At 49.7% G+C, this 280454-nt stretch overlaps 2 protein-coding genes and 1 long non-coding RNA gene across 26 annotated transcripts, besides 16 other annotated features; 2 read left to right on the top strand and 1 right to left on the bottom strand.

Annotated features, from left to right (window-relative positions):
- Positions 431-1630: an enhancer, noted in NCBI's record as "MED14-independent group 3 enhancer chr19:34093822-34095021 (GRCh37/hg19 assembly coordinates)". NCBI's record gives its function as "activates an origin of replication core promoter dependent on BRD2, BRD4, P300/CBP and CDK7 cofactors, and independent of MED14, by STARR-seq in HCT116 cells {active_cell/tissue: HCT116}" and the evidence as "EXISTENCE:reporter gene assay evidence [ECO:0000049][PMID:35650434]".
- Positions 18429-19173: an enhancer, noted in NCBI's record as "H3K27ac-H3K4me1 hESC enhancer chr19:34111820-34112564 (GRCh37/hg19 assembly coordinates)". NCBI's record gives its function as "activates a minimal SCP1, AML or CMV promoter by ChIP-STARR-seq in naive and primed H9 embryonic stem cells {active_cell/tissue: H9 hESC(naive and primed)}" and the evidence as "EXISTENCE:reporter gene assay evidence [ECO:0000049][PMID:30033119]".
- On the top strand, positions 19468-171024 carry CHST8 (carbohydrate sulfotransferase 8). 6 transcript variants are annotated; one of them, NM_001127895.2, is made up of 5 exons: positions 19468-19811; positions 65282-65358; positions 86691-86906; positions 168928-168965; positions 169472-171021. In NM_001127895.2, exons 3-5 carry the CDS (start codon positions 86777-86779, stop codon positions 170576-170578), a joined length of 1275 nt encoding a protein of 424 aa, NP_001121367.1. In that variant the 5' UTR covers positions 19468-19811; positions 65282-65358; positions 86691-86776; the 3' UTR covers positions 170579-171021. The 6 variants fall into 6 exon arrangements, with proteins under 6 accessions (NP_001121367.1, NP_001121368.1, NP_071912.2 ...); XM_011527224.1 differs by lacking the exons at positions 19468-19811; positions 65282-65358 and adding exons at positions 83426-84078; positions 84196-84329 and having other exon boundaries at positions 169472-171024; NM_001127896.2 differs by lacking the exon at positions 65282-65358.
- Positions 35887-36418: an enhancer, noted in NCBI's record as "OCT4-NANOG hESC enhancer chr19:34129278-34129809 (GRCh37/hg19 assembly coordinates)". NCBI's record gives its function as "activates a minimal SCP1, AML or CMV promoter by ChIP-STARR-seq in naive H9 embryonic stem cells {active_cell/tissue: H9 hESC(naive)}" and the evidence as "EXISTENCE:reporter gene assay evidence [ECO:0000049][PMID:30033119]".
- Positions 70456-70636: a silencer, noted in NCBI's record as "fragment chr19:34163847-34164027 (GRCh37/hg19 assembly coordinates)". NCBI's record gives its function as "represses an EF-1alpha promoter that drives an FKBP-Casp9 reporter gene in an ReSE screen in HepG2 liver carcinoma cells {active_cell/tissue: HepG2}" and the evidence as "EXISTENCE:reporter gene assay evidence [ECO:0000049][PMID:32094911]".
- Positions 100047-100620: an enhancer, noted in NCBI's record as "H3K4me1 hESC enhancer chr19:34193437-34194010 (GRCh37/hg19 assembly coordinates)". NCBI's record gives its function as "activates a minimal SCP1, AML or CMV promoter by ChIP-STARR-seq in naive H9 embryonic stem cells {active_cell/tissue: H9 hESC(naive)}" and the evidence as "EXISTENCE:reporter gene assay evidence [ECO:0000049][PMID:30033119]".
- Positions 121698-122295: an enhancer, noted in NCBI's record as "H3K27ac-H3K4me1 hESC enhancer chr19:34215088-34215685 (GRCh37/hg19 assembly coordinates)". NCBI's record gives its function as "activates a minimal SCP1, AML or CMV promoter by ChIP-STARR-seq in naive H9 embryonic stem cells {active_cell/tissue: H9 hESC(naive)}" and the evidence as "EXISTENCE:reporter gene assay evidence [ECO:0000049][PMID:30033119]".
- Positions 122296-122892: an enhancer, noted in NCBI's record as "H3K27ac-H3K4me1 hESC enhancer chr19:34215686-34216282 (GRCh37/hg19 assembly coordinates)". NCBI's record gives its function as "activates a minimal SCP1, AML or CMV promoter by ChIP-STARR-seq in naive H9 embryonic stem cells {active_cell/tissue: H9 hESC(naive)}" and the evidence as "EXISTENCE:reporter gene assay evidence [ECO:0000049][PMID:30033119]".
- Positions 160862-161466: an enhancer, noted in NCBI's record as "H3K27ac-H3K4me1 hESC enhancer chr19:34254252-34254856 (GRCh37/hg19 assembly coordinates)". NCBI's record gives its function as "activates a minimal SCP1, AML or CMV promoter by ChIP-STARR-seq in naive H9 embryonic stem cells {active_cell/tissue: H9 hESC(naive)}" and the evidence as "EXISTENCE:reporter gene assay evidence [ECO:0000049][PMID:30033119]".
- Positions 175742-175901: a silencer, noted in NCBI's record as "silent region_10499". NCBI's record gives its function as "represses an Ori minimal core promoter by ATAC-STARR-seq in GM12878 lymphoblastoid cells {active_cell/tissue: GM12878}" and the evidence as "EXISTENCE:reporter gene assay evidence [ECO:0000049][PMID:35858748]".
- On the top strand, positions 191555-213276 carry KCTD15 (potassium channel tetramerization domain containing 15). Of its 19 annotated transcripts, XM_047439395.1 has the most exons (9): positions 193518-193618; positions 193944-194040; positions 195779-195905; positions 196183-196281; positions 197943-198035; positions 198682-198857; positions 204378-204522; positions 208762-209067; positions 210305-213276. In XM_047439395.1, the coding sequence occupies exons 5-9, from the start codon at positions 197970-197972 to the stop codon at positions 210461-210463; spliced, it is 852 nt and encodes a 283-aa protein (XP_047295351.1). In that variant the 5' UTR covers positions 193518-193618; positions 193944-194040; positions 195779-195905; positions 196183-196281; positions 197943-197969; the 3' UTR covers positions 210464-213276. The 19 variants fall into 19 exon arrangements, with proteins under 19 accessions (XP_016882773.1, XP_047295352.1, XP_047295351.1 ...); XM_047439399.1 differs by lacking the exon at positions 193518-193618 and having other exon boundaries at positions 193747-194040; XM_047439401.1 differs by lacking the exons at positions 193518-193618; positions 210305-213276 and adding an exon at positions 209306-209553 and having other exon boundaries at positions 193747-194040.
- Positions 191809-192318: an enhancer, noted in NCBI's record as "H3K4me1 hESC enhancer chr19:34285199-34285708 (GRCh37/hg19 assembly coordinates)". NCBI's record gives its function as "activates a minimal SCP1, AML or CMV promoter by ChIP-STARR-seq in primed H9 embryonic stem cells {active_cell/tissue: H9 hESC(primed)}" and the evidence as "EXISTENCE:reporter gene assay evidence [ECO:0000049][PMID:30033119]".
- Positions 192964-193083: a silencer, noted in NCBI's record as "silent region_10500". NCBI's record gives its function as "represses an Ori minimal core promoter by ATAC-STARR-seq in GM12878 lymphoblastoid cells {active_cell/tissue: GM12878}" and the evidence as "EXISTENCE:reporter gene assay evidence [ECO:0000049][PMID:35858748]".
- Positions 197498-198266: an enhancer, noted in NCBI's record as "H3K4me1 hESC enhancer chr19:34290888-34291656 (GRCh37/hg19 assembly coordinates)". NCBI's record gives its function as "activates a minimal SCP1, AML or CMV promoter by ChIP-STARR-seq in primed H9 embryonic stem cells {active_cell/tissue: H9 hESC(primed)}" and the evidence as "EXISTENCE:reporter gene assay evidence [ECO:0000049][PMID:30033119]".
- Positions 217771-217970: an enhancer, noted in NCBI's record as "active region_14447". NCBI's record gives its function as "activates an Ori minimal core promoter by ATAC-STARR-seq in GM12878 lymphoblastoid cells {active_cell/tissue: GM12878}" and the evidence as "EXISTENCE:reporter gene assay evidence [ECO:0000049][PMID:35858748]".
- Positions 217771-218843: a biological region, named in NCBI's record as "H3K27ac-H3K4me1 hESC enhancer GRCh37_chr19:34311239-34312233".
- Positions 217849-218843: an enhancer, noted in NCBI's record as "H3K27ac-H3K4me1 hESC enhancer chr19:34311239-34312233 (GRCh37/hg19 assembly coordinates)". NCBI's record gives its function as "activates a minimal SCP1, AML or CMV promoter by ChIP-STARR-seq in naive H9 embryonic stem cells {active_cell/tissue: H9 hESC(naive)}" and the evidence as "EXISTENCE:reporter gene assay evidence [ECO:0000049][PMID:30033119]".
- Positions 265539-266545, bottom strand: LOC124904693 (uncharacterized). The gene is made up of 2 exons (XR_007067230.1): positions 266334-266545; positions 265539-266128 (listed from the first exon to the last, which is right to left on the bottom strand). It is a non-coding gene; the product is annotated as an uncharacterized LOC124904693 (long non-coding RNA).
- Positions 266643-267285: an enhancer, noted in NCBI's record as "H3K27ac-H3K4me1 hESC enhancer chr19:34360033-34360675 (GRCh37/hg19 assembly coordinates)". NCBI's record gives its function as "activates a minimal SCP1, AML or CMV promoter by ChIP-STARR-seq in naive H9 embryonic stem cells {active_cell/tissue: H9 hESC(naive)}" and the evidence as "EXISTENCE:reporter gene assay evidence [ECO:0000049][PMID:30033119]".

Consider the following 280454-nt stretch of genomic DNA (forward strand, 5'->3'; position numbering starts at 1 on the left):
GCATGCCTGGCCTGGCTTAATGTTCATGTGCTTGCCCTTGCTGGAAAGAGAGCCTATTGGCAATTGATGCAGAGGGAGTGTTTTAATTAATGGAGCTGGCCTGAACATCAGGCTGGTGCAACTTTACTCAACGCTAAGGATGATCACAGCTTAACGTGGGGGAGAAGAAAGCAATGAAAGAAATAGATCAGATGAGGCAATATTGGGAGTTTATGAAGTCTGTGTATTTTCCAGTGGCTCCACAGTGATCGCTCTTAAACCGGCTGTCACCCCCGCATGAATTATCACCTCAACCTGGGAGGATGGGGAGGCCGACAAGACATACAACCACACACAAGGCACGGGCTCTTGCCTGGATCATAATTCTTCCTCATGCTGCTAAAACGGAGAGCGCTGCGATAGCAAAGAGGCATGTGGCCCTTGTGATATCTTCAGAAAGAAAAAACCCTGGGGGCAAGAGAGGAAAGAAGAAAGCTAAGAAATAAATAACAAAGCAGGATGCTATTTACATAGTGAGGGAAGGCCTTTGAGACTGAGCTCAGCGCCTTGGATGTCAGTAATAACTCAGTGATGGGAATAAAGAGACTCACTGCAAACCCACATCGCCTGAGATGGTATCAGCGATGTTTTTCTCTTTGTTTCCAGACAAATTCCAGCACAGCGATGGGAAGACAAGCCTGTCGAAGGGAATGGTGAGGTGGGGGTGAGGGTGAGTCCGGTGGTCCCCGTGAAGACTCAATTATGTTGGCTGTGAAGAGATTAATGAGAATTGAATTTTCTATTGATGTAAAACTGCCTTTTGCACCTGCTGCTGGCATCCTCATTACTGGTTTTCCATTACAGGGGATTATATGGTACAACGAAATAAACTTTATGCTTCCTGGGGGATGCTCTTAAAATGGGTTTACTGTACTCAAACTGGTGGTGAAGTGGGTTACCTGAGAGAAATATGATTTAATCCCTGTCTTTTCCTTTTGTGGACCAGAAAGCCTCTATCCCCTTCTGGAAATCACGAGGTGCAGACGTTTTCAGGTCTGCGGGCCAGGCTGAGGCTCTGCGAGGTATAGGCCCAGGCATGCCCTGCTTGCTCTGTCCCTAAACATCACAGGGATGATGAAGTTGAAGGAATCTTTGGCTTCCTGCATCAGAATGAATCACAGGGAGTGATGCTCTGGAAGAGCTGGCCCAGAGACCAGAGTGTAGGGAATTGGGGTCCTTGGGATTTCTGTAACTTGTCCTTTGGGAAGGAGGTAAATGTGTCTGTCGGTGGAGGCGTGAGAGGCATCTGTGGCCTTAGAAGATAATGAGCAAGTAAACACCAGGTGAGAGAAAACTGCTTCCTGTCCTGTGAACCACCTGCTCCTCCCTCCCTCAGTTGAGCTGGGGAGGCCAGGGTCCAGGGTGAAACCATCTCTGCCCAGGAAAATCTCAATAAATGCTTCTTTAAATTGTTTTAAGTTTTAGGGTACATGTGCAGGGTCCAGGGTGAAACCATCTCTGCCCAGGAAAATCTCAGTAAATGCTTTTTTTGTTGTTGTTTTAAGTTTTAGGGTACATGTGCAGGTTTGTTACATAGGTAAACGTCCCGTGGTGGTTTGCTGCACCCATCACCCCATCACCTAGGTATCAAGCCCTGCATGCATTAGCTATTTATCCTGATGCTCTCCATCCCCCACCAACCCCAGAAGCCCCAGTGTGTGTTGTTCCCCTCCCTGTGTCCATGTGTTCTCATAGTTCAGCTCCCACTTGTAAGTGCGAACATGCGGTATCTGGTTTTCAGTTCCTGTGTTAGTTTGCTGAGGATAATGACTTCCAGCTTCATCCATGTCCCTGCAAAGGACATGATCTCGTTCCTTTTTATGGCTGCATAGTATTCCATGGTGTATATGTATCACATTTTCTTTAACCAGTCTATTATTGATGGGCATTTTGGTTGATTCCATGCCTTTGCTGTAAATGCTTGTTAAATGGAAAATAGTAGCACCACCCTCAAGAGCCCTTACTCATCTCCAACCAGGATAAGTACTGATCTTTCAGCCTCTGCTGTTCCATCTGTTAAGTGGGCATAAACCAGGATGGTGGGGGCTATGGGAAGCCATTATTCTCAGCAGTTTGATGTAGACCTTATTTCATCGAAATCACCTTTATGATGCTACCTTCTAAACACAGCCCAAAATTGGATCTCCAAGAATGCAGGTGGTACCTTGTGTTTACATGAGGGTGCACTAGAACCCCATGTTATGGGGGAGCCCTGTGAGCTGGAGTGGGAAGCCTGGATGGGAAGCAGAAGTGTCAGAGGCCCACACACAGCTGTTTGTGCTTGTCTCTCCCTGAAGCGTTGTTCAGGATGAACCTATCTTGAGCCCCAGAGTCCACAGATGTCACTGCTTCTCCTGAGCAGCTGCCATGGCAGATGCTTTCCCGAGGCAGGGCGGGGGAAATGGTTGGGCAACGGCTGGGCACTGCCTTAACTTCTCTGAAGCATCATTAAATTTGTGTTCAAAGTGAAGATTGAGGAATTGGGCGCAGTGGCTCATGCCTATCATTCCAGAACTTTAGGAGGCTGAGGAGGGAGGATTGCTTGAGCCCAGGAGTTTCAAACCAGCCTGAGCAACATAGCGAGACCTCATCTCTACAATTTTTTTTTAAAAAATAGCTGTGCATGGTGGCATGTGCCTGTAGTCCCAGCTACTCAGGAGGCTGAGACAGGAGGATCACTTGAGCCCAGGAGTTAGAGGGTGCGGTGAGCTATGATCACACCACTGTACTCCAGCCCAGACAACAGAGCAAGACCTTGTCTATAAAAAATAAAAAAAAAGAGGCTGGGTGAGGTGGCTTGCGCCTGTAATCCCAGCACTTCGGGAGGCTGAGGTGGGCGGATCACGAGGTCAAGAGATCGAGACCATCCTGGCCAACATGGTGAAACCCCTTCTCTACTAAAAATACAGAAATTAGCTGGGTGTGGTGGCACGCGCCTGTAGTCCCAGCTACTTGGGAGGCTGAGGCAGAAGAATCGCTTGAACCCAGGAGGCGGAGATTGCAGTGGGCCGAGATCATGCCACTGCACTCCAGCCTGGTGACAGAGTGAGACTCCGTCTCGAAAATAAAGTAAAATAAAATAAAAATAAAATAAAATAAGAAAGAAAAATGTTTATTGTAAAATAAAACAGACAGAAAAAAATAAGTCAAACACATGTATAGCTTATGGAGTTATTATTACAGCCACCACCCAGACCAAGAAATAGAACTTTGCCAATGTCCCTGTTGTCCCTGGGAAGCACCTCCTGGGTTTCCTTCTAGTCTGAACTGCCACCTTCCCTGCAAAAATGACCCTCACATGACTTTTACAGTAACCTCTTTTCTGTCTTTCTTTATGTTTTTGTCAGAGTTTTTTGAACCAGAGCAACTCCATCTTGAATAGGGGCTGGGTAAAATGAGGCTAAGACTTACTTGGCTGTGTTCCCAGATGGTAAGGGCATTCTAAGTCACAGGATGAGATAGGAGGTCAGCACAAGATACAGGTTATAAAGACCTTGCTGATAAAACAGGTCGCAATAAAGAAGCCAGCCAAAACCCACCAAATCCAAGATGGCAATGAGAGTGACCTCTGGTCGTCCTCACTGCTACACTCCCACCAGCGCCATGACAGTTTACAAATGCCATAGCAACGCAGGAAGTTACCCTATATGGTCTAAAAAGGGAAGGCATGAATAATCCACCCCTTGTTTAGCATGTCATCAAGAAATAACTATAAAAACGGGCAATTAGCAGCCCTTGGGGCTGCTCTTGTCTAGGGAGTTGCCATTCTTTATTCCTTTACTTTCTTAATAAACTTGCTTTTGCTTTGCACTGTGGACTCGCCCTGAATTCTTTCTTGCACGAGATCCAAGAACCCTCTCTTGGGGTCTAGATCAGGACCCCCTTTCTGGTAACATCTTTCATCACCTAAGTGTGCCTTCCAAGACATATGATGTAGTTTTGCCATTTTAAAAAAATGCGATCTATCGTTTGAGTCTCTTTCAATCCACAGGTTTCCTCCCACTTCTTTTCTTTACAATTTCTCTATCGAGGAACCAAAGCCTTTTGATCCACAGAGTTCCTACTGTCGGGATTCTGCTGATTGATACTCTTGGTGCAGTTCAAGATGTTCTTCCCTATTTCCTGCAAATTGGCAGATGGATCCAGAAGTTGGATCACACTCACCTTCTGTCCTTTTGGCAGGACCAGAGGTGCTGCATTCCTTCGTTAGGAGGCACATAATATCCGGTTTGCCTCTCTTTGTGTGATGCTAACAGCTGTTGCAGCACAATGCTTAGCTCTGTTAATTCACTAGGGGTTTCAAAATGGTGATATTCTAATTCTGTCACTTCCTCACATATTAACTTGAGTACTTTTAAAAAGAGATGCTTCCAGTCGTCCACCATTTGCTTACCCAGTGGTACAGTTCACATATTAAACAGAGGCAGGATAAATGTGCGATTCTTTCCTCATTATTTACCTGTTTTTCAGAGAGTGAATTTGTTCCTCATCCTCTGAAGGTGACAATGTTTTAAGTAGTTTCATAAATTGAAGATTTAAACATATTTTATGGGTTTTTATCCATCACAATTATCGTCTTTACTGATGCTCAAATGGCTCTATGTTTGGCCAGTGGGAGCCCCTTGCAGATGGTTCCCGTGTCCTTTTGATATGATCTTTTAGTCTCTGATAGCCTCCTTGCTATCCAGCATGACAAGATGTCCAGGCTTATCTTACACATTTCCTGTTCTAGACCTGCAATCAGCCATTTTTCCAAGAAGTCCTGGTTTCAATCAGTAGAGAATCTATCTATCTATCTATCTATCTATCTATCTATCTATCTATCTATCTATCTATCTTCTATCCATCTATCATCTATCTGTTTATCTATCTTTTTAAAAAAGAAAAAATGTCAAAAGAGTGAGAAGACAAGCCACAGACTGCAAGAAAGTATTTCAAAAGATCCCAGCACTTTAGGAGGACAAGGCAGGTGAATCATCTGAAGTCAGGAGTTCGGGACCAGCCTGGCCAACATGGTGAAACCCCATCTCTACTAAAAATACAAAAATTAGCCGGGCATGGTGGCATGTGCCTGTAATCTCAGCTATTTGGGAGGCTGAGGCACGAGAATTGCTTGAACCCTGGAGGCAGAGGCTACAGTGAGCCGAGATCCCGCCACTGCACTCCAGCCTGGGTGACAGGGTAAAACTCTGTCTCAAAAAAAAATTTTTTTTTCAAAAGATATATCCAATAGAGAACTGCTAACCAAAATATACAAAGAAATGAGCTATCAAGCCATGAAAAGACATGGAAGAAACTTAAATGCATATTGCTACGTATACGGAGCCAATCTGAAAATGCTGCATACTATATGATTCCAACTCTATGACATTCTGGAGAAGGCAAAAGTGTGGAGACAGTAAAAAACTCAGTGGTTGCCAGGGGTTTGTGGGGAGGGAGGAATGAATCAGCAGAACACAGAGGATATTTAGGGCAGTGCAACTATTCTGTGCAATACTGTAATGACGGATGCATGTCATTATATATTTGTCGAAATTCACAGACAATAAGAGTGAACCATAATGTAAACTATGAACTTTGGTTGATGTTGGTCAATGTTGGTACATCAATTGCAGCAGACGTACCACAACGATCTGGAGTACTGATGGTGGAGGAGGCTGTATGTGCCTATGGGAAGGGGGTATATGGGAACTCTCTGTACTGTCCACTTAATTTTACTGTGAACCTAAAACTGCTCTAAAAATAAATTCTATTAAGAAATAAATGTAAAATGTCTCATATGTCTATATTGATTCTTCCAATTCAAATGTAGAATTATTGGGTGCTGGTCGGGCACAGTGGCTCACTCCTGTAATCCCAGCACTTTGGGAGGTTGAGGAGGGAGGATTTCTTGATCCCAAGAGTTCTATTGCGACCAGCAAACATAGCAAAATGTCCATCTCTATGAAAAAAAAAATTAAGAATTATTGGAGGTTGGGTGGAGTGACTCATGCCTATAATCCCAGTACTTTGGGAAGCTGAGGTAAGAGGGCTGCTTGAGCCCGGGAGTTCAAGACCAACCTGGGCAACATAGTGAGACTCCATCTCTACCTGAAAAAAAATTTGTAAAGGAATTATTGGATGTTTACTTAAATTCTTTCTTATTCCTGAACTCCTTTTTCTCACCAAAAAAAATCCTAGTTCTCAAAGGCCCAGGAGATGACAGAATTGAAATACACAAGAATTACTTATTTCCTTTATCCCATATTACACACACAGCATTCTTAGTATAAAATGCCAATACTACTTCCATCAACATCATTATTGAAAACAGTTAAAATTTTTTTATTATGCTTTTTTTCTGCATGCATTTCTTATTCTCTTATCCCTCAATTTATAAATAACTGTACTATATCTATATTGTCAGAGAATATAGCCATTATATACTATGCTTTTTTAAAATTTTCACTTATTCTTAATTCTGTAAATTATATATTTAATGTTCACCACCTTATGTTGATGTCTCTCTAGACACTTTGTTTCTCTGAAGTTCATTCTCTAGTGAATTCCTCAGGAAGGAATCATGGGAACAATATTTCCTGAACTGTTACATACTGATAAGTTTGTTTGTACCCTTTATACTTGAAAGTCAGTTTCCCTGAATATAAGATCCTTGGCTCACATTTTATTTTCTTGAGTTATTTAAATATGTTACTCAATTTTCTTCTGGCACAAATGTTGCAGTCAAAAAGTTGATGATAATCCAATTTCCAATCCCTTACAAATCATGGGCTATTTTTGCTTAGACACTCAAAAGATTTTTCTTTTCCTTTGAAGTTCTATCATTTCACTAAATTCATGCCTTGGTGTTAGTCATTCTGGGTCAGTACTCTCAGGAACATGGTGTGACTTTTCAATATGTAGTTTGAAAACTTTTTATTTCTAAATAACATAGTACCTTTTTGAACTATAGCTTCTAGTATTTGTTCTGATCCCTGCTTTGGGTTTTTCTTCAGGGAACCCTGTTCTCTGTATGTTGGATCCTCTTTACCCAACTTCGAGATTTGTCACTTTCTCCTGAAGCCTTTATATCCTTGCTCATTTCTTAGATTTTTAAAAATTTCCATTTGTTTCATTTTCTGTTTCTTCTGAGGAATTATCTCTTGTGTTTATTCACTCTTGCAATCTTTCTAGGTTAGTCTTAATTTCTGAAACTTTTTTCTTTTAAACTCATTTCCCCCCCTAAATTTGTTAATTTCTGAGTTTTTCTATTTCTGATTTATGTTGGGTTTTTTTGCATCTTATTTTGTTTAAATAATTGCTTCTAGCTTGTCTTAAAACAGTAGGTTATAGTTTTTTGTTTTGCAGGCATATCTTTTGGCATGTTTTTCATTATCTGTGAAGATGTTATTCTATTTCTTACTCTTTTTAAAAAAAAACTGTATAGAGTAGGACTTTGATCTTTGCCTGCTGCTCATTTTTGTAAAGGTGAAATTAATTTTTCTGAACTTAAAAATGGGGTTGAGTTCAAGACAGCTTTTATAACTTCACAAAGCTTTCTCTTTTGTTGTTTTCATGCACTGTTAAAAAATATGGCAGCTTATTTTATTTTATTTTTTTAGATTCCTGGTTCTTATAAAAATGTCTCTACTTTTATCTGGATACTCTGCTTCCTTCCCCTCTATCATTCCTGCTCTATTCAATTTTGTTTCCTGTTTCAGCAGTGTCTTCTTGATGTGCAGCCTTGTCCTGGAAGGATGACCTGGCTGGTCAGTTTCAAGAGTTCACAGGGGCTATGCTACTCCATCCTCTTCTCATCTTTTTACATGAGGCCCTTTGTACTTACACACTAATGGAGTGAGCAAAACCCTTCCCGTTTCAGCTCCTGTTGTGAAGCTGGATCTCTGTACTTTCCAGTGAATGAATACCTATTGCCTCTTTGGGGTTACTCCTTGTCTTAGTCCATTTTATGTTGCTATAACAGAATATTGAGTAATTTATAAAGAAAAGAGGTTTATGTGGCTCATGATTCTTGGGGCTGGAAAGTTCAAGATGGAGCAGCTGCATCTGTGAGGGCCTCATGCTGCCTCAACTCTTGCCTAAAATGGAAGGGAAGTGGGGATGTGCACAAAAAGATCACGTGGCAAGGGGGTAAGCAAGAGGGAGAGAAACCAAGGAAGCCAGACTCTTTTTGTCATCCTGCTCTCATTGTAACTAATCCATTCCCTCATGAGCAAGAACTCAGTCCCTAGAGAGGGCATTAATCTACTCATGACTCAAACACCTTTCACTGGGCCCCACCTCCCAATGCCACCACATAGAGGATCCAATTTCAACATGAATTTTGGTGGGGACAAACAAGTCACATCCAAACTGCAGTTTCCTGTTCTTAGAGATGACAAACACCCTGTTTCTTCCCTTTGATTCCTTCTGTATGCATACTAATACTATGCCAGTTTAATAACTGTTAGTTACAAAATAGGCAGTCCCTACCCACCAATATTTTGGTGTTTTAGGGGATGCATTGCCCACTAGTTTTATTGTGAGTGTTTCCCATAGGTTTTTGGTTTTGCTATCTAGTTTGTCTGTTTTTTATTAGTGGCATATTCAAAATGATGCCCCTAACACTGTTGCCATCTTCTCAAAGACATCCCAGGAAGAACTTCAATATTGACAATTTAACATCCTTAAGGAATGCGTTGTAACAACCAAACTGGAGGAGAAAAAGTATGTAAACAGTAGTTTGCATAGAGTGTCTTGTGCTGATTATGACACTGTAGCAGGTCTTGTTGATGGCTTCCCATATCTGCTCAGCCCACCCGAGCTCAACCTCAGGAGGCAGTTGTAATCTCAAGCACCTACATCTCTCTTCTTCTTTACCAGGGACTTTCCCTGGTACCATCAAAGCTTGCCAGCCTGCCTTGTACTTCCTGAGATCACTCCCAAACAAGCTGCCTGAACCCATGTGCTTGTCTCTTGCCTCCTTTTGGGGGAACAAGCCAAGGTAGACACCAAGTTGTGTTCCAATAGCCTGGCCTGATTCAAGCATCTCTCATGTAGTGTAATGATATGGTTTGGCTCTGTGTTCCCACCCAAATCTCATGTCGAATTGTAATCCCCACTGTCGGAGGATGGGCCTGGTAGGAGGTGACTGGATCATGGGGGTGGTTTCTAATGGTTTAGTACCATCCCCCTAGTGCTGTTTTGTGATAGAGTTTTCATGAGATCCGGTTGTTTAAAAGTGTGTAACACCTCCCTCTTCTCTCTCTTCCTCCTGCTCCCACCAAGTAAGATGTGCCTGCTTCTTCTTCCACCGTAATTGTCAGTTTCCTGAGGCCTCCCCAGAAGCAGAAGCCTGTACACCCTGCAGACCTGTGAGCTGTTAAACCTCTTTTCTTTATGAATTACCCATTCTCAGGTAGTTCTTTATAGCAATGTGAGAACAGACTAATACATGCCATCTGGTTATGATTTTCAAAAATGGAATAATGTTAGCTTTATATATATATATAAATGTGTGTGAGTGTGTGTATGCATATATGTGTGTGTATATGTGTACATATAAAATATATATTATATATGTGCATATATATATATAGAGAGAGAGAGAGAGAAAGAGAGAGAGAGAGATAGGGTCTCACTCTGTCATCCAGGATGGAGAGCAGTGATGCAATCATAGCTCACTGCAGCCTCAAAATCTTGGGCTCTAGCAATCCTCCCACCTCACCCTCCTGAGTAGCTGGAACTACTACACCACACCTGACTAATTTTTGTACTTTTTGTAGAGACAGGGTCTCACTATGTTGCCCAAGCTGATCTCAAACTCCTGGCCTCAAGTGATTGTCCCATCTTGGCCTCCCAAAATTCTGGGATTACAGGTACAAGCCACTGTACCTGGCAGCTTAATATTTTTGATGACCTTTGGTGAGAAATCTGTTTAGTCTACATAAATTAAATGCTTATCTTTCCTTGTCTACACCCTATTTAATTCCCTCCAGAGGCCCTGATTGATTAGTGGCCTGCCCCAGACATTGTCTTTCCTAAATGCTAGGTTTGTTTTCCAGAATTCAGCAATCTTACCTTCTAATTGCAGGTTCTATTTTTTTTTTTTCTTTTCTGAGCACGGAAGTGAGATTGCTTTATCTGTAGGTGTCAGGGTATCCTCTGTGTTTAACAAAATACGTGTTGAATCATTGTCTCCTTGGTTTTTATGACTGAGAGTCTTATTATAAGTGAGGCCATGCCAGGTGAGACTAGGTCAGGGCAAATGCGACCTTTGATGCCTGATTCCCAGCGCAGACAACTCAGCCACCTTGTTCATGGCTCCATCCCAGTCTGCCTTGCACTCTAGTTAAAGTCTGTCTGTCCCTGTCTGTCTATCTGTCTGTCTATCTGTCTTCCAGCCTTCCTCCTTGAGGGTGAGCTGCATTACCCCTTTGCACTGCCCACCGCCTGCCCCCCACAACCTGTCCCTTGCAGTTCCTCAGCAAGACCTTGGCTGGACAGTCTGTGCCTGAAGGCAGATGGCCCAGACACCAGTAAAGGGAGCTGGGCTTTGCCTCCGAGCCTGCCTCCAGCTAGGGCTTGGGCTTGGGCACCATCTTAGCACATCTGTAACTGGGGCTGAGCTGGCCCATGCTGTGTCCCCCTGAATCTTGGGACAAGGCACCAATGCAGGAACAGGCGTGAAGGGTGCACTCATCAGAGCCCAAGACATCACTGCAACAAGAATGCATACAGGAAGCTCTCTCTGAGGACAGGGACGGGGGACGGAGTGTGACAGGTTCCACACTGCGATATTCATGGCTGCCTCCGTGCCATAGGGCCCCTTGCATGATGTCAAAAGAGGAGACTTGCATCGTCTTGTTGTTTTCAAGCTAACTTTAAACACAACTGACAGCAAGATGTCTCTGGCACGAAAGCCAACAGGGAGGCGACTGTCTCTCTGTTTCCATAGCTACAGACAGGACGCCACTGGGCAGTGCTTTCAACTCCAGGGCATCCCAGGCTCTGCCTGAGGGATGAAGTTTCCTGGGTGCTGGGAGAACCCAGCCACAAAATGGCAGTTGCTGGTCTCAGTTTCTGCCCCAACCACCTTCTATTTTTGGTGAGAGAGTATCATTTTTCCAGATGTCCAAGGGTGTCCATTCAGAACACACTTCTGCAGCCAGGAATCTGGGAAAGCCGGAGATGTCTCCATAAACCTTCTGCAGGCCATGCCATCTGCTGACCTTGACACCTTCTCTGCACTGGAGGACGGCTTAGCAAAGCTGGAAAGGGGGTGTCCCCTGGGAGCCTGGCTGGCTGGCTGTCACTTGCTGAGCCAGGGACAGAAGGAGTTGACAGTACATTTTAGTATTACCTGCTTCCAATTTGGAAAAAATTTTGTGCATCTCGGTTTTTCCAGTTTCTCCTTCACCTCTGTGGACCTGTAAAATAAGGATTTGAGCACATCCCTCCAAAGCTAACTTGTAAATTTCCTGTTGCACTGATATGGTTGGGCTGCTTCCCCACTCAAAATCTCATTTTGAATTGTAATCTCCATAATCCACACGTGTCAATGGCAGGACCAGGTGGAGGTAATTGGCTCATGGGGGCAGTTTCCCCCCATGCTGTTCTCGTGATAGTGAGCGAGTCTCACGAGATCTGACAGTTTTATAAGCCTCTGATATTTCCCCTGCTTGCACTCACTCCATCCTGCCGCCCTGTGAAGAGGTGCCTTCCACCATGATTGTAAGTTTCCTGAAGCCTACCCCGCTATGCGGAACTGGGAATTAATTAAACCTTTTTCCTTTATAAATTACCCCATCTTGGGTATTTCTTCATAGCAGGGTGAGAACGGACTAATACATGCGTCTTCCCGCAGGAGAGTGGATGGCAGAGGCTTACCTTCAGGGGCCCAGGTCGGGTGCTGGACATGGGGCTGGCATTCCAGGTCTGCTGCTCTCGGATGTCCCTCTGAGGGGCATCCTGCCTGATGGGTGGGCTCCCCCTGATCTTGTCTCCTTGGATGCATCATCTGTGAGGCTTTTGTTTTCAGTCCCAGTGGAGAGATTCATACTGCCAGGCACTGTGTGGGCTCCTGTGCGTTGTGAAAATAACGCTTATTCAGGACTGCCTAGGGAAGAAAGGCCATACCTGCTGCTGTTTTTCCATCTCTGCTGTGGCCGCCCACATGGTTTACGGCACAACTTGCCTATGCCAAAAGGGACTGAGAAAACCTGGAAACCTACCAACTACATTTGGGAGATTTTTTTTTTTTTTTTTTTTTTTTTAGAATGTCTGTCTCGGGCAGGCAATAACTAGTACCGAGCTTGGTGACCCTTTTGCTTTCTAGCTCTGGGGGTGCAGATCTGAGCCTCCTCCAGAATGCAGTCCCCCTAGCCTGGCTATGACACTACCACTGGTGTGTCCTTGATGCCACATTTCTAAGCCCATCTGATCATAAACCTCCCTGGGGCAGGGAAGTCTCAGAGTGCACTTCCTCACCTAACGGCATGCCTCCAGTGGCATCTGATAAATGCTTCTGCAGTGTTCCTGGGGAAACAGTTTTATTCATTTCAAAGTAATCCTTTCTTTCTTCTCAAAATCTCCAAACCCAATCCTTAAAACCAAGCATTACATTTAGAATAGAATTCAAGTTTGGATTTTAAAAAATGCTTTTAAGTACGTCAGGAACTCAGAAGATACTTAAGCCCAACTTTCCTACCACATGATGGAAAGACACTTGGAAAGGACAGAAGAGTTTTGTTGTTGTTGTTGTTGTTGTTTTGAGATGAAGTCTTGCTCTGTTGCCCAGGCTGTAGTGCACTGGCATGACCTCAGCTCACTGCAACCTCCGCCTCCCCAGTTCAAGCGATTCTCCTGCCTCAGCCTCCAGAGCAGCTGGGACTACAGGTACGTGCCACCATGCCCGGCTAATTTTCTGTATTTTTAGTAGAGATGGGGTTTCACAGTGTTAGCCAGGATGGTCTCAATCTCCTGATCTCGTGATCTGCCCGCCTCAGCCTCCCAATTCTGAGATTACAGGTGTGAGCCATCGTGTCCGGCCAGGACAGGAGTTTTGAAAATGCACTCTGGGCTCTGATTCTGGAAAGGAGATCCTGACTTCAGAGGCCCTGCTGCCCTACTCAGACTCCAGAAGGTTGAGTAAAGTTGAGCAAGCTACAGCCACTCTGCTCTGGGAAGCCAGTAGCAAGTGCTGAGCCTGGACAATTTGAACTAAGCCAGAGAGCTCTCCAAATTAGGGAGCATTTAAATAGAAGTGCTGTTTATTTAGGTCATATAGTAATTTCCTTATTTTAATCGCTACCCCAGTTAATGACTAACAACATATAACCAAACAAGGTTAGCCCAGCCAACTTGACTGAATAGAGAGAACTATTTATAATGAGCTCATTCGTATCTGAATGCAGATAGATGCACAGAAGGACTCCAATGTTAATAGAAGTCAAAATCCATTTACTGTACAAGGTGGGGGAGATGTTCCCCCTGCAAGCCTATTCCCACTGCCTTTGACTGACAGTAAAAAAGTAAACTTCAGCCTGGCCGTGTATGACGTGAGTGCTGAATTAGTTTGGTTCCAATTAAATAGGATTTACTGAATTGTGACATGGACATATTCTAGAATTTTAAACTCTTTACCCCAAAAGTAAAAAGAAGAATCTCTACTATTTCTGTCAAGAGCGTCTTAGACCCCCTCCTGCAGTTCATCATCACCTTAGACAGTGTCCTTCGCCCCACCACGGGCAGGCCTGGAGAAGGAGCCCCGCCACTGGAGGATCATCCGTCTCAAGGATACTTGGGAACTGAAGGAGTGACCAGGAGCAGGCAGTCCAGTGGAGATCTTTTTTTTTTAATTAAGAAGCATCAAAATGAACTTGAGTTTGGCAAGACCTCAATAGAGTAGCCAAGCTGGCTCCAAGCCTGGTTTGCATGGAGGGGCTGGACTTGGCTTGGGCATGGCTCTGTCTTGGGCTCTGGGGTCAGCAAAGCCCCCTGCAGGCCTGCCCACCTCAGGCTGTGGGGAGCGCATCAGGGCCACCAAGGCAGTGAGTGGTCTGCAGCTCTAGGGATGGCGACCCATCCTAGAGAGCCAACAGCTGCCCCCAGAGTACTCGAACCTTATTCCCTGGTTCCTGCCTTCTTCCCTCCTGGGTACTCAGCGCCTCTCTGCTCTGTTGGATTCCCCAGTGTCCTTTTAAGAAAGTCTGGCAGGGCATGGTGGCTCATGCCTATCATCCCAACACTTTTGGGAGGCCAAGCAGGAAGATGACTCAAGCCTAGGAGTTCGAGACCAGCCTAGGTAGCACAGTGAGACCCTGTCTCTACAGAAAATAAAAAATAAAAAATTAGTTGGCCATGGTGGTGCACACCTGTGTTCCCAGCTACTCAGGAGAACGAGGTGGGAGGACCCTTTGAGCCCAGGAGTTTGAGGTTGCAGTGAGCTAGGGTCATGCCACTGCACTCCAGCCTGGGTGATAGAGTGAGATTCTGTCTCAGAAAAATAAAGTCTCCCCTTTCTTTGCAAGTTAGTCATAGTTTCTGTTGTGCACTCTCTAGAAAACCACATCTGTTCACCAACTCTCTTCTGTGTTAAGGACTGGTGTCACTTTAGCCTGCCCCAGAAAAACTTCTCTTTAAAGAGAAACTATTCCTTTTTTTTTTTTTTTTTTTTTCAGACGGAGTCTTGCTCTGTTACCCAGGCTGGAGTGCAGTGGCGCCATCTCAGCTCGCTGCAACCTCCACCTCCTGGGTTCAAGCAATTCTCCTGCCTCAGCCTCCCCAGTAGCTGGGATTATAGGCGTGCACCATCACGCCTGGCTAATTTTTGTGTTTTTAGTAGAGATGGGGTTTCACCATGTTGGCCAGGCTGGTGTTGAACTCCTGACCTTGTGATCTGCCCTTCTCTGCCTCCCAAAGTGCTGGGATTACAGGCGTGAGCCACCATACCCAGCCAAGAGAAACCATTCTTATACCCTGAGGAATGATGGTGAAATTTCGAAATTGTGACAGGTATATGGGGTTCAGGGATGCCCAGAACCCCCAGCAATGTTGCTTATGCAGGGGATACCCACCCAGGCATATTGACATCAGGAAATTTCAGACAACTCAACTCAGAAGGAAACAAAGTGACCCTCCAGCTCCTTGAAAACCCAAGAGGTGACAGAAAAGGGGAAAGGAGAGAGGAGGAAAAGGCCTGGGAAGGAACATTCATCCCATAAGGTGGCCAAGGGATACCTTGGCTGGAAATGAGTCTGGGCCACGTTCCCTGGTGAGGAACTTTTAGGAATCATGGAATTGCACAGCAGGCCTTCAGATCCTGGGCCCCCATCCCTCATCTTTCGAATGGGGAGGTCGAGGCCTGGGGAGGGAAGGCATGGCCCGGAGCCCACACAGGCCCCAGAGAGCAGCTGAGGAAGGCAGGTCCGTTCCCAGGAGGAGTCTCCCGCCTGGATGGCACTCTGATCAGCACGTCACTGGCCTGTCTGTGTGTTGAACTGACTTCAGGAAGCCTTGGGGTCACAATATTGCAGAGGCCATTACAGGGCCAGATGTTGGACGTGGAAGCAAGGCCAGGCCACGTCATACCCTGAGGTGACTAGTCTGTGGGTGGCTAAGGGCAGTCTGGTCACAGGACTCCAATTCCCAAAATGCCATGACACCCTTCACCTTTCCTCTGCAGGGACAGTCTATTGTCTCTGCATACAGGGAACAGGCTCTGAGGGGTTAGGAGACAAGTTCAAGACCCCCTAGCTGGCACCTGGGAGAGCTGAAGCAGACCTCCTGGCCCATCCCATCATTCCCTTCTTCCTCCCATGGGATGCAGGGAGACAGATGAGGTGTTCCCGACCTGCCAGTATAGATGGCTCCCAAACTCCTCTGTGGAACAAGTCTTCTTCTTCTTCTTCTTCTTCCTCGTCTTCTTCTTCTTCTTCTTCTTCTTCTTCTTCTTCTTCTTCTTCTTCTTCTTCTTCTTCTTCTTCTTCTTCTTCCTCTTCTTCTCCTCCTCCTTCTTTTTCCTCTTCTTCCTCTTCTTTTCTTCTTCTTCTTCTTCTTCCTCTTCTTCCTCTTCTTCCTCCTCTTCCTCCTCTTCCTCCTCTTCTTCCTCTTCTTCCTCTTCTCTTCTTCTTCTTCTTCTTCTTCTTCTTCTTCTTCTTCTTCTCCTTCTCCTTCTCCTTCTTCTTTTTTTTTTAATAGAGTCTCACGCTGTCACCCAGGCTGGAGTGCAGTGGCACAATCTCAGCTCACTGCAACTTCTGCCTCCCAGATTCAAGTGATTCTCCTGCCTCAGCTTCCTGAGTAGCTGGGGCTACAGGTGAGCACCACCATGCCCTGCTAACTTTTGTATTTTTAGTAGAGATGGGGTTTTGCTATGTTGGCCAGGCTGGTCTCAAACTCCTAGCCTCAAGTGATCTGCCCACCTCAGCCTCCCAAAGTGCTGGAATTACAGGCATGAGCCACCATGCCCAGCCTGTTCTGGTTCCTCTCATGGCAACAGATGGAAGGTTCAGGACTCAAGACTCAGTCTTGCCAAACACAATGTGAGACAGTCTCAGCTTCCCACTGTGCCACCTTCAGCCTCCAGCCCAAAGACGGGCAGGAACCTTCACTTGCAGGAACGGCCTGAGGAAAGGGAGCCCAGAGCCAGTGGAGGCGGGGGTCTGCCTGCGTCCCAGAGCCAAGCCCCCTCCTCTTTCCTGTATCCTTGTTGCAGCAAACAGATTGGCACCTGAACCTCTCTATTAGCCCTTCTGGGGCTTAGGCTGTGGGCGCATGGGGCCATGCACTAAAAATGTCTTTCACCTTAGTTGGGATGCAAAGAGACAAGTTTGCCACTAATCTTTCGGTGGAGACACACATATCAAAAATCGCAAGTGAGCACACAAGGCTTCCTGCAGGGAATTGCAGCCTTCCTGCTCCTCCCTCGCTGCAGAGGCTGAGCCTGACTTTCAAAAAAGGGCACGCAGCCCTTGGCAAATCTCGGAGGAAAACTCACTGCGAGTTGGTGCCAGGGGCCTCAGGCCCCCTTTGGGGATTTCCCCCATGGCCTCTCAAAACAAGAAGGAAGTCTGAGTTAAAAATGGAAAATGGAGAGAATGTCAAAGGAATGCAGCGTTATTGATTCCTAGTGGTGTCTGCCTGAATATTAGATGCAAATAAGTGCTAATAAGTACAGTTGGGAAAGCTAATGGAAAAACCATCCTTCCCAGGAGGATCGCGGCACACAGATGCACAGTGTTGCTGAGATGGCTTGGCTCGCTCCACTCACTGGTCACGGCAAAGCCTGTATAGATGCATCCCAGGGAAATAAAGCCTGTGTAGACTTGTCGCATGGAAGTACTCATGGTCCAGAGCCCCCTTTCCAGCTTTGAGGCTGGGCTCTGGAAATGGGAGCTCCTATTATCTCCCCATTGCAGTTAAGTCTCTCTTTCTCTCTCCGTGTGTGTGCATGTGTGTGTGTGTGTGCATGCATTTGCCCTCTGGAGTGTTCATGGTACTGAAGAGATTCTCTTGACCATCAGGCCTCTGTGGCAAAAGTTGTGTGCTCTGTTCCAGGCCTAACTGCAGACAGGGAGCTCATGGGCAGCTGCCCAGCCAAGCTATGGTCAGGACCTTGGGTGGCAAGAGGGGCTGCAAGTGTGGGGTAAGGGGACCACAGGGACAGGGATGGGGTCATTGCACTGTGAGCTAGTCCGGCAAGTGACTTTTTGCTCACTCCACTCTCCCCTCTCTTTGTTCCTACCTTCTCTCCTGCTCTGCTCCAACAGCTTTGGGATGTAGGATGAATAAGGGTTCCACTGCCCTGTTTTTCCTGACACTTGAGTCCCTGGCCCTTGCACTCAGCTCCTCCAATCTGCACCTGACTGAGGCGGAGGAGGGTGATTTCAGACACACACACACACACACACACACACACACATTCCCCTCATGCGTGCAGCCAGTGGAGTGTGCCTGGGTCCCAGCGCAGCCCCAGGCCTGGGTCACTCCGAGCCTAAAGTCCTGGAAAGGGAACCCCAGAACAAAGCCTATCCCAGTTTGGAATCATCACACCTGGGCCATTCTCCAGATGCGTGGAGTCCAGCAAAATGGTGGCATTTTTGCATCTCAATTCGCTCATCTGTAATACGGGAGTGATAATGTCTACTCTGTTGCTGCAAGAATTAAAGGAAGACCATGATCTCTTTGTCATGCTTCTATTTATCTTCTTATCTGTCCTGGTCTATTTTTGGATGCTCTGAGCTTACCTGGGGCATTAAGGAGGCCTCATGGCCCTGGGGCTGAGGGGCTCCCTGGCCGTCCCCAGGAGTGGCTCTGCTCTCCGCCTGGTGTCCCCCACTCTGGTCAGTCAAGACCCATGGGCCCAGCTCACTCCCCAATTCCATCACTCACTCTAGGTCAGCTGGTAGGAGTCAGGCCAACCAGCCAGCAGGTACCATTAGAGAGGAGAGAGTAAGGGTCTTTCACTTTATTAAAGGCTTCTCTGCTGTTGTTTGAAAATACTGAGTGTCCCTTCAAGACTAACAGGTGACTGTGTGCACAGTTTCCTCCAGCTCCTGTGAGAAAGCAGTTGCCCCCCTTCCCAAGGCCTGCTTGTCCCCTGCAGGCTGGGGCTGCCTCTTCTTAGGAAGAACAAGGACCCGAATCCAGGGCCCCGTGTTCCTGTCCCTACTCTGTCCCGGTGCTGTGTGGCCGTGGGCCGGTTCCACCCTCCACGCTGTTTTCCCGAGTGTGTATGAAGAGGGTCGGTTGGCCCCGCTCTCAGGCTGGTGACCCGACACAAACTTCCAGGATGAAGTCCTGAAGGGAGCACCTGTTCGCAGGGCACTTTCAGCAGAATCTAGAGCCCCAGGGATTTGAGGATGGATGCGGACACCCGGGCCTGAGGCAGCTCGCGGCCTTGACCGAATTCCACGCGAGCTGAAGCCCAGGGATATCCCAGAATCTTCCTCAGGATCAATCTTCCGCCTTTCACCGGCCCTGCGCCCCCGCAGCATCGGGTCCTGGGCGCGCGCCCCTGCCCCGCTGTGGTCAAGGCCCGCCCCGGTGACGCCTGGTCCTTTTCCCGGGTTGGCGCCGCGTGCGACCCACCGAGGCAGTGGCAGCACTGGCCGCGGTCTGGAGCCTAGCGTCAGGCCGGAGTCCGGCTCTCCTGAACCGGGAGACCGGCGCAGCCCCAGCCACGACCGCTCCCACCCCCGCGGCCGCCGGACCGCGCCCAGCAGCGACTCTTTCTGAGAGCGCTGCCAGAGGGGCCGCGGGAGCCGCAGAGCGCGCGTGGGCGCGGCGCCCGCGAGCCCCCGGGAGGGCCGAGTGCATCGCTGGAGCGATCCCCGCCCGGCCCGGCCACCGCCGTAGCCGCCACCACGGCGGGGCGGGGCACGGGCCGGGGGCGGGGCGCCGGGCGGGCGCGGCGCTATTTCCAGCCTCGCCGGAGGCTTCGCTCTCACTTCGCTGGGAGCCTTCCCGGCGCGCAAGCCGGATCCGGCAGTGCTGCGGGGAGGAGAGAGGACGAGGCGGCGGCGGCAGCAGGAGGTGGGGGACCGATCGCGCCGGGGGCCGAAGAGGAACGCCGCCCCGCGCCCTCTCGCTCCCCGCACGCTCCGGCTGCCGGCCCCACGCTGCTCGCCCACAGATCGCACTGGGTTCCGCTTGGAGCGGGCGGAGGCACCGGGCCCGAGCTGGGTCGGAGGTCCTCTCCGCCGCCTGCGCGCCCCAAGCAGAGGATCCGCCGCGGAGAACCGCTCCCGGACTGGAGGCGCCCGCGGCCTCGGGTGCGTCCGCTGCGCCAGGTAAGTGGCTGCGCCCCTGCCCCACCCCTGTTCCCGCCCTGCGCAGGCTCCTGGCCTGCAGAGACGCCAGGAAGGGGTCCCGAGCGGGCCCCGGACTGCACCGCTCGCCATCCCCGCCACCGCACGCGAATGGGAGTCCGAAGCTGCGGGCGGAGGTGGGCGCGCGGGGCTCGGGTCTGGTTGCACTTTGGGGACCGGCCCCGGTAGCGGGAACTTTAATTAGACTTTCTCTCCTTGGATCTCACTCGCTGCCGCGCTTCTGGGAACTGCCGTCCCTCGGGCCCTCTTGGTCCCTGCGGACTCCCGCTCCGCCTCCTGGCCCTCGGTGCTGCCCGCGGGGAGGCGGCGTCGGGCGCTGAGCAGCGAGCGCCGAGGGCCAGGCAGGAGCGCTCGGGGCGCTGGGGCTTCCTGGCGCGCTCGGAGCCGGGGCTCCGGACGGGTTGCGGCGGGCAGAGACTATGGGGGAAGTTTAAGTGGCCTTGGCTTCCTACCCAGCGGCTCCGTCGCGCGCGTCCCCGACCCGCAACTCTCCAGGGCACCGGCCTGTGAGTGCTGGAGGCGAGTGTGCGTGCGTCAGCGATGGTGTGAAGGTGTGTGCGTGCGTGTGTCGGGAGTGCGGGAGTCGGAGCCTGGGGCGGCTCCAGGGGGCGGGGAAATGATCCGTTTGGCCGCGGGACCGAGCCGAGCTCTGACGGCGGCTGCAACTCCGGCTACCGACTCTGCAGACCCGCTCTGGCCTCGCTGGAGGCCAGCCGGGCCAGGAGGGCGATCACGGGTTTTGGCAGTGCCCGATGCTGGGGCTTGGGTCTGATGTGACCCCGATTCCTTCTCCAGTGCGGGACTCCCGCCGCCCTAACTTTCGCGTACATCTTGTCTCCAGGCCCGCGACCCCGACCCGGAGTTGAAGCGGCTGCGGCGCCCTCGGCTGTGGGCGCTGCTGCCCGGCTGTCTGTTTTAACCCAGAAGTAGGCGCCGATCCTGGGGCTCTCTGTCCTGCAGTCGTCTCCGGCGTCCCAGAGGACTCTGCGTCCCTGGGCCACTCCCGCTGGCTCAGGAGCCGTGATCAGCTCCGTTAAGGGGAACGCGCGTCCCGGCCCCTCTCCATCTGCTTGGCGCGATCTGGCGCAGCAGCAGAGCACGTGGGAGAGGCGTTGGGTGCAGGGAGGTAGTAGCTGCTTTGGAGTGGATGGTGGAGAGGGGCGGGGGACAGAGGGGTAAGAGGCAGATCAACCCCCTTTTATTTCCCACCGCCGCCCAAGGCCCCCAGGAGCTACAATACCAAGCCCACTTTCCTGGGTAACCTTTCTCTTCTGAGTTCACCTTGACCCTTGCCTACCTGTGGGGAAGTCTTTCCCTAAGTCCTGCCCTAGGACAGGGCACCCGTGGAGCAGGTGTGGCAGAGCCCTTAACATTTTCCAGCTGTCATGACCTTTCCTGCCCACCCTGTGCCCTGTCCCAAAGGCAAGGCAGACAGGCCACAGGAAGGACACTCATCCCAGCAGGAGATCCTCTTTTAATTTTAATCAGGACACCCCAAGCACAGAAGGCGGCGTGGGAGTTCATTCAGGAGCGTTCAGCAGACTGGCCTCTGTGAAGTGACCCACGGGAGGAATAACATTGGAACCCTGAAGAGAGGGACCTCTTGAGGGTCTGAATGTTGGTTCCAGTGGGACTGGCTGATCAATTATCCAATAGCATTTGAACACAGAAAAACCTCAAAGCCGGAACCTGACCCATTGCCTGGCCCAGTCGCCCTGGGACACACAAACAGTGCAGCTCATTTATTTACTTATTTATTTATTAACCTGGAATCAGACTCGGCAAGAGTGAATTATGTTTCCCGGGTATTGATTTTTAAAAAGACCCCAAATTAAAAAGTCAAGGCTTTCTTAAAGCAAGGTCAAGGATTAATTATTTATCGAGAGGCATCCATCAGGCAGCGTGGGGGCTCATTTATAAATTGCCTGAGCAGGCAAAATGAGCATCTTTTGATTTTCCTTGGCTCCAGTTGGGAGAGGAGAGCAGGCTCGTCTGACCTCCTGGGCTTGGTAGAACATCCCCCTCGGACTGTAACCGACGACAGAGGATGCTTTGTAACTCAGCCTGCTGTTAGAGATGCCTTTATAATCTTGTAGCCAGAATATCACTTGGGAAATTTCATGCATATTTGCTGTGTTTCCATAATGAACATTTACTGATTACAGGGTATCCAGGGAATTTCATTTTTTAAACATTTATTCAAATCTCTGTTTATGTAAGCTAATAAGTCTGGGAAAGTTCAAAAACGACTTTTTTGCCGTATGGTTGTTGAGAAAGTGTGTCTGGTGGGCTACTCTCAGAATTTGTCTTCAGTTCTCTTAAAAAGGGGAGAGTCAGATTTGCCTGATTGGAAACCTCGCGCAGGCTGCTCCCCTGCTCTGAGCTCTGAGTTCCTGCCAGAGGCAGCCTGATAGGCTTTTTGTGGTTTTGCTGATGGAAGAGAGGAAGGGGAGCTTTGATCATTGCTGATGCGTCTGGCTGGAGAAATTTTTAGTGAGTGCGGCTGTGCTTGTAGGGGCTGATGGGGAAGGTGTGGCCCAAGCTGAGGTCCCTGGCTGATGTCCCCATCTCCTGCCTGCTGCCTGGCCTGGAATCTGAGATCCCTGTCTTAGCTACATCTGCTGCTTTGCAGCTTGGAAAAACCTCCCTCCCTGATTTACTGGTGCGTGGCAGCCACACTGGAGAAACGTGGGGCAGCGGGGAACCTGTGAGCAGGAAAGAGGACACAGGATTATGGCAGCTTTCTTTCTTTCTTTTTTTTTTTTTTGAGATAAAGTTTCACTCTTGTTGCCCAGGCTAGAGTGCAATGTTGCGATCTCTGTTTGCCACAAGCTCTGCCTCCTGGGTTCAAGCAATTCTCCTGCCTCAGCCTCCCGAGTAGCTGGGATTACAGGCATGCGCCACCACTCCCGGCTAATTTTGTATTTAGTAGAGACAGGGTTTCACCATATTGGCCAGGATGGTCTCGATCTCCTGACCTCGTGATCCGCCCACCTTGGCCTCCCAGAGTGTTGGGATTACAGGCGTGAGCTACCGCGCCCCGCATGGCTGCTCTTTAGTGAGCAACCGTGGCAATTAGAGCCGATAAACACCATGTGGAATGAGTGGCCAGCCTTTCAGCTAACCAGAAGGTGACGAGTTATAAACTGGAGATTTATATAGTGCTGGCCCAAGGAGATCAATGTGACCCGGCAGTGGCACAGCAAAAAATGAAATAAATAAGTAAATATGTTTTTAAAAGATCGGCCAGGCACGGTGGCTCACGCCTGTAATCCCAGCACTTTGGGAGGCCGAGGTGGGTGGATCACTTGAGGTCAGGAGTTTGAGACCAGCCTGACCTACGTGGTGAAACCCAGTCTCTACTAAAAAGACAAAAATTAGCCGGGCATGGTGGTGCTCACCTGTAGTCCCAGCTACTCAGGAGGCTGAGGCAGGAGAATCACTTGAACCTGGGAGACAGAAGTTGCAGTGAGCCGAGATCATGCCCCTGCACTCCAGCCTAGGCGACAAAGCGAGACTGTCTCAAAATAAATTTTTTTTTTTAAATTGAGGTTGGTGCCTGGATGTAGATATGGCATCAGTGTCCTGCAACCTCAGAAAGTTGGCTGGGCATGAGCAATCTGCATGGTGACAGCGTGGTGACAGTAGGCTGTTTGGTGCTGTCTTTGGCGCCATATTCAGGGCTCATCTGACTCCAGAGCGGCTGTGTTCCCTCCAGAGGAAACCCACGGACCCAGACAACCCGGGGACAGAGCTGCATTAGCTCAGGTGCCAGAGGATGCGGCAGACGCCATCTCATTTCTTATCAGCTGGAGGATGTGTGACCCTGTGGTCAGTAAATCAGCATGGCAGATCGTGAGGCTTACAAATTGGTCATGGAAAAAAGTTGTGACTTTTACCCTGTACAAAACTACCTGTCATTTGTGATGTGGTGTTCTAGCCTGCACTGGCTGGATTCATTCCCGGACCCTTAGAAACTCAGCAATGCAGCCTGGGCCACCGAGAGACTGGGGAAGCCTCCGTGCAGGTGGGTTGACACCAAGAAGCAGCCCTGGCCCCATTGCCAAAGCCACCTTTTAGGAAGTCAGAGAGTATCTGTGCAATAATTTGGATGTTTGTCCCCTGTGAATCTTACCTTGAAATGTGATCCCCAGTGTTAGAGGTGGGGCCTGGTGGGAGGTAGGTCATGGGGGTGGCCCCTTTATGAATAGATTAATGCTATTGTGAGGCAGGGAGTGAGTTCTTGCTCTATTAGTTCCCACAAGAGCTGGTTGTTAAAAAGAGCCTAGCACCTACCCCCTACCTCTGTGATCTCGGCACACACCGGCTCCTCTTCTCCTTCCATTTTAAGTGGAAGGGCACGAGGCCCTCACCAGATGCAAATGCAGGTGCCATGCTTCTTGTACAGGCTGCAGAATTGTGAGCCAAATAAGCCGCTTTTTTTTTCCTTTTTTTTTTTTTTTTCTTTTTAGAGACAGAGTCTCGCTCTATTGCCCAGGCTGGAGTACAGTGGTGCTATCATAACTCACTGCAGCCTTGAACTTCCAGGCTCAAACAATCCTCCTGCTTCAGCCTCTTGAGTAGCTGGGACTACAGATGCACACCACCATGTCCATTAATTTTTAATTTTTTTTTATAGAGATGGGGTCTCCCTATGTTGTCCAAGCTCATCTTGAACTTCTTGCCTCAAGCAATCCTTCTGCCTCAGTCTCCTAAAGTGCTGGGATTGCAGATGTGAGCCAGCATGCCTGTCCTCTTTTTTTGGGGGGGGGGCGGGTGGGGTGACGGAGTCTCGCTCTGTTACCCAGCCTGGAGTGTACAGTGGTGTGATCTCGGCTCACTGCAACCTCTGTCTCCCAGGTTCAAGCAGTCCTCCCACCTCAGCCTCCCAAGTAGCTAGGATTACAGGCATGCACCACCATGCCCAGCTAATTTTTTTTTTTTTTTAATATTTTTAGTAGAGATGGGGTTTCACCATGTTGGCCTGGCTGGTCTCGAACTCCTGACCTCAAGTGATCTGCCCATCTCGGGCTCCCAAAGTGCTGGGTTTATAGGCGTGAGCCAGCACGCCCGACCCTTTTTCTTTATATATTACCTAGCCTTAGGGATTCCTTTACAGCAACAGAAATGGACTAAGACAGTCCGTATGCAGGCCTGGGGCTGGGGGCAGCAGACACAGCTGTCCTCCCAGGTTGGTGGCCTGGGTCTTACATCCGCACTCCGCACGTAGAACACCATACATTTCTGGGAAATAGTATTTCTTGGTGCTGGTGACTGAGGGCAAGATGCCCTTTCCCTGCCAAGCCATGACCAGTGTTGGCCCTGATGAGTGACATTTATTTGAACTAAATTAGAATCATCAACGTTGAAACCTGGAGCCAAATGATTCTCAGTCCCACACTCCTGGTGCCAGGCCTGTTGTCACTGTCCCTCGCCCTGCCCCTGCATGTTTATGGAGCAGGTATTAGGTGTCTTGCACTGTACCAGGCCCTGTGGACATGAGGTGAGCAAAGCTAAGGGTGGTCCCTGCCCTTGTGAGTTAGATGGAGACCCTCCTCATTTATTCCTCATTCACTAATTCATTTTCTGCCAGACAAAGACATTAATAAAAAAAATGACTAATGTGTGATTCTAGGCTGTGATAAGGATATAAAGAATATAAGGAAATAAACACTCAGGTACTATGAGACCTACCAAAGAGCAATCTGACCTGCACTGAGAGGTTAGGAGGACTTCTCGGAGGAGGTGGCCCTTCAGCTGCGGTCTGAAGGAGGAGTGGGAACTAAGCAGGGTTGGTGGGGAGTGTGGGAGGAAAGGATGGGGAGAGAGAATCCAGCATGCCAGGCAGGCACAGGCAAGAGCATGCAAAGGGCTTCCTGTGGAGGGAATGTGTGAGAGGGCATGAGGAGCACCATCTGGGAGCTGTGGGAAGGCCCATGTCGCCAGCAGAGTGAAGAAGCAGGTGACATGTGGCTGGAGACCCATCTGTGCAGGGTCTTCACAACCAGGGAGGGACTTGGGACTTTATCCTATGAACTGCTGCAGAGTAGGAAGACCAGCGAGGCTGGAGCTGCAGGAATCTTGCAGAAAGACCACTGTGGCCTTAAATAGGAGTGAATGGGCTTCCCCTCAGACATTGGTCTGGTCCATCAGGCTCTGTCTCCTGGAGCCGGGGTGGTTGAGCCTAATGTGCAATGGAGTCTGTCTACACTGGTTGAAACCAGTGTGTGATGTAGGCAGTGCATCTACGCTGGTTGAAACTAGTGGGCGGTGTAGGCGGTGCGTCTACGCTGGTTGAGCTAGTGCACAAAGCAGGCACTGTAACACTGGTTGAGCCCCTAGTTCATGATGCAGGCCATCTGTTTATACTGGTGGATCTCAGCACACCATTCACGCCATCTGTCTACACTGGTCGAACCAGTGCATTCTGCAAGTCATTCTGTCTAAACTGGTACCTGGCTGGATTAGGTGTGGGAGGGGATGTGGTAAGGAGTGGTCAGGATGGTTACCCATGGGACGCTATTGGGAGTTGTCTACTCCCTGAGACAGGGCTGCCCCCTGGAGTGCTAAGCACCTGTCCACTCTGGCTGAGTCACATCCTCCTAGGACTGGGTGGCCAGGCTGCTGGTTGTGTGGCCCCACTGTGCTCTGAGCCCTTGGTTCTTCCACTGCCTTCCTCTCTTGTCTGCTCACCATTCAGCCCTAGCACGTCCAGGGCACTCGGCAAGTGACAGCCCAGTGCCCATAGCTCCATGGTGGGGACAAGCTGCTCGACGGCCAGACCCATGGTCCTGGCCCAACTTTTGCCTCCTGACTCATTGAGGATGGGCCTCCACTGGGGGAATGGAGCTGACCACCCACTGTGGCTCGGATGCCCACTTCCCTCCGGAGCTGAGTGCTGCCCAGTGGTGGTCTCCATGTGTGTTTCATCCACTTAGCTTCCTGGACCCCTAGAGTTCCTTCACCTGCCACCTGCCTGATGTAACCTGGCAGCTGGCTGGCACCTGCCCCAGAAAGAATCCTCTCTTATACCCTTTTCTTGCTCTCAGCCCTCTCTCCTTTTCCTCCTCCCCAAGGGAGCCAGTCTCTACCTGTTGCACCCTCTGGGAGGGGCTCTGCCCAAGGCTGGGAGCTCCGCAGTGCCCTCTGATGTTGGTGAATTTCCTGTGGCTGTCTGCAGCACAGGTCGGGCCCTGGGTTCCCTGCAGACATCGGCCCTATCTACCAGGCTCTGTCCTCCAGAGCTGGGGAGCAGGGAAGCAGGTCTGTGAGTCACCCCATTTCCCGTTGTGCCCATGCTGCTGGCTGCAGGCCCTGAGCTGAGTGGCCACCGAGCTGCAGGCAACAGCCCAGGTCGCTGTCACCTTGTCCTCACTGTCTGGGCCTGAGCCAGCTCCTCCCTGACTGGGCCAGACTCGGGGACAGGAGGGAAGAGAGCTAAGCAGAGGATGCTAGGAGCTGCACATTACTCCTTGGTCCCCTAGGCCCCCTCCCAGGGCTGATTCCTTGCCCAGAGGGCGGCCTCTCCAGATGAGCCTTCCTGGGCTGGCCTGGCCACTCCATTCTGTCTGTTGCCTTCACCACTGTGGACCCCTGGACATGCCCAGATGCTTATCAGTGGGAAGCTGACACAGGAGAGCCCCTCTGCCAGCAGCCCCTAGCCCGGGCACAGACTGACTCGCACTTGGCAGACAAGTCGTCCCCACCTTCGAGGCTGCCTTTTTGGGGGCTGACTCATCTCTTGGGACAAGACTCATCAGCCTAGGCTTGCAGCACTGAGACCCTCCTCCAGCCTTGAGCTGCAGGAGCTTTGCTTCCTGTGCCGCATCCAGGCACCCAGCAAACACTGACCCTGACCTGCCATATGCAGAGCCTCGTACACCTGGCCCTGGAGAAGTTGAGCAAACACAAGCAGGTTACAGTGTTGGTGCAGATGCTGCTCTTTCTGGTTGTGTTGGCCAGGAGGAGCTCGGCATGGAGAAGGTACTGAGCGATTGCTTGTGGGCAGGCAGAGTGCATTAAACTGTGCAGTCTGTCTACTTCAGCATAGCCGGTGCGTGGGGAAGGCAGTCTGTCTACACTGGCTGGGCCAGTGTGTGGTGCAGGCAGTCTGTCTACACTGGTGGGGCCAGTGCATGGGGCAGGCAGTCCGCCTACACTGACGGAGCCAGCACGTGGGTCAGGCAGTCTGTCCACACTGGTGGGGCCAGTGCGTGGGGAAGGCAGTCTGTCTACACTGGCTGGGCCAGTGTGTGGTGCAGGCAGTCTGTCTACACTGGTGGGGCCAGTGCATGGGGCAAGCAGTCCGTCTACGATGACGGAGCCAGCACGTGGGTCAGGCAGTCTGTCTACACTGGTGGGGCCAGTGCGTGGTACAGGCAGTCTGTCTAACTGACGGAGCCAGTGCATGGGTCAGGCAGTCTATCTACACTGGCTAAGACAGAGTGTGGGGCAGGCAGTCTGTCTACACTTGGTTGAGTCTAGGGCATGAGCACTAGAACATTCCATGTAGTCTGTGCTTGCCCCACTCTCTGTGGGGTCTTTGCACAAGGTTCAGAGCTCTCAAACTCTGTAGATTCAGTGGCTTTTCCTGTGGCTGAGCTCAGCCTGGGTCCGGGCTTCCCCTCAGATGTTGGCCACGTCCATCAGGCTCTGTCTCCCAGAGCTGGGGTGGTCAAGCCCAGTGTGCAATGCAGTCTGTCTACACTAGTTGGAATCAGTATGTGATATAGGCAGGCTGTCTACACTGATTGAGCCAGTGCAAAAAGCCGGCGCTGTCTATGCTGGTTGGGCTCAGCATGTGATTCAGCAATCTGCCCACACAGGTTGAGCTGGGGCAGCCAGCCTCTCTCTGGCTTGCTGAGGCCAGAGCTCTTGGTTCTTTCTGACACCTTCCCTTTTTCCTATGTGATTCTTTCTCCCGGGAATATTCCTCCTTACACCTCCTATAGACATCTGGGTCTGATTTGATTCTGACTTCCAAAGACTCAGCTTTCGTGTGTCTGTTTGAATCTCCTTGGCAGAGGCTGACATGGGCTGGGAGTGGCACTGGGATCGCACGTGGATTTCCCCTCCCTGTTGCTGTGCCTGGGGCTGGGCCTGTGCTGGTGCAGAGGCTACCTGCTGTCAGTGGTCATCACTACCTTGCCATCCCTCGCGACAGCCACTCACACGCCTCTTTCTCACAAAAGTCATTTAGCGAGGATTACCACCTTGGTGTGCGTGGTAAATTGCATTTCTCCTGGTTGGGGCCATCTTGCTGTTTCCTGCTTAGATTTGGGGCCTCATGAGGTTTGGCCTCATCTGCAAATTTAATTTCATGACCATTCATCCCTGTGAAAGCACAATCTATGCCTATTATTTCACTCTTCTTGATTCCCTCTTCCACGAGTTAATGTGTCAGCGCACAGCCATGGCAACCACTCCCCGCCCTCCCTCCACCCCAGGCAGCCACCTCTAGGTTGCGGCTGAAGCTGGGACCTGGAGTCAGACCACCTGGGTTCAATCCTAGCCTTACCACTCGGTCACTGTGTGGGCTAGGGACCCAGTTTCCTCATCCACAAAACGGGGTTAACAAGAGAATCCACCTCCTAGAGCTGTTGTGCCTAAGAGTCCACAATCAGTGGCAGCTGCTACTGCTATTATTACTATTATTATTACTACTCCCGTTTTATCTTGGGTGTCAGGAAGCATATTGGTCAAGGGCCTTGCCTGGTGATGTGACAGAGGCTTAGGGGGCAGGCAGCCCCACTGGCCAGTGTCCCCTCAAGTTCTGCTTTTTCTTTTCTTGTCTCTCTCTCTCTCTTTTTTTTTTTTTTTTTCCAGACAGGGTCTCCCTCTGTCACCCAGGCTGGAGTGCAGTGGTGCGATCTCAGCTCACAGCAACCTCCATCCCCCGGGCTCAAGTAATCCTCCCAGCTCAGCCTCCCGAGTAGCTGGAACTACAAGCTCCCATCGCCATGCCTGGCTATTGTTGTTTGTTTGTTTTTTGGTATTTTTAGTAGAGAAAAGGTTTTGTCATGTTGCCTAGTCTAGTCTTGAACTCCTGAGCTCAAGCCATCCACCTGCCTCGGCCTCCCAAAGTGCTGGGATTACAGGTGTGAGCTGCCACACCCAGCCAAATCATTTTTTTCTAAGCAGTTTGCTAATGATGTCTTCTTCTTGTCCTGCATGCACCATTGTACATATTTAAGCCTTTTATTCCAAGTGTAGTACACATACAGAAAAGCGAACAGATCCTACGTATACAATGCAGTGAATGTCTGCAAACTGAGTGTGCTGTGTACCCAGCACTGGAGCAGGGATCAGAACATGACCAGGACCCCAGAACCCCCCCATGACCTCTTCCAGTCATTCCCCTCCACCACAGAAAACCGCTCCCCTTACTTCTAACGATATGGATTGGTTTTCCTTGTGTGTGTGTGTGTGTGTGTGTGTATGTGTGTGTGTTTGAGATACAGTCTCACTCTATCGCCCAGGCTGAAGTGTAGTGGTGCAATCTCGGCTCACTGCAACCTCCGCCTCCTGGGTTAAAGTGATCCTCCTGCCTCAGCCTCCCGAGTAGCTGGGACTACAGGTGCATGCCACCACACCTGGCTAATTTTTGTGCCTCAGCCTCCCTAGTAGCTGGGATTACAGACACGCACCACCACACCCAGCTAATTTTTGTATTTTTAGTAGAGACGGGGTTTCACCATGTTGGCCAGGCTGGTCTTGAACTCCTGACCTCAGGTGATCCACCCGCCTCGGTCTCCCAAAGTGCTGGGATTACAGGCATTAGCCACCACACCTGGCCCCTTGTTTTTAAACTTAATAGAAATGGAATCATGCAGTATGTATGCTCCCATGTCTGGGTCAGCATCTGGTTTCTGAGATTCATCCATGTTGTTTTGAGTTGTGTTATTTGTTCCTTCCTCTTTGTACAGGATTCCATCATGTGGGTAGACCCTAATTTATTTTCCAGTTTCTTGTTGATTGGCATTTGGGTTAGAGTTTTTGGCTTTTATGGACAGTATTGCTATGGATATTCTTGTGTGTGTCTCTTAGTGATATGTACACATTTTTTCCTTTTTTAGAGACAGGATCTTGCTCTGTCATCTAGGCCAGAGTGCAGTGGCGCAATCACAGCTCACTGCAGCCTTGAACTCCTGGGCTCATGCCAGCCTCCCGCCTCAGCCTCCCAAGTAGCTGGGACCACAGGTGTGCACCACCATGCTGGCTAATTTTTTATTTTTATTTTTGTAGAGATGGGGGGGTCTCACTTTGTTGCCCAGGCTGGTCCTGAACTCCTGAGCTCAAGTGATCCTCCTGCCTTGGCCTCCCAAAGTGTTGGGATTACAGGTGTGTGTCATCATGTCCAGTTCCTGCACATTCCTGATGTACTTAGAAGAGAATTGTTGGGCCCCAGGGTGCAGGTACTGTTGAACAGTTTTCTTTTTCGTGTGTGTGTGTGTGTGTGTGTGTGTGTGTGTGTGTGTGTTTAAGACAAGATCTCACTCTGTTGCCCAGGTTGTAGGGTAGTGACGTGATCATGGCTCACGGCAGCCTTGACCTCCCACGTTCAGGTGGTCCTCCTGCTTCAGCCTCCCAAGTAACTGGGACCACAGGTGTGCACCACCACCACTCCCAGCTTTTTGTTTTGTTTTGTTTTGTTTTGGTATTTTTTGTAGAGACAGGGTTTCCCCATGTTGTCCAGGCTGGTCTCGAACTCCTGGGCTTAAGCGATCCTCCCGCCTTGGCCTCCCAAAGTCCTGGGATTACAGGCATGAGCCACCACTCCCGACTCCATTGCTGGACTGTTTTCTAAAGGGGTCGTACTGATGTTTCCACCTCCTCACCAGTATATGCATGAGTGTTCCGTACGTAACTCTCCCACTCCACGTCCTGTCCAATACTTGGCATTGTGAGTTTTTCCCATTTTAGCCATTCTATGAGTATGCCGAGGTATCACACCGTGGTTTTAATTTTATTTCTCAGATGACGAATGCAGTTCATTTTTTTACCAAGGATATTTTGGACCTGGAAACATTATTCAACAAATTTGAAAATTTCCTTTCGTCCCCAAATTGTAGAACTCACTTCCATCCCCACATTGTGGAAACGTCTGGCAGTGCTTCTGATTTCTTCTGGGCGGGTTTGAATCTCCCAGGCTGGAAGCCAAGGGATGGAGTAGACAAGAGTTTCTCTGGATGAGTCTGGGGAACTGGCCACCTGCCCCAGAATCACGTGGGTTGCTGGTCAGAGATGCAGGTGCTGAGCCCTGGCCCAGCCCCGGACTCATCAGACAGCCCTTGACCCATTGGTCCTTCTAGGGCTGTTTTTTTTTTTTCTTGTCACGAAACCAAAAAAAAAAAAAAAAAAAAAAAAGCATGGATGCTGCCCTTTCTGTCATGTCCACGGCTGTGTCACAATGCCCAGAATAGTCCTGCACAGGGCAGACCTGCTGGGTTGAAGGGTTTCCCATTGTTGTCTCCATCCTCTCCCACCCCAGCTGACTTGGCGGGGACTCGTTAGTCAACTGGGCTGCCGTGGTGAGGGCTCTGGAAGTTGGTTTCTCGCTCGCTGGGGGGTGTCCCATGTCTGAATGACCTCCTCCTTCTCCAAAGCCAACTTCCAACAGAGCTGCAGCCGTGCCCCCAGCAGCCTTGCTCACCCCCAGTCCTCTAGGCACTGGCCATTTGAGAGCCTCCTTGGGCGACCTCCTCCCTGATGATGCATGTGTTATTGGGTCCCTCTGGAGAAGCTTAGGAGCCCCCTGATCCCCCGAAAAGAACAGCAATCCATCCCTGCACCATGCGGCCCCCTGAGCTTTTCCAACACCGTCTTTTCATAGATGATGTGCCCTTGGTCAAACTAAGGCAGAAGGGCCATTCCTGTCATCAGCTGCTCCACTCCTGCCCCTCAGCGTTTTCATGAAGACCGTGGTGAAGCCTCCTTTCTTTGGGTGTGGCTTGCCCCTCCCTCCTCAAGTTTAGCAGAACTACTGGGAAAGCAGGATGGCCTGGGGGAGGAGAGCTCTGGGTCAGACCCTTTGGGTGGTTTTGAGACCCAGTCACTGCCACAAGAGGAGGGAGGCAGTTTCGTATACACAACCCTGACTTAGCTAGCAGGGAGGGAGGGCAAGGGATCCTAGCTGGGATTCCTCCTGTAATGCCAGCTCTTTGGGAGGCCCAGGCAGGAGGATCTCTTGAGCCCAGAAGTTGGAGGCTGCAGTGAGTTATGATGGCACCTCCTCCACAGAGGAGGGAGGCCCAGGCTAGGCCTCAAAGATGGGTGGGGGGGTGACAACACCTCATGGACCACTCAGCATGAGCTCCGTCCCTGAGGGCCAGCAGTGGAAAAAATGCGGGCTTAGTTCCCCGGAGATACTGCGGTCCAGTTGACCCACCACACAAGGGCATAAGGCGATGGTCAGGGTTCACTGGAGAGCTATGGAAGGCTTCTTGGAGGAGGCGAGCTGGGGATTGCTTACCTCAAAGGCCAGGGGTGAGAACTTTATCTTGGTACAGTGGAAATTCTCTCCAAGCTTTGGGACTACAGTGCATGGACAGTGTGAGCCAACTACCGTTTGCTTTAAAATAGGGCAAAAATGAATCCATGGCGCACACATTGTTTATGCGATGTGGAGGCGGGCGCGCAAAGACGGAAGAGCTAAAAGCAGTTTGGGAAAAACAACACTTTTTTTTTTTTGGTGGGAAGACAGATTAGAGAGGTTTATGCTTTTCTGTGATAACTAATATGAAAGGTTTATCAAAGTTAAAAAAAAAAAAAAAACCTCTTGACGCTTTCTCCAAAATTGATCTGAAGACTTGGCAGATTTGAGGAATCATTCAGTAACGTTTTACGAGTCGATGCTAATTTGATGCGGCAGACCTGTGCATCGCGCCAATTTACTGCCAAACCAACATTAAGCACGGACCTCTCGCGCAAGGTTTATAGGCAGACAGCTCATAAAGATGCATGCTTGACAAGTATTCTGCTTCTCTTAGGATGTGGAATATGAAGTGTTTATCAAAAACCACCTAAATCGCCCTTGCCTTGACTCGTAAACAACCTGGCGGCTTCAGGCTTGGGCCCTATGCAGTATTTCACGTCTCACCACTACGGGTCCTGGTATGTGCGTGAGTGCCTGAGTCTTTGTCTCCAGAAGCCACAGTTAGAGGTAGAAGTGTTACAGGAAAGGGGTCCCGATCCAGACCCCAAGAGAGGGTTCTTGGGTCTCGCACAAGAAAAAATTCGGGCAAGTACATACCGTAAAGTGAAAGCAAGTTTATTAAGAAAGTAGTCCGGGCGCAGTGGCTCACGCCTGTAATCCCAGCACTTTCAGAGGCCAAGGCGGGCGGATCACCTGAGCTCAGGAGTTCGAGACGAGCCCGGCTAACATGGTGAAACCCCATCTCTACTAAAAATACAAAAATTAGCCGGGCATGGGGGCTGGCGCCTATAATCCCAGCTACTGAGGAGACTGAGGCAGGAGAATCGCTTGAACCCGGGAGGCGAAGGTTGCAGTGAGCCGAGATCGCGCCATTGCACTCCAGCCTGGGCAACAAGAGCGAAACTCAGTCTCAAAAAAGAAAGAAAGTAAAGGAATAAAAGAATGGCTACTCCATAGACACAGCAGCCCCCAACCACTGCTGGTTGCCCATTTTTATGGTTATTTCTTGATGATACGCAAAACAAGGGATGGATTGTTCATGCCTCCCCTTTTTAGACCATAGAGGGTAACTTCCTGATGTTGCCATGGCATTTGTAAACTGTCATGGTGCTTGCGGGATTGTAGCTGTGAGGTCGACCAGAGGTCACTCTCATCACCATCTTGGTTTTGGTAGCTTTTGGCTGGCTTCTTTACTGCAACCTGTTTCATCAGCAATGTCTTTATGACCTGTATCTTGTGCTGACCTCCTATCTCATCCTGTGACTTGGAATGCCTTGACCATCTGGGAATGCAGCCCAGTAGGTCTCAGCCTCATTTTACCCAGCCCCTATTCAAGATGGAGTTGCTCTGGCTCACACGCCTCTGACAGAAGGATCCCTGTGGGGTGTGAGATACCTAAAGAAAGGTTCGCTTTCTTTTTTTTTTTTTTTTGAGACGGAGTCTCGCTCTGTCACCCAGGCTGGAGTGCAGTGGCGGGATCTCAGCTCACTGCAAGCCCCGCCTTCTGGGTTCACGCCATTCTCCTGCCTCAGCCTTCCCAGCAGCTGGGACTACAGGCGCACGCTGCCACACCCGGCTAATTTTTGGTATTTTTAGTAGAGACGATGTTTCACCCTGTTAGCCAGGATGGTCTCGATCTCATGACCTTGTGATCTGCCTGCCTCGGCCTCCCAAAGTGCTGGGATTACAGGCGTGAGCCACCGTGCCCAGTCGAAAGTGAACCTTTCACTGGGTGTGGTGGCTCACGCCTGTAATCCCAGCTCTTTGGGAGGCCCAGGCAGGAGGATCGCTTGAGTCCAGAAGTTCGAGGCTGCAATGAGCTATGATGGCACCACTGGACTCCAGCCTGAGCAAGACCTTATCTCTTAAGAAAAAAAAAAAAAAAAAGAAAGGTCCCAAAGTGTAGGATCTGAAGCAGCATGCCCCCTCTTCCAGGAAGGCTCAAACATCCCCTTCCTAACAGATTCTCCAAGGCTGCCCTAAAAGGAAATAAAGGCTGCGCCCAAATGAGATCTTTGGCCCCAAGGAGATAGATTTCTTGCTCTCATGTTTGTTTCCTGGGCGACTGTGTGATGGATCTTCCCTGCATAGCTCTCTCCATCCAAATATGCTGTCAGAGCCTCACCAATTTCAGGATATCACTCGAGCTTTGTTTTGCTGGTCGGAAAGTGTTTAACAATAAAAATTATCAAAACTCCTGTCTTTCACCACCGAACACCACCGCTGACGTTTTCCTCAAAGGAAAAGTGGACTTGTGTGGCATTATTCTACTGTATCTGTGCCTCCAGCCCCTCCAGCCTCCTCCCATGGCAGTGTTAATTACCCAAGCTTAAACGAAGAAGGTTGCAGGTGGGGGCAAAGCATGCAGACCGCTGTCAGCACAAAGCCTCGTGGGTTTTCGCAAGGGGAAATTTGATCTCGGGCAAATGTCAAGGCGTTTTTGAAATCTGTGTTATGATATCAGCTCATTGCCAGTGTAGGACTTCATCTGAATTTCATAAATATTGTATGGGACTCCCTCATTGCCACCTTGGCCGGCCACAGTGCACAACAGCCACCCCTCAGCACACACACGCTCTCCATAGCAATTGCAATCTATCGCTGAGTTGTCATGAAAAGCCAATTGGTGATATTTCAATCACAATGTTCTTGTAACCAATTCCATTCAAATTCTGTCGGAAAGGGAGTTAAGGCTTCATCCTGCTGCTGGGAGAATGATATGCTAAATGTAGCTTCCTGGGGCCCTGGCAGCCAGCCAGGGCTTTGTAATTTATAGTTCACCTTCGTGGTTCTCCAAGTGACCTTGGAACCTGCATGCTGGTGGATTTTTTAGGTTCACACGTTGTCCTCCATCCCCTGGTGAGATTGCTCCCCAAGTGAGTGCTCCCTGGTCCATCAGGCAAGAGCTTGAGGGAGAGGATGTGGATGGGGGGCACCCAGAGAATGCATGGCTGGGGATCAGAAGATTTCTTGTTGCTGCTGACCTTTCTTCTAAAATTGCTGTCAGCCAGGAAACAGTCAAATATTGTGCTTAAAGGTGGCTTGCAGGTGACAGGAGCCTCTCTCCAGTCCTAGCACACAGCAGGTGATCCTGACCAAAAAAAAAAAAAAAAAAAAAAAGAGGAGGTACAATATGCGATTACGTTCATCAGCTATTTTTGGCTGAGGAATAAACAAAATGGCCCAAACTGCTGCCATTCGAGATTCTAGCAGGGGAGTGGCATGTAGAAAAGATTAATGTACAGTTAAAACCCGTGTACGGGTAAATTACAGGGTGACAGCTATCTAATGCAAACACTGCAGACGTGTAATTAAGAGGAGTTACAGCGCTCGAGGATGAATTTGCTGAGGGAAGTGCTAGGGTGCTGTCTGGAGCCCAGGGGCAGGGGCATGGCACTGGGATGGTGTGGGGGCTGCAGAGGTGGCCAGGAGGAGCCTCTCAGCATCGGGGCAGCCTTGTAACCATAACAGGTCCATTGCCTGATGCACGCAGCAAGTCAATGTGCTAAGATGCCAGGTTGCGGCAGAAAAAGAGGATTAATGGTAAGGTCATGGAACGAGGAGATGGCAGACAACCTCAAATCCATCTCCCTGGGGAATGTGGGGTTAGGATTTGTAAGTTTTGGAGTGGGTGAAGTGTGGAGATCGTTGATGGGTGGAAGAGTGCAGGGTAAAGTCTTGGGACCGGGAGAGGAAGAAGCTGTGTTCTCAGGCTGATCCCCCTCCTCTGTAGGGGGTCCTCAAACTGTTGGGGGCAATTTGGGGTCTTTTCAACATCTTAAGTGAACAAAAACCTTATGATTCTAAAATCAGGGGTCCTGTCTATAGGGACAATGGAGAAGCAAATCAAATTTTTTTTTTTTTTTTTGAGACAGAGTCTCACTCTGTCTCCCAGGCTGGAGTGCAGTGGCGCGATCTCGGCTTACTGCAACCTCCACCTCCCAGGTTCAAGTGATTCTCTGGCCTCAGCCTCCCAAGTAGCTGGGACTACAGGCATGCGCCACCATGCCTGGCTAATTTTTTTTTGTAGTTTTAGTAGAGACAGGGTTTCACCATGCTGGCCAGGCTAGTCTCGAACTCCTGACCTCGTGATCCGCCCACCTCGGCTTCCCAAAGTGCTGGAATTACAGGCGTAAGCCACTGCGCCCAGCAAAGCAAATCAATTCTTACACCATTTTATGACCCTAATGTCAGAAATCTTACCTATAGGAGCAATGGGGGTGACCACGGCCAGGATCTAGCACCACGTGACTCCTTGCCACAAGGAACTGGGCCAGAGTGCAGCCTGATTAATGCTTAATTATAACTATATTTCTGTCCAGAACCTAGCGTGCAATTCTTGCCAACCCTGTGGGGACAGTTTCAATCTGGGATGTGGTGGAAGCCATGGCTCCTTTGGGTGGCTCAGCCCACCTCTCCAGGTCTGTCCGTTCCTGTTCCAAGCTTCCAGCCCTTTCTGGAGCTGCCCTGGTCTCCCCGACCTCTCACTCACCTTTGGCTCTGTGGCCTTGAGAGCCCATGGATGTCTTTTATGTTTTTAATTTCTCCTGCTTTGTCAGCTTTCTAAGGAATATATTACATTATGTGGAAGTTGGATGCTAACAAGATTTGTATGAATAAATTAGACTCTTAACTTTTTTATGTTATTACAAAATTGAAATGGACTCTAATGACAGTCGGAATTAATGTTCTGTTGCCAATAAATGCCGGGGATGTGACTGAATCTTCAGCGCACTCTCCTCTTGCATCTCTGGCCCTTCCTGGGTGGTCTTGCCCAAGAAGGAACCTCCCTCCTCCTTCCAGCGAAGTGGGGTGCTCCACGACGCCTCCCTGCTGGCCCCTGGGTGATGGCCAAGGTGCTGCTCTGCCCAGGTGTGGGGGCTGCTGGGAATATCTGCTGCTGATGCTCCCAGGGGCGCCCCGGGATGGGAACTGCCCTGGGCCCCAGGGAGCTCCTTGCCCAAAGTCACACCCCATCCCACCGCCAGGGACTGCTACTGCTGTGGGATCACAAAGGCCCAGCCCCTTGTCTCCATTTGGGACTGCCCTGAAGGTCCCTCCCAGCACCAGAGCACCTATGGGATGGGCTGAGTCCTCAGCTGAGAGGCACTGCTGTCGGCTTCTCTCTCTGCCTGCTCCTGCCCTCCTCAGCTCCTCGCAGGTGGCTGTCCCGAGAGCCCTTCCCTACAAACCTGTCTGCACCGTCCATCCCAGAGCATCCAGGCAACTCAGCCCAAGATCCTGGCTCTTAGGGACTTACCTGTTCCTAAACCCATGGTAGGCTGGGTGAGTCCTCTTCTGCCAGGATCAGAGTCCTCGGGGAACAGGATTGCTGTTTCTGGCCCGAGACCCCTTCTTGAGGTCAGGACTGGGGGTGAGGCACTGACCAGCTTCTCAGTCTCAGCCTAGATCTCCGCCCCACCACCCCCTGGGCAGGGTTTGAGGAGCAGCAGGGTTAAGGGCTCCCCCAGATCTGAGCTGCCACACCTCAGCTTGCGGTGAGGAGTTTTCTGCAAGGAAACTTCTATCTCCCCAGGGGGGCAAGGTGGCACACCGGCTGGGGATTGGTGGTGTATTGGAACTGGTTCCCATAGCTGAAGATGGAAGGGAAGAAGGGGGCTGGTAAAGTAGGGAGAAGGAGCCTCAGATAGCCCAGAAATGAGGGGGTTCTGGACAGCCCAGGGTGGAAAATTTAGCTACCCTTGGAGTCAGGCCTCAGGGCAAAGGAGGGGTATGGTCTGGGATGTCGGGGGCGGTGTGTGGGGAGGGGGGACCTGCTGCTTTGGAAGGGGGCAGTGGGACTCCCGCTGTCATCGCAGAAAGGGATGAGGGTTTCCAGGGTGGCCAGGTATTCACATATTCAAGAACACAGGTCCATTTTTATATGAAATCGCTTCCCCTCTGAAGTCTGGAGACTAATTCAGAATTTAAAACCAAAGTCCTACGCTGACCAAACCATATGTCTGTATATTACTTTGGCCTCTGGGCCTGAAGAATTTGGAGTCCAGAACTTCACTGACAAGGTGGATGATTTCCGCCTGGAGGATGAGGGCCTGGGGCCTAGTGTCTCACCAGAGCCCTGGAAAGGGACAGGAACCACCAAGACCACAGGCCATGGCTGCAGGGCTGTGGGGCTCAGCACCCACTGACTGTGGCCTTTGTTCTGGGACATCCCTGTCTGCTGGGAAGGGGCCAAAGCCCTCACCTCTGGGACTGCAGATGGGTGGGCGACTGGCTGGGCTCTGTGTGCCTCTGGAGTCTGGCCCACTCCCCCAGGACCCCGTGGATGAGTGGGCAGCAGAGGGCCCCCCCCCACTCCACCTCCCACTTCCAAGGAATCTGACCTCAGCATTCTAGCTTCCACCTTCATAAGTCTTTTTTTTTTCTTTTTTTCTGAGATAGGGTCTCTGTCGCCCAGGCTGGAGCGCAGTGGCACGATCTCGGCTCTTTGCAACCTCTGCCTCCTGGGTTCAAGCAATTCTTGTGCCTCAGCCTCCCTAGTAGCTGGGATTACAGACACGCACCACCACACTCGGCTGAGTTTTGTATTTTTAGTGGAGATGGGGTTTCACCATGTTGGCCAGGCTGGTCTTGAACTCCTGACCTCAAGTGATCTGCCTGCCTCAGCCTCCCAAAGTGCTGGGATTACAGGCGTGAGCCACTGCGCCCAGCCAGGAGTCTTAAAGATTCCCTGCGGAAATGCCTTTGCAAGAGCAAAAAGAAGATTAAAGTCTTACCGTCCTTTGAATCCTTCTGGCTCTGGTGTTGGCATACATTGTCCCAGAGAAGGGGCTACCTTACGTCTCTATCGCTTTATATACGTAAACTCGTAAATCATTTTCATTTTATCAAAATGCAATAATCTTTATGCCTACCGCACATAACCTGTTTAATCACTTTGCATATCATGAATTCTTTTCCATGGTGATGAATCTGTTTCTGTCTTGCTTTTGACACCTACACGGCATCCCTTTCCATGAATTTATCATAATTTATAGAACCGGTTCCTTGTTGGACATTTTGGGGGTTTTCGTTTTTGTTTTTCAATTTTAAAGCATGTTGACATGAACCTTCTTGCAGTATACCTTTGTGCCATCCCAGCATAAATTCCTAGAAGTGGAATAGTTGTCTCAAAGGGTATGCCCGTCTTTAAAACTTTTAGTACTTCCCAACAAATCACCTTCCAGAAAGACCAAGCGGTGCGTGAGCGGGCCTATTTTTTCTCATAATCACAACCGCACTGGGAATCTTTGTTTTTTATTTTTTAAATCTGTGTCAATTAGATAGGTTAAAGAGGGGCGTGATTATTGCCTTTTTAACATACATTTTATTTTTACCAAAGTCATGCATGTGCATAGCTTAAGAAGGCATAAATAATAAAAAAAAGGCTTTTAACAAATCTACCAGTTCTCTGCTCCCTCCCTCCCCAGCTCTCCTGAGCCCGTGTTCTGGAGGCAGCCACCTATGACTCTTCTAGCCATTTCCCCAGCAGGCACTGCAGTTCTGCCTCCATATTTCTAAATAACACACATATGCCGCAGGTGCGAAATGGCCAGCCAGTTGTACCAGCATCATTTATGGAACATTCACTCTTTGCTTGCTGATTTTTAAATGCCACCTTGACCATTTGCTTAATTCCTGTGTTAACTAGGGCCTCTTCTATACTCTTCTGTTCTAGCCTGACTCTTCTAGTCCCAGCACCCACGATTTTAATTATCGTAGCTTAGGAGCGCATTTCTAGTATCTTAGGAGGCAGATCCCCTCTATTATGATTCTTGTGTGATATCACATTTTTATTATTTTGGATGTAGGGCGTCACATTTCAAATAATATCTAGCGAAGATTAGTGTTAGGATAGTGTTTCACTTACACATAAATTTAGGATAAGTTTACTATTTATCCTTACAAATAAGGATACATTGACTCCTTTACTTTATTTATTTATTAATTTTTTATTTTTTGAAACGGAGTCTCGCTCTGTCACCCAGGCTGGAGTGCAGTGGCTCGATCTCAGCCCACTGCAACCTCCACCTCCTGGGTTCAAGCCATTCTCCTGTCTCAGCTTCCCGAGTAGCTGGGACTACAGGCACCTGCCACCACACCTGGCTAATTTTTGCATTTTTGGTAGAGATGCGGTTTCACCATGTTGGCCAGGCTAGTCTCGAACTCCTGACTTCAGGTGATCCACCCACCTCAGCCTCCCAAAGTGCTGGGATTACAGGCATGAGCCAGTGTTCCCAGATTTACTGTATTTATTATTATTATACTGGGTCTTCTGAGCTGATCCATGTACTCAACAAATATTTATGGAGAACAAAGTGTGTGCTGGGTGCATGTCAGGTACTGTTCTAGGCACTGGGGGATACAGCAGGACGTGAAGCAGAGGTGAATCCCAGCCCCCATGGAGTCAGTGTTCTGGTAAGGGCAGCAGACAGTGAACACTAATATACTTAAGTATATGATGGCCGGGTGTGGTGGCTCATGCCTGTAATTCCAGCACTTTGGGAAGCCGAAGCGGGAGGATCCCTCGAGGCCAGGAGTTTGAGACAAGCCTGGGCAACATAGCAAGACTCCGTCTCTAAAAAAAAAAATTTTTTTTTAATTAGCCAGGCATGGTGGTGTGCACTTGTAGTCCCAGCAACTTGAGAGTCTGAGGCGGGAGGATCAGTCGATTCCAGGAGGTGGAGGCTGCAGTGAGCCATGACTGTGCCACTGCACTCTAGCCTGGGCAACGGAGCAAGACCCTGTCTCTAAAAAAATAAAAAATAAATGAATTATGTAGTGTTAGAATGTGGCACTTGCTTTAAAAAGCCAAGTAGGCTAAGAGGGATTGGAAGTGTGGGGTTAGGGAGGAAGGGAAGGGTCAAGGTGGGCCTCCCTGAGAAGGTGAGATGAGATTAGAGGTTGGGAAGATGTGGACCATACAGATGGTCTAGGCCAGTGGTTCTCAGCCTGGGCGATTGTATTCCCAGGGGAATTTGGCAACAGCTGGAGACATTTTTGATGGTCATGACTCAAGGATGCTCCTGGCATCTGGTGGCTACAGCCCAGGGACACTGCTAAACACTCTACAGTCTATAGGACAGCCCCCATGACAGAGGACCATCTGACCCCAAATGTCCGTAGTGTGGAGGTTGAGAAATTCTGACCTGGGTGAAGATGAGTGTGGGCAGAGAGGGCACCCAGTGAAAGGAACGGCGAGGAAGTCAGGAGTTGGGGGACAGGGCCCGCTGGAGATGAGGCCGTGTGGGGGCGGGGGACAGAGATGTGGGCCCTGCAGAACAGAGTACAGAGTAGGAAATTCGACTTTACTCTGTGTGCGTGGGGAGCAATGGCAGGGTTTTGAACAGAGAAGTGCAATGATTGAAATTATATTTTAAAACAGGTTCCCTGTTGCTGCCATGGTAAGGGGCAAAGAGGCCTGGCAGTGGGAGAGGATGATCCAGCCAAGATGCTGGCAGTGGACGTGAGCAGATGGGTTGATTCTAGATATATTTGAAGGCAGAGCCAACAAGATTTCCTGATGGGTTAGATGGGGTGTGAGGAAGAGATAGCTTTTGGTCTGAGCGGCTAGAAGGATGGAGTGACCCACAGCTGAGGTGGGAAAGAGTGGGTGGAACAGCTGTTGGAGGGGCTTAGGCTAAACATTCGGTGAAGGACATACAGGATTTAGGATGTCCAGTACACATGCAATGGCAGATGTTGAATATTTGGTTGGATATACAAGTTTGGAGTTATGGAGAGAGGTTAGAGCTGGAGATGTTATACCCCAATGGGTTCTTCTTATTGGCTGCCCAGAAAAGCCAATACACAGAGAAGAGCAGGAGTATTACAGCAGAAAAAGAGTTTAGTGAGGGCCAGGTGTGGTGGCTCATGCCTCTAATCTCAGCACTTTGGGAGGCCATGGTGGGTGAATTGCTTGAGGCCAGGAGTTCAAGACTAGCCTGGGCAACATGGCGATACCCCATCTCTACAGAAAATACAAAAAATTAGCTGGGCATGCTGGTACATGCCTGTGGTCTCAGCTACTCAGGAGGCTGAGGTGGGAGGATTGCTGGAGCCCAGGAGTTTGAGGCTGCAGTGAACTGAGATGGCATCATGGCACTCCAGCCTGGGAGACAGAGTAAGACTCTGTCTCAAAAAAAAACAAAAGTTTAATAATTGCAAGGCAATCCTGGCAGTAGTTGGGAGATAAATTCTTAACCTGCCTTCCTAAAAATTTGGAGGCTAGAGTCTTTCAAGGATAGTTTGGTGGACAGGGTACTAGGGAATGGGGAATGCTGGCCGGCTGTGTTAGGGATGAAATTATAGGGGGTAGAAGTTATAGCTTCTTCATTTATTGTGCTATGACAGTTTCCGGGTGGGGGTCACAAGATCATTTGAGCCAGTTTCTTGGTATGGGTTACTGGTTCAGGTGGCACCAGCTGGTCCATGGGAAAGCAAGGTCTGAAAGATACCTCAAACACTAGTCGTAGGTTTTACAATAGTGATGTTATCTACAGGAGCAGTTGGGGATGGTGTAAAATCTTTTGACCTTGTGGCTAATTTGTTAGTTTCACAAAGGTGGCTTTAGTCCCTGAGCAAGGAGGGGGTTAGTTTCAGGAAGGGACTATTGTCATCTTTGTTTTCAAGTTGAACTATGGGCCAGGCACAGTGGCTCACGCCTGTTATCCCAGCACTTTGTGAGGCTGAGGCCGGCAGATCAGTTGAGGCCAGGAGTTTGAGGCCAGCCTGGCCAACATGGTGAACTCCTGTCTCTACTCAAAATACAAAAATTAGCCAGACATGGTGGCGTACACCTGTTTGTCCCAGGTACTTGGGAGGCTGAGGCAGGAGAATTGCTTGAACCTGGGAGGCGGGGGTTGCATTGAGCCAAGATCGCTCCCTTGCACTCCAGCCTGGGTGACAGAGTGAGACTCTGTCTCAAAATAACTAAATAAAAATAAATAAAATAAAGTTAAGCTATGAGCTAAATTCCTCCCACAGTTAGCTTGGCCTATGCCCAGGAATGAACAAAGACAGCTTGTGAGGTTAGGAGCAAAATGGAGTCAGCTATCAGATTTCTCTCGCAGTCGTATTACAAAGGTGCAAAGGTGGTTTCAGAGATAATACATTTGGGAGTCATCAACATATAGATAGTTTCTAAAGCCTGAAGACTGATCGAGGTCAGCGAGGGAGTGCAAATAGAGACACAAAGAGGACCAATAACTGAGAGCGGGAATATTCCAACGCGAAGACTCCAGGGAGATGAGGAAGACCCAAAGCAAGGCAAGAAGGGACCAGTGAGACAGGAAGAAAGCAGGAGACTATCACGTCCTGGGAGCCAAGTGAGGAAAGTGCACCACAGAGGAATGCATGGTCCCTTTTGCCCAATGCTGGTGGCAGGCCAGGTGGGTGAGGACCAAGGGCTGATCAGTGGGTTCTGCAATGTGCTCCAGGCAAGAATGGCTTTGGTGGAACAAAGGTCTGATTTTGGTGAGTATATGATAGAATGGGAAGAGAGACACTGGAGATTGTGAATAGGGATAACTCAAGGTGTTTTGCTGCAAATGAGGGCAAAGAAATGGGGAGATAGGCTTGGTGCGGTGACTCACGCTTATAATCCTAGCACTTTGGGAGGCGGAGGCGGGTGGATCGCTTGAGGACAGGAGTTCGAGACCAGCCTGGCCAACATGATGAAACCCTGTCTCTACTAAAAATACAAAAATTAGCCAGGCATGGTGGCGTGCACCTGTAATCCCAGCTACTAGGGAGGCTGAGGCAGGAGAATCACTTGAACCCGGGAGGCGGAGGTTGCAGTGAGCCGAGATCATGCCACTGCATTCCAGCCTGGGCAACAGAGTGATGCTCCGTTTCAAAATAAATAAATAAATAAAATAAAATAAAAAAGAAATGAGAAGATAGCTGCTGAGGGAAGAGGGGTTGAAAGGTTTTTGTTTTGGGGGTTTTTATTTTTTTTTTTAGGATTGGAGAAATCACAGTATATCTGTATGCTGATGAGACTGATAGAATAGAATGTGAAAAACAGGTAGTTCAGAGGGGAGAACTGTTTGAGCCCAGTCCTTGAGAAGCTTAGAGTATTGGAGCTGGTGGATGTGGGGGATTGGCCATAGGTAGAAGCACAGACAATTCTCCTAGGGTCAAAGCCGGGAGGGCAGAACAGTGGATGCAAATATGGTCACTAGGGTCTGGAAGTCCTCTCTCTCTCTCTCCTCTGTGTTTCTCTCTCTGTTAACAGCTTTATTGAGACATAATCACATACCTCACCATTCACCCACCTGAAGTGTGCAATTCCATGGTTTTCAGTATGTTCCCAGTGTTGTGCGCCCATCGCCACAGTCAATTCCACAACATTTTCATCACTCCAGAAAGAAACCCTGTGCTATTCACAGTCACTCCCCTTCCTTCCTGCCCAGTCCTAGGCAAACACTAATCTGTTTTCTGTCTCTATACATTTGCCTATTCTGGACATTTCATGTCAATTGAATCCTACAATGCGTGGTCTTTTTTTCCGCTTAGCATAATAATGGTTTCAGGGTTCAGCCATGTTGTATTAAAAGTACTCCCATCTCTAAAAAATAAAAAATTAAAAAAATTAAAGTTGACTGGGCGTGGTGGCTCATGCCTATAATCCCAGCACTCTTGGAAAACGGTCTAGCAATTCCTCAAGAGGTTAAGCATAGATTTACCAAATGGCCCAGCAATTCCACTCCTGGGTGTATACCCAAGAGAAATGAAAATATATGTCCCCAAAGACTTTGTACACGAATGTGTACACAGCAGCTTTATTAATAATCGCCAAAAGGTAGAAACAACCCAAATATCCATCAATAGATGAATGGATAAAATATAATAATAAATGTGTATATCTGTACAATGCAATATTATTCAGGCGTAAAAAGGAATGAAGCACTTTTTTTTTTTTTTTTTTTGAGTTGGAGTCTCGCTTTGTCATCCAGGCTGGAGTGCAGTGGGGCGATCTCGGCTCACTGCAAGCTCCACCCCCCAGGTTCACACCATTCTCCTGCCTCAGCCACCCGAGTAGCTGGGACTACAGGCGCCCGCAACTAAGCCCGGCTAATTTTTGTATTTTTATTAGAGACAGGGTTTCACTATGTTGGCCAGGCTGGTCTCAAACTTCTGAGCTCAATTGATCTGCCCACCTCAGCCTCCCAAAGTGCTGGGATTACAGACAGGAGCCACTGTGCCCGGCCTGTCTATCCTTCTGATCACAGCCATCCTAGTGTTTGTGTGCTAGTATTTCACTGTGGTTTGGGTTTGCATTTCCCCAATGAGTAATGATGTATCTCATTGGGGATGCATCTTTTCACATGCTTATTTGCTACTTGGATGTCTTTGGAGATGTCAGCTGAAAAAACACATGATTTATAGACTTAGAAAGGAGAACTTTATTTCTTAAGAAGGGGTTCACAACCTACAGGCCGGAAGCGCAGCCTCCACCTGAAAACCGAAAGCAAGCACTTCGAGGGAGGGCAGGGTGGAACAGGAATTTATGCTGAACGGGCTGGCCAAATACGCATATTCAGCAAGTTACAGGAAGAACTATGAACATTCATGAGGGGGGTCTGGACGCATACATACTGAACAAACATGCACGTTACATGCGTCCCATGTTTACCTTGTTTACCTTAGGTAGCAGACTTTGCATATAAATGCATTACAGTTAAACCCTACATGTCAAAAGGACATGAAGGTATTCAGTGCACAGCAGCCTCTGTAAACCGGCCAGAACCAGGCCATGGTGGGTAGTCTCTTATTAGGAGAAAGTTACTGAAATCAGTCTCTTGTCCAATCAAAGCTGCAGTTATGGCTGGTAAATCAGAGGGGTAGGGGGTCAGTTAGTGCCTGGCGGTGGGTAAGCTGCAATTGTTTCAGTATTGTTTATCTCCAAACCAGTGCTTGTTTAGCTGCTAGAGAAAAAGAAACTCCTGTGGCAGTTAGAGCATAGTTTACTTTTATAAATAGTAGTATAAAAAGTGTAGGGGTGTGTGACTTTATCCTTGCCTGGCATGGCCTTAGGTAATGTTTATAACTTGGTGTCTTACTGCCACAAAGAGTCTGTTCTGTGAGTCTTATGATCTCTGTGTTAATGTTCATGCTGGTCAGTTGTTGTGTCTAAACCACAAAAGGGATGGGAGTCCTGCTGTAGTCACTCTTAGGAGAGGAAGTCTAACGGTGGTTAGCAAGGGAGAGGTGTGTGTCCAACCTCCCGTCCCAGCATGGCCAGGAACCCAGTTTTTAAGATTTCTCTGGGTTCCTCTTGGCCAAGAGGGGGACTGTTTATTCAGTTGGGGGACTTAGGATTTTCTTTTTAGTTCTCAGAGACTATCTATTCAGATCCTTTGCCCATAAATTAATTGAGTTGTGAGACTATCTATTCAGATCCTTTGCCCATAAATTAATTGAGTTGTTAAATTTTTTAAATTATCAAGTTGGAAGGATTTTTTTAATCTATTCTGGATACAAGTTTCTTTTTTTTCTTTTCTTTTTCTTTTTCTTTTTCTTTTCTTTTTTTTTTTTTTTTTTTTTTTTTTTTTGAGACATAGTCTCTCACTCTGTCGTCCAGGCTGGAGTATAGTGGTGTGACCTTGGCTCACTGGTACTTTCTCCTCCCAGGTTCAAACCATTCTCGTGCCTCAGCCTCCCAAGTAGCTGGGATTACAGGCACCCGCCACCACACCTGGTTAATTTTTTTGCTTTTGTTTTTGTTTTATCTTGAGACAGTCTTGCTCTGTCACCCAGGCTGGAGTTCAGTAGTGTGATTTTGGCTCACTGCAAACCTTCGCCTCCCGGGTTCAAGCGATTCTCCTGCCTCAGCCTCCCAAGTAGCTGGGACTACAGGCATGTGCCACCATGCATGGCTAATTTTTGTATTTTTAGTAGAGATGGGGGTTTCACCAGGCTGGTCTTGAACTCCTGACCTGAGGTAATCTGCCCACCTCAACCTCCCAAAGTGCTGGGATTACAGACATGAGCTGCCACACCTGGCCACAAGTTTCATATTAAATATATGATTTGCAAATTTTATCTTGTTCTGTGGGTTGCCATATTTTCTTGATGGTATCATTTGCAGTACAAAAGTTTTCAATTTTGATAAAATCCAATTTCTCTTATTTTTATTTGTATTGCTTATGCTTTTGGTATTGTGTCTAAGAAAGTCTAAACCCACCTAAGGTCATGAAGATTTTCTCCTTTCTGTTTTCTACTGATTTATGCTTTCTATTTAATTTTCATTTCTAGGTGAATTGGCAAGTATTTTCCGGACAATGTTAAATAACAGTGGGCTTCTCTTGTTCTATTCCTGACTTTAATATTTCACCATTAATCATGATTGTATCTATGGGATGAGATCTTTTAAACTTAAAAAAAAGCGTCCTATATTACTAGTGTTTATAAATAATTAAGGACTCTTTTACCCCCAAATGTATTTAATCTATAGACATAAATGTGTTTTTTTCTCTTTTGATCTATTTATGCAGCAAACCATGTTAATATTTATAATATGGCTAATATTGAGCCATTCTGTAATGCATTTCTGAATTAAATCTTAATTTGTTGGTGTACATAATTATTTCATCATATTGCTTGTTCAATAGCCAATAGGTTTTATCATTTCCTTGTGATTCTTTGACTCATGAATTATTTGGATGCAAACACTTCAAGAGCATTTTTTTCTCTTCTGTTTTTGAAAAAACAAGTTTCTAATTTTATTGCATTGTGGTGCAATGTGATAAAATTGCAGAGATTGTGGTGTGCATGCTATTGATTATTTAATTTTAGTGGAGAATTCCTTTGTGTCCTGGTTAGTATATGATCATTTTTCTGTCCCATTATGTTGGAAATAATATGTCTCCTCTAATAGTTGCGTTCAGAAGTCTATATAGATCGGTACCTATATACATTCTTTAACTCAGTCTTGTATATTGTTTGTATCTTCTATATTCTTAATTTTTTTTGGCTGCTTAATTTATCAACATCAGAGTGAGATGTGTTAAGATCTCTCAATATGGTTATGAATTTGTTCATTTTCTTTGTAATCTTACCAACTTTGACTATATTTTTTTGTAAAGCAATGTTATTAGGTGCATATAGGTTCAAGATGATTATGCCTTCCTAGTGAATTATTTCCTTTTTCTTTGTGTAATAACTCTTTTAAATCCCATCAATGCTTTTTTTTGGCCTTACATTCTATTTTACCATATATTAATATTACAAAACAACTCTGTCTTTGTTATTTTGTCTTTGGTATGTTGCTTCACTTTCAACATTTCTGTGTCATCATGTTTTGAAAGTGTCCCTCTAGTAAGTTTAGTTGGTTTTCTTTTTTTTTGTGGTTACTGGTTTATTTATATTTTCTCTCTCTTTTTTTTTTTTTTTTTTTTTGAGACAGCTTCTTGCTCTGTCATCCAGGCTGGAGTGTAGTGGCGCAATCTCAGCTCTCTGCAACCTCTGCCTCCTGGGTTCAAGCAATTATCCTGCTTCAGCTTCCTGAGTAGCTGGGACTACAGGCGCCCAGCAACACGCCCGGCTAATTCTTGTATCTTTATTAGAGATGAGTTTTCACCATGTTGGCCAGGCTGGTCTCGAACTTCTGACCTCAGGGGATCCGCCCACCTCAGCTTCCCAAAGTGCTGGGATTACAGGCATGAGCCACTGAGCCCGGACTATATTTTTTCTTTTTTCTGTTTTATTTTGTGTTTCCTACTTAACTTGCTTTTTCATTGTTTCTTTTTAAAATCTATCCTGCTTTCTAAAGGATTGATTGTATGTACTTTACTCTTGTTTTAGTCCGTCTGCTGGTTTGGAAGTTACACATTCTATTTTTTATTCTCCCAGTGTTTACCTTTATGTTGCTAATATACGCACTTGGTTTAACCCAATATGATTTAAATAAAAATGTCTACTTTCCTCCAAAACAACATAATGATCTTGGAACACTTTAATTCTGATCATACTCCCATCCTATATCTTTTGTTGTCTAATTATAGTACCATATTATTTATAAACTCCCCAATTTTAAAAAATCATTATTACTGTTGATTATTTCAACTTACAGCTGTTTACCAGTTTCTTTTCTCACTCTTGCTTATTGCATTCTACTCTTTTTTGTGTGTGTGAGAGTTCTGTTTTCAACTGCCTCACATAACCCCTTAGTAGTTCTTTCAGGGAAGGCCTATGTAAACTCTCTTGGACATTGTTCATTTAAATATTATTTTTCCCTGCATAGTTGAGCTGGGTGTAGAATTCTGGGATGATAGTTATTTTCCTTTAGCTCTCTGAAGCCTTATTCATTGTTTTTGGGTCCCCTCTGCTCCTCAAAGAAGATGAGAGTTAGTGTGTCAGTGCTTTGTGTATAATGTCTTTCTCTCTGGTTATTTTTGTGACTTTTCTCTGTTTCATATTTTTCAGCTTCACTGAGTTAACTGTAGGTGTATAGTTTTATTTTTCCTACTTGGAAGTTGAGGCACTTATTCACTCTTAGGACTCATGGCTTTCTTAAGTTCTGCAAATTTTTTCAGTCATCATCTCTTCAAATAGTTCCTTGACCCTGTTCTCAATATTAGCCTTTGAAATGCAAGTCACATGTATGAAGGACAGTAAAGCACGGTGGTTAAGAACACGGACTCTGGAGATAGTTTCTTGGATCTGACTTCTACTCCAACACTTAATAGCTGGGGAAAATTACTTAAACTCAGTTCCTCAGTTTACTCATCTATATAATGGAGGTAATAATATTACCAAACTCTTAGGTTGTTGTGAGAATCAAATAAGTTGATGTATATAAGGTGTTTAAAATGGATACTGGCACATGGTCAGCTCTACGTAAACCTTGGTGATTAATGTTCTCTTGAGTGCCCTAGAGACTCTGTACTGACACTGACACAGTTGCCCAGAAGTCATTAGTGTAAGTGATCCGGAAGGACCCTGCCTTTGTTTTAGTCCCTGGGGATGCATTTTGGCCAGAGTCTATGATTATCAGTTTTATTTTGGACCCTCTCATTCTATTCTCTTCCTTGGAATTCAGATTCATGTTTTTCCATGTTTGCATTCTGGGTGATTATGTTAGATTCACCCCTGGATCACCTTGTCTCCTAGTTTACTAATCTGTTCTGAAATCCTAGCAATGAGTTTTTAATTTTAATCACTATATTTTTCATCTCTTGGAATTCTACGGAGAGTGTTGAAATCTACATGCTTGTTTCCTGTAGTTTCCTGTTCTTTCATGCCTGTTTTATTATTTTACTCATTTTATAATTTAAAATATAAATGTTAGCATAAACAATAGATAGATTAGCATAAATCAGGTTTCTCCCTCATCTTGGATTCTAGTCTTTCTGCTTGTTTATCAGCTTGTTTTTCCTCATGGCGAATCATTTCCTTTGGTAGATTATAATTTCTGTGCAATATTCTAGGGAAGCAAAAATTATCCAAACTAATTTAAGACTGTTGACTTTTAAACATTGGTAGCCCTGTGCTTCCTAGGTTGTGGAGATGTTGCTTCAGAACATTTCAAAAATTGTTTCTGCTGGGAGCCTCCATGGGTTCATCAGTTTGGGACTTATTTTTCCTACTATTTCTAGCTCCATATTGGTCATGTAAATTTGAACTCCACAGCCATGGTTCAGGCTTGGGATTCTTTTCATTCTGGGAGGCTTCCCCCTGCCTCCCAGAATGAAAATATAAAAATATTTTCTTTTAGACAGGGTTTGAGTTTTCTAGGCTTCCATTTCACTGAGCCCTTCTAGAGCCCTAGCTTTGTGCAGTAACTCAGTTCTAGTTCCTCATCTTATGAGGGCCCTGACTGAATCTCCTGTGGGCACCAATGCCCCAGGCCCTGACCTGTAGGGTCTGCCATCTGTGTTCAGGACTTCTGGGGCACCTGCTGACAGTTCATTGTTCCAGCTCATGCCTGAGGATTTCCTTTTCTTTCCTGAAGTTTAGCTTTGTATCTAATGATTTTTATCTGGTCAGACATGGTAGGTCAAGCCTGTAATCCCAGTGCTTCTTGAGGCTGAGGTGGGAGGATCACTTGAGCCCAGGAGTCTGACAGGGTCTGGCTCTGTTGCCCAGGCTAGAATGCAGTGGTGTGATCTCAGCTCACTGCAGCCTCCGCCTCCCGGGTACAAGCAATTCTCATGCCTCAGCCTCCTGAGTAGCTAAGACTACAGGTGCTTGTCACCATGCCTGGCTAATTTTTGCATTTTTTGTAGAGACAGGGTTTTGCCATGTTGACCAGGCTGGTCTCGAACTCCTAATCTCAAGAGATCTGCCCGCCTCAGCCTCCGAAAGTGCTAGGATTACAGGCATGAGCCACCGCGCCCAGCCTTCCATGTCCTTTTATTTAGGATTTTTGCATCTATAGTGACAAGCAAGATTTAGTCTGTGATTTTATTTTTGTTTCATCTTTGGCAGATTTTGGTACCAGGGTTATGTGTTATTCATAAAATTAATTAGGAAGTTTTTCTCTTTTCTTCATCCTCTGGAACATTTTAAATAGCATAGAAAATGTCTGTTCCTTGAAGGTTTGAAACTGCCTGAGGACAGTGCCTTTGGGGGTGGGGAGGACTGTTTTCCACATATATTTTCCATTCAGCTTCTCTACTTCTTAAATCAGTTTGTATCACTTTGCTTCCCTAGACTATCATACATTTAATCAAGATTTTAAAATTTACTAGCAGAGAATTCTATGTGGTATTCTTATATTTTTATAAATTTTTTTTGCATCTCTACTTATCTCTCTTTCTTATTAATGTTGTTTTTTTTCTCTTTTCTTGGTTAGACTTTACCAGAGATTTGTTGATTTCATTGGCCTTTTCTAAGAAGCAGCTGTCAAATTTATTTATTCATCCTGCTGTTCAACTCTTTTAAAAATCAGGACTTCCTCCTATTTAATGACTTGTTAAGGCTTATTTTCTTGTTCTTTTTCTAATTTTTTAAGTTGAACATCTGTCCAGGTCATGTATTATCTTTCTTCTTTACGAATAAAACATTTAAACTGATGACGCTTCCTCTGAGTACAGTTCTGGCCACATTCCGTAAGTTTTGGTATGCATAAATTGTCATTAGCATAATTTTTTGTAGTCTAAAATTGCTCATTTTATTTCCTCCTTGATGCAAGAGAGGTATTCAGGAGGGTACTTTAAAGCTTTTTATTTTTTCTTTTGTTATTAATTTCTAGTTAGATAGTAATGTATCCCATACATTTTTTAAAAATTACCATATTTTTATAAAATCTAAAATGCTGTTGATTGTAATGGACTCCAATTATTTTTTATACCACTAAAGAAGGGAAAAAGAAAAAACCCATTGCTTATTAAACTGTAACATCCCATCAGTTATAAGAAGCATTCTGGTTTCAGAGATGATGTGAAAAAATAAAGTACATCTTAGAATGTGTGAAATAGGGAGATTATTTGTCCATCAGTGTGAGAGCATTGTGGTCAGAGAATGTGATCTGTATTGTAATAGTTCCCTGAAATACATTGTAACCTGGTATTTGATATGTGGTCAGCTTCATTTTTTTGGTTTTTGTTTTGTTTTTTGAGACAGGGCTTTGCTCTGTCACCCAGGCTGGAATGCAGTGGTGCAATTATGGCTCACTGCAGCCTTGAAATCCAGGGCTCAGGCGATCCTCCCACCTCAGCCTCCCAAAATAGCTGGGACCACAGGCGCACACCACCACACCGGGCTAATTTTAAAAATATTTCTGTAGTGACAGCATCTCCCTGTGTTGCTCAGGCTAGTCTCGAACTCCTGGGCTCAAGTGACCCTCCTGCCTTGACCTCCCAAAGTGCTGGGATTACAGACATGTGTGGTTAGTTTTTATAAATGTTTTATAGGTGTGTGAAACAACGTTTATCTATTTATAATGTATCATTATTTATCATTTATAATGTATCTTCTATATTTGCTAGTTACAGGAATATGTATATTTCTATGCATTCTATATGTTATATATGCATATCACACACAGGCCTATGTAAAATCAGTGTTGAAATTGTGCTTTTCAGGTCTCATTGCTTGGTTTTCCATTACTGCGCTGAGACCTGTTAAAACCTTCCATTTTGATGGTGGATTTGTTAATTTTCCTTGTGATTGCCACTTTTTGCTTTATTACACACACACACACACACACACACACACACAAACACACATATACTTATACACACATACACATACACACATACATATACATACACAAACACACACGCATATACACATACACACACATATATATATACACACATACACACACACACTTTTTTTTTTTTTTTTGAGATGGACTCTTGCTCTGTTGCCCAGGCTGGAGTGCAGTAGCACGATCTCAGCTCACTGCAACCTCCACCTCCCAGGTTCAAGCAATTCTCCTGCCTTAGCCTCCCAAGTAGCTGGGATTACAGGCACACACCACCACGCCTGCCTAATTTTTGTGTTTTTAGTAGAGATGGGGGGGTTTCGTTATGTTGACCAGGCTGGTCTCGAACTCCTGACCTTAAGCAATTCGCCCACCTCAGCCTCCCAAAATGTTGGGATTACAGGCATAAGCCACCACACCTGGCCACACACTTATTTTTAAGGGACAAAGTCTTGCTCTGTTGCTCAGGCTGGAATGTAGTGGTGCAATCATAGCTCACTGCATCCTCATCCTCCTAGCTCAAGGGATCCTCTCACAGCAGCCTCTCAAATAGCTGGGAATACAGGCACACACCACCATACTCAACTAATATTTTAATTATTTTCGCAGAGACATGGTCTCACTATATTGCCCAGGCTGGTCTCAAACTCCTGGGCTCAAGCAATCCTCCCACCTTTGCCTCCCAAAGCACTGGGATTACAGGCATGAGCCATTGTGCCCAGCCAACATACATACTTAACTATAAATTTTTTAGCAAGTCTAAAGTTATTATCTCTGTTATCCTCCAAAACAAGCAAGGACCTTTGCATACCAGAACTGTACACTGAGCATTCTCTCTTGTCTTCCTTATTGTTATAACTGAGAATTTTTCCCACCTTAATACAAAAAAGTATCATTAATATTTACAGTAGGGCTGGGTGTGGTGGCTCACGTCTGTAATCTCAGCACTTTGGGAGGCTAAGATGGGTGGATCACCTGAGGTCAGGAGTTCGAGACCAGCCTGGCCAACATGGTAAAAGCCTGTCTCTACCACAAATCCAAAAAGTAGCTAGGTGTGGTGCTGTGCACCTGTGATCCCAGCTACTTGGAAAGCTGAGGCAGGAGAATTACTTGAACTCGGGAGGCGGAGATTGCAGTGAGCCAAGATCACACCACTGCACTCCAGCCTGGGTGACAGAGTGAAACTCCGTCCCAAAAAAACCCATATTTACAGTAGATAGTTAATTAAATTTACTTATAAATTATACCAATGTTCATGTATTTTAAATCTCACTCCTTCTCTGTGAGTTCATTTTTCTTCTTGCCAAAATGTATCCTTTAAAATTCAATTTCAGGGCAAGCCCTCTTAGTTTTGGATGTCTGAAAATGTCTTTATTTTGCCCTCATTCCTGAATAATTGAGTAGGATGACCTTTACTTTCCCGTAGCACTTTATAAAAATATTATATTACTACATTGTTTCCTGGGCATCTCTTGATGCCAGAATGTTTACAGCTGTTCTAACTGTTGGTAAGTCTCTTTTCTTCCTGTAAACTTTGAGGTTTTTCTCTTTGTTTTGATATTCTGGAGTTTTACCAAGATTACGAATTTATTTTTACTGTTTAGCAGTTTGTGTACATTTTTCTGGAACATTCTCAGCCATTATCCTCTCAGTTTATTACTTTTTCTACCAGAACCCTGTTCTCTTCTTTTAGGACTCCATATTAGATGAATGGGGTGCTTTTTAACAATTGCGTCAGATTCCAGAGTGTGGATTTATTCATTTAAACATTTATTATTTTTAATAGTTTGTTTGACTATTCTTCTTCTAATGGAAATTTATACTTTTCTACTAAAAACAATGCTATAGCCAATGATTTTATTTCTCTCTTTTTGCTAGATTCTATTTTTATTGTTTCATGGTTAGGTAATGACTTTTTTTTTTTTTTTTTTTTTTTGAGATGGCGTCTTGCTCCTGTTGCCCAGGCTGGAGTGCAGTGGCACAATCTCGGCTCACTGTAGCCTCCGCCTCCCGGGTTCAAGCGATTCTCCTGCCTCAGCCTCCCGAGTAGCTGGGATTACAGGCAAGCGCCACCACACCCGGCTAATTTTGTATTTTTGGTAGAGATGGGGTTTCACCATGTTGGCCAGGCTGATTTCGAACTCCTAACCTCAGGTGATCCACCTTCCTTAGCCTCCCAAAGTGCTGGGATTACAGGTGTGAGCCACCCCAACCAGCCAGGTAATGACTTCTATTGAGATTTTTTTCCTGTAGTCCAATATAAGCCCATTTTGCTAAATAATCTGTAAGTAAACTATATTCTGTTTGCTGAGCACAAAAATGTGAGAGGGAGTGCCAGATTTTGTCTGTTGAATCCTTAATAATCTCAATTTTGTTTGCACAATTTGTTCATTTAAAAAGTGTTCAGGCCAGGCACAGTGGCTCACACCTGTAATCCCTTTGGGAGGCCGAGGTGGGAGGCCTGCTTGAGCCCAGGAGTTGGAGAGATCTTGTCTCTACAAAAAAATTAAAAAAATAACCAGGAAAGGTGGCTTGTGCCTGAAATCCCAGCTACTCAAGAGGCTGAGGTGGGAGGATCACCTGAGCCCAGGGAGGTGGAGGCTGCAGTGAGCTGTGATCGCACCCCTGCACTCCAGCCTGGGTGACAGAGCAAGACCCTGTTTAAAAAAAAAATAAAAATAAAGAGTGTTAAAAACTTTATGTGTCGAGATTTATCAAGTCCCCTTCTTTTGCCCTAATCATTTGTTTTGTAGACTTGGAAGCTATGTTGTGAGACGTACAGGTTTCTGTTCATGGCAGTCACTCCACGGGGCTGATCCCTGGAATCCTCCTGAAGCTTTTGGGGACCTCACAACTGGGCCCTGGGCTCCACCAGGCTTCCTGGCCCCTGAGGGGCTGCCCAGCCTTCCTCACAGGCTGTCTGTGGTGGCCTGCAGGGCTCCTTGCTGTGTCTGACCAGCCTTCCTCTGTGGATACGGGCCCCACCCCTCACCCCATTTTTATATCTTTTTGCTCTTTTTGGTGGAAATTTGGGAGGGAGAGCGATTCAATCAATGATGCTAGTTGCCATTTGTACCATCTCTTAGATCCTCTCTACAGCTGCTTTTTAAGGCATGGAAGTTCTTTTCCTGACTCCTCAGCTTAACTTCCTTCCTTAGCTCCAGCCTCACGCTTACTGGAGGTGAATGTTGTCCATTCCTGCGCCGCTCTTGGAAGGAAAGAATGTTTCCAGCCCCCTTGATGCCGTTCGTGGTGGGGGCAGAGAGCTGGTGGTGCTCATGAGGTAGGAGATGGGCAGGACTCGTTTCTGGTCACAACCTTGCTGACCAAAACAAGATCTGGTCCAGACAAGATGAAGTGAAGAAACTGGTGGAAACCAGCAGATGGTGATGAAAGCAGTCCCGGGCTGCCCTCATTGCCCATTAGCATAAAACACACTTGCCAGCGCCATGACAGTTTACAAATGCCACGGCAATGACCCGGAAGTTGCCGCCCCTTTCACATCAGCAACCCGGAGTTTACTGCCCCTTTCCTGCAAAGCTCTAAATAACCCACCCCTTGATTTGCATTAACCTGCCTCCTTTCAATTTCAGTTTGCATGCAATTGAAAGTGGGTATAAATGCATATAAATACGGTTGTCAACAGCCAGTGCCTTGGGTGCACTGCCTGTGAGTTAGCCCTGCTTCACAAGGAGCAGTACTGTTCAATAAGATTGCTGTCTAACACCATCTGTTTACCTTTAAATTCTTTTCAAGGGTGTGTGAAGCCAAAGACCCTCCCAGGCTAGGCCCCAGTTTTGGGGCCCACCTGTCCTGCATCACTAGTAGCCTGGCCTGTGTGTTTGGTGGCCTGGGGTTGGAGATTGGGTTCTGGAGGGAGACTTCTTATGCCCCCTCTTGTCTGCGAGGCACGGGGACTTGGTGCACTGACCGGCTTGTTGACATGCCCAGCACTGGGTTGGGTTGAGCCCAGGAGTTCAGAAGACCCTGTCTCTACAAAAATAAAATAAAATAAATGAGCTGGGTGTGGTGGTGTGCACCTGTAATCTCACTTTCCAAAGTGACCTGTGGACAAGGGATCCCCTTTCCTGGGAAGAAGGAGAGCAGGTTACGGATGCTCAGATGTTTGTGTGCATTGAGATTGGACTTGGCAACACCTGCACCTTGGAATATTCTGGGCAGTTAAACATCACTATGTTATCATTCAGTTCTCACAACAAAGCCCTGAACTGAGGTTGAGCTCATGTATGCGACCCAGTGGGATTTTCACCCGAGTCCTCTGTCTCTGGTCCCTTGTGGAGGTCACCTTTATGGGGGTAACTTCTGTAAGCAAAGCTCCGCACTCACGGAGCCCCTCTGTCTTTCCCCATGGAGGGTCCATCGAGCCCTTTGCACGGTGGTGGCCTAGCCCCCCATGGCTGGGCCATCAGGAAAGGGGTGATGCCCACTGCCTCACCACATTCTGCCCTGCAGGCTGCTCAGTTCCTGCCCCCACTGCACGGGGGACCCTTGCTCCTTTGGCTCCCCCTGAATGGGCAGAGGAGCTGCCTCTCATCTGTTCTTCACCAGCAGCTCAAGAGGTCTTTTTAAAAGGACAGTTTCAGCCATGCACGATGGCTCATGCCTTTAATCCCAGCACTTTGGGAGGCTGGGGTGGGTGGATCACTTGAGGCCAGGAGTTCGAGACCACCCTGGGCAACACAGGGAGATTTCATCTTTACAAAAAAAAAAAAAAAAAAAATAGGCGGGTATGGTGGTGTGTGCCTGTAGTCCTAGTTACTCAGGAGACTGAGGCAGGAGGATCACTTGAGCCCAGGAGTTTGAGGCTGCAGTGAGATGGGATCGCACCACTGCACTCCAGCCTGGACAACAGAGTGAGACCCTGTCTCAAAAATGAATAAATAAAAGGATGATTTCTTTTTTTTCTCTCTTTTTAAAATTTATTTATTTTTGAGACGGAGTCTCACTGTGTCACCCAGGCTGGAGTGCAGTGGCATGACCTCGGCTCACTGCAGCCTCAGCTTCCTGGGCTCAAGCAGTTCTCTCGCATCAGCCCCCAGTAGCTGGGACTAAGACGCGCGCCACCATGCCTGGCTACTTTTTGTATTTTTAGTAGACATGGTGTTTCACTCTGTTGCCCAGGCTGGTCTCAAACTCCTGGATTCAAACGATCTGCCAGTCTCAGCCTCCCAAAGTGCTGGGACTACAGGTGTGAGCCACTGCACCCAGCTTGAAAGGACAATTTCGTACATCACTCCACACCCAGCTACATCCTTGCCTGGAAGTGCCCTCCCCTACCTACTGCCTTTCCACTCTAGGTCTCACCTTGATTGTCCTGGCATGGGGGCCTTCCATGGCACAGACCAGGGCAATGCTGTGGTCCCTGGCTCAGGGACTGTCTTTGCCCCACGGGGAATGCTGTGAGGGGGTGCCTGGAGTCCCAGCGTTACGCATTGACCAGCGCATGGTGAGTGCTCAGTGAGGGTTCCTGGAACAAACGGATGAGGTAAAGGTGGAGGGGCAGGAGGAAGGAGGTGGTGAAGGGAGGAGGGGAAGAAGAGGAGAGGAAAAGGTGGTGGAGAGGATTGTTCCTGAGCCCAGCTCTGGGTTCTGCCTGTTCCCGAACGCCAACCTTTGCTGCACTGCTCCCAGTGGGTGCCAACTCAGAATGCCTGTTTAAGTCACTCCACAAAACTCAGCTTCTCAATCTGTTTTATATTTGCAAGGGCCAGATCCACATTCCTTTTTTAAAAGTCAAGCTTCTGAGACAGTCATTTATATTCACAGTGATTCTCCTTTCAAAGACTGCTTTGCATGGGGCGTGTAGAGTCATGGATCTTAGGGACTCTGCCAGGAAAGGCTCAGGGTCACACAAAGACCCCGTGATGGTGTCTGTGTTGTAGAGGAAGACCGAGGAACTCTCCAATATGCCTGGGTGGAGGTATCTTCAAATGGACAGGATGCGTGGCCGGAGCCTGCCGTCCATCCACTGAAAAGTCACTTTCTGAAGTGACCCCTGGACAAAGGATCCTTCTTCCTGGGAAGAACAGCTGGTTATGGATGCTTCAGATGTTTGTGTGCATGGAGATTGGACTTTGCAACACCCACACTTTGAAATATTCTGGACAGTTAGTTAAAAAGCATCAGGTGGCCCACACCTATAATCCCAGCACTTTGGTAGGCCGAGGCAGGAGGATTGCTTGAGCCCAGGAATTCGAAATGAGCCCGGGCAACATAGCAAGACCCTGTCTCTACAAAAAACTTAAAAATTATCTGGGCCTGGTGACTCGTGCCTGTGGTCCCAGCTACTCAGTGGGCCAAGGCGGGAGAATCACCTGAGCCCAGGAAGTCAAGGCTGCAGTGAGCTGTGATGGCACCACTGCCTCCGGCCTGGGGGACCTAGTGAGACCCTGTCCCCCAAAAAGGTTTAAAAAGCAGGAGGGGCCAGGTGCAGTGGCTCACGCCTGTAATCCTAGCACTTTGGGAGGCAGAGGCAGGCGGATCACTTGAGGCCAGGAGTTCGAGACCATCCTGGCCAACATGGTGAAACTCTGTCACTATAAAAATACAAAAATTAGCAGGACATGGTGGCAGGTGCCTGTAATCCCAGCTACTTGGGAGGCTGAGGTAGGAGAATCGCTTGAACTCGGGAGGTGGAGTTTGCAGTGAGCCGAGATCCTGCCACCGCACTCCAGCCTGGGTGAGAGAGTAAGACTCCATCTCAAAAAATAAATAAATACATAAAATAAAAAGCATGAGGTAGGTCCATATGCACTGCTGGGAAAGATGTCTGAACAGTGTTGTTAAGTGAAAAAAAGCAAACCGTAGCACAATATGTACATATATACACCATTTATGGCAAAAACACACACAAAGCCACACTGTATGTCCTCTATTTACATATTTGTAAGTTCATATCTAAAAGTCTGAAAGGAATTATGCCAATGATCGCAGTTCGGAGTGGACTGGATTGGGGCGACTTTCAAAGGAATCTTCACTTCCACTGTATTGTTTGAAGTTTTTTCCTGTGAGAATGCATTCCTGTGTACTTGTGTAATTTAAAGAGATATATGGATTTAGAACTGGGAATCTATATGGTTTACCCTGAGCTTCTGGGATTTTCTTTTTTATTTATTTATTTATTTATTATTATTATACTTTAAGTTTTAGAGTACATGTGCACAATGTGCAGGTTAGTTACATATGTATACACGTGCCATGCTGATGCGCTGCACCCACTAACTCGTCATCTAGCATTAGGTATATCTCCCAGTGCTATCCCTCCCCCCTCCCCCCTCCCCCCTCCCCACAACAGGCCCCAGAGTGTGATGTTCCCCTTCCTGTGTCCATGTGTTCTCATTGTTCAATTCCCACCTGTGAGTGAGAACATGCGGTGTTTGGTTTTTTGGGATTTTCATTTTTATTTCTTTGAGTGATTATGTTAAGTGGCTTACCCAAAAAAGTTCACTGGACATCTCAAAAGGTTATTTGACAGATGATTTAAAAAAAATTATACTGCCATTTTTATGCATGTGCTTAAATATCTCAAATTGTTTTCTAAAATTGGTTGGGAATATATTTGCTTTTTTCCCCCCTTTATCTTGCCCCATCCCCTTCCCAGCCTCTGGTTACTGCCAATCTTGTCTCTGTCTTCATGAGATCCAATTTTCTGGTTCCCACGTATGAGTGAGAACATAATGATATTTATCTTTCTATGCTTGGCTTATTTCACTGGACATAATGGTCTCCAGTTCCATCCATGTTGCTGCAAATAACAAGATTTCATTCTTTTTAATGGCTAAATACTATTCCATTGTGTGTATGTACCGTATTTTCTTTATCCATTTATCCACTGATGGGCACTTAGGTTGATTTCACATCTTGACTATTGTGACTAGTGCCGCAATAAACGTGGGAGTGTAGATATCTTTGTAATACGCTGGTTTCCTTTCTTTTGGATATATACCCAGGAGTGGATCATATGGTAGTTCTATTTTTAGTTTTTTTGTGGAATCTCCATACTGTTCTTCATAGTGGCTGTACTAATTTACATCCCCACCAACAGTGTACAAGAGTTCCCCTTTCTCCATATCCTTACTAGCATCTGTTATGCCAGACAGACTATTTATAAGTGAATTATATTTGTAGTTTAGGCCAGAGGTCAGCAGACTTTTTCGTAAACGACCATGGAGTAAATATTCTAGGCTTCATGGACAAAAAGGTCACTGTGGAAGTCACTCAATTGCCATCATAATGTGAAGGCACCCACAGATGATACAGAACAGGCGTGGCTGTGTTCCAATAAAACTTTATTTCCAGGAACAGGTGGCTGGAGGGTGTGGTCCATGGGCCACAGTTTGCCGAACACTGGTTTAATGGATTGCAAGACACAGATGGGTATGGAAATGGAGGAAGATGGCAAATGGAAATGTGTTGGACATTTAATCAGAACTAGCATGTCGAAAGGATTGTTTGAGTATCTTCAAAACTGAAAAAAAAAAAAAGCTTTTCTCAAGTGCAATCCTGTAGCCTCTTCCTGCTGGACCAGGGTGAGGCTGGGGCCGCAGAACCCAGGAGCAGTGTCCCCCAAGGAACACTTCCTCTGTGACTCCTGATGGGTAGAGGGTGGAGGGGATGGGCAGGCCTTCCTCAAGCCTGAGTTTGCACATGGTTCACACTCAGTGGGCATCCGGGAAAGTGATCAGGGCCCCAGTGGCCCACCCAGCTCTGGGCAGGCAGCAGACAAGGTCAGACTGGGGTGGACAAATGACAAAATGACATCCTCAGGTTTGGGAGGGGACAAGTGGTGTCTCTGCAGCTGGAGGCCGAAAGGCAGGCCTCTGGCTCCGGGACGGGGTGTCGGAAACGGCTGTGCCCCACACAGCTTTCTCGTGGATCATGTCTGTGCAGGTGCCTTGGGGCCTGAGAAAGAAGCAACGTTGGCTGCACAACAGGAAAGGCCCATTAGTGCCTGTCGATGTAGGCCACGCTAATTAGTCACGTGGCTGGAGATGGAGCAGTCTTATCTGGAACTGAGCCCTTCATGCCCCACAGGACTGTGAAAGTCAGGGGGTACACATAGGGAAGATGGGCTTTCTTCTCCCCTCCATGCCCGTGGAAGCCCTCCAGGCTGAGTGTGAGCATGTGTGTGTGTGTGTGGACCCTGCAAATAGATGTGGCAGAGAAACAGTCACTAGCAGACAAGGACTCCGCTGTCTCCTCCTCCCAGCCTCACGGGGAGAAATCTGTCTGCCTCGCGTTTCTAGAGTCACAGTGATGACAAAAAGGAGGCAGAGCTCACGGATCCAGGAATGGGGTTACGCGGAGACCAGCAGAGTTACACTGCAGAGAAGAGAAGGAACCGGAAGGTGGGAGGGTCTGGGGCAGGTGGCCGATGGAGCCCAGAGGCTGGGCATCAGGGAAGAGGGTGCCGGGAGAGGTGGGAGAGTGGGAGGAGAGGGGTATTGATGGCATGACCAGTGGAATTCCTCTTGTTAGTAAGATTTGAAGATAGACTTAATTAGAGAGTAGTTGTTAAGTGGTATTTTTCTTTTTCTTTCTTTCTTTCTTTTTTGAGATGGAGTCTTGCTCTGTCACCCAGGCTGGAGTGCAGTGGTGTGATCTTGGCTCACTGCAACATCCGCCTCCCGGGTTCAAGCAATTCCCCTGTCTCAGCCTCCCGCGTAGCTGGGACTACAGGTGCACATCACCATGCCTGGCTAATTTTAGTATTTTTAGTAGAGACCAGTTTCATTATGTTGCCCAGGCTGGTCTTGAACTCCTGGCCTCAAGTGATCTGCCTGCCTCGGCCTCCCATAGTGCTAGGATTACAGTTAGGTGGTATTTTTCTGAAAGGGACCCCAGGGATGCCAAAGCCAGCCTGGGGGCCAGCCCCTGTGTGATCACAGGCGTGTGTATGCATCGAGTGCCCATGAGAAGGCACCTAGGTTTGCACATAGTGAGGCTGCAGCCAGCATCACCCCATCTTGAAGAATGGGGTTTGCAGATGGAGGGTGAAGGGCACATTCATCCCCTTTGCCTGTGTGCTGGCCAACAGTGGTCAGCCACAAGTGGATGTTGCCCAGAGACCCTTTCCTTGGGTCTAGGTTTCGCTGTGGGAAGGGAAGTGGGAGAAATAACGTAGGAGAAAGCCTTCCTGCAGCCCCAAACGGAATTTCCTCCCCTGCTTGAAGTCAGATCCAATTCACACCCTCGCGCAGCCCGACGGCTGGCGCTGGCTCTGTTTGGTAACATCGCAGCAAACGGCCACCTTGTCTCTATTTTGGTTCTTGCTTTGCCACTTCTCTCTGCACCTTTCAAGAAGTGTTCCTTCCTTCTGGAAGGCTGGGGTGGCAGGCTCCCCCAGCTCCTTCCCATTCTGGTAAATTAAGGAACAAACGGTGCCAAATTGTTCTTGTCTGTTTTGCGAGATGATTCGTAACCAGCTTGTTTTCTTTTCCTCCATTGAGCGAATGCATTAAAACTAAAATTAAATCATTACCCGCAGCACAGACGACACTCCCCCTCATAATTACATCCTCTTAATGGGCATTTGAGAGCCCAGCTCATTTTAATGCTTGCTGGAAAACGTCTCAGACACATTTATTTATTTTTTTTTAGGTTTAAAGGTCAACAAGAATATCTTACCTTAATTTGACAAGTACGCAAGAAATAATGCAAGACTCGTTTATGTTCAGGTAATGCACAAAGAAATCTATAAATCAAGCTGAGGGAATATTAGATGATGCCATATCGGAACCATCTGCCTTCATTCTCGGAAGAATCGATACCACAAAGAAAGCGCCGAAGACGTAGATTTATGCCCTTGTGTCGGGGGAAAAATATCGGCTGTTTTTAGAGTCACTTCATATCCTAAAACAACAGGGCCTGAGGAAAAGAATGAGAGTGGGCCTAACCCCGAGTGAATGCGTCAGACAGCACATCTGACACTCGGTTTTCGATTGTCTCTGCTGGAGAAAGAATGGTCCCAAGGTCCTTTCATCCCCATGACTCTGCCCCGTCTGCTATTGTATTTATTTGAGAGGCTGCCAGGAATGTTGAGATGGCGTGGAAGGGAATTAACTAAATTGCATCTGTGTGATTGTTGCCAGGGGGTGGAGGCTTGTAGAGCTCGGGGACCCTGGGTTTTCCATGCCATGCACACTGCCTAACACTCTGCCCTCCTTGGGAGAGCCTTCGCTGGCCTTCATCATGGAGCTGGGGGAACATACAACCTCCACCATATTGGATGTTGGGCTTGTCCAAAGATGTGTCAAATGGGAAGAGCTGTCTGGGCTTTGTGAGGGGGGAAAGATAGCCTCCGAGCAATTAGGGTTTGGAAAAATAGGGTAATCATCTTACCACCTACCCCAGAAGTGGTCATGAAGAGCAGCAGCTCTCCAGGGAGGTGGAAGGGAGGAAGAACAGATCAGGTGACCCTCTGGCAAGTGTATGAGAATCTCCAAGGAGGGAGGGGAAGAGTTGTAAGACTTGAATATTGAATAATTGGAGAGGCTTTTTTTGTGGGGGGCTTCAAAATATAAAGTTATATTTTTATAATCAAATGATAGAAATAAAGGCTTTTCATCTTTTCCTGGGGGTAGAGCGCTGCAGAATTTTGAATAAAAGAGATTTGGAGATTCTGAGATTTTGCTTCGTGACACTCGTATTAGGATATATGGACTCTCGTGCGTGTGTGTCGCCATTTATACTGTGGTTCCCATCACGGGTCAAAAACAAGCATTTTCTGTTTGAACGTGAGGATATGCTTAGAGGAAGAAAGTTTGATTTTTGTATTTATAACAGAGTAGCACAAAAATGGGTCCGTGAGCCTCGGGAAACGTATTTGTGTTGCATCCTTAGTTTTATCCTTTCAGGAGTTGAAGTTGCTTCTAATGTTATGAGAGGGAAATCAAAGGGCCCCCGCTAAGCAGAATCGTTCCCATCAGCCACAGGCACCAGTGCACTGTGCTCATGACCTTTTGTGCTAAACAAACCCACAGACACACATACGCATTCCTGCTTCTTGGAGCCCGGGTGTGGATGGATGCCTGACCTGCCCCATCACCCTTTGGCTACTGGCCACAGAGTTCACATTGTCACAGAGTTCACATTGCCATCTACAAACCAAACATGAACATTAGGACTCTCGTTTTTGTTTTCTTTGTCCCTTTTGGGTGTAGCTGAAAATGATACTTGCAGCTCATATCAAAGATGGATTTATGTCTATTGCAAAGATGGCGACGTGCACCTTCCTGGAGGTGCTGGCAAATTCCAGGCAGTGAAGCCAAACCACTCTCGTGCCTTAAATAATGTTGGATCAAGATCATGTGAAATTTATTCTAAAACCTGTGGTTTTTATTTCTTCCTGCAAAGCTCCATTCTCTGCTTCACATGAGAGAAATTAGCAATGAAGCACCTCGTCAGGATCCAAAACGCCTGCCACCCATCTGTGCAAAACCCTGGCAGTCCTGGAGGAGACAAATCCTCACCTTCCTGGAAAACTTCCATGAAACCTGCAGTGAGGGCAGCCAGACCTTAACTTGGCAAAGAAACTGTGAAGGCAGCCTGGAGTGCCAAACTATTAACTTAGTGAGGGTGGCAGGCTTCAAGTTTTGCAGAAGCCCAAATCTATTATTTAACTATTAGTTGTGATGAATGGATGATGAAGGGAACCAACGTAGATATGCATGAGGCATGGCCGAAGATGATATCATTGAGGAAATGCTGTTTTCTTAAGCTTTGGTGACTAACTATAGAATTGATTATGTCTTTGAACTGGAGTCAAATTTCTTCTAAGTGAGCCGAATTGGAAAATAATATTAAACTTCCATTAAGGGTGTTCCAGAAATGCCGAATTCAAGACAAGGATTGTGTGCGTTTCTGTGTGTGTGAATACAAGGGGAAACCTTACAGATATTTGCAGAATATACTCCATCATTTCCTGCCAAGCATCAGCTTCTAGTATTTCGCCAAGTTTTTTAGAAGACTTCAACCTTGTTAGCAAAGTAATTAAGCAGAAAGAAAGAAAAGAAAAAAACAAAACCCACAAAAATGAAAACAAAACCCCAATGCATTGAGTGCCTTGCTGTTTTTCTGATTCTGTGAAGTTGAATATCAGTGAATTCAAATTGCACACTGGGTTCTTCTGATATGAACTGAAATTGTCAAAGATGTTGGGTGAGTCTATGGGCTGAAGTTTACCGTATTTTTAATCATCTGAGAAAAGACCAACTGCACCAAACTTTCAAAATTGATCATTCTGAATAGTGCTTGGCATACTCAGCAGACATGATTGAAATAGTTTTGCAGACACAGCGTAAACATAAAATACCAACCCCATCACCTGTCCTGACACACACCAGCAGTGGTAGCCCAGGGCCAGCGCTGGCTGCAGAGGCATGGTGCCAAGATCGGCTGCTCATTTTCCCTTCTTGATGAATGCTTACGGGCCAGTTTCTGGAAGCCCTTTCCAGGAGCGTCACATTTTTCTGTGGGTCTGCCTGCAGCCCGGGCTCCTGAGACATTTCCTAAAGACCTCCATTAGAAGCTTCCACTGCTCCCCTTACTGGCAGGCGTTCAGCCTTTGCCAACTGCAGGTTGATGGAATTGTCGGAGAGAGAGCATGTCGGGGGGCTCTGTTCATCTCCCCTAAAGTAGTCACTGACATGAGCAACACTCCCTGTATGCCAGGCACTGCTCCCTTATTGCCCATTTTGTCCTCGTAATAATCTTGCAAGGTAGCCACAAGAGATTATTACTCCCATTTTGCAGATGAGGAAACTGAGGCATGAAGAGGTTAAGTAGCCTATGTAGCTGGTAAGTGGAGGAGCCAGAGTCTGGACCCCGGCATCCTGGCAGTTCCAGCCTCCTTCTCCCAGTCATCACTGTATGTTCCATTGTTCCGTTTCTATTTCACTCACATATAACGAGCAGCTAAGTTTCCTGAGTTTTTGGATATGACAACAAGCAGCGGGGGCCCAGCTTACTGAGAAGAGTGAATTACAGTTTTTTCAAGATCCAGAATATCCACATCAGAAAAGCTCATGGCCGGCAAGTGTGATATCAACACACGTTGATATCACAGCATCAAAGTAAAAACTATGTAATTTTCAACATCCAAATAAAGCCTTCTTTGAAAAGCACCGATTTTCACATGAGAATGGTGGACAGATTTCCACATCCTGGCCCGAGATTTCTCACCGATCCTGTTGCTGTTGTCTCTTCCCAGGCCAACCTGTTTCTGCCTGGCCTCTTCCTCCAAGGCCAAGAGGGGTCCTGCCAAAGTCCAGGTCAGAGAGTGTCCTCCCTCTGCTCCTGTCTCATTCAGAGTCAAAGCCAAAATCACTGGAGTGGCCCACATCACTGCCCCCCATTGCTTCTCTGACCATATCTTCTTTCGTGCTTCTTTATGTCTCTCCAGACACACTGGGTGTCAAGAGTGCTGTCACCCCAGGGCCCTTGCACAGCTGATTCCCTCTATAACCCTTGGTTCACATGTTGCCTTCTCAGTCAGAACTCCTCCCACATACTCACCTTTGGCCTCAAGCTCTCCCAGTCCTCCTCCCCCTACTGTGTTTTTCTTCTGTCCTTAGTATTTCTCACCCTCTAAGGTTATATATAATCTGCCTCTCTCCTGCTTGGAGTGGAATTCTATGAGGGCAGGATCTTTGTTTTGTTCATGAATGGATCCCAGTTGCCTAGAATAGTGCCAGGCATGTAGTAGGTGCTCATTAAATATTTACCACATGTGTGATTTACCTCCAGAGGGGAGGAGGGTTGCAAAGGGAACCCCAAGTATTGGTAATTGTTTTATTCTTTAAGCTTGGGTGATGAATGTGCTGGTTCTTCTTTATGTTATTTACCTGTATGTATGTGTATGTATGTATATATATGTGTGTGCATATATATACACATAAATATATTCTGCATATCTGAAATGTTTCATATTAAATTTTAAAAAATCAAACAGGATCAAAAAGTAAAAGAGGTGTATGGTTTATATAAGTGGTGGAATCCTCTTCTCCATTGAAAGTATTTCTTTTCTTTTTTTGTGTGTGTGTGTGGTGGGGTATAGAGTCTCACTCTTTTGCCCAGGCTGGAGTGCAGTAGTGCAATCTCAGCTCACAGCAACCTCTGCCTTCCAAGTTCAAGCAATCCTCCTGCCTCAGCCTCCCCAGGAGCTAGGATTACAGGCGCACACCACCACACCCAGCTGATTTTTGTATTTTTTGTAGAGATGGGGTATCACCATGTTGGCCAGGCTGGTCTCAAACTCCTGACCTCAAAGTGATCCAACTGCCTCGGCCTCCCAAAGTGCTGGGATTACAGGTGTGAGCCCCTGTGCCTGGCCCCCATCAAAAGTATTTTTTCATCTTTGTGTACCATCTCATGTCAGCGACGGAAAGTGCAAGTTCTTAGGCAGATGTGTTTGCGATGGGGGAAGATGCGGAGAAACAGGAAGAAAAGCTGGGCAGGGACTCTGACTGGCCGGGCAGTCGGGGCCCACACAACCAGAGGAGCTGACTGTCAAAGCAAGAGTGTTGGGGAACGATGAGAAATGAGGTGGAGAGTTAGCCAGGATGAGACGGCCCTGGGCCAGCTTCCGAGAGCAGGACGCTTGGCGTGGATGTCTGACCACCCTTGGCAGGGGAGCCTGCATCTCTCTGACAGAGGAGAGGAAGAAAGAGAAATGACATTTTCTGAGCCGCCAAGAAAGAAGAGGCCTGAATGGGGAAGGGCTGAGTTCAGGGACCTGGATGAAGACATCACGTGGGGTGACGCTGTGGTTGAGGATGGACCCAGGCAGGACGCGCCCAGGTCCACCACTCCCTGTGACCCCATGAGATTCCCCAAATCCTCAGAAGGGGAGACACTTCCTGGGTTTGCAATCACCTCCAGTTTATGTATATAGCCAGAAGGAGTAGGAGTCCAGATGTGGAACCTCTGACCCAGCCCAGGGCTGTGTGGTCCGTGGGCGAGGTGAGCTGGCCAATGTCCGGGTGTCGTGGCTGGGAGGACACAGCTGGTCCCCGTGCCCGCCAAGCAGCTTCCCAGATATCGATCAGTGCCTCTGGTGAGCATGACTCCTTCTGAGGAGTCCCATTGATCAGGCCAGATGGAAAACTAGTAGCTGTGATTGGGACGAGTGAATATTCATTTGGAAATGTCAATGAGTAACTGGAGATGATGCCTGCAGTGACTTGCCTGGCAGGATCAATTCCAGACATGAGGTGAACCAGACGTTGGCGGGGACCTAAGGTGGGAGCCAGGGACCCTGGGTGGGGCAGGGGGAGTGGTGGAGGCCAGAGAATGTGTAGGACAGTGAGGTCAGACACATTTCCCTGCCTCCCCACCCCCAGTTCTGAGGCTCTCTTGTCTGTCTGGGGCTTTTGTCTTCAAGTGTGGCACTCCTTGCACAGTGGCCACCAGGCCGGAGGACGTCTGTGTGTGTGTGGAAGGGGTTGAAGGGTCCCAGGACGTGCACTTGCTGGAAGAATGCATGGGTCTGCTGAACCTGCCTTCCTCCTGGGCATGCTGGGAGGAGGGGCTGCAAGAAGGTCAAGCTGGAGGGGTCTCTAGGCTCTAGCTGAGACCCTTCTCCCACTTTTTTTTTATTTTTTATTTTGAGACAGTCTCCCTCTGCCGCCCAGGCTGAAGTGCAGTGGCATGATCTTGGCTCACTGCTACCTCCACCTCCCGGGTTCCAGCGATTCTTCTGCCTCAGCTTCCCGGGTAGATGGGAATACAGGCTCGCGCCATCACATCTGGCTAATTTTTGTATTTTTAGTAGATACGGGGTTTCGCCATGTTGGCCAGGCTGGTCCTGGACTCCTGACCTCACGTGATCTGCCCATCTTGGCCTCCCAAAGTGCTGGGATTACATGCATAAGCCACCGCACCCAGCCTTTTCTCCTCACTTCTGTCAGTAGGTCCCAGCTGTGCACAAGTCAGGGCTGGGGCCAGGGGAGGCTAGGAGATTTTGGTTAGGGTCTCCTTGCACTGGGATGGAGGGATGGAGGGATTCAGCCACTTCACCCCAGGAGCTCTGGCCCTGGCTAGAGGCCTCCTGGACAGAGGAGGGAAGTCATCGCTGCTGGCCTGTGAAGGGGCCCTGTCAGCTTATTGCCAGGTGCACTGTCACCTAGGTGTGGCCTGCTACTTCCCCCAGTCCCAATTAACCATCTGCAGGAGCTGCCATCGGCATGGGGGAGGGGCTGGGTCCCACTCGTCTGTACAGACTGCTCAGCTAATGAGGGGGTCTGTGAAATTTTTAATTACGGCTCCCATGCCTGGCTTAATTATTTGCATATGGCTTTTACAAGTGGGAAAAGGACGATTGCATGCAGCGCAGCACTTCTCCTCAGCCCCACGTTTGACTTTAATTAAAGGCAGAACCTGAGGTCTTTCCATCACTAATGATCGTGGAAAATTAGCTTCCAATTCCCAGGGGTCTCCAGAGTGATGCACCCTGAGGCGGAGAGCGGGCGGAGAGGGGATGGAGCAGGGAGAGGAGCGGGAGGCACAGATGGCAGATGGTCCTGCTGGGCCGCCACTCTGGAGTCCCCCCAACCACAGGCCACCCTCCCACCACCTTCCCTCCAGGCTGCGTAGAGAAGGGAGCCTCACTTTCCTCTGCCAGGAAGCAGACCTGACCTTGGGCAGCAACTAGGAGGAAGACCTGCTGAGCTGGGGTGAAGGTTGCCAGGGTCATTCTCCCGTTGGCCAGGAGCTGGGTGTGTTCTGGCTGTAGCTGGACTGCTCCCAGCTGGTGGCCACAGGCAGAGGAGTGGGAGTTTCTGAAATGAGTATACGTGTGTGCACACATGTCTACAGCATGTGCTCACCCAGGCACACAGATACACAGGATGGAGCCGTAGAGACACACCTGCATGCTCACACATGTATGTGTACATATGTCCACTCAGGAGCAAAGGAGTGAATGTGTAGTGGGCCCTGTGGCCATCCCTGTGTCCCCATCCCTCTTGTCTCCTACTCACTGAGCTGGGAGGAGCTGACCCCAGGGCAGTTTCATCCCGCTGTTTCCAGTAGCCAGGCCTGCACCACCCCCAGCACAGAGCATCCCCTCAGCCCCAGGCACACTAGGTCAAGAAGTTCTATTGGCTCAGGATCCAGGGGCTTGTTCCCTTGTTGCGGATGGGGCTCCCTCCCTTCTACTGGACATAATGAGGATGCCTGTAGCTTGGACTATGTCTGTAGCCATTGAACCATGAAGGGAGCTCTCAGGATAAAACCTGCCCCAAGGACAGGAGCAGAGCCACTAGCAGAGCCTGGGTCCCCAGTGACACTGTAGAGCCTCGATTTCCCTGATGAGCTGGGTTTTCTGTTTCTCGCTTCCAAAAACATCCTGGTCTAGGCAGAGTTTGTGTCCAATGCGTGGTCTCACACTGCACGTGGTTGATGGCAACCACTGAACCACGCAAGAGCTGGTTTCCTGGCAACACCCCAGCCTCCTTCCTGCCCCACTGAGGAGGCTGCCCTGTAGGTCAGGGCTGAGCCTTCCTGGCACAGGGGCTGAAGTCATCAGCCAGGGCTGCCGTAACAAAGTCCACAGACTGGGGAGCTTGAACAACCATGTTTAGGTGCCATCTGGTCACAGAGCTGTAGGAACCAGCTTCTGACCAGTGAGGCTGTAGCAGCCTCTCTTCCCAGAGGATTTTTCTCCCTCAGCTGATTTTGCACAAAAGTCCTTGAACCGGGAAGCATTGTTCTCATCCAGGGGTCACGTGCCTTTCCCTAATCCAGGCTCCCGGGTTGGGGGAGCTCCAGAGTGGCAGCCCAGCAGGACCATCTGCCTTTCCCCAATCCAGGCTCCTCCTTAAGCCTCATGTCCATTCTGGATTTGGCCTGAGGTCCACCCATTGCCTCCTCTTTCATTGTAGGAGGCTGAGGCAGGAGGATCACTTGAGTCCTCTTTCATTATAGAGGGAGCAATGGGTGGTGGACCTCAGGCCAAATCCAGCATGGACATAAGGCTCAAGTAAGTTTTTTTAAATGTGCATTGCTTGCCAATTTCAGAATCAGGAAATTTCAAGTTAAAAATCCAGTTTCCAAATTGGAAGGTCTAAAGGTCTGCATTGCTACAAGGGTCATCAGATGTGTCATTTAAAAAATAATTTTGGGTCCAGTGCAGTGGCTTATGTCTGTAATCCTAGCCCTTTGAGAAGCTGAGGCAGGCGGATCGCTTGAGGCCAGCAGTTTGAGGCCAGCCTGGCCAACACAGTGAAACCCCATCTCTACTAAAAATACCAAAATTAGCCAGACGTGGTGGCACACGCCTGTAGTCCCAGCTACTCAGGAGGCTGAGGCAGGAGAATCACTTGAACCCGGGAGGCAGAGGTTGCAGTGAGCCAAGGTCGTGCCACTGCACTCCAGCCTGGGCAACAGAGAGAGACTCCATCTCAATATAATAATAATAATAATTTTTGCCCCGGTGTGATGGCTTACGCCTGTCATTCCAGCACTTTAGGAGGCTGAGGCGGAAGGATTGCATGAGGCCAGGAGTTTAAGACCAGCCTGAGCAACATAGTGAGACCCCATCTCTATAAAAATTTTTGAAAATTAGCTGGGTGTTATAGCATGTACCTGTGGTCCCAGCTACTCAGGAGGCTGAGGCAGGAGGACCACTTGAGCCCAGGAGTTTGAGGCTGCAGCGAGCCATGATCATACCACTGCACTCCAGCCCAGGTGACAGAGCGAGACCCAGACTCTTAAAAAAGAAAAAAAAAAAAAGAAATCCAGGTTTCCAAATAGGAAGATCTGAAGGTCTTGATCTGCTACCAAGGGTCATTGGATGTGTCATTTGAAACATAATTTTTATTATGAAAGTGTCTTGTGGTTATTATAGGAAATGAGCTGCTTCAAACAGCTGCTCACTAGAGACCAATGACTGACATTTTGAGTCCCACTATAAAAACGCCTGTCTTCATTCCTCTTTAGAGCAATCACATAAGAAGTCAGGGCTCCAGCAACCCCTTGTGTGATCAGCCGGCAGGGGGGGGCACTGGGGCATGAGTGTGGGGTCTGTGTGGATGCTCTTTTGCTTTAAGATGCTCCCAGTTAGCCGAGTGCTGCCCACATCCCTGCCCCACCTGCCCCTGCCTGGCAGACAGATGCCACAGAGCCCCACGTACAGGGATCATAATGGTTTACACCTCTTCTGCCTGTGTCCTTGAGGTTGAGCGATGAGGGCATGTGAAACCCAGGATGGTAGAAAAGAGGCTGCAGGCTTAGGGAAAGAAACCAGAGAAACCAGACTCCCTTGGATGTTGTTCAAGATAAGCAAATAATTCAGCAGAGCCATATGGAAAGATGGTGAGACCGGCCGTGGAGGAGCAGGCACCCTGCAGAGAGGACTGGGACCCAGCAGCCCATTCCACCAGACCCAAGCCTGTTCCTCCACCCCAGGGCAGCATCCCACCACTGCAGGAATCTTCTCAAATAGCTCCATGGTACCAGTCCACCAGGGGCCTACTTACTGGCTGGGAAAACAGGAGCCCAGATACATAGCATGAGGATGCCCCAAATCTCCCAGTGACAACATTGAATGCTGAGTGCTGTCTCCTCTGTGTTACTCTCCCACAGTCCCCTCTGTCAGATAAAAGCCGTTAGTCTCTGGAACACACAGGAGGGTGCCTCACTTGGCCTGGGGGCCATCAAGGAATGGTGAGAGATGAGACTGGGCACGGGAGGTTGGCAGAGGCAGGATATTCACAGATCTGGTGGACCATGCTGAGACATTTTAACTTGGGTCACTGGGCACCTGGGGGGCTTGGGAGTGACCACAGATGTATTGCAGGACAGGTGTTGAGATGGGGAGCTGTCCAGGCTACAGGTGCTGAATCAGAGCCGCACCGAGGGACTGGGAAAGAAAGACAGGACACATGTTCAGAAGGCCAGATCTGCACTCAGGTGTCAGGAGAGGGAGGAAGTGTTAGTCTGGACCCACATTTCTGGCTTTCCAACACTCTGTGGGGAAAAAGAAGGGCACCAAGGGGTCACTGGGGTGGAGGAGACTTGGAACACAGGACGTTAGCTGGAAGGAGATCTGAGGCAGAGACTAATGGAGAAGGGATGTTCCTGTCCCATGCACAGTCACTCATTAGTGCTTCCAGGTCATTTGAAGCCCCAGTCACTTCCTGGTGGCCTAAATGAGACCTGTTTTTCCACAGAGCATCCAGGATAGGGCCAAGAGACTTTTGTTCTGCCATATTCTTAGTCTTGAGCCTTCACATTGGGAGAGACCAGCCTGTTTTGAGATGAGCTCCAGGGAAAATCATGCTGGACTGGTAGAGGTCAAGACTGTGAGGGTTTACCTGTAAACCCAGTGCTTTGGGAGGCCAAGGTAAGAGGATTACTGGAGGCCAGGAGTTTCAGACCAGCCTGGGCAACATAGTGAGACCCCACTTCTACAAAAAATTAAACATTTAACCAGGCACTGTTAAATTGAGTAGTCCCAGCTACTCAAGAGTCTGAGGTGGGAGGACTGCTTGAGCCCAGAAGTTTGAGGCTGCAGTGAGCCATGATTGCATCTCTGCACTCCAGCCTGGGTAATAGAGTGACACCCTGTCTCTAAGAAAATAAAAATAAAAAAAGATATTGGAGGTTACCCTTTGGAAGCCAGCCTCCTTCCAAAGGGTATGGCCATGCTTGTGTGCTGAGTGGACCCACAGAGCACAACCACTGGACTCCACATGACCCCAGCCCGAAGGACCCAGCTGGCTCCAGTGCAGGAGCTTCCTTTCACCTTCGTTGTCCTTTTACTAGCTTCTCTTCATTCGCCACACATTGCCCAAGCACCTGCTCTGTGCCAGGCACTGTTGGCAGCTGGAAACACAAAGACAAGTCCTCTGGGGCCTCCTTGTGCCAGCCACAGGGAGAGAGATTCCCTGGAAGGCAGCCAAGGCTTCTTGCCATTCTCTCCTCAGAAGTCTATGGACTGCCTTGTGTGTCTGCACCCTGCCAGGGGCCAGGGCATTTCAGGTTTACTCACAGACTCCTCTCTGTCCATATTATACCCCAACTTTCAATTTTGAGAAGTAAATATGCAATTTTTTCCTCCCTGTAATTTTCCCTGCTGTGGCTGCGGATGTCAGAGCCGCTGGAAAATGTGAATAGCTCAGTGCTTTCTAGAACTGAAAGGAAGCTGGCCATGCCGCATCCTACATCCCCAGGTGCTCTTGGCAGGATCCAGCAGCTCAGGTGGGGAGAGATGCTCTCCAGGCTGTACTGTCGAGGGAACTTTTAACCCAAATAATTCATGTTCCCACCTTCTTCCATTAGCAACGAGATAATTGCCAAGAAGTAAGTGTGTATCTGTGTGAGTGTGCACACGCATGCGTGTCTGTTGCAGGGACATTAGCAGAGGAGGCGAAGTGAGTGTATTTGCTTATGCAGCCAAACTTTCTGCGTGTTCCTCTGGAGACTGTCAGACCTTCGTGTCTCAGTAACTGAAGGTCAGGACAGTCTGATCTAAGCTTTTGTTTTGGAAAAGCATGGCTGGGGTGGAGAGAGAGAGGATTTGAGTCAGATCTGGGGTGGCGCTTATTTCTTGTGTGTAACCTTGGCCATATTTAGTCTCTCTGGGTCTTCATTTCATCATCTGCAAAACAGAGTGGTGGGCTTGGAGATCTGCTGCCCAGATCTTCCTTCCAAGAAGGATTTGCTGACCACCTGGGGACTGTGTGATCAGCAGCCAGCCTCTAGTCCTCAACTCCACGAGGGGCTGCCTCATCTGAGATCACGCCCTTCTCTGGGCAACCCACATCCAGCTACTGAGTAAGGGGGAGGTGTAAGGGTCCAGCCCTATCTTCCTTCTGCAGGACACTCCGACAGGCTGAATCCACTCCGGAGCCCACCATCAAGGCCTACATCCCTATTCCACTTCTTCCCACTCCAGCTTCCTCCCTTTTCCCTTTGCAGGTATTGATCCTTAATAAACATTGTGCACCCCAAACTCCATCTCGGTATCTCCTTACAGAGAACCAAACCTGTGGCAAATAGGGATAATGATTTTTACTTCAAAAGGTTATTGTGTGAAAGCTAAATGGGATGTTTATGTAGTATCCAACATTGTGCCTGGAACGTTAACAAATAATGATAAATACCTGTTCCTTTTTCTTTTCTTTCCCTCACAACTGTGACTCAAAATCCCATTCTGGGCCTCGAGCAGGTGTTCCTAACCTGTGCTCTGTAATATTGGTTTGGAAAAAGCCCAGCAAGGCAAGTGGCCCTGAAAATCTGTGCTGCGGCTAAATCTGAGATCCTGGCTGATGGCTTCAGAGCCAATTCTTGTCCCTGTCAAGTTCATTATCCATGGATCACGTCAGCCCTCTTCAAGGTTCCTCACTGAAAAGAAATTGAGCATGCAAATACTCTTTTATCATAATCACCACGTATCCACAGGGTAATTCATAAAAGAGCTGGAAATATGTTGAAATTCAATATTGTTTTAGTCCAAATCGATATTAATAATTGTTTGCATTTTTAAAGTGCAATTTGCAATTGAAAAGTGCACAAAGATCAACCAGTAGTTGCTAACACATCAAATTTTCCTATTAAAGGCACAGTCCCTTAACTTTAAAATGTTTCTTATACAACAGGGGCTGGAGCTGATCCATGGAAATGACTATCTCTTATTTACGTGCACAACATTAGAATTGGCTTCCATTCTGCATGAGCTGAAAGGCCAGTCACTTTTATTTGTAAGTTTTGATTTCTTTAATTAAATTTTTAATTTTGAGATAATAATATATTCATATACAGTTGTAAGAAATAATGCAGAGAAATCCCATATATCCCTTACACACTTTCCCCAATTGTAACGGTTTGCAAAACCGTAGAACAGTATTAAAACCAGGATATTGACATTGATACGGTCGAGATAGAGAACATTTCCTTCCCCACAAGGATCCTCGTGTTGCTTTCTTCAGATCTTTAAAAATTAAAGATTTTTGAAGGAAAAAGGACCCTGTTAGATTTCTGCCTTGAAACGATAGCTATCACTAAATGAGGCACTGTCCCAGCTGGGCTCAGTGGAGTTCACACAGAGGAATGGTCCCCTAGGTCAGGAGTAGCCCAGGTGGAACTCACCTCAGCCAGGGAGGCCTCAGGGGAGCACAGCTTTGCACATCAGAAAGAACCTGAGAACAGTTTTCAGTTTGACACTTGCAGTGTGGCCTTTGATCCCTCAAACAAGGACAGGGTTGTCAAGAAGGGAAACAGCTTGGCTGGGCTCATGTGGGCCACAGGGGCCCAGTTATCCCAGGAACAGGGATAACTGTTCCTTCCTAGAGTGTAGAACTCTGGGGCACAGCCCTGGCAGCCTCCCTGAGGACATGTCATGGGACCAACCCAGTTCCCTGGTGAGGGACAGGCGGCAGGTGTGGGTGAGGGGTGCCCTTGACTGAAGCCTACCTGGCATGCTTGAAAGTAACCCTATGCAAATGAAATTCACAAGGTGCCTCCCTGTTTCAAGACATTTGTCTCACACCAGAGCTGCAGGGAACTTGGGAACTCATCTACAGCAGGTATTTTGGATGAGGACTGATTCTGAGATAGGGAAACTCAAGTCCTGAAGATCAGACTTAAGTGGAGGGGAAGTCAGGCCAGAGAACCTGGGGTGCCCTGCTCTGAGCCTGATGGCTACCCTGTGACATCCAGATGCCTTGTTCAAGCTGCTTCCACTGAGGGTTTTGGGTTTTGCTTTTTTTTTTTTTTTAACGGAGTTTCGCTCTTGTCACCCAGGCTGGAGTGCAATGTCATGACCTCGCCTCACTGCAATCTCCACCTCCCATTCTCCTGCCTCAGCCTCCCGAGTAGCTGGGATTACAGGTGGCTGCCACCATGCCTGGCTAATTTTTGTATTTTTAGTAGAGACGGGTTTCACTGTGTTGGCCAGGCTTGTCTTGAACTCCTGACCTCAGGTGATCCACCCGCCTTGGCCTCCCAAAAGTGCTGGGATTATAGGCGTGAGCCACCGTGCCTGGTGTGTGTGTGTGTGTGTTGTGGTTTTTGTTGTTGTTTTTTTTTTTTTTTTTTTTTTTGAGACAGAGTCTCGCTCTGTTGCCCTGACTGGAGTGCAGTGGCGTGATCTCGGCTCACTGCAACCTCTGCCTCCCAGGTTCAAGCGATTCTCCTGCCTGGAAAACAGGCATGCACTACCACATGCAGCTAATTTTTGTAATTTTAGTAGAAATGGGGTTTCACCACGTTGGTCAGACTAGTCTCAAACTCCTGACCTCTAGTGATGCACCCAGTTCATAATCATTTTTAAGTGTACAGTCCAGTGGCATTAATTACATTCACATTGTTGGGCAACCATCACCACTATCCATCTCCAGAACCTTTTCATCATCCCAAACAGAGACTCTGTACCCATTAAACAACTCCCTGTTCCTCCTTCCAGTCCCTGGTAACCTGCATTCTACTTTCTGTCTCTATGAATTGGACTACTCCTGGTACTTCACACAAGTGGAATTATACAGTATTTGTCCGTTTGTGTCTGGCTTGCTTCACTTAACATGATGGCTTCAAGAGTCACCCATGTTGTAGCATGTGTTGCTATCATTGACTTTTTGATTGACACATGCAAGCTGTAATTTTTTGGGGGGGTTCCTAGCATCACAATATATTTTAAAGGTTTGGGGATGCATTAGTCCACTTTTGTGTTGCTGTAAAGAAATACTTGAGGTTGAGTAATTTATAAGGAAAAGAGGTTTAATTCGCTTGTGGTTCTGCAGGCTGTACAGGAAGCATGGTGTTGGCATCTGCTCGGCTTCTGGGGAGGGCTTCAGGAAGCTCACAATCATGGCAGAAGGCAAAGTGGGAGGAGGCCGGTCACATGGCAAGAGAAACAGTGAGAGAGAGATGAGTGGGGAGGTCCTAGACTCTTTTAAACAGTCAGATTTCACATGAACTGAATGAGAACCAACTCATCACCAAGGGGATGGCACCATGCCATTCATGAGGGATCCACCCTGTGATTCAGTCCCCTCCAACCAGACCCCACCTCCAACACTGGAAATCACATTTCACCATGAGATTTGGAGGGGACACATATCCAAACCATGTCAGGGGACAATCAGTCAATTTTGTGGCATCTCAATGGTGTGTGTCTTTTGTGTAAACATTGCACCTGTTAATGTGTATGTATATGTAGAGGGAGAATCAACATTTGTCTTTAAAAGTGTATTTGTCTTCAAGCTCTGTGATCTGAAATCTGTCATACTGACATGAGGAGGCAAAAGTGAGGTCCTGGTGGCGAGCGGGCCTCGGGTATTTCAAGCTTTAAGGCTCCACTGGGCTCCCTGGGGGCCGTTTCTTCCTTGCTTCTTCCTTGCCTCCTGTCATAGGATTGGGCTACTCTTTGGACCTGATTCCAAGGCAGCTCTGAGGAAAACAAACCCTCAGCTCCCTGAAACATAGATGACCTTTTTAAAATTCCAGGTTCATGGAGTGCCTCTCTCCAGATGGCCCCAAACACTTCCATCTATTAACTCGTGCTCATTCAACGTGCAGCAGAGGCTATTGATCACCTTCCCTGTGCCGGGGACTGTGCTAGGTGCTGGGAATACAAAGATGGGGAGAGGCCTCGATGCGATTCCCGATTCAGAGGCAGGTGGCAAATGCTTTTCCCACAGTGAGGGAAGGGCTGTCACCGCGATGGTGCTCTCAGGGAACCAAGGTTCACACATTCAGGGAATTCGGGGCACTGAGTCAGCATTCTAGACTCTGCCAGGATGAGGAGGAGCAGGGGACTCAGTTTCTTTACATGCAGAATGACTGTCCCCTGCCCTGCCCCACTGGCATAAAATGTCCTCAACATGTAAGAAGCCCTGGGCAGAGATAGTGTCCAGGGTGTGGTCAGTTGACGTGGCCTGTCAGTCTTTGGCCACGCTCTCAGGCCCCCCTCGCTGTGGCTGTGTGTTTGCAGGCGCCCCTCAGACTCCAACTGGAATGTGTCCGTGATGGTGGGAGGCCGGGCTGTGGTGCTCCTAGTAGGGCTATGGTGGCAAGCTTTAGGACCTTGTGAGCCTGATTCACCCGGTAATCTCCACCTCGGAACGCCCTTTCTCCCCGCTGCAGAGCATGGGGCTGGGGGGGAGTGGAGAGAACCCTGCCTTGTAACAGGGCAGCGGACAGCAGGTAAATTGCCTTCCCCGGGAGTAGCGTGCCGCCCGGCAGGGGCCTGGGTGTGCCAAGGCCCGGCTCTGGGGATTTCAGGACCCAGGCCAGCGCTCCCCAGCAGCAGGGCAGGAGGCAGCCTGAGAGTCGGCAGCCCCGCCTTGGAGTCTGAGCACTCGCGCCCATCCGTCAACCTTGCAGAGCATTGCAACTTTATGCCTACGCATAAAAACTGGAGGGACTCGTCCCAGAGTTTGCTGCCGCCGCCGCCGCTGCCATTAGAGCGGTTTTAATTAGCTGCAGGATTTTTAATGAGCTGAAATCAAGAAGAGCCCCATCTCAGAAGTAAGCGAGAGCCGCGCGCAGGGAAGAACTAGTCTGACAAAACAGAAGGAGGTGGTGCTCTCGGGGGACTGGGCTGTAGGCTCCCACCGATCGATCGGCGACGAGCAGATGAGTTCCCGAGGCCAGGAGGCTGAGGAGGGAAGCCAGGGCTCAGAGACCAGCGCCCGGTGCAGAGTCCCCGCTGCTGCCACCGCGGCAGAAGGCACGGTGCCGGATTCAAGGTGACGGCAGTGCCTGGCTCCATTCTCCTCAAGTTGCCATAGCAGCCTCTCTCCCAACAAGCAGCTTCTCCGGGAGCCCTCAGCCGGGAGGGACGTCATTGTTCTCTCCTGCCCGTGTGGTGCAAGGAGACCCACCGGACAGAGAACTTTCCCGAGCCCGGGGTCCGCTGACCACGTGGGTGCACCCATGCTGCCTGGAGCCAGGCACAGGGACAGGTCCCCACGGCCACAGGGAATCCTCTGGGCAGCTGAGGGGAGCGTCCAGGCCCAGAAGCAGCTGCAGCCAAGCGTGTCCTTGGAGCCGTCCATGCGTCTGTCCGCCTGCTGCCGGTCGCCACTGGAGGTGCGTGTGTTTTGGCTGAATTCCCAAGTCCTTGCTTGTGCCCTGAAGTGAATTTCTTCAAAGAGACACATTTTTAAATCAAATAAATAAGGAAATGGGAGGAATCCTTCGCCCTGCCCTGTGTCCCAGGAGGGGTTTATAAGATTAATTGGATCTTTTTTTTTTTTTTTCTTAAAGTAAAAATTGGTGACGCCATTCAGGCCTGGGGGAGAAAAGCCACCAGGAGGACTAGGAATTGTGAGGCCAGGCAGGAGCTGCTGGAAACTCGCTGGGGCTGTTTATTTTTCTTGCCTGAACCCTCCCTCTTCTCTGCCCCTGGAAGGCTGGATTTTCTTATTGTCTGTTGGTCTTGGGATGGGTGTAAGCAGGTGAAGGCAGGTTTTGCCCTTGTCATCGGAGCTGAGAGTGATATAGTCTGTGATGAGGATGGGACAGTCCCAGGTGGAGGCTGAGGCCTGTGACTGTGTTTATGCCTCATCCCCCAGCCTTCCAGGCCCCAGCCTGTGACAGATGGTGGTGTCCACTCCCCAGGCAGCAGCTGGACTCCCAGGAGAGGGAGACAGACAGCTCTTAGACCAGCAGCTCCTGTTGCCTTGAAAACAACGTGCGACTTGGAAGCCTGGGGTCCTCCGAGGAACAATAGAGGATTCTACACCCCCTGGAATGCCCGGGGATCTGTCGGTGACCACCCTCCCTTCCCACACCTTAGGGGAAAGGAGTGTTCTATAGAGTCCAGTTGGCCAGCCATACTGCTGGCCAGTTACCCAGGAGGGGAGGCACGCTGACCTTTTGATTCCTGTTTGCACGGAGCAGGGAGTTAGCTGGTCAGATGGTCCCCAGTGAGAACAAACACAGAGCTGAGGGTCCCAGAGGGAAAAGCTGGGGTCTGAGGCTTAGGGGCTAAACCCTGAAGCCACAGACGGCTCCAATGCCAGCTTCCCTGGGTATAGAGAGAGGGTGTTCGTGTTCTCTCGGGGGCCAGCAAAGGCAGGGTCTTTGAAAGGGGAAACGTGAACAGATGAAGCTCCACCACCATGGAGGTGTGGTCCTGGGTCTGTGTCTTCTTCCCCTTCCTGGATTTGGGGGCATGGATCTGGTCCTTGCCCTGGCTCCCAGGCACATGGGTGGCTGGAGCCAGGCATCATGGGGTGGGTTTGGTTTGGGGCGGTTCAGAAACAAGTGAGGACAGGTCTTCGCTGCAGACCCATTTAGTCCTTGACAGTGGATGTCGGTACTGGCTCGAATGGAGACAGACTGGGGAGAAGAGAGGACCGGCCAGCTCTCTTGTAACCACTCTGCAGCGCCAGCTACTGAACAAATGAGATGATGATCACACATGCTCCCGAGTCCCCTTTGTTCATCAGGTAGAGCCTGATATTGAGGGACCCATTATTAGCTGTTTTACCAGGCAGTTCTGGGCGCTAGCCATGAAGCTGTTCTCCTTCCTCTCTCCCTCCTTCCAAAATGTCTTGATGTTGGAGGCTACCCTAGGTCAAACTGGCTTCCCGGTGTCTGACTCAGGAGGCTGCAGGAAGCGCACCCACACCGTGGCCAGCTTACTCAGGGGCTCGCGACAGTTGCTTTCCAGCTGGGGCCTTGCTGGGGACCATCGATGGTATGTGTGCAGGCACTGGCCGGCATGCACCCGGGCATGTATGCATATGTGTGTTATTGAACCCGCGTCTGCTTAGGTCCGTGGGTGCGGTGCACATGTGAACACCGTCCCCATGACCGTGCAATAGCAGCTGCTCCCGAGAGACCTTGCAGGTTCTTCCTGGTCCCCATCTGAGAGCCATGGCCCCCCTGTGTCGGTGCGTGACATCTTTTCCATTCTTCTAACTCCTTTCTATGACTGCCTGGGGCTCCCCCGAGTGAGGCTGGAGAGAACAGCTTTGCCTGCCTTGTCAGCTGCTCACTCTCTCCTGAGGCTTTGGGGCTGGCCCCGGTGGGGCTGGGACTCTGCAGTGCAGTGCTGTCCTCACAGAGGGAAGGGCTTGGGGGACGGTAGGGCATCGCAGCCTGCTGTGGGGCTTACAGTGCTGCATCTGTGTCTTTGCAAGGCAGTGAACCCCAGGTCCTCAGGATGGCCTCATCCAGGGCAGCCATGGAGAGAGAGGCCCCAGCCCCGCACAAGGGGCTTTGAGTCTGAGCCCTTGGGGACACATGAGTGTCCATTTCTACTCTTTGCAGGCAAGGCAGGGGTGGCCTCGGTGGATGACAGGAAGCAGCAGTTTGTCTTTAGGGCAGAGGCCATTGCAGTGAGGTCGGAGCCAGCCTGACACCCCGGAGCCAGCTCCAGAGACAAAACAGGCCCAGCTCAGTGATTCTGTAAAAAGCTGGAAGGCCGCAGGAACCAACTGCTCGGCACAGTCCAGATAGCCCAGCGTCAGGTGCCTTCCCGGTGCGGAGAGGCCTGGGGCGGGTTAATTAAAGTTAACTGAGTGAAAAAATAATTATAGAAACTGCAGAGGGGAGAAACCCAAACCTGCAATTTACCCTCCCTAGCCCTTGAGCTTTTCAGAACCATCTGGTCGTGGGGAGTCGTGGGCAGGGGAGCAGGGAGAGTGCCTCTTCCCATCTCTCATGCTCCATGGACTGGGTGTGGGGGCTTCTTTCCCCAGTGCCTGGGTCCGTGTTGGGGAGGAGTCACCCGGCTGAAGTATTGTCCCTGGGCAGGGAGATGTCCTTGGGCCGAGCAGCATATTTGACCTGGGGCTTAAACAGCCACCCAGCTGTGGCCTCAGAGGCTACTGGGAGCTGCCTACCTGGCCTCACCTCCCTCAGGCACTGACCTGTGCCAGGGTGGGGATGTTCCCTCCAGCGCTCTTGGGTGGAAAAAGGGTGATCCTCTCGGCCTAGCCAGCAAGGCCCGCTGGAAAGTAAGGGGACAGAGTGACTGACCTTCAAAGCGGGGTTGGGGGGTCCCTAGAGTGCCTGCCGCCTGTGGCTCTCTCCCCCTGTACTCTGCCCATGCCCTCTCTACACACCACTGCAGGAACTTATATTCTTCCTTTGGGCAAATGGCCTTGGGGTGCCCCCATCTCCATGCACAGCCTGGCCCTGTTGGCGTGACTGGCTGGTATGTGGGGGATGGGGAATTTCTCTCCCTGCCCTCTAGGAGGAAGCGGGGTAAGGGGTGAGTCACATGGGTATACTCTGGGTCTGCAGTGGCTGGAGCAGTTAGTGCCCACCCCCAGGAACACGAGGGGGTGTTAGTACCCAGCCTCTGCGCCTCTGAGCTTGGAGTCTGTTGGACACAGGTCTAGCTGCCCCACCTCCACTCCAGGCAAAGGGCCTCGAGCACAGGGACTCCAGTGGTCTGGCCAGAGCCTCAGCTCCCTCTGGTGTGACTGTCCAGAGGGACTGACATACGCCAACCCATCTGTCAGTCCATCAGTGAGGACAGCCCTGGCTGTCACAGGAGAGTCCGTCTGTGCTTGAATATCCTTTGAGCCTAGCAGGCTCCTTTTCAGAGCTGCCTGCTCTATGGAGACCTTGTCCCCAGTGCCCTACAGAGAGAAGCAGGGTGGAGGCACATCCAAGAGCTTCTCTGCCCACCGGGCCGGGTACCAGGGACAAGGACCCAGGTTCCCGCCAGTACCTAGGCCCCCGCCCTGGGAGCACGCATGCTTATTTGGAGGCCTGGACAGTGCAGGGGGTGGCTGCTGGTTACTGACTGGGGGCCTGGAGGTTCCCAACTGGGCTCCCCAAGGCAGGGCCAGAGGGTGTCTCATTCCATGATTTGTCCAGAGGTGCAGATACAGGAGACCCTGGTGGAAAGCTAGCATTCCAGCCACAGGTGGGAACAGGCTTCCCTCAGCCTCCTGGGTGTGAAAGGATGGAAAGGGCACCCCTGGGTAACTTGTAGAGGGCAGAGTCATCCGGGGATTGCACTTGGATTGCTGCAGTGAGCAGGGCCTACACCTGCCCGGGTGCCTCGCGCCTCGGTGATGACTATCCCTCCTCTGCCCCGTAGATCTCGGCCTGATGGACGCCTGGTGTGGACGATGAGGGAAGAACGTGCCCCCCACACCCAAGAGGTGACCCCTGAGCCAGCCCCGGATGACCCTGCGACCTGGAACAATGCGGCTGGCCTGCATGTTCTCTTCCATCCTGCTGTTCGGAGCTGCAGGCCTCCTCCTCTTCATCAGCCTGCAGGACCCTACGGAGCTCGCCCCCCAGCAGGTGCCAGGTGAGTCCTTGCGCTGAGTCCTGCCATCACTGCCCCCAGCTTTCCAGCCTGAAGCTCAGGCCTCCACAGCTGCCCTGGTGTGCTGGGCTTGGGGGAAAGGGGCAAGTCTGTGCCAAGACCCCCGGCAGGCAGAGTCCTGGCTTCCCGGGGAAGGCGTTAGTCTCAATGTGGGAGTGCTGTGTCTGATGCAAGACCTCCAGCCAGTGCCTAGCAGCAGGGTGGCCCCTTTTGGGAGTCATGGCAAGGCTGCTGTCTATTGAGCCAGTTGTTGCCCTTGATGAAACTCAGATTTAAACAGGATTCCACCACCTCTCAGGCCTCTTCCACATTGTCAGGGACATCAGAAAGTAGACAACTTCTCCCTGAGCCCATGCCCCACAAGCAAGACTCAGTTTCCCTGCCCAGCCCTGGGGAATCTAGCCTCTCTGGTCTGGACAAAGGGGGTCAGGGTACCTCCTGGTTTAGTGAGGCCAAGACCCCCTCCGAGGGTCCCCCACTGCTACTTCCATTCCACCCCTGCCTGGTAGCCCACTGGAGTCACAGAGGGCTGCTGGGAACAGGTGGGATGGCAGGGAGGCCAGAGCAGGAAGGGTGATTCTGGCATCTCAGGGCAGACGGAGTGTGGAGAGGGAGTTCAGGCAAGGTTTCTGCTGCCGGGACACGGTCCCCATCCCCAGAGATATGGAAGGACAGGAGGTCAGCTGGCAGGGTGCCAAGGCCTGGGAACTCTCTGCTTTGGAGGGAGAGGAGGGGAGGTGTCTCAGCAGTGGCCCCTGTTAGGGGCAGTTCCATGAAGCCACACACTCACAGTCCACATGCTCTAGGGCATGGACAAGCTGGTGCACCCCCAGAGACACCGCTCCTCTGCAGGGACACCCACTCACTCTCTCTTGCTTGCTCAGTGCTGTGATCCAGAGACAGGATGAAAGAGAAGGGGGCCAGAGGTGTAGGCAGAGGGGTTGCTGCGTAAATCCCTGCCGGAAGCCCAGAGCACAGGAAGGGGTCTTACTCTGCAACCGCTCCGCCCCCATTATGGACGAGCACCCATGATGTGTGGCCTTTAGTGCAGATTGAGGGCCTGTGGGCACCAGGAAGGAAGGTGAAAAGAGCACAAGGAGGCCAGAGCTGGGGCCCTGGGTCTGGCAGCTGCCAGAGGCTCCCCATGGGCAGGCGAATGAGTTGAGAGTCAGAGGGAGGCAGCCAAGGCGGTGGCCTCCAGGAGATGGTGGGCGAGTCATCGGTGCTGACTCACGCCTGTGCCGGGCCCCCACAGGTGGTGGCTGTCAGAAGTGGGTCTGGCCGCTCCCAGGCGTCTGGAGCAGCAGGTGCGCAGCAGAGCCGGCTCTCCTGTGGGAGCTTTGCAGCCTCACATGAGCCCCAGAACAGCTCATGACACTGCATTGGCAGAACAGGGCCCCTCGGGACAGCGCCACCAGGGCAGACAGCGAGCTGGTACCTAAGGTCATGTGTTATCTGCATAGAAGCACAGTCAGGAAGAAGGGCGAGCAAACGCTGACTGGGTGTGTCCTTGGTGTGTGCGTGGTTGGGGGTGCATGTAGGCAGAGGGTCCAGGCGGCCAGTACCCACATTCTGCAGGAGGAGCCTGGGAGAGGAGGCATGAGTGTGCCTGTGATGCCCACCTGGGACCAGGGCCTGGACCCATCGGTGGGACACTCCTGGATGGGACTGTGGTTTGGTGGCTTCAGCTAGTGCCCTGCCCTGCCGCAGCAAGAGTGCTCACTGCGCAGGTCCCTGTTGCCCTGCCCAGCTTCCCGAGTGCACATACGTGTGGATTACAGGTGGGCTGGGGACCCAGGGGACGGCTGGGATTTCTGGGAAGATCGGATCCTCAGGCTGGCAGGGGATGTCAGATGGCACGGAGCCGAGGCCATCATCCCTTTGCAGCTGGCAGACCTGGCAAGGAGCACACGTGGGTCTTCTGATGGTCCATGCAGCCAGACCACCCTCACCACGTGCCAGGTGATGGGCAGACTTGACGGTCTGGGTAAATCACACCAAACACAGTCATAAAACTTTAAGTAATGCTTACGTTACTTTCCCTGAGCAAAGTGCCTCTGACACAGGCTGTTTGTGTTGATTTGTTACTATTCATTTATTCCTTCCCTGTACTTCTCACGGCAGCCTAATTGTGATTCGGTACCAAGAAAGCAATATCAAAGTAATTTTCCACAACATTAGTTACATTTTCTTCTGATCTTTCAAGTGAAACAATCCCATCCTGTTGGCTTCTCTGAGCATATAAACCTTGATTACATTTATCTGTTGGAAACCAGTGCTTACAAAGTGTATGTGTCCAGTTGCATGGCTGGGTGGCCCCAAGGGCCCTTGACAATTCTCCCTGTGAATTTCTGTTGGTGGGAGGAACACATTCTGGGAGTTGCCCTGCCATCCTGATCAGGCAAACAGGCAGGTGTTGGGGTGGAGGGCTGGGAGTGGAGATGAGCGGATCTACGGAGGAAATTCCATACCATGGCATGAACTGTCCTGGGGACGGAGTTCTCTGGGAGCTGCAGTTTGTGGCACAACAAATGTAGAAAGGGGATGGGGAGTGGCGGGAATTCTGAGTTGCTTGAGGTCCCTTGGGGCCTGGCCTCATTCACGTCCCTCCCACGCAGCCACCGGATATTAACAGCACCTGAACTTTACATGGATCAGCCAGCCAAGCTCACCTGGCTCAGGCAGTAGATGGAATTGTAGGGGGTTGCCAGACTTTTGTAAATCAAACCACATTTTAAACATTTTTTTTTTACTACAGTCCAAATCAAATCTTTGGAAACAGGAAGAGCTACCCAGTAAGCTATCCGATGCGAAGATGAAGTTTTGTGTAACAGAGAATTCACTTCTCCAGTTATAATTCTTTTCCAGTCTCCAGGATTGCCAGGCCCTGAGGCCAGAGCTTCTGCTTTCAGGAAATTCACTTTTTGACCCAGTAGACAAGACTTACCTCTTCTCCAAGAGAAAGACTTGGAGACCAGGCCAGAACCAGGAATAACAAACACCAATGGCCAGGTGTGGTGGCACGTGCCTGTAATCTCAGTACTTTGGGAGGCCTGGGTGGGAGAATCACTTGAGCCTAGGAGTTCTAGACCAGCCTGGGCAACATAGCAAGACCCTGTCTCTACAAAAAAAAATAAATAAAATTAGCTGAGTGTAGCGGTACACACCTGTAGTCTCAGCAACTTAGGAAGCTGAGGTGGGAGGATCCTTTCAGCCCAGGAGGTCGAGACTGCAGTGAGCTGATTGTGCCACTGCGCTCCAGCCTGGGTGACAGGGCCGGACTTTGTCTCAAACAACAAAAAATTCCCAATGTACTGGCTCTGGGGGCTGCAGAAGGCTGACTCCACATTTGGTCGAGCAAACTGAATTTTACGAGCTGCTTTCTTTGTGAATGTTTTATCATAGCGAATTTGGAACACATGCAGTAGTGGAGTAGGATAGTGCCATGAACACCACATACCGGGCACCCAGCACCCCCCACCAACACCAGGCTGGCCCCATCCATAGCACCATCCACTTCCCTCCTTTCATGTGATTTTTGAAGTCTATACCAGACATCCTATCAATTCAGCTATAACTATTTCTTTTTTCTTTCTTTCTTTTTTTTTTTTTTTGAGATGGAGTTTCGTTCTTGTTGCCCAGGCTGGAGTGCAATGGTGCGATCTCAGCCCACCGCAAACTCCACCTCCTGAGTTCAAGCAATTCTCCGGCCTCAGCCTCTCGAGTAGCTGGGATTACAGGCATGCACCACCACCCCTGGCTAATTTTGTATTTTTAGTAGAGACAGGGTTTCTCCATGTCGGTCAGGCTGATCTCGAATCCCCAACCTCAGGTGATCTGCCCACCTCGGCCTCCCAAAGTGCTGGGATTACAGGTGAGAGCCACCGTGCCCAGCCTCAGCCATAAATATTTCAATATATTTCTCAGTTTAAAAGATAAGAACTGTTTTATTGACATCACCACTGAACTCATTCCTTAATAACATCAAATTTAATGATTCCTCAATAGCATCAAATAGTCAGTCAGTGTGCAAATGTCTGTCTCACAAATATAATTACCTTTATTTCCAATTTGTTCCATCCAATATCCAGAAAAGGCCCTCACATGGCAGTTGGTGGATGAGTCTTTTAAGTCTCCTTTAATCTGTAAGTTTCCTTCTCCATCTGTATTCTTCTCTCACTATTTATTTGAGGAAACCAGGTCACGGTTCCTATAGAACTTTCTGTAAATTGAGATTTGGCTGATTGGGCCTGTCTGATAAGGATTCACGTTGTTCTCTGTTCTTTGTTGTCCCAATAAATTAGGTGAATCTTGAAGCTTGATCAGATACAGGTTTGGATTGGTTTTTGTTTTCTTCTAGGGGAGTTTTGGGGGACAGGAATTCATGGGTGGTTCTGTATTATTCCATCAGGAGGCTCCTGTCTGCCTGGCTGTCTTATGTTATCAGCCGCCAGAGATCGTGCCTAGATCCAGCCATTCATTAGGGGTTACACAGTGGCAATGTTCTGATTTTATCACTCCTTCTTCATTCTTTTAAGTGGAATGGATTTTGTTTTAATGGGGCAAGGTGAGTCATTGTCAGTGACCCATGAAGCCAAAGTGAGTGGTGTGGATTGATTGGTTTATTCATAGATATGTATATAAAACTACAATGTTACCATACAGATTCTGTTGTAGTTTATTCATATATATATATATATATATATATATATATATATATAAATGCAATGTTACCATACAGATTCTATTGTAGTTTATTCATATATATATATATATATATATATATATATATATATATATATATATATATAATGTTACCATACAGATTCTCTTGCTGGCACACTGTAAATAGTTCGTTCTTTTAATGTTTGGCTTTTGCAGAGTGAGTTTTCTTTAAGTGGGGCTACCCCATGTTTCAGAGCCCTTTGCCTTTTCCTGGAGTCAAGGAGTTGTGGGTGGTGGTTCTAGGGTGCCCAGTGGGGAGGCAGCTGTGGTGGACAGCAAAGATCCCCCTCAGGGACCCCTGGCACAGACAATGGGATTGGACAGCCCCCGATGACTCCTAGGTCTGTGGCCTGTCTTGGGGCACTCCTGCAGGGCATGGGGAAATTTAACGATGAAGATAATAATGAATATTGACTGAACATTTACCATGGGCCAGGCCTCGTATTGAGAACTTTACTTTTTTGAGACAGAGTCTCGCTCTGTAGCCCAGGCTGGAGTGCAGTGGCATGATCTTGGCTCACTGCAACTTCCGCCTCCCAGGTTCAAGCGATTCTCATGTCTCAACCTCCCAAGTAGCTGGGATTACAGCTGTCCACCACCACACCTAGCTAATTTTTATCTTTTTAGTAGAGACGGGGTTTTACCATGTTGGCCGGGCTGGTCTCGAACTCCTGAGCTTCAGGCGATCTACCTGCCTTGGCCTCCCAAAGTGTTGGGATTACAGGCGTAAGCCACCACGCCTAGCTTTACATGTTCTAATGCATATAATTTCCCTTCCCTTCCCTCCCTTCCCCTCCCCTCCCCTCCCTTCCCCTTCTGTTCCCTTCCCTTCCCTTCTTGAGGCAGGGTCTTGCTCTGTGGCCCGGGCTGGTGTATAGTCTTGCCATGAAAGCTCACTGCAGCTTTGACCTCCTGGGCTCGAGTGATCCTCCTACCTGAGCCGCTGAGACCACAGGCAGACGCCACTACACCCAGCTATTTATTTTATTTTTTATACAGACAGGATCTTACCATGTTGCCCAGACTGGTCTTAAACTCCTGGGCTCAAGTGATCTCCCGCCTCAGCCTCCCAAAGTGCTGAGATTACAGGTGTGAGCCACCACAACTGGCTAGGTATGATTCTTACAAATAAACGATGTCTAGTTTGAGACAATGTGCCAGCACTCACTGGGGCAGACACAGAAGTAGCAACAATACTGATACTAGCTAATGCTCTCAGGCCCTCGAGATGAGCCAGGCACAATCACAAGCACTTTTCATATATTTAATACTCATTTACTACTTTTAAAATTTCAATAGTTTTGGGGGTATAGGTGGTTTTTGGTTACGTGGGTAAGTTCTTTAGTGGTAAATTAGGAGATTTTAGGGCACCCATTCGTCACCCAAGCAGTGTACACCATACCCAATATGTAATCTTTTGTCCCTCACCCCCCATCCCAGCCTTGTCCCCTGAGTCCCATAGTCTATTGTATCACTTTATGCCTTTAGGTCCCCACAGCTTAGCTCCCACTTATAAGTGAGAACATGCGGTATTTGGTTTTCCATTCCTGAGTTACTTCACTTAGAATAATGCCCTCCCCATCTATCCAACTTGCTACAAAAGACATTATTTTGTTCCTTTTTATGGCTGAGTAGTATTCCATGGTGTATATATACCACATTTTCTTTTTCTTTCTTTCTTTCTTTCTTTTTTTTTTTTTTTTTTTTTGAGACAGAGTTTTGCTTTTGTCTCCCAGGCTGGAGTACGGTGGTGTAATCTCAGCTCACTGCAACCTCCACCTCCTGGGTTGGAGCGATTCTCCTGCCTTAGCTTCCTTAGTAGCTGGGATTACAGGTGCCCACCACCACACCTGGCTAATTTGTGTATTTTTGGTAGAGACAGTGTTTCACCATGTTGGCCAGGCTGGTCTCAGATTCCTAACCTCAGGTGATCCCCCCACCTCAGCCTCCCAAAGTGCTGGGATTGCAGGCGTGAGCCACCGCACCCGGTCACCACATTTTCTTTATCTGCTCATTGGTTGATGGGCACTTAGGTTGGTTCCGTATCTTTGCAGTTGTGAATTGTGCTGCAATAAGTATGCATGAGCATGTGTCTTTTTCATATGATGAGTTTTCCTCTGAGTAGATACCCAGGAGTGGGATTCCTGGATTGAATGGTAGTTCTACTTTTGGTTTTTTAAGGCAGGGGTCTCCAACCCCTGCGTTAGGACCCAGGCCGCACAGTAAGAGGTGAGTGGTGCGCGAGCTATCAAAGCTGAGCTCGGCCTACTGTCAGATCGGTGGCCACATTAGAGTCCAGAAGAGCTCGAACCCTCTTGTGAACTGCATATACAAGGGATCTAGGTTGTGCGCTCCTTATGAGAATCTAATACCTGATGATCTGTCACTGGATATATTACATGTAATAATATATCCATGTATATACATTATATATTACAATGTAATAGTAATAGAAATAAAGTGCACAATAAATGTAACGTGCTTGAACCACCTCGAAACCACCACCTCCCCACCCCCATCTCCCTTCCCCAGACCGTGGAAAAATTGTCTTCCACGAAACTGGTTCCTGGTGCCAAAAATGTTGGGGACCGCTGCTTTAAGGAATCTCCACACTGTTTCCCATAGTGGTTGTACTAATTTACATTCCCACCAGCAGTGAAAAGCGTTCCCTTTTCACCACATCCATGCCAACATTATTGTTTTTTAAGTTTTTTTTTTTTTTTGAGACGGAGTTTTGCTCTCGTTGCCCAGGCTAGAGTCCAATGGTACAATCTTGGCTCACCACAACCTCTGCCTCCCGGGTTCAAGCGATTCTCCTGCCTCAGCCTCCCAAGTAGCTGGGATTACATGTTCTAATGCCACCATGCCTGGCTAAATTTTTTGTATTTTTAGTAGAGATGGGGTTTCATTATTTTGGCCAGGCTGGTCTCAAACTCCTGACCTTGTGATCCACCTGCCTCAGCCTCCCAAAGTGCTGGGATTACAGGCGGGAACCACCTTGCCCAGCCTGTGAGCCTTTTGAGAAATGTCTATTCATGTCCTGTGCCCACTTTTTGATGGGATTATTTGTTTTTCTCTTCATTTAATGCTTTATTTTTATTTATTTATTTTTTGAGATAGAGTCTCACTCTGTCACCCAGGCTACAGTGCAGTGGTGTGATCTCAGGTCACTGCAGCCTTGACTTCCTGGGCTCCAGTGATCCTCCCATCTCAGCCTCCTGAGTAGCTGGGACCACAGGCACCCCCCTCTTCACACCCGTCTAACTTTTGTATTTTTGGTAGAGACGGGGTTTCGCCATGTTGCCCAGGCTGGTCTCGAACTCCTGGCCTCAAGTGATCCACCTGCCTCGTGCTCCCAAAGTGCTGAGATTATAGTCTGAGCCACTGTGCCCGGCCTCATGTAATACTTTAAAACCCCTATGAGTGAATTATTATTACACCATTTGAAAAATGAGACTATTGAGGTAAGAGAGGCTAAGAACCGTACCCAAGGCCACGCAGCTTCTGGGCTTCAGAGCTAGGATGTGGCCTGGGCGGCTGCCTGTGGTTCACTGTACCACACTGTCTGCCCAGCACTTGGGGTACCCAGTATTGTTGTGTTCCGGACCTGGAGCAGAGCCTGGGCAGAGAGAACAGTGTGGATAAAGGATTGGAGTCCTGAGAGAATGCGGCACGTGGAGAACTTTAAGTGATTTAGGGGCTGCAGCATGACCTGTGGATCTAGACTCCTGGCTGAAGACACAGCCGGCCCTGGGCCCAGCAGGCCCTTGCAGTGTGGTAGAGGATCCAGCCTTGGCCTCTGGCAACAAGGAGCTCTGGGGACCCCGGAGTAGGGAGTGGTGCATCAGAAAGCTCATTCTGGGCTGGGCGCAGTGGCTCATGCCTGTAATTCCAACACTTTGGGAGGCTGAGGCGGTGGATCACCTGAGGTCAGGAGTTAGAGACCAGCCTGGGCAACATGGCAAAACCCCGCCTCTACTAAAAATACAAAAATAAGCCGGGCGTGATGGCATGGGCCTGTAGTCCCAGCTACTTGGGAGACTGAGGCAGGAGAATTGCTTGAACTCAGAAGGCAGAGGTTGTAGTTCTTTTAAAAGAACTACAATCCTTTATCCAGTGAGCTGAGATCGCGCCAACTACAATCCTTTATCCAGTGAGCTGAGATCACGGCAACTACAATCCTTTATCCAGTGAGCTGAGATCGTGCCACTGCACTTCAGCCTGGGCGACAAAGCGAGACTCCATCTCAAAAAGAAAAAAAAAAAAAAGAAAGAAAGAAAGAAAGAAAGAAAGCTCATTCTGGTGGCTGCCTGTTGTGTGGCCGTGGGCAGAGAGCAGACAGGGAGAGGCAACAAATGCAAGGAGATTGGGGGCAGCCAAGGATATCGCATGCAGTGTTGGAGACCTTTCAAATGAGAGGACAAGGAGGTGAGGAGGGCGGGGAGGGCAGTGGTCTTGGTTCAGGGGGACTTGGGTTTCTGGCTCTAGAGGAGGGAGGTTGGGGGTGCCATTCACTGGGGCAGATGTGCCAGATGGGGAGAGGTCGGGGCAATGGGGCAAGAGATCACAGGTTCCATTTGGGGCTTATGGTGTCTGAGATGCTTGGCAGGGTGTGTGGAGTCTCCCTGTAGCTCCTCCACCGAGGGGTGTCCAGCCCCACAGAATGAAGGACCAGGCAAGACAGGCAGGAAGCCCCCACCATGCCCTCGCCCCTCTGCACCTGCGTTTCCACTCACAGGTCGACACACTCACTCCTTTACCCTCATACACCCCAGGCCTGGACGCTGGCACCATGCAGGGTGGGGAGGGCTATGGGAGAGCCTTGCCCTGGGAGAGGGGCTGGCAGCTCTGGACTTACATCTACTCCACATTTCCAGGCCAGGAAACCAGTATCCTGGAAGCTGTCCCTGCTCCCCGTTGGGCTGGATGCCAGCATGGAGATTCATGCTTTTCAGCCCAAACCTCACATTGTCCTGGGATGGGACCTCCATGCCTGGGTCCCTGGGCTTGCCAGCCACAGGGAGAGATCTGTACATGCCCATCTGTGTGAAGGCCCTGCAAGCCCAGCCGCTTAGCTGTACCGAGGCAGGGGAGGGGTGCACAGGGAGATGGAGACACGGGAGGAGGAAGCTCGGGCTCTGCTCTCGGGAGCTCACAATCTGTGGGGGTCAAGGAAGGAGGTTATCCAGGCCCTTCCTTACAGGGTTCCCAATCTGGGGGCAGTGGAGGGGAGACCTGGCCCTGGCTCAGCGGCGCCTGGGGGACACTTAAGGCAGGTTGTAAACCTTTCTTGAGAGGTGAGTGCTGAAGGAGCCAGGAGGACTTCCTGGAAGAGGGGAACTGTGGGCTGCTTGTTTGTCCTCTCTAGTGAACAGGAGGTGCTGACCTCCAATGGAAGCAGTGAAGCGGGCTTGGGTGAGATTCCAGTGGAGCCAGGGGTCTCCCTCCGCAGCACGTGCTGCTATGCGTCATGCCTAATATCTCACAGCTAGAAATGAATAGAGCCAGAAGTCCAATGCCCGCGGGTCTGCCTGATGCCGGGGCTCTTGTTTTGATGTCCTGGAGGCAGCGCTGTGTTGATTGGAGAAAGTGTGGCCTTCACTCTGCGTCCCAGGGTTACCAGGGACACACTGCCCTGCCTGTGCCTGTTCGGAGGACCAAACTGCAATGTCAGAAGGTCTGTCCAGCTCCTACAGTGACTGTCATGTTCTGAGTGTGTCCCCCTGGAGCTCTGAGACAAATGCCAGGACAAATGTCGTGGGTGGGCCAGGACCACAGGAGCGCCTGCTAAGAAGCTCTCAACAGCTCACCCAAAGGAGGGTGATAGAGGCAACAGAAGTGCAGCGGCCACCCCTACCTGCTCTCTCTGAGCAGCTGGGCCAGGTTGGCTGCAGGGGAAATATGTCTACTGGCCCTCTCAGAGAGAGTCCGGTCCTCGCGCAGCTGGGCGTCTAAGCCCAGACTCCTTCCTGGGCTGGTACCTGCCCCTCCAGTTTCCATGGAGCCGGCTGCTTTCCCCGGGCAGGTGGGTTTTATTGGAACCCTCTTGCGTCTGTTTCCTGAAACCATTTTCTAACGGCATTGCGGAACATCATATATATTTCCTACAAACCTTGGGAGGCTGACACATCCTTGTTGTGACTGTGAACATCAGAAGTGACATGTAATTGCAGTGATCCATCCTGTTAAGTAGCTGGCAATACATTATCTCAAAATCAGCAGGGCTGGAACTCTCAGAACCCAGTGTTTCTAAACAATGCACCTGCAGCTTCAAACTCTCTTCCTGAACAGCGCCCAAGGCTGGCAAGGGCCACCTCGCCCTCCCATGCCTCACTTTTCCTGGGCCACAGCAGAGACAATTTCACTCCAGGGAAAGCCACCTACTGGGTTTTCAGTACTCCTGGAGTGCCTTCTCCTTGTCACCTAATGCACCAGGCTCTCCGCTCAGGGCTGTGGGTGGGGTCCTTGTCACAGTGTTTCTTCCAAGCGTGGCTCTGGAAGTCCTGCCCTCCTTTTTTCTCATAAACTCCAGAATGTCTTCGTGGGGGTTCCTCCTAGGCCAGGCCAGCCATCATTATGCACAATTGGAGGTGGGGAGGGGCAGAGAGGGTGGCCAGAGCCCAGGGGCACAGAAAGCCAAGCCCCAGTTGCTACTTTGCACCCAGCAGGGACACACCCACACTGTGCTTTATGCTAATTCTGGGGTATGGTTCACATAGATTGCAGTGTGAAGGGTGTCCCCTGGAGTTGTGCAAAGACCAGTACTGATGGAGGGATGGACATGGAGTGCTCCTTGCGTGGTGATTGCCCAAGTGCCAGAAATAGGCAGGGTCGGAACATGGAACCTTCAGGTCTGGATACCCCGAGCCTAGTGGGTTTGATGCGTCTGGGCGGTGCTAGCTTTGGGACCATCATTGAATTCTGCTGTTTGAGGGTGGGGGTCATGAAGGACCTTCACTGCCACACTCCCTGGGAGGCCCTGATTTGGAGGGGGAGCCCACTGTGGACCCTGTCTCTGCAGTGAAAGTTTCTCAGTTCAAGCCTCTCTCACCTGAGCCCAGGCCGTTCCCCTTAGCAGTGCCATCCTGTGTCTTCCCAGTCTTCTACGTGGCCACGATTTCCTGGGTTCCTCCACCCCCTGCAATTGGAGTGAATATTCGCCTCTTCCTGCAGAAGACACCCTGGGGGTCTCTAGCCAGAGCCTCACTTTCCTTTGGTACATTAAAATATGCTAAATGAAAAATAATGAGCATGTAGGAAGTAATAACAGGAATCACCTAATTAAATTAGGAAACAGACATCACATCGCTGTAATCTGAAAATTGATATTAATAGAAACGGTCCCAGAATTGTTATGCTAAAAGTTCCTAGGGGCGGGGAAATTAAAAAGGAGAGCAGAATAGAAAATTGGGACAATCATGTCCAATAAGAGTGAGACTTATGTTTTAAAAGGAACTACAGTAACATGCTAAAAATAGAAGAGGAGATCTAATGAAGTCATGGACAAAAGTGGCTTTGAAAACCGCAGAGCTCCAACGCACGTGTATGATGGTAATTTATAAAATGAGACAATGTAATCAAGCTTCAATGTGCATGAAATGTAGTCAGGGTTATTGTTTATTGGGTGCCTGGCACGTGGTACTCATTCTATTTTCCCTCGCCCTCCTCGGCAGGCGTCTTTATCCTCAACTGAAACTTAGGGAGATTCATTCATTTACCCAAAGTCCTGAAGCCTGCGTGGCTCAGCCAGGATTTGACCCCAGATCTGCCTGATTCCAAAGCCTGTGCTCCCCCTTCTCTGTCCTTCTTTCCTTTTGCTATTAGTTAATGTCATGGTCTATATGTTTGTTTGTTTGTTTGTTTTTGTTTTTTGAGATGGAATCTCGCTGTGTCACCCAGGCTGGATCTCAGCTCACTGCAACTTCCGCCTCCCAAGTTCAAGCGATTCTCCTGTCTCAGCCTCCCGAGTAGGTGGGATTACAGGCATGCACCACCACTCCCAGTTTATTTTGTATTTTTAGTAAAGACGGAGTTTCACCATGTTGGCCAGGCTGGTCTCAAACTCCTGACCTCGGTGATCCACCACAGGAATCCACCTGCCTTGGCATCCCAAAGTGCTGGGATTATAGGCGTGAGCCACCACACCCGGCCTATGTTTTGTTTTAAGGTAAGGGGTCTTGCTCTGTCACCCAGGCTGCAGTGCAGTGGCATGATCATAGCTCTCTGCCACCTCAAACTCCTCGATATTTCTTTTCTTTTCTGATGTTATTCTACCATTTTTCTCAAAGGACATTTCTTGCCAACACCCAGCAGATTGTGGCAACTGTCAGCTCCCCAAACCGAAGCCCCAAGGCTCTTCCATTGGTTGAATTAATAAAACCTACAACAAAGACACCTTCTGAAATTTCAGTCCAACTGGAAAACTGGGTCTCCCATTATGTGGGGGCCTGGGCAGGGTCCAGGAGGGGCAGGCGGTTCCGATGCTTGTCCTGCGTCCCCAGGTAGCCCCAGTGTTGGGTTGCGTCTCCACAGTGGCCAATTGTTCCCCAGAGGACCCCCGAGGGGGATGAATCTGGCTCTGTTCACCTGCCGTGTGAGTCACAGCCCAGAGGGCCCAGAGCAGGTCTCAGGTGTGGAGTGACCCCGTTCCCACTCTGCCTGGCCCAGAATGCATTGGAGGGACCGGGGGAGGAGGAAGCGGAGGTCACAATCTGTGCATGAGATGCCTCAGGATTACCTCGGGTCTGGAGTGCTGGGACTGCTCCGAGGGCCAGGCATTGAGCCCAAGGAGGACTGAAGGCTGGGGGCTGGGGAGGGATGCCACATGGCTGGACTTCTTTTCCCTCCTCCTGTGCCTACACCTCCCCCACCTCTGTTCCCATTCACTGCCTGAGCATCTTCAGTGAGAGTCACCTGGCATCAGAGCCAAGCCTCCCGCACAGCCCAGGGCAGCTGCCGTGGAGAGGTGGAGGGCAGGGGAGACTCCACTCCCCAAGTGGCACCAGGCTCCAAAGAGGCCCGAGGTAGGGGGCCCTTTGCCCGGCTCTGTCCCCTTCCCCCAGCCTCACTTGGCCTGGAGTCTCAGGGCCAAGGGGGAGGGCCTGGAGACATCCAGTGGGTTGAAACGGGGCACACCCACTGCCAGCATGAAGAAGGGCCCGGTGGGGTCCCACCGTGTGCCAACCCTCCTGATGTCCTCGAGCCCCTGTTCCTAACACAGGCAGCAGGGAAGTGGTGAGGAGTCCACCCACGCTCCAAGGACAGGGCTGTTGCTACGATTGCTGTCCTTCTCCATGGCCACTGCGTAGGTCTTGGTTTTTTAAAACTCTGAAAAAGTTACGGTGGTAGTTATGACAACAGAAGCCTGGAGGTCCAGTTCTGGAGGCCAAATGCGTGGGTCGGTAGGGGCGGGCGCGGGCCCACACACCCTGGGGCTAGACGCACCTTCTGCTGGGCTCCAACTGCCTGCCGGTGGGGTTATCCCGCTCTTGCATTGAGGTTGACACCATTTGTGGTGCCTTTAGGGTCACTGCAGATCCCCCTCTCCTTCTCACAATATTTGCAGAAGTTGGGAGCCTCTGGGCGGATCTCATTTAAGCCAAAAAAGCTTCACCATTATATGCCTGCTGATGTTTTCATTATGAAGCTTATTTTCCAGGATTTGTGGCTCTGCAGTTTTGACTTGAATCATAGTGGAAGTCAGTGGAAGATTCGCTCATTTTGAAATTTTATTTTATGTGGGGAAAATAGCTGAGCTTAAATCGGTTCAGTTGTGCCCTCTGACAGCTGCCACTGGGGAGTCCCTGCACAGCGCAGGCTCCTAGTGGGGGGTGGAGGAGCTCCTGGGGGCTTCTCATGTTCGCGTCTGGGGTCCCAGAGGGAAGTCGGGGGCTGCCTGTCATCTTGCCCTCAGGCCTGGATGAGGCATTTTTCAGCCCTCCCCAAAAGGCCTGAAGACTTCTGAGAGGGTGGGCTGGCCCCATCCTAGCTCCCCACCAAGCTCTGTGCCTGGTCTTGGTTTTCCACCAGGGCGGGACTGCAGGGATGATGATCCGTGAGCCCCTCACTACATCTGGTTGTGTCCAAAGGTGCTTCACCATGGGAAGGCTGCTCCTGGCATTCCTCAAGTCCTGGATGGAGTCCCAAGACCCCATCCCACCTCCTCCAAAGGCTACAGCCATTTATGAGTGCATTTGACCTTTGCCCTCAGGGTCTGGGTCTGCATTGGAGGGAGGGGAATGAGGAGATGTCCATGGGAACTGTGCAGGGTCACTGGGATCCATCAGACAGTAGGCCTGACAGAGCCACAGGGAGCGGGAGACCACAGGATGGGGGAAAGGGGATGGGGTGAGGGGGAAGTGGACAGACAGGCCCCAGGGCCAGGGGCCACCGATGCTCCACTCCAGCCCAGAGCTCTGTGCAGGAGTGTAAGTCCAGGGTGGCCAGGTCATCCTTTTTGTTTTTGTTTTGTTTTTTATAAAAGCTAAGAATCTGGCCAGGTGCAGTGGCTCACACCTGTAATCCCAGCACTTTGGGAGGCCGAAGCAGGCGGATCACTTGAGGTCAGGAGTTCGAGACTAGCCTGGCCAACGTGGTGAAACCCCATCTCTACTAAAATTACAAAATTTAGCCGGAGTTGGTGGCAGGCACCTATAATCCCAGGTATTTAGGAGGCCGAGGCAGGAGAATAGCTTGAACCCAGGAGGTGGAAGTTGCAGTGAGCTGAAATCACGCACTACATTCCAGCTTGGGCGACAGAGTGAGATGCTGTCTTAAAAAAAAAAAAAAAAAGCTAAGAATCGGTAACATACATTTATGTGGATTCTCCTGATTTTAAAGGGGCAGCTCTAATTTGGAATGTGTTTTTTAACGTTAGATAATAGGTGATGTTTGGCACCTACTGTTGGTTGGATGGGCTGGGAGGACTAGATCTTTCCAATACCCTAAACCCCCGTAGGGCTGAGACCTGCCCCCTAGGCCCTATTTGGCTCCATGCCTGCTCTCCCTATACCCCCTGGGAGGACACAGAGGAGGTGGGTCTCCTGGTGGGAAGGGGATGCTAAGAATTACTTCCAGCCCCATAGGACCCCCATGAAGCCAGACCCCAAGCGGTCCATGAGCAGAGCATCTCCTGGGCTCCGCTGACCAACAGTGGCTGCACAGAGCCCCTCAGTGGCATTGTTTGGTTCAGCAGCCGGGAGCCCTGCCAGATACCTGTTCACTGTTCAGGTCAGGCAGGGGACCTGAGGGGTCGGGGAGGTGACTGGTCAGCAGAGATACAGGGAAGGCAAGGGCCAGAGAGTGGGGTTCTGGGGAGCGCACCTAATTAAAACCTCCTTCATTTACGCACAGTTACTCACATGCAAATATTTGCACCCACTGACAAGCTTCTGTTGCTGTAGCAAAGGAAGAATCAATTCAAGCAAAGCTTTCCTGCGAGTGGGCACTCTCTCCAGTATCTACCTGGAGATGCGGGTGTGGGTGCCCGTGGGTGTAAATGGAGGAGGATTTCTGACTTGGCAGCCTGCTTCCCACAGTGATGGGGTGTGGCAGGCATGGCCACCCTGGCTCCCTTTCTGCCCCCCTAGGGCACCATGGCAGCCACACTCAGCAAGGGTCCCTTTGGAGAGGGGCCTGGCCTGGCCCAGCAAGGGACTCTGCAGATTCGCCTTCCCTGCTGCCTCTGTGTCACAGCGATGTCCCCAGTACTAGGAGAGGGACCCAAGAGTCCTGAGAGCATTCAAGGAGGTGGCATCCAGGGGTGTGGTATGGGCAATGATGATGGTGTGAGCACTCAGTGCCTACTGTGTACCAGGCACTGTGTTTTACATGCTTTACCAATATCCTCATGCCAGAGCCTCGCTGTACCCGTCTCTATTTTATAGATGAAAAAACTGAAGCACAGAGAGGCAAAGTCACTTGCCCAAGGTCACACAGCCAGGAAGTATCAGTGCTTGAACTAAAACCCGGTTCCTCAGATCCCAAAAGTCTGAAGTCTTCTTGGTGACCGGACAACCACTCAGGGCTGGGAGCAAGCACCACACTATGAGATGCATGGCATTGGAGGGCCAGCCTGGGTTAGAGGTTGGGGAGCTGCACGGCACTGCCCTTCAGACTGTCAGGGCGTGCTTCATTCCTGCTCACAGCAGACATGTTCTGGTTCTTGTGCACACGTGTGTGTGTCCTGATGAAGAGTCAGGTGCCCATGTGTGTGCATGTGTGTGTGCATCTGGCCCTCACCCATAATCCTAGCTGTGTACAAGTATGTGTGCTCACCTCAGTATTACTATACACCCATGGGTGGACAGATGCCTTACGGTTCATGTGGAAAGCACTTCACCCTGAAGTCTGGGCTGGCTGCTGTGAGCGTACCCTGACAATGTCACCTGCCAGGTCATGGGGCAGGCAGGGGCAAATGACTTGGGCCCCACAGAGTGAGTTGTCTGTCGGTTGTCAGCCACAGGATTGGGTGACAAATTGCCATTCCAGCAGGCACTCAGCAAAGCCAATTATTGTAACCCCTTGCCCACGACCCGCACAGACCAAATAATGAAATTACATTCATAATATTTCAGGTCAAGTGATCGCTGCTTGAATTAGTTCCTTCCCAGAACCCAGCCAGAAGTAGCGGCAGTAATTAAAGGATTTTCTGGGCTTAAATCAACTGTGCGCGTCAAGCGTGTACAACACACAGAGCTTGCAAAATGTGTGCAGGCCTCGTCCCTTCACTGGGGAGTGAAAAGGACAGGCCATGATTGTGGGAGGACCACAGGCCGGGAGGAGGTGTGTTATTCCTGCCAGGGAAATTTTCCACTTTCACTCACTTATTTTAGAGACGTTTACTGAAAGATCCCTGCTCCAATGGGGCCTCACAGTGAGTAAGGTGATGGGGACTTTCTGGGGTCCACCCTGACTCCTCCCAAGCAGGTATTTTAGCAGTGTTGCAGGGGTAGGGTGCTGTGTTTCCCAGACTAAAGTGCAGGTCAGAGTTCACTGCAGCTTTAAACTCCTGGGCTCAAGCGATCCTCCCACCTCAGCCTCCCCAGTAGCTGGGACCACAGGCACATGCCACTGTGCCCGGCTAACTTTCCAATTTTTCTGTAGAGACAGGGTCTTGCTGTGTTGCCCAGGCTAGTCTTGAACTCCTTGCCTCAAGTGATTCTCCTGCCTTGGCCTGCCAAAGTGCTGGGATTACACGCATGAGCCACCTAGCCTGACCTAATTTTAGGATAATTCCATTGCCCCCGCCACTAAATCTTTTGTGCCCACTTCAATCACTCCCCATTTTCACCCTCAGCCCCAGGCAACTACAAATCTCCTTTTTATCACTATAGCGCTACCCTTTCTAAACATTTCATATCAATGTAATCATACACTGTGTGGTCTATCATATCTGGTTTCTTTCACTCTGCATGATGGTTTTGAGAGTCATATTTTTTGATATTTACTCATATCAGTTTGTTTCTTTTTATTGTCAAATAATATTATTCTATTACATGGAATTGCGGTTGATCTGTTCACCAGCTGCTGGATACGGGATTGTTGATACTTTTGGCCATTAGGACTAATGCTGCTATGAACATTCATGTGAAAGTTTTTATGCAAACCTATGTTTTCATTTTTCTTGGGTAAATATTTAGGAGTAGAATGGCTAGGTTGTAATAGTAAATTTACGTTAAATTTAAGGGATACTGACAAACTGTTGGCTAAAATTGCTGTACCATTTTACATTCTCACCAGCAGGGTATGAAGGTTCCAATTGCTCCACATTCTCATCAAGACTTGTTATTATCTGTCTTTTTAATTATAGCTATTCTAGTGGGTGTGAAGTGGTGTCTCATTGTGGTTTTAATTTGCATCTCTCTAATGAGTACTATTAAGCATATTTTCATGTGCTTATTAGCCATTTGGATATATTCTTTAGTGAAATATCTATTCAAGGCTTGGCCCATTTTAAAAATTGGTTTATTTATCTTTTTATTGTGTTGTAATTATTTTCTAGATATAAGTATTATTTGACTTGCAAATAACTTATCCCATCTGTGGCTTGTCTTTTCATTTTCTTAATAGTGTCTTCTGGAGTGGAAAAGTTTCTAAATTTGAAAAAGTGCAATTCAACATGTTTTTCGTTGATGGATTATGCTTTTTGTGTTGCGTCTAAGAAATTTTTTCCTAATCTTAGCCATAAAGATTTTCTCTTATGTTTTCTTCTAAGTTTTTAAGTTTTGGCTGTTACATCTGTGTCTGCGGTCCATTTTGAGCCACGTTTTGTGTATTGTGTGAGGTCTGACTTCTTCTCTTTGCATGTGAATATCCAGTTATCCCAGTTCCCAGCACGTGCTGAAGACTATCTGTTCCCTATCGAATTGCCTTCGCACCTTGGTCAAAAATAAATTGACCATAAATTTAAGAGTTTATTTCTGGAATCTCAATTTATTTCATTGATCTGTATGTCTATTCTTTTGCCAATAGTGCAGTGTCTTGATTAGTATAGATTTATAAAAAGTTGTGAAATCAGGAAGTGTAAATCCTTCAGCTTTGTTCTTTTTCAAAACCATTTTGGGTATTCTGAGTCTTTTGCATTTCCATGTAAATTTTAGGATCAGCTCATCAATTTCTGCCAAAAAGAACAACACCTGCTGTGACTTGATAGGAATGGCATTGACTGTAATAATAAACTTGAGAGAATTGTCTTCTTAACAATATTGAATCTTACAATCCATGAACGTGGAATGTCTCTCCACTTGTTTAAATCATCTTTAATTCTTCTTACCATTATATTGTAGCTTTCAGTATACAAGTCTTATCTTTCTTTAGTTAAATTTATTCCTAAGTATTTTACTCTTTTTGATGCTACAGTGAATGGAATTGTTTTTCTAATTTAATTTTGGGATCATTCATTGCTAATATATAGAAATACAATTGATTTTTGTATATTTATCTTGGAACCTGTAATTTGTTAGTTAATTCTAATTGTTTATGTAAATTCCCTAAGATTTTCTACATACAGAATTATGCTCTCTGCAAATAATGAGATGTTTACATCGTCATTTCCAGCTCGAATGCCTTTTATTTCTTTTTCCTGCCTGATTCAACTGACTAGAACCTCTAGTATGGTAGGAAATTGAAGTGGTGAGAGTAGACATTCATGCTTTATTCCGGATCTTAGGGGAAAAACATTCCATCTTTCACCAATAAGTATAATGGTTGCTCTAGGATTTTTGCAAATGACTTTTATGACCTTCAGGAAATTGTCTTCTATTACTAGTTTATTAGAAAAAAAAATTTAACCATGAATAGGTGTTGGATTTTGTCAAATACTTGTTCTACATCTATTGAGATGTTTATGTTGTTTCATCCTTTATTCTGTCAAAACGGTGTATTATATTGATACATTAGCCTCACATTCTTGTGATAAATCTCACTTGGTCATGGTGTATAATCCTTTTTATATGTTACTGAATTAAGTTTGCTCAAATTTTGTTGTGGATTTTTTTTTTTTGAGGGATAGTTGTAGTTTTCTTGTGATGTCTTTATCTGGCTTTGCTATCAGATTAATACAGGATTTAAAATGAATTGGGAAGTATTTTTACCTCCTCCTACCCTATTTCTCTGGAATAGTTTAGGGAGGATTGGCATTATTTCTTTTTAAATGTTTATTAGAATTTATCAGTGAAGATATCTGAGACTAGACTTTTCTTTGTGAGACATTACTTTTTTTAAAGATGGAGTTTTGCTATTGTTGCCCAGGCTGGCCTCTAACTCCTAGGCTCAAGAGAACCTCCTGCCTCAGCCTCCTAAGTAGCTGGGACTACAGGTTCATGCCACTACACCTGGCTCCAGACTTTAAAATTTTAAATTTCTAGCTCAATGTCTTCACCATAGTTCTATTCAGGTTTTCTATTTCTTCTTGAGTCAGCTCTAGTAATTTATGTCTTTCTAGGGCTTTGTTCATGTCTTTCTAGGGCTTTGTTCATTTCATTCAAGTTGTCTCATTTGTTTAGCATAACAGTGTTCATAGTATTCTCTTATAATCACTAGTGATGTCCTCATTTTCATTCATGATGTTAGTAGTTTGTATTGTCTCTCTGTTTTCTTTCAAAGTCTAGCTAAAGGTTTGTCAATTTTGTTGATCTTTTCAAAGAACCAACTTTTAGTTTCATTGTTTTTGTCTGTTGTTTTCCTGCTTTGTATTTTATTATTTCCTTGCTTTAGTTTGCTTCAGGTTTAGTTTGTCCTTTTTTCCTCTCTTTTGTTTGCTTTATTTGTTACTTCCTCTCTTTTGTTTGCTTCAGATCTAGTTTGTTCTTCTTTTTTCATTTCTTAAGGTGGAAGATTAGGCTATTGATTTGAGATTCTTCTTTTCTAATATAGACATTACTGCTATAAATTTTCCTCTAAGCACTGTGTTAGCTTTAGTCAACTTTAATTGTCTGATTTCCAGATCTTCTTATTAAATTTCTGTCTGATCTGCTGATCTATTGGTTCTACCAATTTTATCACAACCTTGGGCTAGCTAAGATTTTTGAATTATTTTCAGCAACACTCTTGGGCATGGAATTTTCCAATCAATCAATGTTCATGCCTGATTCCCCTTGGTAGAATGTAAGCCCCCAGGGAACTGGGCAAGGTGATGAAAGCAGCCCCAGGCTACAATGCCATAACCTCACACTGTTCAGTAGATTTTCTTGAATAAACGCTTCTTGATATGTTGTATGCTTTTGGTCAATTTCTGGAGTTTTTTTTTTTTTTTTTAAGGGGTAGGGTCTCACTCTGTCACCCAGACTGGAGTGCAGAGGTATGATCATAGCTCACTGCAGCCTCAAGCTCCTGAGCTCAGGCGATCCTCCCTCAGCCCCCCAAGTAGCTGGAACTACAAGCATATATGACCATGTCCAGCTAATTTCTTTATTTTTTGTTGAGAGAGGCATCTCACTATATTATCTAGGCTGGTCTTGAACTCCTGATATCAAGCAATCTTCCTGCCTTGGCCTTTCAGAGTGCTGGGATTACCAGTGTGAGCCACCATGCCTGGCCCAAACTTTTTAAATGGTGATGGTTGTTGTTTTTCCTGTTCCGTCATTTCATTTTGGGAAAGAAGCTACCAGGCTTCTCACTCAGCTCTTTCAGAAGCCCTAAGTCTAGGACTGGGGTCTTGATATCTACACAGACAGGAGATGAGGTCTCTGACTCAACCACAGTGCTGAGCTGGAAGTGCAACTGCTCTGTAAATAGAGCCCTCAGAAGGTATCAGAACCTCTGGCCATTGGTGGAGTATGTTGGGACAATCCTAGTTTACACCTGTGGCCTGGTGTAATTATTATCAGTGCCCCCTTACTCTCAGAAGTGGGTTTATTTGATGATAAATCATATGGTCATTGTGTAGTATAAATTATTGTATACTTCTGTACTTCTGTAAGAAGAAAATGCAACCAGAAAGAATGGATACAAGAAGTAGTAGTAAGGAAATAAATTGTAGGAACATTGTTAAGTATAAATAAGTATTTACTTTTTTTGGTGAGACAGAATCTTTGTCACCCAGGCTGGAGTGCAGTGGCATGATCTTGGCTCACTGCAACCTCCATCTCCCAGGTTCAAGCAATTATCGTGCCTCAGCCTCCCGAGTACCTGGGATTATAGGTGCACGCCACCACACCCAGCTAATTTTTGTATTTTTTAGTAGAGATGGGGTTTCACCATGTTGGCCAGGCTGGTCTCGAACTCCTGACCTCAAATGATCTGCCTGCCTTGGCCTCCCAAAGTGCTGGGATTACAGATGTGAGCCACCACACCCAGCCAATATTTACTTTAAAAATAATAAACACTAATTTTGCCAGTGTGTAAGGACAGCGACAACGTGGAAGTTTAGACAGGAAACCGTAATTGGAATGAAAAGGTCTATAAGATCTTTATGTTGTTAGGGAAGACAATAAGGATAGTAAAACAAACAAAGAAACAAAAACCAACTTTGGACTTTATTTAAAACAAGGCTAGTCACTGGAATTGTGATGTATATTTTCTGGCCTCTGCACTGACCCCTCCCAGTAGAGCCCACTCCTAGAGCTGGGTGGCTGTTTAATCACTTCCCGTTCACCCGATTGGTGAGGGGGGATTCCCATCCATGGTTATGGGGATGGCCAGCACTCAACACTGGACAGAAGAGATCAACAGCAGTTTATTTGTTATTATGCCCAAGCCTGGGGGAGGAGGATTGCAGGGGTTGCACTCGGAAACAGGGTGGACAAGCGGGGGCTGTGGGAGGCAGGCTTTGTAGTATCAAGAAGGTGAGGTGACCCCTGGTTGCTGTGGGAGGATGTCATGGGTTTGTTTGAATAATTCCATGGGCGGGCAGGGAGTGAAACCTGCTACTTGTGAATCAGCAGGCACTGTGCCTAGTCCCTTGATAAGTAGGTCATTTGGCTGGGGGACTTATCCAAGCGAACAGTGGGGAGAGGAACTTGCCGTTAGTCCATTTGCAGCCGCCCACACTTGCTCCAGGTGTCAAGGTAGCACATAATTTTAAGGGTCTTAACTTTAGGCCTTGCACTGCAGCGGCAGACTGTCTCACAGGAGCCTAAGGGTGGGAGCACTCCCTCTATCCTGAGTAGGGGCTGACCCAAGCCAAGTGAGTTGAGGAGGAGACTCCTTGCCCGAGTCTCAAAACCCCCACCCCCAACTTTGGTGCTGGGATCCCCTGCTCAGTGTCTGCCCTGATCACCCTCTGCCCTCTCACTCTGCCTGTCTGTATATTGGTCTCTACCATCTGTCCATCTTCACTTTCAGGGACGTGCTGTCAAAATCCATAGCCCTGGGGCTCATTTGTGGCTCCTCCTTCAATGATGTATATGGAGGCTGGCCAACCCATGTGGCCCTCGCCCCATGGAGAGCAGCTGGGCATCGTTGATGAGGTGCTGAGCCCAGCATCGGGTGGCTGGCACTCATACTCCCCACCAGCCATAGGCAACCCCAGCCTCCTCTGACATAAGCCCCTCCATCCCTGACACACATGAGGGGGTCCATAGCCTAGCAGTGCTCACTGTCATCCCAAGACCTAATGTGATTCTGTGGGTGGGTGCAGGTGAAGTTCACCTGCTGCTTCTCGCTACCCACAGCAGTCTGTGGAGATGCCACATCTTCCTTTCAAGATCTGCGATCTCCTAATGGAGGAAGGAGGATTGGCTCCCCTGGTAGGCCACCATCACCTGGGAGATGCAATGGTGCCCTCCCAGGGGAGCCAATTATGCAATGGCATGCTTGGTGAGTGACATTCTCATGAACGCCACTGCAGCCTGGGCAGTTGGCCAAGCAGCTGCCCACTTCCCTCTTTTCCTACAGGGTCTCCATTTCTCCTGGGAGCATATAGCTCTCAGGCAAAACCTGAGTATTCTGAGTTATGTCCACTGGGGAGGCTGGCACTGGGGCTTTTTTTGTTTTTGTTTTTGTTTTTTTGAGACAGAGTCTTGCTCTGTTGCCCTGGCTGGAGTGCAGTGACACCATCTGGGCTCACTGCAACCTCCAACTCCCAGGTTCAAGTGCCCCTGTCTACCTCCTAAATAGATAGGATTACAGGTACCTGCCACCACGCCCGGCTAATTTTTGTGTTTTTAGTAGCGACAGGGTTTCACCATGTTGGCCAGGCTGGTCTCAAACTCCTGACTTCGAACGGGCACCCGCCTTGGCCTCCTAGTGTTGGAATTACAGGCGTTGAGTTACCACACCCAGCCACTGGGGGTTTTGAACCTGCCACTCTTTTGAGCTGCAGAATCCCTGACAGAGCCTGGCTGAGGAGTGCAGGGCTGGGGGCAAGAACAGCCAGAACACTGTGGCTTCCTTCAATCTACCTGCACCAGGAGGGGCAGGCGTTGCTTAGAACAACAGTTCTCAACCTTGACTGCTTGTTAGGATCACCTGTGGAGGTGTTAAAAACCCCAGTGTCCTCTATGGAAAACAGTATGGAGATTTCTCAAACAACTAAAAGTAAAACTACCATTTGATCCCGCAGTTCCACTACCGGGCTATCTACCCAAAGGAAAAGAAGTCACTCTATAAAAAAGACACCTGCCTTATATTTCTTGCAGCAGTACTATTCACAGTAGCTAAGTCTTGGAATCAACCTAAATGTCCACCAAGAGAGAATTCGGTAAAGAAAATCTGGTACATATATACCATGGAATACTATGCAGCCATAAAAAAAGAATGAAATCATGTCTTTTGCTGCAATGTGGATGGAACTGGAGGCCATTATCCTAAGTGAAATAACTCAGAAACAGTCAAATACCACATGTTCTCAGTAAGTGGGAGCTAAACGATGGGTACCCATGGACATACAGAATGGTATGATAGACATTGGAGACTCAAAGGTGGGAGGATAAGAGGGGCACGGGGGAGGAAAAAACCTATTGGGTACAAAGCACACTATTTGGGTGATGGGTACACTAAAAGCCTGGACTTCACCACTAATATGGTTTGGCTGTGTCCCCATCCAAATCTCATCTTGAATTGTAACTCCCACAATTCCCACATGTCCTGGGAGGGACCCAGTGGGAGGTGATTGAATCATGGGAGTGGGTCTTTCCTGTGCTGTTCTCGTGATAGTGAATGAGTCTCATGAGATCTGATGGTTTTGAAAAGGGGAATTTCCCACACAGTCTCTCTCTTCTCTTGTTTGCTGCCATGTGAGACATGCCTGTCATCTTCTGCCATGATTGTGAGGCCTCCCCAGCCACATGGAACTGTGAGTCCAATAAACCTCTTTCTTTTGTAAATTGCCCAGTCTTTAGTATGTCTTTATCAGCAGCATGAAAATGGACAATACACCTCTGCAGCCCACCCTGAGAGATCCAGCCAGCCCCTCCCTCCACAGGCTCTGTCCCAGCACCATGGTGACTTGTCACTTCTCCCTCCATTCCTGTTCCTCAAGATCACTCCTCCACACAATTGCTCTGTTCATATTTGCCCTGTTGCCCTCCAAGCTTCTCCAGACAAGAAAGAACTTTGGTCCTGCCCTTGACCAAGTCACTTTCTCACCCTGTGCCCTGGTCCTCCCCTTCCCGACTCGCCCAGGGCTGCTGTTTGGTCAAGGTCATGGACGTGTGTGAATGCCAGAAGCTCCCAATCCCCTCTCTGGCTGTGGCATCACCTGCCTTGTCCTGCTGTCTCCAGCATGATCTCAGCCCCTGCTGGAGCTCAGACCCATGTGGGTAACATGGGGCTCTTGGCTGGGTGGTAGCAGTTTCTCCTGGAAACTGGGGTCAGGGAGAGAAATCAGTGACACAGAGGGCCTGTTTCTGAACAGATAGATAGGATCAGACCTTGAGAGACAACTTGATAGGATAGTAATTTAGGAAATGGAAGGCAGAATTTCCTTGGGCCTGTCAGCTCTGCATCCCAGCATGCTTCTGGTTGCCTTGACAACTCAACAGGTTAAACTTCTTTTCTGGGCATCAGTGTCTGCTCAGGCAGGAGGTGACAGAACCCCTGGAGGTGTGCAGATCTTCAGCAGGCAGATGACTCAGAGCTCAGGCTGACCTTCACCTTGCTGGGCTAGCTGGCCTTGGGTTGTCCCTGGCTGCCTGCATGAGCTTACGATCATGTCCAACCAGCTGCCTCTGCCTCCTATCCCTCCTATTCATCCATCCATTCATCCATCTGTTTATCCAGTAAGCAGTCATTGAGCACCTGCTGTGTGCCTGGCCCCATGCTAGCTTCTCCAGGCAGGTACATGAGTTCCTGGCCCTCTCTCCAGGTCAAACAGGAATAAGCTGGGAGGTCAGGAAGTCCATAGAGGCTTTACACCTGGCATATGTGTGGGTCCATTTAGAAAGATACTCTCAACACATGCAATGTTGCAAGCCTGTCACCCAACGTCTACCAGACCCTTCTTATAGATGCGTCATTTGCAAAAACAAAAACAGTCTGTTTTCTTTCACTTAACACTGCAGGGTGGACCTCTTAACCTCTTTCCATATCGAGACGGATTTTTTTCACCCATTTCAGTGGCTTTCAGTGTTCGTTGTAAAGATGCACCATTAGTTTATTTAGCCAGCTCCTTTCTGGTTCATATTTAAACTGTTTGTAGTTTTATGGCTATTCCTGAATTATTTCTGTTTCCTCTGATGTCATCTTTTTCTGTTTGCTTCTTTTGATGTCTCTTGTGGTGGAGGCTGTCCTCAGATGCTTGATGAGCCCTAGTTACCCATTCATAGTTGAGAGTGGAGCAATAAACATGTGATTGATTTTGTTTTGTTTTTGAGACAGGGTCTCACTCGGTCACCCAGACTGGAGTACAGTGGCACGATCACGACTCACCACAGCCTCCACTTCCTAGGCTCAAGCAATCCTCCTACCCCAGCCTTTTCAGTAGCTGGGACTACAGGTGTGTGCCACCATGCCTGGCTAATTTTGTTTCCTTTTTGTAGAGACAAGGTCTTACTCTGTTGCCCAGGCTGATCTCGAACTCCTGGGCTGAAGCGATCCTCCCGCACTGGCCTCTCAAGGTGCTGGAATTACAGATGTGAGCCACCACACCCAGCCACCTGATTTTGTAATCGGAAGGAGGGGGAAGAGCTTTTCTTCAGGGTATTCGGGTGAGGAGTCAACCCTCTTGGTTCCAAGGGAGAATCATTAGTTGGCTAGGGTTGCTGTAGCAAAGTATTATGGACTAAGTGGCTTAAACAACAGAAATGTGTTTTTTCACAGTCCTGGAGGCCAGGAGTCTGAGATCAAGGCATTGGGCAGCGTCGGTTTCTTCTGGGACCTTTCTCCTGGGTTTGTAGATGGCCATCTTCTCCCTGTGTCCTCCCATGGTTTTCCCTCTGCCCCTGTCTGCATCAGAATTTCCTCTTTATAAGGATACCCGTTCTAGGGATCACTAGGGTACACTCTAATGACTCCATTTTTGATACCGGTGGGCTGGGGGAGGTCCTCGAATGCCAGTGGGGCCTCAACCCCAGCCAGTGTCCAGGCTCTTGACACCCTTGCAAGAAGGAATTCAGAAAATAGTGCAAGTATAGGGATTTATTACAAAGTGAAAAGTACATGCTCTGGCTGGGTGAGGTGGCTCATGCTTATAATCCCAGCACTTTGGGAGGCCAAGGCAGGCAGATCACCTGAGGTTGGGAGTTCGAGACCAGCCTGACCAATATGGTGAGACCCTGTCTCTAATAAAAATACAAAAATTAGCCAGGCGTGGTGGTGCGCGCCTGTAGTCCCAGCTTCTCAGGAGGCTGAGACAGGAGAATTGCTTGAACCCAGGAGGCAGAGGTTGCAGTGAGCCGAGATCACACCACTGCACTCCAGCCTGGGCAACAGAGCGAGACTCCATCTCAAAAAAGAAAAAAAAAGTACACGCTCAAGAAAGGAGTGCCGGCAGACTCAAGAGTCGTGTGGTGGGGTGTGGGGCTGCTACCTTTATGCGTTTATTTAATCCAGGGGTGGAATATTCATGAAAATTCCTGGGAAAAAAGTGGAGATTTCTTAGAACTGTAGTGCCACACGTTTTTACACCAAACATGGGTGGTCTCGGAACTGTCACAGCACTGGTGGGTGAGTGAGTTAGGATGTTAATGAGCATACAGCGAGGTCCTAGGAGAAACCGAGGTCATATCTAGTGCCATGTTGGGCCCAGTTGGTCTTAGCCAGCTTGGTCCACACCCTGTTTTTCAGGGTGTCATATGAAACTACTGCCTGGAATTTTTATTCTCCTGTGGCCACCTTGTATTATTCCTGTCTCATTTTAACTTAATTACCTCTGCAAAGACTCTATCTGCAGTCACATTCAGAGGTACTGGGGGTTAGGACTTCAAGGTGGATTTGGAGGGGAATGCAGTTCATTCTATACCAAACGGACTTGCAGTCTCCATCCTGGCAGAAGACCCCCAGTGTGTACAGGACCGGAAGGCAGCCAGGGCTTTGATCACTCTGTCTGAAGCCTCCCAGTTAGTCCTCTGAAAGCAGTGCTCCCTGCTCCTCCTCCCAGCTTGGAGTCCATAGGTTATTTGCAGTTTCCTCAGCAGGTACATCTTCCATCTCCCGCCAGGGGTGCAGTAGGGGATAGTTGCCTGGTCACTGGATTGTCTTTTTTTCTTTCTTTTTTTTTTTTTTTAAACAGACTCTTGCTCTGTTGCCCAGGCTGGACTACAGTGGCCCAATCATAGCTCACTGCTGCTTTGAACTCCTGGACTCAAGTGATCCTCCCATCTTGGCCTCCCAAAGTGCTGGGATTACAGGCGTGAGCCTCTGTGCCCAACTGCCACTAGATTTTTAAGCCCACATTTCACCCCTGCCATCTGCCTGTCCTGGTGCTTCCAAGTCCTGCACTTTGCTGCATTCTGTGGGGCAAGGCAGTCTTCCCCGCACTCCTCTGCAGGCTCAGCTAGCATGTCCCCTTCACCCTGTAGAATCTGCTCCCACCCTCCGTCCCCTTCCCATCTTCCAAAATCATGTTGCAATCTGGCATCTGCTGCTGTTCCTCTCTAGCTCTCTTCATTACCATGGGCCCCTCTGTTTCATTCCTTCGCTGTCATTATGCTGGGATCTCAGGAGGAAGATGAGCTCAACGTACACGTTCAGTCCCTGTGTTTACCCAGAATCCTCCTGGCTTCTCCCCAAGAAGAGGTCAGAGCCGCAGCCTGCGGAGGAGGGTGTTGAGGCAGCTCAGCCAGCATGAGGCTGGCCCTGCTGGATCCAGTGGGGAGAGGTCACGGTCCCCTAGGGCTGAGGAGGGAGAGAGAGAGCTGTGGGCGGGGCCTGTGCATCTGTCCTTGGAGTCCTGAAGTCTTGAATCTCTGTTGCTACTGAGAGGGAAGGAGGCCTCCAGGTCTTGCTCTGCACTACAGGGGCTCTGGACTTGTTGGAGAGGTGTCTCTTCACTCCAGGGCTTCCACCCGAGACCTGGGCTCCCGGGACTGGGTGTGCCCAGCCTCCTCTCCCCCACCCCCCTGCCAGTGATGTCATAGGTGTGACACTGCAGCCAAAGACCAGGCGAACTCAGGCGGGTGTCTACCACCTCCAAAATAAAACGTGTTTTCTAAACTGTTGCTGAAGCTGCTGAAATGTTTTGTAAAATGTTTACACCTCCCTTGATATAAGGCAAATACCTTCTGTCAGCCGGGGGTGGGCCGGGTGGGGGAGCCCTGGGCGGGGAGGCAGGATCAAGTGGCTCTGGTGTCATTGGTGACACCCATGTGTGTTCACTCCTGGTGGAATTTCTCCTCTCAAGGTCTCTCTGTCCTTGCTGGGGAGATGGGGACTGGGTCCTTGGACACTTCTGTTTTAGGAAGCCTAAGCTCACTGAGGAATTGTTCTAGGGGAAGTGTCTTTGAAGGAGGTGAGGCAGACACGAAGTCCAAAGCTGAGGGGATGGGGAGTTGCTGAAAATGAGTGTTCCCTGGAGAGTGGCAACCATCCCTGGAGGTGGCAGGCGCTGAGAGACAGAACTCGGGGGGACACCTAGGGAGACTGGACTGCAGCCCCAGGGCTGACTTCCCAGCCATCTGACCAGAGGGAATGGAAGGCAGAGATCCCCCAGACACCCCAGGCTGTCTGGGTCCAGGGAGCTTCACAGGGTCCTAAAGAGGGGGATGGGGACCTGGAGCAATTTACTGTGAGTTACAAAAAAAAAAAAAAATCACATGCAGTCGGACCTGAACCATGCACAGTGAGCCTGGCTTTACACTTGAGCATGACACGTGATACCCACTGTCTCCTCCAGCAGCTCTCTTGAAGGCCAGGGAAGCCAGCCCGTCCGTGACCTCTGTGACAGAGCTACTGCTGCAGCCACACACTCAGTGTGTCAGGCACTAGATAGAAATGGAAAGGCTTCAGGCCACACACAAGGCCGTGGGGCTCCAGCTTCCCCTCTGGGAGAGCTTCGGCACTACATGTTCTCTCCTAGGCAGCACTGTGGTGTCGGCAGCCCCGCTGTCTGTACACACAGCTCCTCCGCCAGGCTGGAGTCACCCTCTATGCCCAGAAACTCCCACGGAAGAAGGGCATGGGCAGCTCCTCATACCATGGGGAGGGACAGGAGGGACTGTGTGGGCCTGGTGGTGACATGCACACATGACATACACCCATACATGTACCACACATACACACCCCATACCCCATACACACGCCACACATACACCACACATACGCAGGCCACACACACATACACACTCCCACACACACATCACATATACACACTGCACACACACACCACACATACATACACACCACACATGCATCACACATACCCCACATACACCACACATGCACCACACACCCCGCACACATGTACCACACACATGCACCACACATATATACCACACATACCCACACTGCACACACATGCACCACACATACACACTGCACACCACACACACCACATATGCTTGCCACACACACACGGAATGCATGTAGCAAACACACTCTGCCCATTGGCCTCTGTCCACCATCCAAAGCTTCTCTGCCAGCCCTGGCATCTGCTTACAGTGGAGGGGCAGCCCTTTTCTTCCTGGGGCTCCCACAGTAAGCTGAGCAGAGCACACTGCTGAGAGCTGGAAGTTCTCCCCTCAAGACCATGGGGACACAGGAGGCAGGGAGCTGGGCAGGCAGTGGTATGCAGTGTCAGGAGCCTCCAGGGCAGGCCCCCACTCCCCTATCCTCCTTCCACTATGCAGTTCCTTCCCCTTGCAGGGGTCAGCCTAGCCTGGGAGCTGGGGCCAGTTCAGGGGCTTCCATATCAGTGAGGGCCACGTCCATCATTGCTGAAAGCAGAGTGGCCACCAGCACTGGCCCGACGTGGACGCAGGGAGGAGTGGTGCCCAGACCTGGCCCAAGCCAGGGTGGCTACAGTTTGATCTGACCAGAGTTGCCCTGTCTGTCTTCAGCTTGCACCTCTGGCCATCCCAGGTTCAGGGCCACTCATCTCAGCTCTGTCTTATCTGTGGAAATAGGAAATCAAAGTCCATGTAATCACAAGGGAATCGTTCATTGGGAGGCAACTGGACCCAACCAGAAAGCTAGTGCTCTCGGGGACCCTCTCTGGGGGCCCGCAGCCATGGCTGGAAACCCTATTGCAGGGTCCTCGGAGTCAGCATTGGCTCCAGCAGCATGTGTTTGCCTTGACACCAGAAGATGGAGCCCTGAGCCAACTCACATTCCTCCAGTCCCCAGTCCTTCTCCATCTTCTGTCCTCTGAGATCGGGCATCCTCCAGGACAGAGCCCAGGTATCTTCCTATCTCTGAACACCCACAGTCACCTTCCCACACTGCATCACCACAGGGTGTGCAGGGCCTAACACTGCTATGCTAGGTTCTTAACACATGTCTGTTGTGTGGTTGGATGGATGGACAGATGGATGCATGGATGGTGAGTGGGAAGATGGATGGATGGATGGGTGGATGGATGGATAGATAGGTGGATGGACAGATTGATGGAAAGATGGATGGGTAGGCAGATGAGTGGGCATATGGATGGATGGATGGATGGATGAGTAGGCAGATAGATGGATGTGTGGGTGGGTGGGTGGGTAGATGGATGGAGGGATGTATGAATGGATAGAGGGATGGCTGGGTGGAAGAATGTATGGAGGGAAGGGTGGATGGATAGATGAATGGAAGGACGGATAGATGGATGGAAAGTTGGACAGATGGGTAGGTGAGTGGGCAAATGGAAGTATGTGTGGGCAGATAGGTGATGGAGGGATAGATGTTTGTATAGAGGGATGGATGGATGGATGGATGGACAGATGGATGGATGGGTGGGTGAGTGGGTAGATGGATGGATGGATGGATGGACAGATGGATGGACAGATGGATGGATGGGTGGGTGAGTGGGCAGATGGATGGATGGATGGCTGTTTGGATGGATGGATGGATAGATGGAAAGATGGACAGATAGGTAGTGAGTGGGCATATGGATGGATGGGTAGACAGACTGATGGATGAGATGGATGGATGGATGGATGGATGGATGGATGGATGGATGGATGAAGGGATGGATGGATAGATGAATGGATGGATGGACAGATAGATGGGAAGATGGACAGCTAGGTGGGTGGGTGGGCAGATGGATGGATGGGTGGGTAGACAGTCTGGATGAGCTGAATGAATGGGTGGATGGAAGGTGGGAGGGAGGGAGTGATAGATGAATGGATGGATGGACAGACGGATGGAAAGATGGACAGATGGGTGGGTGCATGGGCAGATGGATGGATGGATGGGTGGACAGACTGATGGATGGACGGACGGACAGACGGATGGGTAGGTACATGTAGTAAAAGAAGGAAATACATGAGGGGAGGCAAAGATTTGTTGGTAGACTGAACCGTAGCCCCTCTGGGGACTAAATTCTCTCAGGAAACAGGTTGAAAGCTCAACATCATCTCCAGAAGCTATTTTCTTGCAGTTCGCACACCCAGCATTCCTGTGGTCTTGTCATCAGGCTGCCTCTGGCCCTGTCTTTCTTACCTCTTTGTTCCTTGGTTGCACCCCTTCCCCCTCTTCCCTGGGGCTGGGCATTCTCAATTGGTAACACGAACCTGGAGGGGATGTGAATGGAGATGAGGTTTCTGGGGAGAAACAGCTGTTTCCCACCCCGAGCGTAACTCCCATCACGGGCCTTGGGAAGCTGGAACAGCCTAACAGCCACCCCCAGTTCCCCACCCACATCTCTCTTTTCTCCCTGCTTTGATGTTCTCCAGTTAGTCCTGGCTCAGCCTCTGCAGCTGCTGATATGAATACACTAAGTGGATCAATAACATGTCAGTCCTTTGCCAGGAGCAAGGGTAAGAGGGGGTCTGCATCTATCAAGTGCTGAGTGACAGCTAATCATTTTTCACCTGGCATTCACCCTTCCGAAGATAAGCCCGGCTCTGCTGGGAACAAGAAGACAACGTCAGAGGCTCCCCTGCTCCACTTCCTGCAGAGCCCAGGGCACCAGCCTGGCTCACATTTCCACTCCCTATGCGTGATCCTGTGTTAAGTGTGGGGCTCAGTGGGAATGTGTGCACGCCCTGGGTTCATGAGCAAATGTGTCTGTGGGTGGGATTGGATCTTTGTGTGTGCGTGCATGCCTGGAGGCTGAATACCTGTGAGTGTGTGTGTATCTGAGTATTTGTTTGAGAATGTGCATGACTGCGTATGTGCAGATGTCTGTGTGCACATCCATGCAGATCTCAGTATCCATGTGAGTGTGTGCATGCACAGGCACCTAGGAGCATATGTTTGACCATTTGTGTGTGCACGCGTGTGTCTACACAAAGGTGTGTGAGGGGCCTGTGTTCATCATCAAGGTGTTGCTGTATATGCCAACATCTGCATCTCCCTTGGTTACCCTTGAGTCCTCTCTCTAGGAGACAGGATTCCCAGCAGGCTGTCCTTCCCTGAGCCATTTCACTGCCACTCCCTGCTCAGCTGGTGCCTAGAAGAGAGGAGTGGTGGCTGGAACCCTGTGCTCACCTACCATCCCCCTTCCTGCTGGAGAAAGCAGGTGCCTGTAGAAGGAAGGCAGTCTGAGGGTGAAGGATCCTGGATTGGACAGGAACATTTCAATTGCAAGGGACAGCATCAGGTAGGGCTGTATCTAGGCTCTGCCTTGGTGTGGTCAGAACTTAGCTTCTCCATTCCTTGCCTCTGCTTCTCCTCTCGTGGGCTTCAGTCCCAGATAGCCTTTTGCCAAGGGGTGGCCCTGGCATCTCTGGGCCGCCATTGTCACCCCATTGTGTTACCTGATCATCCTCGAGCCAATTCCTTTGGCAGGAGGATCCCATGCCCCTTCTGGTGTGGGTGGTGCCACCTCATCCAAACCACAGGGGCTGAGAGTGGGGAGGAGTAGCTTCCCGTGGCGAAGGGGTGCTGGTGTGGTTGTGAAGGGGGAGGTTAGGTGGACAGAAACTGAGTGTGGGTACTTTCCTCCTGGGGTGAGGTCTTGCGTCTCAGGCACTAAGAGGCTCAGCCTGCAGGCACCGGGCCTGGCTCCTCGGTGCCCTTGGCCCCACATGGGTGCTGTGCAGTCACTTCCATGCAGCCACAGGCAGCTGCTCTGGCCTCAAGCTTTAGATGAGCCTAGCCTCCTGACCAGGCTCCACCGGTTACCCCACACCCAGGCCCAGCCCCCTCCTGACACACCCTGCCCCACAGGCAGCTTCCATGCCCTGGGTGTGGGGCCTGGGACCTCCACCATCCTCTCACTGTGCAGAAGGGGAAGGTGCTGGGCGAGCCCCCACCCGGGGGTCAGGTGCTGCATTAGGGGCCTCACCTTCCCCAGTGTTCCCTCCACTTTTAGATGAGGATACCCCCGGCCCCCATCCGGGCTCAGCCAAGGAGCCGTAAGCAGTTCTGTAAAGTGTGGCTGCGGGGCTGGCAGCCGGGCTGCTCTTCCCAGGCTCCATGAATAATTGAAGCTCCATTAAAATGTGCGTCTGCAGCCTGGAGGACACGCCCTCCCTCACTGAGTGTGGGCGCAAGCCTGGACAGTATTGCCTGGGGCTGCATCTGCCTCGGAAGGCCCTGGAGGGGCACAAAGACCAGGTCAGACCTGCCACTCCTGGGCCCTGCCCCTGCCCCCTCTCCTTCCCTGCCTTCCCTTTTCTCCCCATCCTAGCATGTGGCAGGCATGGAGACCTGGCCCTGGAGCTCCCCAGCCAGGTGGCACAGAGAGGCCCACTCCGGGTGGGCTGGGGAGGTCCCCAGCTGCTCCACCTCTCCTTGGGCACTGACAGAGCCTGCTCCAAGGGTGGACTGTGGCCCAGAGTGGGGGGCCACACCTCGGCACACCCCAGCCAGGGACCAGGCCGCAGCTGCTCACCAGCAGATCCCTGGAGGATCGACCCAGCAGATGCTGGGGGTTGGGGAGGGAGTGAGGGCACAGAGCTCCCGGGAGCCATCGGCAGCGCACAGCTGTCATCAGGAGACCAGCACTGCTGTGTGTGCAAGTGCAAGCATATGTATCGGGGGGCGCTGTTATGAGGGACATGAGTGTGCGTGCACAGAGTGTGAGGGTGTCTCCAGAGCTGCGTGGCTGCATGTGATTGTGGGGACACAACCGAGTCTCTACGTCTGTGGCTCTATGTCTGCGCGTCACAAACCCTTGATCAGGCTAAGAGGTCCCCGTGGGGAAGGGCATTTCTCCTTGGCTCCTGACTGATGCCCCTCCCCACACACTCACCCCCCAGGGGCATCCTGTACCTGCTGTTGTGGGCCCCTCCTCGACTCATTCTGAGAGCTAAGCCTCGAGTCCTAATCCAAATCTGAAATTCCTGGTAATGAAATCTGTGAAAGGTGAAAATTAAAAACCCATGGCCACAATCTCCTGGTCCCTGCAGTGGCCCAGGGTCCCTGCTGAGCCCTGCGTGGGGCCTCGAGGCGCCAGTACCAGCCCTTTCCCCACTGCCCTGCCCTGAGCTCAGTGAGCCTTCACTCCCTCATTAGCAAGAAGGGTGCTTCTCCTGCCTTCACCTTCCTTTGCCCCAAATGCGACGCAAGCGAAAGATACTCTTTCTCCCTTGGCTCTCCCACCCACTCTGGCCTCCCTGGTCCTCACCACTGGGACTCTGGGGGTCTCGGCACAGAGGTGTGATGAAAGAAGGGTTAGGGGCTGCCAGGGTGAGCCAAGAGAACAGAGCTGGAGGCTTCAGCCTCGGCCAGCCCCTTATCTCTAGCCTCATCTTCTATATTCTCTCATCTGGTCGTGGTGGGTGCTTTGGGAAGGATCAGGGCAGAGTGACCTGGGCCGGAGCCTGGCCACAGGGTCTAGGTGGCTGGTATTTTGGGCTGAGCTGGACTTGCCCACTGGAGACACTGGGAATGGGGCCGCTCAGGGCTCTTGCCTGGAAGTGGTCCGATTCCCCTTGGCCCAGAGAGAAGCTTTCAGGGTGGGGCATGAAGGTCATTGCCCGCTGCAGCAGGGGCTTCTTGCATTCTCCCTCTTCCTCCTGTAAGAACCGGGGTCTGAGTTGACCCAGTTCTATCCCAAGGCCTTCAGCAACCGGGCAGAAGGCCCTCAGGCCACTGACCTCTTGAGATGACTGTGCTTTGTGGCCAGGAGTGGAAGGTGTGGTGGTAGATGGGGCAGGGGACAGGGCCAGCCAGTCACATACCAGGTCCTAAAGGCCTTGCCATCCTGGGACCTGGTATTGATGTCTTTAAAGGTGAGTATCAGCTGGTCACATTGGCTCATGCCTGTAATCCCAGCACTGTGGGAAGCTGAGGTGGGAGGATCACTTTAGCTCAGGAGTTCGAGACCAGCCTGGGCAATATAGCGAGACCCCGTTTCTACCCATAATACAAAAATTAGCATGGTGGCGCATGCCTGTAGTCCCAGCTACTCAGGGGCTTGAGCTCAGGAGATAGAGGCTGCTGGAAGTCCTGGTTGCACCACTGTCCTCCAGCCTGGGTGACAGAGCAAGACCCTGTCTCAATAATAATAATAATAATAAAAGTGTGAGCATCAGCTGGGAGGTGGGGAGTGAAGGGTGTGGGCACTAGAACTCCCTCTGGGTGGCTCACAGGATGGGGCTGGATCGGTGTCCCAGGAGCAGGGAAAGCCACCCAAATGTCCCACCTCTCGACAGCAGTGCTGAACTCCAGACATGGCGAGGACAGGTTTAGATTTGATTCTTCCTCCTGACCGCCATAAAGAAGGGGGCTCCCTGGCAAGGGGCTAGGAGACGTGGGCCAGGGGCTGCAAAGAAAGGGGCTGAGGGGACAGTGCATGCCGGCAACCCAGCCCTCAGGGCCATCCCGAGTGCTCAGCCTCAGTGCAGCTGCTCCTGCTCCCCCACCTCGACCCGCACCTCTGCTGGCAGTGCTCCCCTCCCAGCTCCTGCACCTTCCCCTCCTCTGCTTGTATCTCAGTCCCACCCACTTTTCCAAGCCCAGCCCTTCCGTGCCACTTTCGCTGATGCCTGATCCTGAGCCCTCTCCTCCCCTTCCCAGGCCCTTTCTGTGCCAAAGATGCACTTCATCCACAGTCGCCCGGGAGCCACTTCTGGCCACGCGTCCTGCTCCCCAGGTGCGTCCTATGGTGGGGATCCTCTCCCACCACCTCCCTTTCTTCAAATGAGGCTCCCTGGCTGATCCTGTGTTCCTGCCAGGGGAAAAACTTGGTACCTTGGGCATCCCCTTCTGGAAATCTTCCATATGTCAGGCTTAGGACGGACAGGCAGCGCAGGACCACAACTTGTGCCGACCCAGGAGGCTGAACCAGCCTCCCGTGGTGGCTGCAGCACTGCCCAAGGAGTCGCCGTATGTGTGAACCCGTGTCTGTGTGTGTAGAGTGTGTGCTCCCGGCCCCTGAAAGCCTGTGGCCACTTGCATTCATGCACATGAGTGTCCATGCACATGTGTGTGCCACAGAGTCCCAGAGTGGGCTGTAGTGGAGCCGAGAGTCTGCCGTGGTCAGGCCGTGCTTGGGGCTGGGGCCTCAGCACCGGATGGGGCTGTGCATCTTGTCGCGCCTGGCTTTATTAATCCATTTTGTGAATAGACTTGGGAGTTCATGTTGGGAATCTGGCCATTTGCTCCCATTTCCTCCAGGCCCCCCGGAAGGAGGAACACATGTTAAATATTTGCGGTTTTGCTGCGTTAGGTTTTAAAGTTCAGCAGTAATTACCGTGACCAGGTGCCAAGTGGATCTGCTCCCTGGAGAAGGCTCCTGCCGTAGCGGGCTGGTGGCTGCATTCCAGGCCAGCCTCTGTGTGGCGTTTGCACAAGCCTGTGTGCCTTGCTTTCCGGCGCCTCTCTTTTTCGGCCTCCACTGACTGCTGGGCCCTTCACTCGGCTGGGCTGTGCCTTCTGTGGGTGGGTGCTCTCCTCTGGCCCAGCCCCGGCCCACACTCCCAAAGAGCAGGCTGCGGGCAGCTGAGGCACCAATGTGGGACTTTGGTAAGCAGAGCCTGGGGGCTCCAGCAAGTGCCTTCGCTCCCACGGCAGGTTCATGGCCACACCTGTGGCTGTCCACACACATGCCATCAGAGCAGACAGAACTGTATTTCCAGAGCACATGTTAGTTTTTAAATCCCTCACCCCAGCCAGCCCCATTTCAGACTACTCAGTTACTCTTTCATGTAAATTTCATCCAATCATGTTTTCTTGCACAAATTCAGCATCATTCACACATCCCCGTTGAGTTCACAGTTCTCTCTAGGCTCTGGCCTGGGTGAGTGGTGACATCTATGTCCTTGATGTGGATATATGCAGATGCTGCTTTTGGGGCGGCTTCTGTAGCCAGGGCGGTGCCCTCTGCTTCCTGGGTAGCAGCTGTGTCTCTGCTGGGCTTGACCTAGGACTACATGTCACACCCCTCAACAGTGATGTCTTTCAGGGTTGCTGCCAGATCAAAGGAAGAGTTGGGGGAACACAGTGCCAGCAATGCCAGGCAAAGGAAAAGGGGCACATTCAGCCAAGCCTCAAGTAACCATGCCCTGCAGGCCTCACACAGTCCCAAGAGAGAACCCCGCATGGCCTCTGATATTTGGGTGTGGTTCGATGAGCATCCCTGAGACAGCCACAGGCACCCAGACATGCACCTGCCCTCAACAGACTCCCAGCCCACTGGGAAGAGAGCCACACATGCTCAGAGTACAGGTGCTTAGGAGGGGGAGGTGCAGGGGAGCCCAGGCCAGGGAAGGGAGAGAGGGAAGCAGACCCCACTTCTTCGAGCTCCCTGGGAGGCCTGTGAGCCCAGGGCAGGAGGAGCTGGGGTCATCTGGGGAGAAGATGCAACACAAGGCAAGCTTGCCCAGTGAGGGAGACTCAGTCATGAGGACAGAGGTGAGCTCCATAGGGTGCTGCTGCGTTAGTCTGACTTCTGGCCCTGCCCTCTGTGGACCACATCTGAGTCCTGCGGGATGGGCTTGGAATAAGCAAGAAGAGCATCTAGGGCATGTTGAGAAAGACTCTGGCACAGGGAGCTGCTCTGCTGGCTTCTAGCAGGCGTGGGCAGAGAGGAGATGGGCACTCCCCCACTGTGCAACAGGATACCCTGCAATTTAGTAATCCCAAGACCTCCAGGCCTCAGTTTCCGGTAGAACTTAGAGGGAAATCCAAAGGAAGCCCACAGGGAAACAGACTGTCATTAAAGTGCAGCTGGGGCTGCAGTCTCATCTGACGGCTCAACAACTGAGGGAGGATCTGTTTCCAAGCTCAGCCAAGTGGCTGCTGGCAGGATTGAGTCCGTCTCAGGCTGTTGGCCAGAGAACTCCCTCAGTTCCTTGCCATGTGGGCCTCTCCGTAGCACAGTTCATGGCATAGGAGCTGGCTTCTTTCAGCGTGAGCAAGCCAGAGAGGGAAATGAGACAGAAGTCACAGCGCGTGTGTAACTTAACCTCAGAAGTGACAGCCCGTCATTGTAGCTGTGGTCTATGTGTTAGACGCTAGCCTCCAAGTCCAGCCCACCTGGGAAGGGATTGCAAGAGCATGTTGCCAGGTGGTGAGGATTGCTGGCACCATCTTGGAGGCTGCCTGCCGCAGGTGAGGTATGGTTGAGGTGCTTTCATAGGGAAATTGTAACCATCATAGGTCCACTGGCCAAAGCATACAGCAAGTCAATACACCCAAACCTGGTTGCAACAGAGAAAGAGATTTAATTGTAGGGTCACTGAACAAGGAAATGGGAAAAAACCTCAAATCCAGCTCCCCAAGGAGTTTGGGCCTGGGGTTTTTAAGGGTTTTGGAGTGGGCTGAAGGATAGAGATTGTCGACTGGTGGAAGAGTGCAGGGTGAAGTGCCAGGGGCAGTGAGAGGAAGAACCTGTGTTCTCAGGCTGATCCCCATCTTCTGTGGGGTCTTCAAACTAGTTTTGCTGGAATTCACAGTCTGAAAGAAAAACATCGTATATGATCCTTAAACAAAAGCCTATGATTTTAAGGTTGGAGATCCTGTCTATAGGAGCAATGGGGATGCCAATCAATTCTCAAACAGTCTTAGGACCCTCATGTCAGAAATCCTACCTATAGGAGCACTGGGGGTGTGCATCGTCAAGACTTAGTGCCATGTGACTTTCTGCTACAAGGAAGTGGGCCAAAGTGCAGCCTGATTGATGCTTAATTATAACTATATTCCCGTCGAGAACCCGGCGTGCAATTCTTGCCAATTCCGTGGGGACAGTTTCAAAATGACATGCTCTGCCTTCCCCTGTAAAAGGATCACTGGATGCTGTGAAGAAACAGTCAGAGGAAGCAAGGTTGAAGCAGGGAGACCTCTTGGGAGAAACACTTCACTAAAACTAGTTTCTCTCTCTGTACAATAGATGTAAGGTTAATCATAGAAGCTGTCTCAGGCGACATTGTAAGAATTAAATGAGATAATACAGGGACCACGCTAAGCTCATTCTTTGGTCTTTTCCCCTAAGGAAAGAAGTGGCACATGCCCCACTGCCTTTTCGAGAGTCTGGCTTATGCTGCTGCCTACTCGAGTTCATTGGATGTGTTACTGGAAAGGGGTCCCAATCCAGACCCCAAGAGAGGGTTATTGGATCTCACGCAAGAAAGAATTCAGGGCGAATTCATCAAGTGAAAGAAAGTGTATTAGTCAGGGTTTTCTAAAGGGACAGAACTAATAAGATAGATGTATGTATGAGGGGGAGTTTATTAAGAAGTATTGACTCCCACAATCACAAAGTGAAATTCCACAATAGGCCGTCTGCAAGCTGAGGAGCAAGGAAGCCAGTCTGAGTCCCAAAACTTCAAAAGTAGGGAATCCAACAGCACAGCCTTCAGTCTATGGCTGAAGGCCCCAGAGCCCCTGGCAAACAACTGGTGTGAGTCCAGGAGTCCAAAACCTGAAGAACTGGGAGTCCGATGTTCGAGGGCAGGAAGCATCCAGCACAGAGAAAGATGGAAGCTGGAAGACTCAGCCAGTCAAGTTCTGCCTGCTTTATTCTAGCCGTGCTTGCAACTGATTAGATGGTGCCCACCCAGATTGAGGGTGTGTCTGCCTCTCCCAGTCCACTGACTCAAATGTTAAAGTCCTTTGGCAACACCCTCACAGACACACCCAGGAACAATGCTTTGCATCCTTCAATCCAATCAAGTTGACACTCAATAGTAATCATCACAGCAAGTTTATTAAGAAAGTAAAGGAATAGAGAATGACTACTCCATAGGCGGAGCAGCAGCTTGGGCTGCTGGACTAAGGATACTTATTGTTACTTTGTGATTATATGCTAAACAAGGGGTGGATTAATTATGAGTTTTCCGAGAAAGGGGTGGGCAATTCCCAGAACTTAGGGTTTCTCCCCTTTTTAGACCATAAAGGGTAAATTCTAGGTGTTGCCATGGCATCTGTAAACTGTCACGGCACTGGTGGGAGTGTTTCTTAGCATGCTAATGCATTATAATTAGCGTATAATAAGCAGTGAGGACAACCGGGGGTCACTTTCATCACCATCTTGGATTTGGTGAGGTTTGGCCAGCTTCTTTACCACAGCCTGCTTTATCAGCAAGGTCTTTGTGACCTGTATCTTGTTCCAACCTCCTATGTCATTCTGTGACTTAGAATGCCTAACCTCCTGGGAATGCAGCCCAGTAGGTCTCAGCCTTATTTTACCCAGTATCTATACAAGATGGAGTCACTCTAGTTCAAACGCCTTTGACAGATGTGTTTTCGTGTATGCAAACAATGATTGAGATGAGGTTTGGGTTCTTCACAAGGAGCCCAGAGCCTGTGCCCAAGGCTGTGGCCAGATCCTCTGGTTTACACAGAGAAGATCTCAGGCAGAGAAAAGGTGTAAAGATGCACTGTTCTCCTTGCTGGCTGCCGGTGACCTCTTTTCCACTCCAAGAAGCTCATGGACTCAGGGAAACAAGACAGCCTGTCTCAATGGCTCAGTCCACACGGACAGAGATTGAGGTGCAAGGGGAGGGAGTCCCTTAATCCACACACTGCTCACACTGGGACAGCTGCGTCTCCACTTCAACCCAGCCAGCTCTGCCCTGCATGAGCTTGGCCATGTGAGTTCAGCTGCATACCGACTGTGCTCTGTTGCAATGCTGCCTCTTTCTTTTGGGCTCTGAAAAGCCGCCCCCTGAGGCTCATGATTGCCCTTACTTTAAAGATGAGGTCAAGCACATTTGGCCGTCACTCAGGAGATCCTCTTGTCTGGTCCTTCTACCAAGAATCGTTGTTCTGCACCAGCTGTTGCAAGGCTCACGCCTAATAAATAAGCCCGCGTTCTGTTTTGCCCCCAGCTGGGCTGTACTACATACTGTCCTGACACTGACCACCTGGAGTTAGCACCAGACGCCACAAGTAAAGGACAGAGCCCTCCACAAGACTGACTTTACTTCAGACACTGGCCGCAAGTGGGGTCCCCAGGCCACCTGCACCGCTGGCCAACTGGCTACAGAGTCAGGTGTTCCTGTGAATCTGTAGCCAGCTGGCCAGCAGTGTAGGTGCTGGGGCCCCTCCAGTTTGAAAATTTGTTTTAAAGATGCAGAACACAGGCAAGTACTATACTTAAAATTGCATTTTTATTAGAAAGGATACCCATAGATAGAACAGGGTCTGGGAGGGTCCCAAACACAATTTTCTCAGGCTCTGGGCTCCTGGTCAAGAGCCCAAACCTCATCTCAATCATTATTTGTTCACATGAAGACACATCCAATGAACCGAAGTGGGCAGCAGGGCAACGCCAGACCCTCGGAAAGGCAGTGGGGCATGTGCATCTTAGAGGAAGAGACAAAGCATGAGCTTAGCTTGATTCCTGTATCATCTCATTTAATTCTCACAAGGTTCCCTAAGGTAGGTTCCATGGTACCTCCTTCATGGAGGGCATATCACCCTCCCAGCAGATCAGTGTGTTCAACTGGGAGCTCCTCTGAGCCTCAGTGTCTAGAGTTTTTATTAGGATTGCATTATGAATTGGGGTTTGATTATGAGTAATCAATGATTGATGATTGATTGGCTGCATGACAGAACTCAATCTCCAATCACCCTCCCCTCCTCTCTTCAAGTGGTTGGTCTTTCTGGTGACCAGCTCCTATACTGAAGCTCTCTAGGAGCCCACCAGGACCCATCTCATTGGCATAACAAGACATGCCTATCACTGTGGAAATTCCAAGGGTTTTTGAAGCACTGTGTCTGGAACCAAGAGACAAAGACCAGATATATTCTTTTTTTTTTTTTTTTTTTGAGATGGAGTCTTGCTCTGTTGCCCAGGCTGGAGTGCAATGACATGATCTTGGCTCACTGAAACCTCCACCTCCTGGGTTCAAGCAATTCTCCTGCCTCAGCCTCCCAAGTAGCTAAGATTACAGGCCCCCACAACAATGCCCAGCTAATTTTTTGTACTTTTAGTAGAGATGGGGTTTCATCATGTTGGCCAAGCTGGTCTTGAAGTCCTGAACTCAGGTAATCTACCCGCCTTGGCCTCCCAAAGTGCTGGGATTACAGGCGTGAGCCACAGTGCCTGGCCCAGATATATTCTTGATACCACAGCCCATTACCAAGTGAATACAGCCTTGTAAAGTGCAACTTTCAAACTTACTTTGGGATCCATTTTATTATCTCTTTACTAGTTGTTCTTGCATCTGTCAGTTCCATTCTGATTTATGCCCTCATTTCTTGTATGGCATCCTAAACCCCCTCTCTGCATAAATTGGGGTGTAACAGATAGATTATTGCAGGCCCTTCCTTCAGCTCCGAAAGAACATGCAACATAAGAGCTGGAACTTCCTACATAGGAGCCACTGCTAGCCTCTAGGAGCCACAGCCAGCCTCTAGGAGCACTTTCTCAACGGCCCACACACCATCATAACTGCAGCCTGCTGCAGAGAGCTCTACAAACTTCCGTCGTTGATCTGTGATCTATGAGGCAAGCCTCCTCTCCCTGTGAGCAGACAGCGGTGTCAGAGGTGTGTAAACCAGAGCAACTCCATCTTGACTAGGGCCTGGGAAAAAAGAGGCTGAGACCTACTGGGCTGCATTCCCAGATGGTTAAGGCATTCTAAGTCACAGGATAAGATAGAAGGTTGGCACAAGATACAGGTAATAAAGACCTTGCTGATAAAACAGGTTGCAGTAAGGAAGCCGGCTAAAACCCACCAAAACCAATGGCCATGGGAGTGACCTCTGGTGGTCCTCACTGCTACACTCCCACCAGCGCCATGACAGTTTACAAATGCCATGGCAACGTCAAGAAGTTACCCTATATGGTCTATAAAGGAGAGGCATGAATAATCCACCTCTTGTTTAGCATATCATCAAGAAATAACCATAAAAATGGGCAATGAAGAATGGAATAGCCATTCTTCATTCCTTTACTTCTTAATAAACTTGCTTTCACTTTACTCTATGAACTCACCCTGAATTATTTCTTGTGCAAGATCCAAGAACCCTCTCTGGGGGTCTGGATCGAGACCCCTTCCCTATAACAGCAATGGGGACCCACACTGTGTGACACAGTGGTGCTGTCCCCCAGGTGGGATGAATATGAAGGAATGGGGTGGCAGCTCACTGGGCCAGCCCCCAGCCCCCAGGAGAACGCCCTGCCATCGTTGTCCCAACTGCAGGAGCTCAGGGAGAGGAGAGGAAGGAGGGAGAGCACTTTCTCAGTGCCCAGGCCAGGAGGGGCATCACGAGTGGGGTCTGTTGGGAGTGAGGACCCACCTTCCTGATCCCAGAGCTGCCCACTCCCACTGGGCCCAGCATACCACCCTGGGAGCACTGACTTCCCCCAGGGACCTTCCTGACATGGGGACAGGGAAAGGCACTACAGGGTGAGGTGGGGGTGAGGTTCTGTTGACAACCAAGTCTCCTGCACAGCTTGGTCCCTGAAACATCCCCTGACCCCAGCATCAAGCTGAACAGAGGGTAAACGGGATCTCTGTGTGAGGGTCCTCCATGCCACGGCTTGGGCAAGGCCAGAAGCTGCATCAAATGTCAGATAGGGAAGTCCCAGCCCAGGCAAGAAGGAGGCTTTAAAAAAGGCTTGTGTTTGTTGGCAAGCAGCAGTGCCAGGCCTGGCTTTTGATCAAAACATCCTAGCTGTTGGCAGAGACAAAGGCAATCCCTGGAAACAGCCTGGCTGGGGAGAGATGGAAGAGAGGGCAGGGTTGGGTAGGGGGGTCAGCTCTGGCCCCTCCCCAGCTGGCTCACAGCTTCCTACCCTCAGGGCCCGACCTTGCTCCTCCATGGGGAGGGAGGGGGTACTTGGAGAAAAGGCTTTAAATGCCTCACAGGCAGAGTTAGCAATCAGGTTTCAGGAGGAAACTCACAGATTGATGGGGAAGCCGTCAAATGCACCCCTGGCAGCAGGAGAGTGTGAATGGGACCGGGAACAGTGTCTGCCTCCAGCCAGGCTGCCCCCTTCTCCCGACTGCCCACTGCAAGGGCAGTCAGAGGGTCTTAGGTTCTGACACACAGACACACGCAGACACACACACACTCTTCACTCTCCACTGCAGCCATACAAAATCACATTCTTGGCCAGTCATGGTGGCTCACACCTGTAATCCCAGCACTTTGGGAGCCCAAGGTGGGCAGATTACTTGAGGTCAGAAGTTCAAGACCAGCCTGACCAACATGGTGAAACCCTGTGTCCACTGAAAATACAAAAATTAGCCGGGCGTGCTGGTGCACACCTGTAATCCCAGCTACTTGAGACGCTGAGGCAGGAGAATCATTTGAACCCGGAGGGTAGAGGTTGCAGTGAGCCGAGATCGCGCCACTGCCTGGGGGACAGAGCGAGACTCCGTCTCAAAGAAAAACAGAAACAAAAACAAACCAAAATCACATTCCCCACCTTTTACCAGAAGGCTTGCTCACACCTGTAAATGGAGTGTGCCTCCTCTCCACCTGTTTCTAATTAAAGATGTGTATTTTCTAAGGCACCACCCGCCACCTGGCAATGTCCTTACAAAAGAGACTGCTCCCTGCTGCAGGGCCAGGGATGGCTTCAGCCCAACGATGCTAAGAATCCATGGTGACAGAGACAGACATGGGGCCGGGATCCCAGGCCCAGCCTGCGCTTGGAAGCACCTCTTGCCTCACTATGGTGTCATAGACCCTCAGCCTGAGAACAGTCTCAGGATGCTGTTGAACTGAGACTTGGACTGAGAAAGGAGGCCAGGGGATAGACTGGAGGGTGCTTCCGAGTTGAGGTGTTGTCCTGAAGGTCAACAGTGGAGGACTAGCCAGGAACTGATCACGCCAGATTCTATACCAGCCTGGAGCCCACCTGGGCTCTCCCGGATGCTGCTAATCAGGATGGAGGGTAGGGGTGCTTGCTGCAGGTATTTAGAAGGCTCCCCAGCTAACCGCTCCCAGGCCTGCCTCCCTGTGGATGATTTGCACCAGGCTGTTTTGTCAGCCTAGCACTGCCTTCCCCGGGGAATAGTGAACTCACTTTTGCAGAGAAGGGATCTCTCAGAGGGCCCTTCCGAGGCACTCTCTGGTGTCTGCCCAAGCTCAGACAAGATGCATAGCCTGGTGCCTGCCAGGCCAACGGGGGTGACTACTTATCCAGCAGATAAGTGTGTGTGAGCAGCTCTGGGGACATGGGGCAATAAGGGGAGGTCTCATGTGTCAGGGGCAGCCAGGAAATGTTCTGTTAAGATGTCCTTTCTGTTCCTGAGATTTTCTAGCACCAGCAGACACCGTGGCCACCACCCCTCTCTCCCTACCCCATACTGCAGACGTTGGGAGTCTGCGGCCATGTAGGATGCAGCCCACAGCTTTGTCCCCAACATTCATGAAGGAATGCATGGTGTGTCACTGCCATTCTGAGATAGGAGTTCAGCAGGACTAGTTTCCCAGGACCCTGATGAAAAAACAGGATGCAGTAGAGAAGCTGGCCAAAACCCGCCAAAACCAAAGGTGGTGATGGAAGCAACCTCCGGTTACCCTTACTGCTCCTAAGATGCTAATTATAATACATTAGCATGCTAAAAGACATACCCACCAGCACCATGACAGTTTACAGATGCCATGGCAACTCCTGGAAGTTATCCTATATGGTTTAAAAAGGGGAGGGACCCTCAGTTCCAGGAACTCCCAGCTCCTTTCCAGAAAAACTCATTAATAATCTACCCGTTATTTAGCATGTAGTCAAAAATAACCATAAAAATAATCAACCAGCAGCCCTAAGGGCTTCTCTGCGTATGGAATAGCCACTTTTTATTCCTTTACTGTCTTAATAAACTTGTTTTCACTTTGCTCTGTCAGCTCACTCTTGAATTCTTTCCTGCACAAAGCCAAGAACCCACTTGGCCTTCTGGGCTGAGCCCCAGTTTTGGGGTTTGCCCTGTGACAATTCCATCCCCAGGTTCAGGGCCACTGAGACACGCATTCGGAACTGTCCCTAGCACTGGGTATTGGCTGCCTTGGTGACCAGGGCTAAGCGTTCACTGTGGCCATAATTAGAGCTGGGACAAATGGCTATTAGGTCCTAATTGTCAGCTTTTCCAAATCTGGAAAAAAGCCACGGGACAGAATTCCCAGAAGGGAATTGTCCCCACGGACTACTGGGGACCCTTCTCAAGGCTGTGGGCATCTGTTTGCGGAACTGTGTCATGGAAGCCACGTGCCATACTAAGTTTGAAGTCTGAGCCAGGCTCTCCTCTAAAGCATGGCTGTCCTCCTAGGTCCTCCTAGGATGGGCATCCTGGCCACCCCTTCCTTTGAGCTTCCCCCAGCCTTCTCCAATGTGTTTTCTGCCCAGCTAATGCCCCTTGCCTAACCCTGGACTTCTCACTCTCCTCCAAGCCCATTCCCTCTGCATTTGATAGCCACGTACCTGGCCCCCAGGCTGTGACTCACTGTTATCTCCAAGCACTAGAGAATTTTCTCCTGTCATCTTCAGCAACAAGTGGTTGCAGTTTTCATTGCAGTTTTCATTATAATAAGACCAAAAGAAAAAAAAAACTGTAGCTGAGAAAATAGATGTGTGCTTTCCACCCTACACTGAGAACATCTTGACATTTAAATCCAATTACCCTTTTCCCATTCTTGATGAGGATATGACATGCTGCTAGAACATTCTGCTAGATAAATATATCATATTCTCTGACTGCTCAAAACCTCCCAGGGGTGGATTTGGGGGTTCTGTGACCCCCGTTCACTATCGGCCTCTGTGAGAGGACAGGGTCGTGGACTGGCTGAGCTAAAAGGCCCTGAAAATGTTTGCCTGGAAAAATTTTGCAGCATTTGACCTCTGCCTTTCACTGAGTCATTAATTGGGAGAATGGAACAATTGCAGAAACAGGGGGACTTTTGTCCTTTGTATCAGATCTGTACACATTCAAACCCCCCATCCCTGGGCTTTCAGCAAAACACCACAAACCAGTAGGCCCTGGGCAGAGAGGTATTAATTAAGCACATTCCCATATTACTTCAAAATGTCTATCCTCCCAGAAGCAAAGAGTCATTGACTCTAAATGAAGCAGAAAGCCAGAAAGGAGCCCTTACAGCTATTATTCTGCTGTAAATATTAGTTCTCTTTTGACATCTGGAGAGAGAGAGTGCAAGTTTTTTCTTTTTTTCTTCTTTTGAGATGGAGTCTTGCTCTGTCACCCAGGCTGGAGTGCAGTGGTACGACCTCGGCTCACTGCAACCTCCGCCTCCAGGGTTCAAGCAATTCTCCTGCCTCAGCCTCCTGAGTAGCTGGGATTACAGGCACACACCAGCATGCCCGGCTAATTTTTGTACTTTTAGTAGAGATGAGGTTTCACCATGTTGGCCAGGCTGGTCTTGAACTTCTGACCGTGGGTGATCCACCCCTCTCGGCCTCCCAAAGTGCTGGGATTACAGGCATGAGCCACCGTGCCCGGCCGGAGTCCAAGATTTTTAGCAAGTGTGCATACTGTTCTGTGGCTAGAGAGGGAGATGGTGGGTGGGGAGGATATTGCCAGGATTAAAGCCGGGAGGACCCTGCATCCTTTGCCTTCCAGTAGGGTTCCCCAGTATGGGCCGCATCCACAGGGATCAGGCAAAACTCCCCCGCCCTCCTTCTGAAACCCACTTACCATGTAAAGTTACACGGTTTTAACTTGACTCTGCATCCATTTCCACCTGCAGAGAAAGAGGAAAATGAAAGTTCTGGGAGATTTAGAATCTCATTGTAACTGTTAATTTCAGCCAGGATGGAATCCCTTTCCTATCCTTGTCCCAGCCATGACTATTATCATCCTCCGTTGACCTCTCTCCCCCCTCCTCCACAAGATGAAGTGTTAACAAGCAGAGGAAAATTAGCTCCACTCCCCCAGCACAACATCCCCTGCCCTGCAGAAGTCGTGGAAGCCATAAGCCATCCCTCCCTGCCTTCCTCCCCCTTCATCAGGGCTGAGTGGCCAGTTGTCTTCCTCCCCTGAGGATTTCATCATCCTCAGATATCCCAGAGAGTGTTTGCAGTTGTTCATCCTAAATTACACTGTTGTTTTAGCCTGTTGTGTGCTCAGAGCTGATTAATAAACAGAAATTAAGTCACTTATTTACTTTTTGCTTCAAATCACAGTGTGCGACTCGAGTGGTTGATATCTCACTGATATTTGTGAATGCGTGGATGAGTGACTGGATCTGCTTGTGTGTTGAATGGAATTCAAGGTTCCTTCCATCAGTCCCAAAACATCATTCCTAAGAGCTCACATGTGCCTGTCTGTTTTTTTACAAAAACACCTTTTGTCTCTTCTAATAGTCCCTGAATGCTTAGGTAAGAGTGGAGAATGAGAGCTCTCTTCTCTGACATCCAGGCTCTGGGCATCTCTCAAAAAGAGATGGTCAAAGAATCTGATGAGGTCTGCTGAAAAGGAAGGGTGCCATAGAGAACCAGACCAGCCCCCATCCTGGTGAGCGGTGCCTCCTCACACAAAAAGCTAATGGTTTGGGTTGGTGTGGTCAGAGGAGAGCAGCTCTCAGAGACAGAGGTGAGGATGGAGGCCCTTTCATTTTCCTGGTGAGTCTTTCCATACTACTTTTTAAAAGAAAGTCGGTACTTTAAAATATTTTGTAAGTCAATTTGTCCAGGATGCCTGCAAGTTTTCCTGGAATTTGATGCAAATACGAGGCTATGCTAAAGCCATTCAGCAAGCTGTAGGAGCCCCAAGTGGAGAAACTCAAACTAGTTCACAGGAGCAAACATCATGCAGCTCCCTCCAAGGCTACATCACTCGTGGGTTGTGGTGTTTCTTTGTGGAAGTCCCCAAGCTCTTAGGGTGAGAGGGCTCTTCAGTGACGCCCAGGGACCTTTCTCAAGGCTGTGGGCATCGGTTTGCAGAACCGTGTCATGGAAACCACATGCCATACTAAGTTTGAAGTCTGAGCAACTGCTGGGCTGAGAAGATCTTCAGGTTTCCCTGTGGCCGTGCAGCCTGTGTGGCATCTGCCATGCAAGGAGGGATCTGGGACAAAGACAGCTTGCTGGACTGGGTCACTTCAGGGAATTCATGGCAATAGCTTTCCCAGGGAAAGGAGAATCACCCTGAAACAGACCCAGACTGGCAATGTAAGTCGGACTGTCATACCACTGTGTTGAAACTGCAGCACGAAGTTTCTCTGCCTCTTCTTTCTCTGTTTCAGCTCTCTGTTTCAGGAGGTTCAGCAAGCCCTAAAGGCCATTACCTGGCCACCTACCTATCTTCCCCACTAGAGAGTAAACCTCTCTAGAGATTAGTTATTTATCTTTCCATCAGCCCCCAGAACTGGCATCATATGGGACAGTGCACACACAAGTCTTGGTTTCTGAACTTATCGGCATCTTGTGGGGGCTGTCCATGGTGTTGAGGCCCCACTGTAGTCATTTCAGTTAATCATATAAATGGCCAGAACCTCACGGGTTATCCATGGTGTTGACAGATTTCACACCTTACATTCCCCGGGTCCTCCTATCCCAGAGAACAGAACCTGGAGCTAAACCCTTAGAGCGGGGTATCATTGGGAGCTGTCCGTGGTTCTGAAAACAGCACTCCCTCTCCTTCCAGTTGCCTGAGCTGCTGCGGCAGGGTCAGAACTGTTTGTGGTGTCAGCCTCGTTTTGATCAGCTAATTGCCAATTTTCTGCTTCTTGGTCCAGCTTAGACCCCAGCCAGAATCTGGCCTGCTGCTGCTGTCAATCATGCTCTGAGGTACCTACATGGTCCTGCTTGTATTGACTCTGCCTGTAACGTCAGTCCTGCCAGGCCCTGACCAAGGACTGGCCTCTGACTGCAAGGCTGCGTTTTATTCCAGCCTGTTGTATGTCAGGTTCCCTGGAAAGCAGACTGAGGCAGCGATTTGCACTCAGGAAGCTTGTTGGGTTTATATTATGACAAAGAAGAGTTAAAATAACTTTGGAGAAAAATATAAGTGTCTGCTGTCCACTGCAAGTCAACATGAACTGTTTCTGATAGTCCTTTTTGACAGGGATGGAAAACAACCTATTTTTCAAACCAGTGGTCACACACCACATACCTGAGGCCACAAACATCTTCCCTAGCAAATATACCATCATCCCACCAACATGGTGGTTGCAACTGGGGCTATATCTTGATAGAGTTTATGGGATTCTGGTGGGACTTGCGTGTCTTTTGTAGGACTGGACTGGTGAAATTCCATGGTGATTTGATGGTGATGACTACTCCTGCATCCTTGAGGTCTTTTATCAAGCAGAGTCCTGTGGATTTTTTTTTTTTTAAATTGTGCTAATCTCTATGAGACCCCCAGGAAGTAATATTGCCTTTGATTTAATGTCTAGATTCATGGGAGAGGGTCACTGTCAAAGGCTGGCATTCCCTATGGTGACGGTCCTTATCCCACAGATCAAGGACATGGGGGTTTTGCCAGCTGTCACATCTATCTATTCGGATTATACATCTGGGAACTGGGGAGAAATGCTCGCCAGATGGGAGTCTGTGAACCCAACATGAGCCAGGCTTGGGTCATTTATTACCTGGTACCCTATGTGCCCTCACTGTATCAGGGTGCAATGGCAACACTTCCAGTTCTCAGGGGCTAAGACCCCAGATGTAAATGTCAAAAAAAAATCTAGAAATGTCTGAGTGTTCTCCTTCCCCAAGTGTACACCTGTTTAACCAAATGGCTGTGGGTCCTGTTGGGGAAAGACTGAGAAAACATTCCCATGTGTATTTGCCATGATGCCATGGGGTTCTTCTTGGGGATGTGGTCTCTCCTTTGGTCACTGAGTTCTGGATCTGAAAACTGGGTGTATTAGTTTGCATTGTGTTTCTATAAAGGAATACCTGAGACTGGGTAATTTAAAAGAAACGAGGCTTATTTGGCTCATCATTCTGCAGGCTGTACAAGCGTGGCACCAACATCTGCTCAGCCTCAGGAAGCTTTTACTCATGGCAGAAGGCGAAGGGGTAGCAGGCATGTCACATAGCGAGAGAGGGAACAAGAGACATGCCAGACTCTTTTAAACAACCAGTTTTCATGTGAGTTGACAGAGCAAGAACTCGCTCATTACCATGGGGAGGGCAACAAGCCATTCATGATGGCTGCACCCCCATGACTGAAACACCCCACCAGACTCCACCTCTACATTGGGGATTTCATTTCAACATGAGATTTGGAGGAGACAAAACATCCAAACCATAACAGTGGGCAAAGAACTGTGCCATTTTCTTGGGACAGCTGATCACCCCTCCTTGATTTGTTTTTGTTGTATATATCGGCTTGTCGACCACCTGACTTTCTTGTTTTTTGGGATGCCATGTTTTGGTGACCACCTCCATAGCTCTCTGCAGATCAGCCCCTCTTGGCTGCTACACCAACATTGCTACTCAGTAGGACAAGTGTGCACACTTTGGTTATGATGGCTAAGTACCACCGTGTGGTTTCTGTTATTTTACAATCCTATTGTCCCCCATCAGTCTCGGGGTGTCCAGGTCTGTAGTGGCACTGCCTACATTCAGCCCTGTCCTACAGAGGAGAGGCACTGCTGGGCTTCTCACTCATGCTGGTGCTTCCTGAACTCTCTGGGCTGCAGAGGCATTCTGCCCTCTGCAATATAGGCTGGTGGCCCTCTGTTCATTGAAGACACTACAGAGATCTCTGTCCTACAACACAACATATGCCCCCTGATCCTCCTTCCCCTCTCACCAGTGTGTTCTATATTGCTTTAGAAAGGGGTGGGGGTATCTTCTAGGCAGTAGTGGATTTTCCAGCTTTCCCTAGCATGTCCACTGTAGCATAACCACCTTTGGGAGCCTTTTGATCTCTTCCTGCACTATCTACCACAGCAATTCTTTTTTTTTTTTTTTTTTTTTTTGAGACGGAGTCTCGCTGTTACCCAGGTTGGAGTGCAGTGGCGCGATCTCGGCTCACTGCAGGCTCCGCCCCCCGGGGGTTCATGCCATTCTCCTGCCTCAGCCTCCCGAGTAGCTGGGACTACAGGCGCCCACCACCTCGCCCGGCTAATTTTTTCTATTTTTAGTAGAGACGGGATTTCACCGTGTTAGCCAGGATGGTCTCGATCTCCTGACCTCGTGATCTGCCCACCTCGGCCTCCCAAAGTGCTGGGATTACAGGCGTGAGCCACTGCGCCCGGCCTACCACAGCAATTCTATCATCCCTGCTTCATTGAGTGTGGGCATTGCTTTCTGCACGTATCTGAGAGCCATCTAGCAGCATGTCTGCATCGTCTCCTGGGGTCGTTGCTGCACTGTCAGATCCTCTAACCCAAGAGAATCCTCCCTTATCAATTACTGCTCTATCCAACTTTGTGTTCTGCTTTTTTCTTTTTTTCTTTTTTTTTTTTTGAGATGGAGTCTCACTCTGTCGACCAGGCTGGAGTGCAGTGGTGCAGTCTCGGTTCACTGCAACCTCTGCCTCCCAAGCTCAAGTGACTCTCCTGCCTCAGCCTCCCAAGTAGCTGGGATTACAGGCACCTGCCACCACGCCTGGCTGATTTTTGTATTTTAGTAGAGACAGGGTTTCACCATGTTGACCAGGCTGGTCTCGAACTCCTGACCTCCGGTGATCCACCTGCCTTGGCCTCCCAAAGTGCTGGGATTACAGGCATGAGCCCCCGTGCCCAGCCTCTCTGATCTCTTGTCTACCCCGCACACCCTGCCCCAGCGTCAAGGTCTATGTGTACTCTCCTGGTTCCTGCCAATACCTGATTTCTGGATCCTTCTTTTCTTTTGGGGTATAGTTCCTTTCTTCCCTTAGCAAATCTAGCACTTCCCCAGTGGGGACATGCTGTGATTTAACCGTAGTTATTGGTCTAGTGGAGAAAAGGTGGGGGCAGATTCTGAGGAAGGCATGTGTTATGTTGCAGGACAGAGACCTCTGCGGTGTCTTCAATTAATGGAAGACCACCAGCCTGTATTGCAGAGGGTGGCGTGCTTCTGCAGCCCAGAAGATTAGAGGAAATCTGGGAATTCAAGACTTTCACAGGCATCGACCTACAGTCCCCAACGCATTTCTCAGGGTCCTGTTCCTTCTCAGCCAGGTGCCTGCCATTGCCAAGAGTCACCCTTCAGAAGCTGGATACTCTTCCTTTCTCCCCTTCATTTTTTTTTCTTTAAGAGACAGTTTTGTTCTGTCAGCCAGGTTGTAGTGCAGTGCTGCAATCATAGCTCACTGCAGCCTCGAATGAACTCTTCGGCTCAAGCAATCCTTCCACCTCAGCCTCCTGGGTAGCTGCAACCACAGGTGTGCACCACAACCCCCACCTAATTAATTAATTGATTTATTATTTATTTATTTATTTTGAGACGGAGTCTTGCTCTGTCGCCCAGGCTAGAGTACAGTGGCATGATCTCAGCCCACTGCAACCTCCACCTCCCGGGTTCAAGCAATTCTCCTGCCTCAGCCTCCCGAGTAGCTGGGATTACAGGTGCCTGCCACCACACTCGGCTAATTTTTGTATTTTTAGTAGATATGGGGTTTCACCGTGTTGGCCAGGGTGGTCTCGAACTCCTGACCTTGTGATCCACCCACCTCAGCCTCCCAAAGTGCTGGGATTACAGGCATGAGCCACCATGCCCAGCCTAATTTATTTTTATTTTGTGTAGAGATGGGCTCTGGCTATGTTGCCCAGGCTGATCTTGAGCTCCAGCCTTAAAGACCTTCCTGCCCTGGACTCCCAAAGTGTTGGGATTACAGGTGTGAGCCACAGTGCCTGGCCTCTGCTACTCTTAAGTCTTGAGACCTGTCCTCTTGCTGGAGGTAAGAGTCTCTATATAGGCTGCCACAGAGTTAATTGCCAGCCAATGCCATTGTTCCCAAATTACTATTTGCCCCATATTTCTTAGCCTCCAGATACATTTTTTTACATGCCAGGGCATTTTCTTCCACTGGTACGCCATCCTAGTTTATCATCAATAAACATTTTAACGGAGGCATTACTGCCTCTGGCCTTGTGCCACAGCTGCCTGTGCTCCACCTACCACCAATGCTGGGGACCTCCTTGCTGGCTGGTTGGCAGGTGATTCAACCCTAACATTTCATCTTAGCATCTGCTCTCTCTGCCCCACTGGCACTGACTGTCGGGTTCCTGGGAAAGAGACTCTGAAGAAGTGCAGGAGGTGAATTGCACGGGGCTGGGAGGGAGGTGCCCTCTGATCAACACCTGTAAGGGAACGAAGGAAGCAGGAGTGAGGGCACCGGGTGGGGATTTAGTCTGCCAGTCCCACAGGGAGCTCTGGAGCTGGGATATTCCCACAGAATTGACCTGAATTGATGCAAGGGGGCTGTGCCTTTATACCACACATCAACTAGTGTCTGGATGCAGGCAGCCCCTTGGGTGAGGGGACTTTGTCCAGCTGAGACCACTCTCTGGAGAGAGACCCAGCCAAGCTGCAGGGCTGTGATTTCACAATCTCACCTGACCCCAGCCTCCCTGCACCCTTCACCTCTGGCTCCCAGCCCCTGCTGTCCTGGCTCCTCCATTCCACATGGGACAAGGAGTGACTAAGGTTTACTTGACTGGGGCGGAGACAGTTTTTCCAAATTCCTTTGCTTATTCAAGGATCATTGAAAATTAATTGTAGCTGGTGTTATTGAACTCACAGCAGTCTTTAGTTTTATAAAAGCCTTTTCCTTCCAAGTGTTGCCATTTGGTGTTACTGAGATACAAGCAAGATGTCTGCAAAACTAAAATAGCATTTTTTTAAAAAACATGGCACTTTAGAGTTCTAAAATATGTTCACATCGTTTTTTATCAATTTGATTGAGGTGTAATTTATAAACAAGAAAACACATGCATTGTTTATCAAATGTATTCCATCACCCCAATTGGAGACGTGAAACATTTCCCCCACCCCAGAACATTCCCTCGTGTTCCTGCTCACTCACTCCCCGCACCGCCCCCGGCAACCACTGATCTTATTCCATCTCTAGAGATTCATTTTGCCTGTTCTAGAATTTTACATAAGTGAGATCCTACAGTGTGTGTTCCTTTATGCCTGGCTGATTTTGCACAGCAAAATGTTTGTGAAATTCATCCATGATCGTCATGTATATGAGTAGTTGGTGTTTTTCTTACAGGCAAGCAGTATTCCGTAGAATGGATGTACCATGTTCATTTATCAGTTTGCCTGTTGATGGGCATGTTCTTTGAGTTTCCTGACACAGCATACCTGGACACAGGCCATGTTGTCTTTAGTGACATTCAGGCAGGAGGAGTGACCTAGTCACAGCCATGCGGCCAGGAGTTAGTGGGAGGTGAGTTCTGCGAAGCAGGGGGCCTGACTTCACTCCATTCCAGCGTCACCTAACAAAAGACCCTAGAAAACAAGGATCTGGCCAGATAACTGGTACATTTTGTTCTTTTTTTTTTTCAAGGCATTTATTTTTCCATAAGATGCTCTGGTCATTTTCTTTGGATGCTACTTGAGTTAGCATCCTGCCAAGCAATATGAATTCTCCTTTTTAAATCAGGGCGATGGTAATTGAGGGGCAGACCTGCAGAGCAATCGGTTTGGGCACATGCATGTCAAACGGACTATATATCATGACATCAGACATTTTGAGAAAATTGCTGTTCCTCCCTGAATGTCAAGTCATAAATAATTTCAGGTTGGGGAGAGCTCTGGTAAGCATATGTTTGACTCCAGGGAATGGCCTGTAAATATGGTGGGCCAGAGAATAAAGAACGAGGGGGCAGATTTGTGGGGTCACTTCTGGTCTGGACCTTGCTATAACTTGTTGTAGAGAAGCCATAGGTGCCCCACTCAGACACACTTCAGCGGGCAGGTGCGCCCTTCCCCTGCTGCAGTTAGTGGGGACAGCTAATTGCTCACAGCTGCACCCGTCCTTAGAGATCTGACCTCAGCTGATAGGATACTCCTCTTCTGGAAGGCGACACCTTCCCCCTGGAGTTGGCCTGCAACCCATTCACATGCTGGTAAACCCCTTCTCCAGGGAGGAAGAGAATAGAGCCCTGATTTGTAGCACTTGCCAATATCTATGGTGTAAATACTCCCACTGCATCCAGCTCTAAGCTACCATGTAAAAATAAACAATACGTTGCTTAGGGGATATAGACATATGCCACACACACATACACACACACACACATACACACTACTAAGAAGAGAAAGGAATGATAAACACAGAATTCTGTGAAGTGATTACCCCGGCAGGAGCAGGAGAGGGCTGTCCAAGAGGGGCAAAGAGGGAGCGTCAATGATATTGATAGAATTCTGTTTCTGAAACTGGGTGGTGAATACCTGGCTGTTTGTTTTCTTCGTCTTTATAGTGTTATATATTTTCTTTTGCATGAATGAAATGTTTCATGACAAAAAACAAGTCTAAGGAAGGCTTTTAAGCTTTGAGATTTTTTTTTAACTGACACACAAGGGGGGTTCCTAGCTCTTTGTGGAGGCCGAGGAGGTGGCTCAGCGGGTCTCCTGGCTCCCCTGCACTTGCCCGCTGGGTATGATGACAAAGTCCACACTTCTAATGAGTTCTGGTGGAGAAGGAACATGGCCTGGGGAAGGAGATTTTCCTTTCCCTCAGGACAGGCAGGAAGAGGAGGTGGATGAGGGGCTGTCCACAGAGCTGTCCCGTCCAGTGCTCCCTCCTGCCAAGGACCCAGGGGAATGCCGCCTGCCACTCACCCAAAGCCAGGCTGTTCGCACTGTCTGATCCACGGCATCTAGGGCCTTAATCAATAGTCATGTAGCTATGCCCCAGGCACTCGCCAGGCCCAGGCACTCAGCTTCCACTGGATGGCGGTGAGCTCAGGGACCCTCCACATCCCCCATTATCATCTCCACTCTCCAAGGGCAGAAGTGCAGGACCTAATGGGTCCGAACCTGACCAAGTCCCCACACCTGGTGAGAAGTGGAGACACAGCTTCTGCCAGGACAGATGGGGCCTGCAGCCCATGCTCTGGCCATCACACAGGGCTACCCGCTCGTTGGTGCCAGCGCCGCTGGGCAGGCTCATGGCCGTGTCGCCCCAGGTTCCTTTCCCCTGAGCCTTCCTGGCCTGAGGTTCCACTTCTGCTCACAGCTTCTGCTGGGGTCCCAGCTGGGGAGGGGGAGATGAAAGGTCTGGCCCAGATCTGGGACCCAGGGTCTCTTACTGTCTCAACATGGTGTTGGGGGTGGCTCCTGCAGGTTCCTTCAGCAAGCCCACAGGCCCGGCTGCTCACCTTGTCCTCTATTGCAGGAGACGCACACAGCCTTGGACAGTAAGCCCTGATTTCCCATTATACAGATAGTGAAACTGAGGCTGCAGGCAGGTAAATTGCTGCCGCTCCTGGGCCCTTAGGAGGCTCTCACAGCTCAGATCCTCAGTGTCTAGGCCACTTTGCTTCATCCAGAAGCCAGTGCAGTGAGGAAGGAGAGGCCACACCATGGATAAGTGTGTGACAGGCCTTGGAGGAGAAGGCAGGTGAAGGCATCAGGACCGAAGGCTCACTCGGAGGAGAGCCTCAAGGAGTGAGGCTGGGAAGCTCCCACCCAACAGGCGCACACCCCTGAGGGCATCAGAGGAATTCAGGACGCCATGTGAGATGAGGCCTGGGTGGTGCCAGAGGGACAGCAGCAAGGGGGGCCCCCAGCAGGAGAGGCCCTGGTGGGCAGAAGGGGTGTGCATGCCCCAGGGATGGCAGCAAAAGCAGCTATGTCCGGGGCTCCCCCACCTCACCACAGGTCCCGCCTTGCAGCCATGAACAAAGCTCTGAGGGAAAGCAGCAGGTGGCTAGGAGAGCACACCCGGAGCCAGGGACAACTGAGTTTGATCCCTGAGTTCAATCCCTGGCTCAGCCACTGGCCAGCTGTGTGACCTTAGTGGCTAAATATGTGTATATCACAGCTTCATCAGTGTCAAGCTGGGGCAAAATAATAACCTTTCTCCCACCAGCCACCCACCATCCTCCTACCATCCCCCCTCCATCCTCCTATCATCCCCCCTCCATCCTCCCCATCATCCCCCCATCTCCCCACCATCCCCCCACCAACCAACCACCAATCTCATGGCCTTCTGTAGGGGCCGATGCTATGAGCTCTTCACAACACATGGGTGGCTGGAATCAGTGGGTGCTCAATGAACCCCATCACAGATGAAGACAGCGGTGATGAGGCACAGGGCAGGGTCAGGCTCTGCCTCTAAGTCCCTGGGTGGTCACTAGGGCCAGTAACTTGGGCAGGTCCTGCAGCCCTCAGTCTTACTGCTACTCACCCACCTCCCTCCCAGGCACTGTGGGTGCTAGAGGCCAGTGGGTGCACCTCCCTGAGGCCCCAGGCTGCTGAGCCAGGAGACCCAGGGTCAGGCTCCAAAGGGAGGAAGGACATGTGCCCTTAGCTATGGGTGGGTTGTATGTCACGTGCTGTGCGCTGTCCAGCTGGCGCACCAAGCACCCAGCTCATGAAAGGGTCCGGGTCGTGGCCCTCATCGTGCAGCAGCCATTGGCAGGTGCGTTGTGCCTTGCTTCCTGCCTTTCTCCTGTCCACAGGCTGCACTCTCTGAGTCCTCCCTGAGGCCTGGCGCCCCAGCTAGGTGTGGTCCAGGAAGCTGGCATGGCTGGGAGACCGAAACGCCCTGAGACGGGCCAGAGGCTCAGGCCTGGAAGGACCCTGAGAAGGCAGGGCCCCTCGCCAAGGGGGTGCAACAAGGTGGTCTGGAACCCAAGAGAGGAGGGTGACCTAAGGGGGGTGGTGACAGCATGAGGTCACAGGGGTCATCAAGTGCTAGTTAAGCAGGGTCAGCAGGGTTGGGAGGATGCACTTTTGGGCAGGGTCCTATTACTTGAGTAGGGTCCTGGCTGAGTTCAACTGCTCCAGCCTCTCCTAACTAGCCGTCTGCTATAGGGGCTGTGGTCACCAGCATAGGCACACGCTGGGACAGACCTCAGGGTTTCCTGCTCAGTCCCCTCTGGGGCTACCCCCAGGACCCCAGGGCCTGGATCTGAGAGCCATCCATCCGGGAGGAGAAGCCACCAGAGTTGGCACATCCCTGTGTCCTGGGCCACTCTGCCTCTGCATCCCACACCCCGCCCCTGTATCCCCCACCCCTAAGCCTCGGGATAAGCCATCCCTGAAGGCTGCTGGAGGCGAGAGCCACTCCCCAGTGTCCACCAGCCGCTCAGTTTCCCATCAGGGTCCAGAAGTATTGATTCTCTTAATTGGTTGCCCATAGGGAACCAAAGAATAAAACCAGGCAAAGCAAAATAGAGCATTCTTTTTCGTTTTCCAGAAGTGTGATCAGCAAAGCCTCACGGTTCTCTTACAAGGCCCCAGGCACCAGCCGCCCACCCCCAACGGAGGGAAGAGGCAGTGGTGGGCCCTGGGCCAAGCCTCCTGGCTGGGGCATCTGATACCCTTTCAGACCGAGCCTCTCCAGGCTCGGTCCAGGCTCACCACTGGTACCCCTCAGCAGCAGGCAGATGCACCCCCACCCCCACCCAGCCCTGCAACCCTCCCAGCCAAGCCAGGGAGGGCCTGAGGATTTCATTATGAGCTCAGATTATCATCAAGGACAAGGGGGAGTGATGGGGAAGTTACAAGCTCTCCTTTTAATAATGAATCCCATTTCCTCTTGGAGTTGGTTTTCTTGCAACAGATGCTGTTGCAGAAAATGGAACAAAATGGAAAAGATAAAAAGGCAAGTCATTAACGTGGCCAAAAAGCCTTCCCAGCAGATGTTGGGGATGGCGGGGCAGGGTGCCCACAGCCTGCCCACCGCACCCTCGCTTGGCCCGGCTGACCAGCTGCCACGGCAGGGACCCATATGTTCTCAGGATTCACGGCTTGGCTCGGTGTTGGGAAGCACAGAGCCACCCTCCCGCTGTTCAATAACTGATGACCATTTTTCTCCAATTAAGCTGAAATTGAAGGATCCTCAGACGTAGACATCCAAGGGAAATAATTAGTGCTTAAAATGTTAATTGTGCTCAGATATGCCTGTGCTGTGGCGGCAGCTTGCCAGTGAGCAGGCATAGGTAAGTCACCTTCTGCCCTCAAGCAGCCCCCATCAGGCAGGCTGGTCTCCCCAGGGACCCAGTGTGGGCAGCCCAAGGCCAAGACCCTGGCAGCTTTTCTGATGGTGGACACTGGCTTAATGATAGTGAGACGTTCTGTGAACCCCCCAGCCTCCTGCCTGACCGGCCCACCGTCCCCGGGCACTGGCAGGCAGCATCAGAGAGTGGTTACAGCAAGGACATGGAATCAGACAGCTCGGGCCTGGACCCACCACTCTGCCAGCCTACCTGGGCAGCAGTGTGGATGAGGGTGACCCACTTAACCTCTTTGAGACTCAGTGAGTGCCCTCATGCCAAACAGGGATAGTAAAACCTATCCTGCTGAAGCCCCCACGGGAGCGGGATCATTTCTCTGTCCAGCCTTTAACACCCCTCAGCATGGGGCCTGCGGCACCAGCTCCCAAATGAACAATGACAGAATGAGTGTTTTCCCTCCAACGGCGCCAGGAGGGGTCAGGGATCGGGGTAGCAGCGTGGTGTTTCCCCCTTCTGGGCAGCGGAGGGGCCCTGCTTGGCCAGCCATTCAGACCCCACCAACCCTGCACCTAGGATTGGATGAGATTTCCTGCCCAGGGGTTGGAGTGAGATTTGCTGCCACAGCTGCCTGAGCCCCAGGACGAAGGGGAGGCTCCGCCTAGCGGGTATTGGACGCCCCAGCTGCCTGAGCCCGGGAGCCCTGGGATGAAGTAGGGGCTGCCCATGCCAACCGCAGTTCCCCCAACCTGCCCGCCGCCTAGGGGGAAGCACCACCCCCTGCCCGGGGAGAGGAATTCACTCCCACAGGGATTCTCCTGCTCATTACTCGACCCACGCGTGAGCCAGGCTTCGCTCTCTGCCAAGATGACACGTCTAAGAGGCTTAGTCTTCTTTATGCTGTGGATCCTGAGGAAATCCACTTAGATATTCTGTGTTCCCTGATCCGCCACATAAGATTCCTTTATCTCTTGTTGTCATGGGAAGTATATATTAACTGATTAATATTAATGTGTTGGCCGATTAATATTCATATCTGAACCGATTCGTATTTCACAGGCAACGATACTGAGGAGCATGGCAGAGCCCAGACAGCTGTCGGTTTTAGGCAGTTCCCCGGGGAGTCGCAGAAGTCGCATCTGACCCTTCCCGCCGCCCCACGTTATGGACACCCTCTCATTAGCAGTGTCTGTCAGGGCTGGCATGCAAGTGTGTTTGGACTCTGATTGTGGCAATTAAAATCCTTGCCATCCAAGACAGCATATTTTATCGTTTAAATAGCATTTTACATTCTTCTAACATATTTCCCCAGTAACATTGTTAAATTAGGTGATAAAAGGTTATTTTTGCTTCTGAAGTTGAAATACGTTACCATTATTCCTTATCTGCCTGGAATTAGAAAGGTTTCAGAATTAGTGTTCCAATGGTTTCATTATCAAAATTTGCCAGACTTTATAAAACAAACAACAATTTTTTTGCCCTTGTGTTCAACAAAGATGGGCAAAGGCTTTGTCTTCTGACATTGGAGATTGCTTTCAGCGTTCGGTGGAGAAAGAAGCCACAGCCTTCCCTGCAGCCAGGGGGGTGCACTGGGGGCTGGGGGAAGGCTCGCTTGCATTTGAATTGGAGCCACCACTGTCACCTGTGCCACTGCCTGGGCATCAGAGGCCACACAGGTCAGGGAGGTCACTCTTGCCCGTGGGAACGGCACAGCCAGAGCCTGCACCTTCACCAGGGGGAGCGGCCAGGAGCCTGCCTATGTAGCCTGCATGTAGCTTCTCCATCTCTGCTCCTGTCTCCCTCCAGCACCCCTTTCCAGCCCCAGCCCTTTCTAGGCCCCATCTCCAATCTTTTCTTCAGGACTTCTAACACCACCAACTGTCCTCCATCTACCTATTATCCTCCCACCCACCATCTCCCCACCAACTTCCCACCTTCCCCCTACCAACCACCCACCTTCCTCCCACCACCCACCCTCCATCCTCCCACCACCCACCCACCATCCTCCCACCACCCACCCACCATCCTCCTACCATCCCCCCTCCATCCTCCACCATCCCCCATCTCCTCACCATCCACCTGCCATCTCCTAACCATCCCCCACCAACCTCACACCATCCCCCCTCCATCTCCCACCATCCCCCACCAACCTCCCACCATCTCCCACCATCCCCCCACCACCCACCATCCCCCCTCCATCCCCCACCAACCACCCACCATCCCCCCACCACCCACCATCCTCCTACCAACCCTCTCCATCCCCCACCATCCCCCGTCTCCTCACCATCCACCTGCCATCCCCCACCAACCACCCACCATCCCCACACCACCCACACACCATCCTCCTACCATCCCAACACCACCTACCCACCATCCCCCACCAACCACCCACCCACCATCCCCCCACCACCCACCATCCTCCTACCACTACCCCTCCATCCCCCACCATCCCCCATCCCCTCACCATCCCCCACCAACCTCCCACCATCCCCACACCAACCACCCACCATCCTCCTACCATCCCCCCTCCATCCCCCCACCATCCCCCATCTCCTCACCATCCCCCCTCCATCCCCCCACCATCCCCCAACAACCTCCCACCATCCCCACACCATCTCCCACCATCCATATGCCATCCCCACACCATCTCCCCACTACCCTCTGTGTACCATCCTACCTGACATCAGTGTGCCCCCCGTGTGCATCTCCCCATCATCAGTGCATCACATCTGACAAGGAAGACACCCTTGTGTGGTACAAACCCCCTCCTCACTCACACTTGGCAGTCAAGTGTGCTATGAGCTGGGCCTGGGGCCTCATACCTGCTAATGGACTGCTTTATCCCCGCACCTGGCATCCCCAAGTCACCCGGGTCCATGACCTCTTATGAGCAAACCGTCCTTGCTACAGCACTCTAGGCTGCGGGGCTCTTCCGAGAACACATTTCTCTCTAGAAGAAGCACACCAGGCAGGATGAGGGACTGTTCTGCTGGGATCAGGGGACCTTGCCGTGCATCTTAACCCTATGCCTGCTCTCATCCCCTTTCCCTCTGTTTTTGGTTTGATCCAAGGACAGGATCGACTTTACCAAAGAGGAGGCTCATCCTCTCCCAGACGTCCAACCAGGATGGAGCTTTAGCTTGACTGGTGGGAACAGTCCAGGGTGCTGTGTGGCAGCCCCTCAAGTGTTTGCCCACCTGCATGCCCGCTCCAGCCTCTGCCACGTCTCACAGGGACAACTGTCCCAGCTGTCAGAGGCAGGGGTGACAGCCTCTCAAATAGACTAGCTAAGAACAGAGCTGGGAGAGCAAGGCTACCAGTTTCCTCCTGAGCCCAGGCTGGGGTCCATGCAAATCTGTTGTGGATGTGAACCTTGAAGTTGATTGCAGATGATGTGAACCTCTGAGATCCTGCTCTGCAGGGCCAGGTCTTGATGGAAAAGGATCCCTTTCTGCTGAGCACCTGAGTGAGAGATGCCGGCTCAGGGGCACCTGTCTGCAGCCTGATCCTCCTTCTTCCGAGCAGCTCAGCCCTGCAGAGCCATCCTAGCCTGGCCCATCCTTGTGTCTCTCACTTGCGGATGCAGCAGAGCTAAAGGCTGGAAATGACATTCTCAGGATGCCCACCACCCATGCACCCCCCAGGGGCTCAGGATGGTGCCTTCCTGTGGACTTCCGGATTTCCAAAATCCCTGCTGTCTGCAACCACAGATTTTCACAGAAGCCTCTGGCACTGGAAACCTTCTGATGCCCCTGTCAAAGCTCCCACCGCCTGACACACCTGTGCTGTGCTCACCCCGCCCCATACTCCCTGTTACACAGCAGCCCTTCATTCTGTAATCAACTCCCAGACAAACAGAAAACATGCTAGCAGCCGTCGTAAGCATCCCCCATGTGATTTATTGCCATCATCACAATATTTTGTTTGGAGCTGTAATCCTCCGGACATAAATCAAGTCATTAGAAGGAATGACGTTTAATCCTGGGGAAGATGCTGTGGTGGGCTGAGCAGCAGTGAATCACCTCTCACCCTGCTAGTGAATCATTCATTCTAGAAAGAACGGCCCTCCACACACCTACCTGGCCCGCTCCTCATCCCTGCCACGCGCAGGCGTGAAAGACAGAAGGCACAAGCCAGGCTTGTTTGTTTCCCGGAATAGCACATTTCACAACCGCAAAGAGGTGCCCAAAACACATGCCCGGTGCTCCAGACTGGAGCCTTAATTCCTCCAGAAATGCACGCAGCCTGGAGGGGCTGCCTCTGTGTCCGTGGTGGGCTCTCTTCGTCCCGAGAGCAGCTGCGCTGGTTGGACTTCAAAGGAAGCAGGAAAACAGCTCAGATATCTTCTTTAGCTCTCCTTTCACGGTGACCCCAGACGCCCTACCAACAGCCATTACATGGGAGCACATTCCGTTTGCAAAGCTGGCGGGTCTAATTGCAGGGCCTTTGGTGGAGATGTGCAGGCAGAGGCTAAGCAAAGAGTTTGAGGCCTTGAAAGGGGAATTCAGGGACCTCGGGCACTGTCTTCCAGGAGCCCAGTAAGCTCCTCCACCCCCACCCAGGCAAACACCGGCTTCCAGTTCCCTGCAAATGGCACCTCTCTTGGAGCAAGGAGACACCCCCAAAGTGCTGGAGAGCGAAGAACGGGAAGGGGGTTGGGTCTTGGCTGACGGATTGCCTTAGAAGACTTCATGTTATTGAATAACGTGAATACTGTGATGATGGCCAATTCCAGGTGCGCATGAAGATCGTGAAAATAACAGCTATTTCCAGTGTTTACATCTACTTAATATTCTCGTGCTCAGAGCTAACGAGGCTGGCGTTAGGCGGTGACGTGGGCCTGTTTGAAGGATGCTGGAAGTCGCGGGCCTAGGTTGCATGGTGTGTGTCTGGGCTGCCTCCCAAACCGAGGTATGTGGCCCAGATCTGGCTAATGGACAGTTTCACCCAAGCTCTGTCCTGTTTCCAGCTGACAGCTGCTACCTGCAGGTGCTGCTCGAGTCTGTCTCTGGTTCACCATAAGCCAAGGTTGGGTCTTCTCCCCCAAGGGCTCCTCCATTCCCTGAGACCTCCCTGTCTGGGGGTCCTGGCAGCATGCTATGGGAGGAGTCCTCCAGACATTTCCCTCACCCTCACCCCTCATACCCCTGACTCACCAAACCCTCTAGCCCTCTGGCTTTGTTGTTCTGCAAAATCCAACATTTCCTTTTCCTACCCCCGCCCAACCTGCCTAAGTTCAGATGTCCCCACTCCTCACCTCCATCATAAGGTAAGAACCTGAATTTGTTTTCCCACTTCCTTTTGGGCCTCACTCTTCTCCAAGTTCCCCAGTCACCTCCAGAATGACTTCTGAACATGCAACCCTCAGGAGTCTCTCCGCCCTCCCCACTTTCCCCAACCCTGCAGTCAGCACCCCAGGGCTCTGGAGGCTGTACAGGTATGAGATGCAAAGGGCCTGTGGTTTAGGTGTGAGTGTGGTATGGGGGTGTGGAGGCAGCCCCGTCTGGCATGGCTGTGAGGGGGCAGTGGAAGACAGGCTGTCTGTGCTCCCATGATGGTCTGGGGCCCCCCTGGTCAGCCCACATGGCCCTGTGGGGGCTCCTGCTGCTACAGGGTGCTGGGCTGGGCGGAGGAAGAGCTGGCCATTCAGGATGGGCGCAGTGGCTCATGCCTGTAATCCCAGCACTTTGGGAGGCCCAGGCAGGTGGATTGCTTGAGCCCAGGAGTTCAAGACCAGCCTGGGCAACATAGTAAAACCCCGTCTTTACTGAAAACACAAAATTTAGCCAGGTGTGGTGGCGCACGCCTGCTACTCTGGAGGCTGAGGCATGAGAATCGCTTGAACCAGGAGGTGGAGGTTGCAGTGAGCCAAAACCATGCCACTGCACTCCAGCCTGGGCAACAGAGTGAGACGCGGTCTCAAAAAAAGAAGAAAGAAAGAAAGAAAGAAAGAAAGAAAGAAAGAAAGAAAGAAAGAAAGAAAGAAAGAAAGAAAGAAAGAAAGAAAGAAAGAAAGAAAGAAAGAAAGAAAGAAAGAAAGAAAGAAAGAAAGAAAGAAAGAAAGAGAAAGAAAGAAAGAAAGAAAGAAAGAAAGAAAGAAAGAAAGAAAGAAAGAAAGAAAGAAAGAAAGAAAGAAAGAAAGAAAGAGCCGGCCATTCAGAAGGGAGCAGAAAGGGGCTCTTGGACAGGTATCCAGGGGAGGTGATGTCCCCACAGCCAGCCACTGACAAGCCCAAGATTGGCATCCATACTCAGGTTTGGTGTCTTTTTTTAAGAGATGGGATCTCACTATGTTGCCCAGACTCAACATGGGAGCTCAAACTCCTGGGCTCAAGCAATCCTCCTGCCCCAGCCTCCCGAGTAGCTGGGATTCCATGTGTGCACCACCACGCCAGTATTATGCTCAAGTTTGACCCCTCAAAGAAGCTGGTGTAATCCTCAGGCCAGAGCCTTCCAGAGCTTCTCTTGCCCCAGCCCTTGGCTGGACCTGACTCCAGCTTCAAGGCCCTGCCCTGGGAGATTCACCCCAGCTCTGAAATGTAGACTGCAGCTATCCAGACCCTCGGCAGGGAAGAGCCGGACTGACGGCCAGAGCCCCTGAGTGCTCCGGGCAGTCTCTGGCCTTGTCCCTGCAACCTGTGAATTGCCAGAGTCTCTGTTCTGTTCTGGTGGGGTGGGGTGGGGGGGCACACAGGATGACCCCTCAGCTGCAGCTGCCCCTCGGTGTTCCCTGAGATGCCAGAGAGAAGACACTGGAGATGTTGGTGTAGGGGTGGGGGTGGGCCTGGAACTGTAGCTGCCCATTCACTGTGCTTGAGTCAGGGCCGTCACCCAGACTCCGGGACCCCTGTGGGTACAGTCAGTGACCATCAGTGCTCAGCCGTCTGGGAGCTCTTCCAAGGATCAGAGCACCCATCCCTGAGCCCCTAGGCAGCCCTTTGCAGTCTGGAGCCCCACTCTCCCCAGGGTGTCTGCAGAGCCCCACCCAGGCCAGAGCGGCCTGCAGTGGGGGTCACTTCAAAGAAGCATCACTTAAGACAGATTCACTTTTGTGGCTCTTTAGGGTATCACAGCAACAGCTGTGACAGGCTTGACAGCTCCAGGCCAGCTCGGTAATTGACGTGGCAGCCAGAACAATGCATCCCAAGGCCGGCTGGAGCTGGACCGATCATTTTCTTGCAGCTGGGCCACAGTGGTAATGAGGCTGCCGTCCTGGCTGCCTGACTCCATTCCAGGGTGAAGAAGGACATGCTGCCCACGTCTGCCCCTGGAGGGCCTGTCTCAGGGCTGGGCCAGTGGGTAGGGAGCACTTTTCCTGTAAACAGGCATGTGTCAGCACATTCTTGCACTGCTATAAATAAATACCTGAGACTGGGCAGTTTATAAAGAAAAGAGGTTTCATTGGCTCACGGCTCTGCAGGCTGGACAGGAAGTGTGGCCCCAGCATCCACTTGGTTTCTTGGCGGGGGGGGGCGGTGCTCAAAGAGCTTTTACTCATGGCAGCGGGCAAGCGGGAGTGTGCGTGTCACCTGGTGAAAGCAGGAACAAAGGGTGAGACTTGGGGGCAGGCGGTGCCACACTTCACAACAACCAGATCTCATGAGAATTCATTCACTATTACAGGGATGGCACCAAGCCATGAAGGATCCCCCCATGAGCCAAACACCCCCCACCAGGACCCACCCCCAACACTGGGGATCACACTTCAACATGAGATTTGGGCGGGGACGAATGTCCAAACTACATCAAGACAGCCCCTTTATGGGGCCACCCCAGCCTCGGGCTCCAGCCTGACTCACTTGCTTCTATTTGCTGGTAACCCCACAATGGGAATTCACCATTATTTAGACCAAATGAGGTGCCTTCCTGCAGAGCTGGCTGCAGAGTGGTCACCACGTGCCATGTCAGCCAGACAAGAGGAGGCGTTGACATCCGTCCCATTTAACCCACCAGGCATGGTGCTGTGAGGTCACGGCTGCTGAGAGCCTGGGGTGGGATCCCGGTGGGCCCAGAAAATGGCAGCCTCCAGGCCCAGGCCCACTGCCTCTACCCCTCTTTCCCTGAGAAGTGCTGGTATCATGCCCCCACTGGCCCAGAAGAGCCACAGGTGGCTGAATGAGCTCCCACAGGCACGTCTGCCCCCCGCACCTCTGACCAGCCACCCCTGATCCCCTAATTCCCTCTCCTCCAACTGCCCTCTGGATGTCTGCACTTGGGAGACCTGTAGTCAGGTCTCCTCAAAGTCCACAGGGATCTGTCCTCCTGCGCAGGGAATAGCATCAGCATTCACCACTGCTAAAGTCAGAAGCCAGCGTCTCCCTCTGCAGTCAGCCAGTCCCAGGTCCTGCTGATGTAGTGGCGAGTTCAGGCCAACTTGTCCTGGCCCCCAAGGGCCCAGCCCCACATGACATCAGTAGTTTGAAATCTGCCATGATGGGATTTCAGACCACGGAAATCAGCAAACACTGCAAACCAGGCTGCTCCCCGCTCCCACCCCATCACCCAGAAAGTCAGGTGTTCAACATTTCCCAGCACACCTCCATCTCCCGAAATGTTCTTCAACTCTCCCTCCACTGTTTCATCATCCCCTGGGTCCAGGCCTCAAGAGTCTCCTGCCTGGATAGTGACAGCAATCCCCTGACCAACCTTTCTGCTGTATCTTTGACTCCATCTCAGAATGGTCCTTAAATTCAAAATAACTCCACACCCTAAAGCTCTTTGAGACTCTCCTGGGCCTTAGGAGGTAAGGTCTAGTGTCTTTGCATGGCTATAAAGCCTCTTTCTTGCCGGCCAGCCATCATGGTTGCCCTTCCTTCCTTCCCTCCTTCCTTCCCTCCCTTCCTCCCTTCTTCCTTCCTTTCTCTTTTCTTTTCTTTTGAGACAGGATCTCACTCTGTCACCCAGGCTGGAGTGCAGTGGTGCAATCATAGCTCACTGCAGCCTCTAACGCTTGGACTCAACTGATCCTCCCACCTTAGCCTTCTGAGCAGCTGGGACTACAGGTGCCCATCACTGTGCCCAGGCTAATTTTTTCATTTTTTTTTAGAGATGGGGTCTCACTATGTTGTCCAGGCTGGTCTTAAACTTCTGGCCTCAAGTAATCCATCCATCTTGGCCTCCAAAGCACTGGGATTAAAGGTGTAAACCACTGTACCTGGCCCTGCCTTTTCTTGACACTCTTCAGTCTCTGGACCCATCTCTTCATCCCAGGAGCCTTGCTTTCATGGTGGAAGGCCATGAAGCTCTGCCAGAAATGTCCTCATTACCCTCAGGTGCCAATTTATTGTCACGATCTTCAGGAGCTGTCACCTGCAACACTGAGCTAGCTAACATGTCAACTGTCCCACATTGCCTGCAAAGTCCTCCATGGCTGCCATCACACATGGAGTTGCTGGCCAGTGCCTCTCCTCCTTGCTAGACTGGAAGCTTCATGAGGGCAGGGGCCACACTATCCCATTCCTGGTTAAGACACTGTCATCAGTACCTAAGATGCTACTGGCCCGTATAGGTGCTCCATCAATGTGAAGTGAATGGATACATGGGGGCAGATGGCAGGATCATTCCGCGTGGTGTACTGCAAAGTGGAGGCCAGCCAGTTGGTCTTGCTGTCAACATCCCACGTGGGAAGCAGAGACAGGGCAAGCCAGGGAGCGACACTGGGTTGTGGGATAGGGCCACGCAGTTCGTTCTTTCCCATTTGCAGCAGCAACCACTAGCTCTGGCTTGTTCTTCCAGGCCCACATGTGTTGAAGGAAGACAAGCAGCCAGGCACGGTGGCTTATGCCTGTAATCCCACCACTTTGGGAGGCTGATGCAGGAGGATCGCTTGAGGCCAGGAGTTGCTGGGCAGCATAGTGAGACCTTGCCTCTATGAATTTTTTTTTTTTCTGAGACAGAGTCTCACTCTGTCATCCAGGCTGGAGTGCAGTGGCACAATCTCAGCTCACTGCAACCTCCACCTCCCAGGTTCAAGTAAGGCTCATGCCCCAGCCTCCTGAGTAGCTGGGATTACAGGTCTCCACCACCACACTGGCCAATTTTTGTATTTACTTAGTGGAGATGGGATTTCGTCATGTTGGCCAGGCTGGTCTTGAACTGCTGACCTCAGGTGATACACCCGCCTCAGCCTCCCAAAGTGCTGGGATTACAGGCATGAGCCAGCACACCTGGCCAAAATATACATATATATATATAGTATAAAAATATGTATATATGTATATATTTTTTTAATTAGCTGGGCTTGGTGGTGCACACCTGTAGTCCCAGCTACTTGGGAGGCTGAAGTGGGAGGATCACTTGAGCCCAGGAGTTCAGGATTATAGTGAGCCATGACCACGGCACTCCAGCATGGGCAACAGAATGAGACACTGTCTCAAAAAAGAAAGGAAGGAAGGAAGTGGGGGAGGGAGAGAGGGAAAGGATACATAAAGGAAAGAAGAGGCATGATCTGCTGTAAGCCATGTGCCATGGACTCCTAGAAACCACACAGGGATGTGCACACAACCACACACTCCCCACCCAGGGCACGCTACATCACACACACAGGAAGCAGGCACCTGTGCAGCACAAATGTGTGCTGTGGTGCATTTCCTCGGCATGCCTGGTGTGACAGACCATAGGACATGCACACCTGATCCCATGCGACATGCACATGTGTAAGGGGTGATGCAGTGGGTGGCGCGGGTGTGCTGGGGTCACACACACCCTGAACACTGTAGAGGTCACTGCAGGCTCTGACCGAGGGATGCTGAGAAGCAGGAGCTGAGGATCTCTCCCTGTAGACAGGCAGGGCACCAGCTCAGGACTCCCCTTCCCAACCCACTCAGTGATGGGCAGGTGGGTAGATGTGGCGCAGGCGGGACAGCCGTTGGGTTTGTAGACTGGCTGACCAGCTGACCGGCTGACTGACAGGCAGCTCTGATGCTCGACTCTCTGACAGCTCCAAGGGAATTCACGACCAAGGCTGAGCTGACAGGAACCACCCAGCTGAATCGTGGATCCTAATCACTAAGGCGAGGGAACAGAATCACTAAACGAAACAAGTGCGGTCAGAGCCGTCAGGCGCTCATCGGCCAGAGACAGGAAGATGCAGGCTCCGCTCCTCTGCAGATGCACCCCAGTGTCGCTGCGCTGGGGGCAGGAGCTGCGCTGCGGGAGATTCAGCCCCTGCAAAGGGAACCAGGTGATCAGCATGCCAGGAGCAGCTGACTTTCAACCAATGGGCTCTGGCTCTGCCCCGCTTTGTGTCCCATTTGGTGTGCACATTTGTGGATTTGCAAGATGCATATGTTTGGCACATTTTACCGATGAATTTTTAGCCCATTTTACCAATGAAACACGTTCAGCAAGGTCAAGGCACTTGTCCAAGGTCACACAGCAGTGGGTGTGTGCGCTCAGTTTTCTCTCTTTTTTTTTTTTTTTGAGATGGAGCCTTGCTCTGTCGCCCAGGCTGGAGTGCAGTGGCACGATCTCAGCTCACTGCAATCTCTAACCTCCACTTCCCAGGTTCAAGTGATTCTCCTGCCTCAGCCTCCAGAGTAGCTGAGATTACAGGCGCCCACCATCATGCCTGGCTAATTTTTGTATTTTTAGTAGAGACAGGGTTTCACCACGTTGGCCAAGTTCTTGACCTCAGATGATCTGCCCGCCTCAGTCTCCCAAAGTGCTAGAATTACAAGTGTAAGCCACCACGCCTGGCCTGTCTTCTAATTTTTGATGTGCTAAGCCTGCATTAAAAACTACAACTCCACATGGACCCTCCAGGGTGGTCCTCCGCGTGGTCCACAGAGGGAGGGAGTAAGCCTTTGCTCTGGTCTGAGCCAAAGGTCACTGTGACTGAGTTTGATCATCTCAGAGCCTAGGGGAAGAAGCCCCCCACCCAGAGGCCAAAGCTGGAGGAGAGAGGCCAATACATGACCAGTCTGATGCAGCTCTCCAGTGTGTCTGGCCTGACTGCTGCCTCCCCTCGAAGTCCACACTCTGACCACAGAGCTGTCATCAGGGCCCAGGAACAGCCGGCTCCTGTGCTGGGGCAGCCCTGCCACCTGGAACCCCACGTACCTGTCCCGTGTCCTAGGGCAGCAGGTGGCCGTGACTGTGACAGAGGCTGGTCTCCAGGCTGTGCCCTGGGGACCCAGCAGAGAATGTAAGAAGTTGGATTTTCCCATGAACACAGATGAGAATTGAAGCCCTTGGGTGAGGCTTTTTTCCGGGCGTTCTGTGCCCAGGAGTCCAGGCTGCCCGCTCATTGCTGCATGTGTTGAAACTTCAGTTTTGCATCTAATTTGCATATGAACAGCCTGCCTCAGATGGAGGATGCAGTTCACAGTGAGGCAGTCAGAGGCCCATGGGGACAATGTGTCCCTCAGCCCTGGGGCAGTGGAGACCTCACAAGGGCAGAGCCTGAGCCGGTGGGAGAGGAGCCAGAGAAGGTGTGGCCCGGTCCCAAAGCAGGCCCCGGCCTGGCATACTGTGGATGGTGAAAGGAGCTGGCAGAGCCAGTCTTCATGGCCACCCAGCCAGGGCTGGGGGTGGACAGACTCCTCCAGTGGGATTGCCCCTGTCTGCATCTAGCCAGGGGGCTGGCACCTGCTGCCCAGATGCGTGGGCCCTTCCCAGCTGGGAGGCTCCAGCCAGAACCCTGGGCCCAGCTTCTGGGAAGCCCCATACCCTTCCTCATGTCCAAGGCCAGCTCTCAGTCCAGAAAGCACCAGCCTTTCCACAGGCATTGATGGGCATTGTGCCAGAATGACACAGATGGACATGACACAGGCCCTGCCCCAAACACACCGAGAACCAACAACCCTTCACTACTGATCAGCAGGCGATCTAAACCAGCAGACGAGCTGTTTCTTCACCTCCTTCAGGCTATCCTGCCCTGTCTTCAGAACATCCAGCTGGGCGTGGTGGCTCATGGCTGTAATCCCAGCACTTTGCGAGGCCAAAGCGGGAGGATCATTTGAGCCCAGGAGTTCAAGACTGCAGTGAGCCAGGATTATGCCACTGCACTCCAGCCTGGGTGACTGAGCAAGACTTTGTCTCTTCAAACAACAAACAAAAAAACACTCTTAAAGCCCCATGAGATCACATGAGACCCTGTCTGTACTGGGTCAAATTGGGTGCCCGCCCCACCCTCAAAAAATGCTCAATCCCAGCTCCCTGTGCTTGTAAACTGTGACCTTGTAGGGTCTTTGCCGATGTAATCAAGTTAGGCCACTAGAGTGGGCCCTTTTTAAAAACATTTTATTTCCATAGGTTTCTGCGGAACAGGTGGTGTTTGATTACCTAAGTTCTTTAGTTAGCGGTGAATGGTGAGATTTTGATGTACCCATAACTGGAGCAGTGTACACTGCACACAATTTGTAGTTTTTTATCCTTCACCCCCTTCCCACCCTTTCCCCGAGTTCCCAAAATCCACTGTATCATTCTTATGCCTTCGCATCCTCATAGCTCAGCTCCCACTTATGAATGAGAACATACAATGTTTGGTTTTCCATTCCTGAGTTATTTCACTTAGAAAAATAGTCTCCAGTCTCACCCAGGTGGCTGCGAATGCCATTAATTCATTCCTTTTTATGGCTAAGTACTATTCCATCATATATATATATATATATATCAGAGTTTCTTTATCCACTCGTTGATTGATGGGCATTTGGGTTGGTTGAGTGGGCCCTATTTTAATATGACTGGTGTCCTTATAAGAAGAGGAGAAGAGACACACGTGTGCAACAGCTGTGTGAAGACGAAGCAGAGATTGATCTTCTGTTGTTGCAAGCCAAGGAACGCCTGGGCTGTCGAAAGCTGGAAGAGTCGAGGAAGCATCAGCCCGTACCCAAGAGGCAGTGGAGGGAGTGTGACCCTGCTGGCACCTTCATTTCAGACATCTAGCCTTCGGAACTGTGAGAGAACACATTTTTGTCATTTTAAGCCTCCCAGTTTGGGATACTTTGTTACAGCAGCTGCAGGAACAAACCAAAGCACCTCCCGTGATGGTTAATTATATACGTCACCTTGCCTAGGCCATGGTGCCACAGGGTTTAGACAAATGCCAGTCTTTGTGTGTGTGTGTGTGTGTGTGTGTGTGTGTGTGTGTGTGTCAGAGAGAGAGAGAGAGAGAGAGAGAGAGACGGAGTCTTACTCTGTTGCCAGGTTAGAGTGTAGTGGCGCGATCTCCGCTCACTGCAACCTCCACCTCCTGGGTTTAAGCGATTCTCCTGCCTCAGCCTTTCGAGTAGCTGGGATTACAGGCACACACCACCATGCCCAGCTAATTTTTGTGTTTTAGTAGAGACGAGGTTTCACCATGTTGGCCAGGATGGTCTTGATCTCTTGTGGTCTCGCGATCCACCTGCCGTAGCCTCCAAAGTGCTGGGATTACAGGTGTGAGCCACCACGCCCGGCCAGGAAGGCATTTTTTAGATGTGATTTGCTGTAAAATGTGTAGCCTTTGAGTAGAGGAAATGACCTTCCACAATGTGGGTGGGCTTCATCCAATTAGTTGTAGGCCTGAAGAGAAAAGAGTGAAGTTCCCCAAGTAGGAGGGAGTCTCGGACCTCCTTCCCATGCAAGCTGCGGCACCAGGTCTTCCCTGGGTCTCCGGCCTGCTGGCAGATTTTAGATTGCCAGCCCCCAGAATCACATGAGCCAGTTTCTTAAAATCAACCCGTCTCGCTCTCTCCTCTCTCTCTCTTCTTCTTCCTTTCCTCCTTCTCTCCTCTCCCTGTCTCGCTTCCCTCTCTCCTTCTCCCCTCCTCCACCTCTACCTCTCCCTTCCCTCTCTCTTTCTCTCCGTCTCTTTCCCGCCTCCATATATATCACCTGTGGGCTCTCTGTCTCTCTGATAACCCTAACTAGCATGCCACCCCCCCATTCAGAACCCTTCATACTTCCCATGGAGTGGAGCCTGGCATTTCCCTCAGGCCTCTCTCCCCCAACCCGCCCACCTTCTCTCCTGCCAGCACCCTGCACTCGGGGCAGGCCATCTGTAGCTCAGCACTGCACTGTGAGGTCAGGTGCGTGACCAGCTGTGGGGCTGCCCCAGGGCTCGGAGGCCTTTCTTGTGTGCACCTTAGGTGTGGGAGCTGCTTCTTCCTAATGGGGGCATGGAAGCAGCAGGGCAGAGGCCGGCAGCCTGGGCTGTCCGGGACAACAGTGTTCATCCCACCAGATGCCACTGTAAGGAGTCCAGGTGGAGCCGAAGCTCAGAATCCGGGTACTGCACGTGCTGAGGACCAAGATGCAGTCGGGACCTTGCCTTCAGGGAACTCCCCACCCCCAGTCGGGCCAGCCTGAGCCAAGAGAAGCAGCCAAAAGCCCTGGAGGCTCCCTGGCCTGTTGGGCAATGGAAGTGGACGTGGAGTGGACAGCGCCAATGGGTGTGGGGCAACCTGCCAGCAGACTCAGCCACCAGAAGCCCCGGGCACATGGAAACGCGGCCACACAAACGGCCCCATCAGGAAATCCCAAAAGACCAAGAAGCACGACTCAAACTCCACCACAGACAGGGACCTGGGACTGGCATGGCCGCTCCTGCCCTCCTTCCCCAGTTCTCTCCCATGCCTGTCCCTCTGCAGATTTGACTCTTTAAGGACAGTCGCAGTGATGGGAGTGGCGGGACACTAGCATCATCGCCCATCAGGGCTCGGGGCTGGGACATGAGCAGCCAATGCAGCCGTCATTCTCCCAAGAGTGAGCCACCTGGGGCTGGGGGAGGCCAAGGGCTCATTCGAGGCAGTTGGGTCCTGTCCTCACCTGTCAGTGCTGCCTGTCTACAGGGCCTGACCAAAAGGCTGCTCCCCAGTTACCACCCTCCATGGCTCCTGGGCAGTGGGGATTGGGGCTTTTGTGTGGCACCCTGCAGGTCTTCCTCCTGTGAGCCTAGAGAGGAGCGGGCAAGAGACCCTTCTCCTTGGACATGCTGGTATAGCCTCCTCCCCAACTCTGCCCCAAACCCAGGCCTGATGACTAAGAAACTGGCCTCACACACTCATCAGTCTCTGCCTCTCCTCAATCAGGAGGCTTTTCAGCTAAACGCTGAGAACTTCAGCCAATGAAGAGTTCACACTGTGGAACACATTTGGCAGTGCCCATAACTCACGCCTTGTTTATTCTCACCGATGCTCTTATCATAGCGCATGTGTTCCAGCCACTCCACGCATGTCATCTGTCCAGAAAGAGAAAGTGCTTGTTTATTTCTTACTGTGCGGGGGGATGGAGCTCCCTTACAGATTGTGAACCTTATATTGACAGGAGAAGAGAGGTAACTCAAGACACCGAAAGTGGGGTGTGCGTGGTTGGTCTTGGATTCTGTCGCAGGGGTGGAGGTGGGGAGGCAGGGAAGGTGCGTGGCAGCATTGGTGGCGTTGGATGGAAGAGGAGGTGGGTTGTGGCTGGAGTTGCTCTGCAAGGCCACTGATGTTATCTAGATTGTACGTTTTATTTGGGGGCTTGAGAGGGGCTGGAGGTGGTTATACTGAGGCCAAAACTCCTTCCCACCCATAAGTGCCCCCCACGGCACTGGTACCACTGACCCCTGGTGGCAAACCTTCCTCATCCTCGTGAGCCCTTAGCTGTACTTCCCTGAGCGCTGATGGAGCTGTCCAGGGTCCTGACGTGCAGCCCACTTGGGGATGTGCAGACCCCTGCCCCAGGATACCTAAGGTTTCTCCTGGTTTTCACTTGCCCAGAGCCAGCAGTGGTTTTTGCTTCAGCCTTTATCTGACTGGTGCATGGAAGAGCAGTTTTCTTCCTAGTGGGGACACTAGGTTCACGGCAAAGGGGAGGTCCCTTTAGATTTCCTTCATTACGTTTCTTCTTTATTCGAAAGTGAACTTGTAGCCAGGTATGGTGGCTCGCACCTATAATTCCAGCCCTTTGGGAGGCCGAGGCAGGAGGATTTCTTGAGGCCAGGTGTTTGAGACCAGCCTGGACAACATAGCAAGACCCCATCTCTAACTATTTCTAAAATAAATGTAAATTTTTTTTCTTTTTCTTTATTTTATTTTATTTTTTTGAGACAAAGTCTCACTCTGTTGCTCAGGCTGTAGTGCAGTGGTGTGATCTCAGCTCACTGCAATCTCTGCCTCCTGGGTTCAAGTAATTTTCATGTCTCAGCCTACTGAGTAGCTGGGATAACAGGCATGCACCACCACACCCAGCTAATTTTTTTGTATTTTTAGTAGAGATCGGGTTTCACTATATTGGCCAGGCTAGTCTCGAACTCCCGGACTCAAGTGATCAGCCCATCTCAGCCTCCCAAGTGCTGGGATGACAGGCATGAGCCACCGTGCCCGGCAGTAAATTTTTAAAAATGTTAAAGTGAGCTTGTGGGGATAGGTCTAATCTTTGCCTGATAAGCTGCCGTAAGTCTAAGGGTTGGGAATAGCTTATGGCAAACTCAGGCTCTACTTAAGATGTTACTGATCTCTCTTACTCTCCACAAGGCAATTTTTCCTTTCAAAGGAGGAAGTTGCAGGCAGGTTGGCTTTATGGACACATGTAAACAGGAAATCAGGAGACTCGCCCAGCCCCAGGCTTTGTCTAGAAGGAACTTTTCCTCTAGTTAATGCCAAGGGCTCTAGCTCAGCGAGCATTAGAGTGGGACAGCCCCAGAAGCTTAGGCTCAGAGTCCAGAGGTCCAGGAGACAGTGTCCCCCTGTCCAGTCCTCACAGGTAAAATGGAACAGGACCACAGCCCACTGCCCTCCGAGGCTGTGGGGACAGTGCCAGTGGGAGGTCATGGCCTCAGGGGCTGCAACCTCAACAAGCACATGGCCTTCCATCTTCCCCCCGACTGGCAGGATCCCTTTTGGAAGTGGCTTCTCAGCCCCACTCTTGGCCAAATCTGGCATGACTCATTTGCTTTAGAAAAGGAATATATAAGCACCGTCACACCTTGATGAGATGACAGGAGTGACAAGCAGAGTGATTTCCCATATCTGAGACTCTGAGGAGGAGAGGTGGTTTAGCAGAGCCAGCTGCCATAACCAGAAGAAAATAATTAAGGAAATCTGGCAGAGTAGAGGAAAACCAAGTGGTGCAGCGGGTCCCTTCTAGTGAAGGGAGCTGTCATCATCGGCTGCGGGAGAGAAAGGAGCTCTGGAGGCTCGTGCTGGGACAGCTGCAGTAATGATGGGATGGGGAAGAGGAGGGGGTGGCTGTCAAGGAGGGAAATAGACTCTGGGCATGGCAGGGGGTGGCAATGAGCAGCTTGATTCTAAAGACTCCTCTCTCAGGCCAGGCACCTGCTACTTACACCCCACACCCTGAAGGGTGCAGCCAGGTCTACTTGGAGCTTCCCCTCAGTCTCCAGGGAAGAGTCTAGAAGGCCTGTTTCAAAGATCCCCCACATGCACGCATGTGCACATAAGCTTGGGAGTGCCCAGGAAGATGGGGACACTCTGCCCTTTGCCCAGGGGAGAGCATACCCTTGTTCCCAGCCCAAAGGGACAAGCGGAAGAAAGATGAAATGTGTCCCAGTTCTGCCTGCATTTCTGCCTCTCTTGGGACTTGAGGAAGGTTCGGGCAAGCTCAGGGAATTCAGGCTGTCCATTCCAGGGCTGACCTTGCATCTCCTTCCTGGCCTGCTAATGACTGAAGGAGACGTGCGGGCACGGCCTCAGCCTTACATTGTCTGGGGCATGGCAGTGGCTGAGTCTGTAAAACTGGACCTCATGGAGAAATCCACAGAATCTCTGGCTCAGGGAAGACCTGGAGATCCCTTCACCAGCTGGGCTCCTGCCACTGGACCTCTGCCCAGGACGTGGAGACAGCCAGGAAAGTGGTGGGACACTGGAACCCCCCTCCCGCAGGCAGCAGCCAGGATTTGCTCAGGTGTGGTCGGGCATGGTGCCCCGGCGCGCCAGCCAGAAGATCCAGCTCTCTCCTTAAGGGATAGCTGGCTCTGATGGTGACCATGGCTTTTGGCAGAGCCTCAGGACGAAAATGTCCACCCACATGGTACTGGAGCAGAAAGAGCCCCTGATTCCTCGGTGGCCAGGTAGGGACTGGGGAAGGAGGCTCCAGCTTCTAAATAGATTCCCCCCAAAGGGAATCTCCTTGTCCTCCTGCGACTTTCCCCCAAAGCAGACCAAATGAGGTATGACACAGAATATTCTGCTCTGGCCAAAGGTTCACCTCACCAGAGCTTGCTTCTTAGGTGAGCCCAGCCCAGGCATGGGCCTCCTTGGTAGGCAGAGGGGGCGTTCCAGAGCATGGCCATTGATGCACTGGTCTCTCTGTGTCTTCCTGAGGTCATCAGTAAGTTAACGCTGGACAATTACCCTCTACCTGGGCGCTGCTTAGGGCTTTGGGGGAGACCAGGGCGAGCAAGATATGCTTAGCTCACCCCAGAACTCCAGAGCCAGCTGAGAAGGCCAAGATCACAAAGCAAATGCCCAGGTTAGGGAACTTCCTGTAGCAAGAGGAGAAGAAGCACGTTCCATTCCTAGGCCTGGTGTGTGCAAAGGTGTGGGTGTGAATCATATTCCAAGCATAGAGAATCCACAGTGGCCAGAACTGGGGCATGGCTGATGGGGTGTGGAGAGAGAGTGGATCGAGCTTTCTGAAGGGTCCTTTCCCTGTGACTTAATGACATGGTGGGGTGCAGGAGGAGGTGGCCTGTGAGAGTCCTGGCTGCTCCACAGGGCAGGTATGGGCACACCTGGGCAGGGTGCCTTTCCAGACCTTGTAGATCACATCAGGAGGCAGGCGTGATGCAGAGAAGAGAGCCTCAGCTGCGAGCCAGTGGGACCACATGTTTGCTGCGTCCCCATTTTCTGCATGGGTAGGGGATGGAGGGGCTCCAGCACTGAGCCATGCCCTAAGCTGCCTTTCCCTAGAGCCTACCCCAAGATCCCTCCAGCCTGGATGTCCACAGCCAGCAGCCCATAAGCAGTTCCCTGGGAGCCATGTGGCAGATCCGCTAATACTGTCCTCTCCTCTGTTTGCTTTTCAGGAATAAAGTTCAACATCAGGCCAAGGCAGCCCCACCACGTAAGTTCTGAGAGTCAGATAAATCTCAGTGCACACAGCCCTTGGGAAACTGGGGAGGGCTGGGAAGAAAATTAGGAGCTCACATTGGATCCATTCTTGGAAAGAAAAATGTGTCCAGCCTTTCCCAGGAGCCTTGGGAACAAAGCCCAGGGCTCTGGACCCATGAATTTTCCCTTCCTTGTTAGAAGGCTTCTTTGCACGGTGCTAATAGAGGCCGTAAATCTGAGCCCGCCTGCAGGCCACCTATTCCCGCCACCCTCTCCCAGGCCAGGTTCCTGGGAGGACCGCGCCATCTTGTGGCCGAAATGACACTTACACCTCAGCGGGAGGGAGGCCTTTGGGTGCCGGGCCAGGGCTCAGACCGGAGGGGTCTCACCTACAGAGTCAGCCTGTCTCCCTCACCTGAGAGGGACAGGAACCCCAGCCGTGGTGAGAGCCTGACCTGTGTGGCCCTCAGTGCCCAGCTGTCCTTTCCACTCAGATAACCACTTCTCTTCTTGCCCCAGGACCTCCCACCAGGCGGCTCCCAGGATGGTGACTTGAAGGAACCCACAGAGAGGGTCACTCGGGACTTATCCAGTGGGGCCCCGAGGGGCCGCAACCTGCCAGCGCCTGACCAGCCTCAACCCCCGCTGCAGAGGGGAACCCGTCTGCGGCTCCGCCAGCGCCGTCGCCGTCTGCTCATCAAGAAAATGCCAGCTGCGGCGACCATCCCGGCCAACAGCTCGGACGCGCCCTTCATCCGGCCGGGACCCGGGACGCTGGATGGCCGCTGGGTCAGCCTGCACCGGAGCCAGCAGGAGCGCAAGCGGGTGATGCAGGAGGCCTGCGCCAAGTACCGGGCGAGCAGCAGCCGCCGGGCCGTCACGCCCCGCCACGTGTCCCGTATCTTCGTGGAGGACCGCCACCGCGTGCTCTACTGCGAGGTGCCCAAGGCCGGCTGCTCCAATTGGAAGCGGGTGCTCATGGTGCTGGCCGGCCTGGCCTCGTCCACTGCCGACATCCAGCACAACACCGTCCACTATGGCAGCGCTCTCAAGCGCCTGGACACCTTCGACCGCCAGGGTATCTTGCACCGTCTCAGCACCTACACCAAGATGCTCTTTGTCCGCGAGCCCTTCGAGAGGCTGGTGTCCGCCTTCCGCGACAAGTTTGAGCACCCCAACAGCTACTATCACCCGGTCTTCGGCAAGGCCATCCTGGCCCGGTACCGCGCCAATGCCTCTCGGGAGGCCCTGCGGACCGGCTCTGGGGTGCGTTTTCCCGAGTTCGTCCAGTACCTGCTGGACGTGCACCGGCCCGTGGGGATGGACATTCACTGGGACCATGTCAGCCGGCTCTGCAGCCCCTGCCTCATCGACTACGATTTCGTAGGCAAGTTCGAGAGCATGGAGGACGATGCCAACTTCTTCCTGAGCCTCATCCGCGCGCCGCGGAACCTGACCTTCCCCCGGTTCAAGGACCGGCACTCGCAGGAGGCGCGGACCACAGCGAGGATCGCCCACCAGTACTTCGCCCAACTCTCGGCCCTGCAAAGGCAGCGCACCTACGACTTCTACTACATGGATTACCTGATGTTCAACTATTCCAAGCCCTTTGCAGATCTGTACTGAGGGGCGCCGCAGCTGGCCGGGGCCGCCCTGCCCCGGTCACTCACCTGTGCTCCCGGGCATCCTCCTGTCCCTGGCTCCTCATCCTGGGAGCAACAGGGCTCTGAGGACGTGAGGAGCCATCGCTGTGGGAGGCAGCAGGCCCCGGGTGGGGGGCAGAGGCGCCCAGCCTTGGATGGGGACCCCAGCCCCTGGCCTGTACCTGTTTCCTCATTCCTTGGCTGAGGGAGAGGCTGAGAACTGGGCAGACACCCCTGGAGCTCAGCCGACAGTTTTGATGAGCAGGGAAGTCTGAGGCCCAGAGGACGGGGGGCCCAGCGGTAAGGGATGTCCCGCACTCCCTTAGCCATTGCCTTGGACCAAACCACGTGGTTTGCAGCTTTTCTACGAGCCAGGGGGGAGGTTCCCTTGGATTAAGGTTCCAAATAAAGCACATGGTTTCCAGAGCAGCGGTGTGTACTCTGTGGTGGCGTGGGAGCACGTGGACCCTGGGCTGGGCTTTCTGGGGCTCTTTCTGCCTTCCCGGGGCAGCTTGAGCCAGGTGCTGCAGGCCCCACTGCAGAGAAGTCCAGTTCAGGAGCAGCTTCCTGGGAGAAGAGCACAGAGGACCCAGCGGCTCTCAGCCAGGACCTGCAGGCGTCTGAGGCTAGGTCCCAGTCAACTGGGGTGCTTCCGTCTCAGTCCTGGCACATTAATCCTGAAAGGAAAAGATAGGCCTGTTCCTATGGGGGCCTCCTGGGGTGTCTTCTTATCAGTGCACCTTGCAGGGGCCTCTGGGGACTGCCAGAGCAGTAGCCAGCTCTCCAGGCAAGCTGCCAATCAGGGCTGAGGCCGGAGCCAGGGGGCACGGGGCATGCATCTCGGTGGGTGTGGTACTCCCAGCAGGAAGCAAGGCTGTCCCTGGCTTTCTGCACCTCTGAGCCAAGCAGGACTCTGGCCTGAGGCTGTCATCTGCAGACACTCACCCTGATCCCTGGCCCCACTCACCCTGATCCCTGGCCCCACTCACCTGACAAAACCACCTCAGGGCTGTCAGGATGCACATGCTCTGGAGGAGGAGAGGAGAAGCCATAGAGGAAACTTCTCCAAAAGCATACATGTTCACACCAGAGAGGGCTCCAGAAGTGTCAGCAGTCAATGTGGTTCTGGGAAGGTCTGGGAGGAGGTGTTTGTTGGAGTGTTGAGTGTGGGCATGAGTGTGGCTGCATTTGGGTTTTGTTTGTGATGGGAAGGGCTGCCTGACTCTGGAGTCTCTGCCCTCTGTCAGCCTGTCTGCAGGAGCCTCTGCATGCCCTCCTGGGTCATTCTGTGGGTTGCTCTGTGGGCCCTCCCAGGAGGCTGCCCTCTGTCTGTCCCTATTTGCTAGGGGAGATGCTGCTGATTCTCCACGTGGAGGTGCCACTGGATCCCTGGGTGGACCCCCAGGTGGAGGCCCTGCTGATTCCCAGGTGGAGAAACTGCCGGATCCCCAGGTGGAGGAACTGCTGGATCCCCAGATAGAGGAACTGCTGGATCTCCAGGTAGAGGAACTGCTGGATCCCCAGATGGAGGAAATGCTGGATCCCCAAGTGGAGGAATTGCTGATCCCCAGGTGGAGGAGCTGCTGGATCCTCAGTTGGAGGCGCTCCTGTATTACTAGTTGGAGGTGCTTCTGGAATCTCCCCAGGCTCACACCAGCCTGAGCTGCTCCATCTCCTTTTCTGCCTCCATCTTGGACCCTGGAACATTGCAAAGGGGAACAAGGCACTGAGCCTTCCTCCTGCCCCTTTGGGGTAACATCCATCCAGGAGATCTGAGAAGCAGGGAGACCTCCCTCGGGTTCCAGCTGGAAGCGGCTTGGACCATCCAACAGAAGTGACCCAGAGGGGCAGGGAAGAGGCTGTGGTCAGGGCCTGGGGAACTCTTGGGACCCGTGGAAGCTGAGACAGCAGATGCTGAGGGGCCCAGAAAGCCAGAGTAGCTGCCCTGCACCTTGGCCAGGACCAGGGTCCATGTGAGAGGAGACAGGGAAGTGCCTGGCTGAGGACAACCTAAAAAGAGGTGCCCTGGGTCCCGGTGCTCAAACGTGAGACCACGTTCATGTGCAGGAAAGTGTCCCTGGTCATGGGTGCATTTGGTGAAGCCAGAGGCAGTGCCCCTATGGCATCTGCTCAGCAGGGAACACCTGAACTCTCCGCTGACACAGCATCTGGGAGCAGCTTGGAGACAGTGAGGATGACACAGCCCCTCCCCTGGGTGAGCGTGTGTGTGCGTCTGCATGTGTGTGTCGGGGGAGAAGGCACATGCACTTGTATCATCTCTCAGAGAAACGCCGGCTCAAGCTGGACAGACGTGGACACACAACGCATCCATCAGTGGGGGGCTTTTGTTGCAGGTGGTGATGACAGAAGACAGGTGCAGGCAGTGACCATGATCACCACTTGACAGCCCTGAGAGTGACCTCCAACTGAAGGCCAGAGGCCCAGCCTGGAGACCAACCCAGCTCCAACCCCCAACCCCAGCCCCAAACCTCACAGGGCTCAGGAAGAGCCGACTCAGTGCAGTGGTAGGGAAGTATGTGTGTGTGCACGTGTGCATGTGTCTGTGTGTGTGTCTGGGTGTCTGTGTGGGTGTCTGGCCTGTGCTGTGGGGTGGGTGGATGTGAGCGCGTATATGTCTATGTGTGTGTCTGGCCTATACTCTCCACATGTGTGTTTGTGAGTGTGTGTGTTTGGCCTGTACTGTGGGTGGGTGTGAGCATATGGATCATGTGGGTGGGTGTGTTTGTGTGGATGTCTGGCCTGTGCTGTGGGATAAACGGGTGTGAGCATGTGGGTGTGTGTGTCTGGCCTGTGATGTGGGGTGGGTGGGTATGAGCGTGTGTGTGTGTGTCTGTGTCTATGTCTGTGTGTGTGTGTGTGTTTCTGCCCTGTGCTGTAGGGTGGGTGGGTGTGAACGTGTGTGTGTGTCTCTGGCCTGTGCTGTGGGGTGGGTGTGAGCATGTGTGTGTTTGTGTCTGTGTGTGTCTCTGTGTGTATGTCTGGCCTGTGCTGTGGGGTGGGTGGGTGTAAGTGTATGTCTGTATGTGTGTTTCTGTGTGTGTCTGGCCTGTACAGTGTGAGTGTATGTTTGGCCTGTATCATGTGGATGGGAGTGAGCATACAGGTAATGTGGGTCTGTGTGTCTGCGTGGGTGTGTGTCTGTGTGGGTGTCTGGCCTGTGCTGTGGGCTAAATGGGTAATGAGTATGTGGGTGTGTGTGGGGGGAGGGAGGTATCTGGCCTGTGCTGTGGGGTGGGTGTGAGCGTGTGTGTGTGTGTGTGTTTCTAGCCTGTGCTATGGGGTCAGTGGGAGCGTGTGTGTCTGTGTGTGTGTGTTCCTGGAGTGAGGGGTGTGCATTGTGTGTGAGCCCGCGTCCATGCCGGGTGTGGGCTGTGTGCAGTCTGAGTCCTGCCCGTCTCCAGGACCATCTCGTGCACCTGCTCCTCGTCTCTCCCTGCCCATTCGCTGGCCATTTTGTGGATGTCACCTGGAAGGGGCCAACTGATCAGAGACCCTAGAAAGGGCCACTGGCAGCTCCCAGGGGCAAAGGAGGCCCATTGAGTTGGGAGAAGAACAGCCCAAGCCCCAGGGCCCTCCCCAGCTTGGTCCCCCTGTGGGCCCCTCCGGGCGGCCCCAGGGAAGTCCCTGCCAGGCCTCTGCCCTTGAGTGGCTGAGACCTCCTGGATGGGAGCCCCACTCTCTGAGTGGTGACGAGAACAGACGTCCCAAAGCCTAGGGTCCCTCCTGGGGCTTGGGAGCCCCAAAGGCCTTGAGTATCCTGGGGAGATAGGATTCAAGGTCCACACAGATGGTCAGGTGGGAAACTCGGGCAGTTCTGGCTCCCCCCAGCTCCCCCTCCTCCCTGCTGTCTCGACAGGGTTTGGTGGCCCATACAGGGCCTGTCCAAGGGGCCCAGGACAAAGTCAGGCAGGCAGTGGACAGGGGGTCCCCCATCATCTCCCCCTACTCTCAGGCAGGGTTTGCCAATTTCATCCTCAGGGCTGAGCCCCTTGGTGGGGGACAGGAGCCTGTGGAGCCCATGGTTCTGAGGCCTGGAGGCGGCCTCACCTCACTGCCCCTATCTCTTCTTGGCCCCTTCCTCTTCAGGGAGCACTCGTGGTGAACCCAGCGAACATCCTGCTGGCGTCCCTCACTCCTCCACTGCTCTACAAGCCCAGGGGACCCAGAGCTGGGCACAAGAGGCTGTGTTGAACCACGGGATCCAGAAATGGGCAAAGGTGAAAGTTGGGGGTGGGGTAGTCTGGGCTCAAGTAACACTGCCCCTACCTCCGGGGACTCCCAGCTGATGGGTACCATGACTCCTGAATGAGGAATAGGCAGGCGCCCCGGGGAGCAGGGTGTGGGGAGAGGACTGTATGTTAGCCCCACTGCCCTGCCCGGGCCGGGGAGGGGGTGTGGGAGCCCTGAGCTGGGTTCTTCACACTGCCCTGGCCTGGCTGCTTGTTGGCCCTTCTCACTGCCCAGGGCACGCTTTGCACAAGAGGCTCTGTTGGGAGATGGCAGCAGAGGGGGACCCGGGGTCTGGGCCAGGCCGGGGCTACTAGGGGACTATCCTCCTGCCTCTCCTTCACCCTGGGCCGGCCTCAGGAAAGGAGGAGCAGGGGAGCAGCTGGAGGTGCCAAGAGCTCTGGAAGCTAGGGAAGGGGGCAGGGGGCAGGGGCAGAGGGCAGAGAGAGCAACTTCCTGTCACGGGCCTGGGCGACCCTTCCGCGCCACCTGGGTATGCCAGCCTGAGTCAAGTGGACAGTGAGTGCTGAGCGTGGAGAAGTGCAGGTGCGTGCGCGAGGTGTTTAAAGAGGAGACCAAGGGACTGGGACCCTGAGTGTGTCGGGGGTGCAGGTGTCGGGGGTCACTCGTGCTGGGTGCTGCGCTGTGGCCTCGTGTGCGTTGCCCAGTGCCCCTCTCCCAGCGGTGCTGTCCACTCATGCCTCGCTCTACTGTATAGGTGAGAAGACTGAGGCACAGAAAGGCGTGGCCAGAGCTGTGCAGCGCAGGAGTTGGAGCTGGGATTGCGCCCAAGCGGCCGGCAGGGGCTCCCTCGCGTTCGTACCCACAGGCGCAGAGCCGTTCTCCGCCGCCAGGTGGGGCTAAGTCCCCGCTCCCGAGCAGCGGCTTGGGGATCCCCGGCGGGGCCGCCAGGTGGCAGCAGCGCTCTGGCCGCGCGGCTCCAGCTCCCGGGCGCCCCGCGTCCCCAGCCTCCCCACCGCGCAGTCGGCTCCTCTGTCACCTCGCCCTCCCAACCATGGGGTCACGGGGCTCCCGCCCCTCCACTGTCTGCGGGCGGCCTCCAGAGGTTACTCTCAAACCCACCAGCTCCAGGGGACCCGCCTGTGCTAACACTAAGCCCCCAAACACCCGCAGCGCCCCTAAAGCAGTGACATCCACAACCTCCCCGGGGGCTTGTCCTGCACGCTCCATCAGGGTGATGTCAGGCCTTCTCCAACCTCAACCACAACACGAACGCACACGCGCAAACACAAATGCATGCACACACACAGGCACAGACGCACAGACACACACAACCACACACACAGACACACAGACACCCATCCTCACAAACACACACCCAGACAGATATGCAGACACACGCATGCACACAGACCCAGATGCACGCGGACACACAGACACACACGTAAACACACAGAAACATGCACGGCTCAGGACGGGGCTTCTTGCTGCATTGAAATAAATGGGAAGAACCGGAAGGTCCCTCACTGTCTCAGCCAAGTGCATGCACTTCCCACGCTGAGCCCTGTCCTCCACTTCCCCTCCTGCACTGGCCAGAGGTCACCCCCGACACACACACACACACACACACACACACACACACACACACCAGATCCCAGTCCCTTAGCCTACTCCTTAAGCACCTCCCGCGCGCACCTGCGCCCTCTCTGCACACACAGCAGGCTTTCCCATCAGCAGAAAACAAGCTGTCAATGCCCCACCTTTAAAAACGGGGAAGCCGTAGCCAGATGGCCCCTGCAGCGCCTGCCCATTTCTCTCCTCTCCTTCCTGGCAGAACCCACCCCTCAGCCCCCATGGCTTCACCTCCTTTTCCACTCTGGACCCCACCCTGGCCTGCCTTCCAATCTTGCCACCCGCAGAGTCCGCTGACAAGGCACCTTCCACTGCCGCACGCTGGCAATCCCAGGCACTCTTCTGCCTACACACTCCCTGGGCGAGCTCCCCATCACCCCTGTGCTAGACTCCCGGATTTGCCCCTGCAGCCCTGATCGGTAGACCCCCATGGCCAGCCGCCTCACCCCCAGCTGTCGGCACGTCCAGCGGGTGTCTCCACTTGAACGTCTCACCTGAGCCGCACACCTTTCACACCTCAAGCCCCTCCTCTCCCGGCTTCCCGGCTCAGCCTTCCCTACAAGCCCTGGATCGTCCCTTTCGCCCTGCCTCCCAAGGGCATACTGAATCCATGTCCATTCTCCCTCTCCAGGGCTGTCATTTAACCCAAGCCATTATCACACTAGCATCTCCTGCCTTGGCACCTAAAGTAATAAGTAACTATGGAATTTACCGGTTTACCAGGTACTGCTCTAAGTATTTCATATTTTTTGTACCCTGCCCCTCGCGATCCCGGCTGACTGCAAACTCCGCCTCCTAGGTTCAAGAAATTTTCCTGCCTCAGCCCCCCGAGTAGCTGGGATCACAGGGGCCTGCCACCACACCGGGCTAATTTTTGTATTTTTAATAGAGACGGAGTTTCACCATGTTGGACAGGCTGGTCTCAAACTCCCGACCTCAAGTGATTCACTCGCCTCGGCCTCCCAGAGTGCTGGGATTACAGGCTTAAGCCACCTCGCCTGGCTAGCGTTTCACATATAAGAGCTTATCTAATCCTCACTACAACCCTGGAAGACCGTTATCATCCTCCCCATTTTTTGCAGATGAAGACATTGAGACACAGAGAGGTTAAGTAATCTGCCCAAGGCCACACAGCTATAATGGGGATCTTCCAGAATTCAGAGCCTGATGGTTTGGCCCTGGCTCTGTGTGCCCATGAGTGCACAGTTCTTACTGGCTCTCTGGTGTTCCAATGGGGTAGGAGGTTTTGCGACAGCAGAGAAGGAATTGAATGGTCACTAGGGCAAGGGAAAGACAAGCTCTCTGGAGAAAGAGAGGGAGTGTCTCAGGCATTGCTTTGCACCCATTTGCAGTTTATGATGGATGTGCAGGGCACCAGCATGCCTTCCTGCTGCAGCATAAGCAAGGTCACAGCGGGGCTCCTCCTAGACCTGTGTGACAGAGGAGTGAAGGACACAGAGAATAGTCACCCAATCAGGACAAGGCTGGATGAGGAAGGGCATCAAGACAGGAAGGGCTGATAGGCAGAGAGAAGGCGCTGGGGTCTGCGGAGGAAGTGAGGCGGGAGTTGGGGACCTGTGACCTTGGAGATGGTGTGGTTTCCTGTGGTGACAGGCAAACTGTGGCCAGGGGTGGCAGTGGCCAGGATCACGATGATGACTTTCACCTCTGCCCACCATGATAATCTCCTGGATGGAGATGACCTCGGTTCCAGGGCTTGTGAACAAGTCACGCCCCACAGAGGGACCCTCTTCAGCCTCCTCTGGGGTCTGGTGACACGGTGGTCCTGTACCTGTGCCTCTGGCTCCATCAGTTCACACTTGCTACCTGCCTGCTTACCTGCCTGCTGTCACCTGTTCCAGCCTGTATCCACCTGCCTGTGACTACCTGAGTTTGCCTGTGACCACCCACACCCATCTGTCTCTCTCTGCCTTGGTGGGTGGTGGTTTTGGGGCTACAGGTCAGCCCCCTCCTCCGCGTGCAGGGCCTGAGAGCAGGGGCGTGGGAGACGGAGTCTGCCAATCTGGCCGCACCAGCTGGAGATGAGCCCAGGACTGCTGACGCCTCCAGCCTGCCTCTGGGGAGACCATGCTGTGTGGATGACAGTCCCCTAAGACCCGGAAGCGAGCCACGTCTGGGAGGATGAGATGGGGTCGGCAAATCTGGGCCGGGAGGGAAGGCTGCATTCTTGCTCTCCAAACCGATGTGCTGAATTTTACTTTTCCTTTTAGTTATTTCTTCTTCTTAAATCCTGTTTCTCTCCCTGAGGCAGCTAATCTATTATTTAACATCGGATTGTGGGATTGAAACTCCAAGGCAAATTGAAAATTATTTGTGTTTGAGGTTTCAGGCGTGAAGCTGAGGCAACCATTTCTGAGAGATCCTGAGAACCCGGGCAAAGGTAGCGAACCCACAGCACTGTTCCTGGAAGGGGCTGAGAGGACTGGGGTGCAGGAAGCGTTCCACAGACCTGGCAGGCTGGGGGGCCCCGCTATGCTCCAGCCTTGCCCACCCAAAGCCCGCAGCTCGGGGGTCATTAATCTCCATGTGGCATTTCACTTGGGAAATGCTGTCAACACCTCCCACTGGCCAAAGTCCTCAAGAGGCTGGGCAGGTGCCATCAGTCACCCTGGGCCTGTGCCCACCCTGGGGGAAATGCCTCGGTCATGAGAGGATTAATGACACGAGGAGAAGGGCTCGTCATCATTTTTCAAGGTTCGGCTCTCTGTAGATCTGCAGGCAGGATTGCTGGCCTAACAGTCAGTGGAGAGTGACCCAAGGCTCTGGAGAGTGACCAAGGAACACGGCTGAGGGTGGGGGGCCCTGGCCTGGACCCCCGCTGAGTGCCCGAAGACTGATGGAGCATGCGACCTCCTAGCGCTGGCTCTCAGGACATGAATCGGGACCAGAAGGAGGAGTGGGCTTGAGCCCAGGGGAGTGTGAACAAACACTGTGTGAGCCCCACATAGACATCTGCGGATCACGGAATGGGGGAACTGGGAGACGCCAGGTCAGGGAGATCCTTGGATTTTGGATAAGGGATAAGGAGATTGGATTTTGTGTTGGAAACAGCGGAACCATTGAAGGAGGGGTGTACTACGGTCAAGTTCCATGCCCAGAAGGATCCAGAATGAGGCTGAGGGGCTGTCTTCATCCATCTTAGTCTGTCTGGGCTGCTACATCAAAAATCCCATAGACTGGGTGACTCAGACAACAAACAATTTCTCACAGTTCTGGAGGCTGAGATCAAGGCGCCAGCAGATGCAGTGTCTGGGGAGGGCCGGTTTCCTGGTTCATAGGGGGCCCTCTTCCTGCTGTGAACTCATGGCAGAAGGGGTGAGGAGCTCCCCAGGGCCTCGTTTATCAGGGTGCTAATCCCATTCACGAGGGCTCCACCCTTAGGACCTAATCACCACCAAAAGGCCCCACCTCCTCACACCATCACTTTGGGGTTGAGGATTTCAACATAGGACACAATATTGTCAGGGGACATTCGGCGCATAGAAGAGGCTATCAGCACATCTCCATCCAACACTTAGAGCGGTCACACGTGTCAGGCCTTGTGCTAGACCTGGGTGATGGCACCCTTATGCCCCCAGCTCAGAACAGAGCTGAGCATCGAGGATCTGGGACCACAGAGAAGTGGGAGGAGTCTCCCACAAGGTCCTCTGCCACCCAGATTTATAAAGGAAAGAGGTTTAATCGACTCACAGTTCCACATGGCTGGGGATGCTTCAGGAAACTTACGATCATGGCAGAAAGGGAAGCAAACACGTCTTTCTTCACATGGCAGCAGGAGAGAGAAGTGCCGAGCAAAGGAGGAAAAGCGTCTTATAAAACCATCAGATCTTGTGGAACTCACTCACTATTACAAGAACAGCACGGGGGTAACCGCCCCCACGATTCAATTACCTCCCAGTGGATCCCTCCCATGACACGTGGGGCTTATGGGAACTACAATTCAAGATAAGATTTGGGTGGAGACACAGCCAAACCATATCACCGTGGGATCTCAATGAAACTGCAGCCATAGCTGCCCATCATGAACTGGGTCCTGTCAGAACCACCAAGTCAAAAGGCCAAGTGGACTCAGCACCTCCTATCAAAAGATAGAAGTTGGCCAGATGCAGTGGTCACACCTGTAATCCCAGCACTTTGGGAGGCAGAGGCAAGAGGATCGCTTAAGGCCAAGAGTTTGAGACCAGCCTGAGCAACATAGAGAGACCACGTTTCTACAAACAAAAAGTAAAAAATCATCCAGGTTTGGTGATGCACACCTGCAGTCCCAGCTACTCAGGAGGCTGAGGCAGGAGAATTGCTTGAGCCCAGGAGTTGGAGGCTGCAATGAGCTGTGATTGCACCACTGCGCTCTAGCCTGGGTGACAGAGTAAGACCTTGTCTCTAACTAGTAATAATAAGATAGAAGTGGCACACCCAGGATCAAGTGCAAGCAGGGTGGGAGGACACAAGCGAGCTGTGTGAGCAGGGAGCCTGGGCACCTTGGGATCCCCACTGCTGCACTGAGACCTCTTCCTCAGTTTACCTCTGAGGCCATATGGTGAGGGGCATGATCAGCTAATGAAAGAGGAAAAGGCTAGAGCTTTTTTCACAGATGTGTTGGCTTGTGTAGAAGCAGGTAAAAAGTGGATGGTGGCCAGGCATGGTGGCACATACCTGTAATCCCAGCTACTCCACAGGCTGAGGTACAAGAATCACTTGAACCCGGGAGGTGGAGGTTGCAGTGAGCCAAGATCGTGCCACTGCACTCCAGCTTGGGCAACAGAGTGAGACTCCATCTCAAAAAAAAAAAAAAAAAAAAAAAAAGTGGATGGTGACCAGGGTACAGTGGTCACATCTGTAATCCCAGCACTTCAGGAGGCCAAGGCAGGAGGATTGCTTGAGGCTAGGAGTTAGACAGGCCTGGGCAACACAGCAAGACCCCCATATCTTTTTTTTTTTTTAAATAAAAATTCAAAATAAAAGCTGATGGTGTCTGCACTGCAGCAGTGGATGGTGTGTGCACCACAGCTCCACCCAGGAGTGGCCTGGAAAGATGGTGGTAAAGTGAAATACTCCCAGTGGGTAGAGCTTTAGACACCGGTCATCCACTTTGGTGAAAAGGGAAATGGCCTGAGTTCAGAATATACATGGACTCATGGGCAGTGGCCGATGGCTTGGCCAGATAGTCAGGAGCCTAGAAGGAGAAAGATTAGAAGTTAGGAGACAAGGGGAAGTCATGTGGATGGGACTTGGCACAAAGTGTGACGATGTCTCTCACATTAGCACTCATTGGAAGAGGCACCAAGCAACCAAGTGGGCAGAACTACTTGGGTATGCAACATCAGCCAGCTTCTGTCATTGGCTTCTTCACGGCTGGTACAAAAAGCACACACAAGGAGGACGTGGTGACAGGGATGGAGGTTATGCATGGGTCCAGCAACAGGGGCTCCCACTCACCATGGTTGATCTAGCTGCTGCTATTGCTGCTGCCAAATCTCCAATTCTCCAGTAACAGAGACCCACACTAAGTCCCAAATGCAGCATCATTCCATGAGGACACCAACCTATCACTTGGTGGCAAGCCCACCACACTGGATCCCTTTCATCCTGGAAGGAGCAGTGATTCATTTTGTCAGGAATAAACACAAAGTCTGAGGATGGGTTTGCCTTTCCTGCCCACAGGGCCCGAGCCAGACCACAAGCCCAAGGGCTTACAGAGTGTCTGATGCACAGCGCAGCATCCCACGTGCCATTGCATCAGATAAAGGGACTCACTTTACAGAAAGGAGGTGCAAGGGTGGGCTGGTCATATCATCTACCGTATCCCTCCGAATCTGCTAATCTGATAAGCAATGGAAGGGCCTGTTGAAATCACAGCTTTTTGCAAAGATGAGGTGCCATTCTCCAGATGAAAGTAGGTACCTTAAATGAACAAAAGGTGGACATGGGTCTACCTGGGTGTGGTAGGCAGAATCATCACCCTTTTCCCCCAAAGCGATCTGCATCCTGACTCCCAGGACCCGTGGTTATGTAACCTTACATGGCAAAGAGGACCATCTAGACAGGATGTGATTAAGTGAAGGATCTTGACGTGGGGAAATTATCCTGGATTACCTGGGGGTGAGGGGCGGCTAATGTAATCACAAGGGTTCTCCTAGCTGCAAGAGGAAGGCAGGAGAGTCACTGTGGGAGTGATGCAGTGTGAAACGGATTCAACCAGCCTTTGCTGGCTTTGAAGACAGTGGGAGCCATGAGCCAAGGGAGCAACAGGCCCCTTGAAGCTGAGAAAGACAAGGAAATCATTCCTCCCTGGAGCCTCTAGAGGGAATGCAGCCCTACCTACACCTTAATTTCCACCCTGGGAGACTCATGTTGGACTCCAACTTCCTGAGCTGTAAAGTAATAGATTTGTGTTGTTCTAACTCACCAGATCTGTGGTGTGTTCTCACAGCAGCAACAGGAAACCAACACCCTATGTCCTAGGTAAGATGGGTCTGGGAACCAAAGAGCGGATGCAAGAGGTCCTGCTTACCCTCATGCTCATCTGCCCACTTGGAGAACATGTGCTTCTTGTTCCCACAGACCTGGGCTCTGAGGATTTGGAAATCCTGCTTCCCACATGAGCTATGCGTCTATCAATGAACACGGCAAGAGTCCTGTGGAACTGTAAGCTGTGGCTGCTGCCTGGACACTTTAGACTGCTTGGGCTAAGACACCAGCAAGCAAGATGAGTTACCCTCTTGGCAACTTAGCTAAGTGACATCAGCCAGCTTCTGTCATTGGCCTCTTCATGGCTGGTACAAAAAACACACACGAGGAGGACGTGGTGACAGGGATGGAGGCTATGTATAGGTCCAACAGCATGGGTTCCCACTCAGCATGGCTGACCTAGCTGCTGTTGCTCCTGCCAGATCTCCGATTCTCCAGCAGCAGAGATCGATGCTAAGTCTGGAATGCACCACCATTCCATGAGGACACCCACCCTTCACTTGGTGGCAAGCCGACCATACTGGATCGCTTTCATCCTGGAAGAAGTAGTGACTCATTTTGTCAGGAATAAATACATATTCTGAGTATAGGTTTGCATTTCCTGCCACAGGACCTGAGCCAGACCACAAGCCCTGATCATCAGTAAGAGGGAGCATTTTTATTATACAGTGGGGCTGGGAGAAATCTATTTGGTGTCTGGTTAATCCACTTGGATGCTTTTCGATACTCCCTTGCCCAGTTTTGACAGCGAATGGGCAAGTGCAGCAACTCTGGTCTGAGAAGGTGATGTTGGCCAGAGTCTCAGACCCCTCAGGGATGAAGATCTGGTTTTTCCACCAGGTAAGCCCCTGAGACCAGGTTGCTGTTCGCTGAGGGTGCAGGAGTCCTGAAGAGATAATAAGGAGGAGAGAAGCTGAGTATCTGTTGCAGCTCCAAGACCAACTGTGACAGTGGAGGCTGTAATCTTTTTTTTTTTTTTTTTTTTTTTGAGACAGAGTCTTGCTCTGTTGCCCAGGCTGGAGTGCAGTGGTACAATTTCAGCTCAGTGAAACCTCTGCCTCCTGGGTTCAAGCAATTCTCCTGCCTCAGCTGGGATTACAGGCATGTGCCACCATGCCTGGCTAATTTTTGCATTTTTAGTAGAGATGTTGTCCAGGCTGGTCTCGAATTCCTGACCTCAAGTGATCCACCCACCTTGGCCTCCCAAAGTGCTGGGATTACAGGTGTGAGCCACTGTGCCCAGACAGCTGTATAATCTAATCTTCTTCTAAGATCCCCCAGGGAGAGGCATACCAGAATCCTGGAGGAGCTGGGTCCCTTTTCTCTCCCTGCCTCTCTAGAGAGGGTTCAGCCTGGTCAGGTGGACAGCCGGCTGGAATTGGGGCTGGTTGGCTGGGACTTTGTGGTCACTTAGGTCCAGAAAAGCAGATCATGGGGACAGGCACCAGGGTTTTAAGGACATCGTTAAATACCTCACAAGACAGACCCTGGCTGCATGTCTTCTAACCCACGATGGCCTCAGCTTAACGAGTCCTAAGAAAGAACTAGCCCTCCTTAAGTCATTCCTAGAGTTCTTCAATAGCAGCCAAACTATACACATGAACCAACCCCTCCAAACAGCATGGCTATGCAGCAGGTCAGAAGAGAAAGGCATGTTGGACTTACCACTGGGCTTTGGGGGGAGCTGCTTCACCTCCCTGGGCCTCGGTTTCCCCATGTATGGAAAGGGCCAGTGATATGGTCTGGATCTGTGACCCCACCACATCTCATGTTGAATTGTAATCCCCAGTGTTGGAGGGGAGGCCTGGTGGGAGGTAATTGGATCACAGGGGTGATTTATCATGAATGGTTTAGCATCATCTCTTAGTGCTGTTCTCATGATAGTGAGCGAGTTCTCCCGAGATCTGGTTGTTTAAAAGTGCGTAGCACCTTTCCCCCTCACTCTCTTGCTCCTACTCCAGCCATGTGATGTGCCTGCTTCCCCTTCACCTTCCGCCATGATTGTAAGTTTCCTGAGGCCTCCCCAGCCATGCTTCCTGTACAGCCTGCAGCACTGTACAGTGAGCCAAGATCTCTCCACCTCTTTTCTGTATAAATTACCCAGTCTCAGGTATTTCTTTATAGCAATGCAAGAATGGACTAATACAGCCAGCTCTTCCCAAGCCAGCACATTCCAGCACCCCACTCCAAGGAATCCAAGAATTCCAGACCGAACCCGGGCTTCCAGGTCATTATGAAGGTATATTCATCAAGGTGGGAGAATATAATGTATGTTATTAAATAGTTGCTAGCTTGATTTACACCTTTTAGGTATTTAGACATATGATACGTGGATCTCTATTTATCCTCTTCTTCTCAGCCCTGAAAATGTTAGGGGTGGGCCAAGATATGTAATACACACACATGCATAATTTTATATAATATCTATAGTATATATAACATATGATTATATATATTATATAATTATAAATAATAGAGTAACATGTATATCATCCCAGTCTAATTCGTGTATGGATGTGTATACATACACACACACACACACACACACATACAGATATATAGTTTATAGTCAGCTATTGCCGTGTGACAAAGACACACACAATTTCAGCGGCATACAGTGATAAGCACGAATTTCTCCTGTGTCTGTGGGAGGCTTATGCAACCCCACTCTGTGTATGTCACTCGATGGCTCCAGTCTCCAGCTGCCTGGAGCTTATTCTTATGGCCACAGCAGAAACTCCAAGTCCAGCCACAGAAGCACACTTTAAGCCTCTCCGTAAAGCCACTACCTGCTAACTCCCACTTGGTGAAGCCCCGTATCAGGGTGTGGAGAAGTTATTTCTGCCAACCACGAAGCTGTAGCAAGGGTGTAGTTGTCTCTAGGTACTACAGGGCAGGGAAAAATTGGAATCAATAATTTAACCCATCACACATACCAAACAGAGGTTCCCTAGGAAGAAGAAAATGAGATTGTCAGGGTGTGGGGGATTAATTTGTAATTAGTTCTAATTACTAAAAGAATCGATGTTTTAATTTTTTACAAAGTATCTGTATTCCCATATTCTTTCTGTAATAAAGCAAAAATCAGAAGCCCTCAATTCTCCCCAATTCCAGTTAAAATCCTAATAAATACAATTGTTACGAGTTGATTCCTTTGGAAGACTGCCTAGCCATTTTGAAAAATAAATTCTTTTTTAGATACAGACCTCAAACCATAGGCAGAAGTTAATTCCAAAAGGATGAGAGACCTAGATGTAAAAACAGAACTGTAAAAATTCAGAGGGCGATAATATTATGAAATATATCAAGACGTTTTTCTTTTTTGCACTTCCTTGGGTGACCTTCTAGCTTTTCAGCCAGAGGCTCGCATTGCCTAGAGGTGGTGGCAGATGGAGGGAGGGAGACGAGGATGAGGGAGGGAGGGAGGAGGGAAGGGGGAGGAGGAGAAGAAGAAGAGAGAGAAGACAGGGAAGAGAGGAGGGAGAGAAGGGTGACAGGGAGCTGGTTGAGGGAGGGGACACAGAGCAGGAGACAGAGGCCCCATGTGGATCAAAGGAGTGACAAGGGAGGGCCCATGCTCAGTGATATGAGAACAGCAAGAGGCAACAAACAAGATACAAAAGGATACACACTTCCATCCCATTCATGTACAAGTTTAAAACCTACACAAGTGTTACCATTGTTTATGAACATATCCCAATGTTGCAAAAAGTATAAAAGGGTGCACAGGAGGGATACAACTGGCTGGGGAGGAAGGGAGGGGTTTAATACATCTGTATCATTTCGTATTGTTTTTTAAAGAGGATCTGAAGCAAATATTCAAAATGGTTTGTTACATTTGGGTGTCTGTTACATTATTTTTTACGTTGTGAAATGCATGCATGATGGAGGAAAGGCAGGCTGTGAATCAGTATGAATAGGTTGATCCCATACTTTAAAAGCACATGTGTGAGTGCCTGTGTGCACATCTGTGTGCTCAGGTGTGTGTGTAGGTGTCTTTTTACCTATGGTTCTGTGCATGTCTGTGTCTGTAGATTATGTGTGTGGGTGTGGTATGGGTACGTGTGTGTCTCTTTGTGTCGCTTGTGTGTGCATGTGTCTGCGTATCTGTGCAACTATATGTCCGTGTCTCTGCATATTTGTTAGTATGTGTGTCCATGTCTGTGTCTGTGCAATTGTGTCTATAGTTATGTTTCTGTATGTTTGTCATTGACTGTGTGTATTTGCACGTGTGTGTGTGTGTAAGTGTGTTTTGTTTTGTTTTGTTTTGTTTTTTGAGATGTAGTCTCACTCTGTCACCCAGGCTGGAGTGCAGTGGAGAGATCTTGGCTCACTGCAACGTCCACCTCCTGGGTTCAAGCAATTCTCCTGACTCAGCCTCCCCAGTAGCCAGGATTACAGGTGTCCGCCACCATATCCAGCTAGTTTTTGTATCTTTAGTAGAGACGGGGTTTCATTATGTTGGCCAGGCTGGTCTCGAACTCCTGACCTCAAGTTATCTGCCCTCATCGGCCTTCCAAAGTGCTGGGATCACAGGTATCAGCCACCACACCGAGCCACTGCATGTGTGTATCTGTGTGGGTCTGTGTAGTTGTGTGTCTGTGTGTGCCTGCACACCTGTGTGTTTATAAATAGAAAAAAAACTAGATGGACAAATGTCAAATCATTGACACAGTTCTTTCTGGGAAGGGGAGACAGAGGACTTTTGTTTCCCTTTCACACATTTTATGGTGATACATTATTTTTTGATGATGATGATGATGTATTCTTTATTTATATTTTTAAATACTTTTTAAAAAGACAGTACACGGAGGCCGGGCACAGTGGCTCACACCTGAAATCCCAGCACTTTGAGAGGCTGAGGCAGGTGGGTCACTTGGGCTCAGGAGTTTGAGACCAGCCTGGCCAACATGGTGAAACCCCATCTCTACTAAAAATACAAAAATTAGCCAGGTGTCATGGCGCAGACCTGTAATCCCAGCTACTCAGGAGGCTGAGGCAGGAGAAACGCTTGAACCCGGGAAGTAGAGGTTGCACTGAGCTGAGATTGCACCACTGCCCTCCAGCCTGGGGGGGAGAGTGAGACTCTGTCTCAAAAAATAAAAATAAAATAAAAGACAGTACAGAGTTTCACAGCTTGAAAAATAAGAATTTACCAGCCGACTCTGCACTCTGCTCCAGGGCTCCTCCCTTGAGCCGCACTTTGCTTTGCCTCCGGGGCCTGGATCATCCATCCCACCCATCCACAAGGGCCCTGGGGACAGAGGAGCCTGGGGACACTTCCCGGCCCAACCCCAGGGGCACAGCCCAAAGCAATCATGACATTTCTCTGGAGTCTTGTATTTTATCTTTAAATGTTAGGCAGAGTTTACGTTCTCCCTTGTAATGTATACATGTTTGTCTTGCTGACTTGTTTGTCAATTCTGGAGTCAAGGGGGCACTCAAATGGACTCCACTGGGCACTTGTCTGTAAACCCAGCACTTTGGGAGGAGAAGGCAGGAGGATTGCTTGAGGTCAGGTGTTTGAAACCAGCTTGGGCAACATAGCAAGACCCCATCTCTCTACTAAAGATTTTTTTTTTTAAGATGGAGATTTGCTCTTGTTGCCCAGGCTGAAGTGCAATGGCACAATCTTGGCTCACTGCAGCCTCTGTCTCCCAGGTTCAAGCAATTCTCCTGCCTCAGCCTCCCGAGTAGCTGGGATTACAGGCACATGCCACCATGCCCAGCTAACTTTTTGTATTTTTAGTAGAGACGGGGTTTCACCACGTTGGCCAGGCTGGTCTCAAACTTTTGGTCTCAGGTGATCCGCCTGCCTTGGCCTCCCAATATGCTGGGATTATAGGCATGAGACATTGTGCCTGGTCTACTAAAGATTTTTAAATTGGCCCCTGATGTAGTGGTGCACGCTTATTGTCCCAGCTACTTAGGTGGCTGAAGTGGGAGGATTGCTTCAGCCCAGGAGTTTGAGGCTGCAGGGAGCTATCATCATGCTGCTGCACTCCAACCTGGGCAATGGAGTCAGCCTCATCCTCTTAAACAAACAAAAAAAGTGAAAGGGGACTCTGCTGTACGCGCCTTCCTGTGCTCCTGTGCATCTCTTGTGGGTGGGCTCTGGGCAACGGTACCTGAGGGGTGGAGCTGAAACCATGGCTTGACGGGAGGCATGTTGGAAGAGGAAATCAGCCATCAGCTCTAAACAACAGCTGCTACTTACAGAGCACTCACACTGGCTGGGCCGAGTTCTTTGCTTTGCTGTGTTCTCCCATTTAATTCTTCCAGCAACCCCACCCGTTAGGTCCTATCTCTGTTCCCACACTACACAGGAGGACACTGAGACTGGAGAGGTAAAGCCCAAGGTCAACCAGCTGCACTCAGATTCTCAAGTTGATGCTCTGCACAGACTGTCTACTACAGGGCAGGCCCAAGGAGAAGGGATTGCCTGTCACATGGAAGGGGCTCCATGTACTGGGCTTGGGTCCAAGGAAGGAGAGCCCTGGGTTTCTGATGGAACAAAGGCCACTCTCATTGTCTAAACTTTTTTCATGGGAAAAACTCCCTTGGACCCTTGCAAATGTATCTGCAGAGCCTCAGGTGGTCACTTGGAGCCAGAGTGGCAGCCACACACAGTCACTTGGGGCAGGATTCTATGGAAAGCCATTCTCCCACGGATCCCGTCTGGGCTTATATTGATTGAGAAAAGTGGAGGACTCCCCCGACCCCCCTGGAGAGGGCCTCCCTGGCATCCCTTGACTGCAACAGCCTAATCTGTTCCAACAATCTTCTCAGCGCTGTTGCACAAGAAGGGCTACGGGTCCCTGGGAGTGCTCTTGAACTTTCCCCAGTGTCAGGCCAGCTCAGGGTTCCGTGCTTAAAACATTCAGCGGCCCAGCCCTCAACACAGAATCCATCCTCTCCTCCCCAACCCCCACCCCCCCGCCCCACTCCCACCCCCAGGGAAAGTCTGACTTTGCCCAGTACCCACTTCCCTCCCAGGGGTTCAGGGCAGCAGTCCCATTGGCTTGTAACTTGGCATGTGACCCAGTTTTTGCCAATAGGACGTGACAAGGAGGGCTGTGGGAGCCACTAGGATAATTCCATTGTTTTCTATAGGTGTCCAGGCAGGTGTGAAGCTTTGAGCTCTGTTCATTTTGAGACCAGAGAAGTGCTGGCATGAGAACAGGCCAACGTGCTGAGGATGGTAGAGGAAAGCTGGGGAGAGCTGGTCCTTGAATAGTATTCCAATCCACTGATTCACCTCCAGGCGCATTCTGTGAATCAGGTGTTCTATCATGAAGCTATTCTGTTGCAGCCTTTGCTACTTGCACCCAAATCCATATAGCATTTGAGAATTTGATGGAAAAGGCTCAAATGCAGTTTTGAGCAATTTAGGGGGCTGCTGGCTCCCCCACAGGCTGCAAAAATGTTAAAATTCCTGGTCAGGAGGTCTTAGTCTTGTCTCGTTCTCACCCCAGTGCTGGCTCCCAGGGCCGGCAGGGTTGGTTTGGTTCAGAATGGCACACCCAGGCTGTTGGCAGAAGGTAGAAAGGCAACCCCTGCCTTCCTGCCCACTAGGAGTCCTGAGTGCCCACTGAGCGTGGTGCCAGGGACTGGGCAAGGGCAATTTGGGTGAGGGGACAGGTGAGGGGACTAACAGTCCCATGTTTCGTCACTCCCTTTAGTCTCCAGATTCTCTGGGGTCCTAACTAGGAGGGAAGATTGGGGGGATTCCCAGGGTAGAGGCGGAGGCCAGGTGGGTGTGACCGTGAGCTCTGGTCCAGGCTGGCTTATTCCTAGCCTGTACAGGAGCCATCTCTGGAGCCTGAGGTGAGCACAGATCTAAGAAGGACTGACCAGCACCCCAGGAAGCCTGGGGGTGGGGGAAGAGACAACCCGGTGCTAAAACCCCAGTCCTCCCTCCCGGAGACAGCAGCAGGCAGGTCTCTCAGTCTGTTCATCTGCTTGTCTGATTATAGCCTTGCTGAGAAGGTTGGGTTCAGCAGAGTCTGTGATCTCATTTTGGGTTCATTTTCCCTTCCTTATTAAGATCCTAATTTTTAAACATAGCCTGCAAACAGCAATAGCAACAAAGAACAACATCACATTGGAAGCCACCTTGAAACATCTGGAAACCTGAGGTCTTGCCATGGGTTTTACATCCTGCAAATGCCCCGCTGTGTGAGAGCACAGGTTTGAATCTGCTTTTTAAACTATGAACTGTAATGACTTAAGTGCCAGTCAACTCTTAATGATAGAGCAAGTTCTGATTGGACTCACGTCCGATGTCATCTCTTGAACCACAGTAATGAAACAGGATGTACTCCACGAGATGTTTCAATATGTTCTCAGTCCAAATTCTACATCTTTCAATTAAAAAATGCATCACCATTGCATTATATACCACAGATCATTAAATACCTATCACTGTCCATATCCAAGTCTCCCAGTGGAAGAGATGGCTGACATTTAGCTAGGAACTTTTAAAACACTTGAGAATAAATTATGACCCAAACTTACTGTTCTTAATGACACGTATAAAGTTCAGCTCTTAAATAAAAGGATTCAGGAATACAGAAACAAAGTCCCCAGCCGTACTAAGGAAATAAAAGTCGTCCAGTTCTTGTTTCCACTAAATTGTACATTTTTATTATAATTGGTATAAAGTGAAACTCTTAAAAAAACACGTAGGAATTTAAAATAAAGTAGAATATCCTATTTTCAGGGTCACCAGTACCATGGTGAGATTTGTCTCTTAAACAATGACACTTAGTAGCTCTGTAGTTCCATGAATACTTTTGAAGTGTCATATTAAAACCAATCTCATGGCCTTGAGGCAAAGAGAAGCAATTAGTCTTGGAGTTGTGAATAAATAAAAATCCATTTATACACCCGTCCTTGACATGTACCTTGCAAATCTTAGAAACTTCATCTAGTGGGAAAATAAATGTTAAATCATGAATACCCATACTAATCACATTGCCATGTGGCTTCCTAAAACAGTTTCGCTTATACCAATCTTTCAAGTATTAATTTATATGTATATATTCACCCAGATTGAACACGAAACAAAGGCGTTACCGCAGCCACCTAGGATGAGGGACAAAAGAGGTGTGAGGGGCGCTGGGGGCCACAGGAGCCATGACAAGCGGATTTTCAGTGAGTCCCTCATCCTCCAACACAAGCCTGCTCCACCTTCCCTCATTCCACCCTCCACAAAGGCCTGGGGCGGGGGAGGACGTTTCTGTCCATGAAGTTGGGGGCACCCACACACACAACCTCGTCCGATTGTGATTCTAGCCAGCATTTAAGGGTGGATACAGGAGATCAAAGTATTTGAATACTTGCTTCACTTTCTATTTGTGTCTGGTCCCTCAATGCTGAGTGGGATGTGCATTGATGGAGGGCTTTGCTGTTCCTATGTCGTGCTTGGGACAGTCGGCCACAAAGCTGGGCTGACCTCTCGGGCCGGGCCGGGCCTGGCCAGCGTGCCGAACGCGCAGAGAGCGCGCTGCTGAGCCGAAGCTGGGAGCTGGAAGCCCGGAGGTACCGGGGCGTAGGGAGCAGAGTGGGCAGCCCTTGGGCCTCGCGGGAGCCCCTCCCAACCCCTGCACAGATCCCTGACCTACTTCCAGGGCTTCTTTCTGTTCCAGGAGCAGCTCAAAATCCATAAATTAAGGAAATTAACTGATGGGGCCTGCGGCATCTTTGTAAGCTATTTAAATCTATAAATTTACAACATCTTCTGCATATATCAAATAATTGAACTAACTGCAGGGATGTAACTTTAATGAGAAAATTTCCCCCTTTTTCCTGTAGTTCGAACTCGAAAATAAATAAATAAATAAAACCTTCCCTTAGGAGGAAAGTTTCGGCTGATTCCCGCGTAAAGAAGTTACGGAAGCGCTGTCTGGACGCTCTCTCCACGCGCGCGAGGTCCTCTAGTAGAGGGAGAAAGCCCCCCCCACTTCACCTTCCTCCCACTGGCACCCCGAGTCCCCCTCACCCCAGCTCCAGGCCGACCCCGAGCGCCCCCCACCCCGGGAGTGCGGCCGCTAGGGGGCGTCCAGGCCCGGCCGGAGCCGGCGGTCGGGACCCAGGCGCCGTTCCGGCCCGTGCGCACCCGCCCCGCGGTCCCAGCCGGTCTCCGGCCCGGGCGTCCCTGGAGCCAGGCGGGGGCGCAGTGCCGGCCAGTCGCGCGCTCCGTTTCCTAGGAGCCGGGAAATGGTCGCCGAGGAGGAGGAGGAGGCACGGGCGGGGCGCAAAGGAAACAGGAGGAAGAGGAAGGGGAGGAGGAGTGGGAGTGGGAGAAAAGGAGGAAGGGGCGGCCGAAGCGGAGACTGGGGAGGGGCGTCCGGGGCGCGGACCTCGGCCGCGGGGAGTCTTGGCTGCCGCCGTCTCCATCGCGCCGCGCGCGTAAAGGAAATGGCGCGTCTAGCCGCGAGCGGTCGGCCCGGTGCCCCAGCGCGTCCCTCCCCCGCGGCGGCCGACCGCGTGTCCGCAGACGTCACGGGAGAGGGGCAGCGGGGCAGAGACCCTGGGAGGGCGGCCAGGGAGCGGGGGAGGGGCGGCCTGGCCCCCGGCTCCGCTCCAGCCCCGACCGACTGGCAGCCCAGTTTCTTCCCAAGTCCCGCCCCCAGCCCCGGGCGCCGCGGCGGCGGCTGCTCTCCTCTTTGTAACCGAGGAGTCAAGAAATGTGAGAAACGTGCCCTGTGTTACTTATTTGGGAGCCGAAAATTTATGCCCAGCTGAAAGCGCCCGGGGAAATATTACATCAGATGAAATGACAATGATTAAAATCAGCCTCTCCCCCGCCCCCTCCCCGAGCCCGGAGGAGGCCCGGGCGCCGCGTGGCCGGCCGGCGGGGGGCGGGGGGCTGGGCCGCGGAGGGCGCTGGGGCCTGGGCGCACCGCTCCCGGGAGGGTCCTGGCCGCGGCCCCGGCGGGAAGGCGCGGGCTTCGGGAGAGGCGGGTGGGGATCGCCCGGCGAAAGGAGGGGAAACGGCGCGTTTTTGTCGCCAGGCGCGGGCGCGCGGAGCTAATTGCGACTCTAATCCTCTGCCCCGCGGCGCAGCCGAGCCCCGAGCCAGGAGTCGCCGCGCGCGCCCGTTCGCGCTGGGTAATTTGGGGCCGGATCGCTGCCCTTTACGTCCGGGCTGGGCCGCGGCGAGGCGCTGGCTAGGGGCTGGAGTGGGGGGCTGGTTTTCTCTCCAGCAATCGAGGGAGGCCGCCGGAGAGAGAGGAGGGAGGAGAGGAGGTGGGAGCGGCGGGAGGGCAGCCGGAGAGCGGCGCGAGGAGGAGGCGGCGGCGGCGGAGGCGGCGGCCGCGAAGAGGGGAGGAGGCGAGGGGAGGGTGGGGAGGGGAGGCCCCGGCGCGCCGCGCCGCGAGGGGCCGCGTGAAGCGGGGGCCGGGGCGGGAGGGGTGGGTGGGGGGAGGGTTGGGGGCGAGAGAGAAAGTAACTCCAGGACGAGACCGGAGCGACCCGCGCAGCGAGCATAGGCGGCGAAGCTGCGCCCGGCGCCCGAGACCGGCAGCTGCGTGGGGCGGGGGCTGCGCCCGAGCCCGATCTGCCGGCTCCGAGGTAAGCTCAGCGCGGGCGGCCACCGCTCAGAGCCGCGCAACCCTGCCCCGAAGTGGCTGCGATACCGAGAAAGTCGCCCGGCCAGGGTCTGGACCTGGGCGGGGGCGGCCGCTTTGTCCCTCTGCTGGGCGGCGGGGGCTGGCGGCGCGGGGGTGCCCAGCACAAAGGCCTGGTGCAAGAGTGGGGTTGCCCACGTGGGCTGGTCCTGGCCGCGGGTGGACCCTCCCCACGCGGGCGGTCTCGGAGCTTCCTGCCGCGCGGTGTGTGTGTGTGTGTGTGTGTGTGTGTGTGTGTGTGCGCGCGCGCGCGCGCGCGCTTGTGGAGGTCCCCGCACTCTGGCCCCTGTTCTGGGCCGAGCGCCCTGCAGAGCTGGCGAGTTTCCGGGGTCAGAAACGGGCTCACGCAACTGGGGCTTCGGGATGCACAAGTCCCGGCTTGGCGCCCAAAATCAGAGAAAGTCTCCAGTGGGACAGATGTGCGTCCTCTGACGCCCACCCCACGAGTCCGAAACCTGGCAGGAGGGGCTGTCGCGCTGGTGGTGGTCCCGGGCGCGCAGGGTTTGGGGCTGGGAGAGGGGCCGCGATGGGAGGGATCGCCGCCTGCAGATCCGGTTCCCCGCTGCCCGCCCGCACCCCCTGACCTGGACGCGCGCACCCGGCACACACTCGCAAACACACCCGGGGGCGGACCCCCGCCTCTGCAGCGCCTTTCTGTCTTCCGGCGGCCCCCACCCGCGACTGCAGAAAGATAAGCTTCAAGTTTTCGCTCCGTATCTCAAATGTGCATGAAGGAATTTAACTGCACGAGTGAATAACAGCATTAGTTTCAATTAATTTTTTTTTAATCCCGGCAACAATAAACTTTGAGAACAAAAGCGCTTTTACGTCCTTAATTAGGCGAGCTTCCCATCTGTGGTCTCCAAGTGTCTGCCTCTTGATTTAACTTTGTCCCCGCCCCGCCTCCGCGGCAACCCCTCCCAGCCCAGCCCCGCGCTTCGGGTGCCGCGGCCACCCCGCCCCGCGGCGCCTCCAGCCTTGGCCCAAGCCCTCTCCCGTCGCCCCTAAGTTCACACCGGCCGGCTGGCTCCGCGGCGGAGGCGGGAGGGGGGGGGTGGGGAGGCTGGCGCGCACCAGGTGGCCCGCCTGCCTCTCCGGGGCCACCCCTGGGACAATTGTGCAGGCCCCCAGGACTTTCGCCCCGGGCCAGCGCCCTGAGTGCGGAGCCGAGGGGAGCTCGAGAGGCGCCTTCTGTTTACCTTTTATGGTTAAAATAACAGCTTAGCAAAGAAGCGACTTCAGAAGAAGCGATTTAGTGAAATCGTCTCAAGCTGCCGCAGCTCAGCCAGTTTAATCACCCCCAGAGAGCCGAACAACTGCGAGCGCAATGGGACACAAAATCATTTTGTGTGTAAATGAGCGTGGCATTCTGCTCACTTCTCTCTGCTCGGGCGGGCGGGGCTCGGCGGCGGGCGGGCAGGGACCCGGGTCTCCCGCCGCAGCTGGAGAAGCGGGTCACTACCGGGCCAGTTTGGAAACCTGTGGGCCCTCCCGACCGCTATCGCTGAGGCCCCTGCAACAGGCGGGCCAGGGCGCACTGGGGCTGGGTGCTGGGTTTGATGCTGGTGCTGGTGGAATGAACTTGTATCTCTCACTGCACCCACTTTTGTGCTTCTGACTTAAGCAGTGGTCTCGGAAAGAGGGTCGTGGTCCCGCACGGATGCGCTTGTTGGGAGAAACCTTGGAGATTCACGGCAAGGCGTAAAGCCTGGGGCTTCCAACGGTAAGTTTCTGGCTTGCCATGAACATCAGGTTGTTCTTGGGAGGGAAAAGGGGCTAAGAACAGAGTGGAGCGGCTTCTGTGATGGAGGCTTGGTGTTCACGTCACTTTGGAATAGTGTCCTGGTATTGGGGAAAACATCTTGCAGTCCGCTTTGATAGAATTTCAGCCAGAATTCCTTCCTGTTCAGTTTATCCTCAGCGCGTCTTCCCTTCTGACTCCTCCCCCAGCAGAGCCTCCTAGGGCAGGATAATCCATTCCTGAGGTCTGTTTTGGTTCTCAGAACTCCTTGAGCTAAGTGACCTGGTTTTGTTTTTTTAAGCTTGTAGAACTCAGGAATGCCAAAAGCAGTGGATTCTGAGTCCACAGGCCCCAGTGAGGGTATATATTAAACATCACTGTCTGCCCATTGCAACCTCCCACCCCAGTTTTATGTCAGGAAACTTGCCCGGGCACTCAGGGAGAGCAACCTTGCTTACATTTGCAGGATTTGATTCTGGTTGGATTAAAATTGGATATTGAATTTCAAGGCACAAATTTTGATCCCAGAGTTTTAATGGGAAAAAGCAATCCCATGGGTCCCAAGAATTTCAAGTGGTTTCTCTCTTAAAGGTTAAACCTTCGAGAGACGTCCAGGGTAGGTTTGTGGAAGCCAGTGTCTGTGGATGTGTGAAGGGGGGTGACTATTCACGTGCAAATCTCCTCTTTCCTCCCTTTTGAGACAGCTGTAAATCAGTGAACGGGGCTGCAGAATTCTGCCCCTCCTGCATAGGGCCTGCAAAGCGCCCCTGGGTGTGGCTTCCAGGGACTGAGGGACAATCTTATTTCAGGTGACTACGGCACAGAGGAGAGTTACTGAGTGCCTCTGGGGAGGAGCAGTAGAAAGGGTCCATTGGCTGATCTGCTTGCTCTGTGCTTCCTCCTGGCCACCTGGCCATCTCCTGATGCCTCGGGGGTATGTGATCCTGAGGGGTCTGGAATGCATTAGGCATAGACAACACCACTCTGGGAGTCTGGGGAGAAACTGTGAGGTACAGACTAGGCAAACAAAGACAGGTTTTCTCTGCTATTGGGAGCCACAGAGAAGAGGCGGCTTCCCAAGTGACTTGCCCTCATCCATGTGCCTGGACTTCTGCTGAACGGCTTCCCTGTGTCTGGCCAGATGCAAGCTGTATCTTATCACCATGGGGATGGTATTAAGAGAGGTCCTAGGTTCCCTGGCCCATGGAGGGTGAGGGGTGCTTTCTGAGCCTTGGTCCACAAGGCTGTTGCAAGAGGAGACACGCTTGGTAACATGGCTTGAAAGGAAAATACCAGGAAAATCTGGTTTGTTCTGAAATATTTTGGGGCAATAATGGTGAGCATATGTTTCAGTGCTGTCATTAGCCGAATTAGCAGACATGGAGCTGCCCAGAAAACACATGTGTGAGTGTGACTGTGTGTGTGTGCATGTATGTGTGTGTCATCTGCTACAGCCTGGAGGCCTGCTTTGGGGTGTGGAGACAGATAGAGAGATAGTGGCGGTGGAGTCAATCAGGGAGGGCTGCATGGACCTCGCAGGGTCTCAGAGAGCATGCAGAAAGGACAATTCTAAGTGTCTTTGACCCCATGGTACATGACTAGGAGGAATAAGCCTTCTCTGGTTTTGTCGATGCCTCCCGCAGATACTCTGGGCAGGGATGGAAGCCTAGATGCCTCACCGCAAGGAGCGGCCGAGCGGGTCCTCGCTTCACACACACGGCAGCACCGGCACCGCGGTGAGCCTGCAGGGTGGGCTGGGTCCCTGCCGGGAGTTCCCTCTTTCCCTTCTTCCCCAGTGCCTGTTTACTGGCTGTCCTTCCTTGGGACCATGACACTCCAGGTGGCTGTTGACTGGCTGTAGGATTATGTATTTTTGAAACAAAAATGCTCTTAATTTGATGTGAAATTTACTACATGTATAAAACTCAACGCCTTAGGTGCTGAGGAAGTCACTAATTTAGAGGTGTCTCGTTACTGAGACAAACTTGCAAAAAACCCCTGAATCCCAATTCACAAATTGGTGATTCGTTTGTCAGGGGATATTTCACATCTAACACATAAGCCCACGACCTTTAATTAGAATTTTGCAGTTTGTTTTATGCCCCTGGAGGCTGACACCTTGAAAAATTTTTTTTCTTGATTTCTTATTGCTAATAAGCATCTTTCTTTTTCCCTCTGGTACTTTGAAGAAAATGATGCAAATACACTTAATTACAGTGGTGGCCATAATTTGTCAGCTGAATATATGATCAGGCACGGGCAGAAGTGATCTGATTAGATCTGTGATCACACTCTCAATAAAGGGAGTGCATGGCTGTGTTGTGGAGAAACTCTTGTGTTCCGCTTTGAAACTCTTGTGTTCCGCTTTGTTTCCATCTCTAGGAGGGAGGAAACATGTCCCGGCTGTCTCTCACCCGGTCGCCTGTGTCTCCCCTGGCTGCCCAGGGCATCCCCCTGCCAGCCCAGCTCACCAAGTCCAATGCACCTGTGCACATCGATGTGGGCGGCCACATGTACACCAGCAGCCTGGCCACGCTCACCAAGTACCCTGACTCCAGGTAAGAGTAAGCCCCTTGAAACATCAGGCATGTGTGGGTCAGGGCAGCATCTGTAATCTGCTGCCTAGGGGGTGGGGTCTCTCCCCACTGTCACTCCACCCACCAGGGTCTCCAGGGTGCACAAGCTGACACAGCCTGAGGGAGCTAGGGTTGGGGAGTCCAAGTCTGCCTGTTGAAAGCTGCTATGCACAGAGGCTTGTGACCCTGACTTGGCGGCATTGGTAGTGCAAGGTGGAGCTCCTGACCCACCTGCAGGGGACTAGGGCTTATTCAGAGCCAGCCCAGCCTGAGCCTGCCGGCAGCGGGCAGGGGAGTCTCACGTACCTTCAAGGTTCCTCTGGAGGGAGACTTAGGCCCGGCCCCTGCAGGGGGTCATTTGTGAGTGATACTGAGTAGGTAAGTCTTGGGGGCATGGGGGTGGGTATTTAATCCTATTTTCTATTCCACCCCTGGGAAATTCACAAGGGGAGGGAAGAGGAGCTGTGGTGAGCTGCAGTGTGCCATCTTTGTCATTTTCCGTGGCCACTGCTGGGCCCTAGAGGCTAGCAGCAGGCTTCCCTTGGAGCTGGTGCTGCAGTGACTAGCTAGGAATGAATCACATACCTCATCAGTGGATAAAGGGTCTCTGGCCAGGACCCTGGTTGGGGGCTCACAGGCACCCTCCATGCTGCTGAACTTATAGGCTGCCCAGGCCCTTGGGCCTGCGAGAGGTTTGGGGTGCTGGGTGCTGCCAGCTCTCCTGCTCTTCCTTGCAGGGTGTTTCTCTCCTGGGTGAGGGACCTGCTTTCCCCGTTGGCACGGCAGCAGGGCTGACCCGAGTAGGGTGGGTCTTGAGCAGCTTGCTCAGCCGAGGATGTTTGCTCCTGGCACAGAGAGGCGGTCATCGCTCCCCTGGGGCTGCTGAAGGCTGAGCGTGGGAGGGCCAAGGCTGTGGGCATCACCCCTGTGTTATGCATTTGAAATAACAGGAGGAGTTAATTAATCCCCCAGATACTGAGGGATCATCTCTGGGGAGCATACACGGCAGGCTGCATTGTCACCGGTGTGGTTCCTCAGAGCAGGGAGGATGGTAGTGCGCAGAGGTGGCTTTCCAAGCCTGTTGGGGCTGCAGGGGAGCCTGTGCAGGTGCAGGCATGGTCCCTTGAGGAGGAAAAACTGGAAATGGGTGCAGTGTCTAGTTCCAAATTTGGAGAGTCTAGGGTACAGATGGTGACTGGTGTTCCAGTACCCCAGGTGGACAGAGACTCAGCCTGGGGCCCTGTGGCCTTGGGGCTTGTGGGGTGGGGACAAGAGCCACGGGGCCAGGTCAGCAGTGTTGGCCTGTGTGCTCACTCACAGAGCCCTGTCTAGGATGGGAGATAGATTCTGCTTATTTAATTTCCATTTTGCCTTCTGCGGCATTTCTGAGTTGTTTGAGATAGATCATCCCTTAATCGGTTGACGACGTTTGTGAGTGAAATTCATAAAACCTTTGCCCACAACCCTCTCTGAAGAGTTTCCTGAAATCAGAGAGTTGCCTGTCTGGAGTAATCACAGCCCAGGCCCTGGGGGAGGCGGGTGGGAGAGGCTTCTCATTCTGGGCTCTTGGCTGCTGCCTGAGAGCAGGAGGGCAGGGGGCCATCTCCCCCCACCCAGCCCCACTGTGCTGCTCACCCATTGCTTTGTTCTGCTGTGGGATGTGCTCTCATGGGGAGCTAGGGCCCCTGTGGCCCTGTGATCTGGCACTTGGGACCCTCCTGGTGTGCCCAAGGGGTGGCAGTCTATGTTTATTCTTCCCCAGGGCTGGGGCTCAAGGTGAATCTGTTGTTCTGCCTGGATGGCCTCTGGCTGCTGTGGGGGTGCTCTGTAGGCCTGAAGCTTTGGACTAGAGGCCAGGGATGGCTGACCTGCAGGACAATCAGGGGACAGGAGGCCAGGGGGCCTGAGAAGTGGGTCAGGCAGCTGTGCTGGCAAGAGCCCCTCAGATCTCTCTTGTCCTTCCTGTAGTGGATTATTATAATATAAGCAGTTTTCTACCAATTCTGGAAAAAATCAATCTCACCTAGTGTCACTGATCTAGGAGACACCTGGAGATGGAGGACTAAGAGTGCTGTGGTCCTCAGGGGGTTTCTGGATGGTGAAGATGACCTGCCCTAGGCAGCATTGTAAAAGCTGGGACCTCTACCCTCGGCTCCCCTGAGAACTCTGCCTGAGCCTCTGGGTCTCGGCGGTTGGGGTGGCCTGGGTGCTGGAGAGTCTCGTGCTGGGTGACTCCTCTGGTCTGCCTAGGAGCAGTCACTGGTCCTCACCCGAGACAGCCAAGCACAGCCGGGGCTGGGAGTGGATTCCCTGGGCCGGCCCCCTTGCTGGTGTCCTGCCTGCTTGACCCCCGTTAGCTGCCGCCATCACAGCCACACTCTGACATCCATCCTGACTATGGGAAGCATCAAATGAAGATGGCCAGGAGCTTCAGAACTCTTAAAACCTGGTGCCTGAAACAGCCAGGAAATTGGAGCCAGAGCTTAAAAAAAAAAAGGAAATAAACGAGAAGACGAAGGCCATCCTGATGCTCCCCCTTGTGCACACAGGGCAGGTGGTTGGAGGCATCTTTTCTGCCCCTGAGGGTCCCACCTGCTGCAGCGTGAACTGGCCACCTCATTCCATGGAGGACTTCGGAAGCCGGCCCCTCAAACCCTGCATCCTCTCTCAGAGGGTGGCCTGGGCCATTTTCCACAGGGAACGTGGAGCCCCTGACAGAGCTGGGAACTCATACCTGCAGGGCTGAGAATGGCTGAGGGCTCCTCCATGGTGATTATCCTCACCTTTCCTCAACCTGCTCACGTCCTTGGCAGCCTCAGACGCTGAGGGCATGAAAGGCCTCTGTCCTGGGAGAGGCGGTACAGCTGCCGCTTGATCCAGGAGCCTATACTGAACCATGGAAAGATCTAGAATCAGCCTGTCCTGAAATAAGGCAGATGGAAAACCTTCTAAACTTGGACCGATGAGACAACCTAGAACCCATCCAGCCCTGGAATGTGGGTGCATCAGGAGTCTTCTAGACCAACAGGACCAGCTAGAGCCTCAGCCAGACCTGACGTCAGAAGGGTTGGGAACTCAGCCAGGCCTAGAATGCTGCCTGCTTACATGGACTTTGGAGCTCCACTGGGAAGGGTGGGGAGAGTTCCCAGGAGGCTGAGGGTTTGGATCTGCTGACTCACCTTGGATGTAGCTCTTACTTCCCACCGGTGCCACACATGGACCTCAGCCACCTGCCAACCACTGCCCATGGTATCTGGCAGCCTGGGACAGACCCATCTGTCTCCAGGAATGCTGGGTGGCCCTCACTCTGACATCTGGATGCCCACGCTCTACTAGGCCAGGTCCTAGGGCCTTTGTAACTGGAGCCAGCCGTGGAACCCACAGCCTTTCCAGCAGGGGCTGTGACCTGCAGTGCCATTGTCACCAGGCCTAGGGGGTTGACAGGGCTCATCGGCCTTTGGAGCTCTGAGATGAGTTGTATCTGGGTGGCTGCAGCTCTGGGTCCACAGACTCGGGCTCACAGCAGACTCTGACCTCCCCATGCCCATCCACGAGACAGCCTTGCCCTTTTCTTTCTTTCTTTTAAGCGACAGCGTTTGTCTTTCTTGGCCAGGCTGGAGTACGTGGTGTGATCTCGGCTCATTGCAACCTCAAACGCATGGACTCAAGTGATCCTCCCACCTCAGCCTCCCAAGTGGACTACAAGTGCATGCCACCATACCCAGCTAATTTTTAAATTTTTTGTAGAGATGGGGTCTTGCTGCGTTGCCTAGGCTGGTCTCGAACCCCTGGCCTCAAGCAGTCCTCCACCTTAGCTTCCCAAAGTGCTGGGATTACAGGTGTGAGCCACGGTGCCCAGCTAAACCGTGCCCTTTATACTACCCTGCTAGGAGAGAAACCTGCACCGTGTTCCCAGAGACTCCATACCCGGGCAGACCATCATGGCTGATGCATTGAGTGTGCTGGGCCATCAGAGCATAGGATGGTGTGGACGGGAGGCCCTGAGGGCAGACTTGGGGGCTCTGACTCCCTCAGCTCCTGCCCAGCTAGTGTGTCCTGGGTGCAAGTGGCAGTGGGGCAGGGCCCTGGAGACGGCTGACTTGGAGTGGACAGAGGAGTGGGCTGCTGTTAGAACAGGGGGCATCCCTGCAGGGGTCCCTGCTGGTGCAGGCAGAGAGTGAGGGGCTTAGGCTCCAGATTGTGTGCAGGCCGGGCTGGGAAGCCTAGGTCCCAAGTTGGAGCTACTGTTCTCCCAGCTGTGCAGAGAAGCTGCCACCTTGGCAGGGTCCAGCTGGGCAGGAGTGTGGCCCTGCCTGCTGAAGGATGTGGTGGTGCTGCCCTTGGGGAAATGATGCCAACTTCCCTCCTGTTCCCAAACCAAGCCCTTGGCTACTCCCACCCCTCTTTAGGGTTCCTAGTTATCCCTAGCTCGACCTGGGGTCTGCCAGGGCAGTTGCCAAACCAGAGCTGGCCACCCTGGGCACTGGGGAGGTGGTATCAGCCCTGGCTCTGAGGCCTGGCTCCTTCTCCCCGGAGTGGACAGGGACAGGCATCAGGGGCTCCCCAAGACCCTTCTCCTGGTCTTGCATTTGTTAGAACCATTGCCCTTCAGAGGACAGGGTACCGGCACCTGCCTTCTCTCCAGTCCCCATCCGCCACCACTAGGTGTGGTGTGCATACGCTCTGGCATGTGTGCACATATGTATGCACTGTGGTGCATGTGTGTGCATGGTTTCTGTGTGCGTGTGTGTATGCCTGTGTTGTGGCATGTGTGCAAGGGCCCTGTTGCATGTGTGTGCTGTGGCACACTTGCCATCCCTCCTGTCTGCCTCTGTTTCTCCCTGTGGGCTCCCTGAGTGAGCGGCAGTAGGGGATTTGTGCCGTCATGTCTCTGGGTGCCTGGTGTTGACAGGTGTGTGTCCTTTCCTGGATGTGTCTGGATCTGCATGATATGTGTGTGTTGGGAAGGAAGGGACCATGTGACCCTGTGCCTGTTGCACAGGCCTGTGTGTCTCACACTCGTTTACATGGGTTGGGTGGGGAGGATGTATGTCCTGGCTCGTTTACTGGGTGTGTGGCTGTTGGCCGGGGTGTTGGATGGTTCATGTGCATTTTCTGGGTGGGTCTATCTGGCAAGGGTGTGTGCACCAGGCCTGTGACCAGCTGGTTTGTGTGTAGGGGGTAAGGTGCCTGTGTCTTGCTATACCTTTCCAGGCCTGTAACATAACGTGTGTTGGCAGGCTGGTGTGTACAGCTGGGTGTGTCCCTCTCTGGCTGTGACTTGCGGGTGTAGGCAGGATGTGTGGTGTGTCCTGTTAACTGTAGCCTGGCTGCCCCAGGTGTGTGCAGATGTTGTCAGGCCTGGAACAGTTCCAGAGTCACCCATGTCAGGTCCCTCGCCCCTCCAGCCGTGTGGGCCCTCAGGAGTGGGGGCGGGGTGTGGGAAGACAGGCAGACTTGTCCCCATCCCTTCAGACATCCCACCTCGCCTGTCTCTCCCAGGATAAGCCGCCTCTTCAATGGCACTGAACCCATCGTCCTGGACAGTTTGAAGCAACATTATTTCATTGACCGGGATGGGGAGATTTTCCGCTACGTCCTGAGCTTCCTGCGGACGTCCAAGCTGCTGCTTCCGGATGACTTTAAGGTAAGTCCATGGCTGGTGGCCCCCCTGCACTGCCTGTGTGATGGCATTACACAGGGGACGCTGTGACTTAATAAGTGGACCCCTGGTTGTCATGGTAACCATAAAAAGTTAAACGATGAAGCCGAGGGCTAAATCAGTTTTTCTAAACTAATTTTGTTTTCTCACATTTTTAGCTTATTTATCAGGGTATATAACAACAATCAAGCTGCAGAACGTATCCCAGCTGAACATTTGTCGTGTTTAAGGATGGGCGCGTGCCAGCGTTATAGTAGTTAGAGGTTCATAAATCTGTTCCATCGGCTGGGTGCAGTGGTTCATGCCTGTAATCCCAGCACTTTGGGAGGCCAAGGTGGGTGGATCACTTGAGGTCAGGAGTTCAAGACCAACTTGGCCAACTTGATGAAACCCCATCTCTACTGAAAATGCAAAAATTAGGCCTGGAGCGGTGGCTCACGCCTGTAATCCCAGCACTTTGGGAGGCCGAGGCGGGTGGATCACCAGGTCAGGAGTTTGAGACCAGCCTGGCCAAGATGGTGAAACACCGTCTCTGCTAAAAATAGAAAAATTAGCCAGGCGTGGTGGCAGGCCTGTAATCCCAGCTACTCGGGAGGCTGAGACAGGAGAACCACTTGAACCCAGGAGGCAGAGGTTACAGTGGGCCGAGATTGCGCCACTGCACTCTAGCCTGGGCGACAGAGCAAGACTCCGTCTCAAAAAAGAGAAAGAAAAGGACGGCTGTAATTAGACTTCAAAAAATAAAGTATAAAAAGAAAAATGCAAAAATTAGCCGGGCATGGTGACAGGTGCCTGTAATACCAGCCACTTGGGAAGCTGAGGCAGGAGAATCTCTTGAACCCAGGAGGTGGAGGCGGAGGTTGCAGTGAGCCGAGATCACGTCACTGCACTCCAGCCTGGATGACGGAGCAAGACTCTGTCTCAAAAAAAAAAAAAAATCTGTTCTGTGTTGGGCAATTTGCAGGGAGAAAAGCCCTGATGACCAAACAGATACCCTTTAAACAAAAGGTTAACCCCCAGGTCTCCGGGTGAGCCCGTCAGGGCAGGTGACCTGGTTCCCTGGGTCATGCCTCAGTGCTGAGCCCCTCCCACATGTCAGGGACTCTGGGAGGAAGGAAACTCAGGCCTGGGGTACACTGGCATGTATTAATACTAGCAAATGTCTGTCCTTCCTTCCTTCATTCCTTCCTCTATCCAGAGGACCAGTAGCCCTGGGGCCTTGTCTTTCATCCAGCTCAGTTACTGAGTGCCAGCCTCTGAATTCAGGCTGAAAACAGTGAAACACACACACTAGGACCTGCCCCACAACACTTAACAGTCTAGCGGGCAGACAGATACTGAACTTGAAGTCCATGTGACCTGGGCTGGGCGGGTTTGAAAGAAATGATGTTCATCTGGGTGGTGAAGGCAGAACGGGGCCAAACAGGTGTGAGGGCCTTGGTGCAGGGGATGGGGGTGGCAGATGGCTTGATGCATTCCAGAACTGGAAAGAAGGTGTCAAGCCTGGAGCTTTATGGACTGGGAGGGGAAGGTCAGGAAAGGAGGCTGCTGTTTGATGTCAGGACCTTGGTGGGTGGCCCAGTGCCTGGCATTTAACTCTGAATGCAGTGGAAGGGGTGTGTGCAGGGGAAGGGCAGTCAGATCTGCAAATTGGGAAGATCTCTCTGGCTGTTGGGTGGGGAAGAAGGCAGAGAGGGGTGGGGGTGGGTGCAGTGAGGCAATTATGGATGAGGCCCCTTCCCCAGGCCAAGGGAGGCTGGGTGGAGGCTTTGGATGGACCAGGATGGAGATAGAGAAGATGGAGCAAGGTGGCACATCAGACTTCTGTTTAGTACAGGCACAGTGGCTCACTTGGTCATCCCAGCACTTTGGGAGGCCGAATGGGGAGGATCCTTTGAGGCCTGGAGTTCAAGACCAGCCTGGACAACATAGCAAGATGCTGTCTATACAAATTTGTTTTTTAATTAAAAAAGGCCGGGTGCGGTGGCTCACACCTGTAATTCTAGCGCTTTGGGAGGCCGATTTAGGTGGATCACCTGAGGTCAGGAGTTCGAGACCAGCCTGACCAATATGGTGAAACCCCATCTCTCTTAAAAATACAAAAATGAGCCGGGCGTGGTGGTGTGCACCTGTAGTCCCAGCTACTCGGGAGACTGAGACAGGAGAATTGCTTGAACCCAGGAGGTGGATGTTGCAGTGAGCTGAGGTCACACCACTGCACTCCAGCCTGGGCAACAGAGCAAGGTTTCATAAGTAAATAAATAAACTTTACTTTTAAAGTTTTTTAAGAGTAATTTATTTACTTTTCATAAGTAAATAAATAAACAAGCAAGCAAGCTGCAAAAGCACGTGGCTGTGGTAGTGTAAAGGGCCTCTTGCAGGTGCCCCGGGACTTGTGGCTTGAATTCTGAGTTGGTAAGTTGAGGCCCGGGGTGGACCAGGCTGTGGGAGTGGGGTTTCTGCCCCTGCATGGGAGAGCTGGTGGGGCATCAGATGGAGAAATCCTGGGCCATGACAAAAGATGGGGTTGTCTGTCATGCAGTTGTCATTTAAAATCTCAGGAGAATGGCCAGGAGAGGTGGCTCACACCTGTAATCCCAGTGCTTTGGGAGGCCAAGCAGGAGGATCATTTGATCCCAGGAATTCCAGACCAGCCTGGACCTTGTGTCTACAAATAATTATTATTGTTATTATTATTATTATCCTGGCATGATGGCTCATGCCTGTAGTCTCAGCTGCTCGGGAGGCTGAGTCAGGAGGATCCCTTGAGCCTGGGAGTTCAAGGCTGCAGTGAGCTATGATCACATCACTGCACTCCAGTCTGGGCTACAGAATGAGACCCTGTCTAAAGAAAATAAAATAAAAATCTCAGGAGCAAGTGAGAGTGGAGAGAGCAGAGGCCCAGGATAGAGCCCTGAGGAGCCCTTGCATGGGGCAGGAGAGGCAGGATGGGCCACTGACCCATGACAGGCCCAGAGGTCAGGGTTAGAATCTAGGCCTCCCTCCAGGCGGCCAGCAGGTGGAAGGGACTTAGGGCCTGTAGGTCAGGGGGCTGGGCTTCCTTGCCTCTTCCTCAGGCATGAGTCATGGGGACCTATGGGACCTTGGCCATTCCCAGTGGGGTGGGTGTGTGTGAGCGTGTATAGTGTGCATATGTGGCCCAGGGCATGGGGCCAGTATCAGCGCCTGAGGGACAGTCTGTGCGAGGCTGCTTAGCCCAGAAGGGGGCTGCGTGGCAGGGGGCGGGCTTCCCCTCCCTGGACACTTTATCACACTCTGCCTGTTTGGGCAGGGGCTGGACCAGGCACTTGGCACATCTTGCATCCTTTGATCCTCACTTTCATTCTCTGAGCTGGTTGTTTATGTCCATTTTATACATAAGGGAACTGAGGCCGGGCGCAGTGGCTCACGCCTTGGGAGGCCGAGGCAGGTGGATCACATGAGGGCAGGAGTTCAAGACCAGCCTGGCCAACATGGGAAAACCCCATCTCTACTAAAAACATAAAAGTTAGCCGGGTGTGGTGGCAGGCACCTGTAGTCCCAGCTACTCGGGAGGCTGAGGCACGAGAATTGTGGAGTTTGCTGTGAGCCAAAATCGAGCCACTGCACTCCAGCCTGGGTGACAGAGAGAGTCTGTCTCAAAAAACAAAAACAAAAAAAAAAAACAAAAAAAAACGAAAAAAAAACCAAGAGGCTCAGTTAGTGAGGTATAGAGGTTTAGAGGTCTCAGGGCAGGTTGATGATGAAGCTGAAAATCTGACCCAGGCAGGCTTGGCTGGAGAAGAACTTTTTTTGCTTCCGGGTAGGCTGTGAGCTCCTAGGCCCGGCTGCCCTGTGCCCAGCATGATCTCTTCTCTCGGTGGGATTCTAAGGCAGCAGCAGGTCCCCAGGCATAGGCACAGCCTCGTCCTTTAGTGGAGCTTCCAGGTCTTTCCATGGGGAGGCTTCACTGCCCAGTGCCTGGGGCCAGATGGAAGGGCTCAGGGGGGCTGGCACAGGTGCACATCAGCGGCTGCCCTTGGGACAAGGCTAGGTTCTTTATACTTGCAAACCACTCAGTTGCCCCATCTGTACAATGGGTGCAACCGGCCCAGTCCACACAATACCCTGCGAGTCGCAGTTCCTGCAGAATTGGTTGGAACCGGCAGGCCGCCTCCCCTCTCCCCCTTCCCCCACCACCCCTACTCCGACACCCACATCAACACCCTGTGCGCCTGTCCCCAGGACTTCAGTCTGCTGTACGAGGAGGCGCGCTACTATCAGCTCCAGCCCATGGTGCGCGAGCTGGAGCGCTGGCAGCAGGAGCAGGAGCAGCGGCGCCGCAGCCGGGCCTGTGACTGCCTGGTGGTGCGCGTCACGCCCGACTTGGGCGAGCGGATCGCACTCAGCGGCGAGAAGGCCCTCATCGAGGAGGTCTTCCCCGAGACCGGAGACGTCATGTGCAACTCCGTCAACGCCGGCTGGAACCAGGACCCCACGCACGTCATCCGCTTCCCGCTCAATGGCTACTGCCGGCTCAACTCGGTACAGGTGAGGGCTGCACGCTGCCCCCTCCCCGCCGCACCCCCGGCGTCCGCGGAGCCCTCCAGGGGCAGAGTGAGCTGGAGGGAGGCGCGATCCCTGAAACGGTGAAGCCCCCCGTGCCATCCTACAAAAAAGGCAACAATGTGTCGATGCATAATTTATGTCCCTCTCATAATTAAATGATGGCGCCTGGGGGATGGACTTAAAAAAATCGATCTGTACTTTTTTTTTTTTTTTCCAAAAGGATGTTCTATAAAAATGGCCCAGAGTATTTTCAACAAAGCGTGCTTCATTTGACACCCAGAGTCTGACTTTGGATTCGAACTAAACCCAGGCAACAGGCGAGGCAGGACAGAGGCTGAGTGGAAAGGTGGTCTGGAGCCCCTTCCCTCTCCCTGCTGACCTGGGAGTCGCAGGCACCCACCAGCTGCCAAGAGAATCCCTGGACCGGCTCTTCCTGGATGGGTCCAAGAATTGGACAGCTCAGATGGAGTGAGGGCCTATTTTCCAACAGCTCTTCGCAGACCCAAGAGCTTGGCACATTTCCGGGTTAGGGTGGAATGGGCTTTGCAGGGAAGAGGGCCCCCTGTGCACGCATTCCACAGCCTGTCGGTCAGAACTTGCTAGTTGCAGGAGACGGGTGTTACACGCAGTCATCAGACCTCACCCTCACAGAGGCACAAACCCACATAGTTGTGGACGCCTGCAGAGACTCAAATATTGAGAGGACTTCTCCTTTTTCTCTCCCTCCAGAGCTCCCACGAGCTGATGCACCCCCAGGCTTCAAACCACCTGGAATGCACAGCTCAGGGAAGCTGGTGGATGCCTAGAGGCTGAAGGACAGGGAACTCTCCATTATTGGGGCAGGACTCAGGGAGGACACTTGGGGCCATGTGTCTGGAGAGAGGGCATAGGTTACACCCTACAGAATAAAGAAGGGACCCAAAGCCTCTTTTTGCCTCCCGGAATCAAGGCCCTGAGGGCAGCAGGATGGTGGCCTGGGTGGGGTCGTCCAACTAGGTTTGCTAACCTGAGGGGTCACTGGGCCTGGCCACTTCTGTCCCTCTGGTGGTGGAACCCAGCACGTGGTTCTGTAGGGACCTTTGTCAGTGAGCAAGACTGAGATCGTCACAGGAGAAGGTGCCCTTGCTGGCTGCCCCAGCAGGCACCCACCTCCCTGCCAGGCCAAGCCAGGTGTCCTCTTGCAGCTTGGCCTTGATGACCTCTGTTTCTTCCTGGGCAGGTCCTGGAGCGGCTGTTCCAGAGGGGTTTCAGCGTGGCTGCGTCCTGTGGGGGCGGTGTGGACTCCTCCCAGTTCAGCGAGTATGTGCTTTGCCGGGAGGAGCGGCGGCCGCAGCCCACCCCCACTGCTGTTCGAATCAAGCAGGAACCCCTGGACTAGGCCCTGCTTCAGTGCCCACCTGGGCCCCCCCAGGGACCTGGAAACAGTGCTGGGGAGTTCTGCCTGTGTATACTTGGCCGTGGGCATGAGACCGAGGGTGAGGCTGGAGGGTCCAAAGCTGGCCCAGCGAGCACCAGGGTCCCAGGTGTCATGGCAACAGAACGTGGGATGCTGGAGGCATGCCTGCAGAAGGACTGTTGATGCGACCCAAAGATACAGCGGTGGGATCTCTGCTGCCAGCTCTCCCAGCCCCTCAGCTTCGCAGCCTGGCGCAGCATCCTCTGAGGCCCCGGGGCCTGTTGGGGCGGGGTTGGAAGAGCCGTCTGCAGCTACTTCAGAGGAGCTGTTTATCCCTCTCCACGCGGGGCAGACTCTGGCGGGTCTCCTAGCGTCCGAGAGATGGCTTATTTTCTACAGTATTTAAAATGGATGCAGCCCTAACTGCAAAAGTCAGAGAGGCTGACAAGGACCAATGCTTCTTTATCTGGTGCTCAGTTCTCAGTCAGACGTGCAGCATGGCTGCAGGGTGGACCAGCTGCCTGGCATTCAGGCCCAGATGCCTGCAGGGCTGGGGCTCTCGGGACAGATGCAGGGATGTGTGCTGCAGGGCTGCTGGGAGGAGAGTGGTGGGGGCCTGAGGGCTGAGTGATTCTGTAACCACCTGAGACCTTCACGTTTGCTGCCGTTGGGGGCTCAGGCTGCACTCCCCGGGTCACCTGACCTGCTGCCCAGGGGCTTCCAGTCCTGTCTGTGTGGACTGGCACCTGGGCTGCTGGAGAAGTCTCCTCCCGTTCGGACCAGCCTCAGGGCTGCACGTTACCTCAGGAATGGGCCCCACCATGAAGGGGCCCATCTGTCAGCAGCGTCTTCTAGGTCCCCAGCTCAGGGAGCCATCCCCAGCTCCAGTTTTCTCATGCGAATATGCACAGTTTTAATTCACGTTGTTACACTAGCCTGCCGATGAGACCCAGACACAGGCAGACCTGGCGCTCTTGACCCCTGATTCCAGTGAGGACTGGCCCTGAGGAGTCCTTGCAGACCTGCTGCCTCCCCCACGACAGGCCCAAAGATGGACCCCCCCTGGCCTTGTGACAGCTCCCCAAGTGTTCTCCGGTGGAGAAACTGCAGAGGACTGGTGGGCGGGGCTCCCCAGCCATCACCATCCTGTGTACAATGGCTGTAGACTTGTATATGGCTCCTTTAATATTGTAAAGATGCTGATGTACAATTGTCGTGCATTTGTGTGAACACATTGCGTTCCCAGTCCATGCCATAAATGATGCTCTCAAGCAAAAGACTGGAGGCTCTGTCCTGTGCAGAAGCAGCAGCCAGACTCCCGCATTCGATGTTGTGCAGGGAGGTTTGGGGGCGGAACGGATTCCTCCCTTGGATCCTTCAGTTCCCATCGAGGAATAACCCGCAGCAGTGGTGGAGGAAGGTCAGTGGCTGGGTCCTGAGCTTGGTGTTATTTATTGCATTTGGGTGCCTGTCCCCTCAGGGCAGCACAGATTCTGAATTCTGATTCACAGTCCCTAGCCAGATGGGAACTGGGAAAGAGACAGAAGGCGTCTGGGTGCTTTTGAACCCTGTCTCAAATGTTTGGGATTTTCTCTCTCACTATTCTTTGGTTGGGGATGATGTCCTCTTTAGACCCCCACGTAATGGTATGAGAAGGTGGCAGGCAGTGGCTCAGCCAGCCAGGGGGCACCAAGTCATGCAGCCAGCGTGAGACCTGCAGTTCACCTAAGCACAGAACGAGATCTCAGTATGCCTCCATGTAAACAGATTCACATAGGCCTCCAATTTCAATGAGACCTTTTGCATTTTTTCTCAAAGCCCTTATGTTCTAACCCATGAGAACCATTTTACCTGCCCTCTAAGGGCCACCAGCTTCGACCTGCCTCAGGGGACAGCAGCACAGACCAGTGGCTCCCTGTCCAAGGCCGCAGAGCAGACGCCATCCCACTGTACAATCGAATTTGCTGGACAAACTTGATAGGTTTCTCTGCTTAGCAACGAGCCTATAGTTAGTTGGCACATCTGCGTTTTGGCATCTGAGGCTCCCATCTGAGTGGAGGAGAAAGTGTTGTGTTTATTAGCAGGAAGTCTTGTGAAAACAGCTCGCTGCTGTGTATGTTTATGGATTTTTCTGATATAACAGCCAGCATGGTTACCGAGTGGTAGAGATTCTCGAACATTCTCAAACTCTCTTTTTGGGTAAATGATTGTGCTAAAAATAAAATTTATTAATAAAGAAGGGGAAAAAGGAGTAACTCTACCTGACTAAATGTTACTCTAATTTATTTATTTCTTTACTAATTAAGTAAAACCAGGAAGTATGATTTTACATCAACCAGAGAATTTCTGAATTTATAGGGAAACACTATGTCCCCATAATGATGCTATAATTCTAATATATCTAGTCCCCATAAACAGTAAGTACAAATTATCATTCCTTTAAAGCATTTTTACACTTCCTGGAATGAGTATATTATCAGCAATCTTTTGTCAAATGCCAGCCGTATAAATGTTACTTCTGCTCTTTGTAAACCTCAAAACTCATTATTCTTGATTATAAGCAACTGGACAGAACCATGCCAAAGCTTCCCCGTTTCCCACCAAACCCCTGCCAGTGAGTGCAGAGAACTCGCAAAGCCACAGCAGGCGGTCTCAGCCACCGTCCCGCTCACAGGGGCCCAATGCCAGGTCACAACACTAAGAATATCTTTCAAAAAATGTGTCTTTTTTTTTTTTTTTTTTAAAGCTACTGCTTGACTGTTCCTTAGAATAAATAAAGGATATTTTATAAATTACAGCTCTAGCCCTTGGTTTGTAATTCACGGAAGCAGCCACAATCAGGTACTCCAGCATTGGTCCTCGGGAACCACCACTCCCCACACTTGGGACCTGGTGTGGCTACTGAGTAGGACCTTAACATCCCAAGTCCCAAATCCCAAAGCTTCCTGATTTGAGGACTGACCAGAGAGCAGCAGCGTTGTCTCTAGGCGCTCAGTGCACATGCTGTTGGCAGATCTGGCGGGGAAAATGGTGCAGGCATGGCCTCCCTTTACCTCTCCAGACCCCCAAGCCTGGACTCAAGTGTTCAGGCTGTGATGAGCATGTTGCACTACGTTGGTGTTGCATACATGTATATCTGTGGACCAAACCACTAACATTCAAAAGAAGGAAAGTGGGCGGGTCACAGTGACTCATGCCTGTAATCCCAACACTTTGGGAGGCTGAGGCGGGTGGATTGCTCCAGCACAGGAGTTCAAAACGAGCCTGGGCAATTTGGTGAGACCCCATCTCTACAAAAGAATTTAAAAATAAGCCACTCATGGTGGCATGTGCCTATAGTCCCAGCTACTCAGGAGGCTGAGGTGGGAGGATCACTTGAGTTCAGGAGGTTGAGGCTGCAGTGAGCCATGTTCACACCACTGCACTCCAGCCTAGACAACAGAGCAAGCCCCGTCTCAAAATAAATAAAATTAAAAAGAGAAAGCATGGCTGGGTGTGGTGGCTCACACCTGTAATGCCAGCACTTTGGGGCCAAGGTGGGTGGATCCCCTGAGGTCATGAGTTCAAGACCAGCCTGGCCAACATGGCAAAACCCCGTCTCTACTAAAAATACAAAAAAAAAAGGATTAGCTGGGTGTGCTGGCATGTGCCTGTAGTCCCAGCTACTCGGGAGGCTGGGGCACGAGAATCGCTTGAACCCGGGAGGCAGAAGTCGCAGTGAGCCGAGATCGCACCACTGCACTCTAGCCTGGCGACAGAGCGAGGCTCCATCTTAAAATAAAAAAATAATTAATTAAAAAAAAAGGGAAGCACAGATGTGAGAAATGGGGAAACTATATCCATTGAGCCACTGACCAAGATAATATTTAACTTGACTAAGCCTAGCAGAGCCTGCCCACTTCCCCTCCCTAGAGGCCAACCCATGTTCTCGAGGCAATGCTGTCTGCCAAGATGGCCCCATCCCATCAAGCCCTGCCTTCCCTCCTGATTCTCCAGAGACAGGAAAATGGCTGCATTGGCCCTGGAAGATACTCAATTTCTCCTAAGTAGATGACAAGGTGGAAAATACAAAAATGGGAAACTGCCAGGGGATATTCAGTTGGAGGCAGGAAATCTGCCTCAGTTCAAAACAATAGGGAGGTCTAGACAGAGCTAGAGGGACAACTGATGGCCAGAGAAGGCAGCCGCTGGCCTGGATGGAGTCTGACATCTGGGCTGATGTAGCTGTTGTAGGAAGTAGGATGTCACAGGTTGATGGCCATCTCAAGGGGGGTAGGCAATGTGTTTAGCCACAAGGCTCAAGTCAGCCAAGTAATATTGGTCTTGTCACATGTGTGATGAGAATGTGGGTGGCTCTCTTTGCTCACCCCAACCCCGCCCAAAGGAGGAGTTTCCTTGTAGAGAGAGGGCTTGCCCTCACCTGGAGATCAGGGGCTGGCAGCTGTCTTATCTCTGATGGAAGATTTGATGTGGAGTTACCTGCACTGAAGAGTCTGGGTCACTGTATAGGGTAAAAGCCCACATCGTTAACTGCCACAAATTTTAAAATTTTCTACAAATGGATTTGCTTAGAATGAATGGTAAGAAAAGGGTCAGGTGCAGTGGCACACACCTGTAATCCCAGCACTTTGGGAGGCCAAGGTGGGTGGATCATTTTAGGTCAGGAGTTCGAGACCAGCCTGGCCAACATGGTGAAACCCTGTCTCTACTAAAAATACAAAAATTAGCCAGGCATGGCGGTGCGTGCCTGTAGTTCCAGCTACTCGGGAGCCTGAGGCAGGAGAATCGCTTGAACCTGGGAGGCAGAGGTTGCAGTGAGCCGAAGTCTCACCACTGCACTCCAGCCTGGGTGACAGAGTGAGACTCCTTCTCAAAAACAGGAAAAAAAAATGGTAAGAATAGAAAGATGATATTAATGCATATGTGTCAAAAGCAGCTCCTGCCTTTATTAGTGAGAAGTTTCTCATTAGATCAAATGAAGTTTCTTGTCAGTATCCAGAGAAACCTACAAAGGCATCACAAAGATAAAGCTCTAACGTCCAACATAAAGCCCGAGACAAAAGATGGTCTAGAGCACCTGCTTGGAGGAAGGTCTATCCAGGAACAACTGTATTTAGGTTAAACTGCTAAATTCACCAACTAGGGCAGAGAGGCACAGAAACATTCCCTCCAGAACCCCTTTCCATTAAGAGTTCACTCCTGTCACCACATTCTAGGCAGCCCCGATGTTCTCTGGAGGACCGGTGAGGTAAGGTAATGCTTTGTGGACTAACAGAAAGAAAAAAGTGTTGGTGACAGCTAAGGGCAGCTTCCTGCCAGCACCAAGACTAGCGCTGATGTTCTCTTAGAAGCACCAGAGTTTTCTAAGGTGACCCAAATGGAACACAACCCCAGGGAAGGTTGAAAGTCAGAAAAGAAGAGCGCGTCTCTGCTCTTTCTGGATCTCACAACCAGCGAGTTCTCGCAGCCATGGCCTCTGTAAGCCCAGGGACATTTCTCTGTGAGCTTTCATTGGAAGGGAAACCCCAGCCCCAGAGAAGCCTACCCCGCCACATCCCAGGCTAATCCCTGGATCTGGTTCAGGAGCTCTCTTCCTGCAAGCCCCAAAGCTAGACAAGCAGAGCCCTGCCAGGCCCATGGTGACCTCTGCAGACCTAGGAACTGCAGGCAGAGTTGGGGGCTCGTTCCTGGGGAGGGGCCCACCCCTGAGGTTGTGCATCCAGGAGGGGCCCACCCCTGAGGTTGTGCATCCAGGCATGACTGACTGTTGGTAGCTGTTTACCCTCAGGGAAAGAGAACTTTCTGTGTTTTTATCTCCACCCCCAGTGGAAGGATATGTTGAGTAGAGTTTTTGCTTTTTGAGGAAAAGTCATGATTTGGAAAGGGGCGCTGATGTATCTGTTGAGGCTTTGGATGTTGATTTTTAAAGGGTCCCTGCTTCCCTGCAAAGATCCTTATCTTCACAACCACCCAAGAGCACCACTTATTGGTGGCCAGCATATGCCAAGCACTGCAGGTGCTTGGGAGGGCAAGATAGCTCATGAGGCTTGGAGCAGACATTTGTTTATGCACAGGAATTGTTCACTTTTTTTCTTCTCCTTTTTTTTTTTTTTTGTGAGACAGGGTCTCACTCCGTTGCCCAGGCTGGAGTGCAGTGGTGCAGTCTTGGCTTACTGCAACCTCTGCCTCCTGGGTTCAAGCGATTCTTGTGCCTCAGTCTCCCGAGTAGCTGGGATTACAGGTGTGCACCACCACGCCCAGCTAATTACTGTATTTTTAGTAGAGGCGGGGTTTTGCTTTGTTGGCCAGGCTGGTCTTGAACTCCTGGCCTCAAGTGATCCTCCCACCTTGGCCTCCCAAAATGCTGGGATTACAGGTGTGAGCCATTGCGCCCAGCCAGGAATTGTTTACTTTCAATTGTGTACTTGAAGCTCTGTAAATTTAACAGGAAGAGAGACCACATTGCAGTTTTCCACTTCGTCATGACACTGAACATGGATTACCCCAAATGCATTGATTTGCATGTAGAGAGAACCACCTCTCAGGCCTCAAGACTAGCGTCTCCATAGCAAAGGAAGCTTCTGTGAAATTCTAATGAGAGACCCAGAGAAAGAGGCAGGCACACTCCCGGGGACACACAAAGGAGAGGGGTTAGGGGTCAGCTGCATTTGGGGTTTTGTCTTTATTTCCATTACACAGAACAGCCAGTCCCGACAGCGCCCAGGCCCCACAGGACAATGCTGTTCCTGGACCCGGAGCCATGGCCGTGGAATAAGAGCTAGGTCTTCAGGGCCTCCTCCTAGGATCCTTCTTAACACAGAAATCACAAACCAGGCCAAAGTCTTAAAAAGCAGAGCCTGGGAGGGGCAGGGACGCCCAAGCCACGCTGGGGCCCGGGAGGCCTCCCGTCCTGCCCGCGGGAGAACCCAGGCCGCGCATCCCTGGCTGGACGGCGTCACCAGCCGTAGCTGGGCCAGGCCTGCTGCTCAAAGCCCGTGTCTAGGATGTCACCAGAGCTCCCTTTTCTGTGTCCTGGACCCGGTTCAGGGCCCCCGAGGAAGCTGCGGTTTGGGGCGAGCCGATTGCACCAGCAGGGCCGGGCTGCTGCTCCCGGGGCTGACGCGGGCCACGCCCTCCTGGACGCGGACACACCCCCATTTCCCCGGGCCCACAGAGCCACGCCTGGCCCTGCAGCCAAACAGCGGGAAGGCAGATTGGTACGAGTAGGTACAAGGCCCTGGAATTCTCGCCCGGTTGCCACACACTGCACGGAGCATAATTGGGGGAGGTTGTGCAACTGCCCGGGAAGCCGGGGCTCGCAACGAGGGCTCTCTCCAAGTCCCCATCACAGGCCTCCGGGGAGCCTCGGGACAGAGCCTGACGCCACCTTCGGGTGACATCGATGGCCTCGCTCTGGCAGAGGAGTAGTGTGGCTCTGCCGAGAACTGGGGAGCCCGGGTCCCCGCAGGGCCAAGGGGAGGGAGGGCTGGCGGAAGGGGCCGCGCCCACAGCCCCAGGTGGCAGCAGCGGCGGTGGCGGTCCCGACTGGCAGAGCCTAACGAGAACAGGGCCTATCCCCAGGGGCCCCGGGCTGGACGCAGACCAGATCTCGCGGGGGTGGGCTGGGAGGCGCCCGCCAGAGGCCGGAGGCTGACAGTGCCTTTCCTATCCTATGGGTCTATTGTGGGCCCGCGGAGCCCCCATGGGTGGGTCCATCCCCGGGCCCAGTGAGTCACTTCCCCAGGCCCCGGAGGCCTTCGTGGAAGGTGCCTCCCTTTCCGGCAAAGCATCCTTTGTTCTCCTGCTGGCTTTGCTTCCCAATCCTCTCTGAGTTGCAACCTTGAGGGTTTTAGGGGCACCAAGCTCCCAGGAGCACAGAGGTGGGCTTGGGTGCCACCTGGAGAGCGGGCTGCAGAAGGCTGCAGCTGCTTTTTTGCTTCCTCAGTTCCCTGCCCTCTCAAGGCCCAGGCTCTCCCACCTCCCCAGACGTCTGGGGAAACCCACACTGCCCTGCATAGGTTGTGGTGTGCAGCCTCCGGACTGCAGATCCTGAACGCGCATCAGGAGGGAGGGAGGGAGGTTTCGATGCTCTCGCCCTGGCCAGCACCGCTCTGAGTTGCTGAACTGGCCTCAAGGCTTCTCTTGCATCAGGGAGAGGCTTCCGGCACCACCACTGGCACTCCTCCTTCTCCCTCCCTTTAGCCTCCCCCAGTTCCCATGCCCAGGTGGAGGAACCCGTGTAGAAGCCCAGCCCAGGGAGGGAATTCATCAAAGCACCTTCCCACACAGCCTCTAGTTTGCCTCCTCTCCACTCCCACCTTCCAGCCCCAGCCTGGCTAGCCACGTGGGGGGCTCCTGTGCCAAGGAGTGCCCAGCTGCCGGGTGAGTGAGCAGCCCTGCACAGAAGGCAGCTGACTACCATACACACTACATGTGTGGAGAGCACCAGCCTTGCAGCCTGGCGAGGCTCTTGCTTTGAAGAAATAGAAGACTAATTATTTTATTTATTTATTTATTTATTTATTTATTTATTTATTTATTTATTTTTGAGATGGAGTCTTGCTCTGCCACCCAGGCTGGAGTGCATTGGTGTGATCTTGGCTCACTGCAACCTCCACCTCCCAGGTTCAAGTGATTCTCCTGCCTCAGCCTCCCGAGTAGCTGGGATTACAGGCGCCCACAACCACGCCTAGTTAATTTTTGTGTTTTTAGTATATGTGCTGCTGAAGTGAGCATGAATTTTTGTGTTTTTAGTACAGATGGGGTTTCACCATGTTGGACAGGCTGGTCTTGAACTCCTGACCTCAAGTGATCTACCCTCCTTGGCTTCCCAAAGTGCTGAGATTACAGGTGTGAACCACGGCACCCAGCCAGAAAACTAATTTCAAAACAAAAACAAAAGCACCCCTGTATGCACAGATTCTCAAATTGTATTTACTATTGGCAAAGAAAGGAAGGGGGCCCCTTAGTGTCCTAAAACCAGGAGAGATGAAATCGATTATGGAACATCAGTTGATGAAATACATTTATCCTTCCACAAATATCTACTGAGTGTCTACAATCAGCCTGGTTACTGGAGGCCAGGCTCTGAGTCGTGAGTGTCCCATGAATCACCAGCTCTCCAAACCCTGACATCTAACACCACCCACTTCCCACCCTCCCCAGGAAGAAACAATATTTAATAGTTTCATTTACACAGAAAAAGAAGGTGCAAGCTCTCTCCCTAAGGAAGAGCCAAAAAGCAGCCTCAACTGGCTCCAGAGCCTGTGCTCCTGGATTAAGAACAGAGATCAGTGTATTGGTTTCCTCTTGTGGCTATGACAAGTTACCACTAATGTGGCTTAGAAAAATACTATTTTTTTTTCTTTTTCTTTTTGTAGAGACAGGTCTCCCTATGATGCCCAGGCTGGTCTTGAACTCCTGGACTCAAGCGATCCTCCCACCTTGGCCTCTCAAAGTGCTGGGATAACAGGTGTGAGCCACCATGCCTAGCCCAACACTGATTTTAAGATGATATATTTTCATCTTACAGTTCCAGATGTCAGAAGTCTGACATGGGTCACACTGGGCTAAAATCAAGGTGTCAACAGAGCTGCTCTCCTTTCTGGAGCTCTAGGGGAGAATCTTTCCTTGTCCTTTCCAGCTTCTAGAGGCTGCCTTCATTCTGTAGCTTGTGGTCCCTTCCTTCATCCCCAAAACCAGAAGTGTAGCATCTTTAGATCCCCTCACCCTTGTTTTTCTGGACTCTAGTGATTCCATTGCCCACCCTCCACCCTGCAGATAATCTCCCTATTTTAAGGTCTACTAATTCACCTTAATTCCATTGGCAATCTTAAACCCCTTTGCCACATAACCTAAGATACTCACAGATCCCAGGTTTAGGATGTGGACATATTTGGTGGCATTATTCTGCCTGCCACATCTAGGTAGCAACTTTATCTACTCAAACAATTGTTATTGAACACATGCCCTCTTTCAGGCACTAGGATATAGTAGTGAATGAATACAGAAAAGCCCCAATCTTGTGGAGCTTACACTCCAGTGAAGAGAGATGGACAAGAAACAAAAGTAAGGCTGGGTGCGGTGGGTCACACCTATAATCCCAGCACTTTGAGAGGCCCAGGTGGGAGGATCGCTTGAGCCCAGGAGTTTGAGACCAGCCTGGGCAACATAGGGAAACCTCATCTCTCCAAAAAAAAAAAAAAAAAAAAAAAAATTTGCCAGGTGTGGTGGCATGCACCTGTGGTCTCAGCTAATCCAGAGGCTGAAGTGAGAGGATTGCTTGAGGCTGTTGAAGCTGCAGTGAGCTATGATCACGCCACTGAACTCCAGCCTGGGTGACAGAGCAAGACCCTGTCTCAAAAAAGAAAAACAAAAAATAAACAACAAAAACCCAATAACAAAAATAAGTAAAATGTGTCATAGGTTAAATAGTGCTAAAAATAAAGCAAGGAAGGGGAATAGGAGTGTGTGTGTTGCTATTTTGGACAGTATGCTGGACATCTCCCATTTACCCTGCCCCCTGCCCTGGGCCTGGAAGCTGACATTGTGAACAGTGTGAAGGGGCTCCCTTACCCTCTGGCTTCCTGTTGGGCATGGCTGATGGGAAGCATCTTCAGGAGACTGGAGGGCAGAAGGCAAGTCAGCCTCTCTCATCACTCATCTAAAGACCTCAGCCCTGGGCCAGGCCCAGTGGCTTATTGCCTGTAATCCCAGCACTTTGGGAGGCCAAGGTGGAAGGATTGCTTGAGTCCAGAAGTTGGAGACCATCATGGGCAATATAGCAAGAACCTGTCTCTATTTAAAAAAAAATAAAGAAATATTTCTTAACGGGTATGGTGACATATACCTGTAGTCCCAGCTACTTGGGAGGCTGAGGCAGGAGGATCCCTTGAGCCCAGGAGTTTGATGCTGCAGTGAGCTATGATCATGCCACTGCATGCCCACTGCCTGGGCAACAGAGCGAGACCCTGGTTCTAAAAAAAAAAAAAAAAAAAAGAACATAAAATAAATAAATAACAAAGACTTCAGCCCCTGCCAGAGGCTTTTCTCACACAGCCCACCTGGCTCTGAGAATACCTCTCCATTCTCCCCTTCCAGCCTAGGGATGGTAACTATGGTTGGCTATACTACCCCTGAGAGGACTCATTACCCCTGATTTCTATATACCCTGCCCTCACCTTTGTAAATACAGGTTGAGTATCCCTCATCTGGAAATGCTCGGGACCAGAAGTGTTTTGGATTTTGCTTTTTTTAAATTTTGGAATATTTGTAAATTTATATGTAATGAGATTTCTTGGGGATAGGACCCAAGTCTAAACACAAAATTTATCTCTTTTATATACATCTTATACACACAGCTGGAAGGTAATCATATAGAATAGTCTAAATAATTTTGTGCATGAAACAAAGTTTGTGCACATGGAGCAGCAGAAAGCAAAGGTGTCCCTATCTCAGCCATCCGGGTGGACAATCTGTGGTGGGTTGGCATCACCAACATTCCTTTTTTTTTCTTTTAGACCAAGTCTCACTCTATCACCCAGGCTGGAGTGCAGTGGTGCCATCTTGGCTCACTGCAGCCTCCACCTCCTGGGTTCAAGCGATTCTCCTGCCTCAGCCTCCCGAGTAGCTGGGATTACAGGCATGCGCCACCACACCCAGCTAATTTTTGTATTTTTAGTACAGACAGGGTTTCACCATGTTGGCCAGGTTGGTCTTGAACTCCTGGCCTCAAGTGATCTGCCTGCCTCAGCGTCCTAAAGTGCTGGGATTACAGGCATGAGCCACCGTGCCCGGCCATTCCTGACTCTGAATTTATATGCTATCAATAAGTAATCCATTTCTTGCACCTATTTACACATAAGTACTTAACAGTAAAAAATTTGGTATACCATTCATAAAATGAAAAAAATAATGTATTTAGGGTACCTAAGCAGCATGGTAGCATCACAGGAATACCGCATCAGTGGTTAAACAGCAGAGACCAACAATGGCAAAGCTTTCAGTCTCTTACCTCCGATGCTGCGTTTTGATTCAAAGGTTACTATATTTGCATTCAGCAGGAATGGGGTAAAGAAAAAAAGATGAAATATAAATTAATTTTACAAAAGTAAATTTTAAAAGGTTACTATACATTCTATTTTTAAATCTTTATTATTATTATTGAGACTGAGTTTCGCTCTTGTTGCCCAAGCTGGAGTGCAACGGCGCGATTTTGGCTCACTGCAACCTCTGCCTCCTGGGTTCAAGTGATTCTCCTGCTTCAGCCTCCAGAGTAGCTGGGATTACAGGCACGCACCACCATGCTTGGCTAATTATTACACTTTTAGTAGAGATGGGGTTTCACCATGTTGGCCAGGCTGGTCTCGAACTCCTGACTTCAGGTGATCCACCCACCTCAGCCTCCCAAAGTGCTGGGATTACAGATGTGAGCCACTGTGCCCAGCCATATACATATGCATGGTATATATATATATATGCATGGTATATATATATATATATATATATATATGCATGGTATATATATAAATATATATATATATATATGCATGGTATATATATATATGCATGGTATATATATAAATATATATATATATATGCATGGTATATATATATATGCATGGTATATATATATATATATATATATATATATATCATGCATATATATACACATACATACACATACACCATATATATGAGTAATGTCTTGGCCCCACGTGAGACATTGTGAGGAACCTGCCGTTGGTGCGTCCAGCCTGAACACGTGCTGTTTTATTACGCTTTGTGGGCGTGCTTATGTGGGGATCTGGGTGAGTGTGGAAAAGACATATTGCTGCTGATGGGAGCTGGGAAGTCTTTGATTCCTTGGAGACAGTGAATAAACTGTGTGTTGTGTGCTCATGTTTTAGCTCCAAACCATTACATGAAGTCAACTGTGGAATTTTCTACTTGTGACATCAGGGTGGCACCCAAAAAGTTTCAGATTTTGAAGCATTTTGGATTTCAGATTTTCAGTTTAGGGATGCTCAGCCAATAGTACTTTATTAATTGGCGAGTGCTGTCTGTTTTCACCAGGAAGGCCTCGCTGAGCCGCATGTAAAATTTAAATAAAGCCCCAAAGAAGGTAAGGCAGGAGGCTGGGCGGGATGGCTCACGCCTGTAATCCGGCACTTTGGGAGGCCGAGGTAAGTAAATCACCTGAGGTCAGGAGTTCAAGACCAGCCTGACCAATATGGTGAAAACCTATCTCTACTAAAAATACAAAAATTAGCTGGGCGTGGTGGCCTGCGCCTGTCGTCCCAGCTACTTAGGAGGCTGAGACAGGAGAATTGCTTGAACCTGTGAGGCAGAGGTTGCAGTGAGCCAAGATGGCACCACTGCACTCCAGCCTGGGCGACAGAGCGAGAGTCCATCACAAAACAAAATAAAATAAAAATACAAAAATTAGCCAGGCATGGTGGCTTGCACCTGTAGTCCCAGCTGCTCGGGAGGCTGAGGCAGGAGAATCATTTGAGCCCCGGAGGCAGAGGTTGCAGTGAGCCAAGATGGCGTCACTGCACTCCAGCCTGGGTGACTGAGCGAGACTCCATCCCTGCCCCCGGCAAAAAAGAAGAAGGTAAGGCGGGAGAAATGCAGATTTCTGGCAGAAGAGCATTTGGGGCAAAGGGGCTGCAAGGCAAAGGCCTCGAGGTAGGAGTGTGCATGATGTGTCTCAGAAACGCAAGAAGGAGGTTATGTGGCTGGAGTGTGAGGGGCTGGGGAGTTGCAGAAGGTGAGGTCGCAGGGGTGCCTGGGGTAGGAGGGAAGTCAGATCATGTAGGGTCTTTGAAAAACGTGTTGCCTGTACTCCACCCATTTCCCCTTAGCACTTGCCTTCAGGTGCACACAGACCCTATGGCTTCCTACTGCTCCTGTAGCTCTCTGCCTGAGGGTCTTTGTTGGTGAGGAGTGCAACAGCTCCTCATGCGTGGGGCAGGCCAGGAAGTCAATGCCCCCTTAGCTCTCTACTATTGTGGAGATGGCAAATAAACACCCAGGTGTCTTGCCTTTTGCGTCTGACAATGGGGAGGTCTGCTCTAGGCTCTCTCAGGGGCCTCCAGTGGGGTTAGAGTGCAACGGCATGATCTTGGCTCACTGCAACCCCTGCCTCCCAGGTATAAATGAGTCTCCTGCCTCAGCCTCCCAAGTAGCTGGGATTACAGGCATGCGCCACCATGTCTGGCTAATTTCTGTATTTTTAGTAAAGATGGGGTTTCACCATGTTGGCCAGGCTGGTCCCAAACTCCTGACCTCAGGTGATCCGTCTGCCTCGGCCTCCCAAAGTGCTGGGATTAGAGGCGTGAGCTACCATGCCCTGCCTCATTTGTTACTTTTTAAGGGCCAGGGTCTTGCTCTGTTGCCCAGGCTGGGGTGCAGTGGTAGATCATAGCACACTGTAAAGCTAAACTCCTGGCCTCAAGCGATCCTCCCACCTCAGCTTCCCTAGCAGCTAGAACTGCAGGCACATGCCACAATGCCTGGGTAATTTTTTATATTTATTTATTTATTTATTTATTTATTTATTTATTTATTTATTTATTGAGACCTAGTCTTGCTCTGTTGCCCAGGCTAGAATACAGTGGCACGATCTCAGCTCACTGCAACCTCCACCTCCCGGGTTCAAACGATTCTCGTGTCTCAGCTTCTCAAGTAGCTGGGATTACAGATGTGCACCACCACACCCGGCTAATTTTTGTATTTTTAGTAGAGATGGAGTTTTGCCATCTCTACTCATTGACCAGGCTCATCTCAAACTCCTGACCTCAAGTGATCTGTCAGCCTCTGCCTCCCAAAGTGCTGGGATTACAGGCATGAGCCATTGTGCCTGGCCAATTTTTATTTTTGCAGAGGTGGAGGTGCCTTTCTATGTTGCCCAGGCTGGTCTCAAACTCCTGGCCTCAAGTGGTCCTCCCACTTCAGCCTCCCAAAGCGCTGGGATTACAGGCATGAGCTGCCGTGCCCAGACAAGTAGCTCCCTTACTAGCCTTCCCTCTCTTGGCTTCCTTCCTTGCCCTGTCTTACTTCCCTCTCTCTCTTCCTATATACCAGGAATCACCTCCCAGTGAATGCTGCGTTCAAGGTCTTGTCTCGGCATCAGCTTCTGGAGCATCCCAATCTAAAACACTGCCATGAACCGTGATTGGGACTTGGGCTTCTATTTTTATTTTTATTTTGAGACGGAGTCTCGCTCTGTCTCCCAGGCTGGAGTGCAGTGGCATGATCTCGGCTCACTGCAACCTCTGCCTCCCGGGTTCAACTGATTCTCCTGCCTCAGCCTCCCCAGTAGCTGGGACTACAGGCACATGCCAGCATGCCTGGCTAATTACTTGTATTTTTAGTAGAGATGGAGTTTCACCGTGTTAGCCAGGATGGTCTGGAACTCCTGGCCTCCCAAAGCGCTGGGATTACAGGCGTGAGCCACTGCGCCAGGCCAGGACTTGGGCTTTTCCTGAGCTTGAGAGCAGTGGCCACTGCCCAGTGGTGAGCAGAGGAGGGAAATAGACTGAAGGGGGCTGGGGAGGAGCAGGGAAACCAGTTGGATGCGACCATGATCCTTCAGAGCGAGCTGAAGGTGGCCTGGAGCAGGGTGAGAGACGTGGGAGTAGGGAGAGGCAGTTCCATCCTGGGTACACTTGGAAGGAGGAGCCAACATAACTTGATGCCTGCTTAGATGTGAAATGTGGGAGGCAGTGAGGTGTCTAGGGTGGCTACAAGGGGGTTGGCCTGAGCAAAGGAAGGATGGAGTTGCCTTTTGCTGGGATGAGAAGATTGATGGTGTTGGGCAGATGGGGCAGGCTGTTGAGATGCCTGTTAAGCACAGGACTGACAAAGCTGGGCTGGGAGACAGGCAGGTACTTGGGAACTCAGGAGGGAGTCCAGGCTGCAGGTGTACGTTGGAGGGTCCTCACAAGTTAGACAGCATTCAAAGCCAAGACTGGATAAGGTCTCCAAGGCAGTAAGTGTCAAAAGAGAAGAGACTGGCTGGGCGCGGTGGCTCACGCCTATAATCCCAGCACTTTGGGAGGATGAGGCGGGCAGATGTCTTGAGGTCAGGAGTTCGAGACCAGCCTGACCAACATGGTGAAACCCTGTCTCTACTAAAAATGCAAAAATTAGCTTGCCATGGTGGCGGGCACCTGTAATCCCAGCTACGTAAGAGGCTGAGGCAGGAGAATCTCTTGAACCTAGGAGGCGGAGGCTGCAGTGAGCCGAGATCGTACCAGTGCACTCCAGCCTGAGCAGCACAGCAAGACTCCATCTCAAAACACACACACACACACACACACACACACACACATTAAAAAAAAAAAAAAAGAAGAGGTTTCCAGGATGAGCCCCGGGCACTCGGTGTTTGGAAGCTGGGAGAGGGAAGAAGGGTGCAGCAGAGGGTTTGGAGAAGGAGTGACCGCAGGGTGGGAGGAAAGAGAGAACAGGAGAGAAATGGAAGCAAGAATGGACCACACTTGATGGAAAATTATCTGATAAAATATTTTTAATTAATTTTGGTGTATTTTGAAACAATCACAAATTTACCAAAAAAATTTGCAAGGACAGTACAAAACTGTTTTGTTTGGTTTTACCATGAACAAAAGTATTTATTTAGAATGAGAAAAGTCACAACATAATACAAATTTAAAATACCACAAAATGGCCAGGCATGGTGGCTCATGCCTGTAATCCCAGCACTTTGGGAGGCCAAGGCAGGAGGATTGTTGAGCCCAGGAGTTCAAGACCAGCCTGGGCAACGTAGCAAAATTTAGCTAGAAATGGTGGTGCATGCCTGTAGTCCCAGCTATTCTGGAGGCCAAGTAGGGAAGATCCCTTGAGCCCAGAAGGTCAAGGCTGCAGTGAATTGTTGATCATGCCACTGCACTCTAGCCTAGGTGACACAGCAGGACTCTAGCTCTAAAAAATAAAATAATAAAATACTATGAACATCACAAAATTCAGAACAATACCATATTAGTATTTCATTCCTATATTATTAATCAACTGGCTGATGTAACACGCTTCCTACATAATTTAGCTGTCTACCCTGATCACTTCTTCAAATAGCAACAATAATATATGTTTTTATAGAGAGAATAGAAAAGCAATTTTGCATTTCCTCTAGAGTGATTGATCCAAAATTGTGATTTTTTATTATCAATATTGGAGGAAGCAAAACTTCTTTTTTTTTTCTTTTTTTGAGATGGAGTCTCGCTCTGTCACCCATGCTGGTCTCAAACTCCTGGGCTCAAGCAAGCCTCCTGCCTTGGCCTCCTAAAGTGCTAAGACTACAGGCGTGAGCCACTGCACCCAGCCCAATACTATTTTTTGATGAACCATTTCATATTGTTACTGACATGATGCCCCTTCACCCCCAAAATAGCTTGTGTTTTCTACAAACAAGGATATTCCCCTCCGTAACCACATACAGTCATCAATACCAGGAAACCACACAACTGCATTACTAACACCTGCTCTTCCGACCCATACAGATTTTACCAATTGCCCTGGTATCATCCTTAGTAGCAAAGCATCCAGCCCAGGATCAACACATTTAGCAGTCACATCTCTTCAGTTCCTGGGTCTTTCCCTGACTTTCATGACCTTGACACTTTTGATGATTACAAGCCACTTATTTTGTAGAATGTCCCTCAATTTGGGCTGGGCTGATATTTTCTAATGATAAGGTCATATTATGTGACCCAGCAATTCCATTCTTAGATACATACAAAATAACTGAAAACAGGTGCTGAAACAAATTTTTTTCTTTTTGAGGCCGAGTTTTACTCTGTCCCCCAGGCTGGAGTGCAGTGGCACGATCTCAGCTGACTGCAACCTCCTCCTCCTGGGTTCAAGCGATTCTCATGCCTCAGCCTCCCGAGTAGCTGGGATTACAAGTGTACATCACTGTGCCTGGCTAATTTTTGTATTATTAGTAGAAACAGGTTTTCACCATGTTGGCCAGGCTGGTCTAGAACTCCTGACTTCAAGTGATCTGCCTACCTCAGCCTCCCAAAGTGCTGGGATTATAGGTGTGAGCCACCGCACCTGGCCTCAAATACTTCCACACAAATGTTCATTGCAGCGTTATTCACCATAGCCAAAAGGTGGAACAACCCAAATCCCCATCAAAAGATGAATGGATAAACAACATAAGGTATATCCACACAATGGAATATTTAATTCAGCTATGAAAAGAGATGAAGCGCTAATACATGCTACAACATGGGCAAACTTCAAAAACATTGTGTGGCCAAGTGCGGTGACTCACACCTGTAATCCGAGCACTTTGGGAGGCCGAGGCGGGTGGATCACCTAAGGTTGGGAGTTCGAGACCAGTCTGGCCAACACGGCGAAACCCCGTCTCTACTAAAAATACAAAAATTAGCCAGGCGTGGTGGTGGGTGCCTGTAATCCCAGCTACTTGGGAGGCTGAGGCAGGAGAATCGCCTGAACCCGGGAGGCAGAGGTTGCCGTGAGTCAAGATCAGGCCACTATACTCCAGCCTAGGTGACAGAGCGAGACTCTGTCTCAAAAAAAAAAACAAAAATAAAAATAAGCCTGGATCAGAATACAAAGTTCTTCTGGATTTTAAAACTAAAACTTGAGTTCTGGTTCTGGAACAAGATGGTACTTTTCCTTGCTCCTCCCTTTGGTATAAAGGCTCACTCCCATGTGCTACCTTACATCTGGTAAAACCTGGAGGGCCTCGAGTGGCCTAACTGCAACTTTCCCTCCTCACTCTGCTCTCAGTGATAGGGTCCTCTAGCCAAACAGCCCTCCTCATCAGGGACACTAGGAGCAGTTCTTGTTTGTCCCTGAGTATTGGGTTTTGGTCCCTGTTAGCCCATGGAATTGTGTAAAAGGACCAGTCACAACCTCCCTTGGAAACCATGGAGCACCCCACTCTCTTGATACTGCAAAGCCTGCCTCCCACAGACCCTGGCTGCTCCTTCTGTCCCCAACACCCATGTGACCCTGTGGGGCGTGTGGTGCTCTCTGCCCCCAGGCCATGAGTATATGTGACTATTCACTGTTGATGTCATCTGTCCAGTCTCACCAGTTGTATGTTTGACCATCCCCACAACCCCAGGGCAGGAATTCCTCTCCTCCCCCACCAAGGGGGTGAGGAGGAGGCAATTAAAACACTCCCCTCTAAACAGAACTAAATATCCTGGGAATTATTTAACAGACAGCAATAAAAATGACTTAAAGCTGCAAAGAGAAAGGTGAGCTAGCTATGGAAAAATAATGCAGTGAGTTCCCTGAAACTTTTTTTTTCTTTTTCTTTTTTTGAGACAGGGTCTCACTCTGTTACCCAAGCAGGAGTGCAGTGGTGTGATCTAGGCTCACCGCAACCTCCACCTCCTGGGCTCAAGCAATCGATTCTCCTGCCTCAGCCTCCAGAGTAGCTGAGATTACAGGCACATGCCACCATACCCGGCTAATTTCTTTTTATTTTTAGTAGAGACGGGGTTTCACCTTGTTGGCCAGACTGGTCTCGAACCCCAACCTCAAGTGACCCACCTGCCTCAGCCTCTCAAAGTACTGAAATTACAGGCGTGAGCCACCATGCTTGGCCGTGTCTTCTTCTTTTAATCTTCCATATACCCTAGACCAGGTGCTGAAGATTCCCACAACCTAGAAATTCCATTAAGCACTTAAAAAAAAAAAGATAACAAAATCTTGCTCTCTCTGGACAAATGGACAAAGAATAACTTAAGGAAAACCCGAAAGACGCCTAGTGGGGAGTCCCATGCCCCCTCCACAGCGGAAGCACTGGCAGGCAGCCTGACCCACCTGCAATCACAGCCTGCAGGGGCAGCGTCAGCTTAGCTCTGTGTCTACCTGCCCTCCATGCAGTGGCATAAGAAGACCCAGGCCCTCTAAACCATTTAGCAGAAGAATGTAGCCCGCAAACACCAAGCAGCTCAGGGAAGTGCCTTCTGCCTTAAACGATGACATCGACAGAGATGGGGCAGGGCTAGAAGTAGCCCCAGCAGTGCTAGAAGAATCAAGCAGTTCCAAATCACATTGAAAGTGTTCTGATGGGCCGGGCGTGGTGGCTCACGCCTGTAATCCCAGCACTTTGGGAGGCTGAGGTGGGTGGATCACCTGAGGTCGGGAGTTCAAGACCAGCCTGACCAACATGGAGAAACCCCGTCTCTACTAAAAATACAAAATTAGCCAGGCGTGGTGCTGCATGACTGTAATCCCAGCTACTTGGGAGGCTGAGGCAGGAGGATCGCTTGAACCTGGGAGACAGAGATTGCAGTGAGCTGAGATTGCGTCATTGCACTCCAGCCTGGGCAACAAGAGTGAAACTCCATCTAAAAAAAAAAAAAAAAAACCAGAAAGAAAGTGTTCTGATGATGACCAAACTGTCCCTGGAACTAATGCCTACAAATATATGTCAGAACCTATATACTAAAGCTAAATAGAGTGACTGCCTGCTAAAACATATTAAAAAACAATTTTTTAAAAAAGGCAGACTTGTTCTGTCATCAGGCTGCAGTGCAGTGGTGCAATCACAGCCCACTGCAGCCTCAACCCCCTTAGCTCAAGTAATCCTCCTGCCTCAGCCTCCCGAGTAGCTGAGACCACAGGTGCACACCACCATGCTTGGCTAATTTTTGTCATATTATTATTTGTAGAGACAGGGTCTCGCTATGTTGCCCAGGTTGGTCTCAAACTCCTGGGCTCAAGTAATCCTCCCACCTCAGCCTCCCAAAGTTCTGGGATTATAGGTGTGAGACAACGCATGCAGCCCTAAAACAGATTTAAATAGGATCAAGCGTGTGCTAACATAATATCCAGTGTCCAGAATACAATTGCAAAACACTCATCATCCCAAAGAACCACAGTTCGAATGAGAAAAGACAAACTGCCTCCAAAACCCAGATAAATCAGATGTTGAAATTACCTGACAAGAATTTTAAAGCAGCCTCATAAAAATGCCTCAACAAACACTTATAATGAAAAAAACACTTATAATAAAAAAAATGTTTAAAATTCTCGGCAAAGAAAGAGCAGTAATTTAAACAAAGAACCAAATGGATCTTATAAAACTGAAAAATACAATAACTGAAATTTTTAAAAATGTACTAGATGGACTCAATAGTATAAAGGAGATGACACAAGATAGAAACGATAAACTTGCAACAGATCAATAGGATGTACTCCAACTAAACAACAGAAAGAAAACAGACTGAAAAAAGGAAAAAGAGCTTCAGTGTTCTGTGGGGCAGTAACAAAAGATATAATGTTTTTGTATATAATCCAAATCCCAGAATGAGAAAAGAGAGTGTGGACTAAAAAAGTATTAAAAGAAATACGAAAAGAAATCCACCCCAAGATATATCATAATCAAATTCTGAAAACTAAAAACAAAGACAAAAATCTTAAAACTAGCCAGGCAAACAATGTGTTCCCTATAAATGAATATCAATTCAAATGATAATGAATTTCCCACCGGAAACCACGGAGGCCAGAAAGAAGTGGCCCAACTTTTTTTTTTTTTTTTTTTTTTTGAGACAGGGTCTCACTTTGTCACCCAGGCTGGAGTGCAGTTGTGCAATCTTGCTTACTGCAGCCTCTGCCTTCTGGGATCAAGTGATCCTCCGACCTCAGCCTCCCAAGTAGCTGGGACTACAGGTGCACGCCACCAGGCTTTGCTAATTTTTTAAGGTTTTTATGGAGACAGGGTCTAACAATATTGCCCAGGCTGGTCTCGAACTCCTGGGCTCAGGAGATCCTCCTGCCTTGGCCTCCCAAAGTCCTGGGATTACAGGCATGAGCCACTGTGCCTGGCCAGCCCAACATTTTTTAACTGCTGAAAGAAAAGAACCTCCCACTGCAAATCCTCTATCCAGTGAAATCATCCTTCAGGAATAAAGGGAAAATAAAGTCATTTGCACACAAAGGAAAACTAAGAGAATTGTTGTTAGTGGATCTATCCTTAGAGGAAGCTCCCTAAACAGAAAGAAGATGGTAACAGAAGGAGGTTGGAACATTTAAGTCTTATGTTAGAAAAAAGGAAAAAATCTCAAATCAATCATTTAAGCTTCCTTCTCAATAACGTAGAAAAAGAAGAGCAAATTAATCCCAAAGCAAGTAGAAGGAAGGAAACAATAAACACAAGAGCAGAAATCAACAAAATTAAAAAAACAATAGAGAAAATTAAACCAAAATCTGGCTCTTCATAAAGATCAACAAAATATATAAAACTCTTGCAAGATTGACAGAGAGAAAAAGGGAGAAGACACACATCATCAATATCAAGACTGAAACGGATGATATTGCAATCGATCCTGCAGCCATTAAATAGATACTAATGGGATACTATAAATAACTTTACACTCATAAATTCAACAACTTAGAAGAAATAAGGTTATTCCTCAAAAACCACAAAACTGGGCCAAGATGAAATAGATAACCTGAATTATTCTATAACTGTTAAAGAAATTGAATTTATAATTATAAAACTCCTGAAAAAGGAATCTCTATGACCAGAATGTTTCATTAGAGACTTGTACCAAACATTCAAAAATGAATGTTTCAAAAGATTCATGAACATCAATTTTGCACAATGTCTTTCAGAAAGCAGAAGAGGAGTGAACACTTCCAAACTCATTTTATTGAGGCCAGAATTACCCTGATACCAAATTTTGACAAAAAAGAAAACTACAAGGCTGGGAGCGGTTGCTCACACCTGTAATCGCAGCATTGTGGGAGGCTGAGGTGGGCGGATCACCTGAGGTAGGGAGTTTGAGACTAGCCTGGCCAACATGGTGAAACCCTGTGTCTACAAAAAATACAAAAATCAGCCAGGTGTGGTGCCTTGTGCCTGTAACCCCAGCTACTCAGGAGGCTGAGGCAGGAGAATTGCTTGAGCCCAGGAGGCAGAGGTTGCAGTGAGCCGAGATCATACCACCACACTCCAGCCTGGGCAACAGAGCGAGACTCTGTCTCAAAAGAGAAAAAAAAAGAAAACTACGGACTAATATGTCTTATGAACTTAGAGACATTCTCGACAAAATTTTAGCAATTGAATTCAACAATGTATAAAAAGAATAATACACAACAACCAAGTGGAATTTTTTACAGGTATGCAAGGTTGGTTCACTATTCAAAAATCAATCAATGTCATCCACCAGATAAATAGGCTAAAGAAGAAAATCATATGATTATGTCAACTGATGCATTTGACAAAGCATTTGAAAAATTCAGCACCCATTCATGATAACAACTCTTGGTACGCTAGGAATTGAAGGACACTTCTTCAACCTCATAAAGGGCATCTACAAAAAACCTAAAGCTTACATCATACTTCATAGCAAAAGACTGCATGGTTTCCCCTATGGTCAGAAACAAGATAAGAATGTTCACTCTTATCATTTTTATTGAACATAATATTGGAAGTTCTAGCCACTGCAATAAGGCAAGGAAAAGAAAGAAGCATACAAATTGGAATGGAAAAAAGTAAAACTGTCTCTGTTTGCAGATGACATGTTGTCTACAAGGAAAATCCCAAGGAATCTACAAAAAACTCCTAGAACTAATTAAAAAGTTCAGTGAGTTCAGTAAGGTTGCAGGATACAAGATTAACATACAAAATCAATTGCATTTCTATATACTGACAGCAAACAAGTGGAAATCAAAATAAAAAACACAATACCACTTAAAACTGCTCCAAAGAAAATCAAATCCTTAGCTGTAAACCTAACAAAACATGTATAGAATCTGTATGATGAAAATTACAAAATGGTAATGAAAGAAATAAAAGAAAACCTAAATAGTTGGAGAGACATACTAAATTCATGGATCAAAAGACTTAACATAGTAAAAATGTCAAGTCTCTCTAAATGATCTATAGGTTTAATGCAATTCTTACCAAATTCTCAGCAAGAATTTTGTAGACATAACAAGCTTATGCTAAAATTTAGGCCGGGCACGATGGCTCATGCCTGTAATTCCAGCACTTTGGGAGGCCGAGGCAGGCAGATCACTTGAGGTCAGGAGTTTGAGACCAGCCTGGCCAACATGGCGAAACCCCGTCTCTACTAAAAATACAAAAATTAGCTGGGCATGGTGGTGCATGCCTGTAGTCCCAGCTACTCGGGAGGCTGAGGCAGGAGAATTGTTTGAACCCAGGAAGTAGAGGTTGTGGTAAGCCGAGATCGCACCACTGAACTCCAGCCTGGATGCTGCAGTGAGACTTTGTCTCAAAAAAATAAATAAATAAAATAAAATAATAAAATTTATAGGAAAAGATACAAGACCTAGCTTGGCCAAAGCAATTTTGAAAAAAGAAAAAAAGGGATATGGTGGAAGGAAACACTCTACTGGTGTTAAGATTTTAAGATTTTACTACATAGCTACAGTGAGTAAGACAATGTGGTACTGCCTAGGGATAGACATATGGATCAGTGGAACAGAATAGGGAATACAGAGGTAGATTCACATAAAGATGCCTAACAGTTGACAAAGGAGCAAAAGGAATTTAATGGAGGAGAAATACACTTTTCACTAAATCTGCTGGAGCAATTGGACATTCATAGGCAGAAAAATGAAACTCAACTTGTCTCACACCTCATACAAAAATTAAAAATGGATCATGGACTAAAATGTAAAATGTAAACTTATCAAACATCTAGGAGAAAATATAAGAGGAGGCGGGGCACGGTGGCTCACGCCTGTAATCCCAGCACTTTGGGAGGGTGAGGTGGGCGGATCACTTGAGGTCAGGAGTTCAAGACCAGCCTGGCCAACATGGCGAAACCCGTCTCTACTAAAAATACAAAAAATTAGCTAGGCATGGTGGCAGGTGCCTGTAATCCCAGCTACTTGTGAGGCTGAGGCAAGAGAATTGCCTGGACCCAGGAGGCAGAGGTTGCAGTGAGCCAAGATCATGCCACTGCACTCTAGCCTGGGTGACAGAGGGAGACTGTCAAAACATATATATATATATATATATGTTTCCATATATATATATATATATATGTTTCCATATATATATATATATATGTTTCCATATATATATATATATATGTTTCCATATATGTATATATGGAAATGTTCAGAATCTAAGATTGAGTATTATCTATAAAAACATGATCCATAAAAGGAAAATTTGATAAACCAGACCTTATTAACATTAAAATGAAAAACTTTTGCTTTGCATAAGACTAAGGATGAAGAGGCAAAACAGAGACTAAGAGATACTATTTGCAAATCACGTATGTGACCAAGGACTAGTATCTAGACTGTAAAAAACCCCTCAGAATTCAATAGTAAAAAATGAAACAAAACTCTCAAACAATCCAAATTAGAAAATAGGCATAAAATCTGCACAGACATTTTGCTAAAGAGGATATACAGATGGCAAATAAAGATGCTCAACATCATTAGCTGGTAGAGAAATGCAAATTAAAACTTATCGAGATACTACAGCACTCCTATCAGAATGGCTAAAATAAAAAAGTAGTGATAACACCAAATGCTGGTAGGCGTGTAGAAAAACTGGATCACTTATACATTGCTGATGGGAGCATGTAAAATAGTTCTGCCACTCTGAAAAATGGTTTGGCAGTTCCTTTGAAAACTAAAAGTGAACTTATCGTATGACCCAGCAATTATACTCTTGGGCATTTTTTTTCCAGATAAATGAAAACTTATTTTTATGTAGAAGCGTGTATATAAATGTTCATAGATGCTTTATTCATAATAGCTCCAACTTGAAAACTACCCAAATATCCTTCAGTGGGTGATGGTTAAACAAGCTGTGATAGATTCATACCATAGAGTGCTACTGGCAATAAAAAGGAATGATCTACTGATACACACAACAACATGAATGAACCTGCAGAAAATTATGTTGAAAAAAGCCAGTCTCAAAAGAATAATACTGCATGAATCTGCTTGTATAACATTTGTAAAATAATATAAAGACTGAGAATAGATTCCTCGTTGCCAGGGGTTAGGGTTGAGGGAGGATGGGGAAGAAGGAAGGGGTATTTGTATAAAAGGGCAGTACTAGGAATCTTGTAATAGCACAGTTAAGTTTGTTTGTTCGTTCGTTTGTTTGTTTGTTTGTTTTGAGACAGAACCTTGGTCTGTCGCCCAGGCTGGAGCGTGGTGACGTGATCCCAGCTCACTGCAACTTCCGCTTCCCAGGTTCAAGCAATTCACCTGCCTCAGCCTATGAAGTGGCTGGGATTACAGGCACCCACCACCATGTCTGGGTAGTTTTTATATTTTAGTAGAGATAGGGTTTCACCACGTTGGCCAGGCTGGTCTTGAACTCCTGACCTCAAGTGATCCACCCACCTCGGCCACCCAAAGTGCTGGGATTACAGGTGTGAGCCGCCATGCCCAGCCATTAAATATCTTGATTGGGGTGATGGTCACACAAAGCTACATATGTGACAAAATTGCATAGAGCTACCTGCACGCACACATGCATGCACACGCACAAAGGCATGGATAATCAGTAAAATCTAAATAAACTGTTCATGGCACCAATGTCCATTTCCTAGTGTTGATATTGTACTATAGTTATATAAGATGTTACCATAGCAGGGAATTGGGTGAAGTGTACACAGGACATCCCTGTACATTTATTTGCAATTTCCTGTGAATCTATAACTATTTCAAAATAAGCAGTTTTGAAAAATAAAGCTTGAGGCCCAGCAGTGGTGGCTCACACCTGTAATCCCAGCACCTTAGGAGGCTGAGGTGGGCGGATCACCTGAGGTTGGGAGTTCAAGACCAGCCTGACCAACATGGAGAAACCCCGTCTCTACTAATTATACAAAATTAGCCGGGCATGGTGGCACATGCCTGTAATCCCAGCTACTCGGGAGGCTGAGGCAGGAGAATCGCTTGAACCTGGGAGGCGGAGGTTGCAGTGAACCGAGATCGCACCATTGCACCCCAGCCTGGGCAAGAAGAGCGAAACTCCATCTCAAATAAATAAATAAAGTTTGAGACTTTGAGCCCATGGAGGACTTCACTTTGGACTCTGGGAGGCCGTCTCTGTGCTCTGCTACCCCTCTGGAACAGGATGTCAGTTTTATTATATGTCCTTACACAGTGCCCGACTCCTATGGGGTGCTCAATGAATATTTGCCCAACAAGAATGGTAAGGAATAAGGACATTGGGACTCCTTAGGGAGAAGTGGGAGCCCAGGACGCCCAGCTCCCCAGCCTGTGTTGGCCTTAATGTGTGTCTATACCAGGGGTCACCTAAATAAGCTCTAGGTATGGAAGAGAGCTTGCATTATTCCAGCAATGGGTACATGAAATGACACCAAGCTGGAGTTCGTTTATTCCTTCAGTATCTTCAGTAAAGGCAGGAGGTGAAAGGACCTTACAGCTAAGGTGCAGGGGATGTGGAGGGGCCATTCCCCATCTTTCTGTAGGGCACATTGAATAGAGGTTGTTTTGGTTGTTGAAGTGCTTTAGAAACCAAGTGGGGGCAAAAACACAAGTGTGTCAGGAGGCGTGGGTAAGAGAGGGGCATTCAGAGTTAGGTGGGCAGGTGAGGAGGCAGGGAGGTAGAGACGGTGGAGTCTGTCCCAGCATGGCCACGAGAGAAGCCACAGCCCTGGCAGGTGGGGCTGTTCACACCTCTGAGCCACAGGCACAGCCCCAGGTGGGGCAGCCCTCATGCCTCCAGTCCCCATCCCCTAAGCCTCAGGGCTTACGCCTTGTCTATGGGTGGCAGGGAAGTATTTTCTGCATTCTCTCTGTTCTCTTTCTTCCTCACAATGGCATCACCTCCTGTTCTCTCTTCTCTCACTTACATAACACGAGCTCCATTATCTCACAATAGATGTGAGTAGATACTGAGGAGGTAGGAGTAGAAGGTCTTGAGGTAGGGGGTGGGTTTCAACTCCAGAGGTGTGGCTCAGATGCTGGACCAGATTGAGGACTAGCTAAAACAGGGATGAGGTGGAAGCAGCTTTCCATAAGACACGCCCACCAGTGCGCCATGTCAGTTTATCATTGCCATGGCAACACCTGGAAGATACCCCCTGCCTTTTCATGGCAATGACACAGCGACCCAAAAGTTACTACCTCTTTCCTAGAAATTTCAGCATAAAACACCCCTTAATCTGCATGCAGATAAGAGTGGGTATAAATCTGACTGCAAAACTGCTCTGAGCTGCTACTCTCTGCCTATGGGGTTGCCCTGCTCTCAGGAGCAGTGACAGAGCTGCAACAGGGATGGAGCTGCAACACTGCTGCTTCAGGAAAGCGTTTTCTTCTACCTCTGGCTTGCCTTTGTTTTATTTGTTTTGTTTTGTTTTGTTTTGTTTTGTTTTGTTTTTATTTAGACAGAGTCTCGCTCTGTCGCACAGGCTGGAGTGCAGTGACGCAATCTCGGTTCACTGCAACCTTCGCCTCCCAGGTTCAAGCAATTCTCCTGCCTCAGCCTCCCGAGTAGCTGGGAGTACAGGCACCTGCTACCACACCTAGCTAATTTTTGTATTTTTAGTAGAGACGAGGCTTCACCATGTTGGCCAGGCTCGTCTCGAACTCCTGACCTCAGGCTATACGCCTGCCTTGGCCTCCCAAAGTGCTGGGATTACAGGTGTAAGTCACGGCACCCAGCCTCTGGCTTGCCTTTGAATTATTTCCTGGGCAAAGCCAAGAGCCCTAATGGGCTAAGCTCCAGTTTGGGGCTTGCCTGTCCTGCGTCAATCTGAATGGACATTTCGCATGGGCCCAGCACACAGTGCCTCCCAAACTATAAATCAGACCTGTTCTGAGGATCCTGTGCTCTCATCTCAGTTCTTGGCACCCAATGTGGGCCTGTCTCTGGCTAAGAACAGTGACTAGGAGCATGTCACCACCCTCCCCGCCCACAATGACTGTTTCAGAGATGGAAGTGTTACCCAGGCAGCTCCAGAGGGAACTTTACTGTGTGCATGGGATCTCCCGCTTCTGCTGGAGCTGACAGCTACTTTCTCACCTCTAGGAAAGACCAAGAAGGAAACAGACGCCCAGGAGAGACAAACAGAGCTGAGGGCTGGGGCAGGAGACTGGGCCCTCCAGCTACCCCTGAAACAGCCTGCTTCAAGACCTCTGAGCTTTTCAGTTTATGTGAGCAAATATGTTTCCTTCATTGGCTTATGCCAGTTTGAACTGGGTTTTCTCTCCCTTGCAATACAGAGTCCTCACTGTATTGAATGTGGAGGGGCCATTCCCCATCTTTATATAGGGCACACTGAATAGAGGCTGTTTTGGTTGTGGAAGTGCATTAGAAACCAGGTGAGGGCAAAAACACATGTGTCAGGAGGTGTGGGTAAGAGAGGGGCATTTAGAGTTAGGTGGGCAGGAGAGGAGGCAGGGAGGTAGGGACAGTGGGGGTGATAAAATGATGATCTATACTCACATTGTCACAGGCCTAACATGTGGATTTTCAGCATCACATCTGCTGTTTAACATGATAGGGAAAACTCCCCATCACTATGAGAAACTAGGAAATGGCATGAGACTAGCCCATGATTCCTGCAAAGGGAAATCTCATCTGAGGAGCCGATGGATAGCAGAGTCTAGCAGAATGATGCTAAGACCTCAGAACTTCAGGGGCTGGGGATGAGGGTGAGCTATAGGGCAGTTATTAAAACCTCTAAGAAGTATATTGGACTCTGGAACCCCCAAATTTAGGATTTGGGATGACCCCCACAGTGGTCCAACAGAGATGTGCAAGAAAGAGTAAAATTTGTAAAGAATCTAATTCATATTCACAATTTTCAGAGGTAATTGCATCTAAAACATGAGAGCAAAAAAAAAAAATACACGAAAATGGAACAATCTAGGGACAGAAATGTTCTCGGAGATGAAAAAGTTGATCACTGAATTTTCATATGCAAGAGAGCTTGAATGTCAAATAAAAAAATAAAATGCAAAAGAGGCAGGAGGCAGTGAACAACAGACTCGATAATGAAAAAAGAAAACTGAGGCAGTGAATTAGAACACAGGATCAAAAAATTCTCCCAGGGAAAACCCGAGACATATAAAAGACTAAATAATACATATGAAGTTTGACTGAAGGTAGCTCTCAGCTAGACAAAGCAGAATCACTGGAAAAGAAATGATGGTCAAAAAACCAATATAGAGCCTTCAATCCCAGCACCATGGTGGGCTGAGCTAACAGAACCCCCTGCTCACCACACACATACAGAAACATTTGGTAAAATATAATAATACAGACTGGGTATCCCTTATCTGAAATGCTTAAGACCAGAAATGTTTTGAATTTCAGTTTTTTTTTTTTCAGACTTTGGAATGTTTGCATTGTGCTTATTGGTTCAGCATCCCTAATCCAAAAATCTGAAATCTAGAATGCTTCATTGAGTATTTTCTTTGAGTGTCATGTCAACACTCAAAAAGTTTGGAGCATTTTGAATTTCAGATGTTTAGATTAAGGATACTCAGTCTGTAGTTAATAATAATTAATAAAGCATTTTTAAATGCATGGCAGCTGGGCATGGTGGCTCAGACCTGTAATCCCAGGATTTTGGGAGGCTGAGGCAGGTGGATTGCTGGAGCCTGGGAGTTCGAGACCAGCCTGGGCAACATGGCAAAACCCCATCTCTACAAAAAATAGAAAAAGTTAGCTAGGCATGGTAGCATGTGCCTGTGGTCCCAGCTACTTGGGAGGCTGAGGTGGGAGGATTTCTTGAGCCCAGGAGGTCGAGGCTGCAGTGAGCTGTGATTGCACCATTGCACTCCAGCCTGGGAGACAGAGTGAGACCCTGTCTAAAAAAAAAAAAAAAAAAAAGCATGGCGGATCATGAAAGAACAAAAGAAATTTAAATCCCTGAGTACCAGAACTGGAGCAACAACTCAAGGCCAGAGAAGTGAGTTCATGGCAGAAGCTGAAGCAGCTGTGAGCCTATCAGACTAGATGCAGAGCCAGGGCCAGGGCTGGGGGGTAACATCTGCCGAAATAAAGGACAAGGACACAGACAACCCCAGGTGGGGAGCTGGAACCACAGTATGTGTGTAAAGCTGGGGCTCTGGAAAGGCTGTTCCCTAATGTGAGAAGAAACTAGAGAAATACCACTGGAGGGAGACAACAAGAACGTCTGTCTTTGCCTGGACCTCTAGATGGTTAAAAAAAAAAAGAAAAGAAAAGAAAAACAAACAAAAGAACAAACCCCCCACAACCTCTCATGAGAAAATAAAAACCAAGAATATATATGTGTAGGTACTGGATCCAAATTAATACTACGCACATTATATAAGCCCCAAGGTAAGGAGATTCAAAACCTAGCCCACAGTAGTGAAACTTCTGGACTTTCTTGGCATTAAAATGCATAGTTCAGGCCGGGAGTGGTGGCTCACGCCTGTAATCCCAGCACTTTAGGAGGCTGAGGCAGGAGGATCACTTGAGGTCAGGAGTTCAAGACCAGCCTGGCCAACATGATGAAACCCTGTCTCCACTAAAGTACAGAAGAATTAGCTGGGCATGGTGGTGTGCACCTGTAATCCCAGCTACTCAGGAGGTTGAGGCACGAGAATTGCTTCAACCTGGGAGGAGGAGGTTGCAGTGAGCTGAGATCGCACAACTGCACTCTAGTCTGAGCAACAGAGGGAGACTTATTCTCAAAAAAAAAAAAAAAAGCATAGTTCTGTTCTGTGGCAACACTGCTGTAACTTCAAGTACACAGAGCTTGATTCCATAGACAAAGACAATCTCCACTGAAGATGAGCTCACAGCTCTAAAATGTACATGTGTGAAGAAATAATTCATCTTGAAGGAGAGTCAGCAGACTCAACATACAAAGGAGTATCACCCCGAGAATTCAAGACAAAAGAACAAATTAAAAGGGACCAAAATAATGCTGCAAAAGAACAATTTGAAAGGGCTCCAAGGGTGTAAGACGATAAGAGATAAAAGGACTGGGAATTATAATGAAGTAATTAGAGTCTACAAGAAAAAAACCCCAGCAAGTTTGAAAAAGATAATAATTTTATTTTATTTTTTATTTTTTTTATTTTTTTTTGAGAGGAAGTCTCACTCTGTCACCCAGGCTGGAGTGCAGTGGTACAATTTTGGCTCACTGTAACCTCCACCTTGCAGGTTCAAACAATTCTCCTGCCTCAGCCTCCCGAGTAGCTGGGATTACAGGAACGTGCCACCACGCTCAATTTTTTATGTTTAGTAGAGACGGGTTTTTGCCATGTTGGCCAGTTTGGTCTCAAACTTCTGATCTCAGGCAATCTGCCCGCCTCAGCCTCCCAAAGTGTTGGGATTACAGGCGTGAGCCACTGCTCCAGGCCAAAGAGCATAATTTTAAACATACAAAATTAGCAAACTTGAAGACATGGCAACAGAAAACATAGAAGAGAAGCAAAGTGAAGAAGAAAGATAAAAGACTTTAACAAATGAACAGTCTCAGTGACATATGAGACAATATGAAATAGTCTAAAATAGGTAAAAAAGGAGATACACAATGAAGTGGGGCAGATTTTTCCCAAGAAATAAAGGTCCAAGATTTCCCAGAGTTGATGAAATATTTACACTCATAGATCAAAGAATGTTGACATCCCAAAGCAGGATAATCACAAAGAAATCGTAATTAAATGGTTGAAAACAGGTAATAAAGAGAAACTTAAAAGCAGTTATATGAAAATATTTTAAAGGCACATTACATACAGGGCTTACAAAGATAAGAGTTAATGCTGACTTGTCAGAAACAATGCAATCAAAAAGATAATGAAATAGCATCTTCAGGTGTTAAAAGAAAAAAAAGATCACCTTTGCTGGATATAGAATTACTGGTTGACTTTTTTTTTCCTTTTAGCACTTGAGAAAATATGTCACTAACGATCTTCACCTCAAGGAATAGCAAAGAAAGTTCTTCAGGCTGAAGGAATATGACACCTTGGATCAAATCAAATAAGGAAACTTGGATCAAATCAAATAAAGGGCCAGTCGTGGTGGCTCATGCCTGTAATCCCAGCACTTTGGGAAGCTGAGGTGGAAGCATCACCTGAGGTCAAGTGTTTGATACCAGCCTGGCCAACATGGTGAAACCCGGTCTCTACTGAAAACAAAAATTAGCCGGGCGTGGTAGCAGGCGCCTGTAGTCCCAGCTACTCGGGAGGCTGAGGCAGGAAAATTTCTTGAGCCTGGGAGGCGGAGGTTGCAGTGAGCCGAGATGACACCACTGCACTCCAGGCTGGGCAACAGAGCGAGACTCTGCCCTGCTGCCCCACCCCTACTCCCCCAAAATAAAAATCAAATAAGGGAAGGGAGGTGGAAATGGTAGATAGGTAAATAAATTTAAGCCTTTTCTTTTTTTTAACTTTAAAAATATATTTGATTATTTAAAGAAAAACAGTAAAACTGCATTTTGAGGTTTAGAACATATGCAAAAGTAAACTATATGGTGGCAAGTATACAGAGAGCAGGAGGTAAATAGAGTATACTATTGCACAGTTATTATACTATACATGAAGTAATATAATGTTACTTGGAGGCAGACTATGGTAAGTTAAAGATGCATAAAGTAAACCTTAGAGCATGACTAAAAGTAAAATGAAAAAGTATTGCTAATCAGCCAACATAGAAGTGGAATAAAGAAAAAAAAATGTATCTAAAAGAAGGCAGAAAAGAGGAGCAAAAGAACCATGAAAATGGAACAAAAAGAAAATAAACAAGACAGTGCACCAACACTCAACCATATCAATAATTAATTTAAATGTAAATGGTCTAAATGCCAAAAGGTGGAAATTGTCAAACTGGATAAAAAAGTAAGAGGAAATCATATGCTGTTTAAGAAACACTTTAAGGTAGAGCACAATGGCTCATGCCTATAATCCCAGCACATTGGGAGGCCAAGGCAGGAGGATTGCTTGAGCCCAAGCAGTTTGAGACAAGCCTGAGCAACATAGTGGGACCCCATGTTTACAAAAAGATGTCTAAAATTAGCTAGGTATAGTGGCACACGCCTGTAATCCTAGCCACTCGGGAGGCTGAGGAAGAAGGATCACTTGAGCCCAGGAGGTTGAGCCTGCATTGAGCCATGATTGTGCCCCTGCACTCCAGCCCACAGAGCACGACTCTGTCTCAAGAAAAGAAAAATAAATAAATAAATAAAAATAAAAACACTTTAAATAAAAAACAGATAAATGCGAAAAAAGGAAAAATAGATATCATATAAATACTTATAAGAAAACTGAAGTAGCTATATTAAAATGTTACAATGTAGACATCAGGATAGAGTATTATTGGAAATAAACAAGAGCATTCTATAATGATGAAAGGCTCAATTCATCAAGAAGACATTAAAAACCTAAAATTTTATGCACTTAATAACAGAGATGCAAAATGTGCAAAGCAAATAATAACATAATTAAAAAGCAGAAACAGATACAATTACAATCATGGTTGGAGATTTCCAGAATCCTCTTTATTAATTGATCAAATAAGTAGACAGAATATCAGTAAGAATATAGAAGACGTGAACAATTTTTTTTTTCTTTTTTGAGATGGAGTCTCACTCTGTCACCCAGGCTGGAGTGCAGTGGCACAATCTTGGCTCACTGCAACCTCCACCTCCCAGGTTTGACCAATTCTCCTGCCTTAGCCTCTCCAGTAACTGGGACTACAGGTGCACGTTGCCACACTCAGCTAATTTTTGTATTTTTAGTAAAGACAGGGTTTCAGCATGTTGGCCAGGCTGGTCTCGAACTCCTGACCTCAGGTGATCCGCCCGCCTCTGTCTCCCAAAGTGCTGGGGTGACAGGCATGAGCCACCGTGCTGAGCCGAAGACATGAACAATATTATCGGCTAACTTGTCATAACTGACACTTACAGAACACTACACTTAATAATGGTGAAATACACATTTTTTTCAAGTGCACATGGACCATTTGCTAAATAGATTGTATACTGTACTATAAACAAGTCTCAATACATTTAAAAGGATTGAAATAATAGAGTATGTTTTCTAACCATAAAATGTTAACTTAAAAATCAATAAGATAGCTATTAAATCCCCAAATATTTAGAAGTTAAACAATACAGTCTTAAATAATCTATGAGTCAAGAAGAAATCAGTCAGAAAATTAGAAAATATCTTGAACTGAGTAAATGGAACTGCAACACACTAATTTATTAGTACACAGTTAAAGTGGAGTTGAGAGCACCAAAACAGTGCTTAAAGGAAAACTTAAAAACATTTAGAAAAGAAGAAAAGTCTCAAGTCACCGTCACCAGTGGGGCCTGATCTAAGCTGATCTAAGCTTCCATCATAAGAAGCTAGAAAAAGAAGAGCAAATTAAACCCAAAAGAAGTAGAAGGAAATAGGCCGGGCATGGTGGCTCATGCCTGTAATCCCAACGTTTTGGGAGGCTGAGGTGGGGGGATCACGAGGTCAAGAGATCGAGACCATCCTGGCCAACATGGTGAAACCCCATCTCTACTAAAAACACAAAAATTAGCTGGGTGTGGTGGTGCAGGCCTGAAGTCTCAGCTACTCGGGTGGCTGAAGCAGGAGAATCGCTTCAACCCAGGAGGCGGAGGTTGCAGTGAGCTGAGATTGCACGACTGCACTCTAGCCTGGCAACAGAGCAAGACTCCGTCTAAAAAAAAAGAAAAAAAAAATGAAGGAAATAGTATAAATCAGGGTGGAAATCAATGAAATTGAAAATGTACAAATAATAGAGACAATCAAAGAAAGAAAACCCTGGTTATTTGAAAAGATCAATAAAATTATAAACATCTAATTAAAATGATCACAAAAAAGAATGAAGACACAAATGACCAACATCAGGTATGAAAGAGAAGTCAGCACTAAAGATCCTATAGACATTAAAAGAATAATAAAGAAATATTATAAACAAATGTATGCAAATAAATTGATAAACAGATGAATGGACAAGCTTCTTGAAAGATACAAAGTATCAAAACTGACTCAGAAAGATGGTTGACTGGATGCATCTGGTATTCGTCTCTTCCATGGAGAGGAATCAAAATAGCCCACAGATAATCACACTTTGGATAGATCATCTAAGAGAGAACACCGAATTCAACAGAGTAGCACTGAAAGCAAGGGAGGAGAAAGAAATGAGGCAGCTTATTCAGCTGAGATTGGCTAGAAGTCTGGAGCAGCTGTCTAATGCAGGGAAAGGTAAGTGAAAGACCCTAGATCCACATTCCTGCTGTGGACTCCTATAATCCTAGCCAAGGGAGAGCCCCTCGACCCTTGCAGGCCCCAAGATGAGCATAGGGAGCTGCCTAGAGACTATGCAAAGGTATAAATCCAGAAAGATAACTCATGCTGGGTCCCGCCAACTCCTGAGTCTTGAGCAGCTGCAGTATGGCACCGTTTTGAGAGCACAGGCCCCACCAGACTAAGTCCTGCCCTGGCACTGTACTGAGGCAGGGGCCACAGGCAGCAATCCCACCCCCCTACCCCCAGCAGAGGGACGACTGCACATCTTCATGCACCCCAAGGACAAATTCCACTGCTTACACCACTGCCACTGAGGGCTGCCGGGGGCCAAGGCATGAGTGTGAGCAAAGCCTGTACACTGCCCCACAGCTGCCTGCCTATGGCTGCTGCCAGGGAATCCAACCTCATCCTCCCCTGTAGCAAGGCCACAGGGCAGCAGCTGATGTCCCGACCTGAGCTTTCCATGAGCATCCTGGGGATCAGCCCACCTCTGCCTACCACAGCCAGAGATTGCATGCAGCACTAGGGGGCCTGAGGACAGGTCCGCCATGGCCTGTCTTCACCAACCTTAAAGTATCCAAGCATGCCATCCAGGGACCTGGGGATCACCTGTGCACACTGTCCAGGGCCCTGGGGATTGCCCAGCCTAATCCATCACTGGTGGCACCTGAGCACTCCCCCTGGGGTCTGAGGTCATGTTCACTCAAGCTCCCACTACTGCCACAGTTGGTACTCATCTGCATGTGCCATCTGTGGGTCTGGGGACCAGCCTGCCCAACCTGTCACAGCCATTACCAACTCCAGTGTGGACTGCTTGGGTCCCGGAGGGTTGTCTCACCACACTGCTACCTCCATTGCTCAGGGGCTCAAGAGCCTGCCCACGCATCTGACTGCTGCCGTTCCTGGCACCCAAGAAAGCCAGCAGGAGGCCCAAGAATCAGCCTACTAACACAAGTACCAGTGTATGCCACCCTGAGGCCCAAGGACAGGCATGTTCAGCCCATTGCTGTTACCACTGGGGACTGAAGACTGGCCCATTTAGCACCCCAGCCCTCAACAAAATTTCACCACAGCCTCCATTAACAACCACACCCTAAGCCACTAAAGAAATTGCAGACACCACTGGCAACGTCTACAGCCAAAGAAATCATACAGAGACTACACTACCGTACACACCCAGAATTTAAACTGAAGTGCCCTACCTACCAACACCATAGATACCTCTTAAGGAAAAAGTCCTCCCTGATGAAAGCAAATTCAAAAAAATAAAAAGGAAGAAGCAATTGTTACACCAGATGTGCACATATCAATGTACGGACACAAGAAAAATGAAAAATGAATATGACACCTCCAAAGGAATACAAGAAATCTCTAGCAACAGATCTCAAAAATAAATTAATGAAATCCCAGAGAAAGAATTCAAAATATTGATACTAAAGAAGTTCAATGAGAAAAGAGAATTCTGAAAAACAACACAAATCAGAAAAACAATTCAGGATATGAATGAGAAATTTACCAAAAAACCAAGCAGAAAAAAGAACCAAGCAGAAATTCAGGAACTGAATAATTTATTCAATGAAATACAAGATATATTTGAAAACTTCAACAATAGACTAGATCAAGCAGAAAAAGAATCTTAAAATTTGGCTGGGTTAGGTGGCTCATGCCTATAATCCCAGCACTTTGGGAGGCCGAAGTGGGCAGATCATCTGAGGTCAGGAGTTCAAGACCAGCCTGGTCAACATGGTGAAATCCCATCTCTACTAAAAATACAAAATTAGCTGGGTATGGTGGTGCATGCCTGTAATCCCAGTTACTTGGGAGGCTGAGGCAGGAGAATCGCTTGAACCCAGGAGGCAGAGGTTGCAGTGAGCTGAGATTGCGCCATTGCATTCCAGCCTGGGCGACAAGAGCAAATCTCTGTTAAAAAAAAAAAAAAAAAAAAAAGAGGAAAGAAAGAAAGAAAGAGAGAGAGAGAAAGAATCTTAGAATTTGAAGATGGGTCTTTTGAAATAACCCAGTCAGATAAAAATAAAGAAAAAAAAGAATGAGCCAAACCTTCATGACATGTGGGACACTATAAAGTGAGAAAATATTCAAATTTTTGATATCTCAAAAGGTGAAGGAAAAATGAAAGGGTTAGAAACCCTATTTAATGAAATAATAGATGAAAATTTCCCAAGACTAGCAAGAGATTTAGACATCCAGATACACAAGGCTCGAAGATCCCCAAATAGATACAATTCAAAATAGTCAAACTGTTGAGAGTCAAAAACAAAGAGAAAATTCTAAAAACAGCATGAGAAAGTATCTAGTCACCTAGAAAGGAACCCCAATCAGACTTACAGCGGATTTCTTAGGGGAAAACTTACAGGCCAGGAGAGAATGGGATGATATATTTTAAGTGATGGAGGAAAAAAACAAAAAAAAACAACAAAAAAACCCTGCCAGCCCAGGATACTCTACCCAGCAAAATTTTCCTTCACAAATGAAGGAGAAATAAAATCTTTCCCAGACAAGCAAAAGCTGGGGAATTCATCACTGTTAGACCAGTCCTACAAGAAATGCATAAGGGAGTCCTATACCTGGAAGTAAAAGATCAATACTAGCATCATGAAAATACACAAAAATATGAAAACCATTGGAAGAGCAAACACACAAACAAGAAAGAGAAAAAAACCTCAATTGTTATGACTGTAGAATACCACAAAACCATAGTGATAAACAAAAAGAGAGAAAGAAAAGAACAAAGCGTATAGAAAACAAGCAGAAATCAAGTAATAGAATGACAAGAATAAGCCCTTACATATCATTAATAACCTTGAATATAAATGAATTAAATTTTGGCCAGGTGTGGTGGCTCACACCTGTAATCCCAGCACTTTGGGAGGCTGAGAGGAGTGGATCACCTGAGGTCAGGAGTTTGAGACCAGCTTGGCCAACATGGTGAAACCCTGTCTCTACTAAAAATACAAAAAAATTAGCCAGGTATGGTGGCCAGCACCTGTAATCCCAGCTATTTGGGAGGTTGAGGCAGGAGAATTGCTTGAACCTGGAAGGCGGAGATTGCAGTGAGCCAAGATAGAGCCATTGCACTCCAGCCTGGGCAACAGAGAGAGACTTCATCTCCCAAAAAAGTATAATAACAATAAAATAAAAAATAAATAAATAAATAAACATGGCTTAAATTTCCACTCATATAGACTGGCTGAATGGATAAAAAAAAAACATGACCTAACTATATGCTGCCTACAAGACTGAAAACAAAGGAATGGAAGAAGATATTTTATGCAAATAGAAACCAAAAGTGAGCAGGAGTAGCTATACTTATATAAGTCAGACTTTGTGTCAAAAATAGTATAAAAGAGACAAAAAAGGTCACCATATAATGAAAAAGAGATCAATTCAGCAAGAGGATATAACAATTCTAAACATATATGCACCCAACACTGGAGCACCTAGATATATAAAGCAAATATTATTAGATCTAAAGGGAGTGATAGACTCCAACACAGAAATAGTTGGAGACTTCAACACCCTATTCTCAGCATTAGACTGATCATCTAGATAGAAAATTAAGAAAAAAAATTGGATTTAAACTGCACATTAGACCAAATGGACATAACAGAAATTTATAGAACATTTCATCCAACAGCTGCAGAATACACAGTCTTCTCATCAGTACACGAAACATTCTCCAGGATAGACCATATGTTAGAACACAAAACAAGTCTCAATAAATTTTTAAAGATTAAAATTATATCAAGTATCTTCTCAGATCACAATGAAATAAAACTAGAAATCAATAACAAGAGAAACTTTGAAAACTGTACAAATACATGGAAATTAAATGACATACTCTTGAATGACCATTGGGTCAAGAAAGAAATAAAGAGGAGATTTAAAAAATTTATGAAATAAATGAAAATCAAAACAGAACATATCAAAACCTTTGAGATATAGCAAAAACAGTGCTAAGAGAGAATTTTATAGCAATAAATGCCTACATCAAAAAGTAGAGAAATTTAAAATAAATAATTTAATGATGTACTTCAAGGAACTAGAAAATCAAGAACAAACCAAACCCAGAATTAACAGAAGAAAATAAATAATAAAAATCAGAGCAGAACTAAATGAAATAGAGACTTAAAAATTACAAAGGATAAATAAATGAAAAGTTGGTTTTTTGAAAAGATAAACAAAATTGATAAACCACTTGCTAGACTAAACAGGAAAAAAAGAGAGAAGGCCCAAGTAAACAAAATAAAAAATAAAAAAGGAGACATTACAACTCATACTACAGAAATACAAAAGATCGTGAGAGACTATGATGAACGTCTACACACTAACAAACTAGAAAACCTAGAGTAAATGGATAAATCCAGGACACGTACTACCTACCAAGATGGAATCAGGAAGCAACAGAAAACCTGAACAGGCCAATAATGAGTAATGAGATTGAATCAATAATTAAAAGTCCAAGACAGGATGGCTTCACTGCCAAATTCTACCAAGATTCCAAAGAAGGACTAATATCAATTCTCCTCAAACTAATCAAAAAAATTGAAGAGTAAGGAATTCTCCCTACTCATTCTATGAGACCAAAATTACCTTGATACCAAAACCAGACAAAGACACAACAACAAAAGAAAACTACAGGCCAATATCCCTGATGAACACGATTGCAAAAATTCTGAACAAAATACTAGCAAACCAAATCCAGCAGCACATGAAAAAAAAAAAAATAGGGCCGGGTGCAGTGGCTCATGCCTGTAATCTCAGCACTTTGGGAGGCTGAGGTGGGAGGATCACCTGAGGTCAGGAGTTCAAGACCAGCCTGGCCAAGATGGTGAAACCCCCCCATCTCTACTAAAAATACAAAAATTAGCTGGGCGTGGTAGCGGGCCCCTGTAATCCCAGCTACTCGGGAGGCTGAGGCAGAATCGCTTGAATCCAGGAGGCAGAGGTTGCAGTAAGCTGAGATCGCACCATTGCACTCCAGCCTGGGTGACAGAGTGACACTCTATCTTAAACAAACAAACAAACAAAAAAATACACCATGAAAAATTAGCCGGGCATGGTAGTAGGCACCTGTAGTCCCAGCTACTTGGCAGGCTGAGGCAGGAGAATCGCTTGAACCGGGGAGGCGGAGGTTGCAGTGAGCTGAGATTGCGTCACTGAACTCCAGTCTGGGTGACAGAGCTAGACTTCGTCTTAAAAAACAAAAACAAAAACAAAACGAAAACAAACAAACAAAAAACACCATGATCAAGTGGAACTTTGAAAACTATGCAAATACATGAAAATTAATCCCAGGGATGCAAGGATCATTCAACATACACAAATCAAAAAATGTGATACATCATATCAACAGAATGAGGGACAAAAAAACCCATATGATCATCTCAATAGATACAGAAAAAGCATTTGATAAAAACACTCAATAAACTAAGTATAGAAGGAATATAGCTCAATATAATAAAGGCCATATATGACAAAACCACAGCTAACATCATAATGAATGGAGAAAAGGTAAAAGCCTTTCCCCTAAGAACTGAAACAACACAAGGATGCCTTTTTTCACCACTCCTATTCAACATAGTACTGGAAGTCCTAGCCAGAGTAATCAGACAAGAGAAAGAAACAGAAGGCATCCAAATTGGAAAATAAGAAGTCAAATTGTTGATCTTTCCATATGTATATATAAACAGGGTCTTGCTCTTTCACCCAGGCTGGAGTGCAGTGGTGCGATCTTGGCTCACTGAATCCTCCGCCCCCAGGCTCAAGCGATCCTTCCGCCTCAGCCCCCTGAGATATATATCTCTCTATATAAATATAAATATAAATATATATATATATATATATATATATATATATATAGTTTTGAACAACATGGCAAGACCCCATCGCTACCAAAAATACAAAATATTAGCCAGGCATGGTGGTGTGTGCCTGTGGTCTCAGCTACTCAGGGGGCTGAGGTGGGAGGATCACGCCCGGCCAGGTTACTTGATTTTTGACACAGGTGCTAAGGTTATTTAGCATCAAGAAAATGAAAGTCTTCATAGAAAATAGTCCCAGACACTTGGACATCCATAGGCAAAAGTGAACCTCAACCTTTATGTCTCACCTTACACAAAAATTAACTTGAAATAGAGTAGTAGACTTAAATGCAAAATACAACATTAAGAAACTTCTATAAGTGAATAGAGGAGACAATCTTTGTGAGCTTGGGATAGGCAAAGATGTCTTAAACAAGACATAAAAGCACTAATCTTAAAGGAAAAACTTGACAATTTTTTTCCTTCATCAAAATAAAAAAAACTGCTTTCTGAAAGGCACTTTAAAAATAAAGTCTTGAAGTCAGGATTTAAGACCGGCATGGGCAACATGGTAAGACTCTGTCTCTACTAAAAATGCAAAAAATTACCCAGGCATGGTGGTGCATGTCTGTCATCCCAGCTACTTGGGGGGGGTGAGGTGAGAGAATTGTTTGAGCCTTGGAGGGTGGAGGTTGCAGTGAGGAGCCAGGATCACACCACTGCACTCCAGCCTGCGTGACAGAGAGAGGCCCTGTCTAAATAAATAAATAAATAAAGTCAAGACAAAGGGTATAAGACAATATTGTCAATACACAGCTCTTACAGAAAGACTTGTATAATATCTTACAAAAGATTCAATAAGAAGAAGACAACTGAATTTTAAAATGGACGAAAGATTTGAACAGACATTTCACGGGCTAAGAAGCACATGAAAAATGCTCCACATGATTAGTCATTAGGAAAATATTAATTAAAACTACAATAAGATATCAATAAGCATCCCTACTAAAATGGGCTAAAACGAAAAAGACAGATATTCTGAGCTCTGGTGGAGGAGCTAGAGCTCGAATCCCTGGCTGGAGGAAGTGTAAAATCGCTCAGCTCCTTTGCAAACAGTTTAGCAGTTGTTATAATATTAAACGTACACTCGATAAAGAAAATGTGATATATATATACCATGGAACGCTACTCAGCCATAAAAAGGAATGAAATAATGGCATTGGCAGCAACCTGGATGGAATTGGAGACCGTTATTCTAAGTGAAATAACTCCGGAATGGAAAACCAAACATTGTATGTTCTTACTCATAAGTGGGAGCTAAGCTATGAGGATGCAAAGGCATAAAAATGATACAATGGACTTTTGGGACTCAGAGGAAAGGGTAGTGGGTGAGGGATAAAATACTATACATTAAATACAGTGTACACTGCTCGGGTGATGGGTGCACCAAAATCTCAGAAATCACCACGAAAGAACTTATGCATGTAACCAAACACCACCTGTTCCCCACAAAACCTATTGAAATAAAAAAATAAAAATAAAGTTGAACAGGAGAAAAAAAAAATACACTCATCACATGACCCAGAGATTCCACACTTAGATATTTACCCAAGAGAAAGAAAAACATATACCCATACCGAGACTTGTACACAAATGTTCATAGCAGCTTTACTCATAAAAACCAAAAACTGGAAACAATCCAAACGACAGATAAGTGAAAACACAAATTGTGGTGTATCCATACAACAGAACACTATTCAGCACAAAAGAGGATAAACTGCTGGTATGTGCAATGGCATGGCTGATTCTCAAAAGCATAAGTGATCTCTCAAAATGATGCCTCAGCCAGCAGAGGTGGCTCATGCCTGTAATCCCAGCACTTTGGGAGGCCGGGGTGGGCGGATCACTTGAGGCCAGGAGTTCGAGACCAGCCTGGCCAACTTGGCAAAAACCCCATCTCTACTAAAAAAACAAAAAACAAACAAAAAAAATGAGCCAGGCATGGTGGTGCATACCTGTAATCTTAGCTACTCGGGAGGCTGAGGCAGGAGAATTACTTGAACCCAGGAAGCAGAGGTTGCAGTGAGCTGAGATCACAATACTGCACTCCAGCCTGGGCAACAGAACAAGACTCCATCTCAAAAATCAAAAAAACAAAACAAAATGATGCCTCAAAAGTATGATGCTGGGTGCAGCAAACCACCGTGGCAAACCATGTAGGTAAACATGGTACAGGTTTACCATGTAACAAACCTGCACATGTACCCTAGAACTAAAAAAAAAAAAAAAAAAAGCAGCATGATGCCGGGCAAAAGAAGCCAGATACAAGAGTATGTGCTGTACTATTCTGTTGATATGAAATAGAAATAGTGACAAAAAGCAGATTGGTCACTGCCTAGAGCAGGGGCTAGGAAGGCAGGTTATCTACTAGGCAGGAGCAGGAAAGCAGCTATAGGTGTGGAAACGTTCTATGTCTTTTTTGGGTGGAGGGTGGTTACATGGTTGTATACATTTGTCAAAATGCATGGGTGCATTTTATTTTGTAAAAATTATGCCTCAATAAGTTGGAATTAAAGAAAAAAGAAAGAAAAAATATTTTTATGCCATTGGGGGTAGAGAAAGTTCTTTTTGAATAAGATATAAAAACTATAAACCACAAAAGACAAAGAGAATTCTACTACATTAAAATTTACAACTTCTGCATATCAGAAGACACCAACCTCAATATTAAAAAACAACCCACAGGCTGGGCACGGTGGCTCACACCTATAATCTCAGCACTTTGGGAGATCAAGGCAGGTGGATCACCTGAGGTCAGAAGTTCAAGACCACCCTGGCCAACATGGTGAAACCCCATCTCTACTAAAAATACAAAAATTAGCCAGGCGTGGTTGGTGGGCACCTGTAATCCCAGCTACTCCGGAGGCTGAGACAGGAGAATTGCTTGTACCTGGGAGGCGACAGAGCGAGGCTTTGTCTTAAAAAACAAAAACAACAACAACAACAAAAAAAACTCCGACAGACTGGGAGAGGATATTTACAACCCATGTAACAACAACAACAAAAGATTGGTATCCAGAATATTTTATAAACTATTATGAAGCAATCAGAAAAATACAATCTAATGAAAAATGGCTGGGATATCACTGGGCAAATCATAAGTGAAAAAATCAAATCATCCACAAGCATGTGAGAAGATGTCAACTCACTCTCAACCAGGAAAATAGAAATTAGAAATGGCAAAATGTGATCGTCAGATAACAGACTGTGGGCAGGGATGTGGGGAAATGGGATCCGTTTTGTGTTCCTAATGGTAGTGTATCTTCAGAGAACAAATTGATGAGGAATTTGGCAAGAGCTAGGGAATTTGAAGATGCACATCCCCACATCACCTGACATTTCTTCATTTAGCTATCTGCCCTGCAATGCTCAAGGTTATGTGCACCAGGTTAGGTGCTCAACATGTGTTGAGCACTGCCTTGTTTTTTTGCCTTTACTTTGTTTTTTGACACGGATCTCGTTCTGTCGCGCAGGGCTACAGTGCAGTGGCGTGATCACGGCTCACTGCAGTCTTGACCTCCTGGGCTCAGTGATCCTCCCACCTCAGCATCCTGAGTAGCTGGGACTACAGGCATGCTCCACCATGCCTGGATATTTTTTGTAGAGACGGGGTCTCATGGTGTTGCCCAGGCTTGCATTGTTAGCCCCGAAGTGGGAATATCCTAAATTTCTAATAATTGAGCAATAGGTAAAAAAAAAAAAAAAAAAAGTATAGCTATGCAATGGAATACTATCGAAGAATCAAAATGAATAAACTAGATCTAGATCTATATGTATGAACACGGTGAGATATATATATATATATATATATATATATATATATATATATATATATATATGAGAGAGAGCCGTATAGCAAGAGAGGGAATGCGCTACAGAAGGATATATACCGCCCAGAAAGAGAGGTGCTCAGCAGGACCCTAAGAAAGGGTTCCCACTGCAGCCCCATAAAAGGGGGCAGTGTTGGAGCAAGTGGACAGCTGAAAACTGCCTGCAAATAAGGAGTTTCCCAGACTCTGGGGTGTCTCTACAGAGACCCAATCCCCGGCTCTCTGACAGCGATGCAGGTCTTTTGAACGCCTGGGCTGCTGCTGCCCGCGCGCCTCCCCCGTGGCAATAAGCTATGAACAGGCGCTCGCAAGCGCTGCGATCCCACACCACCTGCGCGGTGCAGAATGCGAGATGAGCGAGCCCACAGGGCCTCCAGCTCTGTGCCGCATCACAGCCTCCCCTGCGTCTTTCTTCTCTGCTACCATCCCACTCACTTTGGCTCCACAGACTTGCTTTGAGGTTTGGCACTTCCACATTTTTAATATAAACTCAGATTCTGAAGACTCCAGCATCAAATCCTTATTTTAAAAAAAAAAAAAAAGACCCCCCAAAGAAACTGACTTCCTAACTTTCCACCTGCCCATTGTTTTCTAAAGAACAGGTGTTTGAGTAGCTTGTAGGTCGTAACCTTTTATCCCAAAAAAGAAATCTATTTTCTCCTTCCCATGCACTCTAACCTCAACAAACCCAAATCAGTTTGGAGATGGAGCCCTGCTTGATTTTATTTTATTTAGAGAGAGGGTCTCGCTCTATCACCCAGACTGGAGTGCAGTGGCACGATCACAGCTCACTGAAGCCTCCAACTCCTGGGCTCAAGTGATCCTCCCACCTTGGCCTCCCAAGAAGCTGGGACTACAGGTGTGCACCACCATGGCTAATTTCTTTATTTTTTGTAGAGAGGGGGTTTTGCTGTGTTGCCCAGGCTAGTCTCTAACACTCAGCCTCAAACGATCTTCCTGCCTTGCTTGGCCTCCCAAGGCCTTGGGATTGTAGGAACAGCCACCATGCCTGGCCATGACTTCTGATCTCCCTTCTGAGATTTGGTTGTAGGAAGGTGGGGGATGGATGGATGTGTCCGAGGTCTGCCTCTAACCACATTTCTTTCTTTTTCTTTTTTTCTTTTTAGATGCAGTCTTGCTCTGTTTGCCCAGGCTGGAGTGCAGTGGCGTGATCTTGGCTCACTGCAACCCCTCAAGCGATTCTCCTGCCTCAGCCTCCCAAGTAGCTGGGATTATAGGTGCCCGCCACCACACCCGGCTAATTTTTTTGTATTTTTAGTAGAGATGGGGTTTCACCATATTGGCCAGGCTGGTCTTGAACTCCCGAGCTCAAGTGATCTGCCCACCTTGGCCTCCCAAAGTGTTGGGATTACAGGCTTGAGCCACTGCACCCGGCCTCTTACCGTATTTCTATCTGAGCCTGCCTTTGCTTGTCTTCGGTGGGGGAATTGAGAATCCATTGGTATCTGAGCTGGAGAGGATCAACAAAGCTGTATGAAGCCCCCTTGGTACAGATCAGAGAAACCTGCTGAGAAAAGAGAACCACTTCCCTGCCTTCCCTTGGAAGCCCAAGTGTTTCCTGTGCCTTTCATATCCGCCCTCAAGGCTGGCCCATGTGGACTGCATCAATGTCTCCCTTGCCTCTGACTTTTAGTTGGATCTGGCTCCTGGGATTCTCTGGCCCAAGACGGGAATGAGAGACGATAGGGAGGAAGGCCCTTTATTCCCTCCAGGGCCACCCTCCTTGAAGGTCACAGCCCAGAGGGGCTATCACATGGCCTTTGGTTTTTTCCCCATCCCACCCACAACCAGATTTTTGTGACAGTATCCGGAGAGTGAAATAAACCTGCATTGCCATTTTCTCAGCAATTTCCGTCTCCCACTCCCTCTTCTCTACCAATGCACTCACAGCATCTATGTGCAGTGCCTTCCACATTCTAGACGCTGGAAGGATGCTGCCGGGAGAGGGTTGGATGTAGTCCCTGACTTCGAAGAGATGTTGGTGTGTCCAGAAGAGGGAGGTGCAGGCACAGAGCTGCCAGTGCCAACATGAGGGCAGAACTTCTGACCATCTGACCATCTAAAAGGCAGCCTCTCGGGCTTTCCTGTATCTCTTTACTAGATAATCTTTACTAACCTTTAATAGAGTAAAGATTAAATGACAAAGGTGGCCAGGAGCAATGGCTCACACCTGTAATCCTAGCACTTTGGGTGGCCAAGGTGGGCGGATCACTTGAGGTCAGGAGTTCGAGACCAGCCTGGTCAACATGGTGAAATTCCGTCTCTACTGAAAATACAGAAATTAGCCGGAAATCACTTGAACCATTGGGGGGGGGGGGTGCAGACATTGCAGTGACCTGAGATTGTGCCATTGCACTCCAGCCTAGGCAACAGGGCGAGACTCCATCTCAAAAAAAAAAAAAAAAAAAGGCCAGGCACAGTGGCTCACATCTGTAATCCCAGCACTTTGGGAGGCTGAGGCGGGTGGATCACCTGAGGTCAGGAGTTCGAGACAAGCCTGGCCAACATGCTGAAACCCCATCTCTACTAAAAATGCAAAAACTAGCTGGGTGTGGTGGTGCACCCCTGTAATCCCAGCTAGTGGGGAGGCTGGGATGGGAGAATTGCTTGAACCTGGGAGGCGGAGGCTGCAGTGAGCTGAGATCGTGCCACTGCACTCCAGCCTGGGCAACAGAGCAAGACCCTATCTCAAAACAAACAAAAAGATTAAACAAGAAAGATGATCGATAATAACTTGGCATTTATAAGTACCATCAGTCACTCAAGATTTTCCAAGCACTTTTCACAGGGGAGGCCTGTGCTAAGTACTCCAGCACTGAGGGCAGGTGTACAAGGCAGGGTACCACTCCTTTTCTGCCCTTCCTTGAAGAGTGCAGTCTTTTGGGGGAATCAGGTGAGTGAGTGGTCAACGTGGCTGAGGGATTTCTGGTGAGACAGCGGCCAGTGGGCCCTGGAGTGAGTGAGGAAGTTCTTGGAACAGCAGGGATTTCACTAATGCTCTCCTCCTACGTGGAAGGGGCTCATTGAGTCCAAGTCCCCAAAAATGCTTACAGAACAAAGTGGTTTAAAAAAATCTAAATCACAACTGCTGGACTCTTATGTCATCTAGTGACTAACCAGTTCCTGACCAGGTATTTGAACTGCTGGGAAGTTGCCATCTTGAATGGATGCCTGGCAGCAGCCATATCAGTTTTCCCAGGGGACCTTGCGAGCAGCTCCACACACAGGACCTGGGAGTGGGCCCGGGGGGATGGATTCAGGTCGCTTTGTAGGACAGCATGCCCAGCTCTTCCTTCCTACTAACAATAGCAAAACCCCTCATCACCCTCATCACAAGCCAATCTGCCAACAAGTGTTCATTCAATAGCTGCTGTCTCTGCCCCTGCTGTTACCCCAGCTGTGGTGGTCAGTGGGGAGGAGTGAGCTGTTTGCTGAGAAGAGGTGAGATGGCGAGTAATAGTAGTAATAATAATAACAATAATAATAAAGACAGTGGGCCAGGCGAGGTGGCTCACTCCTGTAATCCCAGCACTTTGGGAGGCCAAGGTGGGAGGATCACTTGAGCCCAGGAGTTCAATACCAGCCTAGGCAACAAAATGAGACCCTGTCTCTGAAAACAAATAAAAAGGTAACGTATCTTCTAAAATTATCTTTTCTAGACTTTGTGTAAGACTGAAAAAAATGAAGCCAAGCCCACAATGGCTCACACCTGTAACCCCAGCACATTGGGAGGCTGAGGCAGGAGGACTGCTTGAGCCCAGGAGTTCAAGACCAGCCTGGGCAACATAGCAAGACCCCCTCTCTCCAATAAATAAATAAATTAGCTGGGTGTGGTTGCATGCATCTATAGTCCCAGCTACTTGGGAGGCCGAGGCTGGAGGATCACTGGAGGCCAGGAGTTGGAGGCTGCAGTGAGCTCTGATTGCACCACTACACTCCAGCCTGGGCGACAGAGTGAGACCCTGTCTCTAAAAATTAAAAAAAGAAAAAAGAGAGAGAATGCACAACAAATGTTATCTGTGTCCTAGGCCAGCTGAGGGCTTCCCATGAATCTTCTCACTAAGTCCTTGCTGGAGCCCTTTGAAGGAGGCATCAGCATCCTCAATTACAGATGAGGAGACTAACAGGGAAACAGCATGTGACCTGTCCAGTGATTCAAAAGTGCCTTCTCCACCGTGGTGCCAGACTGACCTCCGAGAAGACACTGACCAGAAGGCATAGCAAGGTTGACAGCTGACGGGTGCAGCTGGAGGCCAGGCAGGCTGGAGCAGGGGCCTGGAGAGGGGATGTGGAGTGGCAGGGAGAGCCTCTGCTGAGGCCTTCCTGGGCTAGGCCAGGGGGTCAGGGCTGCAGGGGGAGGGTGGAGAGGGGGAAGAGGTGGGGGTGGAGAGAGCCCAGGAGGGGAGCCTGGCCTGCAGTGGTGCTTCAGGCAGAAGCGGCCCTCCCACCAGCCCCTTTCCAGTCACATAAAGCTGGGTTTGTTTCCATTTATCTGCTTGACTTTTCAGCCAAGATGCTGTTTGAAAAACATATTGCTCTAATTTAATCCACATGTGCACCCCCAGGACAGAGTCTAAAGAAAGCTTCCGTCACGGCCCCAAAGTCTCAGCCTCATGGAGGTGGTAGGGGTGGGCCTTGTGGGTGACCCCAACCCACCTTTAAGGGCCCACCCTAAAGCCAGGGCCCACCCTACTTCTGTCCTGGACAAGCGGGTGGGGGTGTTGGTGGGACAGGGGACTCCCAAGGTAGTGTCCATGGCCCGCTCCCTGCACCTGCCCACAGGGGAAGGATGCAAAGAGCAGGAGGCCAGTGGACACAGTGGGCATGGGCTTGGGGTAGGGTTGGTGCATGAGGGGGTTTGACTTTTTTTTTTTTTTTGCAATGGAGTCTCACTCAGTCTGTCGCCCAGGCTGAAGTGCAGTGGCATGATCTTGGCTCACTGCAACCTCCATCTCCCAGGTTCAAACAATTCTCCTGCCTCAGCCTCCCAAGTAGCCAGCACTACAGGTGTCCGCCACCATGCCTGGATAATTTTTTTTTTTTTTTGAGACAGAGTCTCGCTCTGTCCCCAGGTTGGAGGGCAGTGGCGCAATCTCGGCTCACTGCAACCTCCACCTTCTGGGTTCAAGTGATTCTCCTGCCTCAGCCTCCCGAGTGGCTGAGGTACAGGTGCATGCCATCATACCTGGCTAAATTTTTGTATTTTTAGTAGAGATAAGGTTTCACCATATTGGCCAGGCTGGTCTTGAACTCCTGATCTCAAGTGATCCACCCACCTCAGCCTCCCAGTGTTAGGATTACAGGTGTAAGCCACAGCGCCTGACCCAGCTACCTTTTTTTTTTTTTTTTTTTGGTATTTTTAGTGAAGACAGGGTATTGCCATGTTGGCCAGGCTGGTCTCAAACCCCTGACCTCAAGTGATCTGCCCACCATGGCCTCCCAGAGTGTTGGGATGACAGGTGTGAGCCACCACACCTGGTCAAGGGGGCTTTGACTTCTAATCAGTTCCTTTCCCTCCCTTCCTCAGATACAGACCCAAACTCTGGGGCACACAGTGGTGACATAAGGCAGTTTATCCAAGCATGTGGAGTTGGGGGAGATGCTGTCTACAGGGTGGAAGCCAGGATGAGCCAGGAGCAGGGCTCTGAGATGGGGCACAGGACCACCTACGATCTCGCCTGAGCGCCTGGCTGCATATGAGGTGAGTTTAGGAAGCTTGTCTCACAGCCACACCCCACTGGCAAGAAGCCAGCAGGGAGCAAAACCAGTATGTTCATTTCAGTATTCTCTCCCAAGTGTGTGCCTGTCACATATCTTATTTTGAATCAAATTATGTATATTATTTGGAGGGATTGATTGCTGAAAATGAGAAAAGCTAGAAGGACCTGTCTCACACAGGTTTATTCAGAACTGAGACCAGAGATACAGCACTGGAGCATAGAACTGAAATGTCTGACTTTGATTCAGGGCCTAGGACCCTTCTGGTGTCCTACGAGTCAGGATCCTGGTGCACTGGTCCATGCAGAAATGACACTTCTCTTTCCTTCTAGAGTCATTCCCTCCACTCCACAACTCATTGTCCGCTTGGACTAGGCTGGATTCCCAAGCAAAGAACAATGCAGGAGGATTGCTTGAGCCCAGGAATTCAGAACCAGCCTGAGCAACATAGTGAGATTCTGTATCTACAAAAAATTTTTAAAAATTAGCCAGGCATGGTGGTGCACACCTGTACTCCCAACTACTCAGGAGGCTGAGGCAGGAGGATCACTTGAGCCCAGGAGTTGAAGGCTGCAGTGAGCTATGATCACACCAGCCTGGGCAACAGAATGAGACCCTGTCTTTGAAAATTAAAAACAGAAGAAAAAAAATGATAATGCACAACGAATGTTATCTGTGTCCTAGGCACCATGCTAAGGGCTTCCCATAAATTGTCTCGTCCTTGCCCGAGCCCTGTGGAAGAGGTGCCGACATCCCTCCCATCTTACAGGAGAGGAAACTGACAGTGAAACAGCACTTGACCTGCGTGGCGACTCTGTAACGTATCCTCTCTGCTGCGGTGCTGGACGGACTTAAGAGAAGATGCTGGCCAGAGGGCACCTTAGAACTCCTGGTTTGTTCTAGCCCATTTTTGTGTCGCTAAAAAGGAAGACCTGAGACCTGGGTAACTGATAAAGAAAAGAGGTTTATTTGCCTCACAGATCTGCAGGCTGTACAAGAAGCATGGCATCAGCACCTGCTTCTGGTGGGGCCTCAGGAAGCTTCCACTCATGGCAGAAGGAAAAAGGGAGCTGTGTGTCACATGGCAAGAGAGGGAGCAAGAGAGAGGGGAGAGAGGTGCCAGGCTCTTTTAAACAGCCAGATCTCGCAGGAACTCAGAGCGAGAATTCACTCATTCACCAAGCCATTCATGAGGAATCCATCCCCATGACCCAAACACCTCCCATCAGGCCCCCACTCCAACACTGGGGATCACATTTCAACATGAGGTTTGGAGGGGACACACACCCAAACCATATCACCTGATATTTGTAGAAATCAATGCCTGGGGCAGCTCCAGAGTGTCTATATAAGCAGCGTACATCTGGGACCCTCAGAGACTCCATGCCCCCTTGTGACTTCTAAGAATTGAATTCAGGCCAGGCTCAGTGGCTCACATCTGTAATCCCAGCAGTTCGGGAGGCTGAGGCGAGCAGATCACTTGAGGTCAGGAGTTCGAAAACAGCCTGACCAACATGGTGAAACCCTGTCTCTACTAAAAATACAAAAAAAAGTCAGGCATGGTTGGTGCATGCCTGCAATCACAACTACTGAGGCATGAGAATCACTTGAACCCAGGAGGTGGATGCAGTGAGCTGAGATCACACCACTGCACTCCAGCCTGGGTGACAGAGTGAGACTCCGTTTCAAAAAAAAAGAATTGAGACCCCCTCTGCTGGGAAGGACCAGGAGCAGCCCTCAGAGCCCATCTGGGTGGCATCTCAAAAGATGCTGCTGGAAAGAAGGAATCTGGGCAGATTATGGGGTTTCTGAAATGCACTAATGTATTTCTATCAGAAATGGCAAAGAAGTTGAAAATAGTATCTGAGAAGGTCAGAATGGAATGAGTTTCCATTGCTGCCTGCTAACCAGAGAATAGCTCTTGTTCATGTCTGTGACTGGGCAGGATTCTCGGGGCTGCCTCTGCCAAAGGCCGAGTATGGGGGTCTCTGGGGTCTTACCTGGAAAGCTTTGGAATTTCCCAGGCTGCAAGATACTCCCCTTTGTCTCAAGACAAGAGCTCAGCTGTGCAGCCAGGATGCAGCCATCAGGAGCTTCCTTGATGCTGGGAAGGGCTTGGGAGACCCTCCTGGGGCATGGCCGGCTCCACAGATGGGCAAAGGCAGGGAGGACGTCCTGCATTTTTCAAAGATGGACATCCATGCCAGGTCTGAGTGGTTCTGGTCCTATGGGGGTATCTCCTGGCCAAACCTTTGGTGAACCCCACCTGAGAAGCCAACAGGCACTTGCATGGCAGAGACACTTAGTGAGAACCCAGGGTCGGCGAGCAGGCAGGCAACAGAGGGCTGGAACACTAGGTCCACAAATATCAGTCCTGTGCTTGCGGGTACCTCCAGAGGAGGAGGCCAAAGTGAAGGCCTAGGACTCCACAGCTCCTGCTGTGGAGGGAGGGCAGGATGGGAGTTGAAGGTAGGGAGGCGCCCAGATACACAGGTCCAGTAGCAGATGCTGGCCACTACACACAGGCTCCAGGGAGGAAATCTGGCCAACACAACAGTAGAGCACCTCTTCTGTAACCTCTGCACTTTGGGAAGCCGAAGCATGAGAATTGCTTGAGGCCAGGAGTTTAAGACCAGCCTGGGCAACATAGTGAGACCCCCATCTCTACAAAACATATTTTTTTTTTTTTTTTTTGAGACAGAGTTTCACTTTGTCGCTCAGGCTGGAGTGAAGTGGTGCAATCTTGGCTCACTGCAACCTCTGCCTCCCAGATTCAAGCGATTCTTGTCCCTCAGCCTCTCCAGTAGCTGGGATTACAGGCATGTGCCACCAGGCCCAACTAATTTTTTGTATTTTTAGTAGATATGAGGTTTTGCCATGTTGCCCCGGTTGGTCTTGAACTCCAGAGCTCAGGCAATCTGCCCATTGCAGCCTCCCAAAGTGCTAGGATTACAGGTGTGAGCTACCGAGCCCAGCCAAAACATAAAAAATTTAAAACAGTTTAAAAAAAAAGTTAAAAAGGTTTTTGTTTTGTTTTGTTTTGTTTTGTTTTTTTAAAGTAAAGCACCTCTTTAATTGGGCTGGGCATACATTTTGGTTTATGAGATTGGTCTTTTCAACTTCCAGTGACCAATTAAGATGAAACTGCCTTTCACCATTCACTCAGTTGATAATGGCAGCACAAACATGTACTAGGTCCCTGGCTCACATGGCCAAGGGTCACAACGGCTGCCCATGTTCTCCTGATGGAAACTTTTTTATGGCTTTACAAAGATTTGATGTGATTCTTTTTTCCGTGAAGGACTGGGGCTCTCGACACAACGCTATACAGTAACGCTGTAATCTTGGGGCTTAATCAAAACATATTCCAACAACCTATTCTGGTGCCACGAATGAATGTTTATTTTAAACAATTTGCTACGGCTTTTTTTTTTTTAAGAGAGAGAAAGAAGGGAATTTCTTGAAGCCAAATTTCTCCCTGCCCTTAAGCTTGTCTCTCCACTCGAAAGACTGTGTCAGACGCCCAAGTCGTAATTAACCACAGAGCTGTTTGGGAGAAAGGGAGACCGAGGGGGTATTTGACAAAGAATTAACAGATGTCATTTCGGCGGCGGCTGGCCCACTGCTGCTGGGCCATTTGTTGGATGGAAGCTGATTCGGCTGCTGTCGTAAACAGAGAGTAGTAATAATTATATCCAGGCTGCATTAAGCATAGCAGATTGGATGTATAACATTCTGTTAAAAACCAGCTCCTCTCCTGTTTCTCTCGAGACACAATGGAGACGACCCCCAGTCCCCAGTTTTGAAAGCCGTCTCCAAGGATCCTGACAGACTTTCCAATAGGGAAATAGGTCATGTTCTTTCGTGGCTAATTCTGCTGAGGTTCCTGGGATGGCAAAGGGATCTGCTGAAAAGCGAGTTCCAGGCACACTTCAGTAAACCAGCCACACCGCACACCGCAGAGCTGCCTTTTTCCATTTGAAAAATGAAAGAATTAAATTCAAAACAAACAACTTCAATTTAACACCAAACTACAGGATAACCAATCTTAAAAATGTCACAGCGTAATGGATCTTAATACCCATAGAAAACACAAAAACAACACCATTGTTCCCCAGCAAATGCAGAGCAACCTCGCAGAATTTCAGTGAAGGAGAAAGAAGGGAAAAACACCTTATTACTTCCAACCCCTGCGAGCCATTTTGGTCTCCAAAGGTTTTAGGCTGCCTGAGGCCGTGTGTCTGCAGTGTTTCGGGAAATGACTTGCCTTAGCACGAACGCTGCTCTGTTCTGCAGCGACGCTGCCTGCCCGGGAGCGGTGCCGCTCCATTTCTGGTTAACTCTTCCTTCCCGGGCCTGCCGCTCGCAGGAGCAGTGTGGGCAGGGCCCAGGGACGCCACTGCAACCCAGCTTCCTGCAGGGCAGCCGGACTGGCACCTCTAGGAGCAGCTTCTCCAAGAAAGTGGCTTCAGCAGAACAGCCAGCTACCCCCACCGCTCTGGAGAATCTGTTCTCAAACCAAGCTATAAAGCGACTGTCATCAAAAGGCACAACACAGCTGAAACCAGGGGACAGAATCGGGGCCTTGTGGGCCAATACTGGCCGATCCAGCCTCTCAGGGTGCCCTGCTGGGGACAGCTTCCCATCTCTGCCACAAAACCAGGAAGGACACTCTTCTGGTTAGCAGGGTACAAGCGGAGTCCAGCCGGATACTAGGGCACAACTTGGGCCTGAGGACATGGGGTGAGGGAAGCACAGGGACAGAAACGTTTTCGCCACATATCTGAGCTGAAAGATGACAGAGAACCACTTAGCACTTAAGAGGTTAATACAATTCCTAAGTGTTCAGCAATCATGGCAATTTAGTGCCATTTCGATTATTACACAATAAACAGACCATGTTGTCTGGAAGCAAATTTTTATGAGTATAGCTGAAGGGGCTGCAACTTATTTAGCTGTGGAAACTCGAAGGGAAAGAGACTTCCAAATGCTAACACCACGGAGCAGAAACACAGGTAGCAAAGAAAGGTTATTCTCAGGTCACCGCCCTGGCAAGTCACCACCATGACCTTCAAAATGAGTATATCCTTAGAGGGAAATCAAGTTCACCAAAGGGTTCTTTACACAGAACCATTTGACTGATAATATTGTTGAGTTTCAGCGCAAAAGATTTGGGAATTTCCAGAAACATGTTATGTTCGGCAAAAAAAAACATGATGTTAACATGGGATGGGGAATGTATACAGGGTTTTGGCCACTTGGAATATGCATTGAATACAAACACCTGCAAGACAGCTCATTCATAGACACAGGTCGCTGCTGTAGCTTATAGGTACTTGGGTACGATGATCACAAACCTGATCAAATTCCTAATACAACAAGAAAATCAAATATGTAAACAGAATTGTGGGAGATGCTGTAACTCTCAAAGGTTCTGCAAAATTTTATGGCACACTGAGCTCCAAGAGACACATTTTTCCTTTAAGGCACACAAAGGTTTGGATTTGGGGAGGAGGACAGCCTTGCCCCAGCTCCACCAATGGAGGAAGGAAATCACCCCAGAGGTACTTCAAGACTCAAGGTTAAAATGTGCATGTGTGCATCTATACCTTTATGTTTGTGCATTTTTAGGCTTGCACAAGGCACTCACATTCATGAGGTGTCTGGAACAACCAAGCTGCCCTCTGCTGAACAAAGCAAAGAGGTTGTTATTTTTACCCCCATTTTACAGATGAGCTAACTGAGGTTCCACTTAGGAACCTAGGGCCCCTTCCTGGGGGGAATTGGATAGTCTTGTAGTTAGCCTTTGTGCACAAACTGCAGACCCAAAGAGGTTGGAGGACTTTCTCCTCAAGGGTCCCTGGGACACATGGAGCTGGCTGTGGGTGGCAGTGGAGTGGAGGGTGGGGGCAAGATAAAGCTGCAAAGACGCACCCTGCTTCCAGGGTGTGAAGAGTAATCCTGCTTTGGGTAGAATTGGGTGGGGGCTGTGAGAGCATAGCCTCTGCCTGGTGGCATCCACCTACCCACCCATCCACCTACCCATCCATCCATCTACTCAATCATCCATCCATCTATCCATCCATCCATCCATCCACCCATCCATCCACATACCCACCCATCTACCTACCTACCCACACATTCACCCATCCATCCATCCACCCACCCATCCATCCACATACCCACCCATCTACCTACCTACCCACACATTCACCCATCCATCCATCCACCCACCCATCCATCCACATACCCACCCATCTACCTACCCACCCACCCATTCACCCATCCATCCATCCACCCATCCTCAACCTCATGTTGAGGAGGGCTGGGCTGGATCCTGGGGCTGCCATGGCTAATGCAGACAGCAAAAACGTCTCAGCTGCCAAGATCAAGTAAGACTTTCTACCCCATCTCCAATATACCAGCCTGCCTAACTCCTGAAAGCTTACCTGTAGAAAAGCAATGATCTCAAACAGTGGAATGCACAAGAGTTAACTGGGGTGCCTATTGAAAATGTACATTTCTGATTCAGTAGGTCTGCGGTGCTGGGGCAGAGCTCATGGACTCAAATGAATAGGGAACTCAGGTGATTCTCTCTCTCTCTCTCTCTTTTTATTTTTTTTATTTTGGAGACAGAGTCTTGCTCTGTCACCCAGGCTAAAGTGCAGTGGCATGATCTCGGCTCACTACAGCCTCTACCTCCCAGGTTCAAGCAATTATCTTTGCCTCAGCCTCCTAAGTAGCTGGGATTACAGGTGCCCACCACCACACCTGGCTAATTTTTGTATTTTTAGTAAAGACAAGGTTTCGCCATGTTGGCCAGGCTGGTCTCAAACTCCTGACCTCAGGTTATCCGCCTGCCTCAGCCTCCCAGAGTGTTAGGATTACAGACGTGAGCCACTGTGCCCAGCTTCAACTCAGGTGATTCTCAAAACAGGTAGTCAGAAGAGCACACCTTGAGAAACCTTGATTTTGGGTCACATTTCTCTGTGCAAAGTAGTCTTCTTAGGTCTTTCAAAAATGCTATGTTCCTCGGAGGTGCAGCATATTTAGTTCTTAACAGGAATTTATAAGATACTGGTGACCACCCTCCAGTCTGTTCATCCATCCACCCACCCATCCACCCATTCTTCCTCCCACCCACCTACCCACCCATCTACCTATCCATCCGTCCATTCGTCTATCCACCTACCCACCCACCCATCCATCCACCCATTCACATATCCACCCACCCATTCACCCACTGTATCAGTCCATTCTTATGCTGCAATGAAGAAATACCTGAGACTGGGTAATTTAAAAAGAAAAGAGATTTAATTGACTCACAGTTCTGCTTGGCTGGGAAGGCCTCAGGAAACTTACAATCATGGCGGGAGGGGAAGCAAATATGTCCTTCTTTACAAGGCAGCAGGAGAGAAAACTGCCAAGCAAGCAGGGGAAAAACCCTTATAAAACCATCAGATCCCGTGAGAACTCACTCACTATCACAAGAACAGCATGGGGGTAACCGCCCCCATGATTCAATTGCCTCCCATTGGGTCCCTCCCATGACAGGTGGGGATTATGGGAACTACAATTCAAAATGAGATTTGGGTGGGGACACAGCAAAACTATATTGCCCACCTACCCACCTGCCCACCCATCCACCCATTTACCTGTCCACTCATTCACTGCTCTATTTATCCATCCACCTACCCACCCATCCATCCACCCATTCACCCACCTACCCACCCACCCATCCATCCACTCATTTGCCCATCCAGTCATTCCACTGAACCACCCACTCACCCATCCACTCACCTACCCATCCATCCACCTACCCATCCATCCACCTACCCACCCATCCACCTACTCATCCATCCATCCATCCATCCATCCATCCACCCACCCATCCATCCATCCACCCACCCACCCATCCATCCACTCATTTGCCCATCCACCCATCCACTCAACCACCCACTCACCCATCCATTCACCTACCCATCCATCCACCTACCCACCCATCCACCTACTCATCCATCCATCCATCCATCCATCCGTCCATCCATCCACCCACCCATCCATCCATCCACCCATCCACCCATCCACCCACCCATCCATCCATCCTTCCATCCATCCACCCACCCATCCATCCATCCACCCATCCACCCATCCACCCACCCATCCACCCATTTATCCTCCTACCCATTTATCCATTCATCCATGCTTCTGTGCAACAGATCTTTCCTGGACACTGATTCCATGAAAAGCCATGTTCTAGGTGCCGGAATGGTAGAAGAGGTCCCAGCAGGCAGATGAAGGGGCAGACCCTAAAGGGAGCTGGTGACTCAGAGAGGGGACACCACTGTGGGATGCCCAGAGGTAGATGGCTTCATCACAGTGGTACACACTCCTGGCCATAGCCTTAGGGTCCCACAAGCAGATGTGACGGATGGCTTACAGCACATTTTGGGCCCTGAGGGCACGAATCATCTGAAAGGGCCAAATTCTTTTCCCCTCAGAAAGAAAAATATAACTCATGACTGCTACATGGTGAGAAAGAGGAAGAGGTCTGGACATGAAGGAAGAACAGAAATAGAAGGAGAATGACAATGGCAGCCACAAAGAGCATGCAGATAAAAACACCTGAGGCTTCTTTAGAGACCCAGGCAAGGCCTATTGAGAGCCCAGAGCCACCGGGCTTAGAGCTTTTGTGTCCCCATGCTCAGTCTTGATTTGGAATTCTCTTGGAAACATTGTTTATAATTGGCCATTCAGAACAACCTTAGTGCTTATAAAGCTGTCACCCATGTGGTCCAGTCTCAGGTCAGTGTCTCAGACAAAGAACCTGAATCCATCAGCTTAAATGTAATTTCAAAGTCAGACAAGTTCAATCCTGCCATTTCTCAAACACTCTGAAGGAGATACAAGATCACAAGTGCTGCATCTTAAACCTGTCCCTTCTCTCCTGCCTCTTGTCTGGAAGGCTGCAGTTGCTGGTCTTTTCAACACTCCGCAGCACTCTTCCCAGGTCTCTCCCTCTTGACCCTGACCTTCCCTCCCTCCCCTTTGTTTCCAATCCTGCTGCACACAAACCCCAAAAGGGCTGGCCTTGTTGGCCAAGGAGGGTAGTGACTGGGTGAGTGTGAGCCCCTTGGACTTCTTATCTGAAAAGTGGAGACTATACTATGACCTCATGGGTTTGTGATCCATTAAATGAAAGAATATAAATAAAACATTTAGCCTGTAATCCCAACACTTTGGGAGGCTGAGGAGAGAGGATGGTTTAAGCCCAGGAGTTTGAGACCAGCCTGGGCAACATGGCGAAACCATATCTCTACCAAAAATACAAAAATTAGCTGGGTATGGTGGCATGTGCCTGTAGTCCCAACTACTTGGGAGGCTGAGGTGGGAGGATGGCTTGAGCCCAGGAGAAGGAGGTTGCAGTGAGCTGAGATCATGCCATTGCACTCAAGCCTGGGTTACAGAACCAGACCCCGTCTCAAAAAAAAAAAAAGAAAAAGAAAAAAGAAAAGAAATTAATGAAGGCATCAGGCATCAGTACATGGTAGACAATTAATGAATATCACTGTTCTCACGGGAAAACCTAAAATAGGGAGGAAATCACAGATTTTATTATTTCAGAATTTATTATTTCATATGGGATGATTCTATATCTTACAAAAATAAATGTATAACTTTTGGAGAATGTTTGTCTAATTTACGGCAAGGAGAAGTGGAGTGTAAAGTTAGTATTATGCAACATTTTCCCCAGATAATTCCCGTATTGATATTCTAATGAAAATAGGCTCCCCAAATTCTGCATTTTTATCGTGTGTGTCTATGCTAGCATTTATGTTATATTCTGAATTAACAAACTTCAAACGCTAAAAAATTACATATGCAGAAAAATAGGGAAAAGGGATATGCATCTTTTGTAAGTCTCAGTGGAGCGCAGGCAAACCTCTAGCCCTATCTGATACTCCTAGCTTAAACCACATGGTAGTTTTGGAATGGGAGAACATTAATGACTACAAAACAATAAGAAGGCTGTTTAGACATGTGCAAAAAAAAAAAAAAAAAAGGAAATCTTTAAAATCAGGCTGTGTCTTTATCATTGAATGCCTACTAATGAATATCATTCTCAATAAAGAAACTTCTGGCTCTCTCATGTTCTGTTTGTTAAAATAGCATCCAAGACATTTTCTATAACGCAAACTTAATGCAAACCCAAAACAAAATAAAAAGGAAAGAATGTCAAAAGAACAAACTTTTAAAACTCTGCACTTTTTTTTTATTATTAGATGCTATTCCTGACTTGTTAAAATTGATCAAATAGAAAGCTGTGAAAAGAGAAAAAATTAAGCCAACTAGAAAAGTGTGACTTGGATTTAATATTTTATAATTGCCAAGGGACATACTGAGATCAATGAATTTTTGCCTGAAATGAACGTCAGAAAGAGATGTACTTCAGTCTTTTAGGGAACATTGGTCTATTTAATTCTTGTGTCTGATGCATGTGAAATAGGCCTGCCTCGGCCTTCTTTCTCTGCCGGGGGTGTTGCTGGCAGCGGACATTACCACTTTTAATAGGCCGCTGTCTGAGGAGTGGCAAGGGAGCCCATAACCCATCGACTCTAATGGATCAGCCTGTTTATTCACTTACACCTTTTTTTTTTCCCAGCTAATTTTAGTTTTGCATGCTGAGTTGTTTCGCTTTGAATTAAATGAATAGAAACAAAGGGAAAAGCCTGTGCAGCTAATAAACCATGATGATGTTCACGGCCCTCTCAACAGGCTTCTCCACATAGCAGGTATCCCATCTGAGAACAGATTCACTGTGGCATTTTCTCCACTTGTTGACGAAATTAACATTTTATACATGCTCACATTCAGAGGAAAAAAATTAAATTATTCAAATTGCTTGATCGAGAATGCACCGTTGTTTGGAGTAGACCTACGCGCCCAGCCTCAGGCCACCGACATCCTCAGATTTCAGACACCGGTCAGTGACTTTTTCTGCCTGGGGGGGTCATCCCACAGCTCTCCGTGGGGTCACACAAACAGGAAAAATGCCCCAGTGCTTTGCTTTGTCTAATGAAAAACCAGAGAGACACAAGGAGGCTATGTCAGCGTGCCCTTCAACAGAAATAACAGGAGTCAGTGGTTTAAAAACATCCCCCTCCCAAACTCCCTCTCTATGCCCAGAGAACTTGAAGAAGGTTCCAGAAACCTTTTAGGTCGATAGCTGCCAAGGGGTATGAGAGAGACAAGAATGTCCAATATAAGAGAGAGGGGAAAGGGGTCAGCTTCCCCTTATCTTCTGAATAGGACCCATTTTCCATTTGGGGTTTGGAATTGTCACAAAGACCCCAATGGCAGAGGAGGGGGCTGCACCCGCCTCTTCCCCATTGAGAACTCACACCGATTCCCTGTGGTCCCTGCAGGTTAGAGGGGCTACCATGTCCCCACCACCGGTAAAGCCTAGGAAGGGGGCTAGTGGCCTGAACTCCAGAAAAGGCATTCTCCACTTGTGGGAGAAACAATATTCCCCAAAAGACCACCCCAGGAGGTGGAGATGAGAGGATCGCTTGAACCCAGGCATTGGAGGCTGCAGTGAGCTGTGATCACCACTGTGCTCCAGCCTGGGCAACAGAGCAAGACCCAGTCTCGAAAAAAAAAAAAGAAAGAAAGAAAGAAAAAGAAAAAAAAGAACCACTCCAAAAGATTCACCCTCCAAACAGTTCAACTCCAAAGGTTACTGCCCTAAGGGTGGTGCCATACGGCATGGCTGTGTTGTCTCCTGGCAAAAAAAAAAAAAAAAAAAAATTAAATAAAGTTGTTGCTCAATCAGAAGCTAAGATAACTTGCAAAGTGATCTGGAAAATATTGAGAGAATTTAGACTAGCTGGGAGAAATAGAACATGCTCTGTCATTAAATCAAATAAAAATAAAAATAGGTCTCTCTGAGTATTAAGCAGAATGTCAACAACTCTCTGAATGAAATCTATTTTAGACACAACAATAGTATGATACCCTACTTTTGCCCTCATGCAATTAAAATAGGGTAATTTTTTAGACCATTTCTTGCAGCTATAATCTGTCACTAGGAGAAGAAAGCCCTTAGCACCCCAGCTGTATCCAGTTTCACACATGGCTTTTCTTTCCTTTCTACCCCACAAATCTCAATAAACCAGAAGTCAGTCAGCTCAAACTCCTCAGCCCTGCCTTTTTAGGACTCACATTCCTTAGCTGTGCTTTCTTCCCTCAAAACCCCAAGTCACCCAAATAGCATTTTCTCCATTCAGCAGCATTTTTTTTCTTTTCTTTTCCTTTTTTTTTTTTTTTTCTCTGAGACAGAGTTTTGCTCTTGTTGCCTGGGCTGGAGTGCAATGGCATGATCTCGGCTCACTGCAACCTCTGCCTCCTGGGTTCAAGCGATTCTCCTGTCTCAGCCTCCTGAGTAGCTGGATTACAGGTGCATGCCACCACACCCGACTAGTATTTGTATTTTTAGTAGAGATGAGTTTTCATCATATTGGTCAGGCTGGTCTCAAACTCCTGACCTCAGGTGATCTACTTGCCTTGGCCTCCCAAAGTGCTGGGATTACAGGTGTGAGCCACCGCACCCGACCATTCAGCAGCATTTCTTATACAAATATGCACTGACTCCTACCATGTGCAAAGCACTGAACCTGATGTTTAATCATTGGCATGGAGCTAAGTAATGCACATTTCTTTTTTCTTTTCTTTTTTTTTTCTTTTTTTTTTTTGAGACAGAGTCTCACTCTGTCACCCAGGCTATAGTGCAGTGGTGTGATCTTGACACACTGCAATCTCTACCTCCCAGATTCAAGGGATTCTCATGCCTCAGCCTCCTGAGTAGCTGGGATTACAGGCATGCACCACCACGCCAGGCTAGTTTTTGTATTTTTAGTAGAAGTGAGATTTCACTATGTTGGCCAGGATGGTCTCGAACTCCTGGCCTCAAGCGATCCACCCACCTTGGCCACCCAAAGTGCTGGGATTAGAGGTGTAAGCCACTGCGCCTGGCCACACATTTCTATTTGTTAAAGAATGAAGAAATGTAGTGGGTAGGGTCCCTAGCGGAACTCCCTGCACAGTGTCCTTCAACCCAGAGCCTAACAGGCTCTCTCTCATCAATACGCAAGTTACAATAAAATAATTGATGGGCCCACAATGCATGCCCACAGGATGGCCGTGAGCAAGAAACTCTCACCGTGCAAGAAACCATACAGTCACAGAATAATTCTGCTTCCCCTCGATTTGTGTGCCTGGACCCAGATCCCCGCTCTCAGACCCAGTGTGCAAAGCAGAGAGGGAACAACAGACTCGAGTTGGAAGTGATTTACTTCATTAGCTGGGATTACAAGTTTAACTTACAAACCAGAGGTCAAAATTTCTCATTAACAAGGGGGCCGTGAATCGCTGCAGGCTTTGGTTCAAGAGGAGACCACTCTTATTACTAACTACACATTTCAATCTGTCTTTGATGTTCTCCTTCTTCCCTCCTCCCTTTTATTTTTTGGCAGAGGAGCTGATTTTAATTGTGGCACTACAACCAGGCTCCCTCCATCCCAGGGAGCAGCCTCCCGTCTGCTGCTGCCTGGCGAGTGAGTTTGCAAGATTGGGTGCAGTCTATCGCTCAGGGCACATTTTAATGGCTCCCCTCTCCTACAAGGCTTGGATTGTTTTCCACGTGATTCTGGTTAATTTCGCTGCGGGAAAGGGCATTGGTTTTCCTTGTGAGCTTCTGATCAGTCTGCCTCAGAGAGGTGAAATAGATTAAAACAGAGAAGGAGGCGTTGTCATTCCAACTTTCCGGACGCGAGGACCAGACCCAGCACATCTCCAGCACTCAGAATAGAGAGAGGAGTTTGACAGAGACCGTTATGCTACAAAAAGCGCTCTTTTGAGAAATCAGCTTTGGTTGTTTACAAAATACTCAGGTTGCCTTCAAGTGCCCCTTCCCTTCAAAACCACCACCAAGGGTTAAAAGAAGCAACTCAAACGAGATAAAACTTCTGCAGGGTGCACTTATCCTGAGAATCTCAGAATCCCACACTGCAGAATCCTTTTCCAAATAAGAAGACCAGGAAATTGTAGCAGCAGTTATGTATTATTGTCCAGCACAAATAAAAGTGCTTAACACGCACTGTTCTAAAGACCAAGACCCGCGTGCAGGTCACAGTGGCACAATGACCAATGTCACTGAACCAGGGCTTCAAATGGAGTCACTGATGGAAAGGATTCCACTATCTAATTATTTAGAAGTATAGAGTATAGCCATTATTGAAAATAACTAAATTGTTATTCCGGTCTAGTCTGGGAAGAAGGTCACATTCAAACCGCATAAGCTCTAAATATTCCTCAGTTGCTATTCATGCGCTGTGAATGTTTGTTCTCCCTGAGAAATGTTTTCTTAGTTGCCGGGTGAAGAGCCCGTAGGTAGCACAGAGGCTGTGGATGGGGCTCAGTGCCTAGTGCCCATCAGAGAGCCTACTAAGCTGACCCCATTGCAGAGAGTAGAGGCAGCTTCCAGCAACCGGGCTGGCCTGCTCGGCTGCACGGGACTCCCAGCATGTTCCAGGTGTGGCAGCTTGCTGTGGAAGCCACGGTGCCAGGGGGACAAAAACTCCTTGTGCAGGACCAGCACAGTGGCTCATGCCTGTAATCCCAGCAGTTTGGGAGGCTGAGGCCAGAGGATCCCTTGAGCCCAGAAGTTCAAGACCAGCCTGGGAAACATAGGGGGACCCTGTCTTTACAAAAAATAAAAAACAAACAAACAAAAAATTGTCCAGGTGTGGTGGCGTGCACCTGTAGTCCCAGCTACTCAGGAAGCTGGAGTGGGAGGATTGCTTGAGCCCAGAAGGTCCAGGAGGTTGAGGCTACTATGAGCTGTGATCACACCACTGCCCTCCAGCCTGGGTGACAGAGCAAGGCCCTGTCTCAAAACAAAACAAAACAAAACAAAAAACCCAAAACCACAACTCCTCATGCAAAACAAGCAGGGGTGGCTGCAGTGTCCTGCCCAGTTCCCATCCGGAACCCCCAGGGGAAGCAGGGGGCTTCTCATCCATGGAGAAATTACTGCCTTCTTTGCTTTATTTTATTATTATTATTATTTTGCTGCTAATGTTTAGTTTTAGTTCCTTTTATGTCTCCAGTTCCCTTTAACAAAAACACTGATTAGAACTCAAGGAATCCATGTGACCTGGAGGTGAAGAGCAGTTCTCAGCTGGGGACAATCATCAGGCTCAGACCCAGGAAGCACCAGTGGCTCCGGGTCACAGGGGCCCGAGGCAACCCGGCCATCTGGGCCCTCAGCCACTTCCTGGCGCCACCCGAGGCACCCCAGGCCAAGCCAGGCAGTCACCTTGACCGGGCTGCTGGGGCGTCTCACCCGCGCACTGTCCCTCCCTGTTCCCACCCCCTCCCTGGCAGGCAGCTGTTCAGCTCCAACAGGGGCCTATCTTAACAACGAGACATTTTAGAAAGGTCCTTATTGCTGGTCTAATTTCAAACAGGCACCACAATGAAGAACTGTCTTTGTATGGGATTAATTTTAAAACCTCAGGATTTGATGTCAGTGGGAAAAACACAGTGTGGGGGTCAAACTGCTGCCTTCTCCTCCTTCTGGCCAGCCCAGGGGCTCATTTCTTAGGAGATGAAAACTCTGACAAGCCCTTCAGTCAAGCTGAAAGCAGGCAGCGGTCCAGCCACAGCCACAGGCCTCCCGGGCATCCTGTGACCCCTCCGAAAAGTCACATTCACTTTGCTCTTGAGAAAGGAAAAATCATGCTGGAGGCATTTTATTTGAAACCATGTGAAATAAGGAAATGTGAAGATGTGAAAATGAAGTGAAAAAAAAGTTAGAATTCATTTCCGTCCTTGCAATGGCTTAGAAGCCGAGCTGGTTCATTTTGAAAGCGTGTAAAAATCTGATCCATTCACCAGTAGGCAGAGACTACAAAATGCTTAAGGTAAAATATGTAAATATGTAAAATTATCTGTTGAAAACCATCTCCTTTTGTGCTTGAAAGAATTTTTTAAAGCATCTTTATTTCTATTCTGCATTAATATACTATTGAGCAGAAAAGTTTCTTTTGGCAAAACAACAAAAAACCAAGATGCCAGAAAATTTAGTGATTCTGAAATGAAGTCCATGGGAACAAAGGAAGGACAAAAAGGATTTCTATCTTCTCGTGCACTTGTATGGCACTTTTTTTGTGTGATAATTTAAAGCATATCATTAATATAACAAATTATAGAATTCATTTTTTAAAAGCATTGTTCACCTGAAAACTTGAAGCGAACCTCACCTTCAGGCCTCTGCTACTGTCTCTTTTGGAAGTGGGCTCCCTCTTCTCCCCGGGTGTCCCCTGCCTCACCTGACCCAGCCCCCGCTATCCTTGATAGATCCAGGGACCTCCCAGCAGTGTGTTTGGACCCATACCACAAATAATTGGTCACAAACAGTTTATCTTATTTCTAGATATTTCCAAATTAATTTTTTTGAAATATGGAAAAGAATGGCCGGATATATGCCTATAGCTATGTAATTATCATTCATTCAGTTGGATTTGAATCCATTGTATTGCAACAAACGTGGTTTCATCACACAACTTGCAACTTCCAGAAATAGGGGGGTTAGTGGTTGTTGTTTTTTCCTTTCCCCTAATCCAATTTCTTCTGGAGGGGGTTCAACCAATGAATGTTTTGTCTCATAAGCCAACACCTCGTAGGTAGATTGCTGTCATTTCTTGTCTCCTCCTGAGGGAGACCTATCACTGTGGACTGGGCCTCCAGCCCCACTGGCCAGGGTTGGAGGGATGAGCCTCAGATTGGGAAGGGGTGTGCCTGAAACCAAATCCACTGAGCTCTCAAGCCAGATGAACAAAACCCTCAGATCCTGGAGGGGAAGACAGTGTCTATACTTGGCCCTGTACGTATGGCAGCAGCATTGTTTGGGGAAGGTGAAGGTGCTTAAAACTGGAAAATTGTTCTTGGTTTTGCAAACCCTTGGGTGTTTTCTGAAAGATCAGACAATGGAAAGTAGAAAGCTTTCTCTAAAACAATTTTCAAATCTGTTTATTCTACTAGACACCCTCGTATTCCTAGCGCTTGTTTCTACGTTTTCTTTTGTTTAAATCTCTTATTGTCTCAAAAAGGTTATCAAAAAATAAAAATAAAAAAACGCATGTGCACACACACACACACACACACACACACACACACACACACAAGATTGTGTCCAGAAGACTTTCCAAGGGCTGGGAGTGGTAGCTCACACCTGTAATCCCAGCACTTTGGGAGGCAGAGGCAGGAGGATCGTTTGAAGTCAGCAGTTTGAGACCAGCTTGGCCCACATGGTGAAACCCCGTCTCTACTAAAAATACAAAAAAATTAGCTGGGCATGGTGATGTGCACCTGTAATCTCAGCTACTCAGGAGGCTGAGGCAGGAAAATCATTTGAGCCTGGGAGGCGGAGGTTGCAGTGAGCTGAGATCACACCACTGCACTCCAGCCTGGCTGACAGAGTAAGACTCCGTCTCAAAAAAAAAAAAAAAAAAAAAAGACAGTTTTCCCAGCTCATCCCCACAAAACCTACCTCCCAGCTCCCTTCCTGTAGACCTAGGCAGAGAGAGACCAGCTCTAGAGAACTCAGGAAAGGTAATGTTAGAAACCTGAGAACTGACAGGGTCAGGAAGATAGCCTGAGCAGCAAGAAGTATGGTCTAGTATGGTGAAATTTTGTTCATCTTAGATTTTTTTTTGCATTAGTTTTTATTTTTAAAATATTGCATTAAAATAGTATCTATTTATTACTGGGTTATTGGGCACCTCCTTAAAGCCTGCCCTCAGGCAAGTGCTTCACTGCCATCATCCTGGTCCTGGCCTTGCCCTGGGGAAGAGATGCCTGCTGACATCCGCTTCAGCTTCGCCAGGCTCCAGCCTGGACCAGCTAACATGGCTGTGGAGGAGCCACTTCTCTCAACACCCCTCTGTTAGGGAGGAGGAGACAACTTCTTTTATTTTGTTTTATTTATGTATTTATTTTTATTTTTTATTTTTTATTTTTATTTTTTGAGATGGAGTCTTACTCTGTCACCCAGGCTGGAGTGCAGTGGTACGATCTCAGCTCACTGCAAGCTCCGCCTCCCGGGTTCATGCCATTCTCCTGCCTCAGCCTCCGGAGTAGCTGGGACTACAGGCGCCTGCCACCACGTTCAGCTAATTTTTTGTATTTTTAGTAGAAACGGGGTTTCACCGTGTTAGCCAGGATGGTCTCGAT

Source organism: Homo sapiens, chromosome 19 (genome assembly GCF_000001405.40).
Source record: "Homo sapiens chromosome 19, GRCh38.p14 Primary Assembly".
NCBI classification, from domain to species: Eukaryota; Metazoa; Chordata; class Mammalia; order Primates; family Hominidae; genus Homo; species Homo sapiens.

Bases quoted from the DNA above. Each gene is read 5' to 3' on its own strand.
- CHST8 (NM_001127895.2), top strand. From the start codon at position 86,777: ATGACCCTGCGACCTGGAACAATGCGGCTGGCCTGCATGTTCTCTTCC. The intron at 86,907-168,927 runs GTGAGTCCTTGC...TTTGCTTTTCAG, and splicing joins CGCCCCCCAGCAGGTGCCAG to GAATAAAGTTCAACATCAGG. The intron at 168,966-169,471 runs GTAAGTTCTGAG...TTCTTGCCCCAG, and splicing joins GGCCAAGGCAGCCCCACCAC to GACCTCCCACCAGGCGGCTC.
- KCTD15 (XM_047439392.1), top strand. The intron at 209,068-210,304 runs GTGAGGGCTGCA...CTTCCTGGGCAG, and splicing joins GCCGGCTCAACTCGGTACAG to GTCCTGGAGCGGCTGTTCCA.